At 36.9% G+C, this 288,358-nt stretch overlaps 2 protein-coding genes, 1 long non-coding RNA gene and 1 other non-coding gene across 23 annotated transcripts; 3 read left to right on the top strand and 1 right to left on the bottom strand.

Moving 5' to 3' along the window:
* The first annotated feature begins 4,093 nt into the window (after positions 1 to 4,093).
* On the top strand, positions 4,094 to 44,032 carry CD36 (CD36 molecule). 20 transcript variants are annotated; one of them, XM_040548660.1, is made up of 16 exons: positions 4,094 to 4,437; positions 6,256 to 6,334; positions 14,086 to 14,254; positions 18,131 to 18,395; positions 27,380 to 27,540; positions 29,769 to 29,913; positions 32,071 to 32,250; positions 32,394 to 32,485; positions 32,935 to 32,981; positions 35,460 to 35,529; positions 37,217 to 37,404; positions 38,118 to 38,236; positions 39,536 to 39,609; positions 40,383 to 40,437; positions 40,628 to 40,792; positions 41,509 to 44,032. In XM_040548660.1, the coding sequence occupies exons 4-15, from the start codon at positions 18,276 to 18,278 to the stop codon at positions 40,790 to 40,792; spliced, it is 1,416 nt and encodes a 471-aa protein (XP_040404594.1). In that variant the 5' UTR covers positions 4,094 to 4,437; positions 6,256 to 6,334; positions 14,086 to 14,254; positions 18,131 to 18,275; the 3' UTR covers positions 41,509 to 44,032. The 20 variants fall into 20 exon arrangements, with proteins under 20 accessions (XP_040404594.1, XP_040404605.1, XP_040404500.1 ...); XM_040548566.1 differs by having other exon boundaries at positions 4,143 to 4,437; positions 18,134 to 18,395; XM_040548550.1 differs by having other exon boundaries at positions 4,254 to 4,437; positions 6,291 to 6,334.
* A 21,234-nt stretch (positions 44,033 to 65,266) lies between these two features.
* SEMA3C (semaphorin 3C) lies at positions 65,267 to 191,385 on the bottom strand. The gene is made up of 18 exons (XM_040548530.1): positions 190,983 to 191,385; positions 187,754 to 187,894; positions 122,374 to 122,534; positions 119,933 to 119,995; positions 112,750 to 112,869; positions 109,105 to 109,195; positions 104,829 to 104,948; positions 103,457 to 103,599; positions 101,328 to 101,442; positions 98,679 to 98,748; positions 95,691 to 95,835; positions 90,631 to 90,853; positions 80,972 to 81,060; positions 78,749 to 78,790; positions 77,343 to 77,500; positions 74,281 to 74,348; positions 71,003 to 71,133; positions 65,267 to 69,029 (listed from the first exon to the last, which is right to left on the bottom strand). Exons 2-18 carry the CDS (start codon positions 187,854 to 187,856, stop codon positions 68,616 to 68,618), a joined length of 2,256 nt encoding a protein of 751 aa, XP_040404464.1. The 5' UTR covers positions 187,857 to 187,894; positions 190,983 to 191,385; the 3' UTR covers positions 65,267 to 68,615.
* A 23,640-nt stretch (positions 191,386 to 215,025) lies between these two features.
* LOC121064059 lies at positions 215,026 to 232,924 on the top strand. The gene is made up of 3 exons (XR_005816316.1): positions 215,026 to 215,707; positions 219,347 to 219,519; positions 232,696 to 232,924. It is a non-coding gene; the product is annotated as an uncharacterized LOC121064059 (long non-coding RNA).
* Positions 232,925 to 284,156: 51,232 nt separating this feature from the next.
* Positions 284,157 to 284,239, top strand: TRNAL-CAG. Its single transcript has one exon. It is a non-coding gene; the product is annotated as a tRNA-Leu (tRNA).
* The last annotated feature ends 4,119 nt before the right edge of the window (positions 284,240 to 288,358 follow it).

The raw sequence follows: 288,358 nt of genomic DNA, 5'->3' as shown, positions 1-288,358 counted from the left end.
TCCAGAGCAGGGCCAAGAGGATGATCGGAGGGCTGGAGCAACTCTCCTGTGAAGACAGGCTGAGGGGTTTGGGATTCTTCAGCCTGGAGAAGAGAAGGCTCCAGGGAGACCTTATAGTGGCCTTCCAGTACCTAAAGGCGCCCTATAGGAAAGCTGGGGAGGGACTTTTCGTCAGGGAATAAAGTGAGAAGACGAGGGATAACAGCTTTAAACTAAAAGAGGGAAGATTTAGATTAGATATTAGGAAGAAATTCTTTACTCTGAGGATAGTGAGGCACTGGAACAGGTTGCCCCATCCCCTGGAAGTGTTAAAGACCAGGCTGGGTGGGGCTGGATGCCCATGACAGGAGGGCAGAAACGAGGTGATCTTTAAGGTCCTTACCATCTCAAACCATTCTATGACTCTATGAAAAAAAAAAAAAAAGTAAAGTTGGATTCCTTTATGCGTACAGTTTTCAAATTATTACAACTCTGTTAGAGTTAGAGAAAAGAGGAACTCTAGCTTAAAATGATAATTTTCTCTCAATAATTATATAAAAATAATAGGTTTTAATATTTAAAACATAGTTTTAGAGTTTCCCCAAATGCTGATAACGTTTTACAAAATTGGAAATTTTCAAAACAAACAAACACCTCCAGGCCCCAGGAATTAGAGTGCTGGAGTTAAGAGACTGCTTTTGCTACAAGAACAAAAATACATTTTTCTCTGTTTTTTTTTTTTTTTTTTTTTCCTATTGCTATAATAACCAGAAACTTACTTTCTTTTTCAGAAATGAAATCAGAGATAGTAACAACTCATAGTAACAACTGATTCTATAAATAAGAGTTTAGCCATGCCAAATGTATAGTAAAACAATGAGCCAATTGGGTAACACTGATTTCATAAAAGTCAATTACCTGAAGTCTTTCTGTTGGTTTACTGTTTCATATGTTCACAGTGCTCTCTCTCTCTCTCTCTGCTTAGTTCTTCATTTTCTTTGTTATTTTTAGTATCTCTTAAATCTTTACTTTTCTCCTAATTTCCTTCCACAACTCAGTCATGCTTGAGGATTGCTGGTCTATTTTCTTTCTCGTCCCTTGAGGCTGTTCAAATACTACTTCTTCAGCCTTGTTCTCCCTTATTAACATCAGAATTTCCTTTACCCTTTTACATACCCTTTATAGCTAAAATTTTCCTCCCAGCTTTCCTACAATTAGGTATTGTTTACATGTGCTTGGAACAAAATGATTAAAATGAAAAGAGAAGCCAAGTATCTTTGGGCTACTGGCCTCTGAATAGTCATTTTTGGCACTTACTTAAGTATGACTTGTGCAATGTCAAGCTCTGTCTCAATCCCAATATGTTTCTTGCTCTTGACTTTCCGGCTTCACATCAGCTGCTGTTCTTCCCACAATTTCTGCCAGAGCCATTAGAGACTAAAACGGTAGTTCCAAGTCCTCACAAAGTGCAAGAAGCATTCTTGTGACATTTTATTCAGTATCTTCCCAATTTAACAACTATCAGTGTGCATTACCACTGTCCAGTAGAGCAGATCGTCTTTGAGCACAAGATATACAGATTTCCATTCTTCACACTGGTGTCCACATTCTGACAATGATAATCATGCAAATAGCAGAGGATTTTGAACAGAAGTTGTTATTTCGGCTTCTCATTAATTAGAAAGCCTGCATATTCCGTAAAGGAAAAGGTCATTGAGCTGTTTAAACTTTTAAACTTTGAAAAACAAAACAAATCAAAACAAAAACAACCAATGTTTATTCAAGTTTTAAATAGATACAAACTCCTAATGCTTGTCAACTCACAGGGGAATGCTGCCTCAAGGAAACAAGGAAATTACAGACACTTGTGTATTTCCTTAAGGAAAACTTTATTTCAGAAATGTAACAACGAGATCTGTGGTTCTTATAGCTTTTATATATGTTGTGTTAAAGGGTAAAAAACGTTTGGTAGGAGGTAAACTTGCCTGCATTCCAGCCTGTCCTCAGATATCAGAGGGGCTGAGTTGGCTGGGCTTAGATTCTGAATGATGCCCAGTTTGGCCCTGTAAGTCTGGTTGCATTCAACACATTGAACTATCATGGATGCACAAACAGCACAATACACACAATACACCTCCAGACTAGTAGATTAATGACTGATGCAGTTTACTGAAGCAACAGGAGTAGAGGTTCTTTTGGATTGCTGGTTATAAATACCCTGTCTGCAAAGTATGTGCAAATACCAAGAATATGACTAATACAGCCAACTACAAATTGCTTTTTTTTTTCTTTTGATAAATGGTAAACTTTTTTTTTTTTTTTTTTTTTTTTTTTTCAGTTTTGGGCAATGCTACTCTGTTTTGGGAAACACGTTACTTGCAACTAAAAGAGATCTGATTTTCCAGGGGACTAATAGCAATTTTCATAAATCAGCTACCTAAATTTGAAGGTATCTAGCATCACTTTTACTTTTGAAAAGAACATTTTTAGGATGTATGTACATTAGTATATTGCAGTGTTTGGTTTACAGAAATAAAGCTGAGATAGTGATTTTAGCCATGCGGAGATTTAATATGAACACAAATGGACTTTATCACAGAAAAAATTGAAGAATAACACAGAACTTCTGGGGCCTGATTTTCTACTTCCGTATATATATTCTTTTAACTGCCTTAATTCACTTATGTAAATTCTTATTAATTCCTATGGCTTGGTGCTTGTTCTGACTCTTTATGGCACCAAATACATCCAGACCCACCTGGAAAAGAGGACAATTGCTGGTCACCAGTTCTGGGCTCATAGGCAGCAGGTCTAGGCAACCAGCCTAGGGAAAATTAGTACTCTGACATTTTGTTTCAATACACGGGAGTTTCCAATCTCACCACCAAGGCTCCACACTGTTGCCAGCTCTCCCAGCTTCCCTGTGAACTCTATGAGGACTTACTGTGAATGCTCAGTTGTCTGGGTAAATCTTTCAGGGATGCGTTTTAGTTGAACAAGGAACTACATCACCTTGCTGCTTCTAAATTCAGACTACTATGTAACTCTTGAACATGCAAAAAAAATGTCAGAATTGTAAAAGTTTCTGTTTACATCTTTACCTATGACTTTTGAGACTGTCAGGGACTCTATTAATAAAAATTAATAAATTACAATGTGAATTATACAAGAAGTATCAAAATAGTACTTAGATGAGGCATAGTTCTAAAGTTGGGAGTCTGTTCATGAACAAATTTCATCAGAAGAAAAGAAGGCTATGTAGAAATACAGTAGCCACATTAAAGAAGGCTATAGCACCTCTGAAAAACTGATTTAAGCAATACACTAAGTGTGGCACATGCCAAAGAAATAGGTCTATATTACTGCCCCATTCTTCAAGTGAGAAACCTGAATGGTATGAAAAGTATAGCATGGCAAAGCCTGTGTGGAGACCCATAACACAGTTTCAAAGGCTTGTGTAGGCACAAACCTGACAAGCCACATGTGTTTCAGTGTGAGGCACACATGGCATTTTCCAAGGAGAAGGCAGTACTTTTCAGGGTGTTTGCATGATGGAAAATGGCAATAGGCAAGGTTGCAAGAGGCAAGAGAGCTCAGCTACAGACCAAATCTCTGGAGACATGCTTTGAATTTGAAACAATGCACCTTTATACATGTTCCTGTATACATGCAGGAATGCATAATGCTTAAATTTGGTTGGGTTAGGAATTTCTCTGTTGCATTAAGGTGCAATGCTGCTATGGTGATTGCAGCCTTCACACCCAAAACTTCTAAAGGTACTGTAGTGACATGGTGAACATTTATCCCACAAGAGATGGGCAGGCAGCTTGATAGCAAGGTTTAGGTAAGGGGGATGAAGTGTGTGTTAGAATCTGGCAGCTGAATAAAGGAATTGTGAAGGAAAGACTGGTGAAAACCTAGTTAGAAAGCCACTAACCAAGCAGAGTGCAGGATGGAAGAAATGGTTGCCAGAAGCTGGAGGGAATGAGCACTTATGTGTCTGTAATCCTGTGGCTGCTATTACCCAGAAAGGCTTGGGAGTGTCAGGCTGAATCCTCTCCAATACCATTTTGGGAATCTGATAAGTGACTATTGTTACTTTTTGCCCCAAACGGAGAAGCCTGCGTATAATTAGACAGAGGGTGTGCACTCCACCACAAACATGCCTGGGGTGCTTCATGTTGTGATGGCATGTTTACAATTCTGTAATCTTTTTCCTATGTAATTTTAAGAATTGTTTTTAAATGCCTAACACTAACGAGTGCTCCGACTTCTCAAAGCATAAGACAGAGGGGAAGGATACACTCCCTTTCCTTTTTAGCTGTTGTGGGATGGAAGGACACAGCACTGTTTTTGGTAGTCCAAAATTTCTACTCCTGCACTGAATCTGTTTCCATATTCAGAGAAGTCCAAGCTGTTCCCAGCCTCTTCTTCAATCCTGCCTCAGTTCTGGTGCAGGTAAGTGGAGTGTAAAGTTCCTTTTCCTTACCTGGCACATCTGCATCTTTGTGTATGTGTATGTGTATCAAGAATCATTTTCTTAGGAGTTGGAGGACTTCAAAAAGAGTGCTGAATGACAGCTGAGCAGGGAAAAGGTTGGGGGCAGGAACATCATGAGTTTTATTATTCTGAGGCCTTAGGAAGGAACACAAACAAGAACACATTACAGGATTAAGACACCAATCACTAATCATTATTTATAATTAACCTTTTATTATAAGATTCATCTGTGTACTAAAGAGCACTGATAAAACTGTCTTTCAGTTGCAATCAGCTTTTGATTAAGTGATAGTGTGAGGAGACATATACCAGGACTTCAGGCAGAGGGAAGGGAAGTAGGAGAAGAGAGAAAAAAAAGTAACATGAGAGATTTGGTAAAATATCATAGAATATCTCTATAATATAAATGCTAATGGCAAGGGACAAGGTCGGAATTGATGCAAAGCTGTAAATTCTGGAAGTGGGGAAAGAAAAACTAGAGGATGATTTGGTGAGGGAGGAGACAGATGAGAGGAGATTCTTGATGGAGGAATGAGTGCCGAGATGATAGGGTGGAAGGTGGGAGAGATATGCAGGGAGCTGGAGGAGGGAGGAGATTATCTGGGAAAGAAACATAAGTAAAAGGAAGCACATATAGAAAGGAAGACAGAGGGGAAGTCTGGCAACAAACTGGAGGCTGCAGCTGTAAAAGCCACACAGGAAGCCACCAACAGGACTCCAAAAAGACCAAAGGTAGAAAAACAGCATTTACATAAGTGAATAGGTCAGAAAATATCCATGAATGGAGATTTCTGGAATATTTTTTCCCTTCCTTTCTGTTGTTTCTTCGTTTTCTGACTAACTAGAGATGGAGCATCATAGAAAACAAGGTAAAGAGAAGAGTTTTATGCCATTGGGTGCCTCTTGAGCTACTACACGTGGCAAGTAGCTTTATAGTTCTTGTCATACTAACTCACCTCAGGGTGCTGTTAACCCTCTGGAACAACTTTTGTTTTAATTATGAAAGTCCATCGCAGACAGGCTGCCCTCTGTTGCTATTTGCTGTAACTGTCTGGAAGGAGGTGCCTCAATCTGTTGTTCAAATCCCCAGATTACTAAAAACCTTAACAATTCATCACTGCTATGATAAAAGGATCTTGCAAGGATCCAAAAAGGAAGGCAGAAGGAAGCAATAACACTGTCACTTGACTTATACGTTCTTTTAGACAACAAAGCTCTGTATCAAAGCCTGCAAAAGTCATTAGAAAATCCCATGAATTCGAACAGCTGCATGCACGGCTGCGATCCCTCATTCTGACCTTTTTGCTTTATGTAACCAAGTATAATAGCCCAAATCTGAAGAGTTATATCTAGTATGAAACTCCTTACCTGTCTTCCAGAGTCTTGTGAGGATTAACTAGAATTTAGACTGAGTTTGCAAAGAGTTATTGCAAAGACCAAAGTCAATTAGGCTTGTTCTGGATTGTCAACAGGGACCTGATACATTGCCTCGAAGTGTTGGGTTATTGCAGAGGGTAAGGAGCTCAGAGGCAGAGGCTGATGTTGAAAGGACTTTTTGGTGCTAGTCTTTCTTGCAAAGCAGAAGGGTGAAAGAGTGTTAATTTTGACTCAGAAGTCATGCCACTTTCTTATCACTTGAGACAGTAAGGAGTTTAGAAGGTCTCTGCAACTTTCTTTTTCTCTTTCTGACTGATAGTCAATGTACTCATAGGGCAGCCTAGGTTGCTATCGGGTTGCTACAGCATTTTTTTTTTTTTTTTTTTTCCTGTGGATAAGGAGCTAACTTAGCCAGCTCTTCTGCAACTCTGCAGCTCCTGGTGGCAAGGGTTGTGAGAGCAGGTCTTCCTCCATACAGGTATGTAAACCTACTCTTGAACTAAATGCAGTTTATCAGCACAGAGCTGGACATTGTATTAGTATCTTGTGAGCATGCTATTGCATCCTATACTCTTATATATTAGAATTATTAAGATCAAAGACAGATATAATTCAGCCTCTATTTCTTGCTTGTTTAAAATTATATAAAGAGCCTATTTACAAAAATTTAGCAAGAGTAAATATAATATTAATCAAAATATTTAATTGTATATTAATATATTGCTAATTACAAGTTACAATTAAAAGGAAAATAGTCAAAGATTAAACTGTTTATTAGAAGTATATATAATTATTTGCTTGTGAATCATTATTTTGTACATAAAAGTCTGTGATACAAAGGACTATATGCATTTATTATACAAATATAAAAGAAAAGAAATATCAAGTGTATGGCTGATCTTAAATGCATACATTTTATATGTATTATGAATCGACATGAAAATACTGACATAATTATTAAACACAGGAATAGGCAGTAAATTTACATGTCTGTGTAGATTTAAAATTATAATTCATGTCCAATAAAGATGCTGATGTAACATATCTTAAATTCATTTTGACATGAAGTCCTGAGATCAGCTCAGTAAGTATAGAATAATCATAAAACCTTAGAATCATTTAGTTTGGGAAAACCTTCAAGACAAGGTAAATACTAATAACTTGTGCTATTTTAATGATCTGATTCTTTCATAGATGATGTAATCACTATGATATTAACTTAGGTTTAAAAGAAAATAAATTTGGTAAAAATGCCTTATTTATATAAGAAGTGTAGTCTGTAGTTGTCCAGTGTTAGGGACTTTTTTCTGTTCTCAAGTTATACTTCATAAACATTTATATTATGGGCACAGCCATGAAAATGGTCAGAAAAGTAATTTTTTTTTTCCAAGTTATTACATTTTGGAACTGCTTTTTGTGTAACTGATAGTTATATGCATATTTCTGTAATGTGGTTTCATCTGAAAGTATAATGTCAGATCTTAGCATTGGAAAAGTATGTAATTGGAGAAGTTCAGGGTATCTGTTAGCTGAGTATTTCATTCACTGCTAAAGTACAGAAATCACCACTAGAACTTTTTCTACTGATCTGTTCTTCATAGTTGTTAATGTTTCCTAACATGCAATAACTCTTCATATATTTTCGTAATCTCTCTAGATCTTTAACTGCTGCCAAGGTATCTCTTGTAGCAAAGACAATTTTATATTTTCATTTTTTGTGTGTGTTGTGTGTGCTTGTGTGTGTGTGCTTGTGATCTATGTTATATATTTGGATTGTAATAATTAAATATCTTTTCAAGTAAGATATAAAAAAGTTGAAAGATCTTTCATTGCCATGCTCACAAAATTAGCACATTAATACTTCAAGCAGAAAATAAACAAACAAACAAAAAACCCCCACCTCCTTTACTATAAGAAAACATATTAAAAGTTTCTGTTGTATAAAGTTGTATAATTGAAGCCTAGCTCACCAGGTCCACAGGGAAAGTTTATAAAAGGTAAAAAACTCCCTGGCAGTTGGAGAACATTTTCTTGAAAACAGTCTGAGTACTGCTTCTTTACGCAGACTGGTAGGCAAGACCCAGAACTGCTGCTGCCAGCTGAAGTGGAAAATCTGGTTTTCTGAGAGTGTTTCCATTAGTTCTGCACTGCCACTGCTGTAGTCGCTGAGATTTCTCCTTGAGGGACAAAGCTTGATAAGGAAGGGCTTTTTTCTGGACTTTGTCCAAATGATTTTCTATGTTGCCCTTTCTTTTGGAAGAGTTCCGCCTCCCTGGCAGAGGTCTGGATCTCCTGATACTATCCCAATTACTGGTTCTGATTCTCAAAGTGGGACTGGGGAATCGTCCCAGGACATGGGACTGTTTAGATAAAGCTTTCTTCTATGGTTGGCCTGAGGGCGAGCAGGCGAGTGTTTTTTTTTTCTTTTTCTTTTTTTTTTTCTTTTTTTTTTTTTCTGGATATGGGCTTGTAATATGGCTTTAATGCTTTGTGTTTGTGGCAGAAGTAAAGTCCTGGCGAAGATTTGTGTGTTGCTCAGATCAAGGATATCTCTCCAGGTCTGGAATATGTCAACTGAAAAAAAAGCATGTCAATTTGACAGGTCTCCATCACTAGAGAAGTCACCAAAAAAACGACCTTAAAATTACCTCTTCATTCATTGGAAGTAACTTCTAAGTATGTTGTCCTTAACTATTACACTGTCAAAATTATGGTGTAGCTGGAAGGGCAAAAGCTAGTATAAGGACTATCCAGTCATTCATCGGAGTCACTGCCACTGCCTGTTTGGGATGATTCATTATGGTGACTATTTCCCAATCAGGTATTGCAGCAGTGAAGGAGTTTTTGAATTACTCCATTATTCTGTGGCTTCTAAGCCAAGGAGCAGAGTTTTGAAAAAAGTGGAACATGTCCAAGTGGGGACAAGATTTATTAAATTTATCTTGACTTTCAAAAGATACCTGCTTTCAAAAATTTTCTCCCTTACAATAGAAGCCTCCTCTTTGTGCCCTCCTTAGCTTTCAGAGCGAAAAGTCTCTAGCAATAACAGGATGACATAGTCCTTCGGATAACAGACTCTGTGCTGCTTCAGACTCACTCAGAATGTTGAGTTGTTATATTACATTTTCTGTATTGGTTCAGTTCTAAAAACTTCCTTCCTGCCTACATTCTGAATGACTCACATGAACCCATGGGAGTGGAAGAGTAAAAGTTGGCTTTATCATTACCTCTCTTATGCTTTCTTCACCTGATTCTCCTGCTAAAATCACTTAAAGATATTTTTAACTGTAATTTTGAGGACTGAGAAAGGCAGCAGTGTATGCATGCTAAGAGGAGCGCAGAATATGTATTTCTGGGTAAAAATGAACTGAAATAGCTGCTGGGTTTTCTATCACTCATTTTGCCTTTAAAGAACTTAGTTACAGTTTTATAGAGACACACATCACTGGCAGGAGCCAAATATATCACACTGTTTCCACTGTACTGCTGCCAAGCTGGCGTGAGTCTTAATACCTTCTTAAAATGGTATTTAACATGGCTTCCATATCATCAGGATACATTGAGAATCACAAGGGACAATATCTTAGGTCCTAACACTTTTCACAGAGCTGGGAAAACTGCAGTTAGGAGACACTAGTGTATAGCTACATAGCAGTTTAGAATGTTTTTCCAAGCTCTTGTGATGGGAGATCAGGTATTAATGCATCTTTGGGAGGATCTTTTTTTTCATGTTGAAGCAGGCCAAAGGCTACTTGATATCATAGAATGGCTTGGGTTGGAAGGGACCTTGGAGATCATCTAGTTCCAACCCCCATGCCATAGGCAGGGACGCCACCCACTAGATCAGGATGGCCAAGGCCCCATCCAACCTAGCCTTGAACACCTACAGGGATGGGACAACCACAGCTTCTCTGGCAACCTGTTCCAGTGCCTCACCACCCTCTGAGTAAAGAAGTTCTTCCTAACCTCTATTCTAAATCTATTCTCTTTTAGTTTAAGACTATTCCCGCTTGTCCTATCATTATCTACCCAAAGAAAGAGTCCCTCTCCATCTTTTTTATAAGACTCCTTTAAGTATTGAAAGGCCACAGTGAGGTCTCCCTGGAGCCTTCTCTTCAGGCTGAACAGCCCCAGAGCTCTCAGCCTTTCTTCTTAGAAGAGGTGCTCCAGGCCTCTTTGTGGTCCTCCTCTGGACTTGCTCTAACAGCTTCACAACCTTCTTGTGCTGGGGTCCCCAAACCTGGATGCAGTACTCCAGGTGAGGCCTCACGAGGGCAGAGTAGAGGGGGTCAATCCTCCCCCTTTCCCTGCTGGTCATGCCTCTTTTGATGCAGCCCAGGACACAGATGGCCTTCTGAGCTGCAAGTGCACATTGCTGTTGTGAGGTTGGAGTATGCCTTAGGGCATACACTGGAAAGCCTTGAAGGACAACACATCTACAGTAAAAGTTTATGATGTGAGGTGGGCAAAAAGCTACAACAATCTACTGCAGTCTTTTTCAAAACTATTCACTAATGTCAGGTGGTAAATATTTTGAACTTTTCTCATTACATTTTCTTCTTGTTTTTCAATTTGTTTGCATTCAACTAGAACCTTGTATAGCTGGTATAGCACACTGATGAGGGGAGGAACTGAAAACCTTTCTGGGGAGTTTAAGTGGAATCATTCCAACATTAACCATCTAAAATTTAGGTGTCTAAGTGAGTCATTTAGGTTCTCTGGAGTTAAAGAAGAAATATCAGTATGTCCAAAGGATATGATGCCTCTTTGCCTAAGATAAGCATTTAAGGTAGACAGAAAAAGTACACTGAAGTTCCTATGCCTCTCCATAGGGAGGACAGGAAACCAATTCATCGTTTTTAAGCTGGATGCCTCCTTTTCACCTGTATAAAGTCATTGCAACAAGTATTTGTAGATAACTTTAAACAAACAAACAAAAAGAATCATCACTATGAAGCTGTCTTTCTTTTCATTTAGGTCCTAAAGAGAGAAGACACTAAAAGCCAAACTGAAAATCTGAAATATTTTGATATTTCTTTCCTTTAAAATGAAGTCTCTATGCTGCGTACCTCTGATCTCTGCTGTGGCTTTTGGAAAGTAAGATGATACAAAATACCAGTCACAGAGAGAGCACCTGAGACAAAGACAGTGAACATATCATTTAGGAAAAGAAAATTAAGTTCTAAATAATTATTTTTTTCTATTATGTTGGTGTTATATATTCAAGTCCTTTTTAGGCAGTACCTGAATATTGGTGATGTTCACTCTAGAAGAGGCTCATAGGCAATAGGAGTGAAGTAAATTGTTGAAGCTGGTCCAGGTGGAAAGCTCACATGCTACTTATGTATTATGTGATTAAGTTATACACAGGAGGCTTTCATTTCCATAGGAAACCTCATTATCTTTCATGAATACAAAATACTTCATTCTGTTTAAAGGAACATCTCCTAATATCTCCATACATCTACAAGGGTAAAATTCCCATTCAGATGGTGGCATATTGCACATTTTCTTCTTCAGATGATTCATCTTCCTCATTGTCTTACTCAGTCAAATTAAGTGCACATGAGTGAGCACAAGTGTGTTGAATTAGAAAGAGCATATTTGGGGATAGGAGACTTTTTTTTTTTTTTTTTGGTCATGTGAATGCTTAAATCTTTCACTACTGAGTAAGATACAACATTTTTTTGTGGACCTTAACTTCATGTTAAGGTTAGTTTTTATATTTTTACATGTTTATTATAGACAAATGAAGAAAAGTCCCGATTTTTTTTCCCTGTAATTGTGGAAGTGCAGAATCTGAAGTCATGCCATATCATATATCAAAGAATTCCTAAAGGAATGTGAAAACATTTATGTGGATATCCCTCAGAAACATAAAGATAAGTCATTCCCCAATACGCACACTCTTTCTTAACTTAAAAAAAAAAAAAAAAAAAGAAAAAAAAAGGGAAAAAAGGGGGTCATTGAGTGTTTAGATTTCATGACATCTATATTTATTCTCATTCACTCTTTCTATATTTAGAAAACAACCCAAAGAGAGTGATTTCCAAAAAGCCCTACTATAAAATCCCTAGAAAAGCCAGGAATTACATTCATCTCATCAGAACTTTCTCATCTGTAGTCTCTTTATTTCTGGAAGTAAATATGGATATAGTTCATATGGGGTTGACAAACACATTTGACTTGTTCTGCTTCCTGTGGTTTTCTCTGTCTTCATCATGCATGTGACTGTCATTTACGTTAGTTCTCTTTCTTGACAATTTCTCTTTGTGTAGGTAGTTTGTCTGTTGTCATATCACTGGGGATTCCAGTGATACACATTTTTTTTTTTCTTTTTCTGTCATTTCTCTGTTTCTCTCTGTCTGTTTTCTCCCCTATAACCTCTGCATTCTGATCTAAAGCCAGAGAAGATAGAAGTACATTAAGTACTTATGCTTTTTCCTTTTTTTTCTGTTTTATAAAACAGAGAAATAACTGACATCTAAAAGTGCACAGCTTCTCCCTTAGCTTCAAATCCCTTTAGCTGTTTCTGCAGTTGAACATGGCTGTCCTCATTTCACCACAGAGCACAGCTTGCCAAAAGTGATTTTGCCTCTACATGATGAGTACAGAATATTATGTCACAAAATTAGCTAGTAAAACTCAGCATATATATGTTGCAAACTGAGCCTCATTACATTTGTTTTAGTGCCTTGTAATTTACATCCTAGGTTTTAAAAAAAACAAAAAACACACCAACAACAAGAAAAAATGAGCAGTAGATGTTCTCCCTTCTTAATAGTGCATACTGAACCCCATAACCTGCAAATGAAGAAAATACGCATGGTAGGGAATATCTCTACGGACAGGTGTGAGCAACTGGAATTGCCTTCTCTTAGAAGAGACAAATCAGTAATGAAGAAAGCAGTGCAGCTAGAGAGGAAAGCTGGGAGACTCCTAATGAGCATCCTCATGGCAGCATCATATGAAGACACCTCCAATGGAAATAATTAATAATATTCAGAAAACTAGTTCATGGGAACCATAGGATGGAGGACTGCTTCTATCCACAGTTAAACCTCACTCTCTAATTAGAAACAGAAGACAATTTTACTGCACTTTTTAGGGTGTGAAATTGGAATTAGCTAGGCTCACCAAATTTCCCAGGCCATGAACCTTCTTCAAAGACTGTCCTACAGGTTTCTTTCAAAGGACTAAAGTCACTTTCATTCTTGCCTTCACTACTAGGAGAAAAACTCAAATTCACTAATCTTCATCCCTTTTATACTTAACAGAAGTAGATTAAAAGAGGGGAGCTTCTTCCACAACAGCTTAAGTTTCAAATAAGGCAATATCAAAAACAATAAACAATCAGTCAAAATATGTAAAAAATACTGAACATGTGGATCACAAACTACAGTGCTATACCCTAAAAGTCTGGACCTAAGAATCTATTTTATAAGAATATTTTCTCTCTTGTAATTAAGAAAGCTGCATGTAAATCACTTCCTCTTGCTGCTGACAAAAGAACCTTTCAGAGCAAGCCATTCATGTAATTTACCTGGGAAGAAAATGTGAAAAAAAAAAATCTGATTTGGGCAAACTGCCCAACTGATCATTTTTAATTTTTAGTAGACACTAAATATGGTAGTAGATATCAATGTAAAACTGATTTTTAGATACACTAAGAAAAAGAAGCGTGTGGTATTAACTTCATTGACCTTGCAATATAAGAGGAAGAGTTAGCACTTCATGGCAAAATGTTGTAATCCAAATTGTGGGAAAAAAAAAAAATCCCTTTGAAAATATTCTGACATTTCCTGATTTATGTATGTATTTATTTTACTTGAAAATACACTATCTTGATGATTAAACTGCAAAGGTGTTTATACTGTATTTTGAAACAGAATGATTGCAATAATAAGCCTTTATACAGCAAGGCATGCTGTATAGCAAAGGGTATTTGAAAATGTTCTGTATCTTAAAGAAGCTGTGAGGAACTGGTTAGTGATAACATGCTAATAGAAGCACTTTTAAAGCAAATGGATATTAGAGAAGTGACCACGAACCAAATAAGTAAGTTACCCTTTTGTCTCCTTGACCTTTGACTCACTTGGATCAAAATTTGACAAAGATTGCAGCTGCTAAGTATATTACCATGAGATGTAGGTAGTGGCATTTAGTCAGACTGCAAAAATAGACAGCCCCCCTCAAGCACCAATACAACTTAACTTTTTCTTCTGGCAGGAAAATAAACAGGGAACTGACATCTCTTGGAATATATAAATGCTCCCTTGGCGTTTAGAGGATTTGTCCTTGGTGGGGAGATTGAGCTGCTTGTTTTCTCTTAACTTAATGCAAGTCGTGTGTTAAGTACTTGTACATTCAGCTGAAAAATCAGTTGCTCTTATTCAAGGTGAGTCATATAATACAACATTTAAAAGTGTGTGGGGGGGAAGTTCCTCAGAAAAAAAGACTTTTGAATTCACTTGTTGGAAAAATCTTGAAAGTATTTATTTGTAATGTAAAATTAAATGATAGGATTTGGAAACACTGAGTTAAACTGTACATATATTACTGAAACTCTGCAATGTTAGCAATGGTCCTCTATGATCAGTGTGGCTGAATTTCCCAATTTCATTCTGTTTTTTGATATTTAATATTCTTGAAATTACAGTTCCTGGAGTCAGGTGAATATTTAGGAATATTTTGGAATCTTTTAAAAGTGATATTTGTAATATTTACTTTTGCAGATAAAAATTCAAAACTGTAATTGTAAAATGCATAAAACATTAAAGGAAAAAACAGAAATAACCTCTTCCTTGCAAATTTTTCTTTTAATAACTTCATGTTTTTTAGTCCCACTCTCTGACCTTGGACAGAAGAACTGTAATTATGTTAAATCCCCCCACTGTTTTGGGGCTGAAATTCTCATCAGAATTTTCAAAATCCATTTTCATGTTCATTATGCACATTGCTTCTTCCTCATTTAGTTTCTCTCATTTGGGGCAGCAAATCTGGTTCTATGTCACAATTAAAGAGGTGCATGTCAAACAGTGTTTAAAAATGACTGTTGGAGCTGGAGAAGTCATTAAGAAAATGCAGATAATATTTTTCAGTTTTGTAAGGACTTGCTTTAAATTGATATGTAAAAAAAAAAAACTATAAGTAAAGTAGGGAAGAAAAAGTTTAAGAGAACTTTGCATTTTTTCCTTCTGTTGCTTATAAATTGTCTTTTCAGATGTTTGAATGGACCATTTCCATTGCTAATATTCTATTAAGTATATTTAAAACAATATTAAATATATGTACCCAATGGTCTAGAATGAGTTAAACATTCTCGTTAATCCTATTGTCATGTCTAAGTTTAAATGATATAGTCCATAGACAATATCTAATTTTTATGGTTCTTCTGTGTAAGGTAAAACTTTTTCACTTGAATATGAATTGCCAGATACAACTATATTCTTACTGGAAATTACTACTTTGGTATTTATTTTTTATTTTAAGTTATGATATATAAGAGTAGCTTAATAACATCTGTGTGAAACTGTGTAATGTTGTGAGTTCTCTTCTTTGAAATTGTGTAATTGATAATTTGAATTGCATAAATTCAGATATGTCTAGACTGTTATTGCATTGTGTTTGGTGGGAGAAGGGTGAATCTCTTACATTTTACAAAAGCTTGGAATAGACACAAGTTACTAGCAGCCAGTTACTTTCTAGCTGTTTATCATGAAGTAATCATGAAGGATACCTAGTCAGTCTAATATAAAAATCCACTGGAACCGCTTATACAAGCTTAGATGGAAACCTATTCCAGTGGAATGTGTATTTCTATTGAGTTTGAAAAGTTTCATTACATAAGCCAAAAAAAAAAAAAAAAAGCATGACAATGTCTAAAAGCCGTCTTTAAACAATTATGTAATAAATAACTTCCATTTTTAATTTTAAAATGTGTATTTCCACAATTTCTCATTAAAAAAAAAAAAAGGATAAAAATTCAACCTGAAATATGTATTTTTCAGAATTTCCTTTAATTAAGAATTTCTGCTTATGTAGAACAGTCAGATTTTGCCAAACTAAAGACAATGATATGAACATATCTGCATATGAGAGTTGGTCCTAGTGAAAGTCACTTAAAATTTTTAAGATCTAACTTGAAATTCTAACTTGAGCATGTTTAGAATTTTGCCATTAACCACATCATCCATCCATCCAGTACATTATAGAGATGTTAATAACTTGCTATTTTTCTATTTTTATAAATCACTCAAGTAATTTTTCAGCTATATTTCTGAAAAGTGCAACAGGTTGCACAAAAATTTGGGAAAAGGGCCTTTTTTCTAAAAAATAAAAAATTAAAAAAATCTTAATGTTACCCCCTTGCAACCACCCAAACCTGTAGTTCAAATAAGGTGCATCTCCTCCTGCAGGAAAAAAAAAAAAAAAAAAAAAGTTTACACTTATATAAACATTCTTCTCAGTCCTTAGTGAAATGTAAACACTTTAGCTAAATGTTTTCTTTCCTTGTCCTTTGTAAGTGCTGGTCAGTGTGTAAAGTTTTGATGTGGGAACCACAAGGAATCACCTGGTAGCAGGTGGATGGACTGGATGACTTTTATAGCCAATGTATTGTCCTGTGATTGCAAGAAGTAGTCTCTCAGTCATCCTACCCACAAGTTTCCAAATAGAACTGATTGAAATGCCAGCCAAGCTCAAACCTACAGAAATAGTCATTGTTAATGTCAAGGGACCCATGAACTGCTACCCCAAGAGCAGGCAACAGGTAGGTGTCTGGAGCAGATGAAGGGAACAGGCTGGGCACAGGTGCAGACACGATATGATTGTTGTGACAACAGTCACAAGGGGACACAGCCTGCTGACCACATGCATGGTGTCTTCTTTTTCCCCCATAAAAATTGACCTTATAACTGAATATGGGATTCACAAAAATAAAACATGGCTGTTCCTACACTTACTTTACTATTAAGAAATCCAGGAAGTTTTTTAGCCTTTTAATCCTCATGAGTAAGCTAGGAATTCAGGTTGAGTTGTTCTTTCACTACATCCTTCTGTTTTCCTTTGCTCTCTGTTTGGCCTTGAATGTGTAATTAACCCTGCAAATAACACCTGCTTTAAAAGTGATTTAGAGATGAGCACAATAATTTGACAAAGAGAAATTGTTAAGAATAAAAAGGACTATGGGTAATGACACCTAAAATAGAAAAGAGCTGAGTTACTGTTATCTGGAGGTCTAAGGCAAATAAACAAAAAAAAATCTGTGGCTGTGATTAATTCCCAAGCAAGCATAAATTGCAAATTATGAAGCTCTTTGTCTCAGTTATTCATAAGCAGTAACAAATAGGACAAAATACCACTGGGAGCTTATGTTTTACTATCTCTCAACACTGGTGTCATTTTGATTTTCTTTATACTGTCTTTCAGTAGGGACCAGATGTCAAAATACTTTACCACATGTTACCAGCAACTGTTGTTTCCCAAAGAATAATTGCAAACTTGTTTTTCCCGATACTCAATGACATATAGGGTATTACAGCCTCCAAAGATCAAAATGTAGACAATGTTTTAAAAAGTCTGCCTTTCTGTAGGCAACTGGGATTAATGAAACTTGGTGATGGGGTGTACAACTGAGAGTAAGAATTCAACTTCTACATGGAAAATCCAGTCATGCTTTAGCCATGAAGTTGCTGAAACAACATTTATCCTTTCAGTACTAGAATATTGACTGACAGAGGTCAAGAAAGACAAATTTTTCATAGGTGTCTCTCACTAGAGATTGGCATTACTGCCAAGGTAGAATGCATTCACAGTCTGGGTAGCTCCCACTAGCAGTGTAAACTCCTGATTTTGCCTGAAGTGGGAGCCATGGGCACTGCAGAGTGTGACGAAAGATGAAGGCTATAACCTCGTGCTTTGGCACAAAGAGATTTCTGAAAATGTATTTGCCTGAAGAAGAGTATCAGCTGAGTAATATTGTGACAGTTTTTTTTCTAATAAAACAGAGGGGGAAACAAACAAACAAACAAACAAAACCACCACCAACAAAACAACACACTTAATGGTATTTTAGAGAATTCAGGAAAAAAGAGATTACAATATGTAACAAGTGACTATCTTGCCAAGTATGTATATCACTTTTTTTTTTTTTTTTTGGCACTGTTTGCCACTGTCTGTTTTTGACCTGTTATCTCCCTACCTGCTTCACCTAATGCACTTTGTATTTTTGACCTTTGGAATGTGATTTTTGTTCACTCTCTCCTTATATTAGCAGCTTCACTCAGGAAGATCAGTGAGTTTGTTGGGACCAAGAAGTGAGAAAAAACAAACAAACAAACAAACAAAAAAACCAAACATCAAGGCTTGCAGCAAGGATATTTTTACATTGCCTGTCTGCACCCTGAAGAAGGAGAGGAATGGGCTGTAACCGAAACTGTGGGCTCCTCACTGGGGCTGTCATCGGTGCTGTGCTGGCCATCTTTGGAGGAGTTCTGATACCAGTTGGAGATAACCTTATAGGCAAAGCAATAGAAAAGGTACGAACTATTTCTTCTTTCAATCCAGACGGTTTGTGGATAGTCAGTATTTCTGAATCTTGTGTTCTGTTTCTGCTTTTTTTCTTTTTTTTTTTTCTTCTATTATTATTATTATTACTATTATTTAAAAACCCAGTCTTTGTAATGTAAACAATCCAAAATTTCCTAGGACTAGTTGCTGCAGAACTCTTAAAACTATATTAATTACATTACTGTGTTTACTTACTTGCTCTCTTTCATGATTTACATGAGAATCTAAAATATTTTTTTCAAGATGGGTTTTTATTAATGTAGTTTAGAAGTAATACTTTTTTTTATTTTATTGCAATTATGATTGCTATTGTTTTATTTTTTATTTTTTCATTTTCCCCCCATGAAGATCCACCTATTTTTCTGCATTTTTTTCCCTTATTTTGGAACTCACTCAATGCACTTATGCATTCCCTACTGCACATAAGTTAAACAAACTTATGATGCAGAATCTAGTTTTAGATTTATGTGCATTCAGATCATGATGTGTGACTATATAATTCAAACACATCATGGTTCATGACACTACATGATCTCATCATACACATCTCCTTGGTTCAAGGAGTGTGAAGAGTAATTGAAGCAGTGTTGTAGACATGGCAGAAACATATTCCTCCCTCCCTCTCTCTCCATCTCCCTCTCTCCCCTCCCTCTACCCCTCTCCCCTCTTCCTCTCCCACCCTCTCCCTCCCTCCCTCTCTCTCTCTCTCTATCCCCCCCTCTACCCTCCCTCTTCCTCTCTCTCTCTCCCCCCCTTTCTCCTTCCCTCTCTGTCTCTCTCTCTCTTTATAATCTCATTTTGTCTTTAATTAAAAATGAGAAGTTAACTTGCTAAATCTTCAGCAAAAAGGAGCGTATAACCATGGAGTAATGGAAATACCATGGAAGCCATGGGGTATCCACCATAGGAGACACAGAGTCTCCTTGGGGTCATTACAATGGTTCTTGTCATGGAATCATGGAACCAATTAAAACCGGTCTATCCAACCATCCAACAGTTAAAAATGTAGAAATCAGGCTTTGGCTGATTGCTAGTCTTCCTAATGATCTTCTGTGTAGCTGAACACCTTGGAAATATTGGAGATAGTTATTAAAAGGCCCTTTTTGACGACTGCCCTTAATTCATAATCTATATAATTTAAACAAGGAAGTGGAGACCTAAACAATGTTAAACTGTCTCTTGAAGCCTTGCCTAGACTCTAGATTCTAGCATCAATTTGTTAAAAAAAAAAAAAAAAAAAAAAGGCTTCTGCATTTTAATTAATATTCTGCATAACATTTTAATTTTGACAAAGCAGAAGAGTTATTCAATTCTTAGTATTGATTGTATTTTTTCATGATATTTTCATATTAATAGAAAATAAAAATTATGAAAAGAAACATGGGAATATCTCACTAGCTAACGTATCACTCTCCTTCCAATATTTTGAAAAAAAAAAAAAGTCTATATCCACAAATAATTTTAATTGATTGGCATATTGAGGAAATGACAGGTTTTTTAGAAAACATGTATTTTTAAAATGTGTATTTGTTTACATTTAAAATTTACTTCGAGTTAATCCAGAACATTTTCTAATGCCATTCAGCGTTTTCAAAGCAAATTATACACACTAGCAATGTTATGTATTCGTCTGTTTACTTATAATAATGAACCAGTTATACATCATGCTTTGCAAATGTCTACACATTAAATTATACCTGCATGAGTTCCTAGTGGTAAAGTTTTAGACTCTTTATAATTTTGTGCATTGTGATCATGTTTCAGATGTTTATATTTCAAGGCAGCTTGTTTGAAGTATATAAAAAGGAGAATTTGTACCAGTATTCATATGAGTAATACAAGAGTAAATTTGTATAGGTTTTATTTATTTAAGTAAAAGAATGTATTTTTTTTCTAACCACAAATCAAACTGGATTATTTATTTTCTATTTATCATGATGATTATTCAGTGAGACCATAAGACTGTAAGACAATTCATTTTCTTAACAGATATGTCAAAGTAAACCAGCTGAAATATGTGATCAGTAGATACACAAGAGGGTCTTGAATCTACCTAATTCTGATTTATTTTTGTTGATGAAAGGGCTAGCAAGAAAAACAAATATTTGCTATTCATTGCAGTTATACTTGATAGAAATATATAGCTGACAGCAAAGGAAAAAAGTCTGCTGAGCAGTGAATACTAAAAATGCATTTTTTTCCTGAAATATTTCACTTTTGAAATTGTCATTTTTTAAGGAAATGTTTCATTGAAACAGATCCATTTCAGTGACAGTTTTATCTAGAATTTTTCAAGAACAGAGACTGTAGGATAGAAAGAAAAACAAGAAATAAAACAAAAAATAATAATGAGCAAGACTTTCTTTCAGATAAGACCTGTATCATTCATATTTCCATTTTATCTGATACAAGGCAAAGCCTGAACTTGGGTTTTCATCCACTAGGATGAAAACAAGTGTCAAAATACCAGATTTTTAATAAAAAGGAACAATTATTTGAGACATTACCTTATAAGCCAAATTATGTCTTCACATTCTGCACAATCCAAAGCCTGAAAGAGACCCCACAGTTGTTCTTCTACTTATTCTATTTCAGGGTAAATCCCAGTTCTTTACAGAAGCTGACAGCAGTACAGCAAAACCAAATTTACATTCCTAGCTACAATGAATTTTGCTACAAAAATATTATTGCTAGATTAGAGATAAAAATACTGATTTTTTTTTTTCTCCTGACTGAATATATTTAGGACACTTCATTCTATAACAAGTCAAACTGTCATAAATTAACTTGTTATAGTCATTTAGTCAAATCACGTAATAATCAATTTTCTCTTAAGCAAGTCTGGTTGAACTTCATGGCATTTCACAATAAAGAACAGCTGTAGTATCATCAATACAATCAATAGTTCTTGCCATTCTTGTTCTGCTAGCAGTGGAAGCCTGAGCACATTTCCCTCAAGCATACATTGCTACAGGTGGCCAAACCCTATAAGCCCCATTTCATCTTTATTGCCGTCATTGAAGGATTAGCCTGAGTAAACACTGCAGGTCATACTTTCCTGGAAGACTTCATACTGTTGTTGCAGCACAGAGAAAGCATCTGCAAATGTATATGCAATCTCAGTTGCCCTTAGATATTCGTCAGACAGTCTCAGAGTGTAGGCTGTTATCTCCTAGCAGATAGGTGCTGCTCTCCACCTTTCTCTAAAATGAAGTCACAGAATCACAGAATCACAGAATCGTCTAGGTTGGAAGAGACCTCCAAGATCATCTAGTCCAACCTCTGTCCTAACACTAACAAGACCTCCACTAAACCATATCACTAAGGACTACATCTAAATGTCTTTTAAAGACCTCCAGGGATGGCGACTCAACCACTTCCCTGGGCAGTCCATTCCAATGCCTAACAACCCTTTCAGTAAAGAAGTTCTTCCTAATATCCAATCTAAACCTCCCCTGGCGCAACTTTAGCCCATTCCCCCTCGTCCTGTCACCAGGCACGTGGGAGAATAGACCAACCCCCACCTCTCTACAGCCTCCTTTAAGGTACCTATAGAGAGCGATGAGGTCTCCCCTGAGCCTCCTTTTCTCCAGGCTAAACAACCCCATATAACATATAATACCATATATGTCCATATAACATATAATACCAAAATGTCACCTTGTCACGTGTTCCAGTTTATTAACATACATCTGTAGTTCGACACAAAACAGATTGTTGTATTTTCCAACTTGACTGCTCTTACTCACATCTCAAATAATTTTTTGGATAAGCTGTTTCAATATTCTCTCTTTCTCACTCCATTTTTGAATATTTTAAGAGGCCCTTTAAAAATCTGTCACTTGAGGAGCGCACTAAAATGACACCAGCAGCAGCAGCATCTTGGCTGGGATCCATTGAACAAGATTACTGTTAAAATATTTCAGCTCTGGTACTATACTGGGAAAGGAGATATCCCCCTTAAAAGTTGCTTTGATTTCAGTACCAAAGGACAAAAACTGTAGTTTTCCCAAACACTGTATCTATCCACAGAGTAGGATAGATGACCTCCATTCCATGAAGGTCCTAGAGGTTTGGAAAACTGACCTTGTTACAGTTAGGAGTGAAGCATGAACTTTTCAGAGCTCGTTACAAAAAAAATATTTTGTTTGAGGCCATCAAAATGTACATTTTAACCTGAGTTTACACACTTCTGTTGCACATTGTCATGTCTTATAATTTAATATTAAAAAAAATAATAATAATAATCAAAAAGAGGAATCAATTCAAAACAACAGATCAGAAAGTTTACATCCAATATTGTTGAAAGGAGATATTTTTTACATGGTCAATTACTGCTATTTGACTTTCTCTCCCTAAGCACAATATTATTAACTTAGACAAAATTCAGTTTATTTTTTCCAGGTCTAACCATTCACAGCCATCGCTAGTTGATTCAATTACCAGAAAAATCTTTATTGCCACTTCTGTGAGAACTTTTGTTGCCTGCCTGAGAGTGTGAACTCAGGAGATTAAGAGAAGACACTTAATATATTAAATTCCCTATGAGTTGATAATAGAGAATATTTTGCCACAATACCTAAGTGCTGCACTATTTCAGTAGAGTCCTCAGGGTTAGTCTCTGTTATTTTTATAAATATAGCTATAAATTTTAGCTATTATTACATTTAGCCATCTATCTCTCTAGATATCTGTTTTCTATGATTAGCCAGATTATTTCCTCTCAGCTGCTGGAGGCATAGGAAACACTTCTAATTTAAAATTGTTTTTGTGAAAGCCATATGCACTTTCTTTATCTAAACTAATGAACCTAAAGCAACCGCAACTGCTGGCTCCAAGCAGAACATTAGTGATCTGATCATATATATTCCAGCATTATCAGTGATAAGCTTGATTGGCTTCCATAACTTGTTATGACCAAGAAATCTAAAAGGACTAAAAGTTTTGATTCAACGAAGCTTGAATAGCAAGGCTAATACATAAGAGAATCATTATCACTTACAAAGTAATATGTGTCTATTCCTTAACTAACTCAGTTAATTCAGTGGGGGTGGGGGTGAAACTAGATGATATTTAAGGTCCCTTCCAAACCATTCCATGCTTCTATTACTAGGGAGGTGAAAAGTGTTTCACATTATCACTTGCAAATAATTAGTTTCCCAAATTACCCTACCTTTCGTAAAATCATAGTGGACAAAATGTGTCAGTGTTACTACAGTGACCAGCCACAGAGCAGAGTAGTATTTAGATGGCCTCACTAGTGATCAGACAGACAAAGCCCCAGGGCTTGTAAGTGTGAGGACATTAGTTTTATTAAATGAAGACCTGATTAAGGAGAGAGCTCTAAATTTTCCTCCACTTAAACTCACTATTTGAACTCTTGAAGTATATGGCAGTGAAATACATGCCACCTCCTTTGTTGAGAAATGTTAGTAACAATAATGGCTGACTGCCAACAAAAATAATGGTCTTACTCTCTTCCTCCCCCTCCCTCTTTTGTCCTTCTGCTTCCCTTATTTTAACTCTAGTTCTCGTCTGATCCTTCCCCCTACCCACAGCACTGGCAGAAAGGTAACACGGGAAAAAAAAAAAATCTTCTTCAGTCCAGAAAGCAGAAACAGCTTCCTGAGGAATGAGAGACAGCACAAAGGAAGGGAAAACAGGTTGGGTCAGGTCAGAGGACAGAGGTAGCTGTCTTTCCCCTTTGTCTGCAAAGCTGCAGAACTGTCAGATCAGACTGGCTGTCCCCTCAAAGCTCACCCCCAGGGAGGCATAAGCACAGAGTAGATGGTGGACTGCAAATCTACATGGTAACTCACTGTTACCTGTCTGCCCCAGTACTTCAGTCCCTGGGGACTCTTCATACAATGCCCAAGGTCCTACTTTCCCATTGGCATTTCCCAAGCATATAATAGGGACATAGTAATCGTTCTTGCATAAAAAGTAAGGGAGAGTCACCCCACCTTTGTAGGTGAACAGCAAATTTGTTCTTGATTGATAAGAAAGTACATAGTACAGTACAGTAAGGTGCAGTAAGGAACAGGACATGAAAATGATCATCAATTAGCCTACAGTCTCAGTTGATAAAGGAGGGTATTCCTGGTTGTACTAAAAAGATGGTATAAAGTCCTGCATGCTCTTAGATTTCCCTGCATTTTTCTGTGTCTCTTAAATACCTCTAAGGATTGTAACTCCACCATTTCCCTGGGCAGCCCATTACAATGCCTGAGCATGATTTCCATGAAGAAATTCTTTTTGCTATCCAATCTAAATCTCCCTTGGTGCAACTTGAGGCCATTGCCTCACATCCTATCACTTGTCACCTGAGAAAAGAGACAAACACCCTTCTTTCAGGTAGTGGTAGGGTGTGATAAGGTCCCTTCAGCATCCTTTTCTCCAGACTAAACAGCCCCAGTTCCCTCAGCCATGCCTCGTGTCCTGTTTTCTGGTCTTTTCACCAGCTTCATTGCTCTTCTCTGCACATGCTTGAGCAACTCAGTATCCTTCTTGTAGTGAGGGGCCCAAAACTGAACACTGTACTCAAGGTGCAGTCTTACAGGTGCTGAATACAGGAACAACCACTTCCCTAGTCCAGCTGGCCACACTATTTGTTATACAAACCAGGATGCCGTTGGTTTTCTTGGCTACCTGGGCACACTGCTGGCTTATGTTCAGCTGGCTGTCAGCCAGCACCGCCAAGTCCTTTTCTGCCGAGCAGCTTTCCAGCCAGTCTTCCACAAGCATACACTACTGCATGGGGTTGTTATGACCTAAGTGCAGCACCCAGCATTTAGCCTTGTTGAAGGTTATGTGATTGGCCTCCACCCATTGATCCAGCCTATCCAGATTCCTCTAGATAGCCCTCCTACTCTCAAGCAGATCAACACTCCTGCCTGGCTTGGTGTCATCAGCAAATTTACTGGGGATCTCTTCATCCAGATCATTGTTAAGGTGTTAAACAAAACTGGCCCCAGTACTGAGCTCTGAGGGACATCATTTGTGACCAGCCATCAAACAGATTTAACTCCATTCACAGCGATTCTTTGGGCCCAGCCATCCAGCCATTTTTTATTTTTTTATTTTTTTTTATTTTTTTACCCAGTGAACAGTACATCCATCCAAGCCATTAGCAGCCAGTTTTTCTAGGAGAAAATGCTTTGCTAAAAGAGAAATGCTTGCTAGGAGAAATGTTTTGCTAAAGTCCAAGTAAACAACATCCGCAGCCTTTTTCTCATCCACTAAGCAGGTGACCTTGTCATAGAAGAAGATCAGGTTAGTCAGGCAGGCCCTGTCTTTCATAAACCCTTACTCACCTGGTTGTGCCGTACGTGCTGTGTGATGGCAGTTAAGAGGACCTGCTCCATGACCTTCCCTGACATGGAGGTCAGTCTGACAGGCCTGTAATTCTCCAGATCCTCCTCCCTGCCTTTTTTTTAGATGGGTATCACATTCACCAACCCCCATTCTTTATATCAGCCTGCTTCTCCCAGGTCCTATGAGTAATTCTCTATGAAAACACAAAAGGCGATTTCCAATTCATGGAATCTCTCTTCACAAAGGAAATGGCCTGCTCTACTTAGGATCACAGCTGGGACAGTCCTTGGCCTCTGAAGGTATGCAAAACAAGACTCAAGAGAATTTTATCTGTCAGGTCTGAGTGCAAGCCCTCAAGCTGATAAAACATTTGCTGTGGAAAATTTCCTTCCCCTCTCACACAAATGCACACAAATTATAGCAGATATTCAGACAGCAAGCTCAGCTCTTTACACCACCAACAGCATTTGCTGCTCTACCTTACAAATAGGCTTTCATCCTGTCTGTGCTAGGAGTTCTCTAACACATTTTATTCATTTTTCATGACAGTAGTTCTTAATTGGTATTATCCTTTCTTGGATGGTGCTTGCTAAACAAACTCGAGAGGCAGAAAATTAAGTTAGAAAGAAAATCTAGCAAATCTTGCAATTTAAAATGCCTTTTCTTGCTACATAACTGTCTGGAAGATTCCAATCTATTGTTTTCTGCATCTCTGTGAGCTATGGAAATTAACTATAATACTGCACAACTCTGCTAAAAAGCATGGTATATGTTGGACCTAGGCAGCCTAGACTTTTCTTCTTATTAAAAAACCTTTTCTAAATTTTTACCACCAGGGGAAAAAGAAAATCTATTTTCCCAAGGATTTGTGAAAATTGTATAGAAACAGGTCGGATGAAGACCAAACAAAACACACGTTCCCCTGACAATATAGGATATGTACCTTCAGACTATCCTTTTCACTGTGAAGTCCCAAGGTAGACATTTATCATAGTACATCTGAGTGCCACACACATAAAGCTGTTGGTTAGTCTATAACGATTCTCAATGTCCTGTCTGCTCCTTCTCCCTATTTTTTACTCATTCTCTGACCTGGGAAACCTTCCTAAATAAATGTTATTAAAAACAGAGAGATTTCATAGAAAGTCTTAGTCTGGGTCACAAGAATTTTCTGACAAAAAAACAGTCCTGCAAGAGCACTATTCACTTTCTCTGGTGGTGAAATGACTTAGTGCATAAGTAAAGATCAGAGATAGCTCCCATTTCCTCCCCTGGGATACTAGAAAATGCATGAAAATGTATGAAAATTAGTTTATGGATTCTAAAAACTGCTGGGTATGATTCAGTCATTAACAATTTTTATTCTTAGAAGTAATCCGTAAGTTTAGAGAATGGGAATTACAGTGATGACCAACCACAGCAATAGGAAAGCTTTTCTACTGGCTATGATAGTAATTATATCAGCTTTGTGATCACTTGTTTTAAGGGGACTCACTTTTGCCGTTGCTGCACAGGAATGTCAGGCTGCCTTCAAATGTTGGCCAAAATTATGTGCTGTATACCTCATAAAAGTCATCTTTTGTTGTTAATTTTGCCTTTTTTTTTTTTTTTTTTTTTTTTTTTTTTTTTTTTTTTTTAGGAAGCTGTTATTGCAAATGGTACCATTGCTTTTGATAATTGGCTTGTGCCAGGAAGCTCAGTTTACAGACAGTTTTGGATCTTTCATGTGCAAAATCCAACAGAGGTGTTAGAAAATGGATCACGTCCAAAACTTGAACAAAGAGGACCTTACACATACAGGTAACCATAGTTCCTGAATATGTGACATGTCATATCAGAATTTTTGTCAAAGCCAGAAAAAGTTCTGCTGAGTTAAAATTGTTTAAATTGGTTTTGGAAAGCCCAGAATCCCATTGTAGTCAGAGTTGTCAAAAATGCCTAAATATTTGCAGCTATGCACTGCAATCACAAACATTTCTTACAGGGTTTCACTTTGGAATACTAAAACAGGTAATCAGATGTGAATCTATTTGTTCTTGTGATAAACTATTGCTCATTAGTAAGATGTTTACCATAAAAACACACAGGCATGTTGCATTTGTTGCTGTTCAGTGTTTACCAGCCTTTTACTTAGAAAAAATTATGCCAGATGCCCCCAAAACATGAGATTGTCCCATCTTACATTGCCCATGTAAGTATAACACTCATTTATTTTAATATGTTTGTTTTATTGCTCCTTTATTTATTTTGTTTTGCTTTATTTGTTTGTTTTTAATCTATAGTTTTTTCCTTCTCAGATTTCCCTCTGAAAAACTTTTTTTTTAATGTATTATCTAAGGCCTAGATGCAACAGTCAATCCCTGTCCAGGAAAGTACCTAGCTGTTACTGGCACTCTTGTTATGAAATTGTTTTCCTAAAATGATAAGACATTTCTTTCTTAATGTCATTGACATGTATATGATATTTGCCAGGTAGTTTTGTATTGTTGTATCTAAACCCCAGGTGCCTTAATGCCTAAAAGGTTATTAATTTATCATTGGAATATCTTGGTTCATATAGTACCTGGGAAGACACAGGAGATGGTTATGCAGGAGTCGGGAAACTCAGCAGCTGAGAAATATTGCAGAAGGTGAACTCCCACTAAACAGGCATTTTTCACTCTGGTCATGGTGGTGCATATACTCTCAGGGATAAATCTCTGCTGATAGCCTAGATAAGACTGTTCAAGAAATGATGGCTTCATTTCTTGGGGAAAAAAACAAACAAACAAACAAACAAACAACAACAACAACAAACAGGCTCTTCTCACTGCTGCATTCATGCTCATCTAATAAGCAAAAGATACCTTACATCCCTTGATCAGAGATATTGGGTCTACTTTAATCACTGCAATGCTGAGTCTCTTTCTCAGTTTCCCTTTGAATGTTTCATTGCTTACTACAGAGTAGAACAACTGTCCTTGAAACTGCAGTTATCCCCAAGATTCTGTTGGGAAGTGGGAAACTTTGTTTAAGTCTTTTGTTTCCAGTTAGAAGTAATGTTACTTAGAAAACAAATCTCCCAACTTCTAGATAGGTGCTCTACACATTAGTCCATTAACTAAAATGGCATGCACACAGACCACTCTTGAGAAGCCAAGATCCAGCTGCTTGTGGGGTAGGTCCCACCCTGCACTGGTTACATCTGTACCATGGAGAAAAGTGCTCTGAAATTTCTGGTCCTCCCATGCCCAGGCTGGATGATCTGATGGAGCACGATGATCCCTTCTGGAACAGAACTGGGATAAACTTTTTAGACCTACAGCATAAACTAAGTAATACAACGCTTGCTGGATGCCACCTCCGCAGTGGGGTCAGCAAGAGGATGGGTACATAAAGAGTTGAGCCAAAGCCAGAACTGTAGCAGCTCAGAGATTTGTTCCTCAGTGATCCCCTAACAGAAATATAGGCACTTACAGGCACGATGGAGAAGGGCTTTTGTGTTTCTCGGTGGTGCTGAAAGACTGCTTACAAATCACCATATTGATGTGAAATATTAATAAAGTAGCTCCCAGTATGGATTTAACCTCTAATCTCTTTTATTAGAACACAGGCCTATCACATCAAATCTTAAGGGCATTTATAAACCATTCCTGAGTCATTCCCTTCTAAGAACACGCAATTATGAAAAAGCTTAGAAAAAAATGTGATGAAACATTCAGAACAGAATACAAAAAGATAAAAGGTCCGTTATTGCAATTAAAAATAAAAAAGAAAAATAAATCTTTGTATTTTAGTATCAAGCAAAAAAAAAAAAAGCATTAGGCATTAAGAAAATGTTTGGAAAAGAAAAATATTTTACATAAAATAGATTTTTTACAAATATTCAAATGAAAAGTTTAGAACCATTTCAGTGATTTTAAAATGTAAAATATTCATCTTCAAAAGTGTCCATTGACATCTGAAAAAGTTTCAGTCAGATGTGGTTATGTGTTGACTTGAAAATCAGATCTTAAAATATTCTGTGTTTTATTATTTTGTATTTCAAGGGTGCGATATTTAGCCAAAGAAAATATCACAGAAAACTCTGATGGCACAATATCCTACATGTTGCCTAATGCTGCTCGTTTTGAACCTGATATGTCTGTTGGGACAGAAAATGATACCGTCACATGCCTGAACCTCGCTGTTGTTGTAAGTCAAGAAAACAAACCATAATATGCACATTTGAATGTTGAGATATTCAAAAAACAAGGGGAGAAGTAAGCATTAATAACACAGATTCCGAAGACATATTGCATTTACACTGAGGTTTCCTTATACTCCCAGGGTAATCTTAACTGTAAACGAAAATTGACTTGTTCTTGTCAATGGAAGCAAAGTCATCAGCTTGGATGGGATGTATCAAAAGCATCCTTCTAGTCAATTTTAGTGTGGGAATGAATCAAAAGGTTGTGGATGGATTCCTATTCTACCTGAGGTACAGCATGACCAGTATAATGTAGGTTTTCCGTACTCTTTCGTAATATCTTCAGTCCTGCTTTGCAGGGGAGACTGTATTAAATCAGTGTATGTATGGCCTCGCTGCTTCCATGGTGCCCCTCTGCCCCAACGCAACGGCATCACCAGAGCCCTCCAGTCCTCCTGAGACTTTAGTTCTCCTGAGGAAATCACAGGAGACTCCACCTGTACTTCACTCCTGATGTTTTCCTGTTGTCATAGGATTTGAGTGTTTGCCCTTGACCTATGTTTACAGATTTCATATTTGTATTCAGGCCTAGCTGCGTTGCTTGGGTGTCTCATACTAACACTGTGGTGTCTGCATGTGAGCTTTCAGGACTACAGTGAGAGAGAGGGTGGGTGCTAATGGCAGAGTGGAGAGATATTCAGTGTAAAGATGAAAAAAATGTCAATTGCCTTATTCATACTAGATCTATTCTGCCTATGTTCTAATTTAGGCTAGAATTTCCCTTTTAGAAAGCATTTTTTTTTTTTTCCTCCTGGACTAAGAGTCCTTCATCTCATGATATTCTTGATATTCTTCTCATGGTATTCACTAACTCTGCTCAGTTGCCACATTTTGGGCCATGTAGCTCTTTATGGATGTAAACATAGGCTCTTGCCTGGAAGCAGCCATGTCAGGGGAAGTAAGAGCAGAGTATTCAAGCCCCATTTTGGTGTTTAGAACAAAACTTGGATAAGTTTAAATACCCAGAGAGGCTCTGCTTATCTCACTTGACAGTATCAGTAGAGCCCATCTTTGGTATCATAACCTTGTGGTCAAAATACTCACAAGGGAATCAAGAGAGATGTTTTTCACACTTTCTTAACCCTGAGGGGATTGAACCCACATCTCCTCTATCTCATAATCTTTCTATATCCATGCTTGCCGCTTGCTTTATGTTCAAATTCAGACAGGAATGCATGGACTAAGAGAGATTAAAAAAAAATAAAAATAAGAGAGAGAGAGAACAAACAAGACAGCAACTTTGTCTTGGTTGTTTTGACTTTCTGGCTAGCTCTGACTCTTCCATTGTCATTACCATTGCACTGAAGACAAGGAGAGACTACAGTAAAAAGCCTAGGGTGAACACTTGCTCTGAGAGGTACTTTTTCATTACACAGATTTACTTATCAAAATTGTTACCATTCCCTGCTTCACCACATGGGCCAACATAGATCATTTTTGCTTGTTTTCCACAAGCTGATCGGTGGCTTTAGGGACTTTGTGTTTTTGCCTCTGGAAAAGTTCATTACAGTCATGCCTGGTAAAATACCACATCATTCTTCATTGAAATAGGAAAAGTTCATCTGTTATGTAGAATTAAAACCATTTGGAAACAACATGTTAGTTGCAGAAATGTATTCTTTCTGATTAAAGAAATAATGGAGATCCAGAACTCCATTGGTTTTATGCAGGATAGAATCGTACTGCTGTTAGCATAATTTTATCAATATAGCAAGTCTAAACCACAGCCAATAGGTAACAAGGCATGTACCTTTGTACTTGCATGCTTATGATGTGAGTGAGTCTGCAGTAATGAGATATGAAAAAAAGGAAAATGAAAGTTGTACAGTCCATGTTATATGCACAGAGACTTGAAGTATAAAGACATTAGCTAGTGAACTTGTGGAAACAGTGAAGATAAATTGTCTAGTTTTATATAAGTTATACTTAGCAACTGTTTCGATAATGAGTTGTCGTTTTAATTAGAAATTTAACTTACAGTGAGTAAGGTCTGGAAACAACCTTACTTATCAGCTTTGCCAGAGATTTATTGGAGTTGGTCTGTATTTTTGATCTGCTCATGCAGAATTTTATGCTAAACATTAATTTTATTGCTGTTGTAGGCTGCACCTGCCCTGTATACAAATGCTTTCATACAACTACTATTAAACACTTGGATTAAATCTTCTAAGTCGTCCATGCTGCAGAACAGAACAGTGAAAGAAATACTATGGGGATACAAAGACCCCTTCTTAAACAAGGTCCCCTTCCCCTTGGACCCAGTTTTGGGAGTCTTCTACCCAGTAAGTGAAACCAATCAGAAGGCAATATTTCAGTTATAATTCTGTGAATTAAAATCAAAACTGCAGCTGCAAGGAAGAAAAATCTGACAAAAATACCTTGGGTCAGTACTTCTAACTGTTATTCCTTCTTGTGTCTGTTACAGTATAATGGGACATATGATGGACTTTACAGAGTGTATACTGGGAAAGAAGATATAAGCAAAACAGCAATAATTGAAAGTTATAAAAACAAAAGGTATAATAGCATTGTATATATGAAAAAATCATATTTTCAATGTTTGCATTTTAAGACCTGGCTCACTGAGAGCTATAGTTAAATGGAAAGTTGTCAACAATTTGTTGTCAACAAGGAAAGCTAGATCAAGCCCCAGGCTAAGCAAAACCACCTATTTGTTTCAGTTATTTGTGATTCTGTTATGAGCTTGGATTTAAGATAATTTTTTGATTCTTCAATACAAGTAGTTAATTCTGTCTTCCATACTTAATTAGCTTGATTGCTTTTGCCCTAATCTAATGCATCATATAGTTTATCTGAACATATGAATTAACATCCCTGTCATATGCCTTTGCTAATGAATCATGTTTATACTGGAGCAGTGAGGATTAACAACACAGGTAGTGAAATAGATTCCATAGTATGATATAACTCATGCAGCATGACATTTTTTTTTTCTTATGTTAAAGGAATCTTTCTTACTGGGAAGGTTACTGTGATTTGGTTAACGGCACAGGTGAGCCTATTAAAGCTTTTTGAAACTTCAACACATTTCTTGATATTGCAAAGGAATAATGAGGTACAATATGTATGTTAATGTTAACTTTTGGGCTTTGAGAGTTCTGTATTCTGCATATTAAATGTCTATATAAATATGAATGTATATATACTGCTGCTACTATACATGCATATATATCTAATATAATATATATTATACACTATTTAAAACACTATTTTTTATACTTATATGCACACTTCAGCTATAGAAGATGCAGAAGACAAGAAAAAATCTGTCTGTCTGTTTCTAATAAATATCTGTATGGTATAGTATAACTAAGATTCTTTTTCTTTGGTACAACGGTTGAAAAATATTATCTTTGCCTTCCAGTAACATATATTCATTTGCACCGTTGAAGAATAAAAATAAATATATGAGAATAGACAGAAAAGTTTTTTTTTTTTCTTTTTTTTTTTTCCCTGAGATAGGAAAAGAAATTGAGTTGGCAAGGAAGAAAGCTCTCAGACAAGTCGTAGTAGCAAGTAAAAATGGAAAAAGAAGTGAGGTAGATTGGGTTGAATTTTTGAATTTTATTTTGGAATGCATATGGAAACCGTTGAGTTGTTTAAAGATATATTTATCCAAGGGGATATATTTCTTCTTGGTGACTGAAAATGTCTCTGTGAGAACACTGGAATCTGTTGAGTTGAGGCTGGCAGATATCATGGAGGCAACTTGCAGAGAGCTGCAGGCCTCCAGTGAGCAATTATCAAAACAATCTTCCTCCCTTCCCTCTCTCTCTCTCTTTCTCTCTGCCTTTCTTTTACTGCCTCTTTCCTTCTTCCCCTTTCTTTCTTTCCTTCTGCTTTTCTGCCTTTCTTTTTGCCTTCCTTTCTTTCTTCCTTCCTTTCTTCTTACTTTCATTTTCTTCCTTTTTCTTACTCTGTTTTTTCTTTTTTTTTTTTTTTTTTTCCCTCCGCATTATGTAGTTTTGCTTAGCATAGATCATTCTCCTTAAAAAAAGCCGTGCACATGACAAGTAATTTTGAAGCATTTCAAATACTTCCCAAGAATCTGAGTTTCCAAAAGGTTGTGTATCAGGAAGGATTAGTTATTTTAGTGATTAAGAAGCGATATTTTCCTAGTTTCTGGGACTTACCTTCTTTCTTATGGAGCCCCAAATCTTTTTTTTTTCTTTTTTTTTTTTTTTTCTTTTTTCTTTTTTTCTATCATCAGCTTTTTCTTTGTCTTCTTCCACAGCAGATGAAATGAACACACTCAGGTAACTAGACTAAGTGCTTCAATATAGTGAAAATGGGGAGAATTTCACTGTTAGTAAAGGTCATTACACAGTTTACATGAGCATTCAATGTGACTGCTCAGGAGGGAATGTGTTTAGAGAATCAGCAGGTTTAAAATGTCGTGTAAGTAAACGTGAGAATTCCTTTGTATCTTGTAAACTTTCACAGCAAAGCACGGCATGTTTTCCAAGCAACAGTAAATAACTAGATAGAAAGATTAAACAGTATTCTTGTATGGGGCTTGAAACGAGTCCGTATTTGCAAACACTCTGAGACTGCCAAGATTTACAAATAGAGTGTGTCTCTAGGATGATCTTGGATTTTCTTTAAGGAAAAGTGCTTCCGTCAGCTGTGGGCAAGTGGCAGTATGTAATTTAGCTTTCTCACTCTTGCCAACTAGATTCAAAGATATCACAGATGTTTTCAATTCCTTGGTTAGGGTTGCTGACTAAGAAACTAAACAGAAATTGTTGCAAGAAGTAACAAATGTACTGGTTAAAGGTTTGTTACAACACCTTGCTTGGAAAAATGACTGAGACTCCTCTTACTTAACACTAGTTGCATGCAATACAGAACTATGCATCTGAACTGGCAAGCTGCTCTTTTCATAGCAAGTGGGAGAAAAACATCACCAAAGTGCTCTTCCTCTGACCTTCTTTGCTTGTCTACCATAAGCTCCAATTGAGCAGTCTTGGGTGGAAAAAAACAAACAAACAAACAAACAAAACAACAACAACAAAAAGTTTAGTGCTGTTTATTAAATAAGTTTTGAAGTCTAAAGCTGCATTTCTTATAAGCGCTGGGTGCCATAACTCCAGGTGAACCAAGCATCTCCAGAAAGCTTTAATTTTTTAGACTACATAAACCTTGAAGCAGTGGCAACAGGTATTGGGAATTGTATTAAGCAGGAGTGGTATTTTTATATGCTGTTTTTAATGGGCTTGATGATATATAGACTCATGTCTGTGGAAAAAAAAAAATAGCTGTCATAATTTGGCTTGCCTTCAAAATCAATACAAAATCAATCCATGGAGTACCTGTCATTATGCAGTAGCTTATGTAAATATTTTCCCTACAAATGACTCATTGTGTTTACCTTGTTCACAGCTTTATGGGAAAGTACTAAGCACTGAGCTAGAAATTAAAGTACATCTTCTAAGTGGAATTGCTTTCAAGCTCTTAATTTTATTCACAGATGGGGCATCATTTCCTCCATTTGTTAAGAAGAATCAGGTGTTGCGCTTCTTCTCCTCTGACATTTGCAGGTATGCCGGTCCCTTCCTTTTGTGCATATGTGTGCTTCTCAAATGCTCTTTTGTTTCGGTAGGCTGCTGCAGTATCTCTGCTGGGGCTTAGGTTGCTGAGGCAGTTCCTCACAACTGCTTCACCTAAACTCAAGTAAATTTGTGAGCTGTGCTTATGATTCAGAGCTTAATTCTATCACTTTCATTTGTGTCAAGTAGCAAGTTATTTATGGTGTGTTTCATTTAAGCAAGTTACAGGTGTGTAATTAGGAATACCACTGCTTAATTTCACAGAGAGAGACACTGCTATGAGCAGTTACAGACACTGAGGTCCACAGGGTTCAAAGTCTTGAACAATTTCTAGGATCAGGGCTCAGCCTCTAACCTGCTTAATTTGGTCTGAGCAGGCAATTTACCCCTCTGCAGGGGCTGTCTGGACCATCTTGGGGATTTCTGCATAACGTCATCTATGCAGAACAGGATTTACTGTCAGCCACTAGATGCTCAAAATTGTTTTCCCACAGGATTTTTTTTTTACATAGTTTATTTTTATGTATTTACAAACAAACCAACCTGCTTAACTCATCCCATACTGATGGCTTTTCAGCCTGCTTCTTCTGCTGTGGTTATCCAGTGTCCCTGAGTTCTCCAGTGAGATAGCTGAAAGCAACATTAAGAGGTTTAAAGGGCATCAGAGTGTATTTACTTTGGGAGGTTTGATCCCAGTATTTATTTTGCTGCCTGGAAACAGCTGCTTTCTTTTAACTAGGGTTAAAGCGGACCATTTGCTTTGCAGATTGTTTGTTTTCAAAGATCAGTGTTTTTACATGAAGTTAGAGTTCTTTTTCTTGTGAAGCAATTGTATCCCCAAACTGGACAATGTTTCTTAACTTATGGAAAAGGGAACTCTACATAGTGGAGAAAAAATAAGTTTGAATCAACTGGACACAGTTTGAGAGATTCCTCAGGCCATCTAATTCTCACAATTAATGAACAATGAAGGGCAATAACAACCTCCGAAAGGTCTCAGATGAAACAAGGTCATGGAAAATGGTTCTGACCATGTTGCAAGACCTAGAATCCTTCTTTTGATCAGCTGCAATACAAATTGTTGCTGCCTTGGTTACATTACTTCATACCAACGTTGTTTCTTTATCAGTTGATATTGTATCATCAAAAAAAAAAAAAAAAAAAAAAAGTGGTAAGCTTGAAGTGATGTTCTGAAGCTTGAAGTGGTGTTCTGATTCACATGCAATGGAATAAGTTTATAATAAATATGTCATTTGCACCATAAAGCTTAAATCGGTATCATCAAGTCAGTAAAAACTGTAACCGTATCCACTGATTTTGGTAAGTATCTCTACAGTAGTCAAATGAATTGCAAACATTTCATAATAACAGTTGCTGTAGAAGTGTGTAGAAAAGACCTCTTATTAGTTTACTCATTTAGTTTATATTGTTTATTGGTATTAGTATTTTTTTCTGCCTTTTTTGTGTTTTGCTGTGCTCACCTCTGAGCTTGTACATCCCTTTGTGAAAGCACAGAATTGCCTGTGTTACAGGGGAAGGCCCCTACAAACTGCTGGGCGTGGGCTCTCTGAAGTACTTTTCTTTTAAGAGACAGTCAGACGATCCTTGAGGAATAATGCCATGAATTCAGATTTTCAACCTAAGTGACTAAAACATATTTCTCCTCTTTTATATTCAGATCGATCTATGGAGTCTTCCAGGGCAAACAGAATGTGAAGGGAATCCCACTTTACCGTTTCACAGTTCCTCGTGAAGCGTTTGCATCACCAGTTGAAGTTGGAGATAACTACTGCTTCTGTACAGAGGAGGTCATATCCCAGAACTGCACAATAGCTGGAGTCCTAGATATTAGTGCCTGCAAAGGAGGTATAGCGGGGGCATGGTACTGCCAAAGAAGTCATCTAACTGGGGAGAAAGCACGTGTCCTGTAGTTGAGGTGTTGCTCTAGGATCCAGGGCATTTGTGTTTGTCTGCAAATTCTTCCACAGACTGCCTGTGAGAGCTTTCCCTTTTCCGTAGCCTCATTTCCCCAAATGAGAGCTATAATATTTCTATATTTTGAATGTCACTATGAAGAAGAAAATCACGATGCTATAGATTGTGTACTGAAATTGCAGGAATGCACGTGTAGAAGGGAAAGGAGGGGGATTCTATAAGTACTGTTTAAAGCCAGAAATAGTTACAGTCCTTGTATTTGTGATGGTTCACACCTACAATGTATGTGCATGTGTTTGTGTGTGTGTCTACACAGCTATATACATATACAGAGACTGAGAGACACCAGTTACTTAACTTAACATCAGTACAATAAAATGCACTCCCAGCTCCACAGTGTAGACACAAACAAAATTTGTAAATACAACTTATTTCACCAGGCAAATTCTCCTGACAGTAGAATCTCAGAAATTCTCAATTTATTTTATGTTGGAATGAGGGGAGCTATTGACACTTTTTTTTCAAGATTGTGTGTTTGTATAACAAATTATGTTTGCATAGAAAATGGATTTAGAAGGTGAGCACTGAAACAAGGCTTAATGATTCAAATGTTTTTTTTTTTTTTTCTTTTCTTTTTCAAATAGGAAGACCTGTGTATATCTCTCTTCCGCATTTTCTTCATGCAAGTGAATCTGTACTGAATGATGTTGAAGGCCTGTGGCCAAATGAGAAGGAACATGAGACATTTCTAGATGTAGAGCCTGTAAGTCCAAATATTTAATAAAATTAAATAGTAACTCAGTAAACTTGCGATGTTTAAATTTAATTGCAGTAAAGTAGGTCTTTTACCAGAGGGATGAGCAGAGGACGCAATATTTTTATGCTTGCTTTTTAAGATATGCTCACAAAGGTGTTAAGCTTTTAGCAGAGGAAATTTAGAGCAGAACTTTGTCTTATTCTGACCTTCGAAGTTGGAAAATAAGCTTTGATTTTTTCCTCATTGGAAATGCATCATGAAATAGATTCCACAAAGCTTTGAAGTATGCTATAACTTATCTATGGCTTTCAAGTACTTTCTGAAAATTCTTTTCTATGAGATGTCTTCTGTTCCTTCTATACTTACTTATTTTTCATTTTCCAGTGTTAATATTTTTTGTATAATTACTATCTCAATTGAATTAAAGTAAATAAATATAGGTTATTTCCAAGAAAATTGTTAAAAGTCTAAAGCCCAATCACTTGTCTGGCTCTAGAACAGAAGTAATATAGTCTTTATGACTCTGTCCAATAGAGCTCCTAAAAGAATGAATTTATGGTAGCTCTGATTTTGTTTGCCTTCAATTTTACATTTACTTCTGTTCTAGTGATCCAGATTAAGATAAACATTCTTAAGTGTGTTAACCAGAATCTTCTGAAGTATGTGGTGAATTCTGAAGTTTCAAAATTTTATTTTCTCTGAATTTGGATGAAAAGGCAAAATTCAGGATTTTTCAGTAAAATATTTTTTCTCATATAATTTAAAAATGAAGCCACATAACTTCAATGAGATCTAAAGTCTCATTTGAAATAGAGATATAAACCTAAGTTTCCTAAATCCGAGGTGAAAAGGAGACAAAAAAAATAAAAATCTGACCTTTGTTTTGATATTTGTTCTGATAAGAAATGTTTGTTTTCTGCCCTATGCCAATTAAACTTACCCCTCTCATTAAAATAGAACTTTTAGTCAATTTCTGATGAAAGAAAAAAAGCTAAAATATACTTTTATATAGAACATATAAATATGACTGGTATAACAATTTTCACTATTATTGTTGCCTTCAGTATAAATTTGTATATTACAAAAGTGACTAAGGTAAAACAATAAAATCATTACTTCTATGAGAAAAAAAAGACCCTTAGAAACATTCCAAATTCATAAAAATGAAATGTAGCTCTTCGAAACGTGAAAAGAAAAATAAACCTGAAGTTCCCTTTTTTTTTTTTTTTTTACACAGACTGTATTCTATGCTCATGCAATCAATTCAAAATTTAAATTAATGATTTTTTTTTTTTCGTGTTTTAGACCACTGGTTTTACACTACAATTTGCCAAAAGGCTGCAAGTAAACCTCCTTGTGAAACCTGCAAAAAAAATTGAGTAAGAGTTGTTTCATTGTTTTGTTTTTAAACACATTTTTTTTTCAGAGGTCTTCCCGGTCTAAAAGAGTGTTGGTAGAAAAGGGAAAAGAACAAATGGAAATACTTGACTAAAGTCTCTTCCGCTCTCTTGCAAAAATTTCAGTCGTGACTTTCCAGAGAATATTAATTTCAGTGAAAGAGCAAGCCTTCTTGTGCAAGGCACTGCCCAACAATTTTAGCACACATTTGATTTCCCCACAACAGCTTACAGTGCAACACGTTCTTAAAAATAACATTGTTACAAAACCCAAATGGAGGCCATAAGGTTGAAATAGAAGGGATAATATATTTTCTGCAATAAATCCAATGAGAGAGGTAATTTATGTGTTCCCTGTTACTGGATGGAATTTATGAGAAAGGTTAAGGTTTATCTCACTATTTCTCTTCTCTTCATTGGACCAAATTCACATGTACAGCTCCTGTACACTGGGTACGGGTGAACACCACATAGATTTTCAGACCCTCTCTTCAACACTTGTCTGCGTCCAGCCCTTCTTTGTTCTGAATACCTCTACATGGAAGACTAGACAGAAAGAGATAATTACCTGATTGGTGAAATGGCTGTTCTTAATTGTAGGCTTATTTTTTTTTTTTTTTTGATCCAAATCTGCCAAAAGGTACTTCCAGAAGACAGAACTGTTAGTGCAGATGGAAAATTGTTAAGTAGAGGCTGGCTTTATGCACCAAACTGAAGGTAACATGCTGTAATTTTTCTTCTTCTTCTCATTTCAGAGCTTTATCAAAAGTTAAAAAACCTTATATCTTCCCCATTCTTTGGCTAAATGAGGTTAGTATACTTTCTGCCTATTAATCTTCACTGTTAAAAAAAATACACACAACATGACTTAACTTTTTCTGTCTTAATACCCCGAAATTGAACAAATAAGCTCATGTTATGATGTGCACATGACAAGCATGTAAGTAAGTGAGGTCTTGTACGCCTAGTGTTCACTGACTTTTTTCTTACACTGTTTCAGTCTGCTGTTATTGGGGATGCAAAAGCAGAAATGTTCAGAAAAAAAGTCTCTGGTCGGGTCCAGATGCTGAGTCTGCTGCAGATGGTGTTGATCATTGCAGGTTCTGTGGTGTTCCTCGCATTCCTGGGTTCTTATTTCATATGCAGATCAAAGAAATTAAAATAAGTAAGTAAACATTAATGGCTCAGTCCTCAGCAGTAACTTCTTAAGGTTTAAGTTGTTCAGAATCATTACATATTTAGTTATTGTTTTTTTTTCAAGTGCTAGTAAAGTTCAGCAGTTATTATGTCAGTTCTGTTGAAAATTGTCTAGATAGCTGTTGTTTTCAAATTCTCTTCCCAGCCTTAATCCTTCAGGATACTCTTAACATACCAGGGAGGGTATTGGGATCTATCTCCAGAAGACCAGCAATTTTTTTTTTTTTTTCAAATAGACAACGTAATAATTGTGACTTAATGAAAACAGACATTTTATCCAAAACTGTTAGAACACTTCAGAAGTGTACTCTAATACTTCTTTGGGACAGAGGCCACTCGGCTGCAGATTCCTGCACTTTTCCAGGACATAGCCCTGTTCTGAGGTTCAGAGAATTCACTGTAAAAGACATTTCTTATTAAGAGTGTTGGATAGGCTTTCTCACTTTTTTCTCTGTCTTGCATCACTATCACATTAGTCAAAACACATCCTGTACACAGCTAGCCTACTAAGGCTAAATACAGTCCTGTCATGGATAGAATAACCAAGTGGTGAATTAATGACATCTAGGGAAACAAGCAGAGATGTGAATGTTATGGTGAAAATATCATGCTGTAGTAAAAATCTGCTTTTAAGAAGATGGCTTACCTCATAACATGCTGAATTCTGGTTTTATTTCAATACAGGTAACAAAAGACTTCAGATGTAGACAGTGTTTAACTGACGTTTCAGCCAAGCAGCATGTTAAAATTCGGTGACAAAAGGTATGATTCAATGCACTGTCAGCCCACGTGCTATGGAATTCAGTGTGCTTTTCCATTTTGAGAAGACCAACTCACTAACCCAAATAAGTTGATGTTTCTAGAGGCCCACACGTATGACATCACTAGAGTGGCCACTGTGGAAATTATTCTTTCAGATAACTGATTACATGAACCTTGTTACAAATTTTAAAAGACATTCAAACAGACTGAAGTTGACATGCAGCTGGAATTTAGTCCACCTCCTGCTATATATGCAACTTGCTACTTTTTTTCTTTTTTTTTCTTCTGGGAACTGCAAGACAATTGAAAACCCTTTGCTGACGTTCTAGCTTGGAGCACAGGCTTGGGAATGACAACGTCTATGAGCTCAAGCCATACTCTAGATACCCTCATTGCAAAGTTTCTTTCTGTTCCTTCAAGGAATGGAAACTGCTGCAGTAGAACTGCTCTCTGTCCTCTATTCAGGGATGCGAATTGTGTTGAATGTGAAGTTTATTATGTAAAGTTACTAACTGTAATACATGAAGTTAATAAATAACTTACTAAAATATATGGTTCACACATTTTATGCAGAGATGGCCCATACACACACCACAGTCATTCATATGTTGATGGCACTAATCAACATTTGACTCTACAGTTGTTTAGTAATCTGAGCTACTCGCTAACTCCCAGCCTCCACTGCTCTTTGTATTGCCTCCTGTGTACTTCCCTTTCTGGCTCTTGCTCAAACATCAGTCTCTGCTCTGCCTTAGCTCCACTTCACCTAGGGCCTCCGTTAGGGCATGTTCTAATATACCATCTTTAAGACTGAGTGAAAATATTTCAGAACATTTTGGACACAGGAAATACTAAGATAATGGTCAAACATCAGAGGGTTCTACCTTCTTGATATGGAAGAACATAAATTAAAACAGGTAGCCCCAATTCTTCTCTGATAAGCCATCTGCCACAAGGAAATATGTGCAATCGTGTGCTTAATGAAGTGCATTAACCTTGCTGATGCCTGTAGACAGGTAGCTAACATTTCCATCTGTGTAAATGGTTTACTTTCTCACTTAATCTGAATGCCATATCTTAGAAATGAGAGTCAATGGGGCAGATATCGAATGTCATGGGGTCTCTCCTTTCTCATGGACTCACTGAATTCAGAACAATAGCCAAAGTTTAGCATTTTATAAAACTTCCCCTTGGATCTTTTTTCCCCTTAAGAGATGAGAAAAAAAAAAAAAAGGAAAATCAAACATCAAACACAGGTCAGTGTTATAATGGACTTTAAACCAGAAAGGTTTAACTTGCTAGCAAATCTTTGGTCAGGTATCTTTAGCAAGCTGTTTTCACCCTTTGGAAAGAAAGGGAAAAAACGCAAGGACTAAAATGATGCTGTCTTAATCCCTAGTGTTTAATGTTCCTTGTGTAGCTATCATTTTACATTAGAGCTGATGAATTACAAAAATCCCCAAAGACTATTCTTGGAGGGAAGTTCTATGTGGTACATCGCTAGTCTTTTTCCAGCCATGGGTTGGAACTCTAAAGTAACAGGGCGGGAGATGTGAAGGAAGCGTGACACTCAAGGGAAGCTCTGATCACACTCAGAAAGCTGATTTCTCTTACAATTGAATTTTGCATTGTGTTTACTAATCGATGGAAAAACAAACAAACAAACAAAAAACCACCACTTTTTCTCTTTGCTACATTATTGCTGATGTCATTTTGTAATGCTCTGTTCCCACATTAGCATGGGGACAGTTTGACACAACTGAAGGCATCCCTAGAGTCCTATGGACTGGTCACAAAAAAAGAGCACAAGTAAATGTATTAAGTCACCTTCTGCTTTGAAGCAAACACAGCTCTGCTGTGGTTCAAGATCTGACACCAAGTTATTATAATAAAACTATTTTGTGTGTGTGTGTGTGTGCTGGAATCTAATGGTGAGATATTTTCACCAAAGGAACAACAACAGCAGTCCTGTTGATTTTGATACAATAGTATTTCAGCTTAATTTTCTTTGGCTTGAAGTCCATTGTCAGCACATTAAAGTTTGCTCTATTTGTGTGGTTTAGTGCTATGTGGTGCTCTAGCATCAGTGATCCAGCAAGTCAGGCCATGATTTTAAATGTCTCAGGGCCCAATTTTGCATACGTACAAATGTACAATGTTCTTATGTATAATCTCATTGATCTAAATGCAAGTTTGGATTTTTAAACTATGTTCAGCACCTAGGCTACACTTGAATTATAATTTTAGTTATTTTGTCCAGAGCATTGGTTCCAGTTATTCTTAACTGATGTTATTAAGGCTAATGTTAATTGTTTGCATTTGTTCAGACACGTGTGGGATAAACACTTATTAGGGTTTTAAAGAACTCAATACAAATAAAATAAAGCTCAAACTGTTCTTTCTGAGTTCCATATGTCTAAGTGTAAATAAATTCTTCTGTGTTGGATAATGGACTCCATTTATTTCTGTCCTTGGTATTTTGTGTGTGTTTTATTTTCTTTGAGATTGATTTTATAAATTGATGAATAAATGAGCTTATAGCTAGCCTTTATTATATAACTGTAATTTAGCACGTCCCTGCTGCTTAGAAGTGCATATCACCTTCTGTGTTATACCATGGTGTACTATACCATGATGTATTATAAATGCCAGTGACATTTGTTTATCCTCTGTGTTACAAAAAGGAGGAAGCTTTGGGGGGGAAAGTTTAGCACCTGTATGTCCAAACTGAAGCAATTCTGGGGCCATACCAGGAAACTAAGCTAAGAGAAACCTTCTTTCACACCCCTTGAGCTAGAGGTCATGGCAGTGTGTGGTGGCACATCTGAGAGCACATCACAACATCCTTTGCTGGCCCAGCTGGTCGGATGGGAGAGGAGCCTGACTATGCTCACACGCCACATTCACCACCCATCCCAGGTCATTATGGGTGAAAATCACAGGTGAAAATCAGATCTGACCCAAGATCTACCAGCCCACATACACCCCAGAGCAGGTGTGCCAGCTCTTGATCTCTAATTGTAATTATGCTTTCAAAGCCTTAAAACCTGTTCTTCCTACCAAACCTACCAGTGTCTGTTTAGGTAATATAAACATGACACAACACCCTGAAAAAGAGAAAGCTGATGTTTTGTTTGTCTTTTTAACTGGGAGACTAGGCAACCACTTGTTTTATTCATGGATGTGCACAGTGTCAGCATTTAATAAGTAAAAGATGTGATAACTATTGAAATGTACTTTTTTTTTTTTTCAGTAATCAGAAAAAAAAAAGAGGCAAATTACTCACCTTTATGAAATGCAAACTGCATTTATGAATAGATGTCATATATTTTCTTTTCTCTGTCCCTTCTTTGCATACCGGATTTCCCTGGCACTCCATCGTCACACCCACTCTGAGGTGTACGCAAAGCAGCCAACGACCTAGAGCTCAACCAGCCAGTGCCAGGCTGGGGACTTTCTCAGATGTACTATGCAAGAGAAGAAGCTAAATGCTTTGCACTAGGCGCCACCCAAAGGGCATATATTTTTTTTTCACAAATTCTTGTGCTTCACTTCAGTATAGCCAGTGAAAAATATTACTGGCTAAAACTCATAGTTGCTTTTCTTGCCAGTTGACATCATCCAACATAATTGCATCATTTTAAAAGCAGTATGAGAAAAATCACATCTTAATTGTCTACTGAATGCCAGACTGTCAGAGGCATCACTAAGACAGAAATTTTAATGCCCATTAATATTCCAGAGTGTTTGTTTAAGTTCATGTTTTCCCCTGAGTTTTGTGAATTTGTGTTTTACAGGATACATGCCTAATGTGACCTGAGCCTTCAGACCTCTATTTCTTGCCCAGCAAGCACTAATGTATCACTAAGGATTTATGGACAAATCGGGATTTACATAGAGCCATCTGCATGCTCTTATACCTGATTCAGGTTTTGGATGCACCTAAAACATATTTGCATGTTCATTTGCAATAGAATATTTACATGTAGGACTAGGAAAGTCGAATTTTTGTCCCTTCTTAGTCATTTTTTTCCAAATGCAAAGCTCATGTATAAGAATTCTTTTAAAGGTAAATTTCTCCAGTGACACTTTCTTTCATGACAGGAGTTAAAGCATGAATGTCACCTCAAACCAGCAATGGAAGGTATAAGTATGCTGGAGGCGCAAGTACGTCTGTGTACTGATACATAAAGCCAGATTTTTATCTGTGTTCTTAGAACAAATGTGAAAGTACATTCTTCTCTGTGTATTCACTTTACAGATGTAATTTTTTGTCTTTGCTCTGGTTACACAGTGGGTCCAGTTTGAAGAAGTTAACAAGAAGATAACAGGAAGTTATCACAACAATTAATGCACACACACACATCCCCACACTGACTGTAATGTTGCAGCAACTTCATTTTATTCTGCAGTCTTGATGACTTCAGCCTGTTTATCCTCAGCAGAATAAATTGAAGAATACTGATTACATTCATGGACTCACATTGACAGAAAAAAATCACAAAAGTGGAACCAGGGGCCTATTATTATTAATTATTATTATTGTTATTATTCCTATTAGCAATGTGAAAAAAAAATGGCAAAGCATAACCTTTAATTCAATAACAAGTCAGTGCAGTTAATTCAGGAAATCTGCTCTAGTTGCCATCTAATCTACCAGGCAGCACTCAGGAACATCACCCACATTGCTGAAAGGATGTAGGTACATGCCTCCTGGGTAAGATCATTTGGGATTCAAGTATGATCATGCACACAATGTTTCTAGCAGTATAAGTAAATTAATGAGTATAGGTATCAGCCATAAAGTCAAATATGTGGGTTACAAAAGCACTGATTTTTATGTGAGTTATTTTGATTACATTAGCTCAGATTGCAAGCGTGTATTATCTTTCAGGTCATGCCTTCAACTGAAGTTGAAGTTGTACAAGAAGGTGTTAATCCACAAAAAATGAAGGGGATCTTTGATTTCCTTTGGGTACTGGTTGAGAAATACAGGACTACTTTTATGCTGTATTTAATGCTTACTGGATTAAAACCAGAAGTAATCTAAAAATCAAGGACCAGAATCTCTTGATCTCCCTTTCTAGCCAGGTGCAGTAACAGCAACGCAAAAGCTAAATGCACCTTCTTCTTAAGGAAAGAGAAAGATGTAGAGCTTTTTGGAGTTAAAATCTTCTATTACTTTGGACACACTTTTATGAAAACATATGAAAAGTCAGATTTTACCCTGTGCTTCATATGAATTCCTTCCCGGGGCTGAGCACCTCTTGGGCATTGCAGCACAGGCTATCAGAACTAAGTACTTCTGTTCAATACTGCTTCAATCCTCACAAGGGGCTGCTCTGTCTGGAACACATGCGTGAGGAGGCTGGAGGTCCCTGAAGTCTGGCCAAGTACCACACAAAAATAAGGAAAGGCAAGTCTGCACAGAGAGTTTAGCATGGCAATGCCTCATACCCATATGGAAAACTTTCAAAAGTATGCTTGGCTCGGCGTCAGCTAAGAGTGCCAGTCCTGCAATCTGCTTCACAGCATCATGAAAGTAAGAGTGGTTAGTGGTCCCAGCTGCAGTGGTGGTGGGCAGACAATGTGGAAGACTCCCAAATAGCAGGTAATAGCTGTTATTCTCTGGTATCTAATATAGGTTTATTCATTATTAGCTGAAGATTGAATATTATGAAAATTTTCACATTTGACTAAAATTCAGAACAAGTGAAATAGATGAGTTTAAAACAGCCATGGTTTCCCTACCTTAAACTCATAACTGAGTTTGCATTTCAGCCTCTGTGATGCAGCACACACAGCAGACAGAGCAACTCTCTGATTAATCATCTCTGAGCTGAAACCTGTTAAATGTTGTTATGATTGTTTAAATCTTTGACAAGTGGTTAAACTTGTCTATTTGTTTTCATCTGAAAGGAACCGAAAATTGTCACTGTAGCACAAAGGATGATGAAAGAGGTTTGCAGACAAAAAAGATTTATTTGTGAGGTCCATATGTCATGATGTACAGCAACTGCAACAGAACCTCTTGCATTTGATCAACACAGGGAAAGAATGGGAAAAAGAGAAAGGGGGAGTGGGGTGGAGAATTTTCCAAAGTAGCTAGCCTGGATGAGAAGAGACAGATGTTCCTCCAGATGAGCGTCATTTTGGGGATATCCTTTCCAGTGCAACATTACTTGCAAATAGCTGAATAACTTTTTCAGAGTAACGGCGGTTACATCATGATCTCACCACTGTTTTCTCTCACTCACTGCTCTGATAGAGCTGACTTAAGCATGCTTCAGCCAGGAACAGATTTTGCAGTGCTAATTGGCTGCTAATTCTTATGTCTGTGCATTGCTGGGAAATGTTAATTGTCTATCTGAATAACTCTTATTATTCTCTGTTAGTTCATAATATATCTTTTTAAAGTAAAAATTATGAAGTGAGGAATGAATTGTAGATGGAGGAAAGAAGGAATGTATGTGGCAATGGCAATGACTTCTGACAAGACCCAACAGAGCAATTTCTGAGTTCCCCTGTGCAAAGCAATGAAGATAAAGAGTATTCACTAAGATCAGGACAAGAAGAACGACCACAGACAAAAGCAGGCATGTTCAGGCAGATGGCTACATGCAAGTGCAGTGCTCCGTGAGTAGGACTGCAAAGCTGTACCCAAAAAGCTCTGAGCACTGCACAGGCTGGGGAACCAGAAGCATCATCCCACTAGTGAGTTTGCTTCCCACCAGTCCCCTGTTCACTGCTGATACCCTAGAAAGTGTGGTTGTATGCACATGCAAACAAACCAGGGAAAACAGGAATGCTGTGAACATTCTCAGTTGCCTCACTGTATGAAGGCAATATATCTAAGTATACTTTTTTTTTTTTTTTTAATATTAAATATATATATATATATATATTTATTTAGCATCTAGTTTAGGAAGGCCTGGGTCTCCCATAGAGTCCATGTCATAATTCTCATCCCTCATGGGTGTTTCAAATATCCCAAAGCATGTAACGTGGGAAGTCTTCCTAGATCATTCTATAATCTCTTTCCATAGATGTGCTCTTCACACCTGAGTCCTTATAAGGAACCTTCCCCAAAGTTTTTTGTGGGCAGAAAAGAGAACTGAATGAAAAGATGTCACAACTAAATAGCTCAGAAGCAGATTTATATTACCTCATCTTGCCAACCTCTTCTAAACTTTTTTACAGACACTTTCTGGATGCTCCAAAATGCACTTAAGAATATATAACCTCTTGCAGCCTGAAAGCCTGAATAATAAAAATAAATAAATAAATAAATAAATAAATACTAAATAATAATAAAAAATCCACATTTTACAGTTTTGACTATTGAGTTTTGGGGGGCACATGCACAGAATTACAGAATCACAGAATCACAGAATCAATCACAGAATAGTTGAGGTTGGAAGGGACCTCTGGAGGTCACCTGGTCCAACTCCCCTGCCCAAGTAGGGACACCTTGAGCAGGTCCACTCAGGACCATCTCCAAGTGGCATTTGAAGATCTCTGCCCAGGAAAGTGGTGGAGTCGCTGTCCCTGGGAGTGTTCAAGGAAAGGTTTGACCTGGTGCTTAGGGACATAGTTTAGTGGGTGACATTGGTAGTAGGGTGATGGCTGGACCAGATGATCCTGAAGGTCTTTTCCAACCTTAATGATTCTATGATTCTGTGATCTCCAAGGAGAGAGACTCCACAGCCTTTCTGGGCAACCTGTGCCAGTGATCAGTCACCCTCACAACAATGAAATGCTTCTTGATATTCAAATGGAACCTCCTGAGTTTCAGTTTGTGTCCATGACTTCTTGTCCTGTCAGTAGGCACCACTGAAAAGAACCCAGCTTCATTTTCTGTGCCCCCTCCCTTCAGGTATTTGTAGATATTGATGAGATCCCCTGAGCCTCCTCTTTTGAGGCTGAACAGTCCCAGCTCTCTCAGCCTCTCCTCACAGGAGAGGTATTCCTGTCCCTTGGTCACCTTTGTAGCCCTCCATTAGACCCTTTCCAGTATGCCCATGTCTCTCTTGCACTGTGGGGCCCAGGACTGGACACAACACTCCAGGCATGGCCTCACCAATGCTGAGTTGAGGGGAAGGATCACGTCTCTTGACCTGCAGGTGATACTTTTCCCAAAGTGATCAAGAATATTCTTAGCCTTCTTAGCAGCAAGGGCACATTGCTGACTCATATTCAACTTGGCATCCACCAGGACTTCAAGGTTGCTTTCTGTCAAGTGGCTTTCCAACTGGGTGGCCCACAGCATGCCCCGGTGCCTGCAGTTGTTTCTCCCCAAAAGCAGAACTCAGTACTTCTTGTTGAACTTCATGAAATTCTTGTCAGCTCTATCCAGCCTGTTAAGGTCACTATGAATGCCAGTGTGGCCCTCTGGTGAATCAGCCACTCCCCCTGGTTTTGTGTCACCTGTGAATTTACTGAGGGCACACTCTTATCCCATTGTCCAGATCATTAATGAAGATATTAAGCAGGAGTAGACCTGGTATTGACCCCCGTGGTGCACTGGCCTCCTACTACACTTTGCACCACTGCCCACTAACCTCTAGGCCCAGCTGTTCAGCCAGTTTTCAATCCATCTCACCGTCTGCTTATCCAGCGAGTGCATCAACAGCTTCTGTATGAGGATCATAAGGGAGACAGTGCCAAAGGGCTTACTGAAGTTCAGGAAGACACTATCCACTGCTCTCTTCTCATCCATCAGGCTGGTCATTTCATTAAATAATCTTATCGGTTTGGTCAAACGTGACTTCCCTCAGGTGAATCTATGCTGCCTATTCCTGATTATTGTCTTCTACATGTGCCTGGAAAAGGTTTCCAGGATTCCATCACCTTCCCAGGGATCGAGGTGAGGCTGACCAGCCTGTAGTTCCCTGAGTCCTCATTCTTGACCGTTTTGAAGATTGGAGTGACATTTGCTTTCCTCCATTCTGTGGGCACTTCTCACACTTGTCATGATCAACCAAAGATTATAGAGATTGGCCTCACAATCACATCTGCCAGCTCCCTCAGCACTTGTGGATGAATCCTATCAGAGCCCAAGGACTTATTTATGTCCAATTTGCTTAAGTATTACGTGACGCGATCCTTTTCCACCAAGGGTACATCTTCCTTGCTCCAGCCTTTCCCCCTGGTCCCTCAAGGTTACTGAAGACTGGTTGTGCTGGTAAAGACTGAGGCAAAGAAGGCACTCAGTACCTTGACCATTTCATTGTCCTGTGTAAATAGGTCTCCTGTTTCATTCAGCAGGGGGGACTATAGAATAAAACCTGGGAACATAACACACATGCTGCAAGCAGCAGAGGTCAGTGCTTTACAACTCAATGAGTTACTGCTCCCAGTGTAGGAATAAAGTGCAAGCCACTGAGTAATCCCAATAATTCTTAATAATTTTGAATGAGTAATGATATATGTATATATGTATTCTGTGTGCAAGTAAATACTGAGGTGAAAGCAGAAACACTGTTCATTGCTTACCTGTTCCTTCTGTATTTCCAAAGGGTACACAAGTCTCTTCCCGGTTTTCTTATACTCCCAGGAGAGGAAAATGGAAGGGATAAAAGCTTCAAATTTTCTGCTCTCTCACAAAATTTATTATTGTTCCTTTAGAAAAGTAAGGATGAGACTGGAGATTTCTATTACGAATTTTGTGCTGTCATCACAATATCTTAAAAATATATATATTATTTAGTTATAAAACTTAAAAAAAAAGTACACTAAAACAAACAAACAAACAAAAACTAAAATCACCCTTAGATTTACGGATAGCACTGTGCATTTTAACCTTCAGGCCTCGGCCTGCAGTTTGTGAGATGGGCACTAGATGGCAATGCAATATCTAGGCTGGCAGTCCGAATTCTCCAAAACGGGTGTCCAGGGCTACTCACCCTTGCACTGGGATTAGGGTGGATACACTTGGAGATGGTGAGACTTAAACTGGGGGCCCTTTATGCGCACTAATCCGCAGCATAAAATAAGCATTGCATCACCACCTCACACAGCTTGGTAGTGTTGCAACAATTACCTAACTAGTTCATATATGTTAGCATACAGCTTCCAAGAGAACTAGATATAGAGAATGCTTGTTTTACAAAGTTGCATTTCAGCTTCTGAAGAAATAATGAAATATTTGAACTAGGGTCATGTTCTCCCAGGCCTGTGAACAACATAAATGATGCTCCGCTTACTGCTTGACAGCTGCTGCAGGCAGAGCATGGTCCTGGTACCTGCTCAAAGAGCCAGGCTGGCTCCTTCTGATGAAAGACATAACAAAGTATGAAACACCCAATGCTCAGGAACGTCACTCACCACAACTTGACATCAAAGAAACAACACCCACTTTTCAAGATTCACCTTTTTTAATATCTCCACTCTCCAGCCTGAAAACTCATCTTTTCTTTTTCTCTCCGCTTCCTGTGCCTGTGAGGACGTGAACATAACCTGCTCAAGCATTTAAATTCAGTTTTACTTACACTGATGAAATATTTAGAAATGTATCTGTGTAACTGTGTACTTAAAACATTTCCTTAAATACGGTTACAGCATCTGTCCTGGACTTTCAGTTGTAAATCAAGGTTCTAGCCCTTAACCAGTATTATACCTTTATTGTGGGATATGCTTTGGTTTTAGGGAAAAGAGGTCATGTTTCTATTTTTCTTTTGTATCTGGGAAGAACACGAATATTACAATGCATGTGGCTAGACAAACAGATATATGTTTAAATAACACATTTACACCAATATTAACAATGCTTAGTTAATAGGGTAGCCATAATAACAGCTTTGAATGACAGGAAATAATAATAATAATAAAAATACATGTAAACTTGACTTGTTTGTAGCCTACCTTCCAAAAATATATCTCCAGAGTGTTCTGTAGGGGTTTACAAGCGAGCAGGAAATGAGCCATTTCCGACCTCTATTTTCAAGGTAGTAGTGCTGACCCTGATGAGAACCAGTACCTCAGCAAGCTTTTTCTAAAAGTTAGATGACAGGTAGGTCAGGTGTAGCTGAAATTATGGTGGTTATGTCGCTATTCACCTGTGGCCATAATTTATGGAAATAAAACATTTATCCATGTGTGTGTTAATGAGTCTGTTTATTGTCTCACTATATAGGAATACCTTCCAGAGTTATGAAGACAGAATAGCAGTCTCTTTTATTTAGAAAATCAAGCTTTGCACCTGTTGAGTTGTGGGCTATGATCTCTCATCCCAGTGAGATGATATCCTAATACACAGGTGGGAGCACTTCTTGTAACTCTCAAGAGACCCTTTAAAATGATGAATAATCAGTTTATTTTTTTTCAAAATCAACTTGAACTATACATACAGATGTTCAGAACTAGACTCTAAGTTACTCTTCAAAGAAATAAGAACCAAGACGTTACATCAGAAGTTATCTGTGTTGTAAAACAGACAAGGTACCAAATGCTGGGCTTGTTCAAGTTTTTCTCTCTGTTTCTGTTTGCAAAATACAGGTGTGGATGTCCTGAAGATACAGTTTCTGTTGACCAGAGGAGAATATTTTTGTCTGTATCTGATCGTCACATCAAAATCCATCATGTTATGGAAGTTTCTTATAACAATTTTAGGATTAGGATTTAATCTTAAATGTTACAGTCCTTTGGTATGAAACATTCCTTATGAACTTTTCATATATATAATTATCGAATTTGTATTGTCACATGTTTTAAATAAGAAATTTCTACCTTTGACTACTGGATGAATTACTTCCTGGCATACCTGCCTTTTCCTGAAGAACAGAGAGTTTTGAAAAGCTTTACCTGTACAAACTAAACTTGGCATGGAAATTATCCTGTGGGGAGCCGGTACAGTAGTGAAGGCTTTTGTGTTGCTGCATTTTAAATATTGATTTAGAAATTTGTATCCATTATTCAAATTAGCTCTGCAAATATGCTTCGCAGCAAGCCTTGCCTGATTGAAGTTTGGCATGTAGAATCTTGGCTTTCCTTCTGAAGACTAAGCCTTCATGCTGACTGCCTGAAGGGCAGGGAGAGAGTTTACAGGCCTGAGGAGGTAGTGGAGGCGTGTTAAAATGACAGATATGCAACATGTATTAAACCTCCTCCATTACTGGCTTTCCCAAAGTAGATTTCATAGGCAGCTGCTATCACATGATTTCATGTCCAGCTGCTGACTCACCAGGGAGCACATGTAGCTCATATATAAAATATTCTTTTGCTACTTCTGTCCTCATTGCTCTGCTTCCTCCAGCCCTGAGCAGTGACTGCTGACATTTTCTCCAGACAGGCACTGACAACTAGCAAACAAAACACACAGGACACAAACCTGTAAAAAAATGTATTTTGAAGAAAACTGTTGCTGCACACATGGCATGATTACATTATACCCACATAAATAAAAACAAAAAATATAATTGCACCACCTGATAAGGCTGGTGCTCTTCATTACATCATATGCAAACACACTGGATATTGTACACTGCCTCACACCCTCCTCACCCATTTCTTCTGCCTTGATAACCACCCACTGCTTTGTTAATGTCTGTTTTCCATCTCTGTGTATGGCTGTACCTGAAATCCCCAGCTACCTGGAATGGTAAGGTTGGATAACTGGTAGTGATGCAAAAGAAACACATTTGGGAAATAACACGTCCCATGGAACTTCAACTGGGTACTGCCCTGTTCTCTTGATCAACTTTCCCATTGTAACTCAACAAAACAAAAGTGAGAGCAATAGGGGAAAAACCCTACAAGCATGCATTGGATGCACTCCACCATTCCCTCCTGTGTGCCTCAGCCCTGTATGCAAGATTGGTAATGTCTCTAACTACCCAGCAGGACTTTTGCTTGAAGAACACACTTCATCACAAAAATTTAATGTACAGAGCTTTTCCATTCAGGTTGTTAGTGATTTACTTAATGTGTGCCAACAGTGGTGTTGGAGCACTGGCACAGCATGTTGAAAGGGAGAGGTGAAATCCGTGAGAGTGGGTGACCAGGATGCAATTGCAGCCTGATGCACCCTGTGTGAAGGGCGCAAGAATTTTCAGGTGTCACTGGTTTATGAGCTTTACAGAATTAGGAAAATGATTTGAAAAGATTCACAAATTTCTTGGCAGGATTGAGGCATTTTAATACTTGTGATATCAAAGTATTAAGCCCTTTGACTCATTTTCCAGGCCATGGTCCCCAGTGAAATCAGCTTTTGGTTGTCAAGGTGGGCCTCAGACACACACTTTCCTCAGGCAGAAATCCTGTCTTCCAGAGCTTAAACATTCACTTACAGGGCTTTCAAAACCCAAATATTCAAAGACATTTGAACTCTAATGTACTGCTTACACGTATGAATCCTAGTCATTTTAAGGGGTGTTAAGTAAGGATTAGTCATCTGGATCTTGGGCCCAAGGCTCAAGTTGTTCTGGCTGTAAAGAGCACCGAAAATGCAACCCCAGGATGATTGATCATGAGGTCTATCCATACCATCAAACCAAAATGAACAACTAAAAACTATAACCCAAAGCTAGAATATATTGAATGCCATTTAAATAGTACAAGTTTGGATAGCAGATTATGTGTGAGTTAATACAAATGATTAACCAGTCTGCTTTCAAATAGGTTGCCTGCTCCAGCTCCCACAAATTCATTGGAGATCATTACATTAATACAGTCAATGTTGGTTCAAGATCTTTTTGCCTTAAAGAAAGATTTCTCACAAATAAATAAATAAATAAATAAATTACTTCATCCCATTCTATTTGGAGACTGAATATTGAGAACCAGTAGCTTTTAAGGCGGTAGGCATTAGGTAAAGCTCCAAATAACACCACTCAATAATTTCTTTTTACTCTTTCTTGTATGCATTTTTCTACTGAAAATAAGTGGTTTGTAGTCAAAGTTTAATAAATATACCAGCTTTCAACATTTGGAGAAAAAATAAATTGTATGCTTCACATATTGTTTAGCTCTGGTGTGGTCATTTGATTCCTGAGGAATGAACACATTCTGTGTGTGTAGGACAAACTCTTCACCCTAAGAATTCAATATAGCAAACACCAGCTGTTTAAGGTTTTAGCCAATAGAACAGGCAGGAAAAAAAAAAAAAAAAAGCTAGAAAGCTAGAAAGCTGTATTTACAGCTGCATTAGCACTTAATACCATGAGTTTCTTTCAGACTCAGAAAAAAAATTGACCTTTAAGAGTAGCAAACTTGGACTTCAAATGCAAAACATGGCTTGATTATGAAAGTTTTGATATAAAACAGGTTTTATTCTTATAATGCTTGTCGAGTCCTTGGCTTGGAACTGCAAAGCTCTTTGGTTACTATTCTTTTCCAAGCAGACGATAAATCTGCCTGCTTTGTGTGGCTTAATGTGACAGCATGGCTCGTGCAATTCTTTTAAGCAATGAAAATATGCCTGAGACCACAAGATTGTGTCACAGATAAAGGAGCTCCTTCCTGCATTCTTTTTTTTTTCTTTTTTTTTTTTTTTTCACAGTGATGCTGAGGGGATTGAAATGCTCCTGGCCCATGCACATATGGTCACTTATTGATTGGCTCTACAGATCCAGTTACAGTAAATGACATTATGTGTCCTTCTCCCTAGTTAATTAATGAAATCCCCTTGGGCTCCCACAATTTCCATATTGAAGTGGGTGGTTTGTGCATAAGTATAATGACTAGTGCTGAAGCAATCCTTTTAAAAGCAGAGGCATAAGGCCAAGGGCCATTTCCTACAATTAAATTAGATAATTTAAAATCAAGTTTGATCAACTGGGTTACTGCGGTCATAGAGATATGACCTAGGTTACTCTGTAAGAAAAGACATTAAGATTTTACATCCCTTCTGCGTGTAGGGGTCTGGCATCTGGGAAGGGTGGAAAAGGCAGTTCCTGGGAATATCTCCTTGGCAGCACGTAAAGGCTGATGATCCATGTGTATCCTCCAGAGTCAAGTGACTTGGTTCTGACTGCAGCCTTGCCACGGTCCTGCCCTATGACTCCTTCTGCCTCTTATCTGCCTTGCTGACCTAGATGGAGGCTGTCACATGTATCTGAACAGTGCCGAGAACAAAGGACTTCTGCTCTTGCCTAGCACCTGTAAATGCTATTTTAGTGCAAGCATGGAGGTGGTTGATACTCTTCAGTCAGAATCCATTGACTTTCATACAGAACTAAGGAAAGAGTCAAAATGAACCTGGTGAATTACCTGTGTCTGTCCCAGTGCATGCCCCTGCATGAGCTGGGATGTATCAAGTCTTTCAGCTGATCCATGGTGTCCATGTCCTTGCTCTTGCTCTCTTCCAGTGCCTGCCACTTTGGTCATCCCAGGAGGCAGCTATACTGAAGTTTATCTCATCTAGTGTCCCTACCTTAGCTATTATACTAGCACATTACACCTTCTTGATAACTAATGAACAAAAAGAGATACTTGTGAGTCATGGTTCCTCTAAGATGCTTAGGGCTTATTTTGTGATGAAATACACCTGACAAGGGTTTGATTCTAACCCTTTGGCCAAGGAATTGAAAGACATAGCTTATATGGATGTTGTCCGTCAAAATATTTGCTGGGTTTAAGGCTTCCTAGAACTAGAGAGAAAGTTTGGGTTTTTATTTTGGAATTAGTATTTCAAGCTTCTATGTGTTTCATGGGATCTAACTTCAGAATTGTCTATTCAGTGTGTTGCATCTGGCTTTAGATGCCTGAATCTGAGTGGTTTCCTGACCAAGGTGACACCTCATGGCCACAGTCAGCTAAGATTCGTCTATCCGCATCAAAGCACACCAGTCATCTAAGCCCTTGGAAGTTCTGATGATTTCCACAGCAGATATTATTCCAATTGCAAAGCATGAGCCTGTAATTATTCTCAGACTATGTGCAACCCCAGGTAAACACATCCAGAGAAGGAACTTCTCTTTGCATGGAAAAGAGAAGAAAGGGAAGAGGAAATCTCATGAGCCTTAATAACATAGTGCTCATGATTGTCAATTAGCAGAGAAACCAGCACTCTGCATTCTCTGAGTGGAAGGTGTCCCTGCCCATGGTAGGGGGGGTGGAATTTGATGAGCTTTAAGGTCTATTCCAACCCAAACCATTTTATGATTTTATCATTCTATGATTAATGCCTTGTTTTTGTACACATACCACTGAAAATTCAATCCAGAGCCTCAGTCTAGTTCCTATAACATGCAGCAGCCCAAAAATGTGGCTTGAGATTTGCTCAACACCTCTCTTGCTCAAGAGGGTGGACTGACAGAAGCAAATACTATATGAATGAATCAAAACATTCTGACAGTTTCTTCTGCAATCGTTTTAAACTTACTCATCCAGAAAGTGTATTAATGTTTATTTGAAAGCCCTTTGACCTTGTGAAGGTATTGTTTTCCTCAATAGACAGGGCAATAAGCAGCTGCAACAATATTTAACTTAACAGAAAAGTGTTTTCTTTGTATCAGTTTTCTGGTGTGTGTGTTTTCTCCAGCCCATGGGCTGCAAAAGACATATATTCATTTCTTTAATTTTCAGATTGGAGTGGAGAGGCATCTTTCTGTTAAACTGCAAACATACAACCACATTCATGGCAATGGCTAAGCTGCAATCAGCTTTCTTGTGGTGCTGAAAGTCATTGTGTGGAGGAAGGCATGCTGCTCCTGCAGGATTCTCTGCAGTCAGCTAGCATGTATCAGCAAAGGTCTGGTTTATCTTCCCCAGACTAGCTATAAAATACCACCAACTGCTTGCTTACAAGCAGACTATGAGGACCGTGTTGGTACACGCTGTCTTCGTTTGCTGTAACTCATTTTTCCAGCAGTTCAAACTCTCTTTTTATCTTTGTGAAAAGGCCAATATGCAATTTGGAGTCAGTGATGATAAGAGAAGTTGAAAATAATTGGAAGTTAAATATCCCCTGAGACTTGCATTTTCATTTCAGCTGTTGTTCTGCGTATGTAGCTGTTTGTAGAACAGAGTAGTAGCTCTTTGTAGAATAGAGTGTGAGATCTAGAATGACACATTTATTTTGAATTGCAACCAATTTTCTGACCAGTCAAATGAAAATATAAATTCAGGCTGTACACAAATGTGTCTGCAGCTCTCCCATATTAATTGCATCACATTTCTTCAAGTCAATAGACCCAAGTGAGTTGTAAACAAACAAGCAGAAAAGTTAGGGAGTTAGGGAGACCAAGATTTGTAGCAGAAAGGAAAATTAAACTACACAACTGATACAAATTCTTATATTAAGAAAGACAAAATAACCATCAGAGAAACAAACAAACAAACAAAAAAAGGGATATTGTCAAGTAGCAGTACCCTATGGCAATGGGGATTTTTAAAATGTATATTAGTTTTAATTTCTGTTCTTAAAACCATCTTAATATTTAGTTAATAGGTCACTGTTAATAGTTTCTGGTCCAGGGCTGGACTGTAGAACTGACTCATTTAATAATCTTTAAGCTAAAACTGAGCTTTAAGTACTCAGTGATCAACAGTGAGGAGAATATGAGCTATATGCTTGTTAACGCAATACAGAAATGTATTCTAGCACCATCTAGCCAACTTCAAAGGCAACTTCAAATCAGCAAACAGGTTCCTACTGTCCCATATCATCAAACTGGCAATTAAAGTTGTCTGTGTATTGGTGGGTGTGGGTGGACTAAACAGCACAGCTACAGGTCAACCAGGATTGCAGTCATGCACGTCTAGTTTGGTTCAGAGCTGTATCCATTCCTGAAAAAATGGGTTCTTACTATAAGAGAGAACCTTGAATGAAAGAAGCATTTAGCCATTTTACCTTATTCAGTATGAAGGGAATAATTCAGTTATTTGGGAATGTGAGTGTTTTGGTGTATGGGGATGACTGAGAGCAATAACATTATCACAGTCATGACTAAGATTTGTCAAATAAAATAAATGCTGCTGTATATTTTAATTTCTCTTTTACTTTATAATAATGGAATCTGGAAGGAATTTTGTTTCTTTAAAATTAATTAAAATAATTTTCAAAATATGTATTTTTTAAAAAAATTTGATATTACTGTGTTATTTCTCTCTCTCTCTTTTTTTTTTTTTCTTTTTAAAAAATATTTTCTGAATATTGTCTTATTGCTTTATGTTTGTGATATCCTGACTTTGTATATGGTTACTATAGCTATAGTAACCTAAAATAAATAAAACAGAAACTAAGTGTTCTTGTCAATGACTTGGAATGAACTTATAGAGAGGATAAAGAGCACCCACAATCAGGTGGTGAGAAAGATTTCAAATGCAAAATACCCCAGACACAGGAAAAAGGAGGCAAAGAACACTTCTCAGAAAGTCAAATCCCACAGGCCTTATTCAGACCTCACTCTTCGAAGATGAGTAACTAACGTCAGTAGGAGTTTTCACCAGAAAACTGGCCTAAGAAACTGAGTAGGGAGTACATTGGACTGGGCTGCAGTTTAATGTGTCGTCAAGGAAATACTTGCTGGATGTTTTCTAAGATACGGGGATGGGAATTGGGCATGTGTTAGACAAGCAGTTTGACATTGCACAAGATGCAGGGTATTTTACACTAAACTGTCTTGACTTGAATTCTGGATCTGTCAAGAATTATGTTTTCTGTTCCTTTCAAGTAGCTAAATTTCAAGTGCAATATCCGATATATCTGAAGGACTTTCTTGTTGGTGAAATACAGTTGTGCTGCAAGCAGAAAACATTTACAGAAATTCTTCTCCCATTTTACAGTTGAAAGAGGTCACTACCAAGTAAAATGAGCACTCTCCTGGTTATTGCACCACCTCTTCTCATGCTGAGTCATTCTTTAGGATGTTGATGAGTCCCAAAACCATGCAGCCTAGTTCTTTGTCGTGGTAAATGGACTTACATAATGGCCTAGACACAATGGTTGCTTTGCACAATTCTGGTGATGAAAAGCAGCTGTGAACTGACTTAATCAACCAGTTAAATGGTGTTTATGACTGTTTCAACTTTCTGGGACAGCGCAAAGTAGCTGGAGTGAACCAAAGGAGAGGCCCAGAGTTGCCAGTTTGAGGCAAAGTAAGCAGACTGCATCATATCCCTTCTCCCCGTAATGACAAGTGAGGCAAAACCTAGTGTAAATGGGACTAGGGAAATGCATCATCTGGCACAGTGTGACACTGTCTGCCACACTCAACTCTGCCTTCACCAGCCAGTAACAGCATAGTCAACAGCAGTTACTTTAGAGGTTTCCCTCAGAGTGAGATTTATTCTTGGCATCCAAACCTGAGTGCTCTCAATTCAGGAAATCTTGTACCATTTCCAAGATTTCTGCTGGCTGACTTTACAGTTGGCTGGAGGATACAGGGGAAGTTTCTGTTCAGCTTATATGGTTTTCACCATCGTGTCGTTAGCTCCTTTCAAAATAACAGCTTGCCTTCTTGACAGGAACGAATAAACTGGCAAGGCAATTCTTTCTTTGTTAGTCTCTAACTGGTCTCCAGCAACACTAGAAAATATACTGTCTCTAACTCCATTTAGGGATCCTTGGACAATTTGTACCACACCACAACAGGTCCTATGCCGGGAGACAACTAGGCTGCTCCAGAGGGCCATGTGGTCACCAAATGGCAGTACATATGACCCCTTACTTCTGGAGCCCTGGGAAAACCATCAGGTATGTTATTCTCTGCTTTAACCACTTCTTGATAGCCCACTCCATACATTGCTAGGTGGAGGACACATCACAAGAGAGATCCATACACAGGATAGATCCATACATAGGTAAATATCTAATTCTAATCCTTAGAAATCTTAGAAGAAAACTTGTGAACTCCTTTTGTCTTGAATATATGAAGGAGGCACCTAGCTTTGTTTCTGTGATAACAAGGGTGATCTTCAACTTCCATGGCAAAGGCCTTTGATCTTTCCACAAACAAAACAAACAAAAAAAGTCTTAAGAACATTCTTTGTAATCATTTGGATAGATTGGACTAATTCTTTTGATTATAAATCTTTCTGAGTTACAAAATAATTTATCTTCATAGAAATTTGACAGAGTCTATTTGTGACTGGCAATCTGTCAAATAGATTAAGTCTGTGCAATACCATCTATTGATATTTCACTTCTCCATCCTCTGTTACCTCAAGTCCCCTAAAACAAAGTCTTTGAGCCTGGATGCTTGTATTGTCAGACATAAAACAGGGAATAGCCTGCAATACAAATAGTGTACTGGAAAAAAACAAACAAACAGAACAAAACAAACAAACAAACAAACAAACAAAAACAAAAATCAATGCAACTCTCAAACCAGAACAAAATAATACACAAATGTCGAGTGTGAACATATACATTCTACTAAGTGATATGTTTCTGATGTTTGTTCTTAAGCTCAAAAGTCTACTTACATCTTAGAGATTCTTCTTTTGTTGTTGTTGTTGTCATTTTGTTTTGTTTTTAGCTGACACCATGAAGCAGAGAAGCTTGATGAAACTAACAATATGTGGCATCTGTTGAAGATGATAATAGGCAATATATTTAAGAGTATTAGAGTGAATAGGGTTTGTAACTAAAACAGCTAAGTTAACGTAGCTCTTCTGAGTTTGAGTTTGGCTGAGGAAAGGTAAGGAAATAAAAAGGAGATGATACAGAGAAGGAAGAGAACATTAGAGAAAGAAAAGCTTTTAGAAGAGGAAATAGTTGATTTTTCAACAAAAACTGGGAGGAGCATAAAAGCTCTTGAAAGGGCCTAACCAAATCCTCATTGTGAGCAGTTAAATGACATTAATTTTGGTGAGCTTTAACTTACTGGAGAATCAGGCCTTCAGAGATGAAAGAATAATATTTTCCCATTATCTAACAACATGCAATAGTAATTCATATTCTATTCACAACGTTCACACAAAATGTGTGGCATGTTGCATTGCTCTGTTTCTGGGCTCCTGTTCCTCTCTGTCTGTCTGTCTTAGCAAAGTTTAAAAAATGTAAAATTTATTTATTCATTATTTAATATTATATCAACTGCTGAAACTGTTTAGACAAATATCATAGATAGCACTATATGTAATGTTATTTTTACTGATGTCTTATTAGAGGAAAGGCCTGACAGGATGTCCTGGACATTATGTCCTTAGACGTGAACTTGAAAGGAAGTATAAACCCGATGATTCCTAGGGATCTTTGAGACAGAGAGAGAGAGAGCAGATATTGGAAACAGAACTACTGTTAAGAGCCAAGGAACAACAACTATCCAAAAGAGTTGTGAACCTAAGGTTAAATAAATGTATTTCTGCTTACTCTTTCCCCATGCTACATGTTGCTGTACAAGTTGCTCGGCTAGAAAACAGTCTTTCTTACTGACTCTCTCATTTCCCACAGATAACAACAGTGACCATTTTTTAATTTGCTCTTTCTAAAATCCTTTAGAAGAGTTTCAGGGCTTTTTAAAATGTTGGATAGTTTGAAACCCCTTGGCCTAAAAAGTCTTGAATGTAGAGCTCAGCAAACATTCGGGTTCATTTATAAGGCCGGCATTCAAATCAGCAGTAATGAAGCTGATACAATGCTAAGAATACGTGAATGCTGTTTGCTCTGTAAAGCAGTATATAGAATCCAATAATGAGTCCTGGGATACAAGACAGTCTATTACTGTAAAGTAATTATTTGTTGACTGCTGAGCCAGCTGTGTTGAATTTGCATCTTGGAATGTTCAGAATGCCGAGACATCTTCAAATCTCAGTCTTTAGTTTAGATCAGACATGTTAAATGCCAGCATATTTTTATTATTTATGCTATGTTAGTTTCCTGATGAGGAAAAAAAAAAAAAAAAAGAGAGAGAGAGAGTGCAGAAGAAGATAATTTAGAAAACGAGTGACTAGAAGATAGGGCTTTTGTGGACCACTTTGGGGTGCAGGAGAATGGGTTTAGCGAGCTGGCTGCAGCTCAAAGAATAAAGAGATATTGGTCTCCCAAGACCTAGTCCATTGCTTTAGACAAAAGTCACAGTGTCCCAATCTGCTTTTAGTCCCACAGAATTAAAGCCACTGACTTAATTCTAGAGACAACAGTTAATTCCATAGGCATTCTTCAGCATTGGGACCCATCCTGTTGTTAGTGGTGCCTCCTATGCATGCAATATTTTTCACTGGTTCCTCTGGGCTTTTGTGGATATATAGACGAGGATGTGCCTAGCACTGCTCATCTGCTTCTCTAGGGATCCTGCACAGTCACACGCATCGCAATAGACTGTGTAAGTATAAGTGTGTGGCGTTCGCATTCTGCTTTCAATGAACAGAGCTTGGCATTAGAAGAGAGAAAAGAAAAGGAACTCCCAGATGAAAATATATATATATGTATATATATAAATCCAACAAATATGAAAGACAAAGAAGAAAGCTTAGGCCTTTTAAAATCTCACATGTGATGTCCTCAGAAGTCATGTGTTTTCCCACTGCCTGGAGCTAAGGAATCAAAGCGATAAGTGGTTGAACCATTATTATACAGAAGGTGGGGAAAAAGAGAAGGGGCAGAGATCATCAAAAGACTGGACAGGGTTTAAAGACAGAGGATTAGATCTGTGAAATGTATATCAGAGTGTTGAACTCTGTAAATGCCTGGCTTTTAAGTCCCTGACTTTTAGAGCCTAATCATTTCCTACAGAACTTGGGAGTGCTCAAAACCTCAGCTTCAGACCCAAACTGGCCTGAGTGCAGGTAACTTATCCAGTGTCAGCATATCTAGGAGCCAGCCAGTACGGAAATCCTGGAGTGAAGTAACCTTATCCTTCTCACACCTCATAAAGCCTTGCAGGAGTCTATCTATTTGGGAAATCAAAATCCAGGTTTAACGATCCAGAACCTTGTTGTGAAGGTCAGTATTTGTGACATTAACTTTTTAATTATTATCCCACAAAAGCAGGTCTTATGTTTTCTTTTTAAAACCCATCTGGAAAAACTGAAGACAAGAAGACCAATTATAACACTGCTTGGGTGATAGATGCAGGAAAAAGGAGTGTACTGTAGCTGTCAGGCAGGTAATTTTGCTCCAAGGACAAGCCAGGAAATGGGAGAGAGCTGCAGCTCCCTAAGGTGCAACCCCACCAGCATGCCTCCCCTACGGAGCTGCTTGGCAAATGCCTTGAGTCTCAACTGAAAGAAAGAGCTGAAAAACAAATTTTCATTTGCAGGATTTCACAAAATGTGTTTTGTTGTTGTTGTTTGCTTTATTTTGTTTCCAATTGAAATAAAAGCATAAAGCATTTACATTTCACTCCCCTTTTTAAAAGCCAGACATTTCTTTATGCTTCTTATATGCATTCTTTATAAAGTCATACTTTATACTTCTAGTAGAAAACCATTTTATTTTATTTTATTTTATTTTATTTTATTTTATTTTATTTTATTTTATTATTTTATTTTATTTTATTTTATTTTATTTTATTTTATTTTATTTATTATTACAATGAAAAACTGTTGACTTGTTTATATGCAGGGACTTTACAAAAGGTCTTTTCTGAAAGAATTCAATTTTGACTCCTCATATATGCTTGTAAATCACTGTGGCCTAGAGCAGAGCTCAGAACCTATCAGATGTAATACCTTACGCTGCAAGTATTTTCTTTGACTTGTTTAAGAAAGCCTATGGGGTTGTTCTTCAGATAAAGAAATAAAGTTTCTTATTTTTAAAACATATCTGTAAAGGAGAAAATTAAAAAAAAAAAAGTTGTTGCAACACACTTTATTTTGTCAGGCAAATAATATTTTAGATATTAAATTAAATAACACTATGTTAAACTACATTTTGTTCTTTCTTACACACTATATAATGCATATTCACTGTAATGACAGTTTCATCATGCTAGGAACTTTTACACATACCTACAATTTTTAAAAACAGGATTTTCTTAATAAAACACACATATCTACAGTAACAACAATTGCAAAGAACACATTGTTAGGTCGAGATTTCAGCAAACTTTACAAACTACACAAAATAATAATAACCAAAAAATATCAGTACACGGGAAGTTCTTAGCAGAGAACATATCTTTACATTTTGTGAAGTTATGCCTAGACGTCTTTTTGCTTTTGTATTTTTTAAGAAATAAAATTATATACATAATTTAGTAATCCTCAAAATAGAAAGTATTAAATAGCACAAACAATATTACAGTCCTAAATTTTGGTGTTACCTACAGTAGAGGGGCTACTTTAAACATATAAAAATTGAAGTTTGTCTATTCTGTACATTCAGGGCCGAACCCTCAGCTGGTAGAAACCACAGTAGCTAAATGGACAGCGAGGAAGTTACATTAGTTTATACCAGCTGAGCATCTGGCTCCTGACTACTCTATACACAGGGGAAGGCTGCTAAAGCATGGAAGCTTGGACCAGTTATGCACTGACAGCAACTTATTATATATTTGCTGAAGTTTTCATGCAGCAGGAAAAATGTTAGTTTAAGTATAATCCCTTAAACAGTCATACCATAATAATGGTATATGAAGCAGCTTTAAAAATATTATTTTATAATCATATGAAACTGAGCTATGCTGATTGTTTTGATGGAATCCCTTATTGCCAATATTCTATTAGAAAACAGTGTAACTATAATTTCCGAGGCCTAATGGGGGCCTATTAAAATATCACTGTACCTAACCACTTAAGGAGTAAATTGTACCCTTAAATACTTATTAATCACTGTATTCCATCTGGAAGCAATTATGATCCTCACAATAGACATTAATATCACACTGACTCTGCAGTGAATCTGCTGTGGAAATAAGAGTATGGCAGCATACAGAGCATATGTACTAATGTCATTCTAGGAGGTAGTTTCATTTTGTAGCACTCAATTTTTGGTTTGTAACTTACACACTCCAGAAGTCGGTTATTCTCAGGAAAAAAAAAAAAAAAAAATATATATATATATATATATATATATATTTGTTTTTCTACCCTCAGAAAGTATTTTTTTACCAGTTCTCAAGGCTGGTTCCAAGATCACAGAAATCAAAAAGAAAATTTACCCATTGGCTTCCATGTGAAGGACCTCAGATACCAACATCTACATACTGCAGAAACTTGCATTTAGGCCTTGACTGAGGAAAACACTTAACTACTTGGTATCATACAATCAGGCATTAACACCCCCTTTGAAGCAAGCACTAAGCATGTATACAGAATTCCAAGAGCATCAAAGAAGTCCATCAGCATCAAAGGGTCTTAGGGAGAGTGTTCAAGTAGTTTGATAAATCATGACCCATTTCCCAGCTATTCTGCATCAGGTGGTGACGATCTGACATATCAAACTATGGTATCACCTTAATAACAGAGTTAACTCCATTGCATTGGATCTTAATTCACACTGGCTGAGGTGTCTTCCTACATCCTGTAGAGTTATGCCCAGTGTAGAATCAAAATAATGCCCAAGAGTTTCAACAAGCATCCATTAAATTTTTCAAAACTGTTTTAAATACAGTATCCATGTTACTGGCTGGAGCTAACTTTTTCTTTCCTTCACTGGGCCCAGAAGTTATTTTCACTAAGTGATTTTTTAGAAAGTGTATTTATTTATTTATTATTCATTTATTTATTGAACTGAACATGGTTAATTAGCTTATATTGTTGCATACCATCATAAAAATATCATGTAATAAAACACTTTTTCTAAGGTAGTCACACACATTTAATCCCTACTGTCTATTTCCTGTAAACAAACCCAGTGGCTTCCAGAACACTCTCACAGAATAAAATAATGAACATTTGTCCCTATTTTTTGGCATCAGTGTTGCTCAAAAGGACGCGATTGTTTTGCCCGGGATAGATGATGCACATGTAACCAGTTTTCAATAGACATACTTCATTAGACCTGACAGCTGCTTCTTAAACAAAAATATTTCTATTTAAACATGCCTCTCAAAATGTTGTAATTTTAGTTTTTTGACCCAAACATTTTTTTTTATTTTTTATTTTCTATCTTCTTTTTTTCCCCTTGTTCTTCTTCTCAGCAGAAAACCAACCAAAAAAAAAAGGTATAAAGACTGAAAAATGAAAATCCTTTAATTCTAGATAACATATTTGCAACTTCGAGAAACTAGCTGAAAAAATGTTTTGAAATTTTCAATGACATTTCTGACTTGTTTCTATATTGTAGACCAGCTCCAAATAAATTGTGAAGCAGATTAAAGACAATTTTTGAGTAAACACTGTACAGTATACCCACATTCTGACCTTTGAAAAAAATTGGAGTGTAATTCTTTGAAAATAGCTAAAATACCCAAGACACTTAGGTGTTTTTCAAAATTGTACATATAATGAACATTCTCATCTTAGCTTGTGCCACTTATAAAGCTATGTCATGTCATAGGACATCCTATAAAAATCAATATGAGCAGAGATATTTTAAGTTACATTCCAGACTCATAAATTTATTACAACTCATACTATGCACAATAATCAGTGTTTCCTCTGACAAAGTATAAAAAGCTTTTTTCTCTTTTTCTTCTACTCATTCCTTCATTTGACCTCTGAATGAATGAAACATTTCTACTATGTTTGCTTCCTATATGCATGCATTCACATGATTTGAATAATGAGTGAAAGCAGTAAACCCAGTATAGAACAGTAAACGAGTAGAAACTCATGTTCATAAATGCAGTGCAAGGAAATCTTAGTACCATCTTAATTTGAGCTTGCATCTTAACCCAGATTCTTCCACCACCAATCTGTTTAGTACAGTTCCAAAGTTGCAAGATAATGCATTGATTTTGTAATAATTTCTGTTCAACTGTAATTAAATACTGAGATGTTGAATGTGAATCTGGTTTAAGAACACTCAGTTTTGCTTCTAGGACAGAGCATAATCTAGTGCCAGTAAGCATCTAGGAATGAAAATTCTCCACATCTTTTCTTTAGTTAAGTTACACTGCATTTTATTGGGAGGATAATATTTTCTGAAGCTTGTTGTAATATCATTTAATTTTTCATCATATTTGCTCAAATTTGTTCTCAACAGACAAATATAAGCCCCCTACAGTGAGGACAAAGATATCTCCTACTACTAAATAAAATTAAGATCCAGGTAACTGATTTCTTCTATTTCTACTTTTCCTGCTATTGATAAGGGCCTTTAGTTTACTGTAGTCGCCTCTCATCTTCTGAGATTCTTCCCTCTGCTGACCTTGCTGTCTACTGTCTTTGCAGTATTGGTTAATCATCTGCATTTCTGAGTGGCTGAAAGCTCCCACAAAGTCCTTTGGGTGGAACTGCAGCGCTCGCACTGAGCTGGCCCAGGTCCAAGGGGACCACTTGTCAGTCATGAAGGCCACCATCTCCGTATCTAGCACTTTGAAATTGATTTTTGCTAAGGTTTGCTTGAAGTTGTTCTCTGTTGCGATGCAGTGATAAAGCCCTCGGTCACTGTCTTGGACAGAGCGAATGAGGAGTCCTTGCTCAGTAGCTATGATCCTCTCATTCAGCTTGACCTAAAGGGAGGAAAGGCAGAATGAACTTTTTCAAGAATGTTACAGAACAACGCAGTAGTGGACCTCCTGGCTAAGGCTTCAAATGCCTCTTTCTTTATTAAAGGTTTCTTAAATGTATTATATTTTGCTTTATCATTCATCACAGTGACCACCATTCCTGATAATATTAGGAGAGATCTTACCTCAAAGTAGGTTAGGTGTCACTGAAGAAAATAATTTCAATACTGGTATTCATTATGTTACAGTAGATTTGACTGGGATGAAGACAAAAATGTCAATCTGGAGACTACATGAAAGAAAAGTTTTTATAATGTTCAAGCAGAGAAGCTGAGAAAATGTACTTTTATTTGCCAAGGTTATATTCCTGCAACCATTCCTTCCAGCATCAGATGTTGTGAAACTTCATGGAAGACAGGTGCAGGATTAGGCCAAAGGCTGATCTGTCATTGAACTGAAGGTAGCTTCTGGTTAAATGTTTTGACTGGTAGAAGGTTTCTGGGGCTAACTCCAAAGAACTCTCTTTGAATTGTGGAGTTTAAAGCCAGATAAAAAAAGTTTTCTTCACAGTAGCATCAGCTAGGACTTGGCTCATTGGAAACCTAGAGCAATTTTTCTACTTTCCTATTTTCTTTCTGGTTTCAGACTTTGAGCAGTCCCAGGAAATAGTAACATCATCTGAAGAAAGCAAGTTATGATATTTTGTTGGGTTATAATCTGACTATAAATGACACTGCATGTGTCCCTTAGCATATCAGCTGTGAAAGAAAAATTAACTCATTGTGAAAGAATACCAGTTCTGTCATTTTTATGAATTATTTCTCTATTTTGCCACTGCACTTTGCATTATACCTGACCCTCTTGAAATCCAATGTATTTATTATGCTATTTTGTCATTGCAATTTTTTTTTAGATATTGTAGAGGTAAGATTTTCAGCAACCCGAGAGATTCAGTTTAGCTTGAAAAGTAATTAATCTTGTGATTGATTTAGTTTGTTGCTACTTAAAACTGGATTGATTCTAATACTGTTATTGAACATCAGAAAATAAATAAATAAATAAATAAATAAATAAATAAATAGGGAGAGGTTCTTCTGAAGCAACAGGTTAAAGAATTTCACCTAGATTGTCAGGACATGGCTCGAGTCTTTGAAGAGTGCGTGAGAGAATCAGCATGAAAGACTCAGCAAGAGGCTTTGTAAGTCTTCTCTGATTTTGGAAAATGGCCTGATATGAGATTAATGCTTTCCAGTATTTATAATCTATCAACAGATACCATATTACTTAATTTTTCCTTACAAAAGATATTCCTTTTTATTCATACAGTAACTGCCTTGGATTTGAAATGATTTTTCCACTTTTATATTACTTAAGGAAGACACATTCCTCATAAACAATCATACTGTATATTGCAGTGCTGAAACTGGAGAGCCTTACAGAGTGCGGTAATGGAAAATGTGATTGCAGCATGGTGGGGAAATACTTTTGCCAATACGTGTTCTTGCTAAAGAAACCTTTCACATTTCTCCCACTTTTGCCTTTTATCTCTTCAATAGCACAGAAAGGCTGCTGCATGCAGACTTCTTCCTGAACTTTATACAGCTTATTGCTTTTATGCCTGTTTCCTCAGATCAATGGTAAGTCCCAAGTGCTGCAAACTTTCCATTTGCAATTAGTAAGGTGTGAAGGAAAAATTCATTAACTGGTTCCCTAACTTTAGGGTATTTTCTGATAACTATTCTGCTTTGATAGAAGTTGGCAGAGCTGAGGAGTTAAGTGCCTTCCAGTCATACTGAAATCTCTGCCTTGACTTACACAAGTAAAGTGTTGGCCAGTGTCCTGCATCCACACACTTTCTCTAGCTTCAATGTAACTGGAGAGTCTGATGAAGACACAAATACCATTTTGCCTCGGTCTGGGATGTGGATTAGATACTGACTGAGGTCCCTTACAGAGCTATTGCTAACATTACTCACCTCTTTCCTCCTGTCATTATCTTTCTGTAGCAGCCATTTAATAGAAGCCTGAGGAGATTTGGGTGTACATTCAAGAAAGGTGGTGTTGTTTTTCACTCCGTATTGGACTGTTTCTGCTGCATTTCTGTAGGCTAGAAGGGAAAAGAAGACAGGTCAGGATAATGTAAATGCTAGTTTTATATAGGAAAAAAAATAACTGTGTTGCACTATTTGCAATACAGGTCCAGTGAAGTATATCTGATCCTAAAATTAACAGATAATGAGTATTTTAAGGAACAGAATTTTCAAAGATAATAAATGAAATGTAAAGAATCACAGCTAGTTCCAAATACTGGTGTTTTCACTTGGCCATGATCTTTTCTGAGAAAGTCAATACCTGTGGGCTGGCAGGCAAATGTATATCTAGATTCTTTCTATTGAGCTGAGTCCTGCCTGGAAAGCTCTGCTTGCTGATGGGGTAACTGAGCTCAGGCATATTCTTCCCAGAAATGACCTCATTCTCTAAGACAAGACCACCTCTCTGGAATGGTCCAAAGGAAAACAAAGTGTTTTATACACTTCTTCACACTTCACAATTTACAAATTAGGGTAGTGTTGTTGGTGTGACTAAAAATACATAATGACCTAAATTAAAGACAGCTCCATCTATTCCAGTGGTCATGCAGTATCACAGGGAGGCAAGAGAGGGCAGACTTGACTGCCAATCATCTACTTCTCTTACAAAGCCTTTCCTTCTAAGAAAGGACCTGGCTCTAAATCTGAAATTCAGTAAATACTTAGGGCAGCAACTGAGAACAGGTCAAATTTATAGCACTCCAGCAACACCTGGGCAAGTGCTGAGTGTATGTCATCACTTAGACTTCTTGTGGCCCTTTATAATTTTGATAGATGAACAATTGGTAGTTACTGATAGGAACTTTCAGATGTTCATTGTTTGCCCTAAATTATAATATTTGTCCTGAAATCAGTATATTTCCAGATTTAAAAGCTTATACCATATATAAAATAAAGTTATTATGTATTTATTTATTTAGACAAAGGAGCAATGGTTACAAAATAACATGAGAAATGCAGATACATAAAATTCTATATGTTTAAAATCAGACTGTGTTTTTGTACAGTCCTAAGACTGGTTTTCCTCAGCCTATATCTCCCATTCTTTTCACCTTTTTTTCATGAAATGATATGTGAAATTGTAATGTATGCTACTAAATGAAGGAGGTTTTTTCTTTTTAGTCTTTGCAAGTTCTTAGCACATTTATGAAGTTGTAAAAAAATCAGTTGCATTTTTTTTTTTAGGAGAATAATATAGAAATATTTTGCATTCAAAGACCATAAACTAGCAAAGAGCTTGTCTGTGGGCTGGCTTGTCTGTAGCTGTGGAACATGGTGAGAATGAGAGTTGTAGCACAACTTTATTTTTATATACACTGGGACTAGGTATAACATATAAATGCATTTTTTAAAAGCTATTTAGTTGATCAATGCATATTTAACTTCTTGTTTAGATCATACTCCTACCACTTATACATGCTAAGAAAAAGAGAGAGAGAATACAAATGCATTTCTCTAGTGGCCATAAGGTATAAAACAAGTGTAAAAGTATTACAGTGTTTCACAGAACATTTGAAAAGTGGTATTATAAACCCTGTAGTTCTTGACAATCTCTTAAAAATAGCAATATGCTAAAAATGTTTTTATACAAGCTGAGAGGTCTAAGGCATGCAACCTATCTTGTTTAAAGACTTAGTTTCAAGACTTCATAATCTTCCTTATGAGCTTGTAAGATTTCATTTCATTGTCCAACTCTCTGCCCTTTTGTCTTTTAGGTATGTTTCAATTTTCTCCCTAGAATAATAGTTTTTCTATAAATGGCTTGAATTATATTTTGAAAGATTCCAAGTTGCTGTTTCTTTCTCTCTTTTCCACAGGAGAAGATGCTGTCACCTACCTACACTATACTGCTGTCACCAAAACATCCTTTAAAATTGCTAAAACATATAAATCTATAAATATATCCACATAAAAAAAAAAAGTATGGAAAATAAGACTCCTGTGTCAAAGTTTAAATGTTTATTTCCTCTCAGCCCAAAAAGCAGACAGTTGACATTCTCACATTTTCCACATGGAAAGAAGAGACACCCGTCCTTGGGATAGATAGCAGGTGAGTGGTCACTGCATATGCCCACAAGGTAGGACACACAGATCTAGGTACTTCATGATTCAGAGCCTGAGCTTCAATATAAATATCTCAGAGCTCAGGTGCATACTGAGCAGGTGGGGTCATCTTTTGTAATTAATCTGTTCAAGCAATCAAGCTTCATATAAATGACCTAACACTGAATCATGGGGAAAGATCCACTGGTGCTGTGGGTTGGCAGCTAGAGCAGAATTAGCCACATTTGGCCTGAAGGTTCTATGCCTGTCTGACTGTTGTGGTCTGTTTTCTTCCAAGAGATTCTTCTGGGACCCAAGAAAAAAAAATTAAGTGGAATTATTATTGACTGAACATTTGACATGTAACTCTTTAAGCGTTCTTCTTTTATTCAATTAAAAATGTAAATGAAAATTCAGAGTGAGATCTATTATTTCATCTCCAGCCGGAACAGATGAGAACACACTTACTGAAAACAAGCTCAGAAACAGAGGTGGAAGGAGTATCATTCTCTAATACAGGCCTGTGGTTTGATGGCGTAGTTTGCCACTGCCTAGCTCAGACAGACATGGGGTTAAAAAGGATTAAGCTTCTTTTATGTGTGTCTACTCTGACTATGACTTTGGCCATATTTGGCTGGTGACTAGAAATCTGAAGAAAGTGAGAGCTGGGAGGGCAGATCATTGTCTCCACTGTCTATGCACATTGTGCCAGGCTGACAAAAGAGTTGCACAGCTGGAAATTAGGAACTTTATAAAGAGATTTGAAGCAATTTGTTTTTCCATGTAAAGGAAGAAATGAATAATGATAACTCAAAATGTAGGTCTAGAACCTCCTGTTTGCTGAAAGATGTGCCCCAAAACATAATATGGCCTCAAATTCACTGTACCTGTTTTTAGTCAACACCATCAGCTTCTCATTTCATGTACGCAGAACTTTATATGTCATAGTTCATCATTTTTTATCATATGTGCAGGTTTCATGTAATTGCAAGGAAAAACTTAGACTTGGAAAATAATTATGCTTTACCAGTAAACCACACAGATAATATGAGCTGTAATGAATCATATAAAGGAAAGCCATATGTTCTTTATATAGCACGAGGATCTCTAAATTATAGTACCTTTCAGGTTGAAACCTCGGCACTGAGTCAGAGGGTTTCCATGTCTCACATCTTGCCTGCGACTCCTCCTGAAATATTTTATAAACACAAACTGTTATTCCAGATAGGTACACAACAAATAAACTTTTTTTTTTTAAACAGATTAGGAATCAGGGATAGTTCATTACCTACTCTGAGATTACTTTTCTGCTGCCAGGGATGCTAGAGAGAAGATACTGTTTAAGTGAATAACCATTTTGAAGAATTTCATAAAGCAGTTGTACTTTAGGTTGGTAAAGTAGTTTTGCAATGAAGGAATAGAGATGGAAGAGTTAGAGATAATACATAAAAGGTTTAGTGATGAAAGACCTAACATTTACAGGCAGAACCCCTGAATGACGCTAGAGGTCTTCAAAAAGGCAGGCACGTAAGAATGGGTTGTAGAAGAGTCACAGATCTCATATCTAAAACACCAGCAGAAAATCATAATGTAGGACATGTTCCCTCCTTGATTTTGCCAGGCACCTTATTTTCAGTGCCTTTAGCCACCATGGTAGTAGAGTAACTGAAGTATTCAACCAGAATGGTGGAGAATTAAGATTCAGTTCTGTCCTTTACATGAGGGCACATGACCTCCTTTCTTTCCAAATATATTCAAACTCACCAAGTCTCAAAATACTTTGAAATGGAGCTTTGTTATATTATTTGAATGATAGATGCAAAATCATGATTATGTAGTTAAGTAGTTGAGGAGCTTACTAGGATTGGGCACACTGGAATTTTAGACCTCTTTGGCTAGGAGGTCACTGCTCACAGAATTCAGTGCGTGAAAATCTAGAACTTGAATTTTTATTCTTAAGATATATTATTTCATTTACTGAAAATTCTGTAAATTAGATCAATATTTATCAAGTTCAGTGAAAAAATATTTTGTTGCGAAGGGATGCTGTTGGGGTATGCAACAGCCATGCTTTGAAATATTCACTAATGACTCATAAGATAAGAAACCATGAAAAGCCCCTGGAGCTCCAGTATTGCTGGGTGAAGGGTGATGCCTCTTTGGTCACATTATACCATGAACTGCACATACAATGAGAGACAGCCCTTATAATCCTTTGTCACCTGATCTTTCACTGGATTGTTTTAAAAGGAAACATTTGAAAGGTGATCTTTCAAAGGAGTAGTTTCTGACATTCCAAGTATATTTTTGATGGTAAACACCAAAAATATTTCATATTATGCCTTAGGATTTTAACCCGTGTGAACTGCTTATGTGAGTCAGAGGAAACAATGGAAAATTTCTCAGTGAATTTCAGGATTTTTGTGCTACCTTGAGATGCTCCACTCCATCAGAAATTGTATGCTGGTGACATTAAGCAGTTCTGAGAATCTAAACTTTAAGTCTGATATTTATCCAAAAATGGCTGAGATGGTTGTGTTTAGAAAATAAAGATACTCTCCGGTGTCTTGAGGTAAATCAATTTGGATGAGAAAACACAGTAAATCATGGGAGACAGAAGTGTCAAAGGAAGCAAATGAGCAAATGTGTCTAGCAGAAAGATAATACTGTCTAGACAATGGGATTTGGCTCTGATTACCAAAGTTTTCTTCTTGATAATCTCTCTTGTTAGATAACAGGACCACTCATTTGCTTCACATAGTAAAAACAGATATATATATATATATTTCCCATACAATTTTAGGTGTTTATTTTCATTTGATATAGAAAGCAAACTGAAGACAAAATGTCATCATGGAAGCAAGCCACAGTGGAAATAACCATACTGTATACATAGAAATGGCAAGAAATCCACTGGAAACTGTACAGGCTGGGTATACCTGACTGCTCATTATCTTTCAGTGACTATGTCAGCGTAGGAGTTAGGTGAACTGAGACTTGGAGATTTTCCTTTTCTTTCCACCCTTGTCTTCTGACCTTTACTCCATGGAAGAAAACAGTCAGTTCTCAGACTGGAAGCTGAATATAATATGTGAAAGCAGTAAAAACCCAGATATTGTACCATATCTTTTACTGCGATATGACCATGTTGGGCTTTACATTTTTTATGTGAAATGAGGAAAGATTCAAGAACAGTTTGTAATGATAAAAGTAATCGTGTTTAATCCCAAGGGATCCCATTGTCATCAACTGGTTGGGTCACTGGAGCAGAGCCAAGCTTTGCCTGTTTCTGTCTACCAGCTTTCCCCATGTAGGTAACAGTAAAGTATATCTGCAGCATCTGGGCGTCTGCATCTGCAGCCCAGGTGCAGGGAGTGAGCACAGGGACACAAACTAGGCAAAGCTCTGACATGTAACTGAAAGGTCTCTCTCCTCTGTGGTAGTACTTCATTGAATATTCTGTAGCTTTGTACATGAAGTGAAATCTTAGGAATACAAAAGCTTACTACAACCCCCTGCTATTAAATATTTCCCTAGGGAGGAGGAAAGAGGCTCCTGTTTTGCATAAGAATTACGAGATGGACTATTAGCTCTGTTGTAAATTAAAGAGAAATTGCTTTCCCTGCCTGCTTTAATAAATCCCATGTCAAAAAAAAAAAAAAAAAAAAAATCTCCAAGATTGCAGGCTTTACATGGAAATCACATTTGCCCGAAATTTTCCTGGAAATATTTCTTCTCACTTATGCACAAGTGAGGAACAAAAATAAAATAAAAAAAAAAAAGACACTATCCCTTTGACAACCTCAGAGATACCTTGCTGTATTTAAGTTTATCTTAATTACATCCATAGTAAGCAACTGAATTTAAATAAAGGGAACAAATATTTCACTGATTTTGTGTGTGTGAGATGTAAAGATTAATATTTATAATTAGGAATAGCTTTTTTTTTTTCTTTTTTTCTTTTTTTCCATCCATTACTTTAAATATGAAAAGACAAACAAGGCAAGCTCCTAGGTAATGAACAATGCCAAGCACAATAGCTACAGATGTTTTGTTTGTATATGCTTCTGAAAGGAATGACATCTCACTTCTCTATCATATTGCAAGGCTCCAAGCTACACAGCAGCACAAAAAACTTACTCCTACAGAATAGGAACCTTGCAGATTTCACAGGACTGCTCACCTTTTCCCTGTGGGATAAAATCTGGAGCAAGAGTTGCCATCCCAGGCACAGTACGGATCTCGGGCTAGGCAGCAGTCAGCACAGGCAGTCCCATAGATGTGGCAGCGGTGCAAGGATACCTGGGTGACCCCTTCGTCTGAGCTCACATACAGCTGTTGCTGTAGAAGAAAATGGAAAGATTTATTTCAGATGTGGAGGAGCTTCACCCAAGACTCAACTCGTACACCAAAAAGCCTTTGAATTAATTTTGGAATAAACTCAAGACCACAAGAGGAGCCACTAATATATAAAGCCTAAATAAACAGAAATTTCCCAGGTGAACAGGACTGTTTCCACCTTCCTGTTACAAAACACTTAGAAACACCAGAGAATGTTAATGTTTTTGGACTTGGTTGTTGTTCTGTTCTGGGGCAGGCAGGCTGAATTAATACTGTTCAGACTTTAGAATTTGGTTCTTAATGATGGGGGGCTATTGGTCTTTTACCTAATTATTTTCTCTGCATATAGTCACATTAATAAATATTATGCAGAATTACTAACTGGGTTCTCCAGTTCATACATTTCCAAGGCATAAGTCCTAGAAATTATGTTGAGGTTTTGGACCAAATTCTCATAGCCTTAGATACCTGGAAAAATAAGCCAATAGAACTTTTATATTAAATGAGAACTTTTGCAAAGAATGTTCAAAGTTGAATAGGTCATAACTGGAATCTGGGCCAAAGTATCTCTTTTACTCAGAACCAATTCATCAATTATTCTTAAAATAAACATTAATATTAAAAACAAGAAACAAACAAAAACTAGGAACTCTTGATCTTTTGGTCATAAAACTATCAAATTGCACTGAATTTAATTCAGTGAACTGTGGATAGTGTTTAATTCTTAGTTTTGTGAAATATTGAGCAACATGTTGTTTGCAAAATCGTGAAATATTTATTTTAAGTTTGGGTGTTTAACATTTCAGTAGAAATCTTCTCAACTATTTTTACCATTCCTATTGCCACCATTATTACTAATAGATAGACATGTACAATTTCTCTATAGACCTAACACTGCATTTTTGACATAAGCCAGACTTTCAAAGGAAAAGTTTTATTTAGGACCTATGTAAAACAATGGAGGACAAATTTCATCTTTTAGTACTTTTTTTTTTTCCTTACTTGCTTTTTCTTTTTTTTGACACTGTCAATGAATTAGAAATGATAAATTATTAATATATATTATTTTATCCTAGTGGCTCTGGGGCAGATAAACAGCTCATGAAAGTATTAGTCATATTTCTCCATATTAATTAGGGAAAATCTCCTGTCTATATTTATTATGATACATTAAAACTGATCTTTTAACATCTTTAAGTCAATTTGTTTCTCTATTAAGCATTAAGTAAGCATCCCACTTCTCTTTACCTTTTTAGATGAGATCTTCATTGTTGTTATAGGAGAATTACTCTGAAAGACAAAATTACAAACCACTTTTACGAAGATTAACTTGTTAATACTCTCCCAACATTTATATTTAAAATTCAATAAAGACAAAGTTGTATCTAATAAAATTATAACTTTCCACATTTTGGAAAACAAAGAAACAAACAAAAAGTCACAAACACTCATACTACTTTTTTACTATTTCAAAACTAAAAAAAAAATTACATAAATACAATGAATGTATCAGTAAAGGTACTAGTTGAAATAAACAGCATTATTATTCACCATGTGTATAGGTGATTTTTTGCACAAGTCCAATTCACCTGCATTTGTGTTACCTCAACAATATAGAAGTAATATGCTCTGAAGTCATTACTCTGACTTTGCAATAAATAAATAAATAAATAAATAAATAAATTGTCCTTTGAAAATGATGATATGGAAAAATCATACAATAGCTCATGCATATTTACCACGATTCAGACGAATGTCACATTTCTCCTAAACATTATCTACAGTGCATAGAGTTTGGTTGCCAGCCAACACATTCTTTCAGAATATTGACTAGAATATTAAAAATGGCAGGTGTGTTATTCAGTGTTTTGTTCACAGAGACAGTGCTGTATACTACTGTGTGTCATCGCTGGAGTCACTTATTGTCTGTGTCCAAACCAAACCTTGAAGAGCTGGAAAAGGAATTATCACATTCGTTGCCTTAAGCAAGTGAAGCAATTCATTATTATCATCCAAACAAATGATTAAAATGATGGTAATAAAAATGTTCAGCATTTTTTTTTAAGATTTAGCAATTGCTCAGTCAGAAAGGAAAACCATAATGGTGGGCCTGGATTAATTGTAGATTAAAAGCATAGAGGGGAGGCCAGGACTAAAAAAAAAATGGCTGTGAATCTGTGAATTGGCAAAGGCTTTTTAGAGCTGCTATAGTATTTTATGACTGCAGTGTCTGGAGACTCAAGTTCCAATGCAACATTGGATCTGATGCCACATTCTCCTTTTCTTGCTTATACTCTGGAAAGGAATCTATGCTTTGCTTACTCTCGATATTTACTAGCACATATCTGGTGATCTCATTCCCTCTCTCTTTGTAAGACTCATCAAAAGACTCAACACTGCCCCAGTGCCCACACAGGCTGCAACAGCAGAAATTATGATTTTGTGATTTTGTAGGCTCAGGATAAAAAGGTCTGTGCTCAGAGCCTCAGAAATGAGGCTTAGGGTCAGGATTCCTCACACCCCAACAATCTGCTTGCTGTAAATGGAATAAATAATACTTGGGTAAATAGTGCTCTAAGTAATGCTACTCACATGTATATTTATCAAAGGGAAGTATTCAGCAAAAGGCTAGGAGAGCTAATTATACCTTTTGGGGGGATTGATACAGAAAGCATTTCATTTTTTAAGATAAATTATTATTACTGTCTGTCTAAATAAAAATCTTACATTTTCCTTTTTGTATCCCCTCAAAGAAACAGAGAAAGGCAATGACAAAACCCTTAACTAAGTTTGTAGCTGCATAATTACCATTTGCCCTAAGACTACTTATTTTAAAGAACAGCCCATTCAAAAATTTGAAAAGGATTCTTCAAATTGGTGGTGAACATTTTCTTTAGGTTATTACAAGCTGCTACATACCAGACTGATTGATATTATTCCCTTATTTTTCCCTGTAGTTGTTTGTGTTTCCTTTTGGTTATGTTGTGTTAAGCTTTTTACTCTAGAGGATGTGAAGAATGGGAGCAAAACCAACACTAGTTTGCTTTAATTCTGCAGCTTGGAATCAGGAAGATTAACAGATAATCAAAGTATAAAAATCTTAGATTCCATCTGTAAATAGTGACAGTCTCAGTATGTGATACCAATGACAAAAGTTGCCTTCAGGCAGCCACTACGATATTATTACAATATACAATGTTATTATAAAAATCCTTCTATGTAGTATGACAACTTAAAAAAAAAAAAAAAAAAGGAGAGAGAAACAACAGTGAAAAAAAAAAAAAAGGAAAAGATTTAAGCCTAACTACAGTCTTCATAACAGTTGACATTTTATATTGTACTTTGGGTGGGTATCAAGTTGACAGTATGCACATTTGTTTGATCTTTTATCAAGTCATAGTTGCCCTTGCCAAAGCCTATTAGAACAAAGAGTTTGTGCTTGGAAAATGTGTATGCAGGAGAAAGACAAACCTGAAAAACCTCCAGCTCTTCTAAAATGAGTTCTCCACTTGCAGAGAAGTTGGTGGGTAAGACAACAACCTTTTGTACAGTTCCTTGGTCTGGAAAAGATGAGACAAAGTCAAACCACGTGACAGAGAGAGAGAGAAAGAAAACATTAAATATTATCAGGTATGAAAAGAAACCATCAAAGTAAGCACTATAACATAGAGTAAGATATGAAAAGATGTTCATTAATTTCTAGTGAAACTATGAGATGATTCCTTCAGAAGTCACAGATTGTGGATAACTTGGACATGACTGTATATAGTAATGTTCTCATAGAAGAATTTGAAGAAGTCATAGTAAGATTGGAGAAATTGCCATTATTGTTACCATTCTACCCCAAAAGATCAATCAAAATTAATAACTATTGTACCAACAGCTGTACAGACACACAGATAGAGGCAGTATCTATCCTAATGACCTTGCAGTAAAAACACGGCACTATCAATAGCTACTGTGTAATTGAAGTACATTCATACTCAGTAATAACATGTAATGACAACTGATGTCAAGAGAGGTAAATATTCCAAAGAATAACTCAATCTCTTTCTAAATTTTTTTTTTCCCAAGAAAGTCGAACAGTACTTAAATTCTTTATATATTAGTAGTCTTTATATATTAGTTGTTTTGGTCCATGTGGAAAAAAAAAAAAAAAAAAAAAAGAAAATTCAAGGTGATAATATTGTAGCTACTCTTTATAGTACCTTGTCAAAACACAGTTTCAAACCCCCAAATCCATTCAGGTTGAAGGAGTAAGTAAGAAGCAAGATGGATGGGGCAATTATGATGCTTCTACAAGTAGATGTTATGAGTGAGACAATCAATGATTTAGTGGATTTATGTGGAAAGAACATATGGAATTGAGGGGTCATTCTGTGGAGGCTGTTAGAGGCTGAGACATACACTAAAGGATTTCTGATATGGCAGAAAAGGCAGACTGAAGAATCATAAGAACAGGCATGTGGTATTTTTACTGGGAAGAAGTACAACAGAAAAAATTCCTCTTGTCTGAAAGGTCTGGAAATTAGTCTGAGTGCAATAAATTTATTTGCTCAATATTGATTCTGAGGAATGAGAACACATGGTATAAATTCTGTTTGGCCTTCAAAAATTTTACAAGTAGTATAGACTTGTGTGGTTAGTAAAACACTAGCACAGCACAATATAAAGTATCTATGTGTATTTTTATGAATTTTTGAAAGGAAATCTCAGCTTCCTGTTTGACAATCCACGACGTAGACTACATAAACTGAAAAAGTGTAATTTTGCTTTTGTTTTTAAGGTCCTTGACTAAATTCTATAGCTGGAGCTGTGGGGCAAGTTGGTTGCAGTAAATAATTTACATCTGCTTATTTCCCTGGAGGAAGCTAGAAAATAACATGCATTGTATTTTAAAAATTAAGGTTTATGGCCAGAATATTGACTTGTAATAACCTGACCCCACTTGCAGAAAACATTACAGTATTTTGTCATTTATAAAAATGGAAAAGAGAAATTGAAAGCCAAGAAGATTCAAATACGTGTAGCTATCAATTGTGCATGCATATTAGGCATGAATTTTTCATGAGAATTTTCTATGGCAAACATTTATTTTCATTAGACAATGGCACGATAAACCAGTTCCTTCCGAAGAAACTACCGAAACTAAATCTTGTGATAGCACAGCTGTGGTCTAGACTGGGTGCCAGTATTAGCAAAGCTATGAGAACCTGATAGAGATTTACTAACTGCCAAGACACACCAAAGTTTTAAACTGCTGCAGATGCATCCCTTGTTGCAGCTAAGGAGAAGCACGTGCATGCATAAATGTGTATTTCTCTTCCTGCTGAAGGAAATAATCCCCACACAAATTTACAAGCTTTAAGTGCACCTCTACCTCTTTACATCCCTTTATCAATGCCCTCTGTCTAACATTAGACCACACCATCTAAAATATTGCATCAAAATGCAGGAAAGAATAGCAGCCTTTTCTGATTTTTTTTTTCCCCAGCTGCCTGCAAAGTATCAACTACCTGTGACCCTGACTTGCAGTGTGTTGACAATGACCCTACCTGCAAAGGAATGTGAGGCTGAGCCTCCAAAGAACAGAAGAACCGGTTTATTTCAATGATCCATTAGTGCATGCCACACATTTAAAATTCCTAAATTGTCTTTAGTCCTCAAACATTGCCCCAAACTGAAATCAGAACCTGAGGGGAGATTTTATCCACAGTATCGTCACAGAAAGTACTGATAATGCCTGACGCCAAGCCCTTGTGTCCTAATAACCTTTCTCATTTGAAAACTAGGTTCATATCTACCTTTTTGTCACAGCCCAGCAAAATACACAGTTGACTGTTTACCTTAGAATTCATTCCCTTTGACTCACTATTTTACCATTCCTTTTGACTCAGTGTTGTACCATTAGAGACAAATCCTTGCAGAAAGGAATGCACTGTTGTTTTAAAACATTAGTAAACTTAATACATTTAGAATAAATGTTAATGTGAGGGAAGGTAGGCAACAAAAAGCCATTCATTAAACAAAACCATTTAGAGTTAGGAATTCCAGTAGTCTGTACATATATATACGCATAATTCTAACAATACATGGCTTGTAGGCCATGTAGTTATAATTCTCCACCCCTTCTGAAAATGGTTTTGCTGCTGTTGCTCAGTATTTTCTTAAATAAATGAAAAGCAAATATTTGTGCCTAGAAACCTTTTCTTATTCCTTTTTCAGTAGAACTGAGGTCTCCATTAATACCACAGTAGCTGATATCAAGTCATTTCTATGTGTTTATGTCATAAAGCTTATGGTACATCTCAGTGTTGTTAAAAATCTTATTTGCTTATTTCATTTAATGGCAAGGCTGCAAACTAAATTCCTGGGTCAGAAGGAAGATTGGAAAGGATGAGGTACTGTGCACTGCAGGAGATGTATGCAAAATAGCACTGCCTGAGCTGTTTTCCAGTGTATCATGGCAGATAATCTGTATTGTGAGCCAGACACAAGAGGTTACTAAACAACTATGTCTTTTTTTTTCTTTTTTTTTTCTTCCACATTTAAGTCACAATATGAAATTATAAGTAAATTCTGTAAAAATCATAAAAGCGAATGTGATAATTTCCTTCTCTATTTGTTTTTTATTTCCAGAAATCTGCTTGAAAGCAGTTCTACATCGTTGTGATTTCACACAGTCATGAAAAAAACTATTGTGTCTCCAGAATATCAACTCACAACTAGAATATTCCAGGTGTAGTGACAGTCACTGTTGCCCTGACTTTTCACCAGGAACTGCTTGCAGCCTCACTTCATCCCAGCAGCTGGGAGTGGAGGGAAGACTGGCAGCTGAGAAGGAATCCCCTTTGAGCTGACAGCAAGCTGACAAGGGCAACTCATCATGACTGTTTTTCTGTTTCAAACCTGCTTGAACAACTACAGTCTCCCAACACAACATGGAAGACTATGTCACTGAGGTCACATTCCCTCTGAGAGGACTGAGAAAGTGGGAACGTTAACACAGGAAAATGTTGATATCCCATAGGCTAAAAGATGGAGTACAGAGTATGCAGAATGGGAAATAAATGGAGAAGGAAGCAGCATCCAACAAAGGAAGGAGAGACAAAAAAATATTAATAACAACCACAATAATAGTAATAAGAAGAACAATAATAATAAAAGAACAAAAAAACTCCCTTGAAACACAGGGCATAATTCTGGGCTGGTATTAATCAGTTATGCTTCATTGATACTAGTGAAACTATACTTGGTTATACCACCAATTACTGGTCTGACTGACCATGGACAATAGAAAAGCAAAGCTTAATGATCAGTGATGAAAAATATGCATGTGTTTGGATGGAATCTGCATTCCAGAAGCTGAATCTGTAGGTCTGAGTTTAAATCTCAGTCTCTGAATTCCTACTAGCTTTTCTTTCCATAGATCTAGGTAAACACTACAGTTGTCAGTATTGTGAGCATCAAAGAGAGACAGGACCTATCCACCTCTGAGCCACATTACGTGCACAAAATGAGCAGCAAATCAAAAAACCTGACTTTTCCACATCATAAAATAATGACTGCAATGGACATTAACTGCTACTCTGCCAGGAGTTTCACGGAGAGACCTCCTGTGGAAACTCACCTCCCCGGTGTGTCAGACATTGTGGGAGACCCTTTGTAAACTTTTCTCCGTGTTGTACTTGTCAGCTTGCTGGTAGATTAATAATTTTTGGTCTCTAATCTGAGTTGAACCTGATGCAGACAAATGCAATTTTAAGGAAAAAAAAAAAAAAAGTAAGAAAAGAATTTGCAGAATGCTTGAAATCTCTCTGAGAAAATGTTCAGGCTCAGCAAAGCACCTGAGATGGTGGTAGGTTAGCAGTGAGGCCTGAGAGCCAGGTCTCCACAGCCTCTGCTGTCCTTTGGTGTTTTAGATAAATCTGGGCTCCCACCACAGCCACCTAACCTCCACCTTAGTTCACCCATCTGTTGTATGGCTGTAATATTTTCCCAGCTCTGAGTATTGCTGTGAAACTTGATAAAGTCATTTCAAGCTGCATCAAAGAACAAAAAGACAGGTACAAGCCACACTCAAGGGCAAAATTTCCACATAGGCCCACGTTGGTCAAACTTCTGGAAACACTGTGAACTTGTTTGAACAAAAAAGAGCCAAGGAAACCAAACAGGTGTAGGAAAACCTTCTCTACATATCTTCTTAAGAGGCTGTGAGAAAGCTTTGGATGAGTTGGTTTCTAAAAGGTTTTGAATGACTCATCCAGTGTGAGCAAGAGGAGGAAGGAAACTGTCTGCTGCCTGTTGTGTCACTCTTGTGCAACACCATCTTCCCAAGCTCACAGACATGAAGCTGTAGCCACCAGATTTGTGGGAGGCAAGTTTGCTCTTCTTACCACACTATCTCTCTCCGTTAGAATCTGTGGCTCATTATATGATTTTGTCTCTTGTGTTACTGGAGGCTACTGTTGTCAGCAAGGGTGGGCTTTCCAAAAAGACATCCATAGTGTAACACCACAGAAACAAGTATTGTCGGGATTAATTCACATCTTTAAGACTATATTACAACCTTATGCTCTGAAAGCACTTACTGTTCCTGACTTTGAAAACAAGTGTTGCATCAGAGAAGAAAAGATAATAAGAAACATTGATCAATCTCATGCCACATCAGATGCATTACATTAATCATTTAAATAAGCCACAGTGAAATCTGAAGTGCCTTTTCATGGCAGTCACTTAGATCTCTTTACACAAAAACATATCCTATCTTGATAGTAAGGAGATGAAAAAAATCCTATTGTTGCCTGTAGCTGTTTAATGTACTCAAGTTTGACCTAGACATTTAAATATTTTCATAACACCATGAACAATGAAAAGAAAAAAAAAGCACAATCTTTTGGTTGTGTAATCTGCGTGTACTTTGACCGAAGGCTTTCGTACTGCAAGCAGTAGGTGGCATGCTTAAAAAATAAATATTAATCTCAGGAAAATGTCCTCATGCGGTTTATGGCTATTCTTAAAACTCAAATGGAAAACAATCTACCAAAGGATAAACTAGGAAAATATTGTATTGTATTGGGTTCTTTACAAATAAGTGAACTGGCTAAAGTACTGACAGTGAAATGCTAGGGTGAATCAAAAACTTCAAGACTGAATCCTGGACTACCACAGAAAAGGGATAACTGAAGCAGAACGCTAACGGAATATGTTATTACTTATCCCGTAGGGAAAAAGCATTATCAGCATTACCCTTGTCAAATATGTAAATAAGTGATTATATTATATCCAAGTAAATTATCCCACTGGTTTCTGTTTGTGAAGACAAGGTACACAGCACTCTTCTCTTGTAGCACTGCCATCTACTTTAAGGACTTGCTCTTTCTTACTCTAAATCAACTCAGAGGACTGTGTAGAGACCGTTTTGGGTGGCAAGTTTTATTAAGTGCTTTGGGAGTCTTCAGGTTGAAAAGCACAAGAAAAATAGGAGATTGTTATCATTTGAAAAGCGTGTGGAATGCTGCGAGAACAATATCTGTCTGTGGGATTTACTTTTTAGCTACATAAGAGAGAGAGAGAGAGAGAAAAGCAATGTATTAAGTCTCAGCATGGACCAGGCTCTGTAAGCTCAACACTTCTGTCTGGGGGCACAAAGGAAACACTACATTTAGTGCATATTAATGTGAAAAAGTAATACAGCTTCCTGTACCCTCCCAAGCCATGGCTACATGATGAAAACCACTGGGGTTCTTTCGGCTTTCTGTTCTGTTATTTCTCACTTGCATTCAGGAACTGATTTATTACTGAGGCTATAGAGGAGGAAGAGAGGAAAAGCTAAACATTTTGTGTGCTCTGCATCTGGCAAGACATAAAACACTCCGATTTCAAGCATGAGACAGGTCACTGACAGTGACAGACATGGCTCGCAACATCTCAGTTCTACAGCAGTAACTCATCATCCAAGCTGAGTGTAATTGTCACCAGGTGTCAAGTCCCATTGTCTCTGGCTGTGGGGCTCAAGGCTCCCAAGGAAATTATCACATGAAATTCTCCTATACAACGTGGTTTTTGCATTTTGCTGGGATGAATTGACACCAAAGCAAATCCCCTCTGCATTCCTTTTGACAGTTAATATCTCTATCGAATCCTCCTGAGTATCACAGAAAGCAGAGAATAAAGAAAACTCCTCTCAGTGGCTGGAACTTGATCACTTTTATTTAAGTGCTGAGAAACCCAGTAACTTTTATTGCACTAGTTTCTTTTGAGGAAGATCTTGGAAGCTATTAGCGTCTCAGGGAGTCAGTGTGTCCTACTCAGGAAGACTAATATCTACCCCGGCAACTCACTAGAAAGCAGACAATGATCCTTGTCTCCAGTGTACTGCAGAAGTTAAAAACAATGCATATAAAATATCAAGAGCTGCAGGTTGCATATTTTTCCAAAGTGGACCCTGTGCTGATACACAGAAGAGGCTTAACAAAACATAACTACAATTTGAGGTATGTTAATATTTTAAATGAGTCACAGGTACATGTGTGAGGCCACACTGGTCACTTAAGAATTGTCAACAGCTCATTGAAATATAAATTGAAATGGCTTGTATTTATCTCTTGCAGAATTACTGAGATGCTAAATGTGTATTTTCATTGACATTTAGTATTTTCTATGCATTTCCAGTATTAACTAACACTACTACATTAAGAATCCTGCATTGGCTGGAAACTTGTATGTTTTATCTTTTCCTCTAATCTTTAGTGGGATTTTACTCCAATTACAATCAGTTGTTTATAGAACATTTTAAAACAATGGCACAACTATATAAAAAATACTGAAAATGTACATTTGAAAGACCTGTTTTAGCCTGCCAAGCTATTTCTATGGTTAAAGATAGTGCTTTGGCAAGGAATAAAGCTAAGAGACAGCCAAACCTCTTCTACTAGAACACAGTTTTTGTGGAGTTGTTTAACAATATCTATAGTGACAATATCTATTAATGCTCCTGATATTTCTACTGCAGTGTACAAAAATTGTTTTTCTTTGTTCTGAAGGAAAGCAGGAGTATGACCCTAAGGGTCCCAAAAGTTGAGAACTGTAACTGCATTAATTACACAAAAAGAAAATATGGCTACATGTTAGGGAGGGGGAAATACAACAAGAAGAAAGTCCTGACCTAATTACTTAATTTGGTAGTTTCCAATGACTTTGCAAGTGGGATCAAATAAATTTTTAGGGATGCCTTAAAACTCATTTAGCAACTACCTACCAAGAAAACTAAAATGCCCAGAACAAAATCTGATGCAATTTCTACTGTAATTCACTACTTAGACATTTTTCTATCCTAACCATGCCTTATAATATTCTAAGCGTCCACAGTACATTAAATGATAAAGGCGTGACTTAAGAATGTGAGCCAACTGTTTTTGTTTTCTTATTTCTTTTCATTGAATGATAGAACCCTGCAGGCTGGAAGAGGCCTTTAGAAGTCATCCAGTCTAATACCCCACTTGAAACAGGTCCAATTAGAGTAGGTTACTTGGAGCCATGTCCAGTTGGGTTGTGAATCCTTTGAATCTCTGAAGACAGATAATTCACAGCCTCTCTAGACCCATATTACGTTTGACCACCCTGATGCTGAAAATATTTTCTTCTATATCTAATTACAATGCCCCATGTTCCATCTTGTGTCCATTGCCTCTCATCCTGACACTGGGGACCTTGAGAAGAGGCTCTGTCTCTCTGTCTTTTTCCATGAGTTATTTGTACCCTTCCATTAAATATTTGCACATAGCAATAAGGTTTCCCCTTAGCTTTCTCTGAATAAATCCAGTTCTCTCAATGTATCACAGTCCATCTCAATCTATTTTGTGTAAATGTTTTCTTTGTACCGGAGAACCCACATGGTACTTCTGATAGGAGCCGAATAGAGGGGAAGAATCCCTTTGAGCAACCTGCTGGCTGGATATGCTTTTGCTAATACAGTGCAGTATACATTTGTCCTCTTTTGACCCAAGGGCACCCAGCTGATAGCTGGGGAGGTTTTTCTAAGAAGAGTGAAGAGACTTCATTTTAATCCCACACAGTCTTCCTACAGAAGCCTGAAATTCCTGAAAGTTTTTTTTCTTTTTTTTTTTTTTTTTTTCAGCACAAGTTTCCTAAATCTATTATATCAGGTTGGTTATTCCAGCCCCATATGAGTTTGCTGGCAGACATAGTTATTCTACAAGGAGAAAACAACCAGGATCCCAACAATATGTGAACCATAAAAGCAATGCAAGCCACCTCTGTAATTATTTTCTGATGCTCAGAGATATATTTGTTCTCCCGGAGTTCTTTTCCTTCTTTGTTCTACTTGAAACCATCTGTAGTAAAAAAGAGCCTTTGTGCATATCAGCTTATAATGCCCTGTCAAGCCAGTAAGCCAGTGGGAGTTTCACATGTGAATGAATCCTAGGGTCTAGACAGACTACCACTCTGCTTGTCTGCTTCAATCAGGGGAACGTGATTCAGATCTGAATATTTTTTAAAAAATCAAATTTGATCAGTACAAGAATCACTCGACCTGTTCCCAGTAGAGTTCAGCAGCATAGCATCAGATTCAAATTTAATGTAACTAAACTTTTTTTTTACTTTTTGTTTTGTTTTGTTTTGAAAGCTGTTATTTCTGCATTTGTAACACCCTGTTCACATTGTCTTTTTCTTCAGAAGTAGATTACACAGAATATATTAAGTTATGGTGATGGTAGTATACAAAACAATTCAAGGCCAGATTTTGCTATTTTTACATGTTAGAGAGCATCACATTCTAATATGGAATCACATTGATGACAAAACATATTCAAGACAAGTATTATAATTTAGATCAAACACAAAATACACTAATGTTGATTTGTATCTCCAATAAAATTCATGTTGATACATTCTATCTCTTGCACATAGAAAACATAGAAAAACACAACATCCATAGAAAACACAAAAATGAAAAGAAAGTAAACAAAAAAAAATGTGCATTTCTGTAGACATTTTAGTAATTAGTAAATACATTTAAACAAACATTTCTGGAAGCTATCAGTTGTACAGATTGGAGTTGACTGCAAATTAGAATGCAATGGAGGAAATTGTTAATTTTGTCTTACCTGTGCCAAGAAACAAGACATGGTATCTTCCATCTGCTGCATTCACTCGGTCCACAGCAATCTTTGTATACTTGTAGTCCGTTCCTATACGGATGATTAATGGCCTCTTGTGTATTGGGTAAATGGGATTAAACATCAAAGGGTGATTCCTGATGAAGGTCACAACATCATCTGGAAACTCTTTGGTTGTCCGCATATTGGGTGTGAAGGCTCCTCCTGGACACTGCAAGAAACATGCACAGTAATGCTTAAAAATGCTTACCATCTTTCTACTTACTTACTTAAATGCTTACCATCTTTTCTACTTAGAGATTTCCTCTCTAAGTCGTTTACAAATATTGACAGATAGTTGACAAAGTTCCCGAAAGAGCACTTCAGACTCTGACTGAAAGTAATTATGTTCCAGCAATAGGAATTAAATACTTTAATGATTTGAACTCCCATGAGTTCAGATAAGGCAAACACAAACATAAGTTTGCAGTATTAAAATCCAGGTTGATGGCAAAGATCCATATTTGTGGACCTATTATTTCCACATTCCTTACGCTGCGAACACCCTGCTGAAAAAAAATCCAAGCGATTTGTATGGGAATATGCATCTGTTTTTTGTTTGTTTGTTTTTAATAGAATTAGTAGTACAAAGGTAAAAGGTAAAGTTTGATACCTAACTGTAATTTGATCAGTACCCTCTAGACATTATTTTGGTTATGAGATGGTGAAAGGGCCTGTGACTCATCTTCATTTGAAAAGGTGATAGCATGGGTTTGAAGCAGGATATCTGATATCTGAGAAAGCTGACCATTCACAGGATCTTGTCTACCCTTTCCTCTACACCCAAGAAATAACAGAGATCCACTGGTGTTCCAGATGCTCCTTTAAATGCAATGAATATCCACCCAAATAATCAGCCCTGAGGCATTCTGGACTTTGTGAGGAAATAAAAGGTCTTAGAAATCTCAAGCGTTTACTGAGAGTGAAGCTAAAATCAGACAGCATGGGAAGAAGTGAGGAGCTATGTCAGTAACTGGTACTATGTGCTGGATGTACCCCTGATAAATTACACAACTTCTTCAGCCACTGTTACCTCACTTTTCACTGCTGCTCCCGAGCTTTCATTTTCCCTCTCACAGATTTTTAAGCTGTAAACCATTCCTTGGAGCACTGGAGCTATTCAGAAATGTTTCAATATAATATTTTCCAGTTGTAAAATGTTGATTTGTTAATACAAAGTATTTTATGGAAACTTGCTTATTTTGATGAGGACAATTCTTAGGTCTAGGATGGAACTTCTGGTCAAAACCACAGACATTAAAATAATTAGTAGTTTAGGGAGACATTCACCTCACCTGACTTCTGCTGTCTCAAAGTCAGGCATTTATTCTTAGTTAGCCATCTAGCTTTCCTCTGTAGTCAGTAATTCAGACTAGATGCCCTGCTTTTATATGGCTAAAATTATATAAGATGAATCATACTCTGAGAGACCAGGAAACTCACCAGGGGTATATGACTCATGTGTCCAGCCTACCTGACGCAAGCAAGCATTAAAATCTGGGTCTTCACATCCCAGGGGATCCCTCTAACCACCAGAGAGGAGTGTCAGTTCCACCCTCACTGCCAAAAGTTGCTTCGTTTTATTCACCTAATTAACTATTCATCGGGTAATACCAGGAACCAAGTACAAAAGGGACTGAAGCCTAATCCCAAGTTTTAGAATCAGCTGCTGGCTCAATTAGGATTTAATTATTTATACACTGTGGAATTCTCTCTGGTAGGATTTGTTAAAAAGAAACCGCTCTGGCATCATTTACCTTCAGCAGGAAGAACTGGAACTCAGATCAAATATGGGTCTCTTTTCCCATCTGGAGTCCTTAACAATTTATTCTTCTGAACCCTTATTTAACCTTAGGGTTCTCGTTTGGTTCTTATTCCAAATGACACTACATGCTACCCCTCTAAGACTGCTTATTCTTATTATCTTCTTTGCCCTTCTCCTTCCTTCTGTGGTACTTCCATCCACAGTCTTCCAGGAAATGTATTGTGCTATCTGCTATGATTAGCAGCAAATGGTGAAAACAGAACTGTCTTCATAAACCTGAGGGCCATTAGCACAATTATTCTTCTTGGCAGTGATCTACCCGACCCCAGTTCATCTCCAAAGGATTTCTATTTCACCTGCAGTTCAAATTAAACTTTGTCGTCCCATACAGCTCAGTTAAAGAAGACTTTCTTTGATACTTTCCATCTTTCTTCAGTTCTTGAATTGGAGATCATAAGACTCTTGTCTATGACTTCCTGAAAAAATGTCTACACTATAGTTCACCCCAGTATGACCCTAAAAACTTAGATTAAATAGTTGTTCTGAGCAAGTCCTTAAAAACATCTTTAATCAATTCATTCTTTTGCTATTCCTCATATAAACCTATACCAAGCAAAAGATGTTACTGAAGAACACTATAAACTCTCCTTTTCCTTGAGGGATTGAATCTGTATTCTTCACACATCATTCAAGGACTCAGCTACACAATAATTATGTTCACAGTTGATCACTGTGCAGTTAGGTTACAGAGAGAAAAAAATTCTTTAATTTACAGTATATTCTTCAACATTCTGTAGGTAAAAAAACTATTTCTGTAAACTGAAAAATGGAAACTATCCTCAAACATGACTGAATTTAGTAGGAAGCTGCCAATTATGTAGTTTCTTTTTTCCATAAGTAGGTTTTGCTTGTGGAGAAATAAGAAACCATTGGTATTTAGTGAACAGCAGCCAAACTCTGCGGAATTAATTATGACCAAATGAATGTATTGCTTTATTTAATCCTACTGAAGCTATATTGAAGACTTTTCATTGTTTATTCAATGTACTGAAACACACAAAAAAATGTTCAGTTTTGTCCAAAGTTTTAGTATGAATATCTCTTTAGGCAACTATAAAGTAGGATTTTCTGAATTATACATATATATATAAATCATCCATGTCTAGTTCAGCATCCTAGAAGTAGCGTATAACTTATGTTCCAGAAGAAAGATGTTCAAGCCCCTTAATCTGCAAGCTTGCAAGCTTGGATATTCAAAGCTAATCCCTTCAATACGATTTCTGAACAGAAAACAAAAACAAAAACCTGATTTTTACAGATGTTTTGATATAATTTAAAAAAGAGTTTGTAGTATACATGTTAAAAAAAATAAAAATGTTTTGGCAGTATAGAAAACAAAAACAGAGAAGTCCCGGCTTAGAAATACAACTCTAGGATACTGTGTTATGGCTGAATTGTGAGGAAACACAGAAAATTCAGTTATCAGAAGAACAGTGGTGATCATCTTAAAAGCTCGTTCATCTTTATTTTCAGTGTGAGCTATGATCTAAGAATTTATCTTCAAATTAAAAGCTCACCAGCATGTCTGAAAAAGGAAGATAACTGCAGAGGGTTAAATCCAAATATGATTTTTTTTCCCTCTCCATTGTGCTACTCAATTCCTTCAGGCCCATCTGGAATACCTCCTAATTCTCCATGAGGTGAACCATGGCAGTGGTTGAGGAGTTGAGGAAATACATACAAATACAATATTTTGAAGCAGCAAGAAATTCTAAAATGTGACTATTTGCAAAAGCATGTAACTTCCCATTTAAATGGACTGTTTATTTTGTGGTTTTTAAAGTTTAATCTTAAAGCCTCAGTGAACTCATGAGATTAGAGCTGTATGAATTAATTGCAAAGAAATACTACTGTTAGCATTAGAACTTAGTAGAACGTCACGTACCGATTCGCTAATTTTAGAGATCTGGGGACATGAAATCCTGAATCTAACAACCACTAAAAACTGCAGTAAAATATGAAGAATTGTTCAAACAGACAAAGTTATTCCATATATCTGAGCACCAGTGTATGAGAGAGAAACAAATAGAGAGAACAAGATATGCAGCACAAAGAATAAAATGAATGAAATGGTAATATGGTTAAATGTTCTTGTAGCTACTTGCAAAATTAAAACAAAACTTAATATCCTGTGACAAATGGAAAAGCAAAAAAAAATATTCATCTAAAAATAATAATAACTACAACTTTGAGAATAGATTTATGATTCTGTGCATTCTTATTAAATTCTGATACTTTATTAAAAATTCTTCATGAGAATCAATGGAAGCCCACATAACCATACTTTTAACAAATATGGATTTAGGGAAGATCCTGGAGAAACTTTATATATTCTTCATTAAATCTGAAAATATTAGATTTCATAGCTCTGCTAAATCTAAATTTAAAAAAAAAAAAAAAAAAGATAAGTAAATAAAAGCAAAGCTGCATCAACAGGATTTTTTATACACCATTTGGTGTATAAAAATTTATTTTTATATGAATATATTGGATTTATTGGATTATTACCACTAATCCACTAATTGGATTATTGAATTATCACCATTCATGGTGGTATTTATTAGATTATTACCACTCATGATGAAAGAAGTTACTGAAAAATTTTCAAGGCATACAAAAAGTGTTCTTGCTGAGGAAGACTACTGTGAACTGACTAGCATGAAAACTCAGTACCTGACAGGGTATTAGATCTTGTCAAAGAACGAGTCCCAGAAGCCCTGTTGTCCTCCTACACTTTCCAAGAATCATGGTGGAGCTGCAGAACTTTAGAGAATTATGGAAAAGTCACACTGGCTGAAACCAAAAGTTTGGATCCAGACTGCCAAACACACTCATAATGCTGTCTTTTTACAGTTGCTTATGTAACTATCTTTTGCTAAAACCTATGCACAAAATGAAAATGTACATGTAACAAAATTGACTGCCATCTAATGAAATAACTCTTATCACCTTTTGAGCAGAAAGAGCAAGAAAGATAAATATTTTGCATGACTTAATTCCTTCTAGAAGATTTCCAGATACTACCTGATTCAAATGGTAAGCTGAGAAACAAATAAAATTGTTCTGAACTGTAACTAAATGCCATAGTCAGATACAGTCCATTCTCCTGCAATAAATAAGATCTTTTATGTATTAAACAAAGACAAGTAATTGGCAAGCTTGCATAAACATATCTTGTACTTACGGTGCCAGGCCGTGGGTATGGTATTCTGCCCTGATATGGAATCAGCTGGTGGTTTGGTCCCTCCTTGTGTGCAAATGGCCCATTGAACACAGTCTGGATGTCAGATAAATGATACACACACACAGCTGAGCCTTTAAATATTGAGCTAGAAGACAGAACGAAAAAGTTAATATCTTAAGCTACCATCTTTTCTATAGATTTTCCATCATTTTGCATGTTCCAGTGATGAAAGATACCTCTAAAATTTAATACAGTTTAATACTTCTATAGTGTGCATTTACTGATATTTTAAATCAACTAATCTAGTTTCCCAAAATACACCATTACACCTTAAACTGGAGAAACTTGTTTAACAGTGAACCGAAAAAAAGAGGGAAGGAGGTACAACCCCAGTGGTAGTATAAGAAAATTTCCAAATTTTGAGTATAAAAATATATATATAACCTGGTCCCAGTGAAATCAGTGGCAAAAATATTGCTGACTTCAGTGAGACAAAAGTTTTATAAACTTTGTGCTGCCAAGCTCAGCACAGGTTTCCAGAACTCCCTAACAATATATTAACCACAAAACTTCCATGAGCCTCTTAAAATCCATGGCTAAAATGTTAATCAAAACATCCAGAGTGATTACTATTGGTTAAAATACTACAATAAGTTGCCAGCTTTTCTAAGCAAAATGAGGGCAGGTTGTGGCTGTAAGAGAATTTCTTCTATACAGGCCTTAAAATGTCCCACAAAACTAGTTTTAGAGAACTCCTTCAAGGAACTCGAAGTTTGATGTGTCCCAAAGAGAAACAGGGGGCTCTCCTGTTTTTTTCTACTACTCTGGGTCCATGAATGGTCTCACATATCTCCTCTAACAGTGCAAGCCCTGAATGGCCTGTAGCAGCCAGTGACATTGGAAGGCACCAGAGGAATAACTCTCAGTGTGATGCTAAGTCTGACTGCCGTTAATTATTTTTTTTTTTTTTTTTAAGGTTTGGGATATTTATCCTAACAAACTTGAAACTCCAGACAGTCTAAAATACATCCGATGTCAATTGAAGGATGGAGACAATCCAAGTAACTCTCTGCTTTTAATTGACAAAGAAAAAAAATCAATTTAGAAGAAAACTAAAAAAAAAAAGAGTTCAAATCTGCAGTTATGAGACATAGTGTCTAAACAAAGTGCTGTAGATTACCCAGCAATCCACTTTGCCCTCAGCTATATACATATTAGCAAGAGGAACCTTTTAGATGGATTATGATATTTGTGGAAATTTTAGTAGGTATTAATAGGTTTATAAAAAAAAAATGTACTTAATCTGTCCAGATGTTTTATGGTAGATTTACAGCAGATTATGTCACCAAAATAATTTGCCTCAGTATTGCTTGGTTTCCCTCAGTATGGTTTAGATAAAAGTACTAATAGTTATTATTTGGTAGGATGTTTCTCTCTTGCTACTCTTAAAAGTTGGAGGTGTACAAAGGTGAAGATAAAGGAAAATCCAAGGGATAAAAATCATTATCATCACTGTTTTTAACTATGTAGCACATTCAATCAAACAAAAAGAAAGAATCCATAAACTACTGGTTCATAAAACCAGAAATGCACAAGTGTAAGAGCTTCAGTAGAGCAAAAACAGTTCAAGAGCCAGGAATAAGCGAGCTTTTCTCTTTGTTGTCACCCTATATGGTCTTGCAACTCCAAACCTCATTTCCACTGCAGGAATACCAGGAGAATTAGGTATAAGTGTTTCCAATTCAGGCATGTTGCATCCACAGCCTAATCATAAGTGTGGTTTTACTGCTAAACATAACCTCAGCATTTTTTCTTTTTGTGCAGTAAGAATCATAAAATGTAGACTGCACCAGATGTTTACAAGTTATGGAATTCTGTTTTCCCAGCTTAGCATTAAAAATTAAATTTTCCTGGCCAGTTCACACATTTGAAAGTGCAGATCTTTGGATCCACATGAAAAAAAAAATAAAACAAAACAAAACAAAATAAAATAAAATAAAATAAAATAAAATACTTTTTTTTTTTTTAAAGCAAGGGTTATTTTATTGGAAATTGCCTTTAAAGGAATTAATAGGAATAACTTAAAAATCATGCTGATTCAATCAAATAACTGAAATGAAATTAAAAAGATTAAAAAGACATTTTTCCCCCCACTCCCCCTCACCCCTTTTTGAACGTACATAATAACAGCTAAAATTACAGGATAGCATATCAGAAATTAATAGGCAGTAAATATTTCTACTTTGTATGCTACCTGTATTTGCTGAAAGAGAGAGAAAAGGGGAAAAAAATGTAGAAATGGCAATATCAGTAGGTACATCTGTAGGTCTGTCTTTGTTGGGGATTTCAGCATAGTAAGCTATAACTGGTACTTCCAGTGCCTTTGGGAGTTCACTGAATGCTTTCTAAACCAGGCAGTATGTGAACACTACTGACTAATAATGGTAGCTTGAGGCTGTGAGGATTTCATCAAACATCATATAGTCTTGCCTTTTCACAGCTCGTTGAAGTCAACACTGGTTATTTGCCATCTGTGCAATCATCCACCAGCTGAGAGACTGGAAATGATTTATATGCATTCCTGTAAGAATTCCAGGTTTGATCCTTCAGGGTGCTGGCTGTCCTACAGGAGGCGTTAAGCACTCTTAACACCACACAAGTCCAATGCTTTGAAGTCCTTTAGATTTCTGCTGCTGATCAGCAACAAGTGGCCCTCCACAGAAATGTTTTCCCAGTGCCAACTGTCAGTATGTTTGGGAGCAGCTTGGTTCAAGCAGCACAGGATGTCTACTATTGGTATCCTAATAAGGATACCAAAGATACCAATAGTAATGCTATTAACCGAGACTGTTACTCCTGCATACAAATGCTGGTCACAGGACACATGCACCATTGCACAGGACAGCTTTGACCACAAACCATCACTTTTGGTCTTCCTACAGAAAATTGGGAAGTTCAGAAAAGTAATTTTTTCAATTTCCCTGTTACCTTGATGTTGTGAAAATTCCATACACAAGCGTTGTTCTGGGGTTATCTGTCTCCAAAAGAAACACATCCTCTGTAAAAAAAAAAAAAAAAAAGAAAAAAAAAGAAAAGAAAGAGAACCTCTTTTTTTGAGTACTAATAAATTTTTCATTTTCCAGTTTAAATTATGACTTTATTCCTGCTAGTCAATGAGTTTTGCTGTAGATTTGAATGGAAAAAAGCATATTTATCACATGAATGGACCATGCACATTGCATTTGAACATTCAGAAACGGAATTAGAAATTAACTCCACACCATCTAGCCTTATGAAGACAGAAGGCAAAGATTTTCAAATATGTACACCATCCATGTCTCACATTTCTCTCAGCTGGATCTCATTTCAGCAGGTTGTTTAGCAGTAAGCAAATATTTAAGTGGCAGTAGGTCAAAGACAAAGAGTTCACTTAGATATAATCCAAAGCAGGGTAATGAGTTTTTTTTTTTTTTTTTTTTTTTTTTTCCCCATCCTGTACACACCCTAGATGCCCTCCCATTAGCTCCTTTTCAACATGATAGGAATGACTTACAGTTCTGCGGTAAAGACAATGAGAGATGTGAGCCTTCACTGTGTAGGGATTTATTAACTGCACTATGGAAAACAGTACCTACTTGCTGAATTGAATTTGCTCAACTTTACCTCTGATCTGATGACTTTTAAATGAAAAGTCATTTAAAATAAAAATGCTTACGTTTAAATGAAAAATGCTTTAGTCTCTGTCATTTTCTCCTCACATATGTTCTTAACTAACTGACTATAATCAAGTCACTTCTTAAACTTCTCTTACATCTCACAAAAAAATGAGCTTTTTAAAATAAAACACATTCTTTAGCTTGCCATTTAGCTTGTCTCCTTCATTAGCCATCTGAAATTTTTAAAAATTCTTTCAAATATATCAAAAGCAAGACTTCACCATGCAGGACAGGCAATGTTATCTCTTCTGCATTATACATGAAAACAGAAGAATGCACTTCATTGCTCCCAGAGTTTTCTGCATTACCAGCTGTGGTTGTATTCTTCCTCTCTGCCACAGGATTGTGCCGGAAACTCACACCGAGAATGTTATCTCGTATTCTGTATGATCCTGCATTTTGTCATGCAAAAAAATTAAAGCAGTTCTCCTGCTGCTTTGTTGAAGAGAATTAAGCTTATAAATTACATCTCTGAAAGATTAGTGGTTAGGTGTTAAGCACTGAGAAATTCTGAAAGCTAGCCCTCAAAGCACCTTGCACAGAGTTATAGAAATTTAGGATCTGCTCCTAGGTATATCACGCTCCATTGTAACCTTGAATCAGAAAAGTACACCAAGCATTTGTAAAGATACCAAGCAACAAAGACTCTGTACCCTGTTTGTTATTATGAAAATGAGGAATAATGCCAAAGGAGACAGATTACAATGGAAAGAAGGTAAAATTCACATGCAACGTGTGTGGAAGGGGGATTGGGGGTTGGGGACGAAGAGAGATTAGCTATTTATATTATTTTTACACTAATACAGACAGCAAATCTCACAACACCTGAATTTAGAACTATGTCTTTGTAGATCACAGTTATGGACAACATCAAATTTGATTTTTTCCAATATTTTTGTTAGGCACTTAAGTATCAAAATATGCATCTATTAATTCCTCGTTGAAAGGAAAGCTCTTGTAACTACTGTATAGATTATTCACTGAATATTTACAGTGTTTTACATGCTGAACTGAAAATCTAAGTTCTCGAATTATAGTTACTCATAGTGTTATTGCTGGTGCCAGTAAAAGCACTTGCTAGTATCATCTGGAACTATCAAATTGAGACCTCCGCCCAATGATCAAAAAAGAGAAACTATTATGAAAAGGCAGTATGCTACACATATGAATAGTTTCAAAGAGATACATGTTTTAAAATTTCTGTCATAATCCCAACTAGAAGCAAAATAATGATGAACTTCACTTACGTGTTCCTTTCCAAATATTAATTCTTTTCTTATGTGATTCCTTTACATAATCAAGATCAATTACCTTTATTTCAAAGATAATCATAATTACCCAGACAGTTTTAACAAGAAATTTTTCATTTCCCAGCATAAAATTGTCAGGGGAATTTTGCTGTGGCTTTCTACATGGCCAACATTCCAATGTCAAGGACTTCACAGAATCACAACATCATAGAATCACAGAAAGGCTGAGGCGGGTTGGACCCTCTGGAGTCCAACTGGTCCAACCCCCTGCTCAAGTAGGGACACTTAGAGCAGGCTACCCAGATGGCTTTTGAAGATCTCCAAGGAGGGAGACCCCACAACCTCTCTGGACAACCTGTGCCAGTGCCCTGGCTCCCACAGAGTAAAGTGCTTCCTTATGTTTAGACAGAGCCTTTTGTGCTCCAGTTTGTGCCCATTGCTCTTGTCCTGACACTGGGCATCACTGAAAAGAGCCTGGCTATGTTTTCGTTGCATCCTCCCTCCAAGTATTTTTACATATTGATGAGATCCCCCTTTAGCCTCCTCTTCTCCAGGTGAACACTCCTAACTCTCTCCTCACTAAGGAGCCATAGGAAATTCTATAATATGTTCAATAATATGCACAGGGTGCAGGATTTAGATGAAACCTTTTAGGAATTTTCTTGCCATACCTAATTCATCAAAGTACGTTTCTGTTCCATCTTCATCCATTACTGAGCACACGAGTCTTGCTTTCAAGAAGGTTGTCCACTTGTTCACAAGACTGCGCTGACCACCTGTATCATTCTGGAAAGGAATATCATTTTTAGAAAAACAAAATATAACACAGCTAATATTTTATTGTGTCTTCCCTCATTTTCCTCACGTTAAATTGATCCCATCATCTAGACATTTATACTGTTATATCCAATATAAATTATAGTTAAAACTAACCTCCCTCCCCCCCAAAAAAAACACTCAAAAAATCAAGAAATAGTTTTCTGAGCAGATTTTCTGTGCTGGGCTAGAAAGCTTGGGATGGTTGGGCAGTAAATTTTGTGCAGAAGTCATGTATGCAGAAGTAAGATTGGAAAAGACTGTAAATGTCTGTATCACTCACTGACACTTAGTGAGGAGAGATATCCATGTTACCTCTAAAAGATCTGATAGGCTTATGGAGGGAAATTTCTTCTAGTTCTGAGAGCAATATTGTTCCATATGATCTAATAAACTATGCTAACCCATGAGGTGGTTGCTCTATAATCAGAATTGATGCTAGCTAGATTTGCACTGTTGCAAGTCCTTCTAACTTTGTCCAGAGCTAGCTTGGTTACATCTCACTCAAGGATGTCTCCATCTCTCTCCAAAACACAGTGGAAATGATAATTGCTGAACCAGATTGTGCAGTGCAGAGGTGACAGCTCCTGCCTCGTTCTGCTGATGAACACCTTAGACGAGCAGCATCTTCCAAACGGCATAATACAATGTCACCCAAGAAAAGTGATAAAAAGGTAATGTAGAAGCTAGCCAAATGTGATTTTGAAATGCTGTGCTTGTTTCTCTTCCTTGTTTCTTATTTCTATAGCTGGTAATCAGACTTTTTGGGCAACCTATGAGATCTTTTGCTGGGTTTCCTTTGGCACTATTTTACTAACATATGTGGCCTGTCTCAAATGTGTTGATATATGAATATGATGGTATACAAGTATACAAGTATGATTGGCTCAGACTTGTTTTCATTGTCTTTGGGATTCTGCCGCTGACTTCAGTGTAAGTCTAAACAGGCTGAGGCCTCAAAAATCATCTGGGCTTCATTACAACAGTAACAATAACAAATACAGTTATAATAGTGTGAAATATCTTCTTGCAAAATATCCAAAAAGGCCTCTGGGCACCCTCACAAAAATATAGAAAATGGAGATTATAAAACAGATCACATGCCTCATCAAACTGCCAGAGCTACATTAACTCAACCTTGACCACACCCTCGTGCCCATGCACAACATTACAAAGCATCAAATTTTAAAGAAGATTCAGATTAAAGACAGAGAATAAACAAACACAATTATCTTCTCAAACCTTTCCAAATGGAGGAATGAAAAGGCTAGTAGTAACTGTTCATTTTTAATTTTTCTTTCATTAAAAAATCAATTTCACCAAAGACATTAATAACTGCTTCAATCATTTTTCATACACAGTTGATTACAGATATGAAAAAATGAAATAGGACAATGAAGAGTGCTGTGGTTGAAAATTAATTACGGCACCTGAGTAGCCTTACCTCCTGAATTTAATTTTCTTATGCACATTTTTAAAGTTAGACTCACACATACATCAATGAAAGAACTCAGAAAGGATGGACATTGTAAAAGTGAAAGCAATATCTGAAAGTTAAATCAACACATTTGAAAGCTTGATTCTGGTATTTCCAACATGTTTCGAAGATTTTGTGTGTGTGTGTATGAAAGACTGCTGTTTTATAATTCAGTTTTTCTAAGCAATGGGTGTATCTGATTGTTGCCAAGGATAGCATGTTTAGAAATTCAACACTGGTAACCATTCTGAGCTTGTCAGAGGAATACACAAATTCCCGAATCTCTATTTTTGCTTATCATTCTATATTTGACCAGATATACATAACAAGTTCAGACCCTAGCTGCATGTTTAATAACATCACTTATGAATATGGAAGCTAAAACAAGGAATTACTTTAGAATATAAATCAGACGTTTTTCAATCATGTTAACGAACTATAGTCATTTAACTTGTCATGTCTCACTAGCAGCTTGTCCCACAACATGGTGATTAAAATAGTTCTTACTGGGCATATTCTTGCAATCATTGAGTGAATTTGCTTGGTGCTGCCACTGTTGTCTGTCAGTCTCTCTTTGAAGAAGAAGTAGATTTTGGCATCATTGGGGTCAGTGCCATCTGGGATAACATGAGCATCCACAAAAATAGGCTCTGAAATGAAAGTGTGCCAAAAAGATGAAACCAAAAGGTGTATCAGTATAAGCAGTATAAGTTAATGATTTGACAGTTAATGACTGTTTCAAGGAAACATTGTATATAGAGGTACTGCTGTGGCAGGTTAAGGGATATGCTCTAAACCTGTGTCTGTATGTATCATATATCGCTATGTATGTATCATATATCACTTGTTTCAAGCTGGCAGCCTTAAGTTTCTGCTGCCTCACATTTTATCCCACAGTGAATTTCTGAAAAAGCCGTTCAAATACAGAATCAGGAGTGTTAGCTTTCTACAGCAATTCAAAGACTTGGAGGACAAAGAGGGAAGAATCAGTGTGCTATCACAGGTACTTCAGGAAAGACTCGTTGAGGTAAAAAAAAATGAAAGTAAGCTAAAACAAACAAAAAAAAAAAAACAAAAAAAACTAATTAGGAAAGGAATAAATAAGGTACTTTAAAAATACATAAATAATAGGAAAACAGCTCTTGTAACACTGAGAAGGAGAGTAGGATATGCAAATGCTTTAACGGCATTTGAGCTCATATGAGAGGCTGATAAACAGTCAAGTGTACATGGAAAGCACTGCAAAGGAGAGCTAGTGAGAAAACAAAATAATAGAAATCCGTAATAACAAGCATATGATTTCTGAAATACATATATACCTAAGAATACAAAGCACACTAGTGCTACTACGAGTATTCTCCTTTAAAATGTATATTATGACATGCATGTCTGTGCACTAGTTTATTGCAATGCTTTATTTGTCAAACAGTTCTGTTGGTGTTAGTACCTGCAGAACACTTTTTTTGGGGGAATTTCCTATGTTAAAATATAATGGAAAGTGAAGGGAGACCTCAGGACACTTTCTAATATAAGTCAGAGTCTTATGTATTTAGAAGTGAAGAAGGCGCATCCCTAGAAGTCAGATTTTCTGACAACTTGCTGTTTGAAGGTTTTCACACTTTTCCTTGAAGAGTTTGTTTATCCATAATGCAAAATAGGGCATCAGGTAGGGTGGCCCATGAGGTTGGCTCCTGCAGAGGGTCATCTAGAGCTGTGCATTGTCTACAGTACGTACTTACACATATTTCTTCATGGTCCAACTTCATAAGTTAAATTCAGAGAGGAGCTCTTTAAAAGACAAACTCTTTATTTTTAAATAAAACAAAGCAAAATCTCTGTGAAATACATGAAAAGCCCTAGTAAAACAAAGGCCTCTTACCACTCAGCCACTTGGAGTTGTGTTGGTCTGTTCGCACTGCATTCCGCCTGGTCAGGCTCCGAAAAATGGCTGCATCCGTCCCCATGAAATCAATATACATTCCTGAAAAAAGCTCTTCATCTGCAAAGAATTGAAATGGAGAGGAAGCATTGTTGTGGCTTTGGGAAAATATGTATTTACTAACCTATTTTTATTTTAACCTTATCAGCTTTTTATTTACACAGGAGTCTACACTCATAAGTATTAGGTCATGAGAGTGGTGTTTCCCTTGATTTATGAAGAAACAATCTAAAATGAGAGAGAATCATCAGATTTTGATCAAGGACTTTAGGGAACTGCATAGTTAATGCCATAGTTGAACCACGTATGTGGTGAACCTTTCTTTGATAAAAAATTTAGTTACTAAATATTCATTGCTAAGGATCTGGAAAATCAGGCTAATGTTATCAAAAAGCATCACATACATGTTTTTAAATAAATACTTAAAAAAGTTTTTTGTTACGGGAGTAGACAAAATGACTGGGCTGGACTTATTGCTGGTGTAAACTGGCACATCGTCTACTGCAGTTAATGGATTGGTGTCAATACTGACCCACACTATTGTCAAGGCTGCCACAGGCACCCTCAAGCTAACTTCAGTATTGCAGAGACTAGACAATCATATTCTTGAAATTTATGCAGAGCAATATGGAGCAACAGTTGTCCCCTTTTATGTGCTCGGTTCTAAAAATAGGGTCATTATGCATGAAGAGAATTAGGCATGCAGCTTCCTATATTACCAGAGCTATGAACTTCTGCTCCCTGTGAATAGCAGAAAACTGTCCGTCAGTCAGAATGTATATCTGTTTGTGTGTGTGTGCATAAATATATATGTATGTATAATTATAATTACATATACTATCATTTTCCACTCTGTGAATAACCAAGTAATTTCCACTGACTAATGACAACAAAACCCCAGAGTAGAAAACAGTAGCTAAAATAAACCCTACTGTCAGAGTGGGAGTGGTGGCTGAATACATTCCAGTACAACTGGGTCCTTTGACTGATGTTTTTGTCTGAATTCTTGGACTACCCAGAGAGTGTGGTCAAACTGGCAAGAGTCACAGGTTCAGAAGCACTTGCGGCTATTTTATGCTTCTCTGTGTGTGTGTGTGTGTGTGCGCGCGTGCGTGTGTGCGTCAATATGGAAGAATATTGGCTCATGAGAGAATTAAAACTCTGGAGATTTCATTTTTATATTGCTGGCTAGAGCCTAAACTGCTTCCCTGCAGAGCAGCCAGCGGACATTGCAGCCACTCATCTGCTCTCTTCTCTCCCAGTGAAGACAGGAGTTATACACATGGGATTTAAAAAAATGCATTTACTGCATGTTTGTGAAGCATTTAGCTCCTGACCATATATCAATAGAACGATCTTAGAACTATAGTGGTTTATAGCTGATTTGTATATTGGCCTCGTGGCCACAAACCATCAACGCTTTATTTTTATTATGAAATAAATTGTCTGAAGGAGATTGGGCTTATGGTACTCACTAACTGTTAAATCCAGGCCTATGAATTTCCACATCTACACATTAATAATAGTACTACACAATGAAATTTTAATCCTATTACAAATCAACACTATTAGTTATGTCTTAAGCATTCCTAGCATCTACTTGCTAATCACGTATCAGATATCGGCCAGCTCCACTTCCTTTTGGTTGAACTCTTAAATTCCACACAGCACTAGGTCTGCACAGTAGTTCACACTACTTCTCTTTGTTATTGTGGGAATAACTGAATTGATGAGGTATGTCTGCTTTTATGAATATCAGAACCTTGGTGTGGAGAGAGACCTGCACCATGTACATTAGTTTTGCCAGGCTTCTTCAAAGTGTTTTTTTCCACTGCTTTGATGCAAAAGTGTCTTTGTAAAATGGCAAACTGTAGCAAGTTCAAATTTGTTGTTATAGTATCACTTTCCTCTGAAGGGTGAATCAGTTTTCCTGCTGTATTCTAGGGTCATACTTTGTGTTATGGCAGCAGGCTGGTAATACCCAAAATTGTAAAGAAATTGCAGCTATATTTAAAAATGGTTCTTTTGTTGTGGAAAATTTAACCAGTCTGGCAGCATTTCCTATCTTTTGCAGCAAGGGGAAGGAATTCCTCCTTCAGAAGAATGCTTAAAGAAGAGTCCAGTACACGGGCTCAGTTCCACATAATAACTCAAACTGTGACTTCCAAAATCTTCCCTTTTCCAGCATGGACATTGAGGCAAAATTCATTCAAGCTTGAAGCTTCAGAAGTAACTGAACTTTGCAGTAACAGGGATTTCCAAGAGCAAGAATAAAACAGTCTGTGGGACAGTTTTGAAAAAGAATGTGACCTTTGCAGAATAATTTAAACTTTGCAAATGAATTATGTCATGAAAGATAACTCAAACCCTAGGGAAGGTCTCTTCAGTCACATAACTGAGAGATCAAGTAAGAAACTGTAAATTCTACTTGGATGAGCAAAGCTGCCACAGATCTATTGTAAACAAGCAAACAAGCAAACCAAACCAAACTAAACCAAACAGAACCAAACCAAACCAAACCAACAACCAAAAAAGCCCAGCATACTGTATATACAGTAATTCAGAAATTCAGAAACAATGTACTTTAATAGGGTTTCATAAAATATAGTAGGAATTTATAAATTATATTTATTCTTTAATGACATTAAACATTCACCTGACAATACCAAATCAGCAATAAAATGCAGCAGATTAATCCATCACTGGCTTTGAACATATATTTTCTTTACACAGCAAGTGCCTGTAAACACTGAACATAGATCACTGAGGATAGAAAGATATAAGTGCAGCCAAAGGTTCAGGGAGGTACCTAAGGTACCTAGGTAGCATTTTTCTGTCTTTTAAAGGTTCTTAAGTTCATAGCTCAGTAAAGAAAATTATTTGTCTTTTGTATTAAATATATTTGTAACGAGGAATAAAAAAAATCATCAATTTATACTTTGAACATACTATGTAGGATAAACTATATGATATTTTCTTTAAGATTTAGGAGACCCAATATATCCCAAAAGGAAATATCTGCCTCAATATGTTTATATTAGCCTTTAATTTCAGTGGAAGCCAAATGGCACAAACATCATTTGTTGTTCCTTCCTAAACCTTGGGTGAAACATCCAGTATTTGTGTGCACAAAGTTGTCTTTTCTAAAAAATGCCTGAAAAATCTGTGTAACTTCCACTCATAGCCAAAAACGTAGCAAGGATCAGGCACGTATTGAAAAATCAAGGTTTTGGAACTAGAGGTCTGCGAACATGTTGCAAATGTGAAAGGTGGCATGCCAAGTAGAAAGTACCAATGGCAGGGCCAGGGCTCCCCTGCAACAGCAGTAAAATGGGACCAAGGGGACCTGATCCTTTCTTAATTACTCTTTTATCTCCTGACTCCTCTTACAGGTGCTTCACACTGCCTGAATAGAGCAAAGCACCCAGTATAAACTGAAGGATGGACTGTACTCTTTTATACACACTTGTCCTTCCATACGCAGTGAGCCTTGACCTGAGTTGCACAAAGTCTATTCTCCCATGAGGTTTCATTTAGGTGGTCAGTAGGCAATACAGTAATTATTTCTGTGTAGGATATCTCACAGTTGCTGAGTACACCCATGACCAATTCACAAGAATATTTGAGGTGTGTCAGTTGTATCACTTTCTGGCTTCTCATATGGGAGAAAATTGCAAAATTTTGAGGGTAGAAAGCCAACTGAAGAATGAAGAGCCTCGCAATAGCTGGTGGGCTCTATAGCAGAGATGACAGCAAAAATGAAAATCAAACTAACTAAAGTCTTAAGACTTTTTTATTTTATTTTTTTCCCTGGCTGTTCTGAGAGTTACAAATGATTAAATGAGACACAAGTGTTGTCTAGGATGAACAAGGTCAGAAATTGTTCAAACATAAAATGTTAGACAGGGTAATAGAAAGTTGAAACTGACCCTGGGAAAATATGTGCAAGCTGGAAAAGGGACAATCTTTTGTTTTCTGTTTTTCTCTCTCTCCCTCTCAACAACTTATTTCTGCATTTCATTTGTACATCCATCCTTATTTCATGTAAACCTTGTAATGAGAATGGGCACAACTTTTCTACTCATCAGCATAGGCACAAGGGACTCATCTTTGGAGGCTGAATTCTGTGCCCTGGTCATCTCAGTCATCCCACCATTCCACACCATCCATGATCATACAGATTTAGACCTCATCACCTTGGAGTACTTTTACTTACTGATCATAACAGACACCGTGTTCACATTTGGGTTGAAAGAACAGCGTCCCTTCCCTGATTCACACTTGGAGTCGATCTTGAAGATTTGTTCCTGCAATGTAAATTTGTATGTCACTTCTCATTTTAGAAACCATCAGATGTAAAGAGATTTTTCCAGCATTAACAATGCTCAAGGTTGCTGGGCACTTTTTTTGTACTATCAGCAATTTATATTTCCTATGCAGATTCACATCGTCTTTTTAGATATTTTTTTTTCATTGACACCAAGCTATTTTCAAGTTATAAACTCAAGACGCTTAAACAAAGAATTTTTTTCCTCTTGGATTATGTACACAGCTCCAGTTCCATAGTGACAGATGATTTATTAATATCTATTGCTGTAGCCTGTAATCTCTGATTCTTCTGTTCTTTAAGAATCTTGGTAATGAATCTTGTTTATATTTTAGGTGATTCATAAATGGGAAATATATTTGGCAAAGTCAAAGAAACCTGAACTACAGCCTGAAATATGAACAGTCTTTAGAAGATTCTCCCATCTTGGTGCACTTCTTCCCTTCCCAGGTCCCAGTAACCTGGGAATGTTGTATGCTAAGCAAGAAAGGACTTTTGGGCCTGACTCCATTCCTTAAAAACTGCAGTCAGTAATAGCAGAGATACAGACACATAGCACATCTACTTGTATTACTGCTATTGTATACTACAACAAACAACTTGTTCCTAGCATCCTATAACAATCTTACAATCTTTAATAAAATGATTAAAGTTAAAATTTCAAGGAAAAAACAACATCGACAACAACAACCAAACTTAAAATATATCGGTTAGCTGAAGAAAAAACCTCCAAAGAAAGGTTTCTATGATATAGATGCCAATGTATTAAGTATTTGACTGAGGGCAGAAACTCCTTATATTCTCTTTAACAATTAACGTAAATTGCAGTGGAATGGGGAAACAGCACAGATACAGCCATCTGGCAAAAGCAAATTGAAGACTACCAACCTGATATGCTAACCTACAGCAGGAAGTTTTCATATCCTTTATCCCCTATCTCCTTTTTCCCTCTTCTATTTTCCTAACTTGATTACAGAGATCTTATCTATAACTTCTGTAATAAGCCGTCTAAAACAATGTTAAAAATGTAAGTATGAAGTTTCTAATACAATCTTGGGTGGATTTTTTCTGTTGTTGGTTTACTTCTAGATTAATCTGCAGCTTGATGTTAATCTCTATTTACTACATTATAACACTATTTACCAATTCAAAATGTACATTACTGCACTATTAAGCTAGCTCCAGGATTGCACTTGATTTTCATATATATTAAACTACTTTTTAGTATATAATTAATTCACATAGTGATTACAGTTGCTTCTGTTTGCATTTACTTTGCCATTAAAATATATTTTGGTGACTAAGAGAGTCATTATGAAAGACCAAAGTATCAAGTGTGCCAAGCAAGAAAATGAATTATTTTTTAAGTTCTGTTTCTGGGAAAAGGGCAACATTCTGCATAATCAATGAAACTGCTTTTTCCTTATGTGGAGACAAAAGAGGAAAACAGGCCTAACTCTTATGATTGTTGGATATTTCTCTTAGTGTCAGTCTTCGTAGCTTCTAGAGAAAAACAGATGTGCATTCTAAAACAGCAGTTTTACACCTGCAAAAACAGCCTTCTGTGCATTTAAAACTGTACTAAATTCAAGGTGAAATGATAAAAGCAGAGAAAAAAAAGAAGAATTCTCTCTAGACCCATCAGCGTTACATAGTTTCTTATTCTGCTGTATTAACTAGGCATGTACTTATGTATACAATTGGTTCAGAAGGAAATGCTTGATTTTAAACCGTTATGCTATTGTTGGCCTGTATAAGTAAGGGCTTTGAGCATGCAGTGACTACAGTCAAGTGTCTGACAGACTCCAGACGTCTGAAACAGCAGTTTATTTAATCAATTGATCATAGGCATGTAGCTATACAGACAGGCTAAATTAAGCCAATTCTGCTCTTCCAAGACATGTATCTTTGTTTTTAACTTACAAAATTTAACATCTTGTAGTATGGAGAGCTCATGCATATGAAGAACTCATGTCTTTGTTTTTTGGTGTTGGTGTTGGTGTTTTTTGTTGTTGTTGTTTGTTTGCGTTTTTCTTTTTTTCTTTTTTTCCCAGTAGAAATCTCATTTACAAAATTCCTCACATAAAGAGATTCAAAGTTCTCTGCAGCACTACTACTTAAGCTGATAAATAAGTTTGCATTAATTAATAAAAGATCATTTTCCATGTTTTAAATAATTTTTCAAGAAATAAATTGGGTTAGTGCTGTTACCTGAGGAAAGCAGACCTCAGTTTCAAAACAAAGCTATTGCAGACTATTAGCTAGGAGGATGGATTTATTCACCCCATTCTGCTTGCTTGTACTTTTAAATCCAGGCCTATGAACCTCTACTCTCAGATAATCCATTAGGAATGAAGGTGCAGTGATTCAGACTACATCATCTGCCAAGGAGGTTGGAGCCAGGTGATCTACCAAAACTCACTGAGATAATTCCATGCAAACCTACCTGGAAAAACAATGATTTATCACCCACCAGCAACCTTTGTATTAGACCTGGGTCCTGGCCAGAATTCCCATCCTACTCCCAGTGAAACCAGTGATGAATTTCCCCGTGTCTTCCCTAAGAGCAAGCCCAGATTTTAAAGCTGCCCTTACATGGCAAAACCCCAGGTAGGACTCTCTGATCTGTCTTCCCAACACATCTGCTTCCCATTCTACTGGAAAATACACTGCACACCCTTGTGCCTGCAGACATGAATCTGACCCAAAAGCTGCAGAGGTGCTGGGTCTTGGTTAAGTACTTTTTTTTTTTTTTTTTTTTACTCTTCCTGGTTGTTTAATTTATTACCTATTACATTTGCACATAAACAATCATTTCACTTGCAGACGATGAAACCTGGACAACATATTTATGAAACTTCTGGTACTTCATATACTTAAGTGTATTAATAGTGAAACTGAATATAGAAAAAAAAAATGAAGAGCTGCCTACAGAAAATGAGATTTATACCCTGAAAGATCTCTCAGTGAGGAGTAAACTTACTGGTTTCATCCTGACAGGATCTACTGGGACAAAAATTGTGTGTTAGATGAAAGTTATCTACACTTTGATTGCATCTAATGGATATTAAACTGAAATTCAGTGAACCCTCACATACCTGCACACTTAGTCCACAAAAGTGCTTCTCCCAGGAATCAGTATCACCCGGGAATTATAAAAAGCTGTTGGACTGCAAGATTTACTTTTTATCTAAACAACTATTTCTTTTCAAGTATTTCTTGACAATTCCAGCTACAAGTAGGAATGAATTCACCAGAAAACAACAAATAAAAAGTAACATCAGATTTATCCCAACATTTGATACAACTAGAATTTTAGACGAATGTCATATTTGTGTGTGGTTTTTGGCCATGGCTTTGCTGTTTGCTGGTAACAGGACTGTCAGAAAACCACGGATATTTGTTCTTTTTCTGTATTACACAGGTGAAGAAACCTACTTGGTTCATTAATCTTTCTTTCCATTTTTAAATTTGTAAGGTTTGCATAATACTAGTAAGATCCAGCACAAAATGAATAGATAGAAAGAGATTTACCTCAGACCTGCGTCCCCTGTTGACATACACACACACTGGGCTGAAGGCTCCACTGCCACAAACGTATAGGTGTGTGCGATTGTATGACTGTATCACACGCACAAAATTTCCACAGCCATGCTGGCGGGATTACACAAACAGAAACAAAAACAAATCACATTGGCAACTGTTATTAGACATTGGGAACTCTAGGGAATAGACACAATTCATATTTTTAGTAGTATCATGAGAACAGCTACTGAGTTTGGTAGTCTCTGGATTTGAACAGCCGTAGACTTCTGCTTTATTTTCTTGTCATTTTCTCTCAGTTGGGAATCAGACATAGATAGGGTACACATATAGGCGTAATTAGAGGATTGTGTGCAATTCGCCCATCTCTACACAGTAATCTTATTTTCATCTATAGACTTCACTGTATCTTTCATGGGAAGAAGCTGGGGCCTCCACAGAAAAGCAAGAAGTAACCTTATGAAGCTTCCTCAAGGAAACCTCTAAAACAGTCCCTCCCTTCTTTCTCTCTCCGCTCCCCCCCCCCCCCCCCCCCCCCCCTTTTTCTTTTTTACCCCATACAGCTGGAGATAATTAAAAAAACAAAGAAAGCCCAAATCTCAGATCCCATTTCTTGTGTAAACAGTTTCTTTCCAAATAATTAAAACTCTGAACAACACATTACACAACAAAGTTTGCAGCGAATCGTTGCTTCATATTGAAAATCAATGGCAACATCTTCAAATCAGGATGAAAATTGAAACGGAATGTTAAGTAGCACAGAGTTTCACACCATCGGTTCTACAGTTTTCTCCTTCCAACATACTCTTTTCTTCTCTTGCTCTTCCCTTTTCACTATCATCAACTGTTAATGCACTTTAGGTTAAAAATAGACTTTTTTCTTGAACATTTTTCTTACTGAGATCCCAGATCTACTTTCATATTCACTCATCCAAAACTTCACCAAAGACATGAGAGTGAGAATTGTATGTGTTTTTTGAGCACAGGATGGGAAACTGTCATCAGTCATCTTCATGAAAATCTGTAGAGTTAATTCTTGTTCACCAGACTACACAGTTCATTTATATTTGAAGTATTTCACATTTTTTGGTTCAGTGGGAGCTGGTACTCTCGTACAACATCTGAAAACTGGTGCATAATTGTAGGTAGTTCAGTGTTCATAAAGTTTCTCTGCAGGGAACACTGCATGTCTTCTGTGAAGTGTTAGCTCAATCTATACCAGAAAAATCTTTTAAATCAGTCAAAATATATTGTTTTTCTAAAGCTAAGGACTGTTCCTAAAAGTTTCTATTTTCTCTTATCTCATCATCTTAGTTTGGCTCAAAAGTGGTTTTAGCAATATCTTGCTATAGAAAACAGTTTTTTTTCTCAGCAGTACCACCAATTTCCATATTACAGCTGCGGAAAAGGAAAAAGGAGAGGTGAAGGTATAGCACTAGCTTACGTAAGCCAGTGTGTAAACTGATGCTTTCTTGCCTTTTGCAGAAAGCTTTTCCAGAAGAACCCTAGATAAAACACTACATTCTGATAAATTTCAGAAGAAAAAGTCCTCAAGGATAAAGGCAATGAGCCAATGGCTAGATGAACGGTACACTTACTATCCTGCTTCAATACTATGTCATGCACTTTCTAAAGTGTTTATAGCAAGAATGCAAGGGTGGTTAGATGAATGATTCTTTTCTTTAGGGACAGCCCTCTGAGGTTATTATTTGACACATACTGTACCTTCATGTCGCTTCTCTGATAATTTATGGACAAGTAACACAAGTTGGCTCAACACCAACGTTATCATATTTTAATGCTCACTGTCAGGAAAAACCATTTTATGTTCTCTGAGCTTTTGCCCATCTCTCCAGTGCTGAACCACTGAATGCCATTTTCAGTTTGCTACCTGATTAATCTGGGTACTGCACTGTGACTCCACAATCTAACAAGAAATTGTTATTTATTTTTCAAAATATTCTAGAGGACTGCTTTTTAAAAGCTTCTGTTTATTTCTCTTTGTATTGTAGTATTCCTGCTTCTAAATCCGGGAGGACTCAAGTAACATGAAATCGTCTTTAGGATGGCTGTTTGTCAGAGCTGATGTTAGCTCCATTGTGTCTATGAAGACACTCGATATTCCCACGGACGTATGGCCTATGTTCTCTTTGTTAATAATATTTGTTACATTAGGATCACTAGTCCTTCCAAAGATGCTGCATCAAAAGCTGTCTATTATGTGAAAGCCAATCAAATGGTCAGAGGTGACTTACTAGATGGTTAAATCTAGGCTCAGTGAAATAGAGGCAAAAATTAAAACTAGGATGGCATTGACTTTCAGCTTGTTATTGAAAGTCTCTTACAGCAAAAGAACAAGAAAATGCTAAACTGGCTTGTTTAGATCTCTGAATATGATCAAGGAGTGGAGGGAAAAAGCTGTTTTGGGCTGGATACCAGTGTCTGAACTGCCACTTTTATCTCAGAGGTCTACAGGGCAGTAAGGTGAAATGGTGAGTTCTCTTATCCTCTAAAGCTCATGACTAGTAACTTCCATGACACAAATACCTGCTTAAAATCCTGTCAGCCACCTTCAGATCATTCTTCCAAGGTACCGAATTGGGCAAAAATAGGCAAATTACAAGGATAATATGTTTAAGATGAAACAGATCTTTAATATTGACTGTGAGGGTAATAGAAAAAAAGATGCAAGTAAAAACAAACAACAACAACAACAAAAATCCCCACTATTTTAAAAAGAACACATTTGCTTGGTAAAATAAATAACGTTAAGCTTTATATTCTATTCAAAATACATAGAAATAATAATCAAAGAACTAAATTTTACTGTATCAGTATTTTTACTGAGAGACAGTGCTATGGTCTAGTGCAGATCCACAGCACACTGACAGAACAAAAAAGGAACAATATTTCTTTTCTGTCATAATTCATGAATATTAAAAAAAAAAAAAAGCAATTGAGTTACATTTATCATGCAGATAAATCCAAGCAAAATAAAGGCTAGCACTGCAATCACAGATTGTTGTTAGCACCATTTCAGACTTTCGGGCCAACCAAGGTCTTACAAGATCTTAAATCTGGGAGGGAATAGATTGCTACTTGGTTATCACAAGTTTCCCAACAGATTATGGTATCCAACCAGATATTTTACCAGGATCTATGGATGCAAATTACTCTCTGTAAGCTGAAGAGATGTGTTTTAAAGTTTATGTTACTGAGAGAGTTTGCATTCTCATTTAATTAATATAGAGGAAATGAGATATACTTTTGAGGTAGACAAACTTTCTATACTTAGAAATACACACAGATTTTTTCACGAATATATATCTATGTAAAAAAAATGGTTATTATTTCATATTAAAAGAGTACATTAGTTAATATTTAGAGCAAAATTATGAGCCCTGTTTAGGTTGAACAGTGTAGTACCCAACCAGTGGTAGTAGACAACTGAAATCATAGTAGAATGGAGTGTTAATTGCCATTCATAATACATACACACACAGACAAAATAGACAGTATATACAGCCAATTCCTAGTTTCATTTCTACAAGCTTCATACAGATGATTATCTGTAGTCTAATGATGTTTTAATTTAATGTAATGATGTTTTTCTTCCTATTACTTTTTTTAAAAAACAAAAACAAAAACAAAAACTTTTTAATTTATGTAGGAAGTTGTGAGATGCTATTTCTACCTTTGCTACTGACATGCTGTGTTCCTTTGGACAATTTAATTTACTAGCATGGCTATTTAAAATTGAAATGATACCAAAAAAACTACCCAATTGAACTTTTTTTTTTTTTTTTAATTAACCTCAAATTTCCAAAGGTTGTACAGTACTCAAGACAATTCAATAATTTTATTTATTTTATTTTTAAAACACGTTTTTAAGCCTTTATTTTGGTTCCACATTCTTCTACACAATCCGGTTAGAAACACTTTTCTCACTCTCAGAATTGTTATCAGATAATCTCTGTAGCTAAGAGCTTTGACAGAACTAAACGGGCAAATTTTTAACATAAGTTGAACTGCTCTCAACACTGATAACACAAACCTTTTCCATTAATATCAAGTATACGGAAAAGTAACATTTTCCCACTGAACAGATTTTTCTGTTGAGGAGGGGAAAAAAAATAAAATCTCTTTCTGCCTTTTCTTGTGCTACTAGTTTCCTGACCACTTTCCCTTCTCACTATTATAAAATTCTTCTGTGAACCTACATTATTTGCCTCCCTGACTCTATTATGTCATCTGAACATGAGGATATTTATAATACATTGTTTTCAAAGGTGATTAGAGAGAACGTTATCATATTTTCATACCAACATGCACTCTATAAGAGTCTCGGGACCTGCCTTAGTGTCATTATGTCCTAGAATCTCATCACAGTACATTGAAAGAAATAGATGTCAGCCTAATGTAAGCATCCAAGTTATCTTGGTGAACTCACTATCTGGAGGTGACAATTTCTTTTCAGTAATGGAAAAGGTAGCCAAAAATGACAAATACAGGCACCAATGTTTGTCTGATGACTGGGCAAATGAACCCTTCTCTAATCACCTTTGAAAATAACTTACTGGTTGTGTCCTTTGCTGCCTGTTTTTCTTTTGTCTTGTGATAATCACTATTCTCTGATAGGCCAAATGTTATCATACATCTACTCTTTTATTATTATTATTATTATTATTATTATTATTATTATTATTATTATTATAGATGTGACAAATTCTAATTCATTTAAAACAATTCCTCTGAATTCATTCTCTGCCTATCCTGCTCTTATCAGGAATGAAACTCACAAGAACTATTCAATTGTTCTTCAAATTTGTCTATAAATTTCAGGTTGCAAACACTGATTTATCTCTGGGTTCTCTTTTTCTCATTATTTCAGTGAATTTTCAATAAGGTACAACACTGATTTGAGAGCAACAGCTGTTTATCAGGATCATATATATGTATATCTTCTGAACTTTTGAGGACAAACATTAAGAAACTTCACATAAACGTGTTTTTCGGAACTTAATTTTTCTTCTGTTTGCACAGCCAGGATTCAAAAGAAAAAAGAAATTAAAAAAAGAAAAAAAAAAAAAAGCAAAAGCAAGCAAGCAGCCAACCAAAAAAAAAAAAAAAAGTTGGTGTATATGATAGGCTGGACATTCTTAATTAACTACATTACAGGGCATTAGCAGTACCCACAACTAAACTGTTATTGTAAAAACAGAGGTTCTATCCAGAAACCTGTTAACTAAAGCATCAACATTTAACTACTTCAATATGATTAAAAGTTAGGAAAGTCTCACCACTAAATACCCAAGATTAAAAGTTCTCTGGAGCACCCAGGACTTAATAGTGTCCTAAGTATTTTCCCATGGATCCCATTTTGTATACTGCTTTCTGCATGTACCTTTTTTCTGTTCTTGCCTTAGAAAAGTGTTATGTTGGAAACATGAATAAGACTAGTGAACATTTGTATTTCATATAAAAGAAAGTTTCTTAACCAGTCTATCGGGAGCTGTTGCAGTCGACATTGTCACTAACCAGGGTAAACATTAATTATCATGAAAAAAGCTATATGCTTTATTCTCACACTTTGTATGACTTAACAAGTTATTAGCTATAGAGTTTACTGCACACTTCAGTAACCAGAATGATGCAAAGATGTATAGAAATGTGGTATTCAATAGGAGAATACTTTTTTTTTTTTCCACTACCATAGCTATCAGGAAAGAAAGTAGGTGAGCTGCCATACCAAACATAGAATAATTATTCATAAGGACTCCTTCTGTTGCTTTGGAGACCTGTAATGAATTACCCTCCACAGTTTTGGAAAAGGTGTATTGCAGCTAAGCTCCAAGAGGCCAACCTTCTGGTGTCTTACATCAGCAGTTGCAATGGAATTAAAACCAAACCAAACCAACAAACAAAAAAAACACCATATTTTTGTTACAAAGTGGACTCAGCAGAATTATTGAAACATTGCAAGTCATTTGTAGGCTTAGTTAACAATACAAAATGTGTAGCTAATATAAATAGAAATATTAGGCCTCACTTTTGTCTCTAGATTTATGCAGAGGAGGATGTTCCAAAGACCTATCTAATGTGAGGGTTTCTGATTTCCATAGTTTCTTGCTCAAGTCAAAGTATAAGTAAAATCAAATTATTTTCTTTATAAATTTAACATTGAGAAATTGCACTTTTCTAGCTCAGAATAGATTATGAATTCTAATACTTAAATACGAGTTGGAAATCAGATTAAAAAAAAAAAGCTAAAAAGAAAACCACATACCTAGGTGCTGCTGAAGAGAGAAACAGACAAAAAGATAACAATAGAATAGAAATGTGACTTTCTGTATTTTTCTTACACTTTAACATTCTTTCATGAATAAAATCTGGGCATATACAGACTGTAAGATCAAATCACTTCAGGAAGATGACTATGTTCATACACAACTCTGCCAAAGACAGGATCTGCTGTATTGTATTCTGCATCTTTCAAAATAGTTAATTTCTACCTATTTTCTACACAGAGAGCGTTGGGGAATTATCATTTGATTTAGGTCATTAGCTAGCTGCATTTAGATGGGAGAATAATCAATTGGGGTGCAAAATGACTCAGTGTGACCTCTTTGTGGTCTGGGTTTCACATGACTCCAGAAACCATCTTTACCTTGCCTAGTAAAGTATACTAGTTTCCAGATACTCATTAGGGCATTGCTTTACGTAACTTAAAGAGATGGTCAGGATTTTTGTGAGTCTAGGATTTTCAGGCTGTAGACTGTGGGTACCCCCTTCCTGGGGGCCACCAGAGTGCATCCCTACACTGAACAAGAGCTTAGTAGACTGTTTGCCATAATTTCCAGGACATATCTGGAAAATTACTATTACCTAATTCAACAAGAAAGAGTGAGGCAAGGAATTGGGTAATTCTTCCTTTTTTTTTTTTTTTTTTCAATTTGTCGAAGTCTGAAGGTGCACTCTGTTTACATAGTCTTTATATATATATATATATATATATATATATATATAATTTCACTTTATCATTTGGCCTGCAGAGCATTTAAAAAGGAAAACACTTCTTTCCTTTTGTTTTTGGCTGCACTCAAGGTGTTCTGACTTTACTGCCAAGTATGTAATTTGTGTATGCGTATGGATGTGCATGTGGAGTACTACTTACAGTAGGATCTTTGCCAGCCATTTTGCACTCCTCTATCTTGTTTGCAGATGCTGGCCAGAAAATCTGTGAGGAAAGAAACATCTTTTCACTAACACATTTATCACATAATTTATTTTTAAATATCATTGTATTGTATAACTTACACTAATAAGTTAATATTTTGATAAATTTTATACCTTGATTATAAGGCCCAAAAGGAGTTTCATTGATAAATGAGAACAATTTTTGTCTTAGAGAGCAATAAATTAAATAAAGAACAACACTTGTGGTTGATATAAATGATCATATATTTTGAAGATAAGTTAATCAATTTATGTAATTTTATTTCTTCCAAATGAGAGAGATTTTCATCTTTGTATAAATTACCATCCACCTTTACTTATTTATTTTAACCTTTACCAAACTCCTAGAAATTGTTCACACTGGAAACTTGAAGACTAAAATATAGCAAGAAGAATTCTTGTAACAAATTTTCATTTTTAAGGTTTGAATGTCCTATGATAAAGCCTGCTCAAACCTTAAAATTTCAGGCTGATTTCTTGATTTATTTCCAAGACTTCTTGCACTAAAGACAGCTTTACCTGAACTATACTTAAACTATGATTTATCTTGATTTTGAAATAGAAAAAAATTAGAAATCTCTTACTGGAAATTTAATAAGTGACATAAATTGATCATATTTAGCCTCAAGATAACATAAATAATAGTGTTAAAAGATCTTTGTGTATATATGTATATATACATACATGTGCAGAGAGTTGTAGGTTCATATGAATATAGCACAAATTAGCAAAGTAGATCTGTTATAAAAATAAATAAACTAAAGAAAGAACACATGGAATTGCAGAAAGTAATTCTGAGCATAATATTGGGTGATTACAATAGCTGCCAGAAAACTTCGGGTAATTTGATTTCTGTTCATTTTGTTTAATTTTATTTTGGGCTTGCCATGCCTAAATGGATTGCTGAAACATGTCACAGCTTTATACTGCAGAAAGTATTGCCACAGAAGTTGTTGTACCTAGCTAACTCTGCAGAGAGCTCGAAAAAATCTGTTAACTAAAGGTGTGCAGTGCAGGGACACCACTACTTCCAGAGCAGGTTAGCAGAATCACTGTGAGATCTGAATTAGCAAGAAGGTCACACCAGCCCTTTCAGATCAAAGAAGGCAGCCCCATTACAGATCATGATTCCCATACCATTAGGAGGAGGAAGAAGGTGTTCATGCTGTCACGCAAGAAACATTTCATTTAAATGTGTAAGTTAGAGAGTTAGTCTGCCCACACTCCCCACACGATCAATTCAGGTAGACAGACATGTCCAGAGGGTGATTCAGAGCAAAGCTTAATTTAAGTACTCTTAATCACCCTCCAGTGGGATCTCTCTCTCTCTCTGTTGACACATTAAAAGCATTGACTCTTAAGTAAAGCATTGAACTTCGCTTCCACATGCTGGATCTCCCTGCCCCTTGACTTGCCTGAGGTACAGTAATAAAGCCCATAGATTAAAGGGTCAGATGAATTTGGTATAATAAGGCATATAGGATACATTTTAAGGTGTTGGTGTAGGTGTAATAATCTAAGGTTAGGCAAGGCAAGGTCCACACAGGTAACATCTTAATAGTTGAGCTTCTGGGCACAGTATTTCTGCAGGCCACTTATTTTAAAATCAGAGAATCTGGATTTCAATTGGCTCTGGAAAAAAAAAAAAAAAAGAGGAATCTAAAAATGTTTAAATATTCACTAATTTGATTATTTTCATATACAGGGTGCCTCCTACAAGTTGGGGAGTTGGAACATAGAGAGACCTTGGAAAATGACATCTCAGTATCTTCAGAGGAGCAGCCACAAAACGAGTGAGATGAGGGTCACAGTGTCCAAAAAAAAAACCCACGCTGGTTGTGTCTCAGCTATCTAACTGAAGGGCAAGGGCCGATGTAGCCATAACAAAGCTTGACAAACAGATCAGAGACTAGGATTCAGAGTACAAAACAAAAATAAATATAGTCAAAGGTTAAAGTCAGATCTGTCTCTGTTGCTTTTTCTTTTATTTTTCCCCTTTGGTCTGAAAATGATAGCACATATATTCTTCCTTACAATCTCTTTTTCAAAGTGCATCTCTGAATTATCTTAAATCCTCAAGAGACTTAAGAGAATTGGAAACCATCAGCCATATAACTTTTTTTTTTCATATGAATTCTCACTATGAGGCCAAGCCATGCTGTATGTCACTTCAAAACAAGTAAACAGCTCAAACTGAATGTCTGAATCACAGTCATGCTAATAGTTTGTTCATCTTGCATTACACATAAAACAAGTACTAACAGTTCAATAAGGTGTGGACCTGCAAAATAATGAAATACATATATATATTTTTTTCTCTTAAAAAGAAATGCATTCAGTAAAGTAACCTTCGATTCTCAAAATAAATCCCAAACTTACACTGAGAGGGTCTTGGCTTATATTATTAATATTCAAAGACAGAATATGATCTTTGCTGCCCACATAGATCCGATCCTGATCTTCATCCATTAATAATATCCTGTAATCCAGAGGACTGTGTGATATTCTGTGATATTCAGAGGTCTTAGTTTCTTGCAGCTCTGAAATAGTAAATGCAAGAAATTAGTAAACTGCTTCTCTTTTTAAATAAATGAATCTTTAAACGTAACTGGGACCAATAAGAGATGAAGAACCCCTATTAGACACTTGCAATAGCTGAGTTGAAACAAACTTTTGTTTCCCAGTTTGAATGCAAACTTTTTATACCCTAAGTAACTATACATAGCCCATAAAAATCTGGCATTGCTTTTATTCAGTCATGTAATGAATTGTTATTTTAATGGATGTGATTATTTACAGCTTTGGCTTTTAAGGAAATTAAATTAGTCAATGTGTTCAATATATTTTGAAGTTTATGACAGCACAAAATCCACAAGATCAATACAAATTACGTAAGAACAATTCACTTGCTTTTCTTGACAGGGGGCTTCACCAACAATAGGATTTTATTGTTTCCAAAGTGATTTTTTTTTTTCAGTCCTTCATGACTATACATGGCTTATTAAAAAAAAAAAAAAGGTAATAGAAAATGTATTCAATCAAGCCTTATCGCCTTATTGCGTGTCTATTTATTCAGTTATCTGTTTATGGGATTTGGAACAAACAATCAGAAATCTATAACTGTTTTTTTTTGTTTTGTTTTGTTTTTTCACACTTAAAACTTTATTCAGTGAAATGAACTGAAAAACATCCTTTGATCTCAGTAGTGCAGGATCAGGCCTGTTACAGAATAGCACAAACATTTGTAAGCTAAGTATTACTTGCTGCCCTTGAGGAATATCAGTCTTCCTGTCTTTGCTTGGCCAATATATTTTGGCCTCAAAACAGATTATTTTTCCTTTCAGTAATAACAGAAGGGATATTTCTCAAGATTTGAGAATGGAAAAACAAAACAAAACAAAACAAAACTTTAATAATCAATTTCTCCATATTCAAGTATTTAACAAAATAGTTTTCTTAACTCATGAGCATTATTATTGGATTGTGTTTCCTGTGAATCAAACAGGGTTGAAAATACAGAGCAAATATGAAAATGAAGCCCTCTTAAAGTCACAGATGTAAGAACTGAGTCCATATTTCTTTTCCAAATTGGGTGTCTGGGACAATATGGCTTGTCACTGTTGCTAAAGCCTGTTTTTCTGCTAGAAGCAAGGTCTTTGCTCAATATTCTTCTACAGAAAATGGTAGATATCTTAGCCAAGATAGTCACCTAATATTTTGGGACTTAGATTTCTGTCTACTACAGATCTATTGATTCAAAGAACGCTTGACATAACTTGATTTGCATTGATAAATATGATACACAACCACTTATTTTTTTATATTGATTTTTAAACAGCTTAATAGAAAGATGAAAAATACCTCTGATTAATGAAAGATATGACATTTTGATTAACTTAGGCATGTGACAGCTTTCAGGAGCAAAGTGTTTTCTATATGCCTTTATTAATGTTAATATTAAAAAGATCAACAAATAATATTTCTATATCATTTTTCTCAAGAAAATTTACACATACTAGCTGTGCTTAAGAGCTTAAACTGAAACAGTACTCCTTGAATATATATGAAAATTGTCCACATCATTTTCAGAAGTCTTTCTTCAGTCCTTGAAAAATCAATTGCTTTACTTCATTTAAAAATTCTCCCTGTAAGCTTTCAGCTGGGAGTTGCAAAGACATCTGGGAGACTCATCAGCACAGTGCCATTAAAATTCAGTCCCTTTGCTCTCGTTGAAATTCTCAGATTGACCTTTCATAACAAGCCTGAGAAGCTAGTGCTCATCCCCTTTCCTGGTGGCCTTATTAACTTTACTGTAATATTTTGCAGCTGTAAGATGAAACTGAACCATCTCATAACTGTACATTTGATATGCTAGAAAAGCACAGATAAACTGGGAGAGGCAGCTGTTTCCCGCACAAGATTGGGTAAAGGTGAGCTTATTGATTTTGCATTATATAATATCCCTCCTTATAGCTTCAGTGTTTTTAGAATTAACATGATAATAAATAAACCAGGATGGACATAAAAGATTATAGAGATGCTAATGATTGTTTTTAAGGAAGAGACAAAAATAACTACATATGTTTGATTTCCATAACCATTAGTCATAGAAATACATTATTTTCCTGGATTTTTAACCTTTGCAATGGTATTTTTTCTTCCTAAGGCACCTGAGGGGTAATCCGTCTCCATCAAGCTGCTGATTAGGAGAATCAGGACCTTATCACATGCCACTAGCCTACAGAAACTCAGTGACATTCATATGAGGGAAGGAAAGCCCTTGAATACAGAAGAACACTGCCCTAAAACAAGGACTCTTATACAGATTTATTACCTTTATTTCTTTCAGGGCTAAAGCACGCAGTGTATTAGCTTAACAGGGGCACTCAAGCAATTGGGGAGAGAATTTATAATTGATCAAATTTTCTTTTCACTTAACAAAATTTATCACAAAATCAGGAAAAATTAATTTTCTTAAAGATTCACTAGCTGGATGCTGTTACTTAAAAAGATCAGTGTGTGGAAAGATGCTGTAAGGTCTTCCACATTCTCTTTCATCTCTAAAAGTTTTGGAAAAAGTAAGGCAAATATTTACTGATTTTTAAAGAACATTTTATTCCATGCTTTGGGAATTTAACCAAACTTTCAAGGCAGTAAAGCCTGTGTGGAGAATAATGTCGCAGACAGCTCTCCATGAATATGTTTATTTTTCTTGGGTAATCAAAATAAAGACTAGAATATATTCCATATGCAAATAATTGTCATCACTAATAATACAAGAATAACCTTTGTCCAGCATTCTTTATAGGTCAGTGAACTTAGTTTTGGCTTTCTTAGAGTGATAAAGGCAATACCAATTTAATTTCTAGTGCTAGAAATCTGTCAGGTCAAACAGCTCTCTTCCCTTTTAATGAAAAACAAAAACTTCAAAGAACTCTCTTGCCACAGCTATTATTATTATTGACCTGCATGTTTTGGGGATCCCAGTGACTAGGAGTTTTCTGTGAACACCATGTAGATCTTACTGAAAATTAATTTAACACTTACTCTTTAATTATCTTTATAATCCACCACATAAAAGTTAATACAAGTATTATGGAGAAAATATTGTGCTCTCACAGGAGAAAAAAAAATAGATTTGTATAATATCTATTCTTAACATCACAAAAGCCTTTGTAATGCTAACAAACAAACAAACAAACAAACAAAACATTCTGTTGGCCAGAACAAAGCAAACTACCGTTATCAGAATCTGGAAATTGAGGAATGTGGAGATATCTCCCCTGCTGACAAACACAGTCTGTTATACCCGAACTGTCCAAACCACTGGTGCATGTATGTATGAGCTACATCCACTCATCAGGTAGTTCTCTGAATATCTTATTTCATCACTTGACATGATGACACTCCTTATTTTACATTCACTGATGTTTGAAAACACAACCTGACTTTCTCAATATAAGGGATATAATAATCCCCAATATGTAGGATAAAACCTTAATGTAAGTGACTTTCTCAGTATAAATATTATGCTAATATGGATGCTTGATACATAAATACTGAAACTACTGCAATAATTAGTGGTAACTTCCTAAAAAGAAAAGAAAAAAAAATATTACAACCCTATTTGCAGACCTACCTGGCCACTTGTTAGTAAAAACTTCAGTATAATCTGTAGATATCTTTACATTGCAGAGTTTGGTAAGCTACAATTATGGGGTGCAAGCATCCCCAGCCCAAGTTCAATGCACTGAACTTATCCACAGATAAGATGTAGATAAACTGTGATATGTGATATGAGTGCACGCAGACATCTCTGCACTAATCGTCCTTGGTTTCTAGCCTGGCAGGGATTCTTTGAGCAAATCTAGGATGATCTGTCCAGCTTTTAATTTAGGATCCCCTGTGGTAAAGTACAAGAAATAATATGTTTTCCTCCTCTTTCCTGCTGGCATAAGGATTCAGCTTCAGAAGGTTTGTTTATGGGGAAGCTCAGAGCAGAAGCACAGATTTGGAGATCAAAAAAAAAAAAAAAAAGGAACAAATGAAGTTTTATGCACGTAACGACAGTGGAGGGGAGAAAACTAGCTTTCTGGAAAGAGGTTCTCCACAGGGAACCTCTGCTGCCCAAATTGGCACAGATTTTATGTAGCCTTAGTGACTTGGAAGTCAGCAAAAATACTCTCACAAGCTATGGGATTCACCATTAACTGGCCTTGTGTGCATCCCGCAGTAGGCTTGACAACATTAGCCCCTTGTTAATGAAACTGTAAGAGTCTCTTAAGCCTCATTAAACTGTCAGCTTGTGCCAACAAATATGCCAGCCCATGCCAAATGTGAAATTGCAATGTAAAATCTCAGCTTCTAGGAACAGAAATAAAACAAATTCTCTCTCTCTCTCTCTCTCTCTCTCTTTCTCTCTCTCAATATTTAAGTAGAATGATGGTTTTGCTTATAATACCTAATGGAAATAGGACCATTTTATTGCTAGCACTGAAAGGAATAGCTAAGTATTTTAAAAATGCTAGCGGAATCAGAAGTATTTGTAAAGTTACAAGAAGATTGTTTTAAAAAGATTAAAGCCACAAGAAAAGCTCTTATTTTATTTTATTTTCAATATTTTCATTTGTACTTTTTATTGAGTAACTTATCTGTTTTGTACCTTACTAAAAGAAATGACTGGAAAAGATCTGGTTAAAAGATATCAGATTTCACAAAAATCTAATAATTTTAACTATTGTTTTCTTGGCCTTATTTCTGATTCTTCTTTAAATGTAAAGACTTAGAAGAGACGTATTATTTTTACAGTTCACGTAGCAACTGTGGAAAAGTACCTTATTTATATTCATCATTTATATTATTGTTTTTCAGTTATGAGAGATACATTGTAACTGTTTATATTTGCAAAGAGAACAAGGTGAGTCTGCATATTTCCTTTCAAAATCTTCAGAACATGTCACCTTTGCTCCGTCGATATTCCTCTTCCTTAAAAAAAAAAAAAAAAAAAAAAAAAAAAAAAGATATTGATTCCTTCTACTTAAGGTGGTGAGCTAAGAGAGCTGTTAAAGCATTTTTGCTACTGTTCCTGCAGTTTTCAAACTATGAACCAACTCTCAGCTAGCTCCCAAGTTAAGCTGATTATAAATGGGTACATAGTAATTTGGCCAAAGAGCCATAAGCAGCCAGATGTGCTACTTGTCAGTCCCTTGTGTGCCTTAACCACTCAGGGCCCAAAAAGCTCAGGTGGACCTTTGACCTTTTCTTTATCTCTTTATCTTTTCTTCATGCATGAGAAATCTTGACTTTTTTTTTCTAATGTTGTTAGAATGAAATTTGTCCTTTTCTATGAAGAGGCAATAGGCTTAGAAGAACTGTTAGCTTCTGAATCTGTCTGAAAGGGTTTTAATTACATTTTTTTCTAAAAAAAAAAAAAAAAAAAAAAAGTTAATGTGAGGGGAGAAAATAGATTTACAAGTACTCATAAAATCACAGGCTAACTAATTAACAAGATCACCTAGAGGATAGGGAGGAAGGGAGTTCATACAGTACAGGCTGAAACAGGAGCCCTCATCGCCCAGAGCTAAAACGTGTCATTTGCTAGAAGGAAACTTAATTGCTGTATTTGGAATGAGGGTAAATAACATGAAAATGTCAACAGTATCTAAATGTGATCTGGTTTTACTATACACCTTGAATACTTGTTGGTATATTTGCTAAATGAGTTGAAAATGGAATATACATATTACTGGTTTAAGATAGGGAAGTCTTTTATAAATAGAAATAAAAGTGCCAAGGTGAAATCTTTGAAGAATCAGACCTAGAGGTAGCTATATCACGTTTGAAGAGCAATCTGTCACCTTGGACAGCTTTACATACACATTAGGAGCAGTAAAATGCTCAATAGCTCTTTGTGAAAGCGGACCATGTGTTGATAGGAAAAGACATACCAGTTAATAGTTAACCTTAAGCAGAGCATTCACGTATGTCAGTATATGATTCCTCTTTTACAATTAACAAGACACGCAGAAGTCCTAAAATCCCAGTAACTTGTAGGATTAAAAAAAAAAAAAAAATCACAATGGATTATTAACCAGCTTTTGTTGGGGATCTTCAAATGCTGTTCTAAAAGACACTCTTAACAGAGTTTTATTGTTTTTCTTAATACTGCTTCAACAACTATCAGAATTTTTTCACCTTCGATTTACTGCTTTGAAGAATGAAGAAGCACAGGCAGACCCTCTGAGGTGTGGGCAGCTGCCAGTTTTGTGCAGGAGGAACGTGCTCTCTAAGCAAAGATACAATGAGAGAAAGTCATTTGTTTGTGTGTGGCAAACTGTAGTAGCATGGCGGTGTGGCACATTCGACCTAGCATACTCCATTCGGTTAAGTGCAGTTTTATTGCAGCTTTACATTATGAAGAACAGACACTATTAAAATACTGATTTTTTTTTCTGATTTACAGAGATATTGTCATGATGAAATCAAACCACATTCCACCATAGAAGCTGTACTCTGAAACAAAGAGGAAAAATATGTCAACATTTTCCAAACTGCAGTTGCATAGCCATTCCAAGACCTTCCAAAGATTCCAGTAGAAGATTCCTTCACTAAGAATTATGCAAGACCACCCACACCTTTCGGCCACACAGTCTTATTTGGCTATAGATATTTCTAGGCATAATTTTCAGATTATTCCTCCATTTACCTTGCAGTAAACCTGGAATGACCCCTCTGAAATCCCTATAGATATTTCAACAAAAATGCTGAAAAGTGGCCTTCTTATTTTTTAATAAGTTGAGTACAGTTATAATTTTATTGGTCATCAACTTCATCCCTCAATATAATTGTAATTTGTGTGCGTGAGAAAGAGAAAGCAAGACAGAAGATGTCACTAATACTGCCACAATATAGAACTTTCCAGAAGAAGTTATCTAACTTTTCAAGTATTACCTCATCCATTTCTGCCCACTATTAATCTGTCCAGGACTTATTCTCATTTTTGGTCTCCAAACCAAAGAGACAACTTTGACAAGTGTGGAGATCTGTATAAACACGCAAACTGTGTTTAAGATTACTGCAGCTGAGTTAGGCATGTGAGATGGAAGCCAGTCTTCTCCATGTCTCATGTACAAAGTTAACCGCTGTCCAAGAGCTGCATACTCCAGAGTCTGCACATAGTCATGCCTTCTTTACTTCTTTTTGAAAGAAATGGAGAAGAGGCTTTGCCACATTGCCTAGGGCTCCACTAGCTGAACCAGTCTCACCCACTAGCCTGTGTGCACATAGCGGTTTTGCCATTTGCACCTGAGATGTTTTTGTTTTCCAGATTCAGAAGTGAGAAGCTGTTGGTTGCCAAATATAACATTATTTTTGACATGAATTGAGGAAATAAAAACAACACATCCATGGGGAAGTCAGACAAATTCCACATTATTTTACTTCTACTGGGAGCAGTATATCTTTTCATTGTAATCTCTTGTGTTTTCTTGCTCTCTCTTTTTTTTTTCCATTTATTTATTTATTTATTTATTTTTTCTCTATTGGACCAGCAATCACGTCATTGGAGGAATGGCTGCACTTCCTTCTGTGATGCTCATTCACATAGAGAAATGTTCCAAGCAGCTATCACACTAACTGGCCAGCTGAAGCCCTTGCTGCATGCAGACACCGAAACTCTTTGATCCATATTTAAAAAAGATGTGAGAAAATGAAGAAAATGAATTATTGCAATTGTCTCTCTGAAAAAAATGAGTTAAAACTTAAGCTATTCTCCAACTCAGAACTGGCAGCAACATGAGATGCATGTGAGCTGTTCTCCCAATTCATTCATCTTCATCCCTTTTACTGCCAGTAGGTTGAACTCTGGGAGGAGAATGAGGTCTGAATGGACTTATTAGTTTTGCATCTCATTCAGGCTGCTGGTTTTGTGAAAAAAGCAAACTTTTTAGGCGTAGGTTTGAGTGCTTATTTACTCTCCGTAAACTCAAGATAGCTGATGTCAGCTGGGATATCTTTGAATAGAGGAGGAGGGAGAGTGTATGTGAGGTTGAATGACAGGTAGGACATTTTACTGGTAGAATTGCCTTTCCTTGCAAGTTTATATTTTTGCTTCACTTTAATATTGTACTTTGCAGTTTTACTAAAGTATCCTGTGTATAACGAAGACGTTTTGTCCTTTACAGAATTGACAGTGGCAGCTACTCCCCATATGTACAATTTTGAGGTGTTAATACTTTTTCATTGACATGTGAGCTCTATGTATAGAGAATTGGAATGGAGAATTATCAAATATTACAAAATATCCAATACCTTAAGTGATGATAGGGGTCTGTTAACCTCTTTTCAGACTGAGAAAATTTTCCACTTCAACTCTCATGCACAGTCTTTCCTTTTCTTTATGAGTATATTGCTGCTAAGCTGCAGAATTACTCTCGTGGCCAGAGCTAAGGAAAATTTGTTGAGAAAGAACAGCTAAATCACTGAAATATTTAATTATGGGTTCTAATACAGTATGAACCCCCTTCACTGTGAGATAGATGAAGTTTTTTCATTATATACATTTTTTCTCCTCCAAAGAGCAACCTCTCCAGAGATTCAGCCAATTTCTCCATATCTAGGATTGGCATTACTGCCCATGCTGCAGTAATCCCTGTCTTTATTGATCCAACCAATTTTAGCTGTGTTTTTGTCCATGCCACTTTACCCACAAATCTCCTTAAAATATACTGCTCCTTTCTTCAGCAGTCACCCCTTGCCCTTACTCTAAAAATTTTAAAAAAGGAAAAAGGAAAAAGGAAAAAAAAGGAAAAAGGAAAAAGGAAAAAAAAGGAAAAAGGAAAAAGGAAAAAAAAGGAAAAAGGAAAAAGGAAAAAGGAAAAAGGAAAAAGGAAAAAGGAAAAAAAAGGAAAAAGGAAAAAGGAAAAAAAAGGAAAAAGGAAAAAGGAAAAAAAAGGAAAAAGGAAAAAGGAAAAAAAAGGAAAAAGGAAAAAGGAAAAAAAAGGAAAAAGGAAAAAGGAAAAAAAAGGAAAAAAAAAAAGGAAAAAAAAGGAAAAAGGAAAAAGGAAAAAAAAGGAAAAAGGAAAAAGGAAAAAAAAGGAAAAAGGAAAAAGGAAAAAAAAGGAAAAAGGAAAAAGGAAAAAAAAGGAAAAAGGAAAAAAAAAAAAAAAAAAAAAAAAAAAAGGAAAAAAAAGGAAAAAAAGGAAAAAGGAAAAAAAAAAAAAAAGGAAAAAAAAAAAGGAAAAAAAAAAAAAAGGAAAAAAAAAAAGGAAAAAAAAAAAAAAAGGAAAAAGGAAAAAAAAAAAGGAAAAAGAAAAAGGGAAAAAGGAAAAAAAAGGAAAAAGGAAAAAGGAAAAAAAAGGAAAAAGGAAAAAAAAGGAAAAAAAAGGAAAAAGGAAAAAAAAGGAAAAAAAAGGAAAAAGGAAAAAGGAAAAAAAAGGAAAAAGGAAAAAGGAAAAAAAAGGAAAAAGGAAAAAAAAGGAAAAAAAAGGAAAAGGAAAAGGAAAAAAAAGGAAAAGGAAAAAGGAAAAAAAAAAAAAAAGGAAAAAAAAAGGAAAAAGGAAAAAGGAAAAAAAAGGAAAAGGAAAAGGAAAAAAAAAAAAGGAAAAAGGAAAAAAGGAAAAAAAAAAAAAAAAAAAAAAAAAAAAAAAAAAAAAAAAAAAAAAAAAAAAAAAAAGGAAAAAAAAGGAAAAAGGAAAAAGAAAAAAAAGGAAAAAGGAAAAAGGAAAAAAAAGGAAAAAGGAAAAAGGAAAAAAAAGGAAAAAGGAAAAAGGAAAAAAAAGGAAAAAGGAAAAAGGAAAAAAAAGGAAAAAGGAAAAAGGAAAAAAAAGGAAAAAGGAAAAAGGAAAAAGGAAAAAGGAAAAAGGAAAAAGGAAAAAGGAAAAAGGAAAAAGGAAAAAGGAAAAAGGAAAAAGGAAAAAGGAAAAAGGAAAAAGGAAAAAGGAAAAAGGAAAAAGGAAAAAGGAAAAAGGAAAAAGGAAAAAGGAAAAAGGAAAAAGGAAAAAGGAAAAAGGAAAAAGGAAGAGCTTATTTTATGCAGGCTTGGTTACAGTTTCATTATTATTATAATAATTTTAATCAAATTATGATTAGCTGTCAGGCAAACATCAGATCCAGCTAAATCCCAAATGCTTTGCTTTTTTTCACTCTTTAATAAAATAATGTAAAATTTACTCAGCCATGAGCTGAAGAAGATTTGGAGGACAGTATTTCACGTTTTCATGATTTCATCACTTCACAATTTCATTAATAAATTAATTTCAATGGACTAGTGAATTAAAGGGTGGTATTTTAGTCTTTAACAATTCTGAATATAGAGGGATGCTTTGTAAAAGAAGCTAAAGTTGTCTATAGCAAAAATACAGAAACAGATATGTGGAATGGTGAATGTCACATACAACTATGTAAATTACTGTTTCCTAATTTAGAGTGTTTTCTTATTTCCTATAAACATCGGTATGTCAGTAGATGGTGTGTATTTATCTGGTGTCTGTGTCAGACAATTGCCTCTATATACTAAGTTAAGAAAGTTATCAAGCTACACTTTACATCTGAGAAGGATGAAAGAAGCACATATTCTCTCTCCACTATATGAGAAAACAAAGCAGCTGGAGGTCAACAAATGGCATTCCCCCACCAGTGAACCTTCAATGAACCCCGATTCCAACAGTATGCCAGAATGATCATTATACTGAAGATAACAAACTTTACCAAGACAAAGCCACACTCAATTCCACAGTCTTTTTTCACAACTGTATTTATCTCAATCTCCTCTTGATATTTCGATCTCTTGAACAGAAATATTAGAATAGTAGAAGATTTCTGCATGATATTCTTCATTATATTTCCTACTGTGTTCTGCATAGTTAAAATATCTTTTGTTGTCTAATTTGGGCTGTTTGATTAGACTTGATTTTGCAGCCAAGAGGCCACCCAGCATTCTATATTGACAGGAAGCAAGCTGTTTTCTGGATGTGGGTGTTTAAGATGTTTCCTAAAGTCAAGAAAAGTTGAGTTTGTGAGAAGTGCAAAGATCAAGCCTATCCTTAAATATTTTCCTTTTTTTTTTTCCCTGCCTTGAAATATGTATATATATATATTTGTATATTAATATCCATCTACTAGCATCAGAGGAAGATCCAGATAGTTATATGAGATTGCACATTAAGATTTCTTTTTTCAAAATGACTATGATGTCACAACCTGCTTCACTGGACACAGGACTTGGTCATGTCTCTCAGAGGCTGGACACAACTGGAAGTTATTAATTTTATCATCAATGTCCATTGTGTTGTTGAAGACCTTCAGATTGTTTATGAGTATTTTCAATTGTAAATTAATCAGGACTTATTTTTTTCTTAATGTTATCTTTAAAAACAAAACGCTTCCAAACATGCAATTAATATTATTTTATTTATGCTTATGTATACATATGCCTGTATGGATTTGGAAGCTGGAGGTGGGTCTGTAACTGTTAGGTGACTTTTACAAGATGTGGCAGTCCCTACTGGTGGCTATGTGGGAGTAAAAGAGTTCTGCGCCCAAACCCTGCAGAGAGACGTGTTCAGTAGGTAGTATGCTTCCTGTTTAAACACACAGAACATAACCATATTTCACTCTTTTTTTGCACCATGAAGACTGACACAAAGAGTGAATTTAGGAGCACATTCCAGAGCTGCATGCTACCATCAATCTTCAAGTGATCACCAGCTGGTATTTGGGTGGACAATAAAAGTCATGTTTAGTGGGCTGAACATAGCCTGGTGGATTAGAGTCCACTCAACTCTAAATCCTATTCTGATGGTATTTTGCTTTTGACTTAAGACATGTCACATAAACTCTCTGAGTTACATATGTAAAATGGAGGTAATAATTTGTAATATACTTGACTGAGTTGTTTTGAGGTTGCATTTGGTAATGTACAAAAGAGCCTTTGAAATTAAAATGAGATAGCTGCAGGAAGTTATTTCAAGTGTATTTCATATGCAAAAAGAGATTTTTTGTTTGTTTGTTTTAAGTCCAGACTCTTAAGACTTAATAAGCTCAGCCAAAACTCTGGTTTGGATTTAAGAGATAACTTTTATACTTTTCTGTTTAGACTTCATCTGAACAGGAAGCCATTTAAATAAATAAACCTTCTACAGTCACTCACTCTGTGTTTAAACTAGATCTGCCATATTTATTCAGCAGGATGACCATCTAGTATTTGGCCAAAAGTATGAAAAATTATGCGAATCCCCCCTCTTGCTTGTCCATATATACATACTTAAATAAAAGTTGTATATATATATATATATTTATATATATAAATAGTTAATTAAATAAAAGCTATATATTTATATTCAGCTTTGAGTTATGAAGTCTCATAAATACAACTCTATCAGTTTTAGACAGTTATTTTTAGCCTCCAATGGGAGCAAGCTATTAATTCATTTGGATATGCTGAACATCAACAAAGTGTAAAAGGAATATAAATGGTTGCTTCAGGTAAAAGAATAAAAGAGTCAAGAAGAGTAACATACTCTGCTAAAGTATTGCATGGATCACTCGCAGGTTCAGCACCAAAAGAGCAAGTTCAAGGAAGGAAGTTCTCTGTCAGAAATCCAAAAATGAAGGGTATTTAGATTCCTAGCAGGCTAAAATAGGCATGCTGCAGGTATAGGATAAGAGGCAGAGGATAGTATGGAATAGAAGTCAACCATGGTCAGCCACTTAGGTCTGTAGCAAATTATTACTTGTAATAAAAGTTGACTGTACTAAAAGTTGACTACTAAATTGTACTCATATTTTGGGAGCATAAGTAACAAAATACAACTATTCATTTAAAGCATAGTATACAGATATCTAGAACAAAGGAGATTTGTTTCAAGAACAGGGAACTATAAGTCAGAACTCCTGGGCATTTGCTCTCTGACCTTGAACAAATCTCTCACCCTCCATTTATGTCAGTTTAACCATCTGTTGTATGTTTATAACTACACTTACCTGTTTTTCAGAATCACTATCAAGTTCAGCTAATGCATGTTAAAAAAATACAAGTGAAAGGCATTTTTATGTTCAAAGTGCTATTCTAACTCATGTTCCTACTAACCGTTTAAGATTATTGCATAATATATTTAAATCACTCCATTTTACAGGTACACATGCTTTAGTGTTTACATGTCATATAAAGTAATTCTGCTTAATGCACAATCCATTTCAGCTCCATTAAACATATGTCATGAATTCTATTGCAGTAGAAAGGAAATCTCCACAAGAGAGAATCATGTGATTATGATAGAGTAAATAGAGAGAGTTCTGCATAGCTTTTAATCAGAATTTATTTACTAGGCATGTTAACTCCACTAGACTGGCCCATAAGGAAGAATACTAGCCATTCTTTTGAAACCTTTTGAACACTTAGCTTGAATGAAAAATATTTTTAACAGGTTAAATCTTTTAGTTGGTGTTTTGGGCTTTCACTACTGTATCTATATAGCTTCACCTTCATGGCATTTTACTATATACCTCAACTGTTCATCAGTTAAACAAACAAACAAACAAACAAAAAAAAAAGCAGCAATTCTAAAAACTTTTACTTTCCTTAAACTACTCCTAACTAATTCTTCATAGCTGTTTCTTTTCCTTGCCTTTTATTTAGTATTCAATGCTGGATTATTTGGGGGTTTATTAGCAATGAAACTTTCAAGAAGCAGGATTTTTTTGCCTCAGTTACCTATAGAGAGTAGAATAATTTTTTTTTTCCAGCTTGTTTTTACATATTTTTGGCAGTATTATATGCTAAAGACTAAATATTAACAGCTAAAGACACTGCAGTTTAAAGATATCTGTCTTTCTGATTTGTGGTACAGAAGTTATCAAATCTATTCCTTCTTTGGGAATATCATCATCCTGAGAATTACAGCTCTTTACGCAACCCTGGGTTTTATTGTAACTGGCCAGTAGTCTGTTGACCTCATTTTCCACTACATTGCTCCAAATTTCCAGTCTTGACTGCACTAAAATTAACAGAGATCCACTGGAATAAAATATGGTTAAAGCATTAGGAATTAATTCTTAAGTCTCCAAGCAAACTAACTATCAGAAGTGCAGTCTCAAAAATTAGCAAATTTACAAGTTGGCTGCAAGCAAAACTTCAAAAAATTGTTGAAATAAAGCTCATGGTGAGAAACGGCCTAGAAGTACAGACCACTGGCCTCTACTCAGGATATTGCGACCAAGCAGGAGAGTGGACAATCCTAGAAATGTGATTCTCAGCTTTGCAATGCCTGCAAGACTCTTACTTGGGGTACTGCAGCCCCAAGGCAGAACTGAGGAGAGTGCAAGTGTTCAGCTTCTTAGGGGAATTTTTCAGGCATTAGCCTTCTGCCCTTTTTTTTTTTTTTTCTTTTTTAATTTTTCTCTTTTTTTCTGGCTATCACAGACCCTTCAGAGCATGCTGGTAAGGCCTGACCATGCATACTAGTATCACCAAAGGATTTAGGCAAATAAACACTTTTGTTCTGCCTGCTAATATGCCACCTTCTTAGCTAACCCAGTCCAAAGACCAACACTGTGCTGAGCACACCCGGTTGTACAGCTTTCATCTGTGAAAATTTCTGTTTATGAGCTAGGATGGATTTTCCTTAATTAATATCATAAATTTAGTCTCCTAATTCTCACCTAGATGTCAGTTTAGGTGCAAAACTGGTGTATTGAATACATTCCATATTATACCTCCTTCCTATACTACACTTTCTTTACTCTAAATTTGGGAATGTCTCAACTATTGTAATCTCTTCTATCGTTAAACTTAGTACAGCAATGCCAGATTATCTACAAAAAGATTCACCAATAGTTGTAGATTTCATAACAAAGAAAATACCCCAGAGTCTGTTGAAATGTGTTTTCCCTTTTGTACTTTATCTACTTTTACATGTTCCATACTCAAACAGTCATACAGATATGGTATGGCTACATTCATAAGTCTAGTGCCTGATCCAAATCACAAGACACAAAGTGGGCTATCCCAGACTTCTCACTGCCTATCAGATGCCCTGTCTGTCGATCATGTCAAATCAATGCATGACATTCCAGAAATTGAATAACATAAAACAAAGCATTAATGATTTACAACTCCTAAGATAAAGCACACACAAAGAAGTTCATCCATTAGTGTTCCAGTATTGAATGTAATAGTCACAAGTTCTGCATTGCTAGAAAATCCATCACCTTCTGCAGGCTGAAGAAATAATAAGAAAATTAAGGCAGTGTATTTTAGGCTTCAATTTGAGAAAAAGAAAACCTTAAGAATAAGTGAATATTTGGGAGAGAAAGATTTTACTGAGTGAGGAAGAAGTAAAGTCATTATTTTCAGGTGTTTTCTGAAATGAAGAACAGTGACACAAGAACCTAACACATTAGTCCACACTGACATCAGTTTGTCCTTGGTCATTTATTTCAGTCTTCTTCAGTAGGCTCCTCTTTTCTCCTCTCTTTCTTTTTCTGTCTAACAATTAGAAAAGAAAACTGGATGATTAACTCAGACTAGATATCTAACATTAGATGACAACACTAGAAGTATGTGAATCCTCAGACAAGTGTGACGGTAAAAAAGTAAAATAAAATTAAAAAAAAAAGAAAACAGGTAACTAGGGATTTTGTTTGATCATTTAATGGTTGAGTCTGGTAATCAAAATTAAAAAGATTTAATCATTTATAAATATATTGAATACAACATTTCACCAAAAACCTCCGAACAGGAAACAAACAAACGAACAAAAAAACCCCCACACCTGCACAGACAGGAGTGTGACTACCATGATACATTAACTTGCTGGATTTATAAACTTTGAAGCAAGTGACACATGAGGATAGGAAGGAAGTGAAGACAATAAAATATCTGCAATTTGAATACATTTGCATTTATTTCCTGATAACATTAAGTGCTGTCTAACATCCCTCTGCCTTACACACTAAACCAATGCAAACCAAAGGTCCTAGAAGCCCTATTTATAGAAGCAATCAGAATGGGTCTTTTCATAGAAGCAAAAAATAGTCACGTGAATAAATACTTGTAAGTTCAGTCAGACCATGTATCATGTATATTTACAAGCTGTTCACAAAGAGCACTGTGCAGATCTTATGTTTAATATTTTCTCTCCATTTCTTTCTCCAGCTCTCTAAATAAGGCAATGGTGATTCTTTTAGCTAGTATGAATTTGTGGGTATCAATTGAGATGACAGACAGCCCAGGTACAAGCATGAACTACAGTATGCTTCCAAAATTTGGGTAGCAATTCTTCTGCGAAATTATACGATGCATTTGTTAAAAGATCATTTTTGTGCTGTGCATCATCCCACAGATTGTTTATATCCTGCAAAAATTCTGTTTAAAGTAGCTGACTATCTATTCAGTTGTTAAAATATGATATTTAAAATATCCAGCAAGGTTATTTATAGCTCTTGTATTGCTCTAATTAAAAGAAGCCCTATCAATTACATTAATTAATAACAGTAGTGTGTGTGTGTGTATGCCTGTAGTGAATATAGAGTAATTTGTTTGAACTGTTTTTTTTTTCTGAGGGAATGATATTGTTACTTGGGAGACATTAGTAGTTGGCTAGATTTAACTGAACAAAGGAAACTATGTCAATAGCCTTGGGAAAAAAAAAAAAAAAAAAAAAAAAACCTTCTAAACAGAAATAAGCAAGCATTTAAACAAGCTTGTCTATGTACTGAGAAAAAAAAAAAAAAAAAGGAGAAAAGGCATAAAATAACTGTTGATGTCAGATGAAGACAAAAAAATAAAATACATTATCATTCTGGAATACTGAAAGTATTAAAGTATTCTGAGAATCCCATCTCTTCTGTTATATGTCAAGCTAAAAAGCACTTAATTATCATGGGTCTGTATGTCAGAATACCATACTGTGACAAGGGACGGGATATTTCTGATTCCATTTCATGACATGGGAGACAATGTTCTTACATCTTTTCTGTTGGTGAATTTATTAAGACATTTTTTTTCCTGTGTCTTCCCACTAAAGTGATAACATGTAGTTTTTCAAAGCCTGGCTTTTAGGTGATCTTCCTTGGTTTTTCTTACTGAAAAAAACACACATTTCTGGCAACAGGATCTTTTAGATTAATATGAGCTCAACTACTAATTGGTTGTGTAACTGTATGTGTATCACTCTACTTCTCTATTTTTCCTTCTGACTTCAATCTCTTCTTTTGATTTAGATTATAACCTCCTCAAGACAGGACCACAGACAGCTTCTGAACTTCTGTGCAGAATGGCAGGGACAACGTAGTACATCATTTCAGTTTACTGCAATACCAATGCAAAAGGGTTTTACAGTAAAAAAGAGGTTTTACTTTTAAAAGTGTTCATACAAATGTTGTTCTTTTTAAATTAATTTCTAAACAGTGCTTTTGGCTGAAAAATTTTATGTTCCCAATATGCGTTTCAGTGTCAGAGCAATATTCTCATTAAGAACTTCCCTTCAGGTTGCCTTCATTCTGCTTCACTCTGTTGGGAGATCCAACATAAATACTTCATCATTGCTGTTGAGTCACTCAGCCACATTAATGACTCAAGCCAAAGCCAAATCTTCTGTGGTAGTTAGGATTACAAACAATCTAAGCATCATCTTCTGGAGCAACTAAACAGGCAAGGAATACACAGGAAAGTGATACGTAACAATTGTCTTTGAATATTAAACAAGGCAGGTCAGTAGAAGGTCAAAAATATTTTCTATGGAAGCAAAAACCACAGACTCAAAATCAGGATTGCCATTAAGTTAAAGGAGGCCTGCAAAGATTACAGGAGGAGGAAAAGCAAGTGCATTCTTTCAAAAACTGATAGTTCTATCGTCCTTTCTGACTCAGACAACACATAAGCAATTAAGAGAGGGTTCAGCAGGTCCATTTTAAGATTTCTAGGTTATCTAAAGGCAGGAACAAGGCTTGCACTAGTTTTTTGTTTTCTGTCAACAAACTCAAATCCCAAGATATGAATTTGTCCTTACACAGATGAAGTAGTCTGCAGGAAGTCATATAGTCTACTGCAGGCATCTGGTTTGAAGTACTGAATTTGGGAGACCAGACTCTATAAGCTTTTTGTATTTTAAATGAGAGAGGAAAAGTAGAGGGTTAAAGAGAGCAGGGAGGGAGCTTTAATTCTCTGAAGCTCTCTCTGAAGGAATCTGCCTTGATCTATTGAGTTGAAAAAAGGTCTAAACACATGAAGTTCCAACTCCAATTTACAAAATAATTTCACAGTTTACTTGATCTGCATAAGGGCACATATAATGGTGTCAATTCCCCATTAGATATCAGAGCAGGTGGAAAGTACAAAAGATCATGGGCATTTTTTAAAAACGCCAGTCTCCATAGGGAAGTGGTTCTAAGTTTTTTTTCCCTTGTAAGTGTATTAAAAAGCTGCAATGGCATGCCTATCTCTTGTTTCATGAAGTTTTACAACTTGACTTTTTAACAACTTTCAAGAGCCATTAGCAACACAAGAGTAACAAACTGTAGCCTTAATTAATAAAACTTCCACCTTCCTTTTATGTCCTTCCAAAGTGATTATACATTTTCAGAGTTTATCCAGCCATTGTAGATATTTACACCTGTGCTCCCTCGTATTGCAGTCAATGGGACTCACAAGATTCCACCATAAGACTGGTCACTGTATTTTCAGCAAGACAAGGTTAAAAGGTTGAAATAAAACAAGAACTTTTAAGAATTCAAGCAGGATACAAGAAGAAAATAGGGACAGATTTTCATTTGCTACAGTTGTAATATGGTCTACTCCATGAAAGTATTTAACTTACAGTTTAACTTAGAAGAAGTTCAACTGGGACTTTACAGGAATGCAAGTTAAACATCTTTAAATGCGCTGTTTGACCAACCTTTAATTTCAGGTAAAAAGGAAGGTGAAGAAAGACAATCACACAGAAGGAAAACAAGCAAGGAAATAAAAATATTGGGTTAGTTACTGCAAGTGGAAATAGTGATGCCAGTGATTAAAAATGCACAGCAGTGTCTTACAGAAAGATAGGAAGCTAAATTTTAGCTGAATATTGTAAATAAATCCTGGGTTGCCACTATTATGTATTACTATCCCAGCAGAGGAAACAATCAACAAGAAACTTGAGGGTCATGGAAAAGGAGAGGGAGAAGGGAAAAATACCATTTTAGAAATAAGATTGTCAATACAGCAGAAAATTGATTCACATATTTTTTCCTCCTCCTGTCTCTATGAAATCTTGTCTGCAGGCATTTAAGGACAGATTTTCAAGATTCCTTCTGCATGAAGGAAACATAATGATGGTGGAAGGATACTCTTCATACACTCAAGATGCTTATATATCTATCTGATAGTATATTTCTTCTGCCATTATTAACCTACTTGAGGCTCAAAGAAAAAATCATAGCTCTGTGCAACATGCTCTACACAAATATAAGGCAACCTCTGTCTGAAATAGTTGCACCTTTGTAAGTAAGTCAAAGAAGAGAAATCAGAAATATAAGGAGGGAAAGTGACTTGCCAGAATTCATCCAAGACCATGAGTTTCTGCCAAGCCCACTGACACATCCTGTGAGATCAAGGATAGAATCTTGGCCTTTCCTTAAGCAAAGGGAAAAATCATTTTGGGAATAGTTACCCCCAAGGAGGCTGCATGCAGCAGAGACAGGATCCCTTCTGAAAGCCTCTGAATCCTTTCCGATGCCCTTGGAGGAACCAAGTACTCTGGCTGCCTACTTGCATGGGTAACAAATAAACAGCACATGCATGAGGAAAAAAATGTGGAAACCTCTTCTTTATACAGCCATTAATGGTTTGTGGCTTAACTAAAAATAATGGCTGGAAAGACAATGTGAATTTGTTTTTCTTTATGGGTTCAAATTATGTTGTTCAGTGACCAAGACATTTCATGAGATTCAGTCCAAAGAGGTTCAAATTTCACTGTCTGGGGAGGATAGGTTGGTTATATATCCTGGGGAAACCTGTCAGAAGGAAGTTGGCTTTTATAAAGCCCATGTAAATACACTTTACTCCCAGACTCCCACATCACAGAAAAATGAACTAAAACATCACTCAGCCCATCTGCCTTCCTCTACCTGTACCGCTTCTCTTGTGCTTTAACAGTACATATGTCATTTGATTAACAGCTAATGATATTTAATGAACAAGGAAAAAAAGGGGAGAAAAGGAAAAAAGAGGATTTGTTTTTGTAAAATTTAAAGAATGCAAAAACCAAAAACAAAGAACAAAAAAAAAAAAAACACCCAAGCACAGATATTATATAAAGAAAGAAGCATGCATTCTAGCAATACAATTTGCAGCACTCAACACCCTCTAAGAACAGCATGTGACATGGCAAAGGTTTATTACTTCAGCACCTTGTCACCGAAATATATACCTGTTTTCAGCCACACAGAAGTCCACTGACCACTCTTTGGTTTTCTGATTTGTCTTATCTAACATTCATTACTCTTGCTACACTTAATATGCTGTGCAGTGGATGTATATAAAGTCCTTTGTTATCTTTGTTACCTATTAGTGGAGGATTTATGTCACTGCATTAGAATGCTATTGCAATGAATAAACTCATTGCCACCCTAAAAACAAAACAACAGGAAGAATAGGAAGAAAAGGAAAAGAAAATCCAGATGCATATTCAGAGAGAGAAAGGTTCTAAAGGTTCCTAAAAAAAAAAAGTATATTTTGGCTATGTATGTATTTCTTGGCTAGTCAATGTTCCACGTGCAAAATGTAAGGACTTTGGCCCAAAAGAGCAGAATTATTGAAAGAGCCACTGACATTTCCAGTAGCAGAGATGTGCTTCAAAGAAAATTCAGAATGAAGAAAAATGAATGTTTGCCCCTGTGTGCTCAGCAGAAAGTAGCAGAACATACTGATATCCAGTTAAATCTGCCATCTTCTTTAATGTAATCTAAGTACAGTGCAAAATTTTCATTACCCTTATAAATATCACTTCCTATGTGGAATATCACACAAGTCAAAAGTTCAGAGATTTTTTTTTTTTTTTTTAAATCTCCTTAAAACAAACACCTGGCAGAGAATAAGGTTCATAGGTTCATAGCAATCTGAATAGAGACAAATACAGTCACTTTTGTGAAACATTGGCCTACACCAACAGGAATGAGCAGAAGAATGACGAAACCTAATTCAAGACTATTTCTGCTAAAGAAGATCAAGAGTTGAACATTTAAGAAAACAGTTTCTGGTACTAGAAAAAAGTCATAAAGCAGCCATGGAAAATAGCAAATCAGATCTGTCTCATAATAAGAATAGAAGATGACTCAATCTCTATGAAATAAAACAATAAAACTTTCTCTATCCCTCCAAAATGAGGCCAAAATCAAAGAAATTTGTTAATTTATTCCTTGAAATCTTACTGTGAATGTTGATTCCCACTATTCTTCTAAGGCTCAGCTGGCCTGGAAGAAGAGCTAAAATATCACGGGACATATGGCAGTAGCTCCAGTTTGTTCATAAGTAGTGGTTTGATATTTCCTAAAGTCCTGTAACTTTCAGAGTTATTCCTCTGACACAATCTGAAACATGATTTCAAACAAAGATAGTCAATTAGCAATGCTGAGACTCACACAGGGCTCAGTCCAAGCCCATTAGAGACCTCCCAAGTTTTTTGTTACTTAACACACCAGGCTCCACACACGGGGTCATGTGAACGGTTACATCCCCACACCAGGGCATTTGCAAAGGGCGTGCTAGGCATGCTGGTACAACTCTGAAGCCAAGGACTTCTGCGAGGGAGCATGCCTTCCAGAATGTACTCCTTACTTACTTCTTCCTGTGGTGCAAAGCCCTGGCCACTGATCTCTGCAAGCTCATATCCCAGTGCAACAGGCCATTCAGCTGGGTATGGCATGCATTGCTCCAGAGGCAACAGAAAGCCACGACACGGAAGGGCTGGATGTAAGGGTGGCCATATGAGTGAGTCTTCTGTATAAAGCATGTGACTGATCAGGTACAGTACTAGTGGCAATAGGAAACCTTATCAAAAAGCTTAATAGAAATGTGATAGAAAAAATAGAAAGTTTTTAATAGGGCAGGGAGATAGTGCATTGATGCACACTTTGTCAAACAAGGCAACCCTAAAGCCACACAGAAGTAAGTCTGAGAAAGGTCTTAGTACAGAAGGAATGAAAGTTGGCATGTTTACCAGCAGCAAACATAATCTTGACTTTATTGAGGCTCTCCCTATTGGTATAATAACTGACTGAGCTGTAAAAATAGGCCACATAATAATGAGGTTTTTGATAATGTTTTTGAGCACAAATGTTTCACAGTAGCTTCATTTTCTGCCTAACACTGCAAGGGAAGTCATAAATACTAGTTAGAAATATATAGGTCTTTATGGACTCATAATGTATTTGTTACTATCACAACTAGGATTAAGCTGTATAGAGTTAGACCTGCAGGCTAAATAATAGTAGGTTTAATTAATTTGTTAAAGCCATATAAAGTACTCAACCTTTCTAAGCACAACAATTCTATTCATCTATGCTGACTGAATAGCAATAATCGCCTAACAGCAAATTTAGCTGTGAGACAATGAAAGGATTCAAATAGCAAAAATTAGGTGTAGCAATTAGTTCATATGGTAAAGCTAATAAAGCAAGTGTTCATAGCACTAAAAGAAAATGGGAAAAAAAAGTGATAAAAACCAGTATATTAAAATAATAAAAGGTACTTATAATTCCACTTGATAAATAACCATTTTGTCTCTCAAAACAACTTCCTTCTCCCTCCAGAAGAACGCATGGCCTAATAGCTGGTATCCAGGAAGAGCTCTAATCCTGCTCTCTATGCACTTCCAGGAAACTAACAGTGGAATTGACTTATTTAATTTTTGGAGGTTTTCATCTTAAGTAGGAGAAATGGCCTACTTGACCAGACTGCACTCCATCTCTGTGACCAGACCAGCTGTTTTGGCATGAACTTTAACATCTTTTCTTTTGTATTTCACTTATAAGGAGTATAGAAAGTGCACTATCCATATGTATATTGTTTATTTATTGTTTAGTAGGTTCCACAAAGAAATTTGTCGGAAGGGAAGAAATTGGACTATTGTCTTCAAAGAGTCAGGTTAGTGCTCTTCACTGTCTTATATGTCAATTTGGATATTAGATGTAAAAGTTTAGATCATGTATACAAAGCATTATTTTAAATGGTAAACAGCAGTTATGAATGCAGTGGGTAATAAAATTATAACATGCAGTAACACTGACACAAGATCCCAGACCTCTTACAAAACTTGAATTGCATCTTAGTACATGGTCTGCAGAAGAACAAACATAGCACAGAGAACACATCATTCAGTAAGCATCTCCAGGTTAAAAGGGAATAGCTGTTTCACATCACACAGCAAATAACACTCAATCTTGGGGATAAGAATAAAAGTGAATACTCAAACCAAACAAAGGTGCAGATGGTAGGTCAAGCACCGAAGTTATAGGTTTAGGTTTTACACCCCTATGTACAGGCTCAAAAGCTATGTCTGAATCTTCAAACTCTACTGACCTGACCTCTGTTTAACTTTTCACCTAAAAGATAATACCTCCAACAGCACAAAACAATAAGACTTTATTCTGGCTGTACTGACTTAGGAGAGGGTCGCCCTCTGAATCATCAGCCAAACTGCAGCAGCAGCTGGGTGTGCCTGGGTGATGATCCAGCTCCAATTAACTCCACAGCCCTGAGATTTGGCAGGATCTTGTGCAAACCAGAGCAGCTGCAAAACCTAGGTGGAATGGTGTCTCAAGCTGCCTGTAATGAACATTAATTTGTTAAGTGTGGAAAAATATACTGTGCAATATTTACAGTTAAAAATATAACAAATCTATGTCTTTGTGATGAACACTAATTAGATGGCAAAATGTTTAGGAAATCATGTATGCTACAAATAAGCAAAATCAACTTTTAAAAACAACATGTTAAAAGGAAAATTCTTTCTATGTTAATGGATCAATTTTAGCTAATGTTTTGGACCTCTAGAAATTTCCTTATTTGTTCTCTTTTATTGCCTGGCATTGTAAGAGTTTTAATGGGTGTGTGACATGAAGGTCAAAGTGTTTATCTGTAAGCTGACAATGCAAAAGATTATCAACAAGCATAACTGCAGACAGACAAGTTTTAAATGTTTTAACCTAAGCATGTGGACACGGACTTCTATTTCACTGTCATGATCCGTAACCATTAAAGAATATCTCATGCTTCTAAAACTCAAGTGAAAAGTGGAATCCCCAGAAAGTTAGAGCTCTTGTTATTTGGAAAGGGTCTTCTAATCTTTTGATATTGTATTCTAGTAAAGCAAAGCCCATTCATCGCCCCTGAAAAATGTCATACCATTGAGAACCCTTTTTAACCATCCTATAGAAACAATAATGTCAGAGACATAGAATATTTGTTATTACTCACTGCTCCTTTGTAAGTGAGAATTAGACCAAAAATAGCATGGTAAATCTCCATAACTACGAAGCAATGAGAACCTACAAAAATCTTGAGGTATGTTTGTAATTTCTCCATGTCAGGGTAGGAAAAAGAAAAAAAAAAAAAAGACAAACAAACAAAGATAAAACTCCAAAAGAATCTAGAAAGTCTATAGTTGCACTCTTGACTGCATTGCAAATATGTTCTGTATCTATGTGAGGAACTTGTTAAAATCTTAACCAAAACTGAATGATTTAATGGCCATGTGAGTTTGCTCTGTCATGCACATATTACTGACCCAAGCTGTGTTGCCTGGTGATATAATCAATATAATATCCCCCACTGAAAGACAGAATCTAATCATCACCTGCCAATTCTCACTGATAGTCACAATACTTGCTAATTAGCTATACAGAAAAGGTCAAGGAAGGAGACACCGGAAATGAGATTCCTGTGGTGAGGTCCTACATACAACTCAGTTTGACCAAAACAACTTACATCTGGACAAAATTAGCACTCATACTGCAGATTCTTTGAATGCTGAGATAGTGGCCAAAGTGGCTTGGATGCAAATACATGTATGTGTATATATAAACACACACACACGACTCAAAAATACTTCCAACTAAGTTTTCCATAGGGCTGGCCACCAAGACATATGAGAATCTGTGTCACATCTGTTAACGTTACACTCAGTACTTCAGCCATAAGCAGAGAAAAAACAAATAACAAGATTAAGTGGAAGATGCATACGTGGAAAAGAAGAAAAAAAATGCTACCTTTGAGGGCACATTAAATGGTGAAGAGTACTGAGCTCTTTGATGTAAAACACACAGCTAAGGCTTGTAATGTACAGTACAAGAGTCTAAAAATGTAAAGAATCTCATTATACCTGCCAGGTTAAACATTTAAATTCCAACATAGAAAATGATTCTGTTTCTAGTTTTCCTCAGTGTTTGGAGTTCTGTTAACTCTTCTATCACCATTCTGACTCAGTAGAAATTGCCATGATAGCATACATCAAGTGAGAAAAGATTTATGTAAGCCCTCAAAGCAGATTTCCACTGTTTCATGTAACATTCTCTCAATGATATTAAAAAATTCTGTTTGACAAGGCCTAGAACTTTAAATCCTAAATATAAAAGACTCTGTCTTCAATATTAGTGGAATAAAACCAGAAAAAAATAACAGTAAAACTAGTACAGTAAAACTGGTATAGTTTCATAGTAACTCTATACAGTTTCTTAAATTCAAAATTTAGGTTTGCAACCAGCAAAAGACTTACTGTTAAAATGCTTGAACACATTTGTCACTCCCCATAAAAGTGTGTGGAGGAAGGACATATGTGACACATGCTCAGATTTCTTGTTTCCATACCCTTTCTTCAAAATATTCTTGCAAAATATGCCACCAACAGCATGATGCCAAGTGTCTTAAGGGTCACACTGGGCTTGCTTCACAGGACTGCAGTGATTATATCATGGTGGCGTTGACATGCAGCCATGTCCAAACAGCTGCTAAAGAGATGACAGGATACCATCTGTCAGGAAAACCATGCCCAGCTGCTTTCTAATCTGAAGATTACTTTGCTGACATGATGCAGATGGCACAAAAAGCTTCATTACCAGGTTAGTTAACCAAGTAAAAAAAAAAATAAAAAAATCCCATGTTACAATTAGCAGAATCCTTTCTACAGATATAACAATGAAGCCTGGGGAAAATAGTATTCACACTATGGCACAGCAGAAGGCAGTACAATCCACCATACAGAATATGAAAGCTAACTAAATGCTAAAAGATCTGACAGCGTCTGCTGTGAAGCTGCTAGCATTCTCTGCCAGGATAATTTGTTCTTATAAACAAATCAGGTCTGGCCTCTAAGCTTTATCATCCTGTTCCCCTGTTATGCAGGAGCCTATCTTGGACCTCTGAGTAAGGAGACTGGACAGCCCCTCTGCCAGCCAAGACCTCTGGGTTTGGCCCATGGGGCAAAGTTAATTCTAAAGGAGAACAGATCTCCCCCCAGAATACAAGGCAAAATATTCCTATAGCTACCTTCTTCACCCAAGTGAGCAATGAAAAGTTTTTGTTGGTTTCTGAAACATCAGCTTTTTCAGTCTTATTGTTGAACGGGCTTTGAATTTCTTCATCACTGCCTATTAAGGAAAGTGGTAACACCTCCAAGGACTTCAAAGAGCACAGTTAGCTAACGTTAAGAAGCCCACTGCTTTTCTTTCTGTTGCTTCCAAGAAAAAAAATAATAATAAAAGAAATTGTTGTAAGCAAAAAGATGCTGAAGTATACCTTTTAATATGTTTATGGTCTTACATTACCACAATCTTGTTTTCTTTGTGATTCACATTGGATGTCTGCTGAGTGGGATAAATTATATAGATTTCATTGCTGTAACATGAAAAGTATGAGTGGAATCTTCCATCTAAAATGTTTAGCAATACAACTCATTTTGAGTAAGATTTGTTCTGTCAAGCCACAAGTGTTTGAGAGCCTCACCCTCTATTAACTTTCGGGAAAAAAGATAATGTCATTTCATAATATAGGCATATGGTATATTGTATTTCATAGATATGTATGTTTTGCAGTCTCTGCCAAAATTCATAAGAAAAAAAACACATAGGCAGCAATGCTGAATGCTGAAAAGGAACTTTGTTTTAATCATGTAGTTAGTTTATAATTAGCAAACGCAGTAATTCCATTTAAGGTTACAAAATGAAGATGCAGAACTCATAAAGAGTGCAGCTGGTGAAGAAGCTGGATGAGTAATGAGTAATGTCCTCCTTTCATGCATTTTCTTTTTTTTTTATTTTAAGAAAAGATTATAAATAATGGAATACAGGGACAGTATCAAAAGACTTGTTCTGCAATCATTCATTTTTTAGAATGCTTTCTCTACAAGTTATTTTTGGTAGAATTATATGAAATTTAATTGAGCAAATTGTAATCTCTCTCCACAAATACTCTGTTTAAACAACTTGTGTTTAAACAACATTTATAGTTATCATAATACTTGGCAAATTTATAAGCGTCTTTATTTTCTTAGTATATCTGTGATGTAGCTCCCTTGATGGAAAATGACAGACAGAGGACTAAGGTACTTTCTCAAAGCATCACAGAAACCGTTAAGCAGTAGAGGTAAACCTCCATCTGCAGGAGGCATCATAACTGCTCGGTGAGCTTTCTGCCAAAACGTATCCTGGCAGAACTGGCAGAAATATAATTTTGCTTCCTTAATCATTAAAACCTGGATCAGGGTGTGTAATAAATTCAGAAAAGCAGAGAGGGTACTGTATCATGTTTATGAGGGTGTCCAAAGGAATAACGTAGGCTCTCTTGAACTTGGACAATTGGGATGACTTCGCTGTGCTTCAGTTTACCTACCTGGTAATATCCCCTGCAAAGTTTTTGATGCTTCTTTCTCTACAAATATTACTAAAATGCTAAGTATTGTTGTTGTTACTATCTAAGCTTTGGAGTCAGCAGAAAATCTGAATATCTTACAAACAACAACTATGCTGAAATTCTTTATGTACTTTTGTAGTGCAGCTTGGGTAAATCACATTAAATATAATGACTTGGATCAACCTTCTTTCAAGAAAATGGAAAAAAAAATAAGTTTCTTGGGGAAAATACATTTTATATTTTCCGAAACAGTGTTTTCCTTTTGAGGGTAACTATGAAATTGTTAAACATATAATAAACTCTTCACTATGTTTTTCACAAAAGCTAGAACTATTGCTTCATTCAAATATTAAAAGCATGTTGTTAGTGTTCCCCTCAGTGAAAGCCCTCCTTTCTTTTCTAATACTGCTGTACTATCAACAGAATCTACCAAGAGTGAGAAACCACACTGCCCACCCAGCACTCACTTCAGCAAAGTCCAGACAGCACTGGTTGTTGTCTCTACAATATGACAAACACGGGAGTGAAAAGCTGCCAGTAGCCATTCCATTTTTATTTTATTTTTTTCCTCTGCATTTTACAAAGAAGCAGCAGCAGCTCCAAGAACAACTCTCTGGCAGGGTGCTGTACATGCTGACTTGGAAACTCATATCTGATTCTAATCCAAACCAGCAGGCTGTGAAGAAAACCATAGTCTCTCAAGTGCAGCAAATGTTTCTCCCTCACCAGTAGTCTAGAGACATAGTGTCGTCAAAGATTTTATTGTCCCAGCAGGTGGGGGGTTAGGTACCTCCTAGATACCAGCATTTTCACTTACAATCCAGACGTGACATATTTTTTTTTTAAAGGGTCAATTTTCTGTTAAATGGTCTGAAAAGCATTCTGTACAGTTTAAGAACTATATCGAGGCATTTAGACAGCAGGGGGATCAGTATGACAGACCAGGAGCACATCTACAGTCATAGCTATATCTATTGAAAATTTTCTCCTGGAGAACAGAACATTATGCAAACAAGTGCTGAAGCTGTATTTGACTCAAATCCACTGTAATTAAAGCAACTATGAATCCTTCAGACTACTGCTGCTATCCACTAAATCAACTTCAAATACATGCACAACCAGATTAGCTCTGTGTCAGTAGGTGCCTGATTGTACCATCTTCTCCTTCCACACTTTGCATTACTGTTGAGTAGTTTATCCTTACAAAAGGTTATGTTGATATTCTAAATATTATGTTGATAAAATTTTCTATATATCTCTGCACTTACCAGTCAACAAGATAGAAGATATCTCCTGTCATATCCCTAAGAATATAGTTTTATGTCATTATGTTTTGATGCTTATGTTATTTTTAAAAGCATTAACCCATCTGAAAATGCAACACCTGTACCTTGTTGCATTTCTGGTGTAATGGCCCTTCTTGTTATTACCTAGAAGTGTTTGATTATTGGAGGGAAAACTTGGTGTTTTCCTGGAGCACAAGAGAAGATTGAGTTAACAAAAATGATGCTGCTTAAATGTCTGAACACTCTCCACATGAAAGCCCTGGGTAATAGTCTCTCCCTTTTCCTACCTTCCTATGGGTAACTTCAAATCTAACAACCACATTCAGAATTGCAGGCCTAATTTGGCGTTTCCTCATGTTTCAGTGATTTTTAGAGGTGCACTTGATTCTGGGTTCTGGGGACCTGTCCATTTCTAAAGAACTAAACTGTATAGAAGACACACAATGTTACCTGAACTAAGGCTTTTAGAGTAACTATGGTGGTTTCGGACAGCCAGATAAATATGTTTCTCCTAGGTTCCTAATATTTTAATCATGGAAATATTAAGTGATTTTACAGCTGGAATCCCACCAGAAAGCAAATACTATATACACTCAACACATTAAGTATTCATCAGTCCTTATGGGAGTAACTGATAAGAAATGCTAACAGGCAAGTGGATTTGGCATATGTGTGAGGGAAAGGCTGACCTTCACAAAAAAATGTGATTGATGGAAAAAAAGCTAGTGCGTTTACAACCTGCACTGGGAATGCAGATCCTGCGGCCTTTCTCCATCACTAATGTTTTAACCAGACTCACTACTTTACACCTCTACTAGCCAAACTCACCTCATTATTATTAGTTCTCTGTGGCCTTTATTGTTCCTTATCGGGATTTCTTATGCTTATCCCACCAATTCAGCATGACAAATGCATCCAGCTTCTGGTTCTGCTGTGCTTACCCCAGGACTGACAGCATGGAGGGGTCAGTACAAGTAAAACGTTAATGTTGAATCTCAAATAAAAACATAAAACCCAACTACAAACTGCCAAAAGACCAAGTCCTTGCCTTAGCCAGAATCTCTCACATCCTTCCTGTCCTTCTGCCAAAGAACTATCACTGCTTAATAGGTGATGAGGCTCATACTGGCTTGTTCTTTCAAAATCCTTCATCATCATCAGTTGTTTATTCATTCCTCTGCATCTCTGTGGTGATACCATTAATTCAGAACAATGCTTGCCTAAAATGTTACTTACAGGTGCAGTAACATTTACTCTCACATAAATATATTTTGTGTATATGTGAATTAGGTTGGCTAAATGTACCTTGTAGTATTTATCTTCAAAACCTGGCAGATCTGAGTTGGCTCAGTTCTTGGTGAGGAGGCAACCAATGTGCTATTTTCAGAGGTGAAGAAGCCATATTCAAGCAGTCGGTAAATACAAGCCCTTTTAAGACAAATTCACCTAACCAAGTGATTCATTTCTTGTTATATGTCCATAAGTTTTATGCAAATGGGTAATCTAATTTCAGAAATGATAAATATTAGAGATATAGCTTATTCCAGAATCTTGTTGCATGTAAGCATTACTTACAGTTATTAGTGGTTTTTTGTAAAAATGAAGGCCTTTGAGATAATACCAAAGTACCAAAACTACAGCTGTTATAATCAGAAATAATTATTTTCATGAATTCTGTTGTTCATAATTCTTTTTTTCTTGTTGACCTGGTAACTGGAGGAAGTAACTTGCTTTTGTATGTATAGACCACGCTGGCAGTAGGAGTTTTCTGATGTAGTTCTAGCCAAATTATTTTTGATAACCATGTTTGTGGTTGATGAGAACAAATAACACAAAATCATGTTATTTCTATTTACATTTCTCAAGCTGAAAATGTGATAGATTTTCTTAATTTATTGTACATGGTACAGAAGAGTTTATTCAATATGAAGCAAAGTGAGCCTACTTATTAACTGAATAATGTAAATACACTGGGTAGGATTTAAAAAAAAAAAAAAAGATAATCCTTCTCATTTTAGGAAAGATTATGAAATCCATAGGATTTAATGAACTCCAGCTTAAGCTAGGGTGCAAAATTTCTGTTTCTTCCTTTAGTACATTTTTTTCTTAACCTATTAGCAGCTGTTCTTAAAATATGCTACCCTCTCCTGCCTTGTGTCACTGTCTTCACCCTCAAAGCCCTGCTGCTCCATCCTCACCAGCCTCTGCTTTCTTCCTTTTCCCTCGAGGTGCTGCTGTTAGCTGCAGCTGCACTCAAAGCCCTTGCCTAATGCTCCCAGGGAGCTTACAAGTCTGGACTCTGCTTTACAGTATGCCCCACTTCCAATATTGAAAGTGAACTGGCACACTTTTACAAATGTCTGTGCAGGAGTTCAATTTTCATGTTCATTTAATATTAATGACCACAACAGCTCAAGCTACGGCAAGCAGAGATTAAAGGTGACCAGACACTGGAGTTCACAAAGAATGTCCTAATGCACAAAATCAAGTTATAAAACCATGAAACCAATATAATTATCCTGGCAAAACTTATTGGAAGTAGCAATGAAGTTATATTTCAATTTGCATTTTTCCTTTCTGGTTTATAGGGTTCATTCCAATAGCTCAAGTAGTATTTTCTTTGGGCATACCGTATTGCTCTGTTTAAATTTCTGGCTCAGCTAAAGTCAGGGTAAGAACATGGGACATCCCTAGAGGGATTCCAGAAATTTAAGTAGACATCTGCAGTACAGGAAACTGAACTCAGCACAGTAGGAGATATGGGAAAAAAAAAAAAAAAAAAAGTGGGAAATGCCAGGCTTGTAATACTATGCACCACAACACAAAATGATGGCATCACTCATAGATGGCACACATCCCAGACCTGTATCAGGAAATATGCAATTTTGTACAAGCAACTAAAAAGTGAATTTTGGAGCCACAGTTTGCTCATTAAATATCTCTGTCATATTTCCACTTAAGTTGGTGGCAAAACACTTCTGATTTTTCTGATTTTATGGATCTAAGATGGCAGTTTTTAGATTTGCTCATTTTCACTTTGAAAAAAGGATTCATATTAGAGTCAAAAATTATGACTGTGTGTACATTTCATAGGAAAGGTTTCATTTGTAAGGTTGTAAAGATACTTACCTAAACTTTTCATTTTTGAATGAACATTCCACACAGACCTAGCATAGACTGTGGATGGAGATACCATAAAAATGGGATAACTTTTATAGCACATATAATATAGAAATATATGCAATACATGGCATATGCAGAAATTTATGGAATATATTTATATTATTTGTTTCTAATCTATGGACAATATATAATTCATCAGCATCAAACAACAACACCCTGTCCTCCAACAGAACTAGTGGAGATAGAACAGTTTTCATAATAAAATGTTACAGGTTATAGATTGCTGCCAAAAGGCAAGAAATGCATGTTTTATTTATTATATCATTCGCACAGAAGCTAACGTAATGGACCAAATCAAAGTGGAGAAGTAGAATTGGGAAGGATCTGAATGTCATTATATCATCCTGCTGAGCTGAAAAAGGATCAATATATGCTTCCATTTTTTTTTTTTTTTCTGATAAATGTGTAATTATCTGGGGACCATCACTTCCATTCTTCCAACACAATCTGTTTCAGTCATCAACCGCTTGCCCAGTAAAAGTTTCTCCTATGTATCCCCATTGCAAATTATGTCAGTAACTTCCAGCCTTGTCCTTAGAGGATGTGGGGAACAACTGATAATTATTATGGAAGTAACAGTTTGAAGACTATTATCAAGTTCTCTTCTCTCACACTGAGTTCTTCTCCTCTCCAGACTAAACAAACCATGTTATTTCTAGCTTTCCTTGAAGGTCATACCTCTTATTTCCTTTCATACCTCTTATCACTCCTGTTGCTGTCCTCCAGACTTCCTTCACTTTGCTTACATCTTTGCTAAGTGTGTTGACCAAAACTGCACACGTCAGTCTGGAGTAAAATTGCCTCCTGCCATGAAATGGACATTTCCATGAATTTATCTGACACATTTATGTTGTTACTGATTCAGTTTGCAAATTATTATGCCTACCTCCAGTTCTGCAATGCTGCTGCCCAATTATCTTCCATTTTTCATTTGACCATTTCATTTTCTCTCCCTAATTGCACACAGAGACTTTGCAGTTCTCCTTATTGAATTTCATTTTATTGATTTCAGATCACTTGTCAATTCAGTGAGATTATTTTGAGCTCTGACCTTATCTTCCAAAAATCTTGTAAGTCCTCATAGCTTGGTGTCATGTTCAAATGTAGAAATTTTCTGACATCCAATTTGCTGCTGAAAATATTCAATAAAAAGAGATTCCAGGCAGACAATTTGCAATCACTCTAAAGAAGTCTTTCTTCAGTTTGACAGCAAAACAACTATTTTAAAATTGTTTTCTACCCACTTAACATATATTAATCTAGGGCTTTAGTTCCATATTTTACTTTTATAAATTTGAAAAGGGGTAGTGTTAAGTGAAAATGTAACAGATGCACTTCTGCACATTCAGAAAGTGCACTTCTTCCCTTCTTCACTGACTCTTCAATTAACAAGAGGAGTTTCTAGGCAAAAGTTAAGCTTTAATGGGTTTATTATTAAAAACACACATTTTGAAATGGTTCTGCATTAATATAAAAGTTTCTATTTCAGTTCGCTTAAAAGCACCGCAATACAAACACACACACAAAAGATGCAAGGATCTCTGAACTAGCATTTATTTGCACTCTTGGTCAATTTATTTGTAAACCTTTCCTAAATTAAGTAGATAATCAAATTTTTCTAGTAGTTTAATGCCAAAAATGACTACTCTATCAGTCTCATGTGGTCTGTAGATTTTACAAATGTTACCCAATACTTTTGTTTTCAGTTGCTTGAATGAAATTGTTTGGGCTAAAATTTTCCATTCTGGCTGTCTGCCTTGGGCTGAAACCCTGGAAATTTTCAGCTACACATTTTTATTATTCTAAAAAAAAGAGTCTAGGAAAAATATATTATTTTGACCATGTTAATGTCAATGAATTTTCATAAAAAAGGCTTGAGCCTCCGTTAAATGATAGACTCAAAATTTTATAAGTGTCCTTTTCTGTCCTGTGGAAAAAAAAACACATCAATTTATGCACAAAACGAGCACCTTTGAGAAATGACTCTCCCTTTGTCCAGCAAACACAGAGTGGGCATATTCCAGCCTGGAACGAATGCTGTATATCAGGCCAAGACACCAGACTAAAAAGAAAGAAACTCTTTTGAGATGAACCCTTCCCACAACCTCAGTCTTATATCCTTTCTGCCCTTCTGATATGAGGCTAGGCAGGATATGGAGGACACCCCTTCAATACAATTGGGAACACCAGGAAGGAAGTTGGCCTATGGTCACAAGTGCCTTCTTCTCCTCCAGGTTTAATCAACAAGGGTCATCTTACTGCTTTTATTCTTGAATGGAAGATGAGTCAAAGATCTCAAAAACTGAATATAACATGATTTTTATGAGTATTAAGATGATGGCAGAGAAAGGAGGCACTCAGAGTGCTTCACTGTTGTGAGGTTTGTCATTCATTCATTCAGCTTTACTTTGAAAGCTTTACTAACATTGCAAATGTAAGCACTCAGAAAATGGAAACTACCTGAATAAAATGTAATTTGACCTCTATGTTATTGTGAATTTTAATATTATGAACTATAACACTTTTCTTAATTACATCAGCATATTTTTTCCAAAGAACTCCAATTAATTCATTCAGTACATAGAATATTGAATAAACTTGAAGTAATTCAATATTTTTTTCATCTTCATGCCTTGAGGATAGGAATTATTCAACCCCATCTGAACACAATATTTTAAATTCCTCTGGGGGCTTTCAGTGCTGCTAGGTGTAGTATCTGAGTGCCTTTAGAAATGTTAATTGAGTGAGTATTATAACATGTATGAATTAATGGACAGAGAATTGAGTTTAATAAAAACTGGGGTAGGCAATTGAAGAAACAAAGAAAAATATTTTTTAGACTAATATTGCATAGCACTTTGTATGCACATTTGCATTTTGCTTATTATCAAGCCTCAAATTTAAAGATTTGGCACCTCTGCAATCAAACTGAGGCATCTCATATCTGATGAAAGAACTTTGTGACCAGCTGAAAATACTACTTAATTGGCTGGTTGAGCATTGTCAAAGAAAACTGTAACACAGTTCCCTCAGAAACATTGAATTGAAATTTTACTGCCTTCCTCTTTTACCTTAAAAAAAAAAAAAAAAAAAAAAAAAAAAAAAAGACAGTAGTGAACCACAGCCAAGAACCACATTTCAATTCCTGGTTAATTCCAAAGATGGAGGTAAGCCTGCAAAGAAATGACATGATAATTTCACAATACATGATCACAAAGAAGCAGAGTTAAATTTAGGATGGATATTATCTAGCCTTTCAGTGATTGACTTGATCCTTCAACAATGTTCTCTTCACATGGCTGAGTTTTGGAAGAGTTTTGTAATGAGTATAATCCTTACCCATGCTCACTCAACAGTTCTATTTCCAGGCTGATGTGAAGGGGGAGCTCTGTGAATAGCTGACCTGATATACTTAAAGGCTTCACATTTCACAAGCTCTTACGCTTCCTGATCTTTAATAATATAGTTTGTCAGTCTTTCACTTTTTATCCAACCTGGGGTCCTATCAGAAAATGCTGGCAAGCTCCCTCCGAGACCAGACCTTCCACAGCAACATTTAGGTCATGGGAATCTTTTCACTGACTTCAACAGACTGTGGAGCAGATTTTAAAACAATGCCAAAACCTGGTGTTTCTCTGAATTTCACAGGACTACAAATGCTTCAGATCACTGTTCAGACAGCATGCAACACATTGGTGTGTACACTGACTTGTGACAACACTGGGCTTCATCTGCAAGGCTGATGTTTATATATAGGACCTATTCACACTTCGCAAGAGAGATTCCACGGCTCAGAGCTAAGGTAACTGAGACCTTTGAAGTAGACTATAAAATGTATGTAGTGCACAAATAACATAGTGGTTTTGTTTCTTGCTAGAGGAAATTTTCAGTGCATTTATAATGTCCTTTGATGCTCCCTGTAAATTTGCAAACAAGAGGCCACAGGTCCTCTCAATGAAACTTCAGTTTTAAATATATGTAAAACAATCTGCTGGAAGAGTTTGGAAGAGTTTGAACTAAACAAACAGAAAGAGTTACACATACATTACCAAAACATGGCTTAGCTGCATTTTAAAAGATCAACAATGCAAGTTTTGGCTCCCACATGTTACAAAGGGTTGTTTAAATAGCTCTTCTTAACTAGTTATTTAAACTGAGAACACCATGTCTGAACAGGAGATTAAGATATACACTGGCTGTGTGTTTCAGCACTTTTTAAACAAACCCCTACAAGCTATCCGCATTAGAATTAAACAGACACAATTAGGAATGATTGCCCTTTCTCCTGCATACAATTTCTCTCATTTCTAGAGCAGAACTCAAACAGACTTTGACATGTGGATCTGAAATGTTCAGATTATTTTATCCTAAACGATGAGAAAGGAGTGTCTCAAGACATCTTTTTGTATTATATGCTCTATACGGAAACAAATCTAGAGAGGAATCATCTTGACATGGTATTTATTGAAAATAAGAGTTAGTTTTGTAGAATGGGCTATGTGCTACATGTTAAGCGAGAATTGAAATAGATTCCAGCTTAACTGGGAAGTCTGGATATCTTGTTGGTAACCATTCATAATTAGAGAGCAGAAAGCTTGATTGACATGATAAGCATGTAATCTCCAGCCAATCTCATCCTTGCTAACTTGAACAGATACGTTAGGTGAAAAATATTTTATGGTTGTCCCCAGCAACGGAAACAATGAGATTCTGAGCATTACCATATAGCATATGAAAAGAAAGGAAAACTGTATGGTCTTTAAACCATGTGCATATCTACAGCTTTTGTACTTGGCACTGAAGACCACTTTCCACTCCACGCTATAATAGAAGAGTTTTTTTAATTCCTCTGAGAGACACCAGGGTATGATGTATTAGCAGCAGTGATTGAAACAATCCTTCTGTGGAAGTAAGCAAGATGTCACCAGCATCACTGAGAATGGCCTGTCAATGGCACACAGAATAGAAATAATTTGTTTCTGCAGACTTTGATCTATATATATCATAATTGAGGCAACAAACCACACCAAATATATATATGAAGGTAGAATTCTTTTAAAAATCCCCTTTATTTAAGGCCTATCACTTAAACTTTCTATTTTCAAAGTCTACTCAAATCCGGGTCTTGATTATTGCTGGCCATTTTTGTGAAAGCTATCTGAATTTCACATGCATAGTGAAAACTTTGTTTTTCTGCAGATTTATTTCAGCTCATCCAGAAGGGTTGGTGTTCATGCATGTAAAAGCTCCACTTTAAATTATGCTTTTTACACTGATTAGTAAGGGTGTGTCATTTTGCATTCCATAAATATGAAACTATCTTTTAGAAAAAAGAAAGCTCAAACTAGTGCACACTGAAAGTATTCCTTGGTAGGATCTCCAGCGTAGCAACTGTAGACAGCTTGCTCATCAATGAACAAATTACCATTTTGATTAGCTTTTACAAACATTCATCTTTTACTGTCCAAAACATTTGAATGAGACTAGGCAACCCTTTCATCTAAATGAGTTGCTGTTGCACAGTGTCCCATTAGTTTATATAAACCTGATGCTGTAAGCATCCATTACCACAGACTGGTTGTGACATATTGATTTTCAAGCTGAAACTACTTCCCTTGAGACTGGAAAGCATATGGCAGTTTGTTAGACCTGCTGGGTAAAACATGTTGATGGTTAAAAAGGCAAAAGATGGAAAAAGTAGGTGTGAGTGATTATTATTATTATTAGTAGTATTACAGTTCTGAAAACAATAATAATTCAGTCTTATAACTGCCTTTTTAGACCAAATGATCTTCAGACTGGGTTTATTACACAACTAGTAATTCATAAACACTGGAGCTATAATCAATAGTGATACCATGTTAAAACTATTAGATTTTGAGCTACTAGAAAGTACTGAAGGGCAGCACCAGGGACTTCTGGTGTTTGTGACTAAGATCATAATTAAACACCTGTTGTGCAGAGCCTGGCCAGACAGCTGGACAGCCATGCAAGCTGTAGGAGTCCTGTGAAATATTTAATGAGCTTTATGTTAGAACATAAAGAAAGCTGTTTTAGCTCACACCAAAGGTCTACACAGTGTCTACTCCCAAAATAGCTGTAAGGGAAGAATATGACGGAAATTATTTTTCAAATGAGATTCCATCTTTTCCCCATAAAATGTTTCCACACATGTATAGATCATTATTTGGTGTATCTCAATTTCTATCTTTAGCAGTATAACAAGACAGACACTGAAACATTTTTGGCTGAACATGTAAAATAAATTATATAGAGTGGAAAATTTAAAGACTTCGAAGAGATTTCAACTGAGGCACTTAAAAGGGATGTGCCTAACTCTTTTTACCTCCCAGTTTCTTAACACATTGATGAGACACAACTGCCTCACTGAACACACTCATAAACTTTTCTCTATGCTGAACAGTAAGCAGCGTTCTGTTCATGGCAGAAACACAAGATATATAAAGAAAATAAAAACCTAAAAGAATTAGGTGAATGCTCAGAAAACAGTATTTAAAAATTGTAGCCTAAAGGCAAAGTTAACATAATTCAAACTGACAACCCTTTCATTTGCTCCATGAATGCAAGCTCCAGTCTTTCCTGATATAAGTGTATTGGATCCTTATTACTTACTGAAAACAGCGTTTTTCTACAGGTTTTCAAAACAGTTTAGACAACTATAAAATCAATACAAAGAAAGGAAGCAGAAATACAGTTTCAAGCAGAAAATATGAAGGACCTGTTCCTTTATTGTACACATCCATGGGCTGGCTGTATTCTGCAGTGGCTAAGTGCCACATAGTCCTAGCTTAGAAGACCATGTGATCAGATAAACATTTAGAAAATATTAAGAAGTTTTGTTTCGGTAATGATTAAGGACAGCTAAATGGGTAAAGTGATTCCTGAAAGGAGCAGTAGCTTACATATGACCACTATAAGGAATTGTTCCTTTTTCCAACCCTTCATTTAGATCTACAGCACAGAAGATTCTTACACTCAACTACTTTGCTTCCATACTCATCTTTCTTCACAAATCTGCCTGGATCACATGCAATCCAATCTGTTCCCACCAATACTAATAAAAAACTAATACTAATAATCAATATTTAGACAGAAGTCCATTTTTTACCCAAAGACTCATCCAAATCTTTTTACTTGTCTGGTCTGGACAAAGACTTGCTTATACTGGAAAATGGAATAAACTAACAGAAGAAAAACTGTGGTCATTTATGTCTTATGGAGCTAAATACTAGATACAAAATAAAAATACATCTATTGGATGTATATATGTATAAGTAGACCAGTGACAAATCATTATTTCAAGATGCTTTAGGAAGTTCCGCTCCAGGCAGAGTTCATTGGAAGCGTTCAGCCGAGAGACTCAACAGTAGCAGAAATGAAATATTGCATTACATTGTTTTAGTGATTTAATGATTTCTGAGCTTCCACCCCACAGGCACAGAGAACTGCAGTCAGTGAAAGCAATACCCAACACTGCAGGGTGTGCACAAATGTGAGAGGCAAAGCAGGAACAGGTACAGTGAAAGAGCAGTGCACATTCAGGGTTTTGTCGGTACCAAAATACACAGAAGAGGGAAAGACCTCCTGAAACCCACTGCAAGGGGACAGCAGGGACTAATTCAAGTTGCCTCATTTTCCTCAGCTCTTATTAGGACCAGAGAATGAGGAACAGAGTTAGAGGCAGTGATTTTCTTCCCCCTAACCCCACACATACATCCCAAGTAACCTTTTTGTAATCCCAGTCTTCAAACATTGAAGTCACCATGTTGGCAGCCAGCCCAGGTACCAACAGCCTCAATGTACCTTGGGGGAGAGAGAAACCTGCCAAGTATACTCCAGCTAGCTATGGAGTAAGTTTCCTACTGAAGGTGTTCCTCACAACTTGTTCCCCCAATAAATCTCTTTCTTAGGAGCATTACAGAAATAAAAGGTAGAACACTTGAAGCAGCAGGAAATTTTTATTCATCTTAAATATGATTTAATGGAAACAGTTCTTCATTCCTTGGAATGCAGTAAGTGGTCCACTGAGGTTAACTAAATTAGACTCCATGACAGACTAAGCAAAGCTTTTCCTTACTCCTTACTCTGAAACAAACATTTATTTCCCAGTTTAATTCACTTCAGCACTTTCTGGTTGGTCTGCTCATTCAGCAGCACAGTCCACTTCTTCCTTTCTTCCACTGTCATTCCCCATTCTTCCTCTCATCCTCTCTCAAAGCTTGCCACTACAGCATGCTCATCAGTGGTGTTAAATACTTGCTTAGCCCAAACTACTCTGGAATATATTACAAGTCTCTAATCCCTGGAAAAAATATCGTGTTCTTGAAAAGCTCTCTTGTATGAGGAAGTTAAAAATATACTTTAATCACTTTTAACAAATGGTGAGATTTTCCATTGAGCAGAATTCATTTCTGGATGGAGACAAGAAAACCGAATCAGACTGACCTGCACTTGTAAGTTTGATCCACTTAAATTTGGTTAAAGACAGTCACGATAGTTTTATTAACACTGCCAGTCCAGCAGGTTAGACAGCAAGCACTCAAATGCTCAGTGCTGCCCGAACTTTTCCTGACTGCTTCTGGCACATCTTGAACTCTAAAGTTCAGAGACTTCTAAAAATACCCCGGGGAAGCTGCAGCGGCCGGCTGGCAGCGGATCCTCTGCCCAGGGCAGCTGCACCGTGCCACGTCTTGGCTGTGGGGATGGCCATGAGCCTGTACCTGCAATGCCATCTGGGTGAGAAGTCGTGAGATTGACAGCAGCATCGGCAGTGACAGCAGGGAACACTGCTGGGATCTCTGCCCTGCTGCAGAGGGTGAGAAGGGGCAGCTAGATTTACCCACACATCCACTGCCCCCTGAAATCAAATCCCCTGCTGGGATGTTGGGATGTGCAAGGTGTGTGTAAGCACAGGATCAAACCAGCCTGGAGGAGAAAGGTCATTATTGTAGCTGTAGCATTCTTACAAAAAACTATATGTATTTTCGGAAGTCAGTAATGGAAAGAGACAGGAGAAAAAATGACATAAAATGCAACTGAAGATTAGAAGGATTGATTTCCCGTCTTATTTTCAGTTCTGGTGTCTAATCCACATTTCAATGTGATAGCAAAGAAAGCTTTCTGCTACTCTTTTCCTACAAGTCTTACAGATCCTGATGACATTTGTGCAGATGACTCCACGTCTCTCTTTTGTACAGCCTCCTGATATGCTTAATATTGCACAATGTTCTCATCCTGCTTTTTTGGCTTTTATGCAAAAAACTCTTTACAGTAGGTAGTGAAAAACTGCTTTACAATCCAAGAACAAATTCTAATGATTAAAATGAAAATATAAGCATTTTGGGTTTTATTTAACAGTTATTCCAATGTTTCTTCCAAAATGTTTTTCATACCTTCAAGGGAATGATGAAGTTAATGGGCTCAAAAGGTACAACCTACATTAATTTACTCTACTTAAAAAACAGCAACATCAAATTAATTAAACACCATTAATTAAACACCATTCCCTATTGCATACCTAAACACTACTGCACTTTAAACCTGCCAGGTGCATTGCACACAAACATTTAACCATAAAGAAAGCAAAAGAACAAACCAGAAATTCTTCTTACTTTGCATACACTATATAACTGATTTTACAATCCTTTGAAACCTCTACAAACTAAAACTGCCTTCAGGCATCTTATGCACCTAAAATGAATATATATATATATTTTTTTTCTTGTTACCTGGATCATATTTTGCAAGTATACATTTGCTAGAAATGTATCTAAAACATTAGCAAATACACAAGTTTTTCTTAAGCCTCATGGAGAGAGGCTTTCTTGGTTTCTATTGTTCTTTAACAAAGACCTATTCACTCCCACCAAGTGCTTGTTTCTCTTTGCCCCTTTTAACTCCAGCTCAAAGAACCGAAGGATCAGCTGAACTTTTTCTTCATAAGACTGCAAATTCCTCTGCAGTGCAACTTTTTTTTTTTTTTTTTTAACGTAGTAAACAACAGGAATAAGGAGATAAATTTACACACATATTTGCACAACAGTAGTAAAGACTCCATTGCTGAACTACGTTTTCATTTCCTTTTCACTGTTATCTTATTCTGGCATTTGTGAAGGAGATGAATAAATGCTGAGACTGGTTATCCTGTATTCTTGCCTTCTTTCTGCAGAATGTGCCTTAATGCCATAAGAGGGGCCAAAGAAGCAGCAGATTTCTAAGTTGTAGAGTAAGGAATGTCAGCACAGGTGACAATTATCTGAGTAAACAATACTACATGAAGCCCGAGGCTCACACCAAAGTTTAGACCTAAGTATCTACTATGTTGGTTAAGTATGAGGCTGATCAGATCTTTAGACTACAGGGCCAAGTTAAAACCCTGCTTTTGAAGGAAGCCCTCAGCAGAGGAGACAGATTCATACACTTGAGAAATGTATGAAGATGGGGTTCAGAGTAGGCAGTAAGTCTGTTATGAGAAAATCTGATGAAATCTGCTTTCACTGGACTATTCCACCACTGGTAACAATATTGACAATATCATTCATGGAGTAAGAAACATATAACTGGTTCCTACACTATGAGGCCCCTATCCCTGTATAGTAATGTTGGGAATATTCCTGTATTCCATATTGGGAACTCTCTGCTGTTTGCCTCCATTCACCAAACATATCCTTGGTGCCTAATAATGGAGTAACAAAGTGCTGCAAGGAGAAGTGGGGAGATGAGACCCTGAGATGAGAGCAGCCCAGTGCAACTCTTACCAGCAACCCAACATAGTGTGGCTCTGCTGCATTACAATTGCTAAAGTAATTTTGTCTCACACATCAGGAAGGAAATTGCTTGAATGACCTTTAGGTACATAATAAGGTATTGTTTCCCTTTGTAGGCTAAACTTGAAATTTTTTCTTCAGTCTAACAGAATGGCAAAACCCAGGATGAAGTAGTCTGAAAACCTCTGGAACCACATACTCTCTAATTCACGCTTCTGTCCTACTGCATATGTGGTCTTTAGAGGGCAAGAATAGACATGTGCCTGAATATATTAAAAAGCTGAGAGAGCAGCCCTATGTATTTGTACAGCTGGTGAGTCAATGTTAAAATGACAAGCTTCAGAAAACAGCATGCGGGCATGTAAAGAGAGTGGTCCGAAGTCTTGGTTCTATTACCTCATTATCACTTGGATCGTACTGTGTCGCTGATAATATGTTAGGATGCCTAAGAACTTGCCTAACTGTATCTTTATTATTTCAAATCTAACACCTTAATACACAATTAGGAGGGTGGTGCATATTCACTGACTTCAAAGGAGTTGGTCTGGATTTGCACACATTAAATTAGAATTAGAACAATGCATGCATATACACCTGCAAGAAATAACTTTAACATGCACTAAATTGTATTTAGCATTACTTTGAACCCTACCTGGAGGAAACCCATCATGTTATAGAGTTTTACCACCCCAAGATTATCCATGGAATAATGAACTGAGCTTGCTGAGTTCTTCAGTATTAGTAATGTGAAAGAAAACTGGCACAAGTTGGAACATTGAATTATTCAAGAGACTGAAGAGATTGAATTATGAAGGAAGATCGAGAAAACATGAACAAACAAACAAGCCAAAGCATGGTCAGCAAGGCCAAAAAATGACTGTAAAGAAACATAACAACAGTCCTGTGTATGAGTGCCCTATGTTCAGACGGGAGAGGATTAGGATAGTGCACAGAAGTATAATTCACTGTTACAGAGTTACAAAATAGAAAACAAAGGCTCATAGTTAGAAAATAATTCTTCTTCCTGAAATAACAGCTCAGAAAAAGTTTCTGTGCTTAGGACATTCATTACTGAACAAGAGAAAGCACTACAAAAATGTGCTGGAGCAAACACTTTTAAACTAAAATGAGGTGGATTAGAGGAGTTAAAAATTTCTAATATTTCTGATTTCATTATTGCTACACTTATAGGACACATTTTTTTATTAGGACTGAATTTAACTACTGACTGTGTCTATTTCTTAAGACAAAGGTCTCATGATATTTTATACATTTGTCTATGTGTGTGCACATGTAGACAAGAGGACAGAGAAGTGTACGTACATGTATACATATCAGGAAAAAGAGATATTTTGATACCTTTTTTACCTGGGGCAAAAATTATAAAGTGTTCTGAATTCATATGTATCTTGAATAGATATTTATCCTGTTGCTTGAGGGAATGATACATAAAAGCTCCAAGAAACAAGCAAAGTTAATGAAGGAGAGCCAAATTCTCTGCTGCCATAACTTCATTAGAGGTAATCGCAGCTGCCCCCACATACATAGCTGAGAAGGCTATTTGAATGACGAAGAGAGGAGAGGGAGTCAGCCTAAATGTGTGGTTTCAAATTGTATTTTTCATTGTCAGCACAAATTGTAATTGCAACATACGTCAATTTTTATTAATTAGACATTTCAGATTTAGCTTATATGCATGTATATTTTCCTGCATTTTGCAGTTTAGAATGAATATCTTCAGAATTGTTCTGATATCCATATTCACTGCAAAGTATGCTTTATATTGAAGAAATGTACTACTTTCTCCCTTACTCATTCCACCCCCCCCCCTTTTTTTTTTTTTTTTTGGTGTGTGTGTAAAAATAATGCATAAAACAACAAAATTCACAGTCTTCAACATTTTATAGTTGCTTTGGGGGGTAGCAGTTTCCTCCAAGTCAAAAAGTAGATTGTTCTTACAAAGCACCAAACAGTAACCTAATTAACCTTACCAAAGTTTTAAAGGAGATATGCACTAGGGGTTAAATCCATTATAGAACATCTCTGTATGTCTGTATGCATTTGGGGATGACTAGAATATAGAAATTACAAGATCTCTTCATTCATAACTGCAAGAACTTAAAACATCCAAGCATGGGAGAACTTTTTAGGGAGACACACAAAATTCACTAAATTTTGCCATGAGTTAACTGTCCTAAAGTCAGGAGGAAATGCTAGTAACCTTCCCAAGTTAGATGTTTCCCCACATCCAACTGTGGAGATACCAACCAACAACAAATCTCTGAGTCTTAATCTGTGCAGACGACAGTAAAAAAGATTTTGGGGCCAGGTGGTTAATGTTCCTCCATCTTCAGTGGACTATGAGAAACATCTGGTAGATGTGCAGAGAAGAGCTGTGGCTGGCCCACAGCTCTGGTCCTCCACCACCCAAAAGGCTGCTCCTCATGGACAGTTTAGCTACTAGTAAGTATATAATAAAGTTGCAAGTATGAAAACAGGAAACTGCAGCCAGGACTCAGGTCTCACCCACTGCTCCTCAGCCTAGTTGAATTTATTCTGATTTTGTCTTCTGTTTGTCTTTGTGTGTGCGTGTATTGTAGAGACAGAGCTTAAAAAAAGGAATGAAAAGTTCTCTTCTCTGATTACCTCATATCTCCAACTTAATGACAGTTACTGAACATGGTCTGGAACTGTAACTTCTGCCTCTTTGCTACAAAATAAAGATGAAATTAAACCTTTTATTATTTTTTTTTTCCATCACTTTTTAATATATACAATACAGAAAGTAAAGTAATGTCTGCTCAGTTCTTTATATGTAAACTATGCAAACATTTCACTTCAGGCTATAATCCTTCATCTGGATTCCAGGCTGATGGAGGTACCTGCAGACCTGAATAAAACTACTAAATACCAAGACTTGTGTCATATTCATGTCCTCAACAATTCTCCACTGGCTAATTCCATGTAATGTTTAAAGAAGTATGATGGGTTTTGGCAGAATTTGTTTATTTGACAGGGTTGCTTCAGCTCCCAGTCTGAGGTTCTTAACTCTCCCCAGGGGCTCAAGTGCAAACAACAGACATTTAACACTGGGTTTGAATCCCACTATAGGAGCCAGGCATATAAAAACTGTTGTTGTTATACAATTTGACACAGCATTCCTTTGTTGCATTAGCCCTCATTTTGAAATATTATTTGCACAGTCACTATCTAGTATGTTGTGCATTCTACTATGCTGTGCGTTCTAGTATGTTGCGCATATAACGTATAGCAAACAGCAACATTCACTAGTAAATTGTTTTTTGAACACCATCCACTATAACTTAATAAAAAGTTTTCAGGTATTGCTATTACAGACCTTTGTACTGGACTGGACCACAGTATTTGAACCATTTTACAGTTTGCCAGGGAGTGAAAACATATTTTAAGTCCTCAAATCACAGCTCATTAGTTACCACAGGTATCTATCACTTAGCTGAAATGGTCCCTCCTTTATCCTAGCTAGGAAGGCTCGGAAAAGTAAGCAGCTATAAGGATGGTTTGGTGAGAATTTTATTGTTGCTACAGAAAGCTAATCCCATCTATCCAGACATTAAATGCATTTCTTCTTGTTCTTTTGTGCTGAGCTACTAGTGCATTTACTATTGTACTTAGAATAGTCTAAGTACACATTCTTGTTCTCATTCTTGTTCTTATTTCTTGCTCTAAGGCAAATACTTTACGGACATATTTTTGATTATTTAATGAGAGGTATGTGAGCTTCCACTGAGTGCTTAAGTACATTAAAAAAAGCCATGGTATGTGGCTACCAGGCTTATAAGGTATATAAACCACACAGTGAACAGTGACTGTATTCCTACTCAATGGTTAAAGGCACAAAAGAACCATGGGAACCTTGTTTCAGTCTTTATTTCTGGCTTTAGTAAAACAAACCCTAATTCTTTATTTGTCAAATTGCTATCTGTTACAGTTTGAACTTTCCTTAAGCTTTACTCTCCCTAATGAAGTTTAATCTGCCTCAGGTTTAAAGCAAAAGAGCACTGTGTGTTCGTGTGTATGCAATGTGAATGTGGTTTTGCAGAAAAGGAAGTCTTCTGAATGTTAGGGGCTAAAATCAATGGAAAATGGAAGCCAGCCTATTGCCCTTGTTTTTCCAGCTGTCAAATTTTACTCTAATAAAGTCGATAGTATTTCTTTACAACCCCATTAGTTTTTCCTAAGCAAACTGACAATACCATTCACTGTTCTGTGAATGCAATCTCCACAATTTATGCTATTCTTCTGTGAGAAATACCCTGAACACTTGTGTGTAGAAAAAGGAACCTTTCAACAATGTGTTCAGAGGCCCAAACATCTCTTCTACTTTATTTTACCTTTTTTGGGGGGAGTGGGGTGAGGAGTGGGGCAGGGAACTAGATATAGAAGGGAATAACTATGAATCAATGAATCAAATTGGAGGAGACTGTGAAGAATTGTCAAGGCAATGCACATTTTAGCTTGGCAAAATAGTATGCAGTCTCTTAAAGAGCTTAGAAATAAATAACAATAGATTTTATATAAAGAGAATGACATTAAAGAGACCAGCACTACGAAATACTTTTATAATTATATTATTCAAAAGACAGCCAAAATGAAGATGGAAAGGGTGCAGAAAATAGGAACTCCAGTAGGTGAGATGATCTATGATTTCACATAGGATCTTCTATTAAAGTTATACCTACAGAGCAGACCATCAGGTTTCTTATCCATAGGTCTATAAAGTGTGAACATTTCTTCAACATGCTGCTGAAGAAATTCAATAGGTTTAGCTATTAACAGGAGTCAAAATCAAAGTAGAAAGAAAAACTTCAAAAAATTTCTGCAGCTGTAGAAATTCTAATTCGTATTTGTAGAGGATACAGTCAACCCCTTCAGTGCTTCTATGGTCCTCATTACTCAGGTATTTGCAAGCTTCGATCACTAATAAATTTTATTGTTCCAACACCTCCATAAATAAGGAAGCAGCATGAGCACGAACGGCCACATATATACTAACAGTATTAAAAAGTTTATAAAAAATTCTAGGTATCTAATGTTTCTTCTGAAATACTGAAGTATTGAGTTTCTTTTCTTTAAATATCTCTGTAGCTGAGTTTTCTCACTCTTTTTTATTTTGAAAAATTGTTATTTGATTTTGACTTTGCGTAATTAAACTCAAACCAGTAAGGCTGGAATTTGGCTTTTACTTGTTCCTTTGTACTAAAGATTCAAAATGCTGGGAGAAATGCTCTTACTCTTAGTCCATTTCAGAAGAATCTTATTATTCTTACCGTAATGGAAAAAAGGGCAGGTTTAATCAGCTAGGTATAAGACATATTTAACTGAGTGCAGGAGAGACAGTAATGAATTATTGCTTCCCATCCACCCCCATATTCTTCCCACTGACTAACAAAAGCATTAGCACTGCTCTGCTGAAAGAGATAGTATTCTGCTTTTAATTTCACCCTGTCTTCTGAACTGTAGTGTAACGTTCTCTCAGTTAGGAAAATTAAATATTCTCAAACATGAAGATATTAACAAACTATGAGACAATACAATTACAGAGAAGTGCTGTTTCTTTAACCTTTGTCTGAACTTGTAAATTACTGATTTCTTTTTGTGGTAGCTGCTTGACATGCCTCGTTGTAGTTACTGCCAGTTGTCATAAGATAGCAAAGTACACAAAAATCTTTAATTCTGCCTCCACCAGACAAACCTCAACAAAAAGCTTGGGTGAAGTTGTGTGGGGTAGTGGCTAAATAGGAAAAGGAGAAAACAAACCTACAAACCAGCTCTGTCTCTATAAATAATACATGGCAATTACTGGCAGTGAAGAAAGGACAGCAGGAAATGTGTATCCTTTCCGTCATTCCCAAGGGAACAGACAGGGCTGTTCTCAGATCTACAAGTGCCACCCTGTTAATGCAGCCCCACTTCCACAGGCTTCGAAATCTCTGAACAGGATGAATGCTTCATGATGAAGTTGGGGTGTAAGAAAAAAATATAGAGAGAAACTCATTGTATTTCTTTTTATTTATTTTCATTCTGACTTTCACTAGAAAGTTGAATACTCTCTTACAACTACAAAAAAAAACACACTGAAAAGCGTCATGCATCACTGTGCTCATAACAACACACCTTCTGTTAGACTAGAGAGTGATTAAATGTAGATCACTGTAGTTGAAATACTGAAACCATTGGAAAATATGATCATGATCCAAAGCTTATTAACATCAATGGACTTCAGAAGAATTTATAGTTTGCTTTTTTTTGCTAAATTAAATGTCTTTTTAGTTGTTGTTCGCTTGTGTTTTGCCAAAATCCAATGGAAACATATAAGGCAGAGAAAGACTGCAGCAGTTCACACTGTATGCTGTGGATAAACCTCTGTGGACCATTTTAAAATTAAAATGCATCAGTTCAAAGTGTATGGAGGCACAGACATGGATACTGTGTTTGTTTGTTTGTTTTTCACATTTTGTACCATAAGATTTTGTAACACAAAGTTCTGTAAGACAACCTTAGTTTCATTTGTGTGCAATATCCATAAAATTGAACTGAGAATGAAAGCTAGAAGAAGCAGCCTTTCTCTGTCTTTTTTCTCCTCAAGAATTTCCTTGGTTTTGACATTTTTGGCTTGCCTGTTTCTGGAGTCCTGTTGTATCAAGACTGCTCGGGTTGCACTGGAGCAGCAGTTTTCAGTTTTTGCAGCCCTGAATTAACTGTGAAAATAACAATAACAATAATAATAATAATAATAATAGAAACTTGCAAGACTTACTCTTGCACTCTGGATCACTATTACATGTCACTGTCTATCTATGACTACACCAGGGGACTGTGCCCTCTTTTCCATGCTGAATACTGACGCACTGTAAATAGGTTAGAATTACTGTCTGGGTGGGATATGTATGCGGAAGCAAAAAGTCTTAATCCTATAAAACTGTTTACATTAATTATGGTCTACAAGTAGAGCAGCACTAAGACTGTTATTTCTTCTACCTTTCTTTCAGTCTCTTTATTCATGTGCAGGAGACAAGGCAGAGAAGGTGCAGCAGCTGGGTAAACAGAGGTAGCATATTTTGCTACGAACTGTGACCCCTAGATCCCAAGCATTATCTGAGGAAAAAATCAATTATTTTATCCAAGAGCAATCTTATTGGTATTTTATATCAGTAAGGAAACCATCAAAGGATTTTCTTTTTCTAACAATTTTGAAAGAAAATTGTTTTGTTTGTTCTTCAACATATCTTCATTGCTTCTTCTCTTCTATATCATCAATATTTATTAGATATTAGATAGTAGATAACAGCTGCTGAGAGATTTAAATCACAGAGCTTTTGAAGGCTGATGGAAGCATCTAGCTAATATTTTCAAAAGGCTCTGGGATCTGAACAGATATCTTCAGGATTAAGGAAGATCAAATGAAAATGAACACCTCTTTTCAGAGACAATCCACCTGTCTTTTACCACACAGTGAACAAATTTGTTTGCACAAAGTGGAGTGTAAACTAGTGAATTGAAACGTTTTCTAGTTTATTATTCATATAAAACCTCTTTTGATCTTATTTTGATATTACCAAAATGATGTACTGCTGTGGGTCCTCCAATAACAAGACTTAATGCCCAACATTATAAATTAATAGGGAGTGGTAACGGATACATAGGCTTTTCATATTTAATTGCTTATATGGATTGAGTATTGGGCAGGGTTTGAAAAGTATGCTCAGAAATTTACAGGAAAACTTCTGTAAAAATAGCTGGCAGGCAACTTCTTCATGATAGTCTCAAGAAATACTCAGAAACTACCACAGGACTCAACACCCACATATATCCACACTCTCCAAAAAAAACCCTCAATAGCTCCCTCAATAGTTCAGTCTAACTCACTGAAGCCAATGAAAGCCTCCTTTTTCTTCCCCAGCTGAACACTGAACAACTTAATAGTCATTACATAAGTACACAGACATATATATGGTCCTGACTCTGATCCTACTCAATTTGAAAGTGGCTGAGTGAAGTTGAAATATGAATGAAGTCAGACTCTGTTCATATGATATGTGGAGATCCAGCTGGACAGAAGTGAAGAGATGGTGAGCAGCTCTTGAAAGGAGCAGGTTAACATTAGAACGGAAGAATCATTTTCTAAGACTAAAATCAAATGCAAGAGTAAATAAAGTTTCTAGGGCACATCACATGCAAGGAGAGATTAGAGAACTGGGTTTGTTCATATTTAAGAAGTGAAGAAAAAGGCATCTTAATACCAGAAAAATGCTATCAAAGTGGGTAAGCACGGGTAGTTCAAACAGGCTGTGGGATCTACATCCTTGAATTTATTCAAAACTGAAGTGGAAACATCTCAGAACATCCTGATCTAATCACACCTACTTTGAGAAGAAGGTTGGCCGGAGGCCCCTTTCAGCCCACATAATTCTGTGATTCTATGAAAGACATGGAAAATGTATTTTGTTGTTGTTGCTGTTTGTTTTTGTTTTTGTTAAATAATTCTTAGTAAAAGACCATTACAGCTTTTCTGAGAAGTTAAGGCAAGTTTCCCTGAGCAAGTCTGTACAACCTAACAATCGATACACTTTTTATACCTTTTTCAAATATTCAAAATAATTCGGCAGCATTTACATAACTGAAAAGAATAAGCTCAGAAACACATATCATATTACCATATTTTTATATGTGGATTCTGTGTGTGTGTGTGTATTTGTTGTTAAACAACAGAGCTTAAGCTCGTAAGCCACCAAAAAGAAAGAAAATACCACAGCTTGACAAAATTTAGGATGATATGTATACAAAATGGGATGTGGCCAGGTAGTTTAGAATTTTTTTACTCTGGACTTTGCAGTTTTAGTATTATTTTTCCATATTTTTTGCTACATACCTCTGCCATACATCAGGTAATATAAAACTTGCCCAGTAGACACATTTACCTCCACAAACACAGTATGTACTGTAGAATCTGCTTTATCTGCTATACGTAACATTATACACACGTACACGTGCAAAGTCTGAGAATAAACGGGGACCAGATGTCATGGTAAGAAAAGATCTAATACCTTTTCTGAGACCAAAGGTATGCTGTGAAATTTTGTCATAAATGTCACTTATTTAATTTAGCATTAGTTTTAACTTGGTATTAAAGAATTTCAATATAATTTTGAAAAAAAAATAAAAATAAAATTATGTATCTGCAAATTTACCTACATTCTGCACATTCATATGTAGTGATTTACTCATGAGCTCAAATTAACAATAAGGCAATCTTTTTTGTTGTTAGTTAAAAAGGACAGCAAAGAAGATTGCATGCAGAAAATACAAGCAGAATCATCTGACAGATTGCTTTCATATTATTTCATGCAATACTGCATATTTATGATTTCTACTACTCATTAGAAGGGGTATTTTTATATTCTGCTATGCAGCCAGAAATGGATACATGTTCTTTCATTCTAGGCCAGGGAACTGTAATGTATTTAACTGTAAGAAATCAATTCATACGACACACGAGATTTCAGACTTGGAAAACCACACTTCAGGCACAATAATGTGCGGTAGACATAAAATAAATAAATAAATAGATAGATAAAAATTCCTGATGTAGAGTGCTTATAGCTTCCATTGTGGGCACACAGGCTGCTAGGTCGTTTGGGTCAGATTTCTGAACTTACTGAGGAGAGTTAACTTTCTTCTTCTGAATTTCCTGATAAGCTGTCCTGGGAAACACTGCCAAAGTTGATACCAATGTCTTAATACTCACACCTGCTGAACAGTGATAAAATCTCAGAACCACAAAGCATGCAGGTTAGAAAGGACGTCTGAAGGTTATGTTGCCCAAACATTTTCTCAAAACAGGACTAACTACTGTGGTGAGATGGGGTTGCATAGGAAATAATCTAGCTGAATTTGGAATATCTGGAGAGTCCATAGCCTGCATGGACATCCTCTTTCAATGTCTAACTATCCCATGGTTTAAAAAATAAATAAATAATAATAATAATAATATGTTATTATCTAATCAGAATTTATTTTTCTAAAGCTTGTGACTTTTGTGCCTTGTCCTGTCACTGTGCACCTCTGAGAAGTGCCTGGCTCTGTCCTCTTGATAATATGCCATCAGATGGTTGAAGACAGCATTGAAATGATCCTTAGCCTTCTCTTCTCCAGGCTGAAGAAATATAGCTGCCTCAACCTCTCCTTGTCCATCACATGCTCTAGCACCTGTAACAGATTAGTGGCCTCTCACTGGGCTTCTTACATGTTGTCAGTCTCTCTCATGCTGAGGACTGGAAAACAAAACTGTCTCTTTCTGTGATCTCTCCTCTACACAAATTAAAACAAACAAATTGGAATGACTGCAGAAAAATTTAATACAAGAATGTAATACTAGGTCAGAATGATGCTCTACTTCTGTGTAGAAAATTAATATTTTGCCTTCTGAGAATGGAGAGATACACATCAGTGCTTTCCCCAGCATGGGAAGATCAAGTATCTACAGATAGCTGAAGTCATCTTCTAAGGAGCTGGAGACTACCTCTGCAGCAGACGTTATGGGTGGATACTCTTGTACAACATGGGCTTAGGTGGAGTAAATTCATCGCAACTCCTTGTGTTTGTGAGTAATCTCCATAAGGTCCCTAACCTCTTGGTGACAGCTACATCAGTCCTTCATTCTCCATAGAGAAATAGTTGCTTTCTCAAAAGAACCTTTTAAAGCAAAAGTATCTCCCAGTCTGCTGTTTCTCTCTCACCCATTTCTACATAGGAATCATACCTATCAGCCAAGAATTAGATCCACTTTGAACAAAACTCACTTTCAGCTGCTCAGCAAACTGGTTGGTGCTATCACAGACACAGAGCAGTAAAAATAAGCAAAAGGAATGGTAAACAGTGAATGGCCACCTTGTTTATTCAGAGTGCTGAAGTTTGTTGATGTTACACACAGTCTCAAGTTTAGTTGAACTTAGATGTTAGATGTTTTTTCTCATATGCATCCTGATTTGAAAAGGGAGTTTTCTCCTAATGGTTGGTGAAGCTTTCAAGAGCCACAAGCAAGGCATGAAGAAAGAGAATAACCTTAAAGCAAAAGCTTACCATGCAGAGTCTGAATGAAAATAAAATAAATAAATAAATAAATAAACACCTTGTCTGTTTGCCTTTTGGATAAGTACAGGTAGACATTTTTTCACTTCTATAGGGACAAGATAAGTGAGAAACTGAGTATACAAATGAATCTATTACTGGGGAAAAATATTAGGTGGTAACATTTCCAACAGGTCAGAGTTTTACATTTTGTTTTCTGTAACTTTGTGGTCTGCAAGCAGAGCAACCACAGAGAAAAATCAGTGAACATCTCCTTAAGTGTTGTTTTGGTGGCCTGGAGGGAATATATGTTGTGAGAAGGACAGACTGCCTCATAGTCAGTATTCAGTGTCTGGCTCCAACACCAATACCATTTAAAAACCACTCAGTAGAAGCATGAGTATAATAATTTATAATGGAGGGGAATCTCATCACTGTACAGCAGTGCTGGAGTGCTCTGAAAAGAGAGAGTGCTTTGGCAATGACACCCTTAGAATCAATCTGGAATGAAATGTATCTCCTCCCCTGTCCCCCCGCCCCCTTTTTTTTTTTTTTAAGAAGCAAATAATAATTTAAGTCATCATCTATATCTGTGGCACAGTCCTTTATCTGCAAACAAATCCAACTTGTAAACAGGTGTTTTTTTTTTTCTCATTATTTTTTATTATTTAATTCCATTAGAAGACCCCCAAACACACCTAAGTAAATTACTACTCTAGCTATGAATCCTGCCTCGGTATTGATTCAGCTGGAACAACCTTCTTCTATAAAACTCTCTTCAGAGGCCCTGCATCAGGGTGGTCTGTTCTCTCCAGCTGCTGGGGAAGATGCTGAATTCCTGCGCTTGCCCCTCTCCCCCATCATCTGCTGTTATTGAAGTGGACACAGCAACAGCATTTTCCAGTTGCATACATATATACAATAAAGTTAGACTTATGCCCTTTCCCTTCAATAGGCACCCATGCTAGTGCTTCGTAAACTGGCCATTGTCAGGATGTCGAGGCGGGAGGAAGAATTCATCTGTAAAGAAAGCACATGGTGTCCTCCCAAGTCTTGGAGGAAAAGATGGGTCCAGATAAAAGCCCATTGTTTGTTGGACCTGCCTGGTGGGCCAAACCATGGTGGCCAAATTTGTAAGTCTTCTCTTTGTTTCATATCATTCATGAACAATGTCGGTGCAGATAGTGACATACCCTACCACATCTGAAAGTTTCAAATGACTTTTGCAATTTTATGCACTTTTACCACTTCAGGAACAGCCTTTTTCATCTGCCTTTGTGAAATTAAGAACACATTTGGAGACCTAAGCTCAGGAAATGGTAGAGTGGAGTCTGAAAAATATCCAGTGAAATAAAACTCACTGATATTTGATTCTTCTCCTACTGTGCTTGTAAGAATTATGTTGGAAAAAGTCTCAGGTTTGCAAGTATCCATAAGGAAAACAAGGTTGCTACAGGAGAAAAGAATAGCTGGCACCCTTCTCATTGTTAAGGGAATTACTAATACTATAAAGATGATAAGATATTTAATCTCAAGTAATGGCTTTATAGGTATATTCCTTTTCGTGTTTTATTGCTATGAATGCACAGCTTTATTTCCTTAACACAAAACACCTCATAAGGACTTCAAGTTCTTTTGTCTTTACTATAAGAGTATCTGCTTTAGGGAAGAAAACAAAACAAAACAAAACAAAGGGATAGTGCTTTATTTTTAACAGTGGCAGAAAGTGGGTTTTTAACAGAATAAACTTAAAATATTCCAGCTGTGTTCACGTTGAATCCATCAAAAAGTTTAAGCTCAGAATCAGCAACACATGCCAACTAAATACTTTTCAGGCCTCAAAAAGTACATTTTTGAAAAAATGCCAGGCCTCTCCCTGAAAATAACATCTTAATTGGTTGATATTTAAAAAATGGAAAGTGCCATTCTGAAGAAATAAGTGTTCACTTTTTTGTATACTAGTTTGATCTCTTGGTTTGTAAGAACACTCAACATATTAACACAGAGACTATCAACGAACTGCAATGGCAGGTATGCAAGCTGATTATTTCAGAAGAAGAGGAATTTCTAAGAACTGTAGAAACCAAATGTATTATGAACTACCTTGTGCCACTGAAATGCACCAGAATAGTCAGTGTGCGACTGTCTGCCCCAAAGAAAACACCGTGTTTCATTCCAAAATGGCTGTGGTTCAGTAGATTACAAGGAAACTCCAGTCTTGTTCTCTTCTGAGACCAACAGTTGTTTTCAAGGACTTTTCATATTTTTGTATGTTTGAGGTCAAAAATCAGAAAACACCATTGTATGTACTAAGGTATGTATATATATACTGCTTTGAATACACATGCCTTTTTGTTTTAAAAACAAAGTCCTTCAGGATTATGAGTACATCTATCCTACTGCTTTTCCCCCTTTGTTTTCTGTTGCACTAATAATCTTTTTGTGTGTATATACCGTGAAATTTATCTTCTACTGCTGTTCAAAACTTTACATTCTTGGTCTGTTACGAGAGAAGGAAAGAAAACGAACCTCATCATTCCCACCCATTGAAGCGAAGGAGCAATCAGACACTTGCCTCACATATTTCCTTTATCCCTGTAAATCTAATGCTGCAGCTTCTTCAAGCTGGGTGTCCGAGATGCATAGGCTGATTTACACAGATGTTAAAAGAGGGAAAATATTTGCTCAATTGAACTGATTCTAAGCTGACAGAAACTGATTTATTCTGCATAACTTGAAGCTTCTAAGAGCAAATGTATTTATGTTTTTCATTAAGAAATGTAAATGAAAATTGTATCATTAAGCAAAATAAAATATATGTATATATATATGACAACAACAAATGATCAGAAAAACAGGAGACAGTGAAAGTCCATAGAAAGATATACGAGACCTCTTTGTTGTTGTTGTTGTTTTCCCAGTTGCATTTGTAAAGCAATGATGTCACATAAAGGAACTATGAAATTGCAAAGGAAATACTAAAAAGGACATGATAGGAAATATAGCTGAAAGTTAGTTTTAATACGCTTAATAGCTTTAATACATTTACAGTGTGACTCTAAAGAAAAGTCCTTTTTCTTCATTGCAGTATGCCAGCCTGACCCTATTAATGGCTGAAAATGATGCCTTAAATAAAAAAAAAAAAAAAAAAAAAAAAAAAAAAGCCTTTAAAAATGCCTTTGACTTTTTATTTTATTTATTTTTTAATAATTGTCAAAACACATTTTGATTTTCCATTAGGCAACCTGGCAACCCAGGATGACTGTGATGTCTCCTCATCCAAATGCTAGAAGATAATTTTTGTGAAGCAATCATTTATCCCAGAGCAGTATGCAAGAATAAGGAGACAGTTCAAAAGTCTGGTTATTTATTCCAGACTATTCCTACATGTTGCAATTCATGACATCATATTTGCACTTGAAATTTGTACTAAAACTAAAAGCTTCTCATAAAGATAGGGTGTGTTTTTATATGAAGTATCTACTTACAGCCCACAAATAATAATAGTAATAAATAAAAAGTTAGCTTCCTCAAGCTAACTGAGCTCATTAAAAATGTTATATCGTGCTCCAAAAGAGCAAAGAAGTGTTATATCCTTAGATGGTTCTATTTTGGAGAGAATTAAGAGATCAGCCCTGAAGGACTCTCACAGACAAACTCTTAGCTTACAGTAATTTGAGGGCTTGTTGGAGTTATGTACTGATGAAATGCTGTTCCTGAGATTTTTCTATCAAGTTGGTTGGGTGAAGGAGGGGTGTGCAACAGAAAAATATTTGTTTCAGATAACAATGAAATACCACGGATTACAGTTTCTTGTGGACAAGATACATGATGGTAGAAAGAAACTTTTTTTTTTTTTCCAAAATGTTGTCTCTTTTTTGTATCACTGTCTTGGAACATATAATTATTTTGAGGTCCGTAATTAAAAACATTTATACTGTAATTCTGAAAATAATCTAAACATAATCTGGGGTATTACTTGTGGTAATGGAGGAACCTTTGTAACACACACTTTTGTATGTATAACTGATTTGCTGAGTGAGAGCAGTAGTTTGGAATATCCAATATACTATATGCTGTTCAAAGGGAGAGGAAATGACCTCCACCAACCTTATCCACACAAGCAGCAAGGTACTTTCCTCAACAAGAAAAAAAAATAGCCTTATATTCATATGAGCAAGGAGAAAAATTAATTTCTCTGAATGGCATGATGGTCCTACCTCAAGACAAAGGGTGGTTTCATGGTAGAGACAGAGCTATCACTCTGTATCTTCCTTCTGCTGTGGTACTAGAGTCTTAGCTCCAGGATATCATTAAGCAGGATTTTGCTTCCAGGAAGAAGCCACATCACTGGTGGATAAAATTCCGATGCAAGTGTAACATGTTTACTCAAACTCTAACTGTACCAAGTCTGAACTGAATAAGGATGGAGGTATGAAGGGAACAGAGGAATAACAGAGGGGTGTAAGCTCTCCATTAATCTCTATCTTCTATTTCATTTACTGGAAATGCACGCTTCAAAGTAAGAGAGATCTGACATCTCACTGATTCATGCAAGTAATGGAAAACTGTTTGCTCCTCAGGTGCATCCTGAGACCCCAACTCTTTAATTGGATGAAGAAGGAAAAACACATAGCCTTCTTCTAAATTGATGGATGATGCAACCACAGCAGTCTGAACGTAAGATGAGATGTCATACCGTGAATCAGAAAATTATGCCCTTATCAAAGGCCTCTCCCCTGAGAAAGAGTGCCTAGGCTTTTTATTAAGGGGTGTTATTGAGAACACTGAAAGGGCAGCACCAAAAGGAACAAAATACACATGTTAAAGAAACATCCAGTTCAAGTGACAGAATAAGGTCTTGGTCTATGTATTTATTCATGACAGGATCTCAGTCAATGCACTTCAATAAAATGAGTAAGTATTGTGAGTCACATCAATAATTATATCTGATACACAAAAAGGCTTGTGCAGCACCACATATCAAAGTGTACTGTGAACTCATCCAGTATGGAAATGGCTCACAGAGGAGCTCTTGTTACTGATATGCTGATAATTCTGAAAAAAGATAGGGTATTACAAATGTCTATGACACTTTTCTCATTGCAATTTTTTTTGAACATAAAAGAACTGGTGTCTGGTATAATAATCACTACATAATTGTCTGTGTAGGAACTTCAGGAAACACAAGGAAGGATTGTAACAAGAGAGCAGTGTAATTGGCCAAGATAAGCTAATTTCTTCTACGACAATAGAGACAACCCAAGACGTGTTGAATCTGTAAAAGTGTTCTAAGATAAAGTTTGATTTTTCCACACTAAAATCAAAGATATGGTTCATATACAGGTCAAATTGACTGAGTTGGGGAACAGAAAGAGACTGAAGTAAGTAATTTCTTAGACAATATATCTACTTTCTAGCATGAAAGTCTTCTCAATCTTTGTGAAATTTGGATGACTACTTCATCCAACAATAGGATTACATTCATAAATTTTTGTCCTAAATCTAGGGCCTGATAATTAACCACCTTGAAGACTATGTATTTATTTATGTTCTCTTGTACTGACTTCAGAGAACCTACAATCAACTGGGCCAAGTGTAGCCTGTGACTTCAGCTTTATCACATGGTAGTTTTCATAACTGAAGTGACAGTACATACAATCTAACTTTGGATACAGAAACAATACAATCAATTCTCCTTTCACACTCTTTCAACAGTGACAGAGAAGCTAAGTCAGTGACACTGCCACTGGAAAAAGAGTTTGTGTGAAAATAATCAGGCTCACTATCATTTAGCAATAGTATCTCTACCCACGAAACTCTAGAAAGAGCACTGAGCCTTTTACATTGTGCTTCCTTTAATATCTCTTACAAAATATTTTATTACATTTAACTCATAGCTTATTCAAGTAATTCAATTTATATAAGAGTAAGATTTATTGCATTATGTCTTTATCTGTTGATTTTCAACAACAGAAATAAAGGCAAAACAAGAAAAAAAACACTGTATACAGAGAAGACAAATCTAAAAGCTACCCCCAGACTATAATTTGTATATTAGGTATTTGTCTTTAATAACAACCAAAGATTTAGTTGTCTAAATGTAACTCCAAGTGTAACAATATCAATTTCACTACTAAAGATAATACATTATTTGTAGTCGACAGTAGTCAAGAATAAGTTAACTTCTTAGATCTCCATTGTGAGACAATTGAGGGAAAGAAATTTCACGTGGTTGCTGCTCAGAGCTTTATAAATCAGCATCATTTAAGGTCTATGAAGCTGTGAAAGCCACAAGTCAGTCACTTTTGAGAAAAAGTGACCCATGATTTGCTAAATATTATGCCACTACAAAAACGCTCAAGAGATTTCTGGAATAGTTCTGCATTAAAAATAAATAAATTAAAAAAAAAAACAATGTTTCCCTTCCTCCCCCCCCCCCCCCCCCCCCCCCCCCCCCCCCCCCCCCCCAGTACTCCTTTACTTCAACTTCATTTTGAAAGTAGTTTTCATTGCATGGACGCCACCAAGGATTCAATCAACTATTTGAGCATAAGCCATTGCCTACTAGATTGTCGTCAGCACAATGTCCCCCAAATAATAAATGAACTTCTTATTAACTGTGGTAACATTAACATTACAATGAGGGATTGTTTAAAAACAAGTTGTACTGCTGTTGCTCAAGAGCTCAAAGAAAATGGTTCTTAGTTCCTTTATTTCTCCTTGAGGGTAACCACAGGGGTTGCATTAAATCTTTTAAAATATGTTGACAGTTGAATGTGTGCTGCTGTTGCTCCGGTGACATTTTATCTATTTGTCATTAATGAAGCTGACTGATACTTTCTTAAAAGTGCTTTACATGTTCTAGTAATTTTATGACAAAAAGAGAAACAAAACCGTCTGCAAATTAGCCTTGATCCACTTCTCATATGGAATTTTCACTGGAGACAATGGGAGAATCTGCATGGGAAATATCTGCTTGGCCAGACTTTTTAGGTAGGAATGCATGAAATGCTCCTGGTAAATTGTGAAATTATCACTTGTTTTTGTGTTTCCATATAAATTCAAAATTCAAAGAAGATGTTTGTATATATTTTCAAAAATAAGAATTGGAACTGCTTTGACCAATTCCGAACCTGGTGTTAAAATGGCATGGTTCAGCTCATTTTAGGATTGTAGTAAAACCCAAAACGTAAATGGAAGCTGGAAAAATATGAAAGTTTGACACTATCCTGGAGTCTCATAACTCCTCTCTTATTATGATAATACTCCCACTGGCTTTGAAAAAGGCTTTGCCCTTATAGAGACTGAAAGATACAGCACCCAATTATCTGTTCAGGAACATGCAGTAACAAGGAGGAATGCATGCAGTCTGAGAAAGAACAGGCGCTATGCTTAATAGTTCATAAACAGATAAGGTAAGTCTTATGCTATGAGGCGAAAATAAACTATGGGGCTTTAAATTATGATGGGTGATTTAAGTAGATTAAGGAAGATCTATTAAAGGTCAAGGAACCAGAAGAGGTAAGAGGAAGGGGAATGGTGTAGTGAGACGTGTCAAGTCCTTCTTCCACCCCAGGTTACTCAGCTCCCACATGCTCAATGTTAATCATGGTAGACAATTCCACATCTGCTGCATGACAGACTTCATATCTTTGCAATTTTAGAGTCAGAAAAAGCTAGTCACCTTTCTTCAACTGCAGCAGCTCTTCAAGTGCAGATGTTGTGCAAAGTTGACAACCTGAGCCATTACACTTAAGCAAGACAATTAGATTATGATAAATCACTCCAAGCAAATTGAGAACCCCCTCACCTCATTTTCTATAGGCCTGATGTCATTTATAACCATGTATACCTGTGCAAAGCAAGCAGCTCACCTCCAGGCTGACCTTTTTCTTTTATGAACGGCTATGCAAGGTGGAAAGCAAACAAAAAATCAGGCCTAGGAGCTCTGTGTGACACGGGAATTGTCAAGATACTCAGGGTGCAGACAGCAATAAGTTCCACACTCACGTCAGATGCACATTTAACAATCTCAGCTAAGTCATGAACTACATTTTAATTAGACAAGAGGCCAGGCTTTTAATTTCAAAAATAGAAATTAGGGTTGCAGTCCTTCACCCATTGAAGTTAATTGCAAAATCCCTATTATCAAGCTCTTGAGGTATTACACAGGCTTACTTTTTAATTACATTTGATTCTTAATGAAGTAGATGGCAAAGAGAAAAGCAGCTCATGATTCAAACGATTCACATTTTTATCTTTACTGATGAACAACAGAATAGGTCAAGATACTTGCTGGATTTTCCCATGAGAAATGCTGTGATGTGAATAAGCTCAATTGACTTGATCCTGAAGGAGCAGGTTAGCTTTGAAAAGCATCACTCATTTTCTCCTCCTGTACACATTCCACCCCCAAAACTTAAGCAATGTAATTACAGATACTAAGCCAAATCCAATTCAGAACTTGAAAAATATCATTTAAGTATCCTAAGCTTGAATGACTTGTCTTTATTGTCTAATGTCATTTAAAACATAAGGAGTCCTAATTATAGTTTTATTTTCAAATGATGCACTTTAAGAGTGACAATTCTCTAACTGACAACAACTCAGGACATGAAGACAGAAAATTACTTGATATTTCTACATGGTTTAAAAACAACAAACTACGAGACAGCTTATGCAGAAAGAGTATGTTATACTTGGCGAGAGAACAATACAAAATTTCACCTTTTTCCTCTTATTTCAGTACCCATGCAAATAAGTGAAGATTTATAGAACAGAAGTTAGTTTTATTGGTAGAACCATTATCTTGCTATACACAACAACCTGCAAACTCTCTTCTCACATAATGAAAACTCTTTCTTACCATCTGGAAATCCGGATTAAAAATAAACTTATTTTTACATTGTATGAAAGGTTCAGCCCTGTATTTCAGACATTACTTGACATATTATAAAATGCATATTTAGTTTCTTCCTTTTACATCTTTGAAAGACCCATTAAAATCAAATATATATACACACACACTTTTAGAAAGGCTGAATGTTGAGAAATATTAAGGAAATTAAAATGTCCTTTTTAAGGTAACCAGATAGCATCACGCAGCATAGGTAACACTTACTTTCCACTAAGTTTTAGTGAAAAAGAGGCTCTCAGTTTTACCTATGCAAACCATTACTTTAAAAATAAAGGACATGGTACAGAACAAGCAACTCCTATATCCTGGCAAGATCAAGCTGTAATCGATGATGTCTCTATGTCACAGTGAGCTGCATAGTCCCTTTCAAAGGAAGGGGAAATAAGCTCCTTTTAAAGAAAGAGAGAAACTAAGGCTTCAATTCACCCAGATTTTTTTTCCTCCACTAAATCCCTAAGCTTTTTTTTTCCCCCTTTTATGGGTGGCACTATGTTTTGGACTCGCAGGATGATCATTGTGACAAACCAAAGAATGAAAGACAACTCTCGAGTCCAAGTTAAAACCACTTGCCCTTATTACGATTCTCTCCCATTAACAATGTTGAATACTGTAAAACCTGAGCTCTTCCTACCTCATGCTCATACGGTAGATCAGGGGAAACCTAACTTACGGTCAAGGCCTCTGGGGACACAATGTGCCAATCTGAACCAGCCTGTTTTGTGTAACTGTGGCATGCCTGCAAGTGTAACACACAACCATGGCCAAATTTGCTTCTATGTTGAGTTGTGTAGAATCAGTACCATCTATGTTATATCAACATTATTTACACAAGTAAAAGAAATTCCCACCCACTTCTTCATTTGGCAGCTCCCACTTGGAACACCATTTTTGCCATTGCTTTTACTGGAACTATGCCAATTTGTACCTGAACTCGTAAGTTTAGGGCCGTAAACTGTACAATATACAATACCTTGCAGTTGTTCAGTCTGCTCTTTGATATTTTCAGAAGTTCTAACTTGGCAGGCCTCCTTCTGAATGTCTCTCAGACTCAAGAGTACAAAGTTATAATCATTGCTGTGAATAGCGGTTTGAGTTACTTCCTAGCTATAGTTATTCTTAAAAATGATACTTTAAAGACTGATCAGAGCATGCAGACTATCCCCACGGCAGGACATGGCAAAGTCAAGAAAACCTTGTACTCAAACCAGACAAACCATCCTAACACAGACACTATTGATACAGGGTGCAGGAAGCCTTCGTGCCTCAAAGACAATCCCAGAAAAATGAGAGGGTTGAAAAAAGCAAATGCCCTTGTATTTAGTGACAGACAATTTCTGCTCAACTTTAAGAGAATTTAAGGTAAGCCCAAAGAATGGGCTTCTCACACGTTCTGAAGTGGTGGTTAAAATACTACATGATGACTAAAATCTGCATTTAAGATGGATATTAATATTAGAAGAATAAACTACCTTGCTATTAAAGTAATATTGAAGTAATTGGATTAATACAGTATTGCTCAACACTTCAGAAGTAAATGCACCTCTCTCTTGAAAAGAATTATTTTGATTGCTTGTTTACAGTATGTAGGCATCAGTGATTATAAAATGCTAAGTACACCTGACCCATTGTATGAAACACACAAGGGCTGCTATTTTGCCAAAGGACTATGTATCTTCTTATCTACCTTGGTAAAACCTTCAAGCACGCTGATTTTCAAGTATAAAGTTCTCAGCTGGTTACCAAGTAAAAGCAACTAGACCTACCGATAACTTTCACTACATGACATGTACCTCACATGCTATTATCTTTCCAATGAAAAATCAAGAATAAAAAATAAAACTTTTTGTTGTTATTAAGTCATAATAACTTTCTAAATGAAGAGAAGGGATTATTACTTATGTATCCATAGCTATAGTAGCAATGAACTTCAGGTGATAATCAAATTTAAACAGGTACCTCATCAACATAAACCAAAAATAACAGTTGTGGACACAAAATAAAAAGATAATTTCTACTCAGTTATTGAATGGAAGGCAGAGATGAAAGTGTTCAGTCATAACATTTGCTTAAAAATGTTTATCTTCTGTCTTACCGTTGAATGATAAAAACACCCTTGCTTGAGGCTGGGAAGATCCTTTTACACTGTTGAAGTAAATAAATATCCCAATCACCAGGTGCAGTACAAGAAATGCCATCTCTTCAGATTTGCAGCTTAATATCCAAGAAATGAAACCTGAAAGAAAGAGATAACATTACTGTTACAGAGTTTGGTGGAGAAAAAAACAACAAAATCTGTGCTAGAAGGCTCTTCCATCTGAAGCCATAATATATGATAATGTGAAGGAGACACAGCACTTCTGTTTTTTTTTTTTCTTTGAGATCTGAAAATGGTTCTCTCTAGTTGTGTTCCATGCTGGAACAAAAAGAATTCTGCCTGTTAGTATGAACCTACAAAACCTTAGTTTTGGCTACAGAAGACTATGACATGAGATTCAGTTTATTTGAATAAGGACAATTCCACCTGCTGGAAAAATAATTATACCAAATGTCAAAGCAGAGCAAAGCAAGGACAGGAGATAAAGTTTCACGAATAAAAAAGCTGGCTGATATTTTTAGACCTCTCTCCTTAGTTTACATCATACTTGATCTCCCCCTCCTTTTTTTTAAAAAAAAAAAAAAAACACGTTTGAAATCAGCGGTGCTTAGAAATGAGCTATGAGTTTTTGTAAGTTGAGTGCTCTAACAGCCATCTACATCTTCTTTTAAGATGAAATCCTGAATATGCACGTCACTAATTTCAAAAGCATTGAAATCAAAAGTATTTCAACATGCCTGAAACTATTAATTGGCATCTGCTTTTTGGGCTAGCTACTTTCAGTCTACTTACCTGTTCTCTTAGACTTCCACAGAGCACTGCAGTTACCCTGCATGGGAGCTGAGCTCTTGATATCACCAGAAGATACATCAAAATAAATCTACATCATTTCTTAGCTCCGGAAGACTTGCAGTGGACTTGAGCTCACTGACGTCAGGGTCACTTTTCCATCAATGCCAATGGACTTTGGACCAGACCCATAAAATCCAGCAGACATTAGAAACTGAATACTGCATATCTTTGATGTTCTTGAACTGCATCTCTCCAAAAACTGTGAAGTCTAGATTTCATTTTACCTATAAGAACAGCTTTGGTCTTAATAGTGTCAGTGGTGTTCCTCAGTTCAGCTGCTAAAGTGAAAATAAAACAGTCTAATTTCAGCCACATTCTCCTTCCCTGCTTATATATGTATATATTTTCCATTTTGACATCAACAGCCTTTGTACTAGACAACACTTATTGGTTGATCAGGTGGAATATTGGATTCTGTGGTAAATGACATCACTTTGAAGGACACAGTTCCTAAGGCCGGAAGATAACATTAAAAATAGCATTTATGTATTACATAAAATGTGTATTTTTTCATGAAGAGTTCTCTTGCCTGTGATGATAAACATCAGTTTACACTTCTTTACCTCAGATCTGCTCTAACACTTCAGTCCCTCCAGTGGAAGACAGTCTTTCTACATCCTTGTTCATTTGGTCCCTCTGAGATTCACACCTGCCCTAAAAGAACTGGCTGCAACTACTCCATCATGGCAGGAACCACCTGTTAGACAGGGATGACTTTAGGTCAGCACCAATTTGGGCTGTATCCACTTCAGTGACTAAGAGGTAAAAGCTCCATATCTCATTACTAGCTCTGTCACTTCCCTATCCACTCACTGTAAATTGTTTTTAAAGGCTTCTCTCTGCATTAGACTTTCATACGAAGTAAGGGGTGGGATGGAAAGCATGCAAGAGAGCACACGGCTCTGAAGCCCAAACTGTAAACTACCCTGCCCAGTGTGCTCTGGAGTACTGAGAAGTGCATGCGGATCAAGTAATGCTACCACCCTGCTAATTGACAAAATTTGGCTAATTGACAAAAACACTGGTGTCAGAGATTTTCCAGATACAGATCTGGCCTACAGAAGAAACATATCCATTCTGTACCGGTTCCAAATTATTTCTAAGAGTCTGTTAACTAATAAAATGATAGTTGAAGAGTTTTTGCCAAGAATAATTTTTAAACAAGCTGCATGAACTTCAATATTAATACTGCTTTGCGGGCTTTAAATTCAAAACCTTGAGACTAGCCCATGGGATATCCTTTAACTTAGCCCTCTTCTAAGACAGAAGTGCCATTAAATCCTGATAAGATTGCTTTGTCAGGCCAAAACAAATAGCCAATCACACTGAACATGTGATTTAACAGATGCAATGGGATTAGTACTTTACAGTAGTAGCACTATGCTTTCTTTGCAATGGAGATGAAAAGTCAGAGGAACAAGCATGTGGCTTTCTCTCTCCACTTAAATGACACTGTAAGAAATAATAATTAAAACAATAGAAAAGAACCAAATAGAAAAAAAAAAAAAAATCAACCCTTTCAGCACTCTTTCCCTCCCACTCACATGCCTCCTGTCAATTCTAGTGCAATCAGCTACAGGAGTGAAACATTGCTACATTTCATTGCTCAAATTGCATATCTTCACCATTAACACAGAAGTGACAGGCAAATGTAAGATTCAAATATGTAAGCTGCATGGTTCCTACCCAGCTGTTAGACACAAATAATACATGCATACGGTGCCACAAAGGTATCACAGGGCGTCTGACATGTGAGTTACCTAATGGAAATAAGTTTAATTTCAGAGATTTACATACTTGTTAACTGAACACAAACTCATTGGAGGTTTGAATCTCTGTTTGGGCTTATATCCCAGTTCTGAATTTATCTCAGTAAGTCATGATACTATATTCAGCATGTCCTGTGCACATGATCTGTGCTGACAACCCACAGACCTAAAATCTTTTCAAGTCCTCTTAAAGAATCCTTTAGGACAGACAAAAAGCAATGTCTAATTCCATTTCTGCTCTTCGACCCTATCCTAGCTGTAAACAAGGTGGCAAACCACTACTGAATTAAAGTGCTGAAGTTTTCCTGCCACGGAGGTCACTTCCAGCATAATGCATTGCTTTGGAAAGTATCATACAGCTTTGCTGTGAAGCACTGTGCAGGTGTCATCTGCTCCAGGCTCAGTCCTACCCTTAAATCCTGTAAAGAAAATTGTTCAGCAGAAGAAAATAAAGAAAGAAGTGAAAGAAAAGAAAACCCCCAAACCCAGACTATGCTAATCTGGAAAATATTGCTTTAACTATCTGTGAACAGTAGGAAAACTCAATCATCAAACACATTTCACATCTATCACAGCAGAGAAAGAGAACTTTCAATTATGCTTACCCAGCTGTTGGAGGAACCAGTAATACAGCTTTATATCTGCTTTCTATCAGTTTATGGACTCTTCTGCTGTTACCAGAACGTTTTAATTCCGAACCCGGCTCATTGTGTGTGGGAAAAATAAAATAAAAATAAAAAGAATAAAAATAAAGGAAAACTCTCTCTTCGTGGTGGTTGCAAAGGTACTCCCGGTTCCCTTATAAAACAATCCTTCGAGCTGGACTCCTAAGGCACCGGGAGCGCTTCTCCCCAGCCCTCAATTAAGCACCTAGGAGTGAATGGAAAGTGGCCGGGCGCTGAGGTTGAAGCCTTTGGTTTCCAGTTACCGGCTCTGCCCTGCCCTCGCCGCCGCCGCGCTAGCGAGGCGAGGCACGGCGGCCTCCGGTGCATCATTAGCTGAGCAAATAGGGGCTGGAGCTCATAAATAACGCCGAGGCCACACCCCGCCGGGCTCCGCGGCCGCCGGCCCGGCCCGCCCCAGGCACCGCGGGGCCGCCGGCTCTGCTCAGCTGTGCGGAGCGCCCGCGGGCGCGCAGGCTGCTTGTGCGGAGCTTCGTTCCTCCAGGAGTGGGAGGTTCACAATGTAATAAGAGGGTTTTGGGGGAAGGAGATCTAAAGGGGGGACAGCGGTAGGTTGCTCTCCAAGCCTCACCCGCGCTGCTTGCGCGGGCGCGGAGGGAGAGTCGCGGCTAAAGTTGCCGGCCCGGGGCTCCCGTAGCGCCCCGACGGCAGCGCCGTGGGTGCCGCTGCGCGATCCAAGCCGGGGACGGGGGCCAGGAGCCGGGGGCGGCGGGGGATGGGGGGAGCGGCGAGGACCCAGGGGAGAGCGGGGCACCGGCGGAGAGAGGCCCCGAGGGGAGCCGGACCCCGAGCTGGGAGCCGACCGGGGCGGGGAGGTGCCGGGGGAGCTTTCGGAGGAGGCCGGTAGATGTCACTATGATGAGAGGGAAAGAGGCAGGGTTGTGGTGAAGGAGGAAAGCAGATCATATCCAGCCCCGGACACAGGGATTTCTTTCTTTTCCTTTTTTTTTTTTTTTTTTTTTCCTGAATTATTTCCTTTATTTGAAACTTAAAAACTTAAAAGAAAGCTAGCGATGAAAGCAGCATTACATCAATAGTTAGATTTGTAGCTTAGTCTCTTGACTGCTCCAAGAGTTTTTTCCACACGCTTTCGGACTCTCTTTTGTAGTTCAGGAGACCTGGAGCAGCATTTGTTCAAGCTCAGCTTTGACCGAGTTTCTGAGCTATTAGTTGCTCAAAAGTTTTTCATTGTTTCTTTGTTTTTCATGAGATTAGTGCTCTCATGGCAGTCAGACAGCTTTGAAAATTTTACCCAAAACATCTTGAAAATGTGAAGTGCATCACCGCCCTATTAAAGCCACTAGGATGTTCCAAACAATGGTATTTGGGTTCTGGGCCATTTGGTAGACAAGGCCTGTGGAAAGATTTTCCTAAGCTGTTTTCTGAGTACGTTCTGTTCTGGTTTGACCTGCTGGATGAGCACTTCTTCTGAATCAAGATTTCCACTGTTGCAGGGGAAGATGGTCTGTGAGCCAGCCGAGGGTTGCACAGCTGGGTACTGTTGAAGCACTCCTTCAAAGGAGCACATCTCTCAGTACTTTTGCAGCCATGTCCCACAGGCAGAAGTACATTAACATGTAAACAAGTACCCACAATGAATCAGTGCACACGCTCAAGTTAGTTTTGTTTCCAGCTATTACATGATCTGGCCATACTAACCAAAACAATCAATAACTCTAATGCATTATAGCCAGAGAGCAGGGAGTAGCCTGAAAACACTGCTCTTACTTAATAGATTTTGTCCATGCATGTGGATGTCTTTATGGCTGGTCTACAGGCCAGTTTGCAAAAGTTCACCTGCATGAATTAGGGTCAGGTCACGTATTTCAAAGACAGTTTCTTACCCAGGCCTCAGTGTCAGCATAGCAAAGTAAATGTTTTCTTCTAGCAAGAAATTACTGTATTATAAAACACCTATAATCTCAGAGAACACCAAAATAAGGGGTAAAGTCCTTCTCTGAAGTGAAGCATCAGGTCTTCAGCTGATGCCAGAAAAGAAGGAAATCCTGAATTTTGAAAAGCTTTACTCACTTCAGAGCATAGTTTAAGGACAAAGTAATTGCTGCCACCAGATGAACTGAACACTCCAGATCATGAGTCCTTAAAAGTACTGATGCTGTTCCAGTTCTGCTCAACGCAAATAAACTACGCAGAAATGCACGAACATTTACTGTCATAGCAGTAAAACTAAGCCATCAGAGAGCTTGTTCATTCAATGGCCAGGCAGTGTGACTGTGAACATGATGCTGCTCATCCTTGAAATGTGGTTATGTCCAAATGCCACAGAGTCTGACAGCAGCACTCTGGCAAGAGGAGAAGTCACTTGTCTGCTTCAGAAAATCCCCACAACTAAGTGCAATTAGAGATCACCACACCAAGCAACAGAAGTGAATCAGCTAACTCAATATTCTCTCTCTTACTGTGGTCTGTGCAGGCTGATTCAGAGGAGAACACGCAGAAAACCACAAAGCAAGTATGAAATAACCTCTCATTTAGGAGATTTCTGGGAGAAGTGTAATAGGTGGCAATGCCAGTCAAAGAGAAAGAACAATAGTATCACAAAACAACTAACAGTGAAAATGATGTTGATTCTAACTGACCTTCTCAAATATTTTTTGCCTTGAAAAAAAAAAAAAAAAGATAAGATGGTTCTGCTTTTTCAAGTTCAGAAGAAAATCTAGTTAAGATCACAAACACATGCTCCTAATAATGCACCATTAGGAAAAGACAACAAAAGGAATATACTCAAGCATGAATCAACTTCAGTATGGTTCTAGTCACTTGTGTTTGTCTGTGATTTGGTATATATGGACATTAGGGAGCCATCTGGCTATCTGCATTTCTTTTTCATATGTGCTAGCTACATCAGAGATAAAAAGGTAAAATGAAATACTGAAGAAAATTATGGGGATTTCCAACACTCCCTCAAGGACTTGGGGTTTATAAAATAGTAAATGAACTACAAAGAGACAAACACAAAACTTTAATCTGTGAGATACCATCATACTTGTATATCTGTTAAGCAAATCAAGAGTATGCTAATTTAAAAACAAAAAGCAAATTGAGACATGAATAAGCATGCCATATTGATTTATTTGTTTTTAACATGTGCATATGTGCAGGTCAGAGCAAGATAATTAACTTTAAAAAGCAGTTTGAACTTCACAGCTGGGCTGAGTGAAATGGTTAAAGTTTTACTTTAGATGTTTTGTAATAGCATGTATTAGCTTCAAGCAAAACTCATGGAATGGAAATTACTTTTCCAAAGTAGGAGGTGGGGTTTCAGTATTTACTGGCATGAATCAGCCCTATGAGTGAAATGAAAAATATGCAAGACACTTGTTTTCCAGGCTGTGTATTTTACAGGCTAACACAGGGATGAGGACAAATAAGTTTGACTCAGCTTTGCCGCTGATTTTTAATTATTTGTGTATTACACAAAGCATTCGAGGTTCTGTACGATTTGCTTCTAGCAACTTGGTGTGTGTGTGATTTATAACTATGTGCAGTTATGCCAGGTGGCATCACATGCAACAGGAGAGTCAGGCCTTTGCTCTCAGCTTCAGAGTCAGAGGAGTTCTGACCCCACAATGTGATTTGAGCAGGCAAAACCCTCATGGCCAAAACAAACAGATGTTGATTTTGTCGTATCTGTGCATGGTGTTTGCTTCTTACCCAAACAAATCATCCTAATGGACGCAGGCCTAAACACTAACTGAAGCCAGGAAGGAAAAAGACAAGGGTGGATCTGAGATTCTACTTAACATTTTGGTTTGGGGTTTGGCTTTTGGGTTTTGTTTTCTTTTGTGTTTTTCTTCCCCACTTAGATTTTAAACTCCTGAAAAAGTGAAAAGATTATTGGAGACAGTGGTGAAATAGAATCAGGCAAATTCCTCTGGATTGGCAACAACTGGTCATTAAAAAGATCAACAGTTTCTGCTTTGAATACAAGCTCAAACTTACTATTCAAGCAAGGTCAGATGCTAGCTATTATAAAGAAAAATGTAGTAAAGATGTTAAAGTGACCATCAAATGTAATCCAGTCCTTGCTTAAATATCAAAGGAATTGCATATACAGTGATGCACAGATTCTAAATGATAGTACAGAATGGTATTAACTTCTCTTTCCTCTCTCCTCATGTATGAGTGTCAAATCCCCTTACAGAAATTACAAGGTTATTAGGTAATCCAATCAGTCCCCCTTTGTTTCTTCCACAGTTACGAGAACTGGAGAAACTGTGAAACATATCAGGAGCTTGTTGTGGGAAAGCCATTGGTTTTGTTGTTGCTGCTGTTGTTTTGAGCTAATATGAATAACAATTTATATTCTTATTCACAATAAATAGTCCAAAGATTGCAAGAGACAGGCAAGACAGCTGGCGATATCTCTGTATGATCAGAGATGGTGGAGGGTCCTTGGGCATAGTGTGTCCTAACTGGTCAATGGGCTTATTCACATGGGTCAAACAAGGACTTCTCATGAAGAGTGAGGCTTCATCATAAAGGTCAAAGCCTTAGAAAACCACTGGAATGTAACTAATAATAAGCCATTAAACTGAATTCACCAAACAGTTTTCTTTTTACTACTTTATGTTCATGAAAGTCAATTTGCAGGAGATAAGTTGTCTTTTCATAGCTTAGGAAAAATGTGGTACTTATGAACAGGATCAGTGAAGCCACATTAATGAAGTACTATTATGTGTATGGGGAAGGAGGAAAACATGCTCTTAGTTTGATAAAACTCCAGTTGTCTCCAGTCAAATAGACCCAGCTCTGAATGGCTTCCCTGGAAGTCAGTGTGCCAGTACTTCACAGTAAGCTCTGTCATTAAACAGATTGTGATTTCTGTAAGGTCATCATCAAATAAGTACTTCAGTGTCTGTACATAAGATGTAAGCTGATTCTGGTATGCTACCAGGCCTTCATGCCATTCCATCCCCACCCCCACCCCCCTTCAATGAGGCAACCACATTACTGCTGTTCCTAGGAGAAGCACAGTATTTTGGTCAGTTTTTCCACCTTTTAGCCAGTATGACTAAATGAGGTCAGTGATATAACCAGAGCCACTGTGCTTAGACAAAGCTGGGTTTGAGCTTTTAATAAATAAAACAAGTCATCATTATTTTGCAAGTGGATTAATAAGAATATGTATTAGGAAGACTTGAATGGAAAGGGATAGGTCCTTGATGCATCAAGAATGGCTTCAGGCCAAAGAAGCTATAAATACAAAAAGTGCAAGTGCATAGAGGATGCAATAATGTGTTATCTGTGTTCTGGAAGTATTTAATTAAAATCCTGTGGTGCAAGGAGCTGTACAAATAGATAGGGAAGTAAAAGAGGAGCTGTTATGGTGAACTTTTTAATCCAAACAGGCAAATAGGAAAGATGGGGAGAAGAGAAGATTACTTCAGGATAGATGGGGACAGTGACACAACCCTGGACATCATAGTAGCTTCCAGCATGAGATGCCACTTTCCAGCTTGGTGCTTGATCTGTTGCTACATACTAAAGGGCTCACATCACTTCCTCTCACTTTGTTGGAAGGAGGTTTTGGAAAGGTAACTTTTTGCCTATTATTCAGCTATCTCACTGTTTATAATGCATTATCTGAATCACTAGTTGGCCAAAAACTAGTGTGTGTGATTTTCTATTCATCTTAGGTTAGAAACACAAAGCCCAGTTATATAAAAGGTATCTTAGAAGCCTGGTTATATAAAACTACCGACTGCCAGTCTGGTCCCAGATAATAAGATAATATAACAGCGCAGTCCTATTTCTCACTATCCTTCATCTTCAAATGAAAAGTAATGACTGCATACCTTGCAGTCTTCACTTTATTTTGTTCTCTGTAAGTACAGCCTAAGCTGTATGGATGGTATTTGTTAGCTAATTACTCACTGCATCTTGTCTGGATACTGCAAGCTATTACTTTTGAAGAGGAGCCTGCAGGGTACTCTGCATATGAGTATGCATGCACCTTCCCCAAACATGTCCTGTTGACCATTGTCCCTGTTATCTTCCCCAATGAAATTTTTCTCATGCAAAAAATGAAAAATAAATTATAATAATAAAAGTTAAAGACCATGTCTTCAGATGAAAGAAAAGCAAAGCTATTGAAAAAAGTCATAATTGAAACCATGCATGCCAAACTGCATTGATTGGAGCAACCTGAATATTACCTACTGTTCCGTGGAGATGTCATGGATATGTGTGTATGGATCAGAGGACACAGAGGAACAGAACAGGCCCCAAAGATGTTCCTTCTCCAGCTCATCAAGGCTGATCCTTTTGCATTACATCCTAGCTATTAATAGAGTCAGGATTTTACTCTTAAGTGGCCCACTATGACAGTTCTTACCTTTCCTTTAAAACAAAACAAAACAACAACAACCAGAAGTAAACAGTGGTAATTTTCATGCAAATCCAAAGTTCCCTGTAATGAAAAATGTGGAAAAGATTGAGATGCCATAGGATTTGAGTTCTTCTACTTTACCATAGTATTATCTCAGCGTTAAGGAAGACACTCATACTTCCAGCAAAGTGTTCTCCATTCTTGAAGAGGCTGTCATATTGTCTGCTATGAATGAAGGTTTGTCTCGGGAATCAGCATGAAGCTGTCGGTGTTGTATTGATATTTTAGCTGTAATACTGATTAATGTGTTGCTTTGCTATAGAGATACTACTGCATTCTCCTGAAGTACTAAAGAAGATAAAATGGAAGCTCTGTTTTTTGCTGTGTTTTGTGCTGTATTCTTGATTGTATGAACTCTCTTCTTCCTTTGTCATGAGTATTCATGCTAGTGATTCATGGGGACAGGAGTCTATTTTCCGTTTTTTTCACTGTCAATGCAGTTTTGAAAGGCTCTACAAAAATGCCTTTTTTTTTTTTTTTTTTTTTCAGTATAATGAGCTATCATGTTTCAGTCATCAAATCCTTTCTTGAAGGCCAACCCATTGTACTCATTAGAATATGTGGCATAAGAAGTGTGAGCAAACTCTTGGCTTGGATAGTGAAATTCTAGGAAGGCAATGCATGTTCAGCGGAATTTAAGAGAGTCTGCTGACATTTTTGTACATTTTTAGACCCCAGAACAATCAGGATATGGGCTAATTTAAAACAACATTAAGTCATCAAGTTAAAATCAAATTTTATTAGTTAAAAAAAAAAAAAAAAGACTGAGAAGAATCATAGAAAGTCAGAGAATCCAACCTACCTGTTTACTGGTCTTTATGGATTAAAATATGCTTTCTGCTTATTATTGTATTAACCGCCCACTCAAAGTTAGCACAGGCTTTATGGAATCTCCTAATGTAGAATAAAAACAGCATCAGATAATTTAATGTGAATTAGATCTGAGGATTTTCTATTATACTAAAGTTTCTGTTGCTTTAATTTAGTTCTTGGCTTCTCATTGAAAAAATCACAATTTAAAGTGAGTCTACATTTATTTTTTTTTCTCTCACAACATAAACATTCCATTAAATATTTATCTTTTTTTTTTTCTTTTAATTTGACTCCCTCCAGAACAGCTGTTAATTGAATCTTTATTTGAATCTATTAGCAGTAGTTTGTTTTAAGCCAAGAAGACAAAAGACAACAAAAAACAATCTATAGCTTGGGTGGCAGCCAGAACACAATATCTTCTCCACAATTATACCTTTATGACTTGAAATCAATTTATTCATTGTCAATTATTCAAAGTCAACTAGACAGTAAAAAAAAAAAAAAGGCAAAAGAAAAACAGAGAATAGATACAAAATGTTTCTGAAGAGCTTTTCTATTTGCTATTGCTGACATTTAAAACACTTAACTTGTATTACTTCACAGAAATTTATCTTAATGTACTTCCAAAGAATTGGGAAATTGGAGATAAACATTTTCAGTAATGTTTCACCACAATGTTGCCTGTTTATTCTTTACAGTTTACTTATATTACAAACATTTCCAGAAATCATTTAAATCATTTCTTGTCAATATCAATAAATATATACATAATATATATGCATTCTTTTTGCTTTATATACACTCATTTTAACGTAGCAACTGGCTAAAAACAGTCATCAAAATATACTAAAAATGTTTCTTATACTAATTATTCAAAAAATGCTTCTAAGGGTGGAAATTTCTTTCAAATGCCAGTGAAATGAAGTGAAAGAATTATAAGGAAAAACAGAAAGTAAGTTGTTTTTGATCATAATATCATGCACAGCATATTTTCCTTTTATTTTCTCATTCCATGATTTTTTTATATATATATATATATTTATATATATGTAACATAAATTCATTATGCAAATGACCTTAGATAAGATAAATTTGAGGGAATCTCTAAATTTTGCCATAAGAGGGCATTATTTATGCACTTAGAACAGAAAATATGTTTCAACATAAACGCATATGTTTTAAGAAATGGTAATTCTTTACACTCATGTAGCAATGGAGAAAAAAACTATGAATACCTCTGTAATTAGGAATACATTAAATGAGTTACTGGGACTGGCATTGTTCTCTATCTTGTGTTTTTTTTTGGAATAGTCTGAAAATACAAGACCAAAGAAGAGGCAAAGTACTATTTTTGCAGTTAAGAAATTACCACAGAAGACACAGCCAAAGGCTGGTGGTTTGACCTATGGACACAATTGAGAAAGTATGCTTAGGCAGAGTTGATGTTAAGCACTTGTTTATGTTCTCCATGTGAATGGAAGTTAAAGATGCATTCAAATGCTTCCGTTGAAACAAGCAGCAAGAGAGCAAAACCAAGACTTTTAAAAGTTTATTATGAAAAAAAAAGATTAATTAAAAGGGAGAGGATCTGAGGGACAGAGGGTATTAATTCTTAAACTTCTGATTCGAATTAAAAAAAAAAAAAAGTGCTTAAATCTAAGCCTCTAATATTTTGGATGAGTGATATAGGTTGTGAGAATGGGAGGAATACAGGGATATGCTGTATCAAAATGCAGACATGAGAAAAATTTGGGATGGAAAAGACTTGTCACTTCTCCCCTCCCCACTAAAAAAATAGAGTAGAAGTTAGATCCCAAAACATGCTGTAATGACTTCTGCTAGTGTTGGTGAATGCTGGAACGTTTCCCAGAAAGATAGAAATTCTTCAGTCTGGAACAACAAAAGTTCTTAATAAACAAATGTGCACTATGTAGGGTTTTCAGAGCCCTGAAAGACTGTAAGCCTCAGTTCTGGATTTCATGAACAGAGACAGATTCATGACCACCTTTTGGGTGTCTCAGGCAGTGACTGTCTATGTTTTAGCCTGTTCTGTCAGGTATTACAAATGTTTAGTATTATAAATGTCTCTAAACAGAATATTTGATTAAATTATCCTTGTTTTACGGATTCTTTCAATTCTGAGTGTCTAAGAACATTATTTTTTGACTTCATACTGTTTACTATATACCAAGGATGCATTTCATTTCCCTGTTTCCCAGAATTACGTAATTTATCACATGAAATCTACCTCTAAATCACTTTCACTAAAAATGTAGAGAAAAAAAAAACAATTTGACAAGCAGAATACAAATCACTTTTGGATAAGTTTTGGATATTCTCCAACTTGTCAGATTTATTTTTTTTTTTCCTATTGGCAAATGATGGAAAAGGACTAAAATCCAAAAGTAATCTGTTCTTTGCAAAAATTGGTAGCTGAACTTAAATGTTCAATTTGGTCTTTCTGTCATCTAGTTAGTTAGGAATGTTAATTATTTTTAATGAATTATGTAGAGGAAAGTTTTAGGGTCTTTGAATTTCAAGCCACTTCAGTGCAGGCCCATTGCATTAAGAATTGAAAAGGCAATGCTTCAGTTGACACTAAATATATATACATGTTTATATATAATATATATATATATGTATATTATGGTGAATCAGTAATTCCACTGAGTTATGAGCTGACAAATAATTTATGTTAATACTTGCATGTATTTAGAAGAACTAGATACATTCCCCAAGACAATGATACGTCATTGTCTGTTCTGGAAATCCTGCCAGTAGAAATTGAAATAATGGAAATCATACCAATGAAATTCTGCATCTGCAACCTCACATTTTTCACCTTCCTTCTGCTTTAGAAAGAATACCAAGATTTTTGCTAAATGAATCAAGTTTCAAATATTTGAAATGATACAGCTGAACTAAACTCCAGTGCACAGACTGAGTCATGAGCAATGTATTTGACATATTTATTGGGAATAGGTGGGAAGCAGAAATCTCCATGACTGGCATCTTTCATGAGCGCTGCATTTGCTCCACTTATGGAATGACCTATAGTCCTACTTGAATGGATTCAGTTATGTGCCTCTGTGCCTGAATAAAATCAGAAAATGTTCATTTGTCAAACATAACAGCTAATGGACCTCCAAAATTCTTCCTTCCCCCCTTTCCCTCTTCCCCCACTCCCCCCCCCCCGCCCATCATTATTGCTGTGATTATAATTATTAACTACCTACTTGGAGATCTCAAGCAATAGACGCCAAATGAAAATTTTCACTTACAAGTAAATAATTGGATAATAATAGTCACTATTACGGGGAATTACGCTGATGACTGCCGGGACTTTCTGGTGCAGCAAAGTCTGATGGCTGGTTTGAAAGGCAGGCACTTCCATCCAGAGCATCTAACACAAATTTAAGATTCAATTGAATGTGAGTATGAAATGGTGTCTGTATCTACTTGTGAGCAAGAAGCCTTCTGGCAGGTTATTTTCTCCTTTGTATTAGGAGCAGGCTCACATTATCTTTTAATAATAGTGGTAATAGTAAAAAGACAATGTCTCCCTTCTGTTGTTTTAGTTCTCTCTTTAGCACACATATTACACATCCTGAGAACACATGAACAGATGTTAGGTACAGGTTTTCAGGTTTTCCAGCAGTTTGCCAGTACCTTTAAACACAGAACTGCTTCATGATTTATTCCTTTTTAATTATTTTTCTTCTCTTAGAAGAAATATCAGTTATCACTTCAAGAGTCATTGGTTTCAATAGGCCAACAGATACGCTTTCCTTTAGGATCTTTTTGGGAATTGCTCTGAAGGAAATACACAGCCTTCTATATGCTTCGTGCTTGTACTCAGGTGACCCATTCTCCTATTTCTGCTTGTCCTTAGGACAATAGCTTTATTCAGGTGGAAGCAAGTCAAAAAACAAATGAGATTAGATGGAAGTATTTTATATTCAGTGAGAAAAAAGAAAAGAAAGAAAAGAAAAGAAAAGAAAAGAAAAGAGAAGAGAAGAGAAGAAAAGAAAAGAGAAGAGAAGAGAAGAGAAGAGAAGAGAAGAGAAAAAAGAAAAGAAAAGAAAAGAAAAGAAAAGAAAAGAAAAGAAAAGAAAAGAAAAGAAAAGAAAAGAAAAGAAAAGAAAAGAAAAGAAAAGAAAAGAAAAAAGAAAAGAAAAGAAAAAAGAAAAAAGAAAAGAAAAGAAAAAAGAAAAAAGAAAAGAAAAGAAAAGAAAAGAAAAGAAAAGAAAAGAAAAGAAAAGAAAAGAAAAGAAAAGAAAAGAAAAGAAAAGAAAAGAAAAGAAAAAAGAAAAGAAAAAAGAAAAAGGAGAGGCGAGGCGAGGCGAGCGAGGCGAGGCGAGGCGAGGCGAGGCGAGGCGAGGAGAGAGAGGAGAGGAGAGGAGAGGAGAGGAGAGGAGAGGAGAGTTTTTTTTTTTTTTTTTTAATTTAAAACCTAAAATGAATATCAAATTCTACTTCAAGTTTCTTCTGTGACTTTGATGATTAATTCCTGTGTGTCACAATTTAACCTTCATTCCTATGTACCTTTACCTCCCACAGAAAATGAGACAAGAATACTCCCTCAGCACATTCTTTTTCCAGCTTTTCCACAAGAAAATAAATAGGAAAAGGAAACTTTTCACAGAGAATTTTTTTCTCAATATGTACTTCACCTAGTGCTACATTGCCTTTACGTAAATTCTTAAAACTAATCCGTTATGACTCAAGCAAACACTGAAGAGTTTTTAAGAAGCCTTCAACAAATTCCAATAACATCAGAACATAACTGTGTTTTTATGTTGTACAAATCTACTTTGTGTGAGATAGTGTCACACATTTACTGCATATCTGTGAGACATCCTTTCAAATGAAGAAAAGCCTTGAATTTAACAACCTGGTTACATTTGAAAGGAGTTACCACAGAAAAAGAACTTTTACCAAGAGTATTTTCTATCATATTTCAAACTCTTTCTCTGTGCATTCAAAGAACAATTCTGATATGCCAAAAAAAAAAAAAATCTTTTAAAGTGCAAATGAATATTTGTAAGCCACCTCAAACAACCTCAGGACTCGCTCCTACTTATCTTCTTATTTGGGTAATGACTGGTTAAAATACTTTTGAATAATGAGGACATTATCAAAAATCAAGTCTATTCACATAAGATGCATAAGAAGAAAAAGGGGCTCAAGTTGTTGAATAGATCTTCCATTCTGAATAGTCTGTCAGGCTGTATTTACATCTTAGAGAGGATGTTGATTTCCTAGTTGGTTTTAAAATACATATTCACTTTGTAAATATTTAAAGATGTTAATTTTCTTCTTCTGTGGTAGAAACTAATTTTGGGCAATAATCTTTTGAAAGCATCTTTCTTAGTGAAGAGGTATTCTGGTCCTATCTGCTGACTACTTCACACCTTGTTTTGTGGTTTGCACAGGTGCAAGGTGATGTAAATTGCAATCAAAAGAGAATGATTTATTTTTTAATTTTATTTTTATGTTCTCTTTGCATAATTGCAATAAGTGAAAAGCATTATTTCCTTATATCGGGTGAGTAGATTCTTATGACAGAGGAGCACAGAATTTGTGCACAGATCAGCAGCTGTACACAGTAAGCAGATGTCCCTCTGCACACAGTCCAAATAGAAGTAATTTTTATATGGGATGTGCAAACCTGAGGGAAAGAAAAGAACAAAAAGTTTGATTTGTTTTTACTACATAAGTTCCTCCTGGAGCAATATATCTTCTTCATTAATAATATTTATAATAAACAGCCAGAAATAACATTGAAGGGAATTCAGATTAAAAAGGTTTACTTTCTGCAAAAAAAAAAAATTACAGGCAAAACATCTTGTTATCATCACACATGCTAAAAAAGTAATAAATAAAGTATGTTTTACTAGCACTTACAGACATAAAAAGTGCATCAAGAAAAATAACCATATATATATTATTAATTTTTATTTTCAAAAGAAATTAAAATCCTTTGATATTTAATGTTTACAGAAACAAACAAACAAAAAAATGTTCCATTCTTACAATACTGTTTCAGGTCCCTGTTATTTAGAATCTACATTTGCTTTAGAAATTTCTCCCTGAGGAGGAAACAAAATCTTCCAACCTATTAAAATTAGTGCACTAGATCAGGAAAGCTGTATTCTATAGCAAATATATGAAAGTGTTTTCTCATTCCTCATATCTGCCTAAACTATAGATTATATCAGAGCATCAGAAAAATTAGGTTGTTATCTGCTGGGGAGAGGGGAGTTTCGATGAAATAAATTATACTATATATTATAACATAGCATGATATCATAGTATCATATCATATTATATCATATTAAAATATATAATATATAATTCATATCATAAAGGAGTGCAATGGTTATGTTGCAAATTACATTCATGTTAGTGCAGCGTTACTCATTTGCAGTCACTAGAACTGTCTCTTGTCAACACTTTTGGCACCTGAGAAGTGAATTGAACTAGATCCCAGAATCACAGCATGACTTAGGTTTGCAGGGATTTCATCTTATTCAGCCCTCTCTCAAAGCAGGACCAACTCTGAAGTCAAATCCAACCTCCAAGTGAGGTGACATCACTCCATATTCTGTCAAGTCTTGAAAATCTCTGAAGTCTGTGACTGCCATTTCTGAGCAGCCTGCTCCTCAGCATTGTCTCTTTCACAGCAGTGTTTTAACTCATGTCTAAGTGGAGTTTCCTGACATCATCATTGGCCTGTCCTTTCCTTGATCACCTCCTGTCCTTTCACTGTGCTATTGAGAGGCAAATTTGCCTGTCTTCAAAACTCCCATCTATGTAGTAAGGTCTGCTGCTTTAGCCTTCTTCATCTCTTCCATTTTCTAGTTCTGTTTGCTGTCCCTGAGTGGGCATGGAGCAGGGGAGGAGGAGCGAACATAGTTGCTCAATTTGTGCACAAGAGGATGGTTGCAGCAGGGTTAAACTTTCCAAAAATCATTTTTAATTGGAAAATTTAAGAATCAGTTTTGGTTTCAAGAACTGTTTGTACCAGATGAAACTGTTTCAGCACATCCCTGATCTGAGCAATGATATGTATTTGAATTTGTAATTGAGGGCTGTGATTTATAGAGAAAGTGTGTATGAGTAGTCTATGAATGAATACCTCACTGGCAGCCTGACCAACTTTGTGTAAGGGAAGTGAACTAATGAATATGTACCATGTGTTTAGCTTGTGTAAGTGGAGGCAATCCTCACTGACTTCAGAGAAGCCATCCTTGTTTACACCAGCTAGGAGCTAGCCTTGTGCATATAATCTGCAGCTGAATAAATGCAGATGTTAGCATTATACAAAGCTTACAGAGTTTCAGGTTACTTCTGTTAAACGAGGCATCTAGCCCACAAGTTCAGATTTGGCAGCATTGAACTGCACTGCTGTCTGAGAAGAGACATAGGTTTGGAAGTGAACATGGCATTCTAAGCCTTTGGAAAACATAAAATAAAAATGCTCATATATCTTAACTGTACAAGAAGTCTTGCAAAGCAGAGAAAATCAGAAAACGAAAAGAAAAAAAAAAAAAAGGAAATCTGGAATGTGGAATCTGAAACACTGGAGTGAAATATGACAGGATAATTTTAATACCTGCAACTTCACACCCTATCTATCTGCCTTTTCCAAAACACACACAAATAAATGTATGTGTCTATGATATGTCTATGTATCTACAGCATAGGCATCTTTAGGATGCACTTGTCTACCAAAACCATTTTTTTTTTTCTTCAGGTTTCTTCAGTATATTTACACCCATCACAGAAAATACTGGGCTTCCTGCAAATATTGACATTATCTAATGAGAGAAGCCCGTGATAAAATCATGATTTTTGATCAGGATCTCCAGCAGTTTCCCTGAAGTCCATGGGCGGGCTCACATAATGAAGTGTTACCCAGCAGGGAAAGAGTTGCAAGAACCAAACTTTTAGTTACTTAACAGCACTGGTAAGATTTTAAAGCCCAGGAGGGTGTGCTAATTAGGCATGAGGGAAATAGCTGTCGTGATGATGTATTTCAGTTCATTAGGAGAATATACAGTGTATTAAACTTGGCTGACTTTTTCATCAGTGTTTGCAAACAAATCTCCTGGGATAAACTGAAAATGCATGATACTGCTGACAACAATCTTACCAGGCAAATGTATTTTGATACAAACTAACACATACAAAAGTTGCTGTAGCTACCTCTGTACTGTAGCACCCACCAATGGTTTCTCATTTCCATGCCAAGGAAAGCTGGGCACTTGACACAGAAGGCAGATCGCGTCTGCCTGCCTATGTGCCAGCTGGAATGACTGATGTATCCAGATCCCAGGACTTGCTGTAACATCAGGAGACATGTACGTGAAGTTGCAGCCAGTATCTTTACCATCACATATATGCTGATCAGTATAGTATCATTTCTGAAAGATTGTATGACTCATTCTCTGCCATTTATTTGCCATTTCTCATGTTTATTTATCAGGAATATCTCTATATACAATCAACTCAATCATAAAGCTCATATAGAATCAAAAACCAGTTTTGTTTTAATGAATTGGAAGATTGAAATTGTAGTCGTGGTTTTATTTCTGCATATAGTGATTAAATAAAGGTCAACTCAGAGAAATCTTAAGGCCTGTGTCCTGCAGTCAGTTAGAGTAGCTTTGCAAAGTGAATCCTTCTGAACTTATATGAATGTACCGACATTATTTTTTTCTCTCTTTCCTTTCTTTCTTTCTTTCTTTTTCTTTCTTTCTTTCTTTCTTTCTTTCTTTCTTTCTTTCTTTCTTTCTTTCTTTCTTTCTTTCTCTTTCTTTCTTTCTTTCTTTCTTTCTTTCTCTTTCTTTCTTTCTTTCTTTCTTTCTTTCTTTCTTTCTTTCTTTCTTTCTTTTTCTCTTTCTTTTTCTTTCCTTCCTTCCTTCCTTTCTTCCTTCCTTCCTTCCTTCCTTCCTTCCTTCCTTCCTTCCTTCCTTCCTTTTTTCCTCTTTCCTTTTCCTTTTTTTCTTTCTTTTCTTCTTTCTTTCTTTTTTTTTTTTTTCTTTTCTTTCTTTCTCTCTCTCTCTCTCTCTCCTCCTCTCTTCTCTCCTTTCCCTTCCTCTTTCTTTCTCTTCTTTCCTTTCTCTTTCCTCTCTTCTTTCTTTCTTCCTTCTTCCTTCTTCTTCTTTTTCCCCTTTTCCTTCTTTCTTTCTTTCTCTTTCTTTTTTTCTTTTCTTTCTTTCTCTCTCTCTCTTTCTCTCTCTCTCTTTCTCTCTTTCTCTCTTTCTTTCTTTCCTTCCTTCCTTCCTTCCTTCTTTCCTTCTTTCCTTCTTTCCTTCTTTCTCTTTCTTTCTCTTTCTTTCTTTCTTTCTTTCTTTCTTTCTTTCTTTCTTTCTTTCTTTCTTTTTTTGAGAGAGAGAGAGAAAATAATTATTTTGCATTGCAAGAGACCTTGACAGTGACATTTTAACACAAATTGGGGGGGGGGAGGAAATATGTCTTAAGCAGTCAGCAATTTTTTCCACAATGTCATGTGCTTCTCTTCCTGCCCTCTCCTCCATTTCCTGTATGGTTTGCTGAAGCATTTTCACACTGGAATGGATTCACTGGGTTGGCTGGATTTACTAATGAAGATAAAGACAACCAGATCTGCAAAGAATTTTATGGTTTCTCCCTCTACTTTTCCCGCTAATAGGAGTTCATTTCCAGCCTAAGTTACAGAGTTACAGACAGATCTGAATGCCAAGCAGGGACATGCTGTATTAATTCCTATTCTTAAATAATTGCTCTGTGTCTTTGACTTGGTTGCCTTGACTGTAGCTTCCTGTGCTGGTAGCCAGAACACCACACAATTGCTGTAAATCCCTCTCTTTGATCTTCGGCTCACACTACACCTTATTCTGGCTTTTCATCTAAAGGTAGCTGTCCAACCTGGCATCCTTGCTCTTTCTTACAACATTTTAAAAGCAGTCACTCACAACTTACATGCTGGCTTTTACAAGGAACGTCAATTACTCTTTGCAGCAAATTTATTTTAATAGTGCTGTGAACCTTTTCCTCCTTCATCTACATTTTGCCTGTTCACATTTCATATTCTCAGGACTACATTCTCTGTCCCTGAATAAAAGTCTTTACACTGTGTATTATAATAGTTATACAATTATTTCTAAAAGTAGAAAGGGTGTCACTGATCTTCCTTTAAACTCTCAAGTGTCCATCCTGAGTTCCTTTAAAAGCAAAGTGAATCAATACGATCTAATGAAGAGTGATAACATTGCATACACTATACACAGGAACAGGAATCACTGCCAAATGCTCTTGTTGGGGCTTTGGAGGAGCAATGTCAAGAGATGCTAAAAGCAAGCTGGTGAAATATTCAGATATCCATTTGGGGTATTATCTTCATTCTCTCTTACAGCATTGAGCAAGCGTTTACCCTTTCTCCTCAATTCTGATTCATAAGAAAGAACAAGACCAATGTCTCTGGAAAACAGCATAAAATTATGCATTCGTTATCTAAAAAATAAGTGAATACCAAATGGAAGGCACTGTCACTGTGGCTGCTATTTGGTGCAATGTAATGTTGAGTTCAAATACAGTGTTTCAGTGGTGGGTGAGATAGTTTCTGGAATAAGAACATTTTTTAACTAACACAGAAACCAGCATGTGCAGTGCATACAAAGCCATTGATATTACCAGAGTGGTTCTGCAACACCCAGAAAATTAGTCACAGCAAAACATCCTGTGCCTCCTTAATGTAACAGTATGGCTGTTTTACTACAGTTTTTAGCACAAATTTGAAACTTTTAGATTAAATTCCTAAGCCTTTGTCACATTTTTTGACTAAGCTTTTGATTCAACAGACAGTGAACCTGCAATAATTTCAGAATACTGAAGGTAATGTTGTTTATCTCAGATGTCTCAAAACAAAGAGGTAGAAATTAACCCTTGAGAATTTTTTATAGAAAATACAGCTATAACAGTTTCAACTGAGGATGCCACATAGTTGTAGAGATGCACCATATGCCATTTATAGAAAAGCCTAATGCTGTCTTATCTTCTTCATAATACTACACCTGAAAATATCTAGGCATGGTTACTACAGTATCAGAGCTGCTGTAAATGGTAACTTCTTTTTCAACTGAATGTCTGTCTGACATCACTGAAATCACAGAATCACGGAATCACAGAATTGTAGGGGTTGGAAGGGACCTCGAGAGATCATCGGGTCCAACCCCCCTGCCAAAGCAGGTTCCTTACAGCGGGCTGCCCAGGTAGGCATCCAGACGGGCCTTGAATATCTCCAGAGAAGGAGACTCCACAACCTCCCTGGGCAGCCTGTTCCAGTGCTCCGTCACCTTCACCGTGAAGAAGTTCTTTCGCATGTTGGTGCGGAACTTCCTGTGCTCAATTTTGTGGCCATTACCCCTTGTCCTGTCCCCACAAACCACTGAAAAGAGGTTGGCCAAATCCCTCTGTCTCCCACACTTCAGGTATTTATAAACATAAATACCTGAAATATGACAGCTCAGTTCAACAGTGAAAGCTCTACTGTGTAGCCATATAGTTATTATCGGAAATACTTAGCACATCACTACTTTGAGTAAATTCCCACAGGTTTAAAGGATGCTGAACTGCACCTTTTAGGGTGAGTCCAGAGGAGGGCCGTGAAGATGATCAAAGGGATGGAGCACCCTCCTGTGTAGACAGGCTGAAGGAGTTGTAGTTGTTCAGCCTGGAGAAGAGAAAACTCCAGGTACACCTTTTAGAGACCTACCAGTACTTAAAGGGGGCTTACAGGAAAGCTGGGGAGGGACTCTTTGTCAGGAAGTATAGTGACAGGACAAGGGGGAATGGCTTTAAACTAAAAGAGGGTAGGTTTAGATGAAACATTAGGAAGTTCTTTATTCTGATGGTGATGAGGCACTGGACCAGGTTGTCTAGAGAAGTCGTGGATGTCCCATCCCTGGAAGTGTTCAAGGCCAGGTTGGATGGGGCTTTGAGCAACCTGGTCTAATGGGAGGTGTCCCTTCCCATGGCAGGGGGGTTGCAATTAAATGGTCCCTTCCAAACCAATCCATTCCATGATTCTATGATTCTGTGAACTAATTATTTTCTTCCACGGATACAATATTTCATGGAAATATAAGCAGGGTAGAAAAAAAAAAAAAAAAAGCAAATTATCATGAGAAATTGGTAGGAAAAGGGTAAAAAGAGAGGAAAAAAAAACACACTATAATTTAGTTACTGTATGATTCTATACTTCATAATCTCTGTATTCATAGGCATTAAGGTTTAACAAAGGTATAGAGCAGCTTTCACACAGAAACAACTACTGAGTAGGTTGGACCTCCTCAACCTACAAAAGAGAAAGTTTAGAAAGTGTATGATAAAGAACTGGAAAAAAAAAAAAAAAAAAGAAAAAAGAAAAAAAAAAAGCCATAGAAAGAGGAGATAGGGATCTATTCCTGTTTTTTTTTTTTTTTTTTTTTTTTTTTTTTTTTTTTCCAGTACAAGACAGACCCATGAGGTGGTCTCCCTCTACTATCGTATAGTAGTAGAGAATTTCAAAACAAACAAAAAGTGGACCTCATGGAAAAGGTTTTATGACTGCGGAGTTCTTTGCCAAAGGACGTTGTTTGCAAAGTATTTATATGGGTTTGCAGACAGTTTGGACAAGAGCTTAGAAAATAAATTTGAAAGTAGCTGGAGACAGACAGAGTATTATGGGTGAAATATACATGTTTTCCTTGATCCTCTTTTTCCTTATATGTTCACGTGTGGCCACTTTTGGAGACATTACTGGGTTATACGGACACTTGAACAAGTATGTTTTTTTTTATATGTGATGAAAACTATCCAAAAAGGTGCATCTTGGATTTACTTACCTGCTGTGATGCTTCCATCAGAGAATATGGGTTTTCCAGTTATATGGAGTTTAAAAAAAAAGAAGAGTTGCAAACTGGGAATACAATTTTTTGTTTCAACACATCTAACTAGGGAGTTTTCCACATGGAATGTCTGTAAGAGTATCCCTTTTCTTGCATTTTATTCTGTTGTCTTAAGAGAATCAACTTAATACAGAAGTCTAGTGTAATGTGCCTGGGGATATTGACTCATACAGCAGACAGACATATAGGAGCTCTGAAAATGAAGAATAATAAGTAAGTCTTCTTCAAACTTTGTAATTAAATTGATCTTACTCTCCTCTGGTAGTTTGATGATGACCCATAAAGCTAGATGACACATAAAGATGATCATTTGCCATTATTAAGTACCCCATAATTTATTTAAGGTCTGATCTTGAGAAGTGAAAACACTCCTTTTAACATACGAAGACTTGCAGAATTGCAGGGCTTAGCACTTATCCAAATTGGTGATTAGCAAGCACAGAGGTGTTAGCTCTATGGTGCTTGGCAAATTCCAACTAAATGAAAGTACTGTTTATAATGGTGCCTACATTTTCCCTCTGGTTTTATACAGATACACTATTTTTCAAGTCTCCTCCCAGAAAAGTAATGTGCTGACTAAGAATGATTCATGCTTCACACCCTTTATGTGGATGCATTCCAATAAAACAGAAATCCTGAGAATGACTGCAATTCTGCAGAAATGAGCTATACCAGATAACTATCAAGTGTAATGCACTAGCTTTGTATAAGGGATCCAGACATAAAGTAATTTTTTCTCATGTATCTAATATACAGACAGATAAACAGACTCCACTGAATGGCTAAAATCATAGCCTATGACAAGATACTGGATATTTTGAGTATAGAAGAGTAAGAACAATGTTTTCTTAGAGCTCATAAAATGCTTCATGAGTTTCAGGGAGGAAATGTTGGAAATAAGAGCACTTCTGAAGGAGAAGGGATCCTCACAGGAAAAATGAAGATCGCTTATTGAACTTTCCAACATTTCAAGGAGAAAATAAATCACACTTCCCCTGCCCCAGCCCCCCACCCCCCCCCCCCCCCCCCCCCCCCCCGAGTACTGGCAGATTTTTCCTATATGCTGATAAAAGGATACATAAATTTTGCAGATGATGGGATGTATCTCCTATGTTGGCAGCTCTTAGCATCTTGACTGTAGACAGTGCAGTCAGCAAATTCAATAGGATGATGTCAGTTTACCCCTGATGAGGTCTGGGTATGATTTTTGGAGCCTTTGTAATCTGTCTGGACCATAGACACAACCATATAGTTCACATGACATCTGGATAACTTAAAAAGCTCTTCTGGATAAAACCCTGCCTTGATACACTAAAATGTTAGGAGATGGAGGGAGTTCTTAAAAAAAGAGTACCCTTGTTTAGAAGCCATCCCAGGAATCCTTTGGCTACTGTAATATGATTTAAGATCTCTTAGCAGACCCAGATATGGGCCTCATCATTGCATCAAAGACAGTGGGATGGATGTGGATTTCTGCTGGTGCAGGACAAGAGGGCTTGCCCAATGTGGGCCATGAGAGCAGCCTGCTCTCCATCTTTCCTGTCTGACTGACTCAGCGCTTGTTTCCATGGCAGTCCGAGCTTGAATGCAAGGAATGCTGGGGTGTGAACAAAAAGGAGCGGTTTTGCATTACCCTGTTACTCCACTGCTGTGACTAGCACTTGCATTCCTCACTTCTGTGAATTGACAGCCAGTATTGATATAGATTTGGACTTTCAAGCTTGAGTTGTTTTTATTAACAAAGACATTTGTTAATAAAATCAGGCAGCTTTTAGGGGGAAAAAAAGATAGAGAGAAGGAGGGAAGATAATAATTCCACACAGTCAATTGCCATCTGTCTGGCAAAGAAGCAAAAGATTTCAAGGTGCTTTTTCATAAACCTGTGTGCATGATCATATGAATTCTCCAAAATGTTAAGCAGAAAGATGTGGATTGTGTAAATTTTGTGTCTGCTTGGTAGTTGTGTTTGGTTCACTGTGACAAATTGCAGCGATACCTTGAATATATAAGTTATTGATACTTCTTGAGTTTTATCTTACTAAGAATTTAACTCCCACTGAATCCCTTTCTGTTCCAGACATCAGGTAGTAATTCCTGTGAAACCCACCTAAGTAACCTGTTCTTATCTCTGGTTGATAGGGATCAAAAGGTTATCTCTTTATACTGTGCTTCTGAAACATTTTATGGTTGTGAACATTGATTGTGCTAGGTTGATATGAATAAAGTATGTAATAGTTGACATTCTTTTGTTGACATCAGATTTTTATGTTCTTATGTCTGAAATTTTTTATGGTGATTTCAGTATTGACCAATGAGAGTGATTTTTTCTTTTCTTTTCTTTTTTTTTTTTTTTAAAAAAAAAAAGCTTTTTAATCTAATTTGGCATAGGTATTATCCTTGGTGACACTGTACAGGTGTAGCTGAGGATATAACACGAAGTTGTACAGGTGTGAGGAGAGGAAAGTTGTAAGGGTAATATAGGGAGGAAAATGTTCCTGCAGAATATTTATTAATATTTGTAATGCAAAAAAGATGAAGAGCACTAGTTTGGTCTGGGGATTAGAGAAAGAGAAATAGCTGGAGAATTTGATTTGGCAAAATTGGAGACCTTCAAAAGTTAAAATAAAATAGAATTTTTAAGTAAAAGTAGTATTTAAAAATATATCTGAATCATTAGTATTTTCTCAGATTAAAAAGAATACCGATTGCTATGTCTGCACTGAATTCTTGTTTCCTCCCTGTGCTTTTGACAGCACATTTATTCGTAGTCAGCAACACAGTTTCCAAGATACAGGAGTGAACTTTTTTTAACTGTCTTAGCTATGAGACCTATTGTTTGTATAAAGGTTGTTAGGGTTTTCTTCCCTCTTTTCCTAGTACAAGACTTGCATATTTAAAAGCTAAACAGAAATTCAAAAACTCATATGCCGAACAAAATGTAAATGGTTCCATGACCCTGTTAACCTTCTTCAGCTGACGTTTGTTATTACCAGCTCTGCTTATGCTTAAGGGAAATTGCAGCTTTTTTTCCCTCTGCAAACAGTTGTTACATCTTGTGTCAAGCCAGTTGTTCAAGGTCCAAATAAAGAGGAAGCCTGATTTTATGGTATGAGTCATCAAGTTTATGATGCAATTTGTGTCTTTTTGGTTGGGATGGGAATTTTGAAGAATAAATGAATGAGCACAACGTCAAACTGTGTAACCAGTAAACATATGATGTCTCTGGCCATGGCACACAGGGGAAAGACCAATGACATATATGCTGAAACTTTCCACAGAAAGTCCAAATTTGAAAAATGTCATGCTCTTTTTTTCTGATAGGATCCCAATAGTTTTTTTGTTACCGTGTTGGGCTTTATCATGTCATCTAAGTTTAATGAATTTTAATCTGAGTGGTAAAAAAATAAAATAAAAAGTACTTTGATTCTTAGGTATGCCTATTTTGGATTTTATTATTACATAATACATAAACTTGTATCCAAAATACAAATATGAAATTCTTAAAATTGTATTTTTTGATATATCTTTCTGTTTTCTCATTTTTTTCTTGGGTCAGCTGTGATGAGAACTGTAATCCTTTGTCTGGTGCTGTCTTCATTTTTGTTTTGGTGATTTAAGTGGCAGATAGATTTTCAGAAAATATGTAGACATGCAGAGTTGCTTTCAAGGCACATGGTGAAATTTTTAGATGTTTATGGTCTATCCTGATTTCACTGGGAGACAACCATCCTACTAGGCACCTGTAGGCCACTAGGAACTGATTTGCTTCTGCATATCCCTGCTAAAAACGTATCATAAACTAGACTTTGGTCCTTACTACTGTAAATATTTAATCTCATTATATTTATACACTATTGTGCAGGATGCCTGGATCAGCTGCCTCTCTTGGGGACCTATTTCATGTATTTTGCATACTTCTATATTTTTCTTCCGCATGAATTTCTTGGGTCACTAGTGAATACTGTGTCTGCCAACAAGTCAAATCCTGTAAAAATACCTCCTCCTTTCTCTGATTTTACTTGACCTTTTCTCTTAGCCTTCTCACAGATATGATAAGGAAGGGTGATAAGAGTGATCCACCTGGGCCCTTCCCAGAAAAGAAGTCTGAAAGCTAAGTTAAGTCACCTTAGCCTCATCAAAGAGAAAACAGATCACTGAGGAGCATGTGGGCATTCTTCAGAGGACCAAGTCAAGAAACGTTCTGTCATCCAAGGAACTGCATTAGATCATATCTGGTGATCATGCACTGACTCCATAGCAGAATCCAAGACTGGGCCTTCCTGCCTGCCTCCCCACAGACTCCCTCCAGCTATACCACTTGTACTTAGTGTATCCATCTCTGAGCGGATTGCAAAAGGGAAGGAATCTTCTTTAAAAGAGAGGCATGGACTTCTAGCTCTTCTCTCCCCACAGTTGTATCCAGGGGTGTGCTTGTAAACTCTTGTTGCTCCCCAGAAGACTGTGCAATGCCTCATTCTCCCATTGAGGTATGCTGTGCTTTCCATCCAATATCTGCAGCTTTACTGTGAAAGTGTTACCATTAATGTACAATAGCTTTGTGTGTGTGTGTGTGTGTGTGTGTGTTGGAGAAGTTTTCTTTATGTTTTCATTTGGATTTATGCTTATGCAACCATACTGATTGCTCCAGTCAATGCTAATCCATAATCTTTGCAATGCTGAATTCATCATGAGCAAATGTGTGCCAAAATGTACAAAATTTACTTGGACTATGTCACCTCCTTCACAGATGTTGGTAGGGTGATGTGAGGACAAGGAAAGGGTGCTGATATGGAATTTTCTATCTTATTCTAAAGCAGCTGACAAGATAGCAGAGGTTCTTCTGTCTCTTTTGAAATACCAGGCAGTTCAGATTTTCTCAGCAGTGTTCCGGGCATATTTTCTTTCTCATGGCCACATCTCAGAAATCATAAGAACTGGAATGTGGCATATCTGTCACACATGCAATGTGTACTATCTGCTGCTAGCCTACTCTGAGCTACTTAGTGGCTCGAATGTACTATGGAAAGCGAAAAAAGCATAAACAACAACAAAACACTACAATTCATGTTTTATTACAAGAAGTATTTCATGGTATAACCTTAGGATTAAATCCTGAAGATTCTAAGTACTTTTATCAAGATGTTAAAGACCCAATATTTTCATTGGAATTCAAAATCTGAAGTCCTCTCTCAGCTCATTTTTAATAAATACCAGAAAAGGTCTCTCTGCCTTTCATCATCTTCAGTAGTGAGCTCAGTACCTCATTGGATTAAGACGTAATTCAAACTGTCTTGCTTTGTGCATTATTATTTAAGTGGAGGAAGCTACAACAAAAAATAATAGAAACAGCACTGAGACGTCTGTAAGTCATAACATGATGACAGAAAAGAAAATCCCTCACAATGGAATATAAAATCATCTTTTCTTTTTGACCCAATAGCTTTCTAAACCTCATTCCTAGTTGGCTTTTACATTTTTGCAGCAGTGGAAATACTCTCCAGCTCTCTTTTGTTCTCAATATTTGTTAATGATATGCTCATTTTCCTTAGCATTAAGTCTAAGTACAAGATGGCCTAATTTTGAAGAGATGCACTAACCAAAGTCTGTGAATGTTAACATGCAGAATTGTTGTTAGACCATATTACAGAGGATAACTAATGCTAAAGTACAGTAGCGCCCAAAGAAGAATTCTTAATTATGAAGAATAGATGGTAGAAAATAAATTAGTTACTCTCCATCTAGGTTAAAGACAACTCATAGTATTTCAGTAGAGTAGCTAGATCTAAATCATTCCAGACTTACTGAGTGTCTGCAATGGTGATTTGTTTGTGTTGTTTAGAAAACTATTGCCAAGTCAGAGATCTGGATCTTATTATAATTATGTGCATGATATATACAATAAAAATAAAATAAAATAAGCTGATTGAAATCTTAACCAAAAACTAGAAGCAAAAAAATGTCCTCTTGATCACAGACATAACAAGAAATAACAAGCAACTCTTTGTGTAAGCAGTGTCTTTGAAAAATGACTTTTTATATTTATCATTACCATCGTACACATGGCTGTGAGTTGTTAATTTTTTTCTTAAGAAATTGCCTTTAAAAACAGTCACTGTTTTGACAAAGTCTTTCTGATATACCCTGTGCTTTCACAGGATATTTTAGTTTTTTCCTTCAGGAGTGACAAAAAAAAAGAAATAGTGTTGCTTCCACTTCTTATAGACGTTTCTTTATACAGTATGTAGTATAAACAGTTCTAGTACAGATGCATACTTGGTAAGACAACTAAAGTAACACATTTATAAAACATAGCCCAAAGTCACAGGTTTATCTAATAAATAAATAAATAAAGTAAAAATGAGATTTAACAGAAATTGAGAGAGAACAATTTAAGAAGAAAGTGTGGGAAAATAAATTTGATTAAGCTTTTTAAAACCCCCCTAACTGTTCTTGATTTGACCTTATTCCTCATAATTCCTGAGGTTGAAAAATTCTATTTTTTATTTTTAAGATTTTTCTTTAATGTTTGCAGATCTCTGTGGATAATGAATTATGTCCAATAGTAGACTAAGCTAAATTAATCCTTAATCTTTTCAATGCTGAATTCATCATGGACAAATAAGTGCCAAAATATACAAAATGGAATCCCATTTTGCTTGAAACTATCATTGATAAATCTCGATACATTTTCTAGAAAATTTGGAAAGTTTATTTGTAAGTTACCCCTTCAACTTGATGAGAAAATTGGTCTGTCATTACTAGACATCAAATTGTTATATCAAACAACTTACCATCTTATGAACCAGTCCAATCACTAACTATTGAACCCATAATTCTCTTTTTAATTAATGCAAAGATGTGGATAATAAAATGATCAATGCCTGCAGTAAAACTCTTGTATCCAGCTATTGCACTGATTTTAATTGCCAGTTCCTGAAACCAAAAGCTGCACTGATGATAATTACTTTGTTGAGTTAGGCCCCCATGTAACATAAAGTTACATCTGCCTCTGAGATAAATAACAGAATCTTTTCTAAATGATTTCCAAACTTCATAGCTCAATGTTAAGATGAGCCTTTTTCAATCATCTCAGGTAGCATTTTTTGTCCAGTGGCACTTCCAAAAGGAAATGGAAAGCCAGCTACTTAGGGGATCTTTTAGTTCCCGAATTTTAGGTAAGAATAGATTTTCATTTTACCATTCAGAGTGAAAGAGAAACTATTCTCTATTTATCCACTCTGCCTTTGAAAACAAGTGCTTTTTCTTATCATCTGCAGGTGACTTTTGACTCTGCCAATCCTAATATTTCCATACAGATCTCTTTAGGGCTGAACTTAAAAAAAGGTGATATGGTTTTCATTACAATTTTGTAGACTATACAACTTTTCTCAGCTGCAGGATTTTGTTGTTGGTGGTGGTGTTTTTTTTTTTTTTTTTTTTTTTTTTTTTTTTTTAAATCTTTGTGAAACTTTAGTCAGAGAGAGATGGAATGACACATTAGTTGTAAGAGCATTTTTTTCCCAATAGTATTTTACTTAAAATAAATAAATAAATAAATAAATAAATAGCGTTTGACTATGGTCACATTTTTGTTTTAAATGAATACTCTGGCAAAGAAAGAATTACTGAATTGGTAATTTTAAAATTGACCAATTTAAATCCAGCTGACAAATACAAATCTAATTTGTATTACTGAGAAATTATAAATACTCATGCAGGAGAAATTAGCCCTTAGTTCTGTTGCTAAGTACAATTTTTGTTTTCTAAAATACTAATTTTGGTGTTGTAAAATAACATGATAAGTAATGCAAGGGACAACAAATAACAGTATGTGCATTTTAACATATTTGCCTTAATGATTCAAAGTTTTTCTTGCTTATTAACACTTTAAAATATCTCTTTGGCTCTTGAGAATTGGGATATCCTTGTTCCTCTTGGACCCTGCTCTTGCCTATTATTATTATTATTATTAGGCTGTGTGTCAGACTGCCTTTGCTCTCCTCTTGCCCACATCCACAAGGATGCTCATAGGTATCTCTCTCTTAGAATTGAAAGACTTTCGGGAATGTCTTGCAGTATTTCTGTGATCACTGTGCTTACCCTTTTCCTTCTCTGTTTTCTTATAGTTTAAAATTTTGCCTTGACCTGAGAGACACTGGGGGAGATCATTGTCTGCCACTAAGAGGAAAAAAATACTTTGTTGAAACAAAGGAAATTTCAGAGATGAGGATTAAGTTTGAGCAACCATTTGTTGAAGCAAAGAAGAAAGATAGTTGGAAATTAAAAGAAATTTGACCAAGTAATTTGCACTTCATATAACATAGTTAAAGAATTAAGTGTTCTTAAGACTAATTTAGTTAAGACTAAATATTCAGAGTCTAATGAAAATATGATAATACTAAGAAAAAGATGATAAAGGGTTTGCTTTAATCTTTCCAGTCACAAATGTCACGTAAGGTAAGTCTTATTTCCATTCTCCTGCATGTGTATCATATATCTGCTTTCAAGAGAATTACTACACCTTTAGAAAAGCAAGTGATACCTAGCATGGGTTTGGCATTTCACTCAGGCAGGTTCTAGAAGGGATTACTGTTCGTGTGCGCTGCTGTTGTAAGAACATAAGAAATGCAAAATATAAAATCAGACTGAAAACACAAAGACTGAAAACACTCCATATCATCTGTCTAAAATTCAAATAGAATCCAATACAATTCAAATTCTATCTTCCCGTGCATTTTTTTTTTTTAATTCAGAATGATGTTTGACAATCTTTTGGACTCTGATAAAAAAAAATAGGCTCTTCAAATTACTTTCTGTCTTTCAGAAGCTGATCTTAATAAAATTTCTATACATTCACACTTACAAAAGTTAGCATAGCTTTTACACAAGCCAAGCAAGAATGAATTAGTATGTTTTTCTTCCAAAGGTATGTTTTTGTTTGTCTTTCCCTTGGTTATAGAGATAACACTTTCTCTTTGAACTTTGTTTAAATTGGGTGGAAAATTTAATTCAAAATCAAGAAGTTAACCTGAAATTCTTATAAATTTATATATAACCTGATTATTATAAATCCTGCCATTACTAGGAATAAAAATGAATTTGCAAAGACAAGACACACAAAGCTAAATTGTTAAGAGATTTTCCTTCCTACCTGAAAGAAATAAAATTGTACTGTTCATCTGGGAGAAATACGGAGCCAAATACATATGCACATTGCTTTGCTTTCCTTTCTTTCCTGCCAAGTATTTCTCCTTCCTACAGCTGGCTGATCTAATGGAGGCTCAAGGCTGACACAGGACTCATACCCTGAAGGATTAACTGTAACATTTAGCACTAGCCCTGTGCTGGGGAAAGTACAGCTCCGTACCTCTCCTAAAGGCAAAATACTTACACAACTCTCTGTGTACTGTGTCATCACACCAGACAAATTTCACCCCCACGCCCTGAGAATATTCAGTTTCCTTTCCTTTTTTAGGCAGTGAATGCGTAAGAAGTAGGGTGAGCTTCTGGCCTGAGCCACTCCCTTTCTCTTTTAGGCTGTGCAGCTGTGCGTTTGCTTTTATGAACACGTGCAGATAGACTTGAACTTATTTTGTCTGTACTCCAGGGTATGTGGATGTGTGCCAGCTCCAATCTGTCAGTGAGTTGGCTATATTAGCACAGCACTGTACCAAACCTGCTGAGCTCTGCTGAGACTCTGCAGTTATCGCTGAAGTGCAATGACACATTCATGCATCTTCATAGCTTAGAGATTGGACAAGGGTTGGGTCTGGCCAGATCAAAATCTTCATAGAGTGTGTATGGATGTACTGCCGGTCTTTGTCTACTACTTCATCACACAGTGGATAATATATGAAAAAATAATGGAAATAAGGGAAGGCCTCCTAAGCATACCTTCACTTCCTTCATGTTTAAACTTCAAGCATTAGGGGGTCAAGCTAACCGTAAAATGCCTATAAGAGAAATTAAGGACCATTTGTGCTCATTCAATAGATTATATATATATATATATATATATATACGTTTGAGTTCATTTGACATTACTTTAGTCTTTAATTGATAATAATTTACAATATACAAATATAATCAAATTCCTTTGGGTTATTCAGGATGCGTCTCATGGATATAAAGGGGAAAATATACAAGAAATGCAAGTTATAGATGCCTAGAATTAAGATTTAAATAGAATACTTCGTTAATAGTTTTGTCATAAGATGATCAAATCAGATGATACAGGTTATTCAAGTATGCAATAGTTAACAAGAAGAATCTTTAATAGGAAAAATAAAAGTAACCAGATTCAAACGGGAAGAAAAAAAGATGCTCGAAAGTTTGCTTTCCAATAATTAAAAATACCCATGCAAAACTCAGGGATTTTTATGTAATGAAGTCTGAAGTACTGTCTGAAGGACAGTGCGATTGAGAGAAATATCAAAACAAAATGATTTTGTTTTTATTATGTAGATAGAGGGTGTCTTGAGTGAGCTTAACGTTTAGATTTAGAAGCTTGAATTTAGGTGTTGAATTTCTGTGAGTTACACATCCAAGCTCTTTGTATTCAATGTTCACTCAACATTGTCACCAAAGTCTAAAGATTCAGAAGACTGGGTATGGGTATGCATGTTATGGAGAACTAGATCACTTCCTAGACTTTACTGATCATATTGTTGGAGCCTCCATAAGCTCCATAATGGCAGTTTAGCTATTTAGTGCATATGTCAACAGCTATACTGGTAGTTGCCTACACTGTGGTATCTAATGCTGGAATTAAGCCTCTGACTTCTGAGATTAATAGAGCTCTAAAGAATGGATGTCAGACAAAAGCATACTGTTAGAAAGGGGGACTAATTGTACTGCAGTTATATCAATAGCACTTGGGAGTGCCAGATAACAGTCAGATGATATCTTATTTAAAGATGTGGGTTAATATGGGGAAGAATGTATATTTGTATAAGATTCATGAAGTCATGCAGTTCTATACACTAAAATGTTAAGAAAAAAAAAATGCATCCTCTATGCATCATCCTAAATAAATTTGAGAGAATGATCTATTTTGATCCACAGTGCCAGCCAAAACCTAAGTAATTCCCCCAAATTATGATTTGGGACAGGAGAATAAGGCAAGTCTGTAAGGCTGCCAGTTAATTTTCCTCCTTCATTCTGAACAGGACATGCTCCAGAGCTACTCCAGTAGACAGCATAGATGAAACTGGACTAGAGCCCCCTTTATGCTATGTTTTTTCTATACTATCCCAGCAAGCTTCCATCCCTACATGTTTCAAGCAATCCATCTCTAAGGTTATTTCATGCACTTTTGACTGAAGAAATCACATATAATTATGTATTGAGAGAACAGGAGCTCTCTCTTGAGAACATATGGAGACAGAGATGAGTATCTCTCCAGTGCTGCATAGTGTGGTTTCACCAATGTGCTTTAAAGCAAAGTGCTAGTATGTTCACAAGCCGCTCTGCCTGAGTTAGCTTGGAGAATCAGGGACCACTGCCTGACAGACACATTTAGCACAGTAAGTACAGCAGTAATATATTTAAGATGGAGTTAAAAAACAAACAAACAAACAAAAAAACTTTTCATTCAGGTTACTCTTTTCTGGCTACCTGTACTTAGAAAGGGAACTCTGAACTTCAGAAGAACTGGATCCCTGAAATATCATTTGGCCCAGCCAAGAAGTGATGTACTATGAAATATAGGTCCCAAGAGAATCTTTGGATGTCAAACATCTAAGAAGTAGCACATTTCAGCAACTGAATGTCAAATGAAGGCTGGAAACAGCATGTAGAAGTGTGAACACACGTGTGGATCTGTAAATACTATACTCCTTGAAAAATGTAATGCCATTAGTCCCAAAGCTCTTCAGTTCCCAAGTTTACAAACTGTTTTCTTCTGAGAAAAGTCAAGGCCAGATTTAGAAGTAGGGTGATGGAGTTAGTGCTTTGCATGCTTTCTCTTTTATAGTCTGGATATATCCAGCCATTCATCTACAATTCCTAGGTACTGATACTCCCCTACAAAAAATTTGAACAGGGATTTTCAGTCTTTCAGAAAAAAAATCTCTTATCCTTTATGTTGTTGGCTTTCTTGAGCTGGTTCTTCTTATGCCTCTTATGTTCCACCTGTTTCGGTTTTAATAAAATACAAAACCAAGGAGAATTATTTGTTGATTTAAACATCTCTATGGTCCCTGAGAATGGTTTCTCTTTCTTATTATTTCATAATTTGTACAGGATAAAACGTGTCAGAGGAATACATTAATAACACTGAATGACAGAATACCCATGATCTAGCAGTTATAACACTTTCCTGGAAGGTAGGAAATGTAACTCAACACACAAAGGAAAAAATTAATGAGTCATCCTCATAGATGTAATGGAGATCCAAGTGAAATATTTATTTTAGCCCAAGCTTTTTCCTCCCCCCTCCATTTCAAACACACAAAAGTAATCCTATTTCAGACTCAATTGTAAGGAAAGGAAAGTACTGTCTTTTCAGTTAAAAAAAAAAAAAAAAAAAACACAAAAACCAACAACGGTTGCACTAGACATCTGAAGTCATAGCCCTTATTGAGAGAAAATGGAAACATAAACATTGGTCAGTTTAGAATTAACACACCTAATAATTGGAATGGTTCATTTTTATACTTTCTCACAGTCTGCTGCAACTTCTTGATCCCACCCCCCCCATTACATAAGAAAGCTATTGTTCAATTGGAATAGTTTGAAAATTCCCCCAGGAGAGCAATGGGTGTCATCCTCACCTCAATAAGGTCAATGAAAATGTATCACCGAGGTCAGGTTTTATCCAGTTAAGACAGAATATTCAAAGTTAAGCTGTTTGAAACTATAAAGCTTGGCTGGAAATCGTTTATATATACACACATTCCAGAACAAAGTAGAGATTTCAAAACTGTCAATAAGTTAGTAGGCTCAAGTGTGCTTCAGCAACACAGAGACCAATGGTCTGGTGTCTGAGAGAGTAATGTAAATAACCTGAACAGGATTTATCTTAACAGCTGTTCCTTCCTATCATACACCTGAGCTAGTGACCTAAGGTTTGTTGGTAATCCTTAAAGAAGAATAGGAAACTATTAATTACCCCATAAAGTAAAAAACTAACGTAAGACAGATGATCTGTCCCCTTCCTATTTATTACTATTGACTACATAGAAAGAGTAACTAGAGATGTAGAAAATCATTACATACCTGCAAAGACACACAGGATGAAGGTCACTGTCCTTGACCTTGTCCCTGACTTTGTCCTTGTGTCCCATAGATATGTGAGGTTTTTAGAACTCTGTTGCTTATAGCTGAGCCAAAACTATCTCATGCATGTCTTTCTTCAGTCTGTTTTGCCAATTCTTTTCTTAGGGATTTTTCAGAAGCAGAGTTAAGCAAAATTATACATACATATATGTATACAAACACACACACATTTAAAGGAAATTAGGGACATTCCAGGCTTTTGTAAAGTTTCCCTGGTTTGGTTAGGAAATGCAAAAGGAAGGGGCATAGTTAGTACATGAATTCTTGTTTGTTTGTTTCTTTTCCAGATTCCTTACCATTCCTAATGAACTGGCATGCAGAATAGGAATGTCAGTTCAACACAGTATAGAGAGACAGTGACATATTTCTCTGTAAGTGAGAAAACCCTAAGCTTCGTACCTTCATCAATTTTAATAAATGTGAAATTACAAGAAAGTCAATGCAACAGCAAAATGGAATGTTTCCTTAACAGAAAAAAAAAAAAAAAAAAGAAAAAAAAAAGGAAAAAAAATGTTTCTTTGTAGTTAGTACAATTCTTTCCATTATGATTGGTAGGAAACCAAACTTTGAAGTTTTTCAATTTTCAGAAAAAGAATCTTGAAGTTCAGATAGCTTTTAGTGCTTCATAAAAACTCCAAGGACCTTTTGTGTCTCCAAAAGCCTTTTAGAAATTTCCCAAGAGAGGACAGGACTGTGTCATGCAGTTTCTAAGACTTAGAAAGGATAACTATAATATACCTTCTGGCTAGCAATGAAGCAGATGAAAATCAAAACTAGAAATGACATGATTTTTTCAAAATGTAGTTTGGGTTTAGATTGGGCAAGTAATAAGCTAAATATCATTTTAAATTATTAAATTTCCATTACTATATTTATGCCATTGGATTTCTAGTGACTATTTTTACTTTCAATTCATTGAGGATATTTATTGCATTTTTTTTTATTTTATTTTTTAATAATAACAGGTAAGTTATCTTGCATCAATAGTTCCCATGCAATTCAAGTTTAGGTCCTGATTTGAATCCAGACTTGAGGAGATACCACATGGCAGAATTCTGAAATTCTCCAGTAATTTCCTCTGTTTTGATCCCTGTGTTCATTTTGAACTTGAACAATAACATACAACAGCAACAAATCTCATAATAAGTTTTGCAAAACTGTATGTTGTAGAATCTAAAAGTGAGATCTAACCAGGAGCCCAGCTGGCTCTCACAGGCCCAACCCAGACCTTGGGGACTCCCTTACTACAAAAATTAGAGACTATAGCTGTGATGTTGTCTGCTGAAAACTATGATAAGTGATGAACATGATGACAGTACTACTTGGTATAGTGAATCCAAGCTAGGCTGTGTCTCATAATCCAGTCTGAAAATGTTAATGTAAAATAATTTACTCCTGGGGATTTCTAAATCCCAGAAGCAGCTAATTAGGAACACCATTTGTGGCTTATATCTCCACGGTCTCCTGGACTATGAGTTTTATGTTAAATCTAAAATTACATATTACAAATTACATCTAAAATTATATCTAAAATAACATAAAAATTATGTTAAATGACTTGCCGAGGCGATCGGCTCCGGGGCAGGTGCGTTCTGCAGCGGAGCGGGGGATCGGGACAGGCAGGGCTTTTTTTCCGACATCGAGGCCGCTCGAGGGAGCCGCCAGGACACGGCAGCCCTCGTGAGGGAGGCTGACGAGGCGGCTGACGAGGCGTAGGCGGAGCCAGCAGCGCCCCCTCCTCGGCTGTTCAAAAGCAGCCCCTAGGGAGCGCGGCGACCAGGGCGTGGCGCGTCAGAAGGGCGGGGCGTGGCAGTTCGCGCGGCAGTTCGCGCAGGCAGGGTAGAGAGCGCAGAACGTACCCCCCGCCCATAAGAACAACTTTAACGGCTGTCGGCCGCTAACTAGGCTGCAATGGTCTACACCAGGCAGAGCGCTCTCTCTAGAAAGTCTGTAACCACCCAGACTGACCGCCTGCTCAACAATGCGGCAGTTCAGGTCTCTGGTTGCAGGGAGTGTCTGAGCCTGTTGCTGCCATCTGAGGGAGGCAGAGGCACCGTGTGTGTGAGGTGCGAGCAGGTGGATGACCTGGTCCGCCTGGTGGCAGAACTCAAAGAGGAGGTGGATAGGTTGAGGGCTATCACGGAGTGTGAGCGGGAGATAGACTGGTGGAGCAGGATAGACTGGTGGAGCCCTGCAGGGCTTGAAGGAGAGGTACCGGGGTGAGACACCCCAAATGGGGGTGGACCCCCTGCCCTGTTGCTGTCAGGCAGAGGGAGGCGACCTAGGAGTTGAGGAGGAATGGAGACAGGTCCCTGCTCGACCTTGCAGGCAACACCCCCCCACCGGCCCCACCTTCCCAGGTGCCCTTACATAACAGATTTGAGGCCCTGGAGCTTGAGAGACCGGTGGGTGAGGATGAGGTAGAAAGTCTACCCAGGAGGATGCCTAGGGCAAGGAAGTTGACTCCACGCCTCAAGACTGCCTCCACCAAGAAAGACAGAAGGGTGATCGTCGTAGGTGACTCCCTTCTCAGGGGAACAGAGGGCCCTGTTTGTCGACCTGACCCTACCCGTAGGGAAGTCTGCTGCCTCCCTGGGGCCAGGGTCAGGGATGTTGCCAGAAAGCTTCCCAACCTGGTTCGCCCCTCTGACTACTACCCTCTTTTGATAGTCCAGGCTGGCAGTGATGATATTGAAGAGAGGAGCCTGAAGGCTATCAAACGGGACTTTAGGGGACTGGGACGTTTAGTGGATGGAGCGGGAGTACAGGTGGTGTTTTCGTCCATCCCTGCAGTGGTAGGGAGGGGTACCGAGAGGACACGGAAAGTCCACCTGATTAACACGTGGCTCAGAGGCTGGTGCCAACACAGAAATTTTGTTTTTTTTGACCATGGGGCGTTTTGCCCCATGGGGCAAATGGCCCAACTGAAGTGCATCTACACTAATGCACGCAGCATGGGTAACATACAAGAGGAGCTGGAAGCCATCGTGCAGCAGGCAGGCTATGACTTGGTTGCCATCACGGAAACGTGGTGGGACCACTCTCATGACTGGAGTGCTGCAGTGTCTGGCTATAGGCTCTTCAGAAGGGACAGGCAGCACAGAAGGGGTGGTGGTGTGGCTCTTTATATTAGAGAGCGTTTTGATGTTGTGGAACTTGAGGCTGGGAATGATAAGGTTGAGTCTCTATGGGTTACGATCAGAGGGAAGGCCAACAAGGCAAGCATCCTGGTGGGGGTCTGTTATAGACCACCGAACCAGGATGAGGAGATAGATGAGGAGTTCTACAGGCAGCTGGCAGAAGCCGCGAAATCGTCAGCGCTTGTTCTCGTGGGGGACTTCAACTTCCCAGACATATCCTGGAAGCACAACACAGCCCAGAGAAAGCAGTCTAAGAGGTTTCTGGAGAGCGTGGAAGATAGCTTCCTGACGCAGCTGGGTAGAGAGCCTACCAGGGGAGGTGCCCCACTAGACCTTCTGTTCACAAACAGTGACGGACTGGTGGGAGATGTGGTGGTCGAGAGCTGTCTTGGGCAGAGTGACCACGAAATGGTAGAGTTCTCTATTCTTGGTGAAGTCAGGAAGAGGACCAGTAAAACCGTTGTATTGGACTTCCGGAGGGCTGACTTTGAGCTGTTCAGGACACTGGTTGGCAGAGTCCCTTGGGAGGAGGTTCTGAAGGGCAGAGGAGTCCAGGAAGGCTGGGCACTCTTCAAGAAGGAAATCTTAATGGCTCAGGGGCCGTCTGTCCCCACGTGCCCAAAGACGAGCCGGCGCGGAAGAAGACCGGCCTGGCTGAACAGAGAGTTGTGGCTCGAGCTTAGGAGAAAAAGGAGGGTTTATAAACTTTGGAAAAGAGGGCGGGCTACTCAAGAGGACTATAAGGATGTTGCGAGGCTGTGCAGGGACAAAATTAGAAAGGCCAAAGCTCATCTGGAGCTCAATCTGTCTACTGCCGTTAAAGGTAATAAAAAATGTTTTTACAAATACATCAACACAAAAAGGAGGACTAAGGAGAATCTCCGTCCTTTACTGGATGCGGGGGGAAACTTAGTTACAAAAGACGAGGAAAAGGCTGAGGTACTCAATGCCTTCTTTGCCTCAGTCTTTAGCGGCAAGACCAGTTGTTCTCTGGATACCTGGTACCGTGAGCTGGTGGAAAGGGATGGGGAGCAGGATGTGGCCATCACTATCCACGAGGAAATGGTTGGCGACCTGCTACAACACTTGGATGTAGGCAAGTCGATGGGGCCGGATGGGATCCACACGAGGGTACTGAGTGAACTGGTGGAGGAGCTAGCCAAGCCGCTTTCCATCATTTATCAGCAGTCCTGCCTATCAGGAGAGGTCCCAGTCGACTGGCGGCTAGCAAATGTGACGCCCATCTACAAGAAGGGCCGGAGGGTGGACCCGGGGAACTATAGGCCTGTTAGTTTGCCCTCAGTGCCAGGGAAGCTCATGGAGCAGATTATCTTGAATGTCGTCACGCGGCACTTGAAGGGCAACCAGGCGATCAGGCCCAGTCAGCATGGGTTTATGAAAGGTAGGTCCTGCTTGACGAACCTGATCTCCTTCTATGACCAAGTGACACGCTTGGTGGATGAGGGGAAGGCTCTGGATGTGGTCTACCTTGACTTCAGTAAGGCTTTTGACACCGTTTCCCACAACATTCTCCTCAAGAAACTGGCTGCTCGTGGCTTGGACTGGCGTACGCTTTGTTGGGTTAAAAACTGGCTGGATGGCTGGACCCAAGGAGTTGTGGTGAATGGAGTCAAATCCAGTTGGAGGCCGGTTACTAGTGGAGTCTCCCAGGGCTCAGTGCTGGGGCCGGTCCTCTTTAATATCTTTATCGATGACCTGGACGAGGGGATCGAGTGCACCCTCAGTAAGTTTGCAGATGACACCAAGTTAGGTGCGTGTGTCGATCTGCTTGAGGGAAGGAAGGCTCTGCAGGAGGATCTGGATAGGCTGGACCGATGGGCTGAGGTCAACTGTATGAAGTTCAACAAGGCCAAGTGCCGGGTCCTGCATCTGGGGCGCAACAACCCCAAGCAGCGCTACAGGCTGGGAGATGAGTGGTTGGAAAACTGCCTGGCCGAGAAGGACCTGGGAGTACTGGTTGATAGTCGGCTGAATATGAGCCAGCGGTGTGCTCAGGTGGCCAAGAAGGCCAACAGCATCCTGGCTTGTATAAGAAGCAGCATGGCCAGCAGGTCTAGGGAAGTGATTGTCCCCCTGTACTCGGCTCTGGTGAGGCCGCACCTCGAGTACTGTGTTCAGTTTTGGGCCCCTCGCTACAAGAAGGACATGGAAGTGCTTGAGAGAGTCCAGAGAAGGGCAACAAAGCTGGTGTGGGGTCTGGAGAACAAGTCTTACGAGGAGTGGCTGAGGGAGCTGGGGTTGTTTAGCCTGGAGAAGAGGACGCTCAGGGACAACCTCATCGCTCTCTATAGGTACCTTAAAGGAGGCTGTAGAGAGGTGGGGGTTGGTCTGTTCTCCCACGTGCCTGGTGACAGGACGAGGGGGAATGGGCTAAGGTTGCGCCAGGGGAGGTTTAGGTTGGATATTAGGAAGAACTTCTTTACTGAAAGGGTTGTTAGGCATTGGAATGGGCTGCCCAGGGAAGTGGTTGAGTCACCATCCCTGGAGGTCTTTAAAAGACGTTTAGATGTAGTCCTTAGTGATATGGTTAAGTGGAGGTCTTGTTAGTGTTAGGACAGAGGTTGGACTAGATGATCTTGGAGGTCTCTTCCAACCTAGACGATTCTGTGATTCTGTGAAATCACAGAATCATAATAGCAAATGCTTTAGGGGTGGAACAAAGAATCAAACCTTGAAGTCTGGGTTCAAGATTTTCAGTTTCTTTGTTGACTGCATAATTTCAGAAAATCTGCTTTACTCAAAGAGTTCAAGAATCAAGAACGATTTTTCCTTTTTCCATCAAATATAAGAATTTACTTGAATGGATATAATAAATTTACTAATATAAATAAAAGCTGCAGCAGATCCTCGTTTTCAATGTAGATTCAAATACCAAACCATTAGCGAACCAAACTCCTTTTTTTTTTTTTTTTTTTTTTTAAGAAAAGTATCTTTATTCCAAATTCTTAGATTTTTGACTTCCAATAAAATTAATGAAAGGCATATGAAAATACAGTAAAGGAGAAGAGGATTCATGCTGAGCTGAATATAAAAGCAGTTGGGAAACCTATAAGCTCAATGCCAGACAAGAGATCTTCCAAATTCTGTCTGAGCAACCAGAGTTTGAGACAGATATGGGATTTCCAGACCTCAAAATCTGTATGTGTGCACCAGGGGATGATAGAATTAAGAAGGTGAAGAGAAGTAAAAGAATCTGTTGCTAAAGGGAAAAATATAGATCATTTTGTACTACTCAGTCTTTATTCAGAGGTTCATACAATACTGCAGGAACTACCTATAGATTTGGCAGTGGAGGAGACTAACACAAGTTCTGTGTTATGCTTATATGAGACAAAACAACAGGGACCTTAAATAAATAAATAAGTATTCATAATAACCAAAAGCCAGGATGTGCGGCAATAAATATTTGGCACAGCTCAGGAGGAGTAATAGGGTTTTCATTCATGTGTGTGTAATATAGAAACCCTATTTGAAACTTTGCTCAATCATGACCTCAGGCCGGAGGACCTCATCATGAGCAGAGTTCAACGGTTCAATGTTCTCAAGATTATATGGGGTGTTATAGTAAAACAGCAGCTTTCTTCCAGCTTCCTGTATACAGACACTGATGTTTCACAGTGAGAATGATTTAGCAGATTTTCATTCACATCCACAGCAGATTATTGTAAACCATGCAAGCACCTTTTGTCCATTTGAGAAACAAAAATGGGATACCAATACAAACTACACATCTCATGTTTTTTCCCTGTACAGAAAAGTGTGAAAGTAATACACTAATGGATTCTGTGTAGGCAAGAAGAGAGGAAAAGCAAATACTTTCCATAGCATCAGAGCTGTAAAAGTCCATTGCCTAGAAAGGTGGCTGGTTCACACAGCCAGAATATAGGCAAGCTGTGCTAGAGGCTCCTTTTTACGGTGTTAGGGAGTGGACATGCATACTATGTCTTTAAGAATGTAAGGGAAAAATAAAATGATGCCAATATGGTTGAAATAGTTTTGTACCCTGGAGTGTTTGAATTCAGAATTTCAAATGAGTTACTGGAATTTCTACGTCTAATTCATACTCCATAACTAAAACATGCAGTTTCATGGGTCAGAGTACAGATAAGAGTGTTAAGCAATGAAAAGGGGAAATAAAATAAACACTAAAATTGAGATAATTTGTTTTTGTATAAGTTTGCTTAGGAAAAATAAATTCCATCTCTAGTCTGTGGTTTGACTTGTTTGTCAAACCTTCAATGACATTCTGAGTTCAAGCTACAAAATTGTATTTGCAAACAGATAAACTTGTAATATAATATATGCTAAAGAAAGAAAGACAATATACCCAGGTCTTTTTCTCCTTTGCAAAAAGCATGTTTTCCTGATCAGCAGAAGAGTATTTATATCTTGTGTATTGTTCTGTACAACAGTAATGGCACTTTCCCACATAAGCATGTATATTCATATATATATATATATGTATATATTTTGAATATGTATGTGTATATATACATATGCATATATATGCACACATATATTTGTATATATGTGTATATACGTATATATATATATATATGTGAATATACACATGTATACATGCAGACATACATTTTATATATGTATATGCGCACACATATTTAAATGATATTTTGCTGGTTTTTTTTGTTTGTTTGTTTTTTGCATTTCCATAATGACAAATCTACTTAACAGTTTACACAGTTACTATATTTGGAAAAAACAGATTGCTGTAACTAACTGAATTAATTAGCTTTATTTATTATTTATTTATAAATCCAATCCTGTTTCCATTAATTTACTTGAATTTATGTGCGGCAGGAGTGGACACGAAGCTGTTATTGAAGGTCTAATGACACTGATGAAAAACAATTGGCACATTTATTATACAGTACCTTATTTCAAATAAGAAAGATAAACAGCTATAAATTTAGCATTACTAGTTATGGCTTTGGTTTAAATATTACTAACATGGTGTCTAATTTTCTGGATAATCTAAATGTTGGTAATATTTTTCAATATTTTGTGTTTGTTTACAGATTCAGAACTCTCCAAAATGGAAGGCAACTGGAGATAATGTGGTCCAGTTCCATACCTAAATCAAAGTCAATGCAGATTAGGTTGTTCAGGCCCATGTCCAGTTGAGTTTTGGATCTCCTCAAGGATGGGAAAATCACAACCCCTCTGAGAAGGCTTTGACTACCCTCACAGCCCCAAAGATTTTATTTAATACAGAAATTGAACTTCCTGTATTTCAATCTGTAGGACTTGCTAGGGGAGCAAGGATTTCAGTTAAATTGTGACAGAGAAAGATGCCGCCTTATAGAAAAGCAGCAAATGCTCTATGTAGTTTAAGAAAAGGAAATACATTATATTTATTCAAGATTAAAAAAAAAAAAAAAAAAATCTTTACTCTCAGTGTTTGTTTGTTTGCTTTTAAACAACAAGCAATGGGAGAATGCAACATACCTTCAAAAAAGATAGATCAACCTGATATTATTTGACATTTTCTTAATTAACTGGTTTTCTAAGTTCAGCAAATGCAGCAGACATGATCTGTCTGGACTTCTGTAAAATATTTTGTGTGGTTCTGCATGAAAATTTTGGGGCAAAACTAGATAGAGTGGGAATTTATGCAACATCTTTTCACGAAGTGAAGTGACCAATAACAATGTGATGAAATGACCTATACATGCATCTATAATTTTAAATGATTTGTCCTGAGACTGATCTAACAATATTTTCATTAGTAACATTGGCATGAGATCAAGCATATGTTTAAAGAAATCTGATGACAACTTTGTTAGATGTCATCACAGAGAAAGGTCATGATATCCAGAAAGAACCAAAACTGAATTTGGGGGATTGATGATAAGTGGGATAATAATAAATTGAAATTCAAATTAGAATGTTAAGAATTAGATAAGAGTGTGATCCCAACATATATCTGATCAGGTATTCCTAGTAGAAACAAGGTAACTTTAAGGCAATATGATCATGGCTTCTGTGACCTCATTTGCAATCTATGAAAAGGCAATTACCTATATCCAAGAACAACTGAAGAAAGAGCAGCTAAGATAATTTGCAGAATGGATATCTCATTCCATGAGGTGAATAAAAGAGCCTAGTTTGTTTAGCAATAAAAAGTGAAGATGGACATGAATCGGCATGTCATTACTAAGCAAATTGGATTACTTGAATTAACTAAAAGTTATTAAATACTAGGCCAATCAATGCAAATAGGTAAATAACAAAAAATAAAAATAGATTACTATAATCTATAAATGAATTCAAATAACATGGAAAGCAAAAAGTTTCTACCTAATTAAAAAGATGCTTTGGAATATCCAGTCAATAGAAAAATTAGGATTATAAATGATTTTAGTATGGGGCTGGACAGAACTATTAAGGGAATTATTTGATATGGTTAAAAGTAGTAACAGTAGACTGAATGTCTACTGAATGCTGCCTTTGGTCTGTTTCTCAAAATTTATGTCTAACAGTTGTCTATGCTGTAATTGTTGGAGATGGGCGTGGTGGTTTTACTCAACTGGGCAGCTGAGCTCCACCACAACTGCTCTCTCACTCCCCCTACTGAAAGGGAAAGGTGGAGAAAATACAATGAAAAGGGCTCAAGGCTTGAGATAAGGACAGGGAGATCACACAACAATTATCATCATGGGTAAAACAGAGTAGCATAGGGGGATTAAATTAATTTATTGCCTATTACTAATAGATCAGAGCAATGAGAAACTAAAAGCAAACAAAAAACATCTTCCCCTCATCCACCCTCTTCGACGTTCTTCCCCTGAGAGGCTCAGGCTAACAGGGAATGGAGGCTGTGGTCAGTCCCTAACACTTTGTCTCTGCCACACCTTCACGGTCATTCTCTGCTTCTGCTACACATGGGGTCCCTCCCACGGGATGCCGTCCTTCCCGAACTGATGCTGCGGGGGCTGCCCACAGGCAGCAGCTCTTCAAGAACTGCTCCAACATGGGTCCTTGCCACGGAGTCCATCTGTCAGGAGCAAACTGCTCCAGCACGGCAGCCCCATGGGCAGCAGCTCCCCCCAGACCCTGTGCTCCTGCATGGGCTCCTCTCCACGGGCTGCAGCTCCGGCCCAGGGCCTGCTCCTGCAGGGGCTCCTCCATGGGCTGCAGCATGGAGATCTGCTCCATGTGGGAACAATGGGCTGCAGGGGGACAGTCTGCTCCACCAGGGGCCTCTCCACAGGCCACAGGGGAACTTCTGCTCCATACCTGGAGCATCTCTTGCCCTTCTTCTGCACTGACCTTGGTGTCTGCAGGGCTGGTTCTCACTCTTCTCTCTCCCAGCTGCTGTTGTGAAGCAGTTTTTTTTTTTTTTTTTTTTTTTCTTTTTTCCCCTTAAATATGCACTCACAAAGATGTAAACAACATTGCTTATTGGCTTTGCTCTGAGCAGCAGCAGGTCCCTTTGGAGCCAGCTGAAACTGGCCCTTATCTAACATGGTGCAGCTTCTCAACTCTTCTCACAGAGGCCACCCTGGCAGCCACCCACTACCAAAACCTTGCCATGTAAACCAATAGAATACAATGGGTAAGTCTTGAAAAGTCTTGGTTAGCTATACCTGTTGTATCGTCACAAAGGATGGATTGTTTCAAACTTCTTGAACTTCTACCTTCTGACTGAGATGGAAATAAAGCAAGAGCAGCTGTTCGAAACAGTTATTCTACTTAGAACAGAATAAGCAGAATAAATCAATGAGAGGGGATCCAGTAAATAATACTTTTTGTGACAGTTATTTTTCAGATTTGTTCTTGTATACATCAAAACAAACTTCCAATTTAAAATAAGCTAATAGGTACCTTTTTTTAAAAAAAAAAAAAAAGTTTGTTCTGTGGCTTTACTTATTTTATAAACAGATCCATCCACGTTATTAAAAACTTGTCATAGTTCAGCAGCATAATTGACTTAGGAATTACATCCTAAGGTAATGTGAGATAAGGTAGTATATTCCTCTGTTTTGAAGTACTTGGTGCTCAATAGTGCTAAACTGCTGTTATTAAATTTACTGTTTGCCAGAATGTATTAGGGATAAAATACATTGATATCATTCTTATATTCTGGCTTCACTGAAATGATTTTTTATTTTTATTTTTATTTTTTTTTAGTTCAAGTGTTGTAACTATATGATTTAGATTAGCCCCACTGCTGTTTTTCAGCACCAGGAAGCATTCAATAATTAACTTTCCAGAACCAATACATTCATGATTTAACTGTTATTCTCCACCTGAGAAATCACAAAACAGAAGGTTTTGGTGGCTTATGTTTATTTTTATTCAAATCCCTTTCATCTAAAAGTTGAACTTCAAATCTTGTGAGAACAGGAGATTTCTAAGAGTGTTCCTCAATCCTGTTTGGAAATGATTCACAAATATCATTTTTGTTTGTTTGTTATTTCACAACTTTCAGTTCTCTTCCTGTGTCAGAACTTGATAATGCATACCAAAGGCAGAAATGACAAAAGCTCAGAGACTTTTATGGAAGTGAAATTCCTGTTTTAGACAGCTGAGGTTTTTTGTCTGAGTTTGAGGCAATAGTTTTAACACTGTATTAAGTGGAAATTAATGTGAGAGTCCGATGGCTCTATTCAGACTTTGTTGAAGGATGTTGGACATGCAGATATGCTCTGCTTCAGTTTCACTTCATTTAAATGGAACAAAGTGGTACCTTCTTTGTAAAAAAAAATAATAATAAAAAAATCTATATCTATTGGTCAACAAGACTAGAGATGAAAGGAATATTTGATGAATTATTTTTCTTATGATTATAATTATTGTAAACATTATCGCACTTTCAATTACACTGGAGAATAGTCTTAGGAATCATCGAATAAACTTAATTACTGCTAAAATTTTATCCTAGTGCATATTCAGTTCTATTAGATTCCTCTGAAATTTCCCATCAGTGGTGATGTGTTTTAGCATATGTTTTCCCAAAGAGATTTTTCAAAAACTGTGTTCATTTTTATATTACTGATTAATGTGTTTGGTATGTTCGCATTAATTACTAGTTAAACTGCAATTTGTATCAGAACCACAATTGTTTACACTAGAATTCATTCCCATACTGTTTATTTCCTTATATCATAATTATAAAATCTAATGAGTATTTTATTAAGGGAAGGTGTTCCCTCCCAAAGACTGAGGCCAAACACCTCAGCTTATTTCTGAACAAGGCTCTACTGTTTGACTACTAGCTTTATATCTGATATAATGGGCTATAACTATGGTACCTGACATACATCATGTTAACTTGTACGTGTAGCTTTTTTAATTAAATATATGCAGCTTGACAAACCTAGAGGCCTTCCCACATAAAGTAGTTTCAAAACAAGAAATCATTATTGTCTGTCTTCCATCTGTAGCTGTACAAAACTCTCAAGCCACAAAGGTTTCAATGCCACCATTTACTACGAGTCACTGAGATATAAAAAAAATTATTAAAGTGAGTGAACATGTCATTTAACAGAACAACAGAAAGGCAGTCTGTCTCCATCCTCAGACAAGAAGAAAAGACTCTTTTATTTTAAAAGAAATGCAAGGCATTAGACATCAGTTCCTACTTACTATAGCTGTAGCTCTAAAATATCACTTAGGGTTCACACAGTGTTGAAAGGTAGGCTTTCTAAATAATTTCAGTGACAAACTCTTAGGTCAAGGCCTAGAGTAATTGCTCAAGCAGCACAAGTAGTACATACAGATATTGAAACTAGCACCTATTCCCAGCAAGGAAATTCAAAATAACAAATTTGGTTAAGAGGAAAGCATCTCTGAAGGTTACTTACTGAGCTAGTCGTACTTTACCACACGACACAGAATTGTTTCTGGACTTCCTCTTCCACTTTTTGTTAAACATCTTTTCTCCTGCACAGTTTCATGTGTGAAGTCTATTTCACATTAAAAAGATATAAGGAAAAATAGAAACAGTTTGACGATCAGGTAGTGGTCCATAGATGTCATTCCCTGCAAGTAAATTGCCAGGATGCAAAGGTTGTTTTGGCTTTCTTCTGTATCCCTAAGTTCCACATCACTTTTTCTTTAGTGGCCCAGCTTCAACAAATCAGAAAAGAGTCCTTCACAAAATTTCTATCTACCTTCATTGTCTATAATCACTAAAGCTCAAATATTCTCAATATTAGAACATTTTTGCTGGCTTATTCCAGCATGACAAGAAGAAGACACTGCAAAGGTAATCTTGATGTTTCAAAGGTTTGATGAACACTGCTTTCACAATAGTTGAAATACACCTATGGTATAAAATATTTTTAATTATACCACATTTTTTTTGGAGAGAAGAGAGCAAAAATACAGTACTGAATCTAAGAGAAATAGTTGCACCACAAATCTTTAAACACTTACTAAACACAAAATCAGTCAAGTGCTGACATTTGTATGAAAGGAGTTGCCTTTGAATACAACTATAAATGTTATTAAGCAGAACAAGGTCAAACGTAATTTTGTACTAGGAAAGCTGTCATCACTGAAAACAAACAAACGAACAAACAGACGAAATAATGATTATATAAACATTGTTATGTTTAAGGTTTTAGGAGTTTGTTTTTTTTTTTTTTTTTTTTTTCTTCAGACATGAAACAGAAGCAACAAATTTCAAGTTGAGGATGATTTCTCTGGGTTTTATTTAATTGTTTTATTCCATGGAGTGGCAAGACAAAAGATGACAAAATCATTGACTTGTCTCATGGTACAGAAAGAGAGAGGAATCATAGAATCATAGGTTGGAAAAGACCTAAGATCATCAAGCCCAGTTGTTAACCTAGCTCTGCTGAGAGAAAGGGTGATGGAGGAAAAAGTATTTTACTTTTTATTACTTTTAACTTCAATGTAATTTTTTCTTACATTTGATCCTCTAATATTTGTTCTTGATCATAAACCACCATTCACAGCAGTGTGTGCTAGATGTGGGAATGAGCTGAAATCTTTAAAATCACAGCCACCAATTTAAGTGGCCTTTTTTAGCAAAATTATATAATTTTGTTATCCACATCATGGTAATTTCTTTCAGGAAGAAAGAAATACACAGAAAACATAAGGAATATTGGAGATACTTAACAAACAAACAAACAAACAAACAAAATAACAATGGCCACCTTGAGATGGTCCTGGGCAACTAGCCACTTGTTCTAAGTGGCCCTACTTGAGCAAGGACTTGGACCATGTGGCCTTCAGAGGTCTTCCAATCCATTGCAGCAAAATATAAAGGGGGGGGGGGGGGGGGGGGGGGGGGGGGGGGGGGGGTGGGGGGGAGCTGGGGGGGGAAGGTCCTCTATATCACTTTGTTTTGGGAGCTGAGAACTCCATGAATTATGAGTGTCATTTCTCATTCTGGTTGAGTTGTGAGTAAAATTAAATGAAATAAAACACTCTAGACTGATATGACTATTTCTGTACATAATGCCTTTCATTCCTTTCTGATAGTTGCAGTATCTTTTTCTAGCTGAATAGTAAGCATGCCTAAAGAAAGAGGTCTGATATAACTTATTATTATAATTCTTGTTTAGAAAGTCATTTATTTTCTCTAAATCTTAGTGAACTCAGCCATGTAAGGGACTGAAGGTGCTGCTCTCCCTCTTTTCAAAGGCTGGACTTAATCCAGATCAAAATTTTGGGTCCATGAAGTCAGTGAGAAAACTTCCACTGACTCTGCTGCGGTCAGGAAAGGTAACATTAGATAACTGTCACTATACTCTCTCCTCTATTGTCTTAATAAAAAAGTCAAAAGATAGTTCTAAATCAGATTTACAGATGTATAGTTTTCAAGCCCTTTTATTTTTTTTTTTTGAATGAAAGCCGACACACATGTTCTCTAAGTGACTTGTAACTTGTTTGGGATATAGTTAAATTACAGGGTGTGTACAACTGGGGAAAACAGTGTATACACTAAGAATTGTTTACCCTGCAAATCCTAGGCAACAGTCCTAGTTTTTAGAGCTAGATGTAAGTGATACAGGATTTCTCAGAACTAACAAAATGAAACTCAAATGAGATCAGCATGAGATGTTTCTATATAAATGTACCTGTAAACTGTAAGGTTTATTTTTTTCATTTATTGGGAAGATTATACTTAATGTATCCTTTATGCTAAAGTAGAATGGAGACTGTAAGTACTGACTGCTGAACCAGATATGGAGCAGAGGAGGAAAGAGAGACAAAGAAATGTGCCTAAAAGTCACAAAGTGACCTAGAACATGCTCAGATGTTAACATTCAGTAGCTTGAAGTCTTATACAACAGTAATCTATGCATTACTTGTGAAGTGGTGCTATTTTTCCAAAGCAAAACTATTAGATTTTTAATTCAAATCAGATAGATCAGCTGAAGTTAAAATATGTGGGATTTTTAATGTACATACAGTATTTAGTTGTCAGTTTTCTGACCACATAAATATGAAGTAATCACAAAAAATACCTAATTTGAGATTAAATTTAGGATACCTGTTCCTGTTCGTGCTGATGAATAATGGTTTCCAGTTACTCAAAGGCTTGGTATCACGAGAAGGGAGAGCTTTGGTGGAAAAAAGAAAACAAGCAGCAAACAAAACAAAACAAACAAACAAAAACAAGCAAAAGAAAAACAACAATAACAAAAACCACACCACCACAACAACGAAAAGCCTTAATGTAAATTTGCATTATATTAAATAGCTTTTAAGGAAAGCAAAAGTGAAAGAAAGATCTTTTTCTGTAGAAGTTTGGACTAATATCTCCCTAGAAAAAAATCAGTTTTCATAGAAAAAAATGGCTTAGCTGATTATAATAATATAAGTAAATAATTAAACGATATTATAATTATTACACTTATTATAAATAATACATTAAATAGAAGATGCAAAAATCAAATTTCTTTAAGAAATGGCTACAAGAAATGCGTGTACTGTCTGGGCACTAGACAAGCAATTTGTGTGTGGTCATCTGGATGCAAAAATGATATACAACTGTAAATGAAGGAAGGGGAATTTGGCCCACAAAGTCATTGTTTACCAGTCAGAATAGAGATTTAAGAAAATGCAGCCTTGTCTTTATTCTAATTTGTAGATTTGGAGTAAATCAAGGAGTGCTCTGTTTAGATTAGGTTTTGCTGAATGTCCCTGTTTACTTGTACTAAGTGCTGCTCAAGAAATAGAAGAAGACATAGACCAGACATTCTATAATTTAAACAGACTGATAACAGAAAACGTACTGCATGCTAAGGGGAAGTGTCTGTTGATTTTACCTTCATTTTCATTCATTTACTAAATTAAATAGATTTTAAGCCACCTGCATCAGTTTGGCCATATTTGACCAAGAGTTGGCCAAAGACCAGGATAGCAGCAGAAGCAGTTCGTGAGAGTGCAAGTCCTGTTGCAGAGCGAGAAATATAAAGAACTTTCACAGTACAAAGAAACCCATGAAAACCTGCAAACTAAGAAAAACAAAGTTCATATTAGCAACTGTTTAATCAAATATTATACGTGAGTGCTGTGTGAAATTAGAGATAAAGTCTTAGAGTACAGACACAGGCATTTATGAGTTAGGCAGCATGATATTTTAAGAAGTGTCAACCTGAGCCCCAAATTAAAGCCAAAATCATGGAATCATCATAGATCTATAGAATGCTTAGGGTTTAAAGGGACCTTAAAGATCATCTAATTCCAACCCTCCCTGCCATGAGCAAGGACAGCTTCCTCTATACCAGGTTGCTCCAAGCCACATCCTACCTGACCTTGAACACTTACAGGGATGGGGAATCTATAGCTTCCTTGGGAAACTTGGTCCAGTGCCTCACCACCCTCAGAGTAAAGAATTTCTCCCTTGTATCTAATCTAAATCTACCCTCTTTTAGTTTAAAACCATTACTCCTTGCCCTGTCACTACTCTCCCTGACTAAGAGTCCCTCCCCAGCTTTCCTGTAGGCCACCTTTAGATACTGAAAGTCCATTATAAGGTCTCTCCAAAGCCTTCTCTTCTCCAGGCTGAACATCCCTAACTCCCTCAGCCTGTCTTCATAAGAGAGGTGCTACAGCCCCTTGACCATGGCCCTCCTCTAGACTCATTCTAATATGTCCACGCCTTCTTGTGCTGGGGGACCCAGAGCTGAACACAGTGCTCCAGGTGGTATCTCATTAGAGCAGAGTAGAGTGGGAGAATCACCTCCCGCGATCTTGGTCACGCTTCTAAAATCCTGAATGAAGCTTACTGGCTCTCCAGTTACTGCATGGATTGAATTAGAAATCTCAGGAAGATGACTCAGAACTTGCACTTTAGCAGAAATTTATCACAGAGCTGCATCTGGGCTCTTGGTTCATCTCTTGAATGTCCCAGGTACAGACTTCTCCATCTGCTCAGCACAGAGGCCCAACTCCTCTCACAGTTTATGTGGTAAAAGCCATGTTTAGAACAGACTTCATCCCACCTGCTGAAAGAAGTGAAATATCAGAACATCGCCAAATCCAGACACCCTAGGAGAGAGAAAGTGCGACTCCATATTTAGTATTTAAGGTGTTAAACTTGGTAGTTTAACTCAGTGCAAAACTTCGGTAGTTATGGCGCTGAACTTATGGCCATGATCCCAGATGTTGGGACTGCAGCCTGGAAGGAGATGTGCATTCCATCCACACACTGTGATAGTGCAAGCATTACCGGAGGGACTATGCTTCTCTGAGGTTAATGCTTTACCACTGGAACACAATCTGTTTCCCATCTGCCTCCCTGACCTCTTCTGCCTCCACCAGTGAATCCTGGAGCAATTTCAGCAGTAGGCATGTGAAATATGCTTTCTTCCTGGAGTGATTAGGGCACTCTGCTGAGAGATATGGGTTTGAATCCCTATAAGCAGGTTAGAATATTATTACAGTCCTTTTCCATCCTGGTCCTAGGCTTGAAAGCCAAAAATAACATCAAAGCAGTATCATTTCCTTCCTGTGCTTAGCAAAACTTTTAGTAACATGACAGGTATACAATGCTGTATAGCATTCAGTTTGATCTTGTTGCCAGTGGAAGATGTATGCTAATTGTAATTAATTCAGTTACCTGTCACTAAAAATACGTTATTCCCAGTATGATGGAAAAAAAAAGTATTTGTCTCTCAGGAATTTTTTGCCTTGCTTCTCTTCTGAATGGATTGTATAGGAAATAATTTTACTCAGGGTTGTTCCAGATTAGAAGAAATAATCATTCCTTCTTTTCTGAACACACAGCACCCTCCAGGCTTCCTTCCTGCCTAACATCCTTCATTTTGAAAGATTTTTCTACTTGTACTGAACTCCCTGTGTTAATACTTGCCCTCTTGCAGCACACTGGTGGAACGTACAGTCCTGTCCCAGAGACAAATGTTTGGCACAGTGCTTCCAGCCTGGAATCAACTGTTTATGACTTTCCTCAGCAGCATGACAGTGCAGTGTGATTAAATACTTTCATATTTCTCTCTGTCTTACTATAGTTTATGTTGAACAAAAACACGACATTCAAATTCACCTACTTGGAACCTCACCAAAATGAATCATTATTGTTTTATTTGAAGTCGTGGCTCTGTGAACATGCCAATAAAATGGCTAAGAAAACAAAGATGCAATGAGCTATAAATAATAAGTAAGGATATTTCTACATGCAAAATGAAGGTAGAATCTAAGAGCAGTACAATACTGTGCCTATATTGGGTACACATGCTAGAACAGAATTTTCATTTGTTACCAACTGACTTAAGTGTAACAAGATTATTCTCAAGAGTTGAGTAAATTTTGTCACCCTGAAGGTAATTTGCTGTAAAATATGTTTTAAGTGATATTCACAAACTAACATCTCCAAACAGTTTTGTATAGAAAAAGATGAAGGGAAGGAAGAAAGAGAAAGGAAGGGCTAGGAAAGAAAGAAAATCCCCTTCATTGTATAGGACAGACTTCAAGATGGTGACTGTATTCCTAAATATTTCTGAAAGTATTTCTACAGATAGATAGTTTATGTTTTATTGAATAGATCTCTCTTCACCAAGTCACAGTGCGTACAGCAGTAGAGCTGACAGAGCTTTTCCTTTTTTTTGTACTAAGAATTTAAATACTTAGTAAAATAAAGAAATACATAACATTGATTTTTACTTGACCGTGGTTTATTCAGGGATTTACCTTCCATTCTTTAATTTAGGAAAAAAATGTGTGTTTGTACAGAGCATAAGTGTAGCAAAGGTAAACCTTTTCAGCCAATCAAATTTTTCATAAAAATCAATCAAACAAAAACAACAACAAAAAACACCTGAAATCTTTCAGTGGAGCTTACTTTAGCAGAAAAGTACAGTGACTGTTTCTCAGGTATGTAGCTACCTGAAGAACAGGCTGCCCTGTAAACAAGCACTTTTACATTCTTTTCCCTTCATTATAAACTTCCATAGCCTGCACTTCGTGATGATAAGCTACGATATCAACAGGTCCAAAGTTCTTGTTATGTCACATCACAGTTTTGTGCTGGTGTCAGGTCAAGTTCTGGATTATTTGGATGCAGTTCATTTAACTGTGTGCTTAAAATGATTTTTTTTTTTTCTTTTCTAAAGCATTTGAAACTTGTCATTGAGAGGCAAAAGTAATAACATAATAATAATGCAGAAGCAGAAGCATAAACATCTATCAGGAGAGAGACTGCAAGGACAGAACCACAGCAGCGTGGGTCTAGGATTTAAAAAATACTCATCTGCCTCCATCTTTCACAATTATTTAAGCAAATGTAAGACAGAGTAAAGTTGGAAATCTTCTGAGTACTCACTGTTTTGATCCTCACTGCCTGACACCACAGGCCTCATACCCAGGACAGAGGGATTCTGGGCATCTAATATAAAGTTTGTTACTCCATTTGAGGGTGCTGGAGTCCTGTCTGGGCTTGATCTGTTTTTGTTTGTTTGTTTGTTTGTTTGTTTCTATGTTTTCCCACTAATACAGTTTATGAGTAGAAATTTTGACCTGTGGGGAAATAGATTCTGCAGAGCAAGATAACCTGATATAGCCATCAACTTCTTAACAAACATCAGTGCTTAGACCTTACCAGGACATCTGTGAGTAAGTATGGCATGACAGGTGCACAGAAGGCAGGGGCAAGTAATGCAGTTCAGTAGGGAAAAGACCTCTCCGTAGGGACTTCCAAGGTTAATTGATTAGGGAAAGGAAAAAATACAGAGATTGTAATGATAATTGTGGTTTTTTGTTTGTTTGTTTTAATGTCAAAAAATAATTTGGAAGGAAGGAAGGAAGGAAGGAAGGAAGGAAGGAAGGAAGGAAGGAAGGAAGGAAGGAGGGAGGCATCTTTCTCAGTGATGCTTCAATGGTCCATTTTTCAAAAGGGTATTCTGCTCCATTATTTTCCTCTGGGATGTCTGAAAAATAGTTCTAACGCAAATTGTCTTATGAAAACATATTTGCATACAAAATTTCCAGATTCTATACCAAGAGTCCAGAGGAAAAATTGTGAAAATCAATACAAATTCCTAGGGTCGCAGCATGAATTCTGGACCAGCATAGCAAAACTAAAGAAAAAAGATACATTTAAAACATATTATGTGGCTTCTTCCCCTTCAAATCTTAAAGATACAGAGGCAAGGTAAAGAGAGGGCAGGCAATAACCGTTAAGAAGTCAAAAATAAATTAATACCCAACAAAAATGAAAGACAGAAAGTCTGAAATTAATGTTGGGTCACTTCTCCATTTTGGTCAATTTTGCCCTGGAGGTGGTTATTCCTATTCCTGCCAAACCTGATGTAGCATTTGGGCATTAAGGTAAGCTCTATAAGCTCTACACTAAATTTATATAGGCCACAAATTTGAAAACTAACTGCTCAAACTGGAACATTTTAAATTTGGCTATCAAAACAAAAGTGAGTTTTAGGCAAGCTACAGAGTTTTCTCCTATCCTCTAAGATCAATAAGGGTTTTATCAGACCACATACGATACAAAGCAATTATCAGCTGCTTAGACTGATTTTATTATTATTATTATTATTATTATTATTATTATTATTATTATTACTGGATCATATGATTCCATGGATCAGGTCTAATACTTTGCATAGTTCTCTTCCCTTTTGCTGACCATCAATGCCTCTGACACACACTTGATAAACATAGCAGAAAGTGTTTGCAAATTATAAATCAGATCAGGGCTAGTTATTCTAGTTGTGTGGAGCAACCGCTTGGGGGTTATTCCTCATTGTCCAAATTATGGATGAAAGATATCAAACAGGTGAAGTGTCTTTGTACAATGACTCAGTTAGAACATGACAAATAAATTAGTATTTTGTATTTAATATATTTAATAACCTCACCTAAAAAAAAAAAAAAAAAAAAAAAAAAAAAAATGTGGAAAGAGGATGAAAGGATGCAGGTAGAAAAAAAGGAATGTAGCTTTGGTATTTAGGGAGGTGGAAATCAATGTTCATAGCAAGCTGGTAACTGAGCAATTAAAACAACTCCTTTATAGACATTTAATTAACAATAAAACATATTACTTCTCTTCAGTTTAAGAAAAAAGTAAAACACACACATAAGTTTGCCTGTGTTTATAGATCTATATTCAAATAGAAAGATATAGCCAGGGCAGCCAGGAAAGCGGGCAGTTCCTGAGAAAGGCAGAGGTGAGAAGACTGTATGTTTCTGGTCTTTGGGAGAAGAGGCTCTCTGGGACTATCCCAGACACAAGGAAAAAGCTATGAGTAAAGTGAAAGCATCCTGTTTTCTTCTCAGAACCTCTTTTCTAAGTACTAGGGCCAGAGCTATGCTAGCATAGCTATAGCTACGTTATCACAACGGGTTTGGTTGCTTCCATTCAGATCTGGCAAAAAGGGAAGAGACAAAGAAGCACTGAAATGAGCCAGGCACACAGGCAGCATGGCCTCAGCCACCTGTTGCTGCAGCTATCCATTACGTTCTCTTAATCATCTCACCAATGCCAATGCCACATAATTGAATGTTAATGCCTCGAGGTTTAAAACAAAATTCTGTTGGGCAGCAGTACAATGTTACTGCCGTTGGTGAGAGAAACACTGAGTCAGGACTGTATCTAACAGTTAAAATTTTATGTTACTGCTGTCAGTGGAAACAATAATGAAAATGTCACTGCTGAAGCTTCATTGTGAGAAGTGCTTAAATTTTGTTACTTCTCCTCCAAAGTCTAATAATAAAAAAATGTCACAATACAGTTGCCAAATGTAAAAATAACTTTTAAAAAGCCAGCAGGAAGTGGGCTCAGAAATAAATTGTTATATGGCTACCAAAAAATAAAAAATAAAAAAATCCTGGTGCAGAAAAGAGGAAAAATATGTGTTAAGTTCTGCGTAAGTATCTTGGCAAAAGAGGAAATGTTCTGGATTAATTTTCCCCTAAATAGATAAAGAAGAAGCGTTCATTTCAAAGACCCACCCTTTTGAGATTTTCAGCAATTATCTGAACTTTTCTGCTATACATAAAATAGTGAAATTAGATAAAGGAGGCATTTACTTTCACTTCTTATTGACTCTACCTCCAGAAGACAATTACATGAGTTTTAAGAAGTAAAGATGACTTTTCTGTGAGATCCTCTTTCCTGTGGTTCTATTGCAGGTTCTTTGTTATGTCTGACTTATTTTCTTCATCCAAGATAAAAGAGGGGATGGTTTATATGTGGAAGGAGAGTTTATATGGAACGTTGCAGGGAACAAAGACAGTAAAAATCCTAATTAGCCAAGTAAAACTGAAAGGATTTCTTTTCTCTGGGTATAAAAGTCCTGAGAGATCTGTTTTACTAAAATACAGGTATCAATAATATTATTAAAAGGATAATATTCTAGTATTTTTGTATAATTGAATCCTTGCTATTATTACAAAAATATAATAATATGGAAGAACTAAGACATTAGAAGAAATAAAATAGAAAGAAAAAATCTAACAGAAAGACACTTCTTATGGCCAGAAAGTGTTACTAAGGGTGGTGATGTCATATCATTTTTAATCAAAAATAGGAATGTTGGGTCATCTCCCACTAACCAAATATGCACACATACACCTGTACTACATGCATTCCCATGTATAGACACATTTACATCTCTAAAAAGCTTGTCGTCCCAGTAAGGGCTGAAGCTCATTCTCTGCTTACTGCTGGAACTGCATCCAGAAGAGTTTGGATCTTGGATTTTATTTTCAGAATTTTTGGTGGGCATCAGCAGTGTCTGAGATGCCCCTTTTGCAAAGATATGGCATAATCTTTGTGTAGCCAAAGTCTGAAGAAATGTTTCCAAATTCTGTGATGAAAAATGGAACATTGTTGGTTTTTGGCAACTTCTAGTTGGTTTTGGTAGTTCGTCTACTAATAAATTAAGCGAGTGGATGACTGTTCTTTCTATACGAGACCAATTGGCATGACACGGACTGAATTCAAATCACAGAATCACAGAATCGTCTAGGTTGGAAGAGACCTCCAAGATCACCTAGTCCAAGCTCTGTCCTAATACTAACAAGTCCTCCACTAAACCATATCACTAAGTTCAACATCTAAACGTCTCTTAAAGACCTCCAGGGATGGTGACTCAACCACTTCCCTGGGCAGCCCATTCCAATGCCTAACAACCCTTTCGGTAAAGAAGTTCTTCCTAATATCCAACCTAAACCTCCCCTGGCGCAACTTTAGCCCATTCCCCCTCATCCTGTCACCAGGCACGTGGGAGAACAGACCAACTCCTACCTCGCTACAGCCTTCTTTAAGGTACCTATAGAGAGCGATGAGGTTGCCCCTGAGCGTCCTCTTCTCCAAGCTGAACAATCCCAGCTCCCTCAGCCGCTCCTCGTAAGACTTGTTCTCCAGACCCCACACCAGCTTTGTTGCCCTTCTCTGGACTCTCTCAAGCACTTCCATGTCCTTCTTGTAGCGAGGGGCCCAAAACTGAACACAGTACTCGAGGTGCGGCCTCACCAGAGCCGAGTACAGGGGGACAATCACTTCCCTAGACCTGCTGGCCATGCTGCTTCTTATACAAGCCAGGATGCTGTTGGCCTTCTTGGCCACCTGAGCACACCGCTGGCTCATATTCAGCCGACTATCAACCAGTACTCCCAGGTCCTTCTCGGCCAGGCAGTTTTCCAACCACTCATCTCCCAGCCTGTAGCGCTGCTTGGGGTTGTTGCGCCCCAGATGCAGGACCCGGCACTTGGCCTTGTTGAACTTCATACAGTTGACCTCAGCCCATCGGTCCAGCCTATCCAGATCCTCCTGCAGAGCCTTCCTTCCCTCAAGCAGATCGACACACGCACCTAACTTGGTGTCATCTGCAAACTTACTGAGGGTGCACTCGATCCCCTCGTCCAGGTCATCGATAAAGATATTAAAGAGGACCGGCCCCAGCACTGAGCCCTGGGAGACTCCACTAGTAACCGGCCTCCAACTGGATTTGACTCCATTCACCACAACTCCTTGGGTCCAGCCATCCAGCCAGTTTTTAACCCAACAAAGCGTACGCCAGTCCAAGCCACGAGCAGCCAGTTTCTTGAGGAGAATGTTGTGGGAAACGGTGTCAAAAGCCTTACTGAAGTCAAGGTAGACCACATCCAGAGCCTTCCCCTCATCCACCAAGCGTGTCACTTGGTCATAGAAGGAGATCAGGTTCGTCAAGCAGGACCTACCTTTCATAAACCCATGCTGACTGGGCCTGATCGCCTGGTTGCCCTTCAAGTGCCGCGTGACGACATTCAAGATAATCTGCTCCATGAGCTTCCCTGGCACTGAGGGCAAACTAACAGGCCTATAGTTCCCCGGGTCCACCCTCCGGCCCTTCTTGTAGATGGGCGTCACATTTGCTAGCCGCCAGTCGACTGGGACCTCTCCTGATAGGCAGGACTGCTGATAAATGATGGAAAGCGGCTTGGCTAGCTCCTCCACCAGTTCACTCAGTACCCTCGTGTGGATCCCATCCGGCCCCATCGACTTGCCTACATCCAAGTGCTGTAGCAGGTCGCCAACCATTTCCTCGTGGATAGTTGTCCTGGTTTCAGTTAGGACAGAGTTAATTTTCCTCCTAGTAGCTGGCAGGGTGCTATGTTTTGGATTAGGATGAGAAGAGCGCTGATAACATGCTGATGTTTTAATTGTTGTAGAGCAGTGCTTACACCAAGCCAAGGACTTTTCAGCCTCTCTCTGTCCTGCTAGCGAGCAGGCTAGGGATGCAGCAGAAGCTGGGAGGGGACAGACCCAGGACAGCTGACCCAAACTGGCCAAAGGGGTATTCCATACCATCTGACGTCATGCTGAACAATATATAGGGGTGGCTAGCCGGGGTGGAGGGGTGGCCGGCTGCTCGGGGATAGGCTGGGCATCGGTCAACGGGTGGTGAGCAATTGCATTGTGCATCACTTATTTCGTACACATTATTACTACTAATACTATTATTATTATTATTATTGTTGTTATTCTTTTCCCTGTCTTAATAAACTGTCTTTATCTCAACTCACAGGCTTCACTTTCCCGTTTCTCTCCCCCATCCCGGAGAGGGAGGGGGGAGGGTGAGCGAACGGCTGTGTGGTGTTTGACTGCCAGCCGGGCTAAACCACAGCAATAGTGATGGCCACATCCTGCTCCCCATCCCTTTCCACCAGCTCACGGTACCAGGTATCCAGAGAACAACTGGTCTTGCCGCTAAAGACTGAGGCAAAGAAGGCATTGAGTACCTCAGCCTTTTCCTCGTCTTTTGTAACTAAGTTTCCCCCCGCATCCAGTAAAGGACGGAGATTCTCCTTAGTCCTCCTTTTTGTGTTGATGTATTTGTAAAAACATTTTTTATTACCTTTAACGGCAGTAGACAGATTGAGCTCCAGATGAGCTTTGGCCTTTCTAATTTTGTCCCTGCACAGCCTCGCAACATCCTTATAGTCCTCTTGAGTAGCCCGCCCTCTTTTCCAAAGTTTATAAACCCTCCTTTTTCTCCTAAGCTCGAGCCACAACTCTCTGTTCAGCCAGGCCGGTCTTCTTCCGCGCCAGCTCGTCTTTGGGCACGTGGGGACAGACGGCCCCTGAGCCATTAAGATTTCCTTCTTGAGGAGTGCCCAGCCTTCCTCTGCCCTTCAGAACCTCCTCCCAAGGGACTCTGCCAACCAGTGTCCTGAACAGCTCAAAGTCAGCCCTCCGGAAGTCCAAGACAGCGGTTTTACTGGTCCCCTTCCTGACTTCGCCGAGAATAGAGAACTCTACCATTTTGTGGTCACTCTGCCCAAGACAGCTCTCGACCACCACATCTCCCACCAGTCCGTCACTGTTTGTGAACAGAAGGTCTAGTGGGGCACCTCTCCTGGTAGGCTCTCTACCCAGCTGCGTCAGGAAGCTATCTTCCACGCTCTCCAGAAACCTCTTAGACTGCTTTCTCTGGGCTGTGTTGTGCTTCCAGGATATGTCTGGGAAGTTGAAGTCCCCCACGAGAACAAGCGCTGACGATTTCGCGGCTTCTGCCAGCTGCCTGTAGAACTCCTCATCCGTCTCCTCATCCTGGTTTGGCGGTCTATAACAGATGCTTGCCTTGTTGGCCTTCCCTCTGATCGTAACCCGTAGGGACTCAACCTTATCATTCCCAGCCTCAAGTTCCACAACATCAAAACGCTCTCTAATATAAAGAGCCACACCACCACCCCTTCTGTGCTGCCTGTCCCTTCTGAAGAGCCTATAGCCAGACACTGCAACACTCCAGTCATGAGAGTGGTCCCACCATGTTTCCGTGATGGCAACCAAGTCATAGCCTGCCTGCCTTCCAGCTCCTCTTGTTTGTTACCCATGCTGCGTGCATTAGTGTAGATGCACTTCAGTTGGGCCATTGCCTTCTCCCCCAGCCTTGCCATTGTTCCCCCTGGTACAGCTCCAACAAGACTTATTTCAGCCCCATCCCCCTTCTTACCTAGTTTAAAGCCCTCTCAATGAGCCCTGCCAGCTCCTGGGCTAGGATCCGTTTTCCCCTTGGAGATAGGGACCCGTCTGCGGCCATCAGGCCGGGTGTCGAGTAAAATGCCCCATGGTCAAAAAAAACAAAATTTCTGTGTTGGCACCAGCCTCTGAGCCACGTGTTAATCAGGTGGACTTTCCGTGTCCTCTCGGTACCCCTCCCTGCCACTGTAGGAGTAGATGAAAACACCACCTGTACTCCCGCTCCATCCACTAAATGTCCCAGTCCCCTAAAGTCCCGTTTGATAGCCTTCAGGCTCCTCTCTTCAATATCATCACTGCCAGCCTGGACTATCAAAAGAGGGTAGTAGTCAGAGGGGCGAACCAGGTTGGGAAGCTTTCTGGCAACATCCCTGACCCTGGCCCCAGGGAGGCAGCAGACTTCCCTACGGGTAGGGTCAGGTCGACAAACAGGGCCCTCTGTTCCCCTGAGAAGGGAGTCACCTACAACGAGATCACCCTTCTGTCTTTCTTGGTGGAGGCAGTCTTGAGGCGTGGAGTCAACTTCCTTGCCCTAGGCATCCTCCTGGGTAGACTTTCTACCTCATCCTCACCCACCGGTCTCTCAAGCTCCAGGGCCTCAAATATGTTGTGTAAGGGCAGCTGGGAAGGAGGGCCGGTGGCGGGGGGGGGGAGTGCGTCGCCTGCAAGGTCGAGCAGGGACCTGTCTCCAGGTCCCTAAATGCTCTTACTCCCAAAGCCATGGTGGTTTCATCTAGCTTACCTTTTGGTCAAAAATCGTTGTCACAAATTAATCTCTGACACTTGCCAATGCAGTGTAAGTCTTTATGCTAGCTTGTCCAGGCCAAAAGCAAGTCAGGGAAAATGCTAACATGTCAACTGATCTGTGCTTTCACACTAAATGAATTCTACTAACTGAAGCCAAAATGCCCTTTATTTTCATGAAGTTTAGTGATAAGGTTAGTGATAAGAATCACCAACTAGGATACTAAGTGAGCAATGTAAATAAAATGCCTTTTCTGACAGCTAAAGGTCATCTTGCTGACAAGGACTTGGGAATGGGGAAGGAAGTGTTTAAGGGTCAGTTACCTTTAATTTTTTAACTTTTAACTTTTATTTTTTTTCACTTTTAACGGTTAATTTTCTGACATAGCTCCACCTTTCTTACTCAATCTAAACAACTTGTTATGCCCTGTGTCTCAGCTCCTTTGGAGAATATTGCTTTTCAAAGTATCAGTTAGTGGGGGATAATTAACTTCTGTTTTTAAAAGATTGATCACTACATTGAATATAGCTCATGAGGAGCTGGATGTATCAGATAGAGAAAAAAAAAAAGGAAAGGGAAAAGGAAAAAGAAAAGGGAAAAGAAGAAAAAAAAAAGAAAATAGAAAAAAAAAAAGAAAAAAAAAAAGGAAAAAGAAGGGAAAAAATGCTTTTCCCCTTTCCATCAGTCTTTTATTTACTTTTGTGTCTTTTGTCAACCAAGGTTATGGTGATGACTGAACCTATAAAGACATGTACTGTGGCCTCAGCTAGGGTAAGAACGTAATATTTAGATATGTGTCCTGGCACTTATCTGAGTTTTAAAAACCTTTTTGAAGAACAACTGAACGGGGAGAACATTTTGAAAATATTTTTAGTACTACCTCATTTTTGGTTGTGCTAGACCTGTTTTGTTAGTATACCAAAGCAATGAAAAGTGGAAAGAATACCACAAAAACATTCAAGGCAGTACTCAGTGAAGCAGAAAGTGTGTGTTCCCCAATTCCATAAAAAGCCCTTGGAGAACTCTGTGAAATGGGTATAGTGTGTCAAGGAAAAAGATGCAGATATAGTTCTGGATGCTCCATTTGCAAAAGTCTTTTTTATGTTGTGCTTCTATTGCATGTAATACAACACAAATTGCTTTCCCTGAAAATGCTGCCTCAGTCATAATAATATTGCACTGAATTTTGCAAAGGATTTTTTTGAGGGGAGCGGAACAGTAAGTTACTTTTTGCTTGAACTCAGTGCAAATAATCCAGATTCATATGACAGCAGTTTGAAACAGAATTCTGGCCAGAGGTTCTCAGAAACTCTAAGGAAGACATTATTCCATTTTAACAAAAATAATTAATAATAATAATAAAAATAATAAACAACGCTTGCTTCCTACTGTAAGGAAATGAACAAGGAAGAATTAGCACCCCAGGAAGGTAATGCTGGTTAGTACCATCCCACACAAGTGGCCTAAGGACTGCATAGCTGCTTCTCCATATCATATGGTGTTCAATAACCTGAGCTTTTCTTGGGTGAACTAATGGAGCAGTTGTGCAAGCACCAAAGACAGAAAGATTTTGAAAAAAAAAAAAAAAAAAAAGAAAGAAAAAAAAGAAAAAAAAGCAGACTCAAGACACCAAAGACACTTGACATTCGACCCAGCCTGAAGAGCCAGCACACTGTGGAAGAAAGGGAAGATACAATGACATATAAGTAATGCAGAAACTTGAAAATAGACTTGGCACTAAAGGAATAGCTGAATTTGATGACCAGATGATGGATGGGTAATATAAAGTGACACTGAACAGACAAAATTATTTCCCTGGAGAGCAGGCCTTTTTGGGTAAACTATCAGTTTATCTGCCTGTAATCTCTTTTTGCATTATTCTGCAATGAATCATATCATCTTGGCACATCTTCACCAATTTGTGAGGCCTTTTCATGCAAATGTAGGGCTTTCTATGTAGACTTGTAGGGTTTTGTTTTGTTTTGTTTTTTCTTTCTCCTGATGTTGACGCTACATTAAAGGTTCAGTCTCACTTATAGAGGTGGAAAAACGATGTCTTGCAGGTTTCAGCTTCTGCGGCTTTAAACTCATCTACTCTGACAAATCAAAACAATAATTTATATATATTTCTTAGAAAAAGTTGCTTTCTTGTTAATGTGGACTGTATAACCAGAAGAGGACAGGAAAGTCTGGAATGGAAAGATTTTCCAATAAATATAATTATGTTGTTTCCTTAAATATTTTGAAATCCAAATCTGTTGTTAAAATTCAGAAACTTTTGGAAACTGAACATGCATGTAAGATCTGAATTTCCAACATATTAATAGAGTCTTTCACAAGACATATTTTGAATGTAGTTTTGGATGTGATTATGACCTCCAAAGCATTTCTCATATGAGTGAAACTACCTTTTAAAAATTGAAATTGCCTAGGCATAAAACTATGTGGAGAAACCCATGTGAATCAAATATTCATGTTGAAGGCACAAAGAATCTGCATTATAGTTAGTTCAGTATGGAGCAACTTTCTAAAGGAATGTGCTGGGTGTCTATATGCACAGAAACACATTTTTATCTACAGTCATCTGTTTCCATTGAAGGGTATTTTGGAACAAACATTGTCATTTAGAAAACAAATAAAGAGATTTTATTAGCCTCTTGGATGCAATACTTCATTTATATTTTCTATAAATTAGACTTATTATTAACTCAATAAATTAAAAAATATATTGACCACATAAAGTAGCTGTCTGTACTAGGCCTTTTAAACCACATCAAGGACAGAGATCATATTATAGTAGCTGCCATTAAAAAAAAAAAAAAAAAAAAAAAAAAAAAAAACCTTTCAGAGTCTCTACTCTAATTCAGCAATTATCCTACTCAGAGACACAAAGATGATCTATCAGATACTCTAGGGTGGCATTGCTGAGAAATGCTGACTTCATAATGATAACATTCTTGCAGAGGCACAGTGGAGTACAATGCTGCTCTTACACTTAGTACACCTACTAATTTGAACTTGTAGTGAACTGATGGTTAATCATCTGTCTTTCTCCTTCATCATATTCATATGCTCATTTAAAACACTGTATCTCCAAAACTTGAGATCATGTATATAAAACCATACATTCACAGCTACAAAGATCAGAAGGAGAAGCTGTATGCTCAGGCCAGCAAGGAAGAGTAAGGAAACAAAACCTTTTTTCTCTTTATCCAGAAGACCATAGCAGCTTAGCCTTATGATGATTTATTTAACCTCTTTTGATGAAAATTAGTTGTTATACACATATAAGAAGAATGGCAACAAATAACACTCCATACAAGCTTCACGAATCCAAGAAGATTTTTTTTTTCCTCTGATAGAGCTTTTATGCTCTATCTAGCATGCTGACCTAGGGCCTTACAATTTGGATATCACTGCTTTTCTAATGTGACTGCAAAGATGGTGATGAGATGTTTCTGACTGCAAACAGTATTAGGCTTGCCTTAGAAATTCAAGATAATAAAACTGTGATGTTCTTTCTTGTCTGTATAACAAAGGCATGATTTATTGCTTTATCTATTTCCTGTTATTATCAATTCTTATTGGTATAAACAAAATAAAAAATAAAGAGAATTATTATCTAGAAAACACTCAGAGACTGTCAAAATGTTTTCTGTTATGAGGAGTTATGTCCAGCCACTATCTCTAGCTCCTACCATAAGTGTTGAGCAATACATAGTTAAAAGAAAAGAAAAGAAAAGAAAAGAAAAGAAAAGAAAAGAAAAGAAAAGAAGAGAAGAGAAAAGAAAAAAGAAAAGAAAAAAAAAGAAAAAGAAAAGAAAAAAAAAGAAAAGAAAAGAAAAGGAAAGGAAAGGAAAGGAAGGAAAGAAAAGAAAAGAAAAGAAAAGAAAAGAAAAGAAAAGAAAAGAAAAGAAAAGAAAAGAAAAGAAAAGAAAAGAAAAGAAAAGAAAAGAAAAGAAAAGAAAAGAAAAGAAAAGAAAAAAAGAAAAGAAAAGAAAAAAAAAGAAAAAAAGAAAAGAAAGCTCCATACTTTAATGTAGCAACTCTTGTATACTGCAAACAGAGGATTTTCTTCAGGATTCTGTGCAAAAGAACAGATTAGGAAATATTTGGAGCCCAGGTTTCCAGCTCAAACTTTTGTCCCCCCCTTGAGAGAGGGAGAGGTCCTTACTCAGGAGCAGTTCTTGTAAAAACATGAAGTTCTGCCTGTCACAGGCTTTTAGTTAGCATGAAGTCATTAGGAAAAAATGTGTATTCAGATTGCCTGGCTTTCTCCACGTTACTACAGAGAGCAGCAGGTGCTGCATATAACATGCACAAAATCAGTCATTTGGCTGAATTCAAGCAGCAGATTGCAAACTCGAGGAACACAGTGATCAGGAGCCATTGCTCTCCATTTGTTAGTCAGTGTAGAAGCTCATAAAGGTTTCTGACACTGATTTTTCAACTCTAACCTTTTAAACAGCCAGAAAAACAGCATGCCATCCCTAATAATGTTTCTAACATCCTAAGTGCTGGGTCTCTGGCCTCCTTGTAAGGATCTTCTGCTTGGCCTGTGCAGTCTCAATTATGCCAGCCAAGATGCTGGTTACCATCCTCACAGTACCACATGCAGTGACTGAAGCTTCATCACTATGTCCCAAAGGGCATGTTCACTCTGGCATATATCTGGTGTGATCTCACTGATTGGCATGTGGTTTACACTGGTATCAATACAAGCCAAATTATTTCTCTCCTTTTTTTTTTTTTTTAATTATTATTATTATTTTATTATTTTTGTTTCAAGATTCTGAGGAAATTAACATTCAGAGGCTTGAAAAAAAATGAGTTATTAATGAATTTCTTTAACAATAGAAAATCACTCAGGAATATGTTGGACTTCATGTGGCCTCTGTCAAAAGCATAGAGGTCAGTCTATTGCTCACAAAAGACGTACATTCATAGTGGACTGTCTTCAGCAAAGGGAGTTTAAAATAGTTTTTTATTTGTTTGTTTGTTCTCAGATTGGAGTTATTATTACCCTTGATCATTTAAGTTATCCAAATTAAAGCACAGCCATAAGAACAGTTCATAAGAACAGTTGGATCAAATAGAAGCATGTAATATGAAAAGAAGTGGGTCTTAGATTGGTTTTATATCCAAAACTATCATGAAACAATAACCAGAGATTATTAAATGGATCTCTATTTAAAATGAAATAGACAGGATTGCTGCACATACAGACATGTTTGAACTTACTACACAAGTGCTCCTATAGTTTGTTCAGAGAATGTGCCTGGTTCCCAAATTTAAAGCAGTTATAATTTAAGCTTATTAAGATATAAAATATAAGATATATTTATATAATATATATATTATATTATGTATATTTATATTTATATTTATATTATTAATATATAAAATTATTCTTGAGCGGATTTGACCAGACTGGTTGATTTCATTACAGGACTAATCTGCAACTCCTATTGATGCACAGCAACTTCCACAAACAGATTGGTGCTTGTTTCCTAAAGATCAAGGTTCAAGTGCAAAATATTCAGAGAGGAGAAACATGACAATAAATAAAATAAAATGCTTTGCAAGGAGAGTGGTGTTACACTGATCTTCTTTGCCCTTCAAGTGTTGAACAGAGTACAGACTTCTGCATTACTAGTACACCTGTGAAGGCATGACTTGGAATCTTCCAACTTTCAAGAATTTCCTTTGAGAAGAACACAAAGGAATTGGTAAGGACAAAACGGTAACAGAGCATGAAAACAGAAAATAGGAACTTGTGTGATTAACACAGGAAAAAAAAAAAAAAGTGGAAAACATTTTTTTCTCTTAAAAGAGAATAAGAATCTAGGGAAATTGTTTACATAGGGCTCTGTGTAACATGAGTTATTTCTTTCTGGATAAAACATTGAAAAAAAATGCAGTTTGCTTTCTGATATAACTTCATTTCTGCTGTGGGCACATGTAGTGTGGTCCAGAAACATCCAAGCAAATCAAGTCAGTAGGGCAAAGGACACAGAGCACTACACTCTGCATCCCAGGACAGTATCAGCTTAGTTCCAAAATAGTAGTACCACATGAGAGCAATGTTGTTGCTAAATGAATAAACTATGACTGTTATCATAGATACAGTGCCACAATATTACTCCTTGTTTGAGAGTTGACGTAGTCATTTCTGGATGGCTTTTTCTGTAACACACGATTCAATGTTGTAAATACACATATGAATTGTAAGAATCACAAAATCATGGAACCACCGAATGGCTGAGGTTGGAAGGGACCTCTGAAGATCATCTAGTCCAACCCCGCTGCCGAGCAGGATCACCAAGAGCACATTGCACAGGATGGCATCTAGGTGGGTTTTGAATATCTCCAGAGAAGGAGACTGCACAACCTCTCTGGGCAACCTGTCCCAGTGCTCTGTCACCCTCACAGTAAAGAAGTGCCCCCTCATATTCAGCAGGAACCTCCTGTGCTTCTGTTTGTGCCCATTGCGCTGGGCGCAACTGAAAAGAGACCGGCTCCATCCTCTCGACACCCTCCCCAAAGATATTTCATAGAATAATAGAATGGCTGGTTAAAAAGGCCCAGTTTTCTTAGCCTGTCCTCGTACGACAGGTGCTCCAGTCCTCTAATCATCTTCATAGCCCTCCTCTGGACTCAATCCAGTGGTTCTATGTCCCTCTTGTACTGGGAATACAAGAATAAGGATATCCAGCATAATACTAAGACCTGAGCACTGAACTAAAATTTTGGCATGTTAAACTGTCCATATTATTTTTAATCCATCAGTTCTATACTATGTTGCTTCAGAATTGCTCAGTTTTCCTCCAAAGCAGTCTTCTTTTCAGAACAGGCAGAATTTATAAATAAATAAATAAATACTAAAATTTTGCCAGAGAAAAGACAGAGATGAGCACTGAGAAGGAAAAAATCAGTTGAGACTTTTCACCTTCTGAAGTACTAAATCTTTCACTCAGATGAATAAGTAATGATTATAAAATCTTCTTTTTCCAGCTTTAAGAATACAAGGGAATAGTATGAAAAATCTCTGGAGATCTGATAAAGGAGAAGTGAGAGAAATATAAATGAAAAAATAAATGAAACAGATCATTTTATAGAGTTAATGATGTATAGCTATGAAATCCTAGGTTGAATCACCAGAACTACAATATCATTTTCCTGCTTAGCCCCTGGTGAAATATTTAAAAACATTTTACTCGTATAAATGTGAGTCAGTAGTTTCTGTGAAGTCTTGGGTATACTGTTACAAAACTAGGTGAATGCTGTTTCTGGGCTCCCAAGAAGGAGTTTCAAGCAATCCCTTTTGATCCTGAAGAGTTTCAAAGAAAAAACAAATGTTCAGAAGAACAAACAAACCTCATGCAATCAACTTAGTTTCTCCTAGTACAGCAGTTTCACAGGAAGAGTTGTTAGAGGTTATATTTACTATCAGTCACACTTATTGAGATCTGTATGCACAAGGCACTGGGTATTCAGCTCAGCACACTAGTTGCTTAAATCTATAGGCTCACTGACATAAGTAGTAAGATGTTCTACTATTTAAGTGAGTTTTGAAAAGCACCCTTTATTTATGGTCTTCTTAATATAGAAGAAAATTGCACCTCTACATTCAAGCCAGAGATAACGGGAGGGTAGTAAATGATTTGATTAAATCTTTTAATATGGAACAGGAAGCATTATTACTTCAAATATTTACAGTTTTGTTCTTAGGATTGAGTGATAGACACTTTTAAAGCTGAACATAAGCAAATTTATCAAGTCACAAATCTCAGAAGACTCAAGGCTATCTTTTGCTTTAACATATCTCTTTAGGGAGTATTCTGGGGAGGGTTTGGTCAAATGCTATTGTTAACGCTCTGTCCTACTTCTGGCACACTTCTTCTGCTTGGATATTTACTGGGGAGGGAATAAAGGATGTAACTTGGAGGCGGTGGTGCAAAAGCAAAGCTGTTCAGAGATAACTTTGCAGTAACAGTGAGCAGCCTATTCACTGCTACAGTTCCATTAGCCCTGATTCCAATGTTGGACAATAGTAGATCACTCAGCAACACAGATATAATCCAGAACATGTGCAAACCAAACTCATTAGAACTGTATTAACTGGCTTTTGTGATTTTATGGCAGATTTTTACTGGCTGTGTGAGAATAGGTGCTCCCTGGTCAGCACATAGGCCACTGGTTAATCCTTCAAAATGTTTTGAACAAATCTGAACCAGCAAGAGTGGGTTTACACTGGATCGGTGCTTTGTGGCATGTGGCCATGGAGTTTTGGATTTGATAGGAAGAGCCCCAGAGCCAAGTTTTCTGTCTTGTTGAACCATAGCCCAGGTAAACATAAAAATAATTTTTGTTCCATAGTAACAGATACTGCCATGTTGAATGGTTTACAAAAGGGACATATGTGGTCCCTGTAACAGAGAAACACAACATTTTTATTTAAAATGGGGACAAATTATTGTGCAAGAAAAGTGGTATTTTTCTTTTTATTTCTAGATAGGTAACTAGGGAATATTGCTGACCTCATGCTCTTTGTCCTGTGTTTGTATTCTTTCAGGGCCTATATCTGTTCTTCATGGGCAGAATTCCAGAGGGATGACAGCACTTTCTCTCTCTCTTTACCTTAACTCTGAATAGTGGTTCTAGGAAAAGAAACTACCCAGAAACCCAACCAAATCTGAATCCTTATCCACAGTGGGCTGCTGTTCCTATTACTTTACATGTTCTTAAAAGCAGACTACTTTTTATTTGTAAAAATGTCATTATGACAGAGGAGCAAATGGAAATTGTACTCCACCCTCTCCAGCTCTTACTCTTCTGAGTGAAAATAACTGACTCAGATTCAATCTAAATGTATTGTGCATTCATAAGGTGTTATTACAGTCATGTTCTATCACCGCCACCATCAATAAACATTTTTTTTTCTTCAAGAAACTCATTTTAATTAACTGTGATGAGACTCAGGAGTCTTTTAAAGAAGAACATGGTGATAAGATAAATCTGTATTTGAGACAAATAAGTTAAATATGGAATGACACATAATAAAAGCATAAACTCTATTGTTAATTTCCTAAATAAATCATATTTTAACATCTTAGTACAGTGAGATAGTTTAATGAATACCAAGGGACAAATGAAGATTTCTCTGATACAGAATTTGTACTAGTTGCTTCAAGTAAAGAATCCCTGATTTCTTACCAACACAAGACAGGACAGATTTTTTCCTCAGAACTTTTCTTAATCTCTAGTGCACCAGAGAGAGCAATTCAGTGGGGGCCCCATCCAGTTCCACTGTAGTCAGTAGAAAAGACTCCAACTGGGATTTGGATCAACTCCTTACTGACATTGCAGGGTGGGGTTAACAATGTAAAAAGCTATCGTGTCCAGATCTGACTATCTAAGACCAGATGTGCAAGGCAGGAAACCATATGATTAGATTCAAACAATAAATAAAGAAGGAGTTGCCCTTGTTTAGAAGTGTTTTGCAGTAGTGGAGATTTTCTAACCATGACAACATACTGCAGGATTCAGTATTAAGTCATTGAATGACTGAACCTCTATCCAGTGAAGCCTACTGAACCTTTGGGGAGTCCGGGTAAGCAGAAAGAACAAATGTAAGAGATCACTTCATGTCCAGCTAAAGCCAACAAAGATTTTCATACTGAACTTTCTTCTGGTTTTAATTTTCTGCATTTTGAGTTACTTATCTTCTTTGAATCTGCTTTTGCAGGATCATTTTAGCTTTTGTAGTGTGTTTCCGGTTAATAAAAGTAGGCATTGTTATAAACAGGACATGTTGAAACCAGCTTTGTCTCTCCTTTCATTGCCTCTTTCATTGCCTCCCTTTTTCTCTCCCCCGTCCTTTCTTCCTCCCTTCCTCCCTTTCTTATCCTTGTCTCCCTCCCTCCCTCTCTCCTTCCCCCCTTCCCTTTTTCTAACTCTTCTGTGTAAATAAGTTTTTCTGGATCAAAATGAAAAAAGAAGAAAGAGGAAGAATATCACAATGTCAACAAAACCAACCAACCAAAAACAAAACAAAAGCAAACAAATTAACAAATGAAACAAAACAAAAAACTACCCCAAGTGATCTGCATATGATCTTACAGATTTCACCAATTCCTAGATTGTGGTGGTTACAGAAATGAGCACATTGTGGGCCTATTTTCTCTTTTGTACCTTGTATTCCTGTCTAAACTGGATTGGAAATATTTTAAATGTGATTTGTTTTTGTTTTTGTTTTTGTTTTTTTTTTTGCAATGACTCTTGCAATTTTTTTCCACTGAGACAAGTGGAAAGGAACTGGAGAGAAAATAGACTTTTTTTTTTCTTTTTTTTTTTTTTTCCCTTTATGTATACTTTGCATGTATGAAGAGAAATTTTGACTCTATGACTTTTGAGGTCATTTACCATTGCAAAACATCTAATCACATGTGCAACATGGGGATAGAGGGAGTTATGCAGTTAGTCATAGCTGGATAGGCCCCCAGAACCTAATAAAATATTTGGGCAGCATTTTCAGGATAAAGGGCCCTGTGCTAACAGGTCTTTAAGACTGAAAGTTTTCACAACTGTGAGTAATTGGATTAGTGTCTAGGAGCAGCCACCATGAGGAAGGTGCCTGAATACAAGCTGATGTGAGAGTCTTAGACATGCTTAAAATCTCTAAAATTACAAGTCACTACTTTCCCATTTATTATTGCTGTAAAAAATGTAAGGACTTATACATTAGCACAAGGGTGGACATTGTCCTGTTTTCATTTCCATTCATTTCTCTGTCAAGGAGGAAATAACCTGCACCTGGAATACAAACCTCTCCTGTTCTACAAAGAGCAGTAAGAACAAAATCCAACTGTTATAAATCCCAAGGCAGATGCTGTGAAAGTGCCTTTCTCCCTTGCCACTAGTATCATGTTTTAGTATAACTAGAAGATCTGTATAATGTGGCAATACTAAGTGAAGGATAAGGTTAGATGCTTTTTTTTTTTTTTCTCTCTCTTTGCAGAGGAACATGTTATAGGAATATGGGTTTCCAAATGAGAAAATTGTCCAATTTTATTGTGTATAAAAGGGTTTCAAGAGAAGAGGCTAAAAGAGAAGAAGAGAGAAGTAACAGCATTCCTAAGTAATGTAATATGGTAGAGAGGGCAGAAGATGGGTTTCTAAGGCTGTAGTTCAAAATCACTGCTGAATCTGTATGCACTGGAGGAATCTCTTCAACTTGATGGAGGTCAGCCCTGTTCCAGCTAAGGTCATTCAGATTAGTTTGGGCAGCTACCAAGCCAGCTGGTAAACAGATGCTTTCTTATGAGTTGACGGTTTAGAATAAATTAGGCCAAATGCTTTGATAACAGTTGAGAAATACAATAAATACAACCTTGTGTTTTCTTTATTTTGTCATTAGAAATTTTTGGTGTGCATAAATACTGCATTATATTTAATTAAGTTGACAGCATATAAAAATCATGAAAATGTGCAAAAAGATTTGTCTGAACTACAGTACCAACACCATTGTTACTGTAGTCACGTTTGTGGGTCTTTTTAACAATCCTGTGAGAAAAGTGTAGTTTTGAGTTACGTTGCAGTTGCAGTAATTCCCTAAGTCATCAAGCAGGTCCCGGGGCCATTCTTCCTACCAGTTACTATAAGTACACAACTACTAAATGAGTACACTTTTGCTGGATTCAAGGAAATCTAAATGTCTGCTGTAAAAGATGTTTGCCCTTCCAGAAAGACCAGTGTGGGCTCGTATCATTCAGAATCAGTCTCAACATGTATTCCTGAAGAAGCTTGTGGACTTTCCCTAGAGATGGATGGGCAACAATTCTTATTCTTTTTCATTCTCTTGGTCCTCCCCTTGCCCCCCCACCCCCCCTTTTTTTTTTCCCATTGTTTTTTTTTTTTTTTTTTCCCAAAGGACATTGTTCAGGCTTGGCTATAATTAGCTTGTCTCAGAAAATATACAGTCCCTCATAGTTGCCACTCATTGGCTGTTAGGTAAACACAGACATGGATAAACTGATCTGGATTCTCCTGTCCCTTCCTATCTTCCCACTTAATCTATTCACCTAGAGGCATACCACTGATTTACACCACTGTAAATAAGATCCATCTGTTGGCTTCACAGACTCACACCGGTTGTTTCTCTTGTTAAATGATACCTTTGAGAATTGTCGTAGGCATATGGTCCCAAAGCAGTGAAAGCAGGGGTGTGGAGGCAGGGATGGAGGGGAGGGTCTGTGCCAGCACCCCCCATCTGCAGAGCAAAAACACCTGTCGAAAGTGTCAGATCTGACCAAGTCTGCAGCAAGCAGGCATGCTGCAGTTGCTCAGTTTTAAGCTCATCAGAAGACACCAAAGGTGAAGATTAATATTTGGTTTCTTTCCTTTCCTTTAAGTTGCAACTACCATTGTCCTATGAAACAGAAACTGCTGAGCACATCAGCATATTTGTGATATTAGATGCATCTAGTAACTTGGAGATGCTATTAACACTTATAGCCAACAAGTTTCACAATTTTCTTACAAACTTTGCCATATGTATGTCATCTACGGCATAAAAATGTCAGCATATAATGTATGCAGGTGCATATACCTGAGCTAAGGCACAAGTTAAATGCTGAAATGAATGTGAAAAACTACTTCTTTTTATCACTTTTAGAACCAAAATACAGAATAAAATTTGAATGCCTGGTCATCTGTCAGCAGATAATTTTATGCCATAGGCAATGTAACAAAATCTCGACTGTCACAGAAACGTGAAGCAAGTTGCATGTAATTTAAATGAACATAGATATTACTTCACATGACTACTAACCTGGACGTAAGATGGTGCAAAACCTACAGTTATCTTGGGAAAAATAAACGACTATGGTAATATACTTTTTTTTTTTTTTTTTTCCATAAAACTTCACATTAACATGTATTTTAGAATATGGAGGAGAAACAGTTAACAGACATTATAAGCTATGGGGAAATTCACTGTAACTGAGAGATGACTGGAAATTGAAAGCACTCTCTTAGGGTTTAGTCAGCAGATGTCCTGCCATTTGGGTCCAGCACTGTTCATGCTCTCAAATCAAAATCACATGAGGGCCTTTGGGAAGCAGAGTTTTCAGACTGTTTCCCCCTGCGATCTGTCAGAAGTTTTCCATTAAGAAATACCACCCTGGACTGGATCTTGTTAAGATCACGATTCTGATCTCAGCCCTTCCCTTTCTCTCTAATAAATGACCTTTCATAAGGATTTCTTCACTACTGCTTGTCTGTTCTTTTCTTTCTCCAGATAATTTTTTATCCTCAGTGTCCATTTTTTTTCCACCCATCCCTCAAAGTGAACTTTAACAGTGTAACTTCCTGGAGAATTTACATCTTTTCAGAACCAGAATGAGATTTAGCTTGAAGAAAACTTTTCCCCCTCCACCCTCCTGTCCCAAACGTGGGGGGTTTCTTGTTTATCAGGAGCTGTGCTTCCAAAGACCTGCCATCAGCCCCTGGGCATCCCTTCCAGGGGCTGCTACCATGGAGCTGCTCCCTCTCCTACTGGGAGGCTGGAGCAGAACTGATAAAGATGCCAAGACTCTTGTGAATGTGTGGTCCCAGGAACTATTGGCATCACTGTTCCAAAGCTGTGCTCCCCTGTTCAGCTGGTTGTGTAGTCATCAGGAGGACTGATACAGTTTTGCCTCTTGACTTTCAGCCTTTTGGGAGCAACTCAGGTACAATGTGTCTTTCACAGGTATCTTCTATCCCAGTAAAAAGGCCATAAATTGTGCAACACTTACGGTTTGACTCTTCATGTGATGGATACAGCTGGGAGCCATATAGACAGAGGAACTGGATATGGAGCCTGCCTCAGCACAGCCTTTGCTGGAGGAAGCGACAAACTCATTTTACTTTCTGATCTAATATATCTTATCTATATGACTTGGAGACTGTAAGACCAAGAGCCTTTATTACACTTGAGTTTGTGAGTGACAGAAAAAGATTAACCCTGCTATGAAAGTGTATCATACTTCCAGAAAGCATGAACAAAGACTTAAATGGCCAGTGTGAGACTTTACAGCCTCCCTTCCAGTGGTATCTGAGTTCCTGTGCTGCAAAGGCAGCAGGGACTGCACTACCTTTATGGGAGCTTCAACCCCAGGGCTAAAGACAAATGTGTCTATGATTTGACCTGCACAGTTAGGGTCCAGGTACTGGGGTGAACTAGATTTAAGGATTCTAATTGTTTTTTAAAAGCTCTTTTGTCTTCTTTGTTTGTAGCTGTATCCCTTTAGATTATGCTCTGTCATGCTTAGAAACGGTTCCTGAACACAGACCGAACCATGGGTAAAGATGTTTTTTTCATTCTTTCCACATTGCCAATCTTCCTCACATAGACCTACCACAATGTGTCTTGCACTGTGTAATCAAACATTGAAAAGAAGACAAGAATAACAGAGCTAAGTTTCATGGTTCACCACGTACATGGCAGCACTGACTCCAAATCCTCATGTCAAAGCAATCGCTGGTCTCAACCCCCCATTTAGTACGATGTGTGAGTTTTATCTAAGTGGGTCTGACAAGTGATATGCTGAGATCTGCAGTGCCTAAATTAAAGTATTTATATAAAGAAATCAATAAACCTCAACCAATTACTTCAAGTGAAGCTCAGGATGAGGGATAATTTCAGGATAGTAAAATAACAGAGATTGATTTGATCAAAGCGACCATCTGAACCAGTAGTGCTTAGTTTGCTTCTCTTGGTGGTTCAGTTGGAGTGTTTGGTTATTGGAAAACTTTAGAGATATACCTCAATCCTTACCCTGAATGGGAGAAATCGCATATCTCCACAGCTGAGTTCTGATCTTATTCTGTTTCAGATTATGTTTATTATCATTAAAAAAAAAAAAAAAAACAAACACTCATGCTTTCTATTATTTTCATATGTAGTTTATGAAGGGTTAATAGATGATTATTGTCTGTGACACAATGCAAGCAATGTATTGTAAATGTTTATGAGCACATCTGTGGAAGATACAGAAAGTTCTAATGTACCTATTGATCTCCGTGATGTTGTGGCTATTGGCTGATGTTATTAAGGCAGCTATCGTTACCCACCAGGAAAAACAGAGGACAGGAAGAGTCAAAGGGCAGAGAAGGACTCCTGCAGTTTCAAGGCCAGTGCATGAATTTCCTATCATCTACAGTGCAGCCTGGTTTCTTTTCCAATGGGGCTTCCCACAGTAATGCCTATCTCACAATTTTCTGCCTGTTTTGCAGATGTATGCCAAGTCAATCTCTATACAGTGGTTGCAAAGGTGAGATCTAAGTCCAAATATCTCTTGCATCATATTCACATACAAAGCCACCAAATTTGAGCATGTTTCAGATTAAGATCAGCTGCTTCATAAGGTTTCCAGAGCTTTACTTCTGAGAGAGAGGGGCCTCAGCTGCACACAGTACATGGTCCAAAAGCAGCTCCTTCCTCAGCTTGCTCAGAAGGACCCTGGATTTGACAGCCCTGAAGAGTGGTTCAGGCATTTCATAACTAGTATTATAGTAGGTATATACCAGAATACCTCTCAGCCTTCATGGTGAGAAGCACAGAAAGTAATTTTTCCTTCCTCAGATATGAATCCACAAAATGTTTAAGGAAAATGGACCTAATTATGGTAGAAACTGAGTTTATAATTGTAAAGGAGATTTTTTTTTTTTGAATTCATATGGAAATATAAAACATTAGATCTATCTAAATCTTATTATATTTATTTTTCTTATTATTTTATATTATTATTATTATTATTATTATTATTATTATTATTATTATAAATTAGATCTATCTAAATAAGATCTAGGTATTTATATCAGTAAAGAATTAATTAAAGATTTTAATAAAGCTGGTAATTTCTAAATCTGGATCAAATTATAATTCCAGTATATGTCAGATAATGAGAAACAATTTTTTTTTTCTCCCAGTCATCATACATCATAGTTGATATATATTGTCTTCTATTACCTACAAAAACTGTCAGAAATTGTCTCTATAAAGAAGGCAGTATATACTGTTTTTATCATAGAATCGTAGAATCATTCAGGTTGGAAAAGACCTCTAAAATCATTTAGTCCAACATTTAACCTAGTACTGACAAGTCCACCACTGAAGCATGTCCCTAAGCACCACATCTACACATTTCTTGAAGACTTTCAGGAAGGTGACTCAACCACATCCAAGGGCAGTTTATTCCAATGCTGCACAACCCTTTCAAAAAATTTTTTTTTCCTAAAATCCAACCTAGACTTCCCCTAGTGCAACTTAAGGCCATTTCTACTTATCACTTGGTGCTTGGGAGAAGAAGCCAATCATCACCTCGCTACAACCTCCTTTAAGGTAACCATAAAGTACAAGAAGGCCCTAGCTCTTCTTTTCTCCAAGCTAAACCACCCCAGCTCCCTCAGCTGCTCCTCGTAAGACTTGTTCTCTAGACCTTTCACCAGCTTCATTGCCCTTCTTTGGACGTGCGGTTTCCACGCAATTTGTTTTGTCATTGAGCAAAAGAAGGACATGGACCTATTAGAACAAGTCCAGAGGAGGGCCATAAGGATGATCAGAGGGCTGGAGCACCTCTCCTATGAAGACAGGCTGAGGGAGGTGAAGTTGTTCAGCCTGGAGAAGAGAAGGCTCCAGGTACACCTTATAGAGGCCCTCCAGTACCTAAATGGGGCCTACAGGAAAGCTGGGGAGAGACCCTTTTTCAGGGTTTCAGGGATAGGACAAGGGAGAATGGATTTACACACACACACACACAAAAAAAAAAAAAAAAAAAAAAAAAAAAAAAATAAGATTAGACATTAGGAAGAAGTTTTTTCAGTCTGATGATGAGGCATTGGACCAGATTGCACAGAGAAGCTGTGGATGCCCCATCCCTGGAAGTGTTCAAGGCCAGGCCCAGGCTGGATGGGGCTTTGAGAAACCTGCTCTAGTGAGAGGTGGATTGGAAACAGATGATCTTTAAGACATTCTATGATTCTATGATTTGGAATTTATAGATATAATAGGACTCTGATGTGAAGTGTAAATATAGCTATAAATATACACATAAATTAGGTCCGCTGAATGTTCAGCGCTTTCCAAAACATCCCAAAAATCTTGTTGTCCTCAGGGTAAGATAAAGTTTAGCCATCAACATAAATATCATTGATGCAATAAATACATAATACTTTTACTAGTTAAAGAAAGGTACAGATTAAAACAGGCTATTTTCCAGGAGAGTTTTATATACAGAAATTGTTAGAACCTTCCTTAGCCATCCCCACTCCCCATCCCCCCCCCCCCCCCCCCCCCCCAAAAAAAAATAAAAATCTTTTTCCATAGTTCAAATTCTCATTTTGCAATTGTTGATTTTTTTTTCCTCTGTTTCTGATAACATCCCAGTTTTCACCTCTTGGTAAAAAGTAGCAAAAAATTGAAAGACACATTTTTTTTCCATCCGAACGAAGTCTATAGCTTTGACTCTGCTATTAGGCTAGACTGTAAGCATATACACAAGCCCTGAATGAGTAACATAACATTTTGGGATCAGCATTTCTTATCTTTCCTTCTACCTTACCTTCTTGGTAGCAATGAGCCTTCTAAGTAGTTGGTCCAGGACTGCTTTGGATGATCAGAGACAACTATAAAAAGATGAGTGATCAAGCTGTGTGGCCTAGGGGGAAAAAAAAAAATAATAATGTATATCTTGTATAATATTAGAGAATATTCTGTTCGTTTTATTCCTGTGTGTGGTCTTGCATATTTCTTGCCCATTGATTACATTATACAGAACATTTTTTCTGGTTATTCTGAATACAGTATAGATATAGTACCACTTTCCTATTTAACCAAGAAAATTCTTTACTTTACTTTCAGACATAACGTCTTCCCTGCCGAAGTTTAGGATCCAACTAGGAATAGGTGAACGCGTGTTTCTAGTGGAAGAACCATTTCATTTAAAATATTTGAGGGGAATGATTTGCGATAAACATTTATGATTTTATATGAGGACTTGAAGTTGACTACGCCAAAGAAAGTTTTTCAATAAATTTTATTCAGTAAAGTTTTAGTACTAGCAGGAAGAATGAAACCACATATTTAATCTACTTTCATTAAATAAACATTCTTCTTTTTTTTTTACTTTTTTTTTTCCAAAGTATTCAGTTCCACTTTACAAACAGAGTTTCCCATGAAGAAAAGTAACTAAGAGTTCTTCACTGAAGCTGTATTCCTAGTGATTAAAATAAAAGAACAATGCCAGTGCTAGCAGAAATCCGTCCATCTGTCTGTCTGCCCATCTATCCTTGTATTTTTAATCCTGCCTGTCTATTCTCATATTTTAAAGCCTTTCATCAATCTGTTTCCTATCCAAAAAAGTTTTCTTTTTTTTTTTTTTTTTTTTTTCTTTCTTTATTATTTTTTTCCCACTTGCTGGTTGTTGTGGTTTAACACATCAGTCTAAGCACCACACAGCCATTCACTCCCTCTCTACCCAGCCCCCCCCCCCCAGTGTGATGTGGGAAAGAATCAAAATAAAAGGGTAAAAAGCTCATGGGTTGAGATAAAGACAGTTTAACAGGACAGCAAATGAAGGGAGAATACTAATACTAATAGTAATAATAATAATACAAAGTAAGTGATGTACAATGCAATTGCTCACCGCTTGCTGACCAATGCCCAGCCAGACCCTGAGCAGTGGCAGCCTCCCCAGGGCAAACCCCCCCGCCCGCCTCCCCCCCCCCCCCCCCCCCCCCTCATTTTTATTGTTCAGCATAACACCACATGGTATGGAACCTCCCTTTAGCCAGTCTGGGTCAGCTGTCCTGGTTCTGTCCCTTCCCAGCTCCTTGTGCGCCCCAAGCCTCCTTGCTAGTAGGGCAGTATGAGAAGCTGAAAAGTCCTTGACTGCAACAACTAAAACACTGTTTTCATCCTAAATCCAAAGAACAGTGCCATACCAGTTACTAGGAAGAAAATTAACTCTATCCCAGCTGAAACCAGGACGTACTATGCTAAAAAAAATCCTTTCTGCTTCACGCATACCCTGCTGAGCCATAAGGCATACCCTGCACTGAGCTGACTGAAAACAGTTTTGTTGTTGTTGTTGTTGCTTGCTTGTTCGTTTGTTTGTTTGTTTAATGTGTGGTTTTGCAACATGAAAACCTAAGACCAAATGTAGCAAGGTGAGGAAGAGCTGCAGGGTCTTTTCCCTTGAAGTTCATAACAGGATCATGGCTCATCTCAGAGCCTTGTAGGGAAAGACCTTCAGAGCCAGAGCTTATAGAACCTAGCTATAAGATTCTACCCTTTTTAGCACTGAAGAAAACATTTAAAACAGACCAGATGTGTTCCCAAATATAAATATGAGTGAGGAATAAAAGCTTCTTTGATTCTTGATACAGACATTCATTTTTAATTGAGACTAGTGATTTGTTCTAATTAGGAAGCTGTAATACTGTCATGATTTGTTTGGGCCATGGTGATTTTCTTTATTTGACAGGCTCATTTATAATAATTAAATTAAATAATTTCCATATTAAGCAGCCATAGGAGGAGAGAAAGAGTGTTAATTTTTTTTCTGAAAGAAATACTGAAATGAACCATGCCATTGTTCTGATTCTGGTACAGCTGTTCCAATTTTCAAACTTCTATTCTTTTCCTCCCTCATGGTTTGAAATGTAGTGTGAATGAAATAGAAATGAAAAGAAAATGGGAAATGGTATATTGCTCTGAGTATTCTGCATAAACCAAAGAGTAACAGTAAAATACAAGGCCATTCATTTTATCTATTTGTTTATTTCAAGCTACTTAGAAATATGTTGTTCTGCCAAAATCCTGAATACACATATAAAACCTTTTGTAATAAATATTGGAAATTAAAGCCAACTTCCATATACTGTGGAGAAAATAAACCTGTGGAGAAAGAAGTAACTATCATCCAACCTCACATGTGTATACTGCTTTTGGGGAAAGAGCGGAAGGAATATGTGCATCCCTTCTCATCCCTTCTTTTAGCTCTCTGGATTTCTACAAAGATTTATGAATCATCAGGATTAAAGAACAAAGTCTAAAACTTTTCAAATCCTCAGCTTTATCTCTGGTACAAATGAAGATCTCATCATCATTTAGGTTTGTTCCTGGATCTAATACTGTGCTAAATTATATAGGGAAGTGACTTATGTGACTACACATGGGTATAAAGTCAAATAATGTCTTGCACATACCTATCCCAAGATACTTTTTTTTTTCAGGTTTCTCTGACCTTACAAATTCTCCTCAAGCAAATGGACACAAAATGTAGGGAATAAGAGGAGCCTCAATTCCATCTCAAAGGACATTGGCTAGCAAAATGAAGCCAATGAAGAGTGCTGTAATTTCCTGTTGATGAAGTTCAGAGCAGGAATGAAACAGCAAGCTTATTTCTCTAAAACAAAAGAGGCACACAGGCCACCACTAGTGCAGTGCAATTTGTGAAACACTAGAGTCAAGGACTGCAGCAGAAGCCACGAGGGAGACAACTGAGCACTGACTTTTAGTCCATTGAGTTTTATCCTGGAAGACTAGCGGCAAAAGTTCTGTTTGTTAGTTTTAATTTGCATTTTGTTTACATTTAATTTATTTCTATTTTAAATCCAAATTGTAATTTACAAGGAAATGAATATGGACCTTTTGTAAAGCAGGTGGTTTCTTGAATAGGCCTTCTCATTTTTAAATATTGGGAAAGAAATGAGACTTCATGGTCTCCAGACAAAGAGACTTAGAGGTTGTAAGTCTTTGACTTCCAAGTTGACCTTTCGTTACTGCTGATTTGCTGTCAGCCATGCAAGACTTGACAGTGCAAAAGCAGGATTAGATTTCAGAGGCATTAAACACCATATTCAATGGACCAAACTCTTTAGTGTGTGACCTAAGGAGTAATTCTAGCTTGCCACCACATATGGCTATATGTAGATCCCAAAATCAAGTTCATTAAAACATTCAAATAAACAAAACTGAGAAGAGGAAAAAGTGGAAACAAATGAGCAGCAGCTAACAGAAGCTGGGCTTGGTGGCTATGTCCCCTTCAGAAAGTGACTGTACAGATGTTTCCATCTTTTAAAAGGGGCTTAATTATAAAACAATCAACACCCCCCACCACCCAAAAAATAAAAAAATAAAAAAAATAAAAAGGAAATTAGCGTACATGTTGAGGGGAAAAAAAAATAATACTTTGGCTGTGGTTAAAATAGACATGTTTTGTAGAATTTTCACCTGTTTTTTAATTTCCTATTCTTCCTGTTCTTCCTGGCTGTGATCTATCCCCGTGTTCTTCTGCAATGCAAGGTCTTAAATTCAACCATGTTTTTTTCATTCTCTTTTGAGAACTGACTGAAATGATATGAAATTAATGAAGCTAAAATTTAACAGGTTTGAGGGGTCAGTTAAAAGAAATTAGAACTTCTTTGGTCTGGAAATCCCAGGAAATGAGATTGCATCCACCAGCTGCAGGTGTGATTCCAGGCCTCCATGTTTTCTTGCTCCAGTCCTTACTGAAGCAAATCTTAACTCTCCCAAAGCAGAGTAATAAAATAGTTGAATAAAGATAAATCACAGCCTTTCTAGAAAATTTGAGGACATTATTTTCTGCACATAGACAGATGCCAAAAATGCAGACACAGAAAATAAGACAAAACAAAACAAAAAAAATAAAATAAAATAAAATAAAATAAAATAAAAATTAAAAAAGAAAGAGCAGACAAAGAAAAAAAATAGCATATCTCTTCTTTATTAAAGGCTCTAAAAGAATAAGATAGTCCAAGTAAAAATCTAATTTTTTTCCCCCTAATCTCTTAATCTCTGGGAAATCTGGTTATAGTTATGAAAGCTTTCACATTTAAGAAATGAGGTCTAGGTTCAAAATCTATTTTATTTTATTTTATTTTATTTTATTTTATTTATTTTTATTTTATTTTAGACATACATGTAGTTTGTAGTCAACATTTGATTTTTGCCTTGGAAGAAAATGGATTCAGCTGGATCGAGGGAATTTTGTTCCTTTCCCCTTTGTTGTGGTTTAATATGGTAGGAAGCAAAACATCACAGAGCCATTTGCTCACTCCCCCCTGAGGAATAGGGGAGAAAATTAAAGAGAAATATGGAAGGCCTCATGGGTTGAGATAATGTCAGTTTAATAAAGAAAATAGTAAAGAAAAGGATAATAACAATAACAATAATGATAACAATAACAATAATAAAAGCATGTCATGCACAATACAATTGCTCACAACTAGCCAACTGATGCCCAGAGTCCCTGTGTAATGGCAGCCCCCCATGGCCAACTTCCCACAGTTTTACGGTTGAGATGACGTCATATAGAGACGTCATATTGAGATGACATTCATATAGAACCTCTCTTTGGCCACTCTGGGTAATCTGTCTTCATCTGTCCCCTCCCAGCTCCTTTTGCACCTGGCAGGACAGCATGAGAAGCTGAAAAGTCCTTGGTTTTATATAAGCACTGCTCTGCAACAACTAAAACATCAGTGTGTTATCAGCGTTATTCTCCTAAATCCAAAGCACAGCAGCAAGCCAGCTACTAGGAAGAAAATTAGCTCTATCCCAGCCAAAAGCCCGACGTTCTTCTAAGAACAGGTCTTACCACTTTGTGGTTTTGCTATATGAAACTCAGCATTAGAAAATCTAATTTTTTTTTTTCAAATAATTAAATAGCCACTCAAAGAGATTAAAACAATTTTCAAGCTTCTAGCAATTGATCAAAAGAGCTGAAGCCACATGCCACTAAATACAGATCTGGTACATGTTCATACTGCTGCTTCAATTTTTTTTCTAAATATTTTGGTAGGGTAATTTTGTCCTGGCAGCCTCAGGATCAGATCAAGTATCATCTGTTCTCCTGCAGCTACACAAAGGCAGCCCAAGCACCATATGCTGTGATCTGGCACAGCATGCATGCCACAACAGAAACATGATCAAGAGGTCACACCGGACAGAGACCAGACTCCTATTGGTTTTTACTGTGTAAATCAAGTATCAATGAACATGAACCACTAAATGTTTACTATTGTTTTAAAAGAACTGCTCACCCCAACCAGTATCAAGTATTGAGAATCCTCCTCTCCTACCTAATATAGCTGCATTGTCATTTGGGCTGCTTGTGAGCACAGGAATAGCAGAAGGACCAAGGAGCACATTGTGTTAGGGAGGACTTAGCTAAGGGATAGCTTAGCTGGCCACAGTTGCACGTTCGCTACTGTGAAAAGAATGCCCACTTTCTGGGCCTTCAGTTAAGCAACATCTTTCAGTTGCCATTGCAAAGATGTTTGCACACATGTATGCATGTGCACACGGGACAGACACTGGTATTTTCTTAGATCTTTCAGGCCAATGTCCAATTAATCTTTAGCTGCAAAATGTGTGTTTGGAAACTGTTTTTACAATGAACTTTCCGCAGAAAATGTACATTGGTCCAATGTAATTAGGATTAACACTGCTTACAGTCTTAAGCTAAAATATTTTCAAAAGGGTTTACTGTTGTATCTCTAGTTCCACTTCCAGATATGCAAAAAACATCTATATATTTCTAGCTGCAATTTCATTCAGTTCATAAAAGGTGAAATGAATGATAATGAAACAAAAATAAACAAATTTTTGCTCTCTCTAATCATCCATACATTTCAGACACTTAATATATACTATAACTTTGGCAATATATATATATATATATACATGTGTGTGTGTGTGTGTTTGGAAGTTTCTTGTCAATTTCAAGCTTTTCAAACATTTTCTTTTCTGGAAAAGGCAGGATTTTTTGAGATTTCTAACAAAACAATTGTAAAAGATGTGGTTTAAATTCTTTAAAACATTCTGTTTTGTGAAAACCAAATATTTTTTTTTTCATTTTCAAGCTTTTAAAAACATCTTGAATTTCTAAGAAACTAAAGAGAAATCGTCAGATAGGAAGCTATTTCAAAGGGGTCTGTTTTTAAAGTATCGAAATGTCAATTTCTTAACAAGATGAATATGCATTTACAAAGCAATTCCATAATGATGGGCATACATTTTTTTTTTTTTTTTTTCTATAAAAGATTTACGTATCTGACTCTAATCAGGTCACACCTGGGCAAAATGAGTGTAAGCAAATGTATAATGCTTCTGTTATAATGTGGTATGGCTTCCACTCACAGGGGAAATCCTGGCTCCAGCAATGTCAAAGAAAGCTTCTCAGACTCATTTCTTCACACCTAATTCATGTTTCATCTTTAACAATCAGTGATTTCACACTGCACTAAATGTTGCTACTCTTACTGGTACAACTGCCAGATCACTCACATTAAACGTGCTTACTATAGCAACAATTCAGATTTATTTATTTTTTTTTTTTTTTTTGCTTTATCAAGGGCCAAAATAATGGTTCATGCCCTAGCTATTTCCTGTCTAGACTACTATATTGGTCTTTTGGATGGATTTCCTGCTTTTTCCATTGTTGTTTTCAAACCAAAAAGTACAAAACTCTATAGCTTGTTTCTTACTTCTTTAAGCTCTCAAGAAGATGATGGCCTTGCTTTCTTGGCTCAAAGTATTAGAAGACTATCCCTAGTGAGGAATCAATCCTTTATTTATACTTGAATTGTGATTACATGAGAAAGCGGGAACTTATTCTGTAGGTTAATCTACAAAAGAATCTACTTTAGGTAATGGCAAGGTTGCAACAATGGCCTCTGCAGTATCCTATTTATTGCACACAGATGAAAGATGACAGCACCCTGCATTCAGAGAGCCAGTAGAGACACTGGGAGGTCAAATATTCAGGTGGGTTTCATTCACTATTCTGACCATACTAGAGTTGCTCAGTCTAAACTAACTACATCATCTCCTTTGTGGTCATAAAAGTGGTGCTAGGTTCTCCAGGTAGTTATTTATCTGAATTGTCTTAGATGCCTGTCTTAATACACCATAAACAGCTTCTTTGTGATATCTGTTTCAGTGTACTGAGAGTCTCTGGGCTTAGACATTGGATGCTTACCTTTTAGATAGTTAAATTAGATTAGAAGAATCTCATCTCTTATTTTCTGCTGTATACCTTGTAACATCTGATGGATATCTAAGAACTGTTGTGACTGGTGATAGCCATACCGTCTATGGTAAGTATGGATATTCTTAGAGTAGCCGAACAGGTCATTAAGTGATTAATAAAACATTATCTGTATTTTTGTTTGTTTGTTTTGTTTGTTTGTTTGTTTTTGTTGTTTGTTTGTTTTTAAATTGCAAACTGAGCTTGATCAATTTTATTATAAAATTCAATAATCCTAGTACAACCTTTGTTTCAGTATCGTGTTCTCTAGCATTTTACTAAATGATTAGTCAGAATCCATAGAGTAGATACATGTTAATTAATTCTTGTTTCAGTTTTTCCTCTGAATAGGGATGTATTTCACATACTTCTGCACTCATAATTTGCTGTCTATTGTCTGAATATTCCTCAGAAAATTGTGACCCAACAGTTACTCATTGATACCACAGTGTAGTTTCATGTGTACTGGGGTTATAGTCGGCTTCATAGCCTGTGTAATTTTGTTACCTTTGGGACTTCAGCTGAGTAACTTTGTTCTTCTATAATCGTGAATTTTGTTTTATTCAGTTTTGTATTTAACATGTTTTTATACAGGCAATGCTATTCATGCATGTTTCCTAAGCAGTACTCCAACAAAGCTCAAGAGTTCTGTTGATCTCATTGTGAACAGTTTTTAACAAAGACTTTTGGAAGCTTTCCAATAAAAATGCAACAGAAGCAGACAAGGAGAGGTTAGGCAAACAGTGCTGCATTATACATGGCCACATATAATACTGTGCTCAGGAAAGGCTAAAGAAATATATTTGCTCAAAGGGACCATTTATGGGGAAAAACAGTAATAAACATAAGTAAATGTTTCAGAATCATCTTTAGTTTGAAGAAATGGCAAAGACCAATGCCATTCCTTGTACAGAAGATTTTGCCTCACTACAAAACATTCTGGTTTTCAAAAGTGTGTGAACCAAATGTTTCAAAATAAATAAATAAATAAAAATTGAAGATGTTTTTACAAATCTCCTCCAGTTTATCCTAAATCTTTGCAAGTATCAGCAAATACAGAGTGAAGGTGAGGTTGATTGATTAAGGGATAGGTTATGCATACTTTATTATTCCAGATTGTTGAGAATAAAGAATTTTGACCAACTGATGCTATTTCAATGAACATTAAACAGATCCTATTGTCTAAACTGCAGCAGCATATGGTATGTTCTTCTACTCCCTTCTTATTTCAGAGATTGTTTATTTACCATGGCCAAATCTACAAGCAAAATTCTTCATGTTCTTTTCTCTATGAAGATATTTTAGGCAGACAGCCAATTCCTCACTCTCTATATTGGGGTACACTAGAGTGTACATGGACCTGTTTGTCATCTCACAGCTGATGCACACTTCCTTAGAGAACAGGATTGGGTAGGGCTACAGCAGTCTCTGGGTTGTACTAACAGAAAAGCAGGTGGATCTAAGGAGCTCCTGACTCATTCATCTTCTTTTCAAAATCTTGATGATCAGGGAAAAGAAAAAACGAATTTGGTATGAATTAATTTGGTACGAAAGGTTTGTTCCTTCTATGTCGTACTGTTCACAAGCATCAGATGTTTCATCAGATACTGAGTTTTGTACAGGGGAGCCCCACAAATGTTTTTCTTTTCCTACAGTTACATTACTTTGGGCTTTAATATGAATCTATGAGAATATTGAATCTTTACAGCATGGGTACAAATGTCAGTGTTGCAGATGGAAGCACTCCTAACTAAATAATCCTGTTCGATTTTGCTAATACTCTTATTCTGTTACAGACTTTTTTTTTTTTTTTTTCTCAGAGATGCATCAAAAGTTGAAACCTGGGCTACCAGGAAATTGAGATTTTCTCCAGTGGGCTCATTGTTATTTAGATATTAATAACATCGGAGCCAACATACTTTGAGTATGGATATACTGGATACTGGATACTAGATTTGTCTCCTTACTCCACACTATCTTTGAATCTCAAATTTCCCATGGTCATAACACCAATAGAGAATAGTTATTTATCAGGGATCTCTTTTCAGTTCAAGTTTTGTTCCCCCAGTACTGATATGCATGCATTAGTAATATGTGATATATATGTATTTCCCCTATAATATTAAATTTCAAATGCATTTTTATTATCCTGTATCTTCACCCTCTCTCCACATAGAAAATCCTATAATATTGCTTCAGTCAGCTGTTCTGCTTTTTAAATTCTCTTCTAGATATTACATGGCAGTTATAGCAAGTATATTTATGTGCCTAATTTTAAATTTTCTGAGTGCAAACCAATAACATCAATACAGAAATTAATACTTTTAAAAACTGCAATAGCACAACTTGCCATCAGCTAGTGGAAGCTAACATTATTACACTATTAGTGCTATAACACTATAACACTATTAGTGTTACCCTCAAAAAACCTATGAGATCTTACACTTTTGTTAAAATTATTATGGAACTATAACTTCAAACTAGCCACTGTAAAAGAAGATTTATTTTTATTTTTGTCTAGACGTTGCCTAACACAATGAAGGGAATTAAAATTATAAACATATTGGCATTTCATTTCAATGCTTATGAAGTTATGAAGTGAGATGATTTCATACAACAATTAGAGTTATGCTCTCGGCAGACATATGGAAATATAAGTGTGTGTTTATACGACACAGTTATCCCCAGGCTAGCATCAGTCTTCTTCACCAGGATGCTGCACAACTTAACGGAGCTGTTGCCAGATCAGAATTACCCTGACGGTTTCAGGGTCAAAGCACATGCCACACTAGTGCTGACAGCAGAGCGGGATTGTTAGAAATTTCCAACAATAGAGGCAAATCTGTTCTCCACCTTTGGGATGGGAAAAGGGCAGAAGTGGGAAGAGAATATCAGGAGTGGGGTCAGAGCTATGATTGTTTTTTCTTTCCTCTTCAGTTTTCTTCAGCTACCTAATTCGCCAAAAGCAAAATTTAGATGAGACCTTTAGATGACACCTATAATGAACAATTTCTCTATTGAGAATGTGCTACTGTTATCAAAGAGATGGCAAATGGATGTTGTTGCTGTTTAAGCTAACATTATCATTACCAGTATTAGATCTTGAAAAATAAGCTGTATTCTTAAAATCAATTTTCCACAGCTTAAAGTCATAAATAAGAGCTTGTCTGATGACTTCATCCTTGTCTTCTCCCCCAAAGCCCCACAAGACCCACAGACTTTATACTCAGGCCAGGATCTCTCTAAGGTCGCCTAATTTAATGTGATATCATCAGACTCGAAAAGGATCTCTCAAACTTTCCCTGATCAGTTATCCTTTCAAATTACTTCCCCAGGCAAAGCTGAATGTTCCCTGGTGAATATCTAGAGGGAAGTCGCACAAGCATGTGTTATTTATACATTTTTGCTAATCAACCCCCCAAAACCACTGTATCTATGGTACTTAAGGAAGCCTCACAAAATAAAGCTGATATTAGTAAAGGAGTTGGAAGAGAGCAAATGAAGGTCTCTGAGGGCATAAATACAATGTAATATGTATAATATGTAAGTAATACATACATTATGGATTCCTTTATTTCATATTCTACATTGATTACAAGTATAAATAAAAAGTTAATATGCTCATTCTACTCAAGAACTCATCCAGATATTCACACAGATATACAGATAACTGCTATAAAAGAAGGAAAGATGCACTTTATAAAGGTGTAATTCTGCATGTTTCTGTACAATATATATTCATTTTATATGTATTTCTTCTTCTGTAGAATGAATTAAGATATGTGGCCCAGGGAAAAGAGCTACCATTGAAATGGTGAATGGGAATGGTTAGCACCAGGGATGGGGAGAAAAAACCAGCATGCTGAGCAAGACAGAAAAGTATCCTCCAAGCTCAAAAAGTCGCAAGGCATTGGTAACTTAGTTTAGAAACATGCTGTGCTGTAGATTCGCATTGCTCTGTTAGCTAAATTAGACTAATCTGTTTTGCTTTGAACACATCTCCAAAGAAATTACTGGTATGTGCTCGAGCTTCACATAGCTGCAGAGAAGCTGGCAAAATGGTTGTATACTAAATGCATAGTAAAAGGATTCAGGAAAGGAATCACAGACTGTAATTTCAGCTGCTTGTGAAGTCTTCAAGAGAAATGTATGCCAATCAATAGTTAGAGTAACTGAGAAAAGCTATGCATGGTGAATGCAGCAGAGGCAGACTTTAATGTATACTGGCTACAATTTGTGTGCAGGCACTTAAGAAGAAAAAAACAGGACATTTTAGTATTTTCCATATACACCCCTTCAGTCAACGGAAAGAGAAAACTATGTCCAGAAAGCAATTTGTCTTACTTTAGAGAGAGGGTGAATCGCTTTCTGGAGTGCATCTCTCTCTCTCTATGCTCATTTGTTATGGAAAAAAGCCCAGCTAACTGGTAGAAAATATATCCTACATTTTATGGAGAATTCTATAACAGAGTTTATTTTTTTTCTTGAACCTGTTCCATTTAGATAAGTCTGAGCACAGTTTAACAATTTATAGAAAAAGTAATTGTGTGTAGAATGGATACTATTTTGCATGCTGTAGTGAATATTTATATACACTTTTGCTGAAACTATGCAAACATTTAAATCTATACTTATTCAGTGGTATTTATTTTTTTCCAAAAGTCCTTGGATTCTAGTACTGTAGTTTTTCTTACAATCTTAGAGACACTTAGAAGAATCTGTCTTGTGACTCCAATGTATATTCTGTTATATCGGTATTGATAAATAGGTTACAGTTTATGGATATTTAGTTTCAGTTCTAATCTCAACAGCTTTTTTTTTTTTTTTTTTTTTTTTTTTTTTTAAATATTTAGCTAAAAATAACATCAGATGAAATTTGCAACCCAATAAACCAAAATAGAGACTTTTCAAACCCTTAAATATCCTGAGAGACTGCATGAGAAGAAGATAAATATATAGCAGCTTATCCAGAAAGAAATGTAAAATGATGTTAGAACAATTCTAAATCTTTCCTAATGATGAAGAATCATTATCAAAATTAATAGCAAGATGCAGATAGATTATTTTCATTAAAACAAACAAAAAAACAATAACCACAAGCACAACAACAAAAAAGCAAATAGAATGACAGTTAAAAATTTCTTCATATAACACTAGAAACACAGATCAGAATTAAGGACCTGACATCTGCAAACTTTTTTCTAAGTAGCTCCATACGTTTAGCTGGAGGAAGTCTGCATATAAGACAGGAGAACTTGTCTGGTTGGTTTGTACCTTTCACAAAACTGTAATCTCACATCCAGCATGATACAGGCTGCAGAATCTTTCCCTGCAACTTAGGTATCAAGCTCACACATGCTTTTCTGAACCAAAGTATATCTTTTTGAAAACTACTCAGTCTCAAATTAATTTTTCAAATTAAAAGGTAGCTACATAAATTAAAGGAACTTTACTCTTTCTGCAGCACATGCTGAAAGCAGGATAAGTTGCACAGTCCTACATAGCAATGCTCTTCAGTGAGTTGGTAACACAGTCCAGTTTGTATGAGGCAAGGGAAGCAACAAGGCAGCCATTTGGATGCTTACATTGCTGATATACATACATTTTTTCCTTATTTATGTTACATAATTACTCCTACTCCAGAGACATAGTTACAACTCAATTCTACTCCACAGATTTCATAGCTATTTCCTGACATTTAGCATTAGGCCAGTTAGTCTACTAAGTAAGTTATCCAAAAAGAGTCAGATAATCATAAATTCCCATAAAAAAGGTCCAATTGCCAGAACTTAAAATAATAATAATAAATTGTTCATTCTGATCAGACCTGGAGTTATCCTTGGTTTTAGAAATAGCATCATTACTGTTATATTTACTACAAAATAACTAAGGAAAACACTTTTTATGACTATGAAAATATACATTGGTAATATTGTCCCTTTTAGTTCTCTACCTCCAGAAAAATAATTGAAAACAAAGTTGAAAACAAAAGCACAAAATTAATGCTTTGTTAACAACAAATTACTGAGTCTGCTTTTTCCAAAAACTTCCCTATATTTCTGAAGAAGTAACAAACATGGCAAAAAGGACTCCACATTTTTTTTTGGTTTGTTTTTTAAAGGAGACCAGTGAGAACACACGCACACAGACTTCTTCCATATCTCATTTTAAAAACAAAGGATAGAATTCTTAAAGGGTAAGGAATAACTTTTAATGTAGAATTAATTTTTATGGTGCTTTTATTAAGAAAAAAATATATTTATTTAATAATAATTTATTTATTGTTATTGTAATAATAATAAATAAATTGGCACTGCCTTTGAGTTTCATTTATTTAATTATTTATTTATTCATTCATTTACCATTGGAGACAGAAACCAAGTGACATTCTAAAAGAGAAAAATGGAAACAAAATATATTTAAAACACATTATGAAATTGTGGAAGGTTTTCAACTAAGACCTCATATGTCTATCCTTTTTGATCTTATTTTGATACAAAATGTTGATGTCCAATACATTGTTCACTGTCTTATATCTTAAGTGGCTGAACTGCCTAAATTGTCAGGAAAGAAAATGAAGAAAAATACCCAAGACATTGACACTTTATGAAGTATGATTCAATTAATTGTCTTTTTAAGCTCACTGCTATCAAGGTGCTTGTTTATCAGGCAAAAATAATGATGGCTAATGGGAAAAGAATATAATAAGTTGTCAGGACGGCCGAGCGGTCTACGGCACTGTGTTCAGGTCGCAGTCTCTCCTGGAGGCGTGGGTTCAAATCCCACTCCTGACATCTCACTTACCAGGCGATCAGGCGCAGTCAGCACGGGTTAATGAAAGGCAGGTTCTGTTTGATAAACCTGATCTCCTTCTATGACAAAGTGACGCTCTTAGTGGACAAGGGAAATGCTGTGCATGTGATCTACCTTGACTTCAGTAAGGTTTTTTGACACCACTTCCCACAACATTCTCCTCAAGAAACTGGCTGCTCATGGCTTGGACTGGAGTATGCTTCATCAGGTTAAAAATTGGCTTGGTAGCCAGGCCCAAAGAGTCGTGGTGAATGGAGTTAAATCCATTTGGAGGCCGGTCACTAGTGGTGTCCCCCAGGGCTCAGTATTAGGGCCAGTTCTCTTCAATATCTTTATCAATGGTCTGGATGAGGGGATCGAGAGCACCCTTAGTAATTTTGTAGATGACACCAAGTTAGGTGCGTGTGTTGATCTGCTCCAGGGTAGGAAGGCTCTGCAGGAGGATCTACACTGGTTGGATTGATGGGCTGAGGCCAACTGTATGAAGTTCAACAAGGCCAAGTGCCGGGTCCTGCACCTGGGGCGCAACCCCAAGCAGTACTACAGGCTGGGGGAAGAGTGGCTGCAATGCTGCCTGGCAGAGGGGGACCTGGGAGTATTGGTTGATAGTCGGCTGAATATGAGCCAGCAGTGTGCTCAGGTGGCCAAGAAGGCCAACAGCATCCTAGCTTGTATGAGAAGTAGTGTGACCAGCAGGATTAGGGCAGTGATTGTTCCCCTGTACTCGGCTCTGGTGAGGCCGCACCTCGAGTACTGTGTTCAGTTTTGGGCCCCTCGCTACAAGAAGGACATGGAGGTGCTCAAGTGAGTCCAGAGAAGGGCAACGAAGCTGGTGTGGGGTCTGGAGAACAAGTCTTTTGAGGAGTGGCTGAGGGAGCTGGGGTTGTTTAGCCTGGAGAAGAGGGGGCTCAGGGGTGACCTTATTGCTTTCTACAGGTACCTTAAAGGAGGCCGTAGCGTGGTGGGGATTGGTCTATTCTCCCATGTGCCCAGTGATAGGACAAGGGGGAATGGGCTAAAGTTGCGCCAGGGGAGGTTTAGGTTGGATATTAGGAAAAACTTATTTTTTCTGTGCCCTGTGCTGCATCAAAAGAAACACGGCCAGCAGGTCAATGGAAGTTATTCTCCCCCTCTTCTCTCTTCCCATGAGACCCCATCTGTACTGTGGGGACTGCTGTGTATTGCTGCACTGTGTTCAGCTCTGGGACCCCAGCACAAGAAGGACATAGAAGTATTAGAATGATTCCAGAGAAGGTCCACAAAGATGATCAAGGAGCTATAGCACCGCTCTTAACGGAAAGGGGCAGAGAGAGTTGGGGTTTTTCAGCCTGAAAAAGAGAAGGCTCCAGGGAGACCTCATAACAACCTTCGAATACCAAAGAGGGTGTACAGGAAAGCTGGGGAGGGACTCTGTCAGGAAGGGTAGTGATAGGACAAGCAGTAATTTTTAAAGTAAAAGAGGGTAGATTTAGACTAGACGTAAGGGAGAAATTCTTTACTCTGAGGGTGGTGAGGCACTGGACCAAGTTGTCCAGAGAAGCTGTGGATTCCCCGTCCCTGTAAGTGTTCAAGGCTAGGTTGGATGGGGATTGGGGTAACCTGGTCTAGCAGAAGGTATCCCTGCCCATGGAAGGGGGTTGAAATTAGATGATTTTTAAGGTTTCTTCCAACCTAAACCATGCTATGATTCTATGATTCTATATAATTTTCAACATTATCCTAATGTAAGACAGGATACCAAAGTAGAGCACCAAATAGTTATTTCCTTCTGAATTTAATATCTGATTTTAAATTTCCATTTACAGTCATTATATGTTTAAACTCAGATATGCATTTAATATGAAGTGGCTTATGAGTCTCTTCTACTATATTTTGTATATATTCTTCTCACCCCTCAAAAAAAAAATATGCATACAAACTTTAACCTCTATTAGAGGGCATAACAAGATAGAGTGATGAGCATCTTTACAGGCATAAATCCACTTTATTCTGTTCAAAGAAATATCCATTTTCTCCAACATCTTATGTTTAACAGAGCTGCTATGAAAAGTTAAGAAAAAATAAAAGCAGTAAAAGTACAGGCTGCCACTTCCCCTTACCATTGAGCCTCTGGAAGCTGCTGGTTTGGACACTTCTTCAAGTTAAATTTGCCCCATGTTGGATAGTCCTGAGTCCTTGATCCTCTGTGAATTTTTCCGATATCTCTTAGAATCAAGTTAGATATTTGTACCCCCTAATATCTCAATTAGTAGCCTAATTTATTTACTTAATTGTTAAAAGTACCTTTTATTAGGATACTATAATGTCTGATAATTTTGTTATCACCTTACTTCATGTTTTCAGGAAAAGGGAATACATTGTTCTCATTCAATATATGCTTACTCAAAAAATAAATAAATAAATAAATTAATTAATTAAAAAGTTCCATACACACCATTTTTATGTTTCAATTAAGACTAACCCATTATCATAATAAACAGTCTACAAGCAAGCCTGAGCAACATTTGAAACTTTTTAAAATTATTAATATTATTTTGTTCAATTGACATGTGTTCAAGCTACCCAAATTTTAAGCAGTAGTTTGGAAGAACTTCGTCTTTATCTGAAAGAGAAAACTTCTCAGACAAAAGAAAGTCTCTGTTTTGGAAGAAGCTATTGTAACCAGCTGCTAGAATCATTACAGCCCAAAGTGCATCTACCACCCATGAATGTTTTAAGTACACTGAAGAGTTTTATTTTTTAAATATATTTCTTATTTTCATTTCCTTTAGTCCTTGAGGAATTTAACATATTTGAAGATGCCACAATAAATCATGCTCAAATTATCAAGAACTTGCTTTAATTATGTCTTTTATTTTTATTAAATTTCATAGCAAAAAGAAATTTTAAGCCCTAGAATCACTTCCTTTATGTAAAATTTACTGTTGTACACAGCATTCCTTTATCATAACGATGGAAGTATATCATGTTTAACATTTCTGCAGTATAATTTCCCCCCTAGTAAATTCTTTGGAACATTTATAATCTTCTGTCTTCAGATAAACAAATCTTAGCTCCTAAAGAAGCAAAGGACCAAACTTAAATTGGCTCAGTTATGACTGAGAAAGATTTGTCTGACAAACACAGCTCTTTTAATCTGTTCATGAGTTTCCCTCAAATGATTCTTTTAAACTTGCAATTGACACAAAGACACAAATACTGATTCTGCAGTTTATTCGTAAAAACTTGCAGCCTCAGTTAGCCTTATTGATTTTCCTTTATACTCCATCAGCATTTGAAAGTAAGATAGCACAGGGTTTGTTCTTCAGCCCTCAGGCATCAAGTGTCCATAATACATGCCTATATTGTAAAAATCTCTCCCGCAGCTAGAGAGAACACCCTTATACATGCTGTCTGTTGGAGACTGACCTGTTCTCAGTATTATCTGGGAAAAGTTGTCACAAGCCAAAAACACCCCAAAAGACATGTTAGCCACTACACAGCACCATATACCAGTGTTCAAACTTTGGGTCCTGTCCTGTTTACTATTTTAGTGTAAATGCAACCCTCAAATAATTCATGATGTATAACAGAGTTTTATACTTCAGAGCTGAAGTGTTGTCTTCCAACTATTTACTTAGTTGTGGTTCATTATGTACCTTGACACCAACAAAGGACAAGCCAAACCATGTGGTACTGCTTATTGTCCTTGATGGGCTTGAAAGAGTGAAAAATAATGAATGGAAGAGGCAGCTGAAATAAATAAATAATCAATAACCTCTTCAGATCTCCTTCACTGAAACAGAAACATTTTAAAATCATTTAACCAGGTGTATTCAAACAAAAATAGTGTTAGCTATGCATGACTATTTTCCTCTTTACACAAGAACTATGATTCTGTAATAAGAAAGAACAGACACTTTTCCAAATACCAAAAAAAAAAAAAAAGAGAAAAAATTATTTGTGAAGAATGTTCAATAATATATAAAAGACAAAGAAGCAATGGCAAATTGTACAGCTTCTCAGTATCTAAAGATTTTAAAAGACTAATGTTTTAGCTTACATATCCAAATCTAACTCTCAAGGTGGAATTTCAGAGTGTTATTAAACAATCTGGAGGT

This window comes from Cygnus olor, chromosome 1 (genome assembly GCF_009769625.2).
Source record: "Cygnus olor isolate bCygOlo1 chromosome 1, bCygOlo1.pri.v2, whole genome shotgun sequence".
In the NCBI taxonomy this organism is placed as follows: domain Eukaryota; kingdom Metazoa; phylum Chordata; class Aves; order Anseriformes; family Anatidae; genus Cygnus; species Cygnus olor.
This window is presented reverse-complemented; position numbering and strand designations above follow the sequence as displayed.

Excerpts from the sequence above, each read along its gene's own strand:
- CD36 (XM_040548660.1), top strand. The coding sequence starts at position 18,276 with ATGGGCTGTAACCGAAACTGTGGGCTCCTCACTGGGGCTGTCATCGGT. Across the intron at positions 27,541-29,768 it reads AGAGGACCTTACACATACAG|GGTGCGATATTTAGCCAAAG; the intron begins GTAACCATAGTT and ends TTGTATTTCAAG. Across the intron at positions 32,982-35,459 it reads TGATTTGGTTAACGGCACAG|ATGGGGCATCATTTCCTCCA; the intron begins GTGAGCCTATTA and ends TTTTATTCACAG.
- SEMA3C (XM_040548530.1), bottom strand. The coding sequence starts at position 187,856 with ATGGCATTTCTTGTACTGCACCTGGTGATTGGGATATTTATTTACTTC. Across the intron at positions 90,854-95,690 it reads CATACCCACGGCCTGGCACC|TGTCCAGGAGGAGCCTTCAC; the intron begins GTAAGTACAAGA and ends TGTTTCTTGCAG. Across the intron at positions 77,501-78,748 it reads TGAAGATCTCATCTAAAAAG|CAACAGCTGTATGTGAGCTC; the intron begins GTAAAGAGAAGT and ends TTTCTTCTACAG.